This window comes from Streptopelia decaocto (assembly GCF_964273445.1).
Source record: "Streptopelia decaocto genome assembly, chromosome: Z".
Classification (NCBI taxonomy): Eukaryota; Metazoa; Chordata; class Aves; order Columbiformes; family Columbidae; genus Streptopelia; species Streptopelia decaocto.
This window is the reverse complement of record NC_138657.1, coordinates 63,947,523-64,235,880: the sequence shown is the minus strand read 5'-3', so window position 1 is coordinate 64,235,880 and position 288,358 is coordinate 63,947,523. Positions and strand designations below refer to the sequence as shown.

The window sequence follows — 288,358 nt, the reverse complement described above, 5'->3', positions numbered from 1 at the left end:
GAATTAGCTATTCTTCACCCAGTCAGATTGATTGACTTTTTTATCTCATGACTGCCCAAGTATGCAACAACCTTCTTTCACAACCATCTATACCACTTACAAATTGTTTTCTGTTTTATTTGTATTTATTCTTGTAAACATTGAAGCACAAGAGACCAAATGCTTCAAACTTTAACATCATTTTACTCAAGAAAACTCTGCTGAATTCTATGGTTGTTCCCTCATAGTCAAGACCTTATTTTTTTTATTTTACTGTTTCAACTGCTTATACAAAGCCAGATGTTTTTGGGGCTAACTTGATAAAACATATTGAGAGATTGTTCTGCTTTGTTTTGTTTTGTTTTGTTTTTTTCACTGCGTGTTATTCTTGGGAGAAAAATACTCTGTAATCACCAAATCACACAAGTATACTATTCAATTTTTTTAGTTTAAAGAAATTCACAATTATTTTGGTGGATTATTTAGAAATCTGTTAAAATATTACAGCCACATGCTGCATTTAAATGTTTTGCAACAAATGACAGGGATTTGGTTTTTAGTAATTTTACAACTGGAGTTTTGTTATGGTATTAAGTACTACATAAATTACCATATATATTCTGTTTTATGAGTGGTTAAACTACAATCCATAAAGATTAACCAATATCTAAAAATGAAGACGAGGAAGTTTAGTGTAAGTTCACCTCTCACAATTAGAATTAGTAGACTTGATTTTCTAATTCTTGTGTCTTCCATTACTGAAATCAGAACTGTGGCATTTTTCAGACCCTCCATCAAGGTGTGTTTTATATCCAATAATTCTCTGGAGGCTCAGGACTGGAGGGAACCTCAAGATGTCATTAAGTCTACTGTTGCTTTTCTCCAGAAAGAACAATTATCCAGTGTCATTTCTGACAGATATTTCACTATTTGGTTCTTGAGGACTTTAAAAGATGAAGATTCCACGAATTTTCTAGGCAATTTATTCCAGTGCTTCACTCTCCTACCAATTAAGCTGCAGTTTCTACCCATTATTTCTTGGCATAGAGCAAGAAGAATGGATTACCCCCGCTCTTTGCAACCACCTTTTATGTATTTGAAGATTGTTTTGTTCCTTCAGTCCTCTCCTTTCAAGGCTAAATAACCCAATTTGTTCACTCATTTTTCATAGGTCACATTTTTAGACCTCCAAACATTCTCATTTTTCTCTACTGAACGGTCTCCAACTGGTCCAGATGTAATTGGAAAATTGCTCTGAGCGAAGCCTTTAAGTGCTGAATCAATAGGAAGAATTCCTTCATGTCTTGCAGGCTACAATTTGGCTTATAAATTCCATTTGATCCCAAAAAGCTCTGGTCTTTTTTTTCATCAATATGACATCATTGAATCGTGTTGAGCTAGTCCACTGTATGGGCAGCTTTAACCCCTATGTCCTTTTCTGCAAAACTGTTCTTTAAATTTTATCCATCCTCTCTACAAAATAGACAACTTCTGCCTAATGTATGTGTCCCCATCGAATAGTATCTGATTATTTCCAGATCATATTTCCACTTTGTCAAGATCACTTTAAATTGTTATACAATTCTCAGTATATTCATCCCCCACTTGACTCCATCAGCAAATTTAATAACCATACTCAGTACTCCATCATCCCAATTATTAGTGAAACTATTGAACAGCATATGGATTAGAAACGTATGCTACCCTATGAATCCTTCTATTTTGACAGTGACTGCTGATACTTTTTTAGTGTTGGTTTCAAACCAGTTCTGGATCTAGATTCAGACAGGTCACAACATTTCTTTACCTAGCATATAATGTTGTCATTGGAAAATGCCAAAAATCTTCTGAAAATCAAGGTACAGTATGTGTGCATATGCCTCTTGTCCACAAAGACTATTTTGCTGCCACTGAAGGAAATTCAACTAATAGCTTACTAAAAATATCACGTATAATTGGTGCAAAGCAAAATGCAAAGCTGGACTAGGTGAAATCCTTGCAATGGATTGTAATTTCCTAATTGTGATTCTCTTCCCACAGAGGAGTCGCCTAACTTCACAATTTCTTTGTATTTTCTCTAAATTGCACAATGTCTTTGGAATCTGAAGCACTTGGCATTCCTCTGTGAGTAGCGGAGATATTGGAACTGCAAAAGCTTTAACTTCTGTTAAATGAAAAAAATATCACAAACTGAAAAAGAAAAGAAAAATAGATAGCAAACAATATGTAGCAGAAAGTTTAAAATGTGAAAAACTGATAAGGGAAGCTAGAGATGACAGAAGACTCTGTGGGTGGCAGGACTGAGTCCAACAAAAACTTGTCTTTGAAGTATATTTTGAACAAGTGAAATTCTGACAGAGGTATACACTCATTGCTCAACAGAGATGGCAGACTTTTTCGCAGTAGTGCACAAGTAGATATGTTTACGAAACATTTCCACACTCTATTTGAAATGAAGAGAGATCACAAAAGGATGATTCTTGCACGATGAAGTACTTTCTAGACTATTCATGACAAAAAACATTAAAAAGCTACTGCATTTATTAATTTTTAAATGATCAGGCTGGTGAAACTTCTACCTATTTCCTAAAAGCACCATTTGAGGAGCTCTCTGGCTCATTATCTTAACATTTATTAAATCGTGGGCTACCCAGAAAATTCCAGAAGACTGAAAGCATGATAGTGTCATGCCAAGAGTCCAAAGGGCCAAGTGGGATGAACAGAATACTACAGAAGAGGAAGATCTACTAGACAGGTAACATACGGTTTTACTAGATAAAATTTCATGGTGTAGTAGATTTGCAACAGATTTATCAAAATTAATTTTAAAATACAGAAAATCTGAAATTTTGCCCAGCTAAAACAGATGGCAGGCACTGCAGTGTTTCCAGACAGCAGCTTCAGGTTTTCAAGGAGGCTCAAAATGAGGTAAAACAAAAAAGTAATTGAGCTGTCTGACATATTATCTAGTAAACAATTATTCATACCAAACAACTTGTCACAGCTCCATCACTATTATGAGGTGCAGACTAGGATTAGTCAGAATATAATTGACAGCAGTTACAATACTTCAGCAAATTAGAGAAGATGCATATCCTGCTGCTGATCTATGTTTCATTAGGTATTACATTCTTGTGTTTATGCCTTTGTGAACACTATCATTCAGCAGTTGCCTCCAAGATAATGTGCTCCACGTCAGCATTCATTCTGCATTATCATCAGACTTACACTCCTACCTGTACTGAGATATGTAAATGTAATATTTCTCTATTCTTGTCAGAAAAGCCTGATCATAAGGATGCCCAACCTGTTTGCATGACAAGAGTTGATGGGGAGCCAGGGAGAAGGCCATTGTTTTCTGGAAGTCCCACTGAAAAATGCTTCAAACCAAGAACAGAGACATCAAAAGTGACCATTCCCGAAACATCAACAATGAACTTTGACAGTCTAAGAAACTCAGCTCGCAAACCTTTGAGTTCAGCTGCAAACAGAACAGGAATAGACACTAGGAGTTAAAGCCCAACCCAAAATATAATACTTTCAGAAACAATAAAAAAACAACCCAGGACATAAAAGCCAACTATTGAGCATTCAACCCAAAGGACTTAGATGACAGTTTTCTGGATGTAGTGTGTGGCAGATATGTTTCCTTGCCCTCATTTTTGTTTGTTTGTTTTTTAACCCATACATTATATCTCTTGAAGCTAGCTGTTCTGACCCTCAACGTTGACATCACAAGCATCTATCTTCTTACTTTTTTACAAAAATACATCCTTGGAGTACTGAGACAGAGTACTGAGACTGCAGTTCATCTCAGCCCATAGGCATTTCTAGGTTATGATTCATCTAGTCCTAAAGCACGCCTCTAAACTAGGTCACATGAATAAAGACTTAAACCCCCTATTTCTTTCAGTTTTCTATAAACAGAGTAGAAGTCCCACCAGATATCAGGGTCTTCATTGTGGATGTCTAAAGGTACTAGAGAAAAGGCCAAAACTTACACTCTCACGAAGTAGAAATAGTCTATGTGATTTCATTTGATCACAATTTCCCCCTCTCTAACAGCCTCATGCATACAACCAATGTTTTAGGTTTCTAGATCTATTATTTGAATAGTCTGAAGTTTGGGTCAGTATACTGGTATCCGTATAGCTTCCCCACATCCCAAAGCTGTAAGCACTTGTTTACTAACCACAACAAGAAGCTCTACACACCTACATAAACAGGTCTATTAGTTGCAAAGATTGCAGTTTTAAGTCAAGGTGGATCAACGTTTATTCATTTTGCTGCTTTCTGTACAAGATGAACTCTAAGTCCTCTGCACTGACATCTAAACCATTTTTGGCTCCATTCCATATCCTATTTTAAGTTTCATTGTCCTCACAGTCATAAATGAAGGACATAATACTTTGTTTCACTTGTAAATGTCAAGAGGTGTAGCATTATCATCTGTGTTACCAGTAGCACTAATAACATTGCAGACTAGACTGTTCTATCTTCATCAAAGGCTATGCATCAGTTGAGACACAGTGCTGATGATAACCTGAGTCAGCTATCAGTGAAAAGAGCTCTTTATTATGTAGGTCACTACCAGGGTTCGTTTCAGCAAACACCTGCAAATTGCACTTCACCAGAAAAAAATTTCTTCTTGACAAAAAAATGTAAAAGCAGAGTGCAAAGACACATGAATATACTTACATCCTCCTGCCTTAAGTATGCACACAAGAAGCTCTTGGTAGCTTGCCTCCCACAATTCTGGTTTATTTTTACATTGAGTTTTTTTTCAGACTGTTTCCAAGACATGCTTCCACTCTGCCTATTGAGAAGCTGTAAGAAAGACAGCAGATCAAAACATGCCAGACACATCATTAAAGTGGTATAAATATGTTGATATCTGTGCCAGCAACAAAGGCCACTGCATAAGAAGACCAGGAGTTGAACTCGAAGCATAGATATACTGGAAAGAAATTCCTGCATATTAGCAGAGTAAAAAGCTCTTTTATTCATCCTCAGTTCACATCTAGCCTAGGCAGCTATACATAGGAAAATTGCATTTTGGAGGGAAGAGTGCTCTGAGTGACCAGCTGTGTTCACCAGCTCTCCAAATACAGATTTTCCTCATTTTCTGCATAGTATTAAATTAATCTTCAATTTTTAGTTTGATTGGTTTTTTTTTTAAATTTATACTAATTTTTGGACTAATCTGCAATTAATCAACATCTTTTTTCACCATAGTTAGCAGAGTGGAAAGTTTATGAAAAAGAGCTTTAAAGTATTGCTTAACACTGAAATTTAATTAACTCACCATATAACTCATACTCACATCTAGTAGGTTTAAATATAATGCATCCCACTTCCGTTTGTCTGCTGTGGCTACTGCCTTGGATTTTTTTCCTAGCTATTTTTCATATTTAAGGGAGGATACATTTAGAGCATCTACATGTACATGTTATGTGTACTGAAATTACTGACTTTAGTACAAATTAATGTCTACTAAAATTATTTTTCTGTATTAAGTGAATCAATCCCAATGGAATCCTTTTGCTCTGTTTTTTCACAAGGAGATAAATAAAAGAAATATCTTGAGCTACCACACACCATCTGTGTAAATGTCAGCTATATCCCTACCTAGAGGGTTTGGGGTTTATTTCTCAAGAGGGCGGGTGTTGGTTTTGCTTTTCTTGCCTATAGTTTGCACAGCTGAATAATTTAAAAAGGACTCCGTGCTGAAAGATAAAATGAAGATGGAGTATATTGTTTCTGGCTACAATCCCCAGTGCTGTAGGTGGTATTTTCTGCTAATATAGCTTGCAGTAGTGTTGCTAACAAAACCAGAGATTTGAATCATCATAATTAAGGCTGTGTCAAATGGGATTTTTCTTTGAAAAAAGAATACATACATAAATAATATTAAGCACATGTGCCACCAGTATATATTTAATCTATATATTAGTTATATCCCTAAAAGAATGATATGGTCTTTCAGTGAGCCCACTAAAATTCCTGGGTCCTAAATATCAGACAAAACTAACAACTAGAGAAATGTTTTATGAGAAATGTTCTGTGTAAACATTTATTACCTTTGAAACATACCATTTTTCCCCATAATTAGTGAGCTGGCAAAAAGTAGCAAACTTAAATTTCTCTTCCCATCAGTACAATTAATGTTATGTGTAGCAGGACTGACATTGATGAGATTCCACGGCAGTAGATAGAGTGTAAGCATATAATATGGGGCTTTGTTGAAATCAAATCATTTGCAGTATAAATAGGAGAAACAGAAGTTCTGAAAGGTCAAAATGAAGAAGTAATTTGCCCAAGGTCATACATCAATTAAATGTTAAAGCTCCAAATTAAGTCAAGATCCCTGGCCTCGCTAAGTGACATGCCTTCTTTTTGTGTGATTGTGTAGGAGAAAGTGTCTCTTTTGAAGAAGTGCCATGACCACGATTCTGCACCAGGTGCTAAACCCTGAATTTGTCTAATGGGGTTTGTTCTTGTCTGCACTCCCAATTTTGTGTACAACTCAACTCTGTTTTTTCTGTGCAGAATTCAATCCCTGGCAAAAAGAGCTGCATGTGTGCAGCTTCACACTGTTGTTCTTCAGCCTGTGTCTTCCTGAACTGTGTGTGGTGCTTTATTAACAGTGACAGTATTTTGTAATTGAATATTCAGATAAATTCTGCATCAGGTCAAAACGGTTTATCTGCGATCAATCTTTGATTGATTTGCCTGTACAGGCAAAGTATTTGCATATCTCCTCAAACACTGAGATGAGAACACACTGAGCAGCACGGTGAAGCATCCCTGAAGAACCAGTAGTTAGAGAAGGGTCAAGGTGAGGGTCAATACAATACCTGCTAGAGCAGCAGTGAAGTCATCAATTTGAATTTAGTCTCAGATGAGGGACAACCTCATTTGCTCCTGTATATTGAGGTAGGAGACAAAAAGGGAAGAAAAAAGGCATAGGTGGAAATGATAGAAATAACAGGGAAAAAAGACTTAACAGAAAGAGGGAAAATGTAGAAGGAGCTGTGTAATCGGGAAAGAAATCCCTCTGAAAGCAATATGTTCTGAAGCAATGTCAAGAATCAGCAGCTCAGTTGCTTTTTTTCTATCTCAAAGTTATTTTCCTGCCTTCATCTCCCTAAGGCATGGTTCATACTAGGGCTGGAAGAGACCTCAGGAAACCATCCAAATCACCCCTCTACCTGAACGCAGATCAGCTACATCTGTGTCTGTGTCAGTCCTGGCAGATATTAATCTCACCTGCCCTTAAAGATGTCTCCAGGTAGAGACTGCACATCATTCCCAGGTGGCCTGCTCCAAACCACTACAAACATCTTCCAGTCTCTAAATCCGTGGCTTTAAACCTTTTCCTTGCAAAAATACCTTTAGACATTTCCCATTGCCGGTGCAGGATCTAGTCAAATTAAACCACACACCACAGCTTGCTTTTCTTAATTGCTTGTCACAAATCATTTTAAGTCAATCCACATGGCAACTTTTGACATATGTGAAGACTAAACCCAATTAATTTAACCTATTTCTTCTCAAGGAATGTTTTCTAGACCATCCAACATTTGAATCCTCTGTACCCTCACTTCAAACATTTTATTGGACTGAGGCAATACTCCAGTGGGATTCAGCAGTCCAGCTGAGCCAAGGAAAGAAGGAGCATAACTTCGCACATCCCCACAGGCTGAAGTTTGCATTATTCACTGCAGAATATCTGTTCTTGGGTTTGTTTGGCAGAGGGGGAAAGGCAGGACACAATGCTGTTGACTTGCACTCAGTTTGTTAGCTGTAAAACCTACAAATAAGGATCTGTTACTTAAATAGTTGTTCCCTTCTTTCGTTTGTGCAGCCAGTTATTCCTGACTAAATACAGCTCCTTATGTCTATCTCCAGTGAATAGCATCCTATTTATTTCAGGCCACACCTTCAATTTGTCAAGATCACTTTAAATTCTAATCCTGTCCTCCAGCATACTCACAGTCCTTTGCAGATTAGTGTCATTAGCAAATCTAATAAGTGTGTTCTCATTCCTTTCAGTTTTGGAGATCCCCTGAGATGATAACACTTTAATGACCTTGCCAAATTGTAGGGATAAGGTACATACTTTTCTGCAACACTTTAAAATGGCAACAAACAATCAAATGGACTTTGAGGATATTCGTCCTCAAGAATTCTATACAGGTCTCCAGGAAGACACCGTATGTCTACACTGCCTTTGAAGGAAATCCCAAGGCTGGTGTCAAAGTGTTTTGTTCAGCTCCCTTACTGAGTCTCCCTCACAGCTCCAAGCATGCCCAGCCACTGACACTCTCTTTTCATACCACTGAAGTCCCATCAGGAAGCGTGTCCAGGGAGCAAACCCGCAGCTTCCCCTCAGGCAAGGCACCAGCTGCCATTGAAGCCCCTTTGAAATGTCTTTCTCGAAATGGGGAAGGTGCAGCAATTCTGACACAGCAGGGAGCTAAATCTCTAACAGAGTAAGAAAATTTAAGGACATTTGCCCTGGACCACAAAAAGGATTGTGCTTGTCTGCTGGCTGCAGAGGTGGCTAAAGATGCCAGGTGTGACGTGCTCTGGAGTCACCAGTTCCACTGGGGCTGGGAAAGAACCTGGCTCCCCACTGGAAGCACACAGAACCTGCAGTGCAGGGAAGCACTCCCGCACTGACACATTAAAATTTGATCTGACTGTGACTACAACAGCAAGCTACAGACCTGGTCTGCCACCAGCTCTGACAGAAAGCAATAACTAGAACAAGCCCTGCCAGTGGTCCCTTCCTCACTTCCCATCAGACCAATGAAGAATCAGGGAGTTACAACAACGTAATGTCTTAAGATAGTCACTATGCATAAAAATGCTGTTTTTTAGGAATTCAGAGGCTGGTTAACATAACTCGTCAGTGCTACAGGCAACATCAGTATTGCTGAGCCCTGTTGCCTCTCCTTTTGGACTTGGAAACACTCACCTTTTGCAAAATCAAATCCCCAATAATTTTTCTTCAACTGATATGATTACTAAATTTAGAGAAATGTGATTTCTAATGGAATTTAATTCTTTGAAAGACATCTGCTGTATTTAGGTGTTTGTGCCATTAGTTGCTATTTATTTGGAAGGCAGGAACAGACACTTCATTTCCGAATAGCAAACTTAGAGCCATTCCAAACACCTCCAGCTATTTCATCTACTTCATTTTAAACAGCGGTTTGAGAAAAAGGGAAATAATACAGGAGAATCAGCCCACAAAAAATAAAAAAAAAGTCTTTATCGGAGGGATTTCTATAATCCTCAACATCACACTGGGAATCATGAAAATAATGAAAGATCCTGATAACACTTACAAGAAAAATCACCAAAACCAAATGAATAATGTATTGACTTACTTGACACATTCAAATAAACACCCTTGAACAACAACTGTTATAAGCTAAATGTGCTGCAAATAGACTTGTTCAAAATTGCTGAGGAGGATAAGCTAATTAGGCATTTAGGAGTCCATGCCCTTCTTTCGTTTTCCAGTTAATCAACTGAGCAATGTTAAGGGTCTCAATAACTCCCTCATACATACACTAAGGGGAGGAACAGGAGGCTCTTTTTAGGCTCCTGATACAGGAAATTAGCAGATGACTTTTTGATAGAAGGAGATGGATTTCCTTTGCTGGAAATAGAGGTAAGTCATATTAGCATTAATAGATCTCTTCATAGAAGGCACCATCATAATTAGTGATCATCATTTATCATCATCACAATTTCACCAATAGATCCTAATCACTCTTTCCCTCAATTATTCACAGAAAAGGAGAAGTATGTTAAAATGTTGAATGCAGGAGACAGCTTTATGCCTGGTAGAAGATATAGGATGCTTGTGGCAAATTTAGACAATTAATTTTACTTTTCCTTAGGCTTAGAATAAGGAAAAAATTATGCCCATTTTGCTTTTAAATCACAGCAGTGTAAATGCACAAGTTTTGAAAGAAACTGAAAAGGGACTCTTGAAATGCAGAAACTCTGAAGGAAAAATAGTTTATCTATTCTCTGTATTTGTCTTTCCCTTCCCTTCACCCACATCTCCCGAATTCCAAAATATTTTCTGACACTGGATATATTTTTCATCACATATTTGTTACATGAGATTGACTGCTCGCTCCTCAATCTAGTTCAGCTATATCCAGACAGTGAGAGATGTACAGTAGGTGCAGATGAGTGCTGTGCAGCTCTCAGGCCTTGGACACTTCTCTACCATCAGCAAACCAGAAATGGCACACCAGATGTGATACCTAGTCATGTAATTTTCTCTTTCTTCTATCCTTCTGTCTGAGACTGTGATACAAAGCTGCAGTTCCTCCCTGTTAGTGAAAGTCATGGACTCCCAGAACAGCTGGTGTCGAAGGGAAGCTCTGGGACCTATCATGTCCAAAGTCCTGGACTGGATCCCCACATTTCTTGCTGCTTTTACTCAATGAAAGGGGGCAAGGGGGGGAAGGCATTCTTGGGGCAACACATCTCTTTGTTACATATTACTTGTGGCAAAAAAGGAGATACACTTATTCATCCCTCCTATGTCATGTAACTTTAAATTTTCTTTGCACCGTGTCCTCTGTACAGTGCAAATATCTGGGCATCAGCCAGCTGGGTGAGGGAAAGGAGGTCAGTTCCATGTATTATTCCTTTCGCCTTGTTGCTACCTGTGAAATCCTCACTTTTTTCTTCAGTCACAGGGGCACATTGAATGCAGGAGGGCTGAGTACAAAAAGTGCAAAGTTCATACGTATGTATATGTCTATATATGTTTTTATTACCAATAAAATCTGACCCACTGGCAAGCAAATTAATGAGTACATTATAAAGTCTGGGGTGCCTAACTGCCTGCCAGGTTAAATAGTGAGCTCCAAAAGGAGATGATAATGCATTACATGTGTCACATCTGAAAATAAATGAGCAAAACCATTACTTTAAACTAAGAGACAAGGTTGTCACTAGGCTCTCTTCTCACCATTCATCCTATACCACTAGGCTGCGTAAGGCTTAGTTATGTTAGGTATTTTGACCTCCAACTCATATATATGGATTTTATACCAGACAGTTAGATAATATGCTTTATATACTCTGGTTCATGTGTTCTTTACCATTTTAGCTGTTTATGTGGGTCTTTCATTCCCAGTATTCTTTTCATGCATATATTGTCTTGGATTTGCAATTTCTGCCATTTATTGCCAATATTTTCAACATAATTACTTCCATCCTTTACAGGAATATGTAGCCAGAGATTTTCTGTTAGTTAACACAAATTAGGAAAGCAGATCAACATCCCTTATTACAAAATGTAATAAACAATGACATAATTCAAAGATCATTGTGTGACTGTCTTTGCTGTACAATGTGCAATTGCTCAAATCTTGTCAGATTAGCAGAACGGAAGATTAAATACCCTTCAAAGTTGAAGCAGGAACATAGTTTGTATGTATGGTGCCACCACCTCTTTTTATTCTACAGAAGAAAATTATGTAAACATTATCTGGATGCAATAGCACTTAGTGCCCCTGTGTTTGTTCTAACAAGTTCATTATTTCCTTTGCAGTAATTTTTAGCAGTGATCTTGTGTTAGAACACATTATGTGTTTTCATTTAATTTTCTGCAGGCCTTTTTTGTTTGGCTCATTTATCTTTCCTTATCCCTTGAAACGGTCTGCAGTAATTCAGTTCACTACAGCTAGACTTTCTGACAGAGCCAGAAATAATCAGCCTCAGACACTGCTGATTCCAAAGTCAGCCATCAAGTATGTCATGATTTTGATCCTTCTATGATTTTAAGTAAATGGAGACTTGTGGACAGTATTTCTTTCTCCTTTGCCCTGGCAAAGGGTCCCTCCTTCCTTTTTTCTGTCTACTGAAACACAGTTTGAGCAGTGGTACAAAACCAAATTATACACAGATACAATGGAATAAAATTATCAGATGGTGTGTTGTTCTTGGTGTGAGTTAAATTCTCTCAAACCTTTTCCTTACAAAGTACATTGGTGTCATAGAATATTTCAATGTGGAACATTTTGTTATTTAAAACCTCTTAAATTGAAGACAAACTCATGCAAACACAATATCCATTCTCCTTAAGCTTGATTAAACAACAACAACAACAACAAAAATTCTTAAAAGTTATATTGTGGTTTATAGTTAAGTTAGTGTACTTACATATAGGTTACTGGAGTCGTTTGTTTTTGCCTACCAAAGGCAGCATTCATGAAAATTTTCCAAGAGACAGGTATACAACCTTGCTAGTCACAGTCCAAGCTCTTCATACATTACAGGTCTATTCTGGGGTACCATTTTAGATAGGGAAGCCCTTTGCCTAGTCCTGGGATAAGATGCTGTCCTGAGAGTATTTTCTTATCTAAATGGTAAAGATGGCACGCTGCTCATAACATCTGTCTGGAATTTCTTTGTATAAGGAACCTAAGTCGTAAGTTGACATTCATTTTTTTGCTGTGAACTAGAACAAAGACAAAAATAATAGGACCATAGAATTATAGAATAGTTTGGGTTGGAAGGGACCTTCAAAGCTCATCTAGTCCAACTCCCCTGCAATGAGCAGGGACATCTCTGACTAGATCAGGTTAATCAGAGCCCTGTCCAACCTGACCCTGAATGCTTCCAGGGATGGGGCATCTACCACCTCTCTGGGAAACCTGAGCCAGTGTTTCACCACTCTCTTGGTAAAGAATTTGTTCCTTATATCTAGTCTGAATCTAACCTCTTTCAGTTTAAATCCATTACCCCTTAACCTTTCACTATATATCCTTGCAAAAAGTGCCTCTTGTAGGCCTTGTTTAAGCACTTGAAGGCCACAATAAGTTCTCACCGAGGCCTTCTCTTCTCCAGGCTGAACAACCCCAACTCTCAGCCTGTCCTCACAGCAGAGCTGTTCCAGCCCTCTGGTCATTTCTGTGGCCTCCTCTGGCCCCTCTCCAACAGGTCCGTGTCTTTCCATGCTGAGGGCTCCAGAGCTGGACACAGGACTCCAGGTGGGGTGTCACCAGAGCGGAGCAGAGAGGTAGAATCACCTCCCTCGAGCTGCTGGACATGCTGCTTTTGATGAAACACAAGATACAATTGGCCTGTGCTGCGAGTGCATATTGCCAGCCCATGTCCAATCTTTCACCCACTAGTACCCCCAAGTCCTTCTCCACAGGGCTGCTTTTAGCCCCTTCAGGCCCAGCCTGTATTGATACTGGGGGCTGCCCCAACGCGGGTGCAGGACCTTGCACTTGGCCTTGTTGAACCTGCTGAGGTTCACATGGGCCCACTTCTTGAGCTTGTCCGGGTCCCTCTGGATGGCATCGTACCCCTCAGGCATGTCAGCTGCACCACTGATCTTGGTGTAATCTGCAAATTTGCTGAAGGTGCACTTGATCCCACTATTTATGTCATTGATGAAGATATTAAACACTACTGGTCCCAATACAGGCTCCTGAGGAATACAACTTTACACCAATCATCATCTGAGCTTTAAGCCATTGTCCACTACCCTCTGAATGCAATCATCCAGCCAATTCTTCATCCACCGACCAGTCCATGCACCAAATCCATATCTCTCCAATTTAGAGAGAAGGATGTTGTGGGAGACTGTGTCAAAGACCTTACAGAGCTCTAGATAGGTGACACCTGTAGCTCTTCCCTTGTCTAGTGATTTAAGCACTCCACAACAGAAGCCCATTAGGTCAGTGAGGCAAGACTGGCCCCTGGTGAAGCTGTGCTGGCTGTCTTGAATCACTGTTCTCCATGTACTTTTGCACAGCTTCTAGGAGGATCTGTTCCATGATCTTCCCAGGCACAGAGGTGAGGCTGACAGGTAGGTAGTTCCTGGTGTCCTCCTTTCTACCTTTTTTTTAAAAATGGGTGCAATGTTTCCCTTTTTACAGTCACCTGGGACTTCACTTGACTGCCATGACTTCTCAAATATCATGGAGACCAGCTTGGCAACTGCATCAGCCAGTCCCATTAGTACTCTGGGATGCAGCTTGTCAGGTACAAGGGACTTGTGTATGTTCATGTTGCTTGAGTGGTCATGAGCCTGATCTTCTCTCACAGTGGGAGTGACTTTGCTCTCTCAGTCCCTGCTTTGAGGTTCATGCTCTCAACAAGTGAGGGAAGAGAGCTTGCCAGTAAAGACTGAGGCAAAGAAGTTGTTGAGTACCTCAGACTTCTCCTCATCTATTGTTACCAGCCACACTTGCTTTGAACTTCATTTTTTGGCTGACATACCTGTAGAAACCCTTCTTGTTATTCTTGGCATCCCTTGCCAAGTTCAGCTCCAGCTGCACCTTGGCCTTTCTGACCCCATTTCTGCACAACCCAGCACTGTCCCTGAGCTCTTCCCAGCATCCCTGTCCCTGCTGCCACAGCAGGTCTTGACTTGGCAATGCCAGCCTCTTGCCTTCCTTACCGATTTCTTACACCTGTGGATCACCTTGGTAGGGCTGTGTATTATCTGGTCTAGAAGTTATCCTCAATGCACTCCAGGAGTGTCCTGAATTGCCTACAACTCACCGTGCCACTTTTCCAGCAGATGTCAGGGTGGCTGAAGTCCTCCAGCAGGACAAGAGCCTGTGAGCACAATGCCTCCTGGAGCTGGAACAAGAAGGCTTCATTGATAGTCTTCCCCTGCATTGGCGTCCTGTAATAGACACCAACCACAAGGTTTCCTTTGTTCCCTCGGTCTCTGATTCTTACCCAGAAGTTTTAAACCTGCTTATTGCCACTCTTCAGAGACAGCTCTTCATACTTCATCCATCTCTTGATGTAGAGGGCAACTCCTTCACCCTTCCTTTACCACCTGTCCCTTCTGAACAGCCTGTAGCCATCAACGGCTGCACTCCAGTCATGGGATCTGTCCCACCAAGTTTCAGTAATGGCAACTATCTTCAAGCTGTATCACAAAATTAAGCTGATGAAACATAGTTTCAGACAGAAACATTCCGTGCAATCAAAATGTTTCTTTCTGATTTTGACCTTTCAACATTTGTTTGGAATCAATTTTATTCAATTTCATTTTGTCCTGATAATTGCCACCAAGTGAAGAATGAAATATAGTAACCAGATCTTTTTATTTTTGGTCTAACACTTGTTAACTTGTTAACACTTCTTGCTCTGCATTTCTCCAAGACTTTTTCCCTATTTTGACAAAGGCAAACTGTTTGTCCTCATCTTAAAGGCCCCTCATGGATAATCACAACCCTATTAGCTTTCTGTATTGCAAAGTTAGCTTCCATTGCTAAATGACACGTGTTGTCTGGCCAGGCTTTAAAAGTTTTCTTCCTGCTCTAGTATGCTCATTGTACTTTATAGGAATCCACTGGACACATTTGCAGCAGTACCCAAACATTGTCATTCAGATTCCTTCTTATAACTCACTGGAAAACTTTCAAAGAATTAAAGAATTATTTGGCTTTTGCTGTGTTGATATTGCTGGTTGTCGATCTGACTAATATTATTTCATTACCTTTTTTTTACCATCTCATCTGGCTGTATACGTACACAGTTTTGATATGTATTTATTTGTAGACCACCTGGGATAGTTCCTGTTTTTTTTCTTACGTCTGGGCAATACCAAATACAAAATTAAGTTCAAATCCATAGAGTCCCCACACACGATTTATAGAGTAAAGAGAGAATGAAAGAAAACTCTAACTGTAATCCAGCAGTACTGCACTCACTGCATGGAATATTTTGAAGTATCATACATTGCTTAACCAATCTAGTATGTCTATAAATTTTCTGTGGATGTATTTGGGATTTGCCCTGATGTGTTAGAAAGAAATTTGCATGGATTGACTGCAACTAACTGTTAATAATTTTTTAAATTATTATTTATTTTTATGTGTTGCACACTATAAACTCGTGGCGTTAAGCTTAAAATTTTGAAATAAAATTATTTGAAAGATCTACCTGCTGAACTATAAGATTGTACAGCCAGAGAAACAAACTATATTCTAGACTACATCCCTCTGTAAAACAGATGTCATTTAGGAGAAGCCCTTAAAAAGAGATTTCTTAATTGGAAAAACATCCTTTTCAGTCACAAGTGGCTGAACTGAAGTGTGTCCTCAGAATATCAATATGAGCTGAAGCTATTAAAATGTCATGGTTAACCTTTTTAAAAAGCCTAATTTAATTAGAAATAATAATTAGAGTATTCTTACCTGTAAGAAATGCCTGCCTCAAATGAATTTCCTGTAAACTCTCGATTTCAGTGGATAACACTCTGCTGGAAGAGATTCAGCATATGAACAATGAGATTGAGTTTGCAAATACTGTGATTACCTTACAGTTTTTGCTATTGGAGGTAATTGCTGGAGCATGCTGGAGGGCAGAGACAATTTACTTCCTCATCACACCTAGGAAAATGTTTTTGCACATGGTAGCTGCTCTTAAGCATAATACAGAAAAAAAATCACCAGACCAATTCACGTTCTTATACACAGTGTAGTTTCCTTGCATTTCGTGAAATCAATGAGAGCAGAGAGATTGTGAACTGAAGGAAGAAAGGCAATATGGCACCCTACAGGATATTCCATCTAAACCTTCATGAGTTAGAGCCTCACTGTAGTTAGCATTTTGCAGGTACGTTTTCATCTGGATTAAAATATCACATCCCACATCAGGACTAGAGAGATGCTTCCTTTTAGTGCAGGGGCTGCTAGAAAAAAAAAAAAAGCAGTCATAATAAACGAAACTAGATTATCTGAGGCAAATTGTTGTTCTAGGATATAACTATGGTGGCGTCCTAACCTGAAGAGTGTTTGGAGATCAGCTCATATAACATCTTGGAGAGATTGCTCAGCAGCTTAGAAATGAATGTCAAAAAGATAGTCTCCCTGGATGTGGGACTGGAGAACCACTTTTTAAGGAAAACAACATGGGAGAGTTGGGGCAGAACATTTAGGACCCATGACTTTAAAAACACTTTTAAGACACAGAATGATAGTTCTACTTATGATTGTTACCCAAGAACAGTGAGATCACCAAAGCCATCCTGCATGGGATAGTACTAGGCTACAGCAGTAGTTAATTTTACTTGAAAAGTATCTTTCGTTCACATTCAGGTTGTTTTTAACTGAATTGATTTTTGCCTGTGGAGTTATTCTGAATGGATTTCACCCATCTAATAATGGTGGGCAGCTAGAAATGTCTCTCTCGGTAACTACCATTTTGACTCCCCGTATTCCCCGACAGAGGGCCTGGCCTTTATTGTGTACTTCATACTCAGACTTGATAGGAGAAGAGACACAGGGAAATATATCACAGTCAACTCTTTCCCCCCAGGAACTCAGTTTGTAACTTCAGATGTTTCATGGGAATTCATCAGGAGAAGAGTCATTGGAAGAACCAACAAATTTGCACCCCAGAGATCTGGATCTTGCCCTAAAATCCTAGGAAAACAGCCACAACAGCTCTGCTGCAGTGGACTGTGTTGTACTGCCAAACAAGGCGGGAAGGAAAGGCATGTGCTGGGTTGTCCTGATTTGAGTATGGGAGAGCTAAGAGTTTCTCTGCCTGAATGTCACCGAACAGACCTGGTATAGGAATTTCTTCAATGAGTTTCTCTGACTGTGAAGTCCCATGAGCATTGCCTGCTCTTGTCAACCAGCTTATTCATCTTACTGTCCTTTCTCACTTCCATAAAACTAAAAAATGCTGGCACCAGATGAGTTAAGAAATAAAATGCAATCAGATCTCTACACAGAGACACACATTGTGCATTTTACCTTCAGGTACAGAAAGCCTAAAAAAAAAAAATATATATATATATATATATAAAAAACAAACAAACAAACAAAAAACCAAACCAAACCAAACCAAAAAAAAAAAAAAAAAAAAAAAAAAAACAAACCACAAACCTTCCAGACTAATAGAAAATATATTCAGCTTTGAGAGTGCACTCAGCCTTCCCTAAAGTTGAGATTTCAAGAAATAAATGGCTCAAATCAGGCCATGGAGATGTGTTAGAAATCATGGCTCTTTTTAAGGCATGATTGAGTACTCACTTCCGTAACAATTGCTACAGAATGCTACTAATTTTGCAACTGTCTATATGCTGATTTGTAAGTGTTATATGAAAGAAATTGGAACAAAAAGAGGCTTTTAATTCCACTCTGAACTTGTATAGCAAAGTAATGTGCTCAGGACTGCCATGGTGGCTACTGTTTCCTTCTCTTCCTATGCCACTTGGGAAGACCCTGAATGGTAACACTGTGTATCTCCCTGTTTTACCCCCTTCCTTTTTGAAAAGGTCACTTCTGCACCTCAGTGGACATACAAAACTTGTCCCAGTGTACGGGCACGGCCCTCGTCTCCTCTGTGCTCTGTCAGCTGCTTGGTGTGGGGACCAACATTGGAGGGGCCCCTGCAGCTGGCCAGCCCTTTGCGAACAGTGGTTTCCTCATCTGATAAAGCTGGGTAGAGCCAAGAGTTGACTAATGAACCTGATTGGCATTTGATCATGTTATTGAATGTCTAATGCAGCCTCCAACAACTAGAAGCTGCTCTGTGTTGTTTACTTCACCACTCATCGTTGCTCCAGATTCTTGCTCCTTCCTCCTAAATACTTCCAAGCACTCTAGATCAGATTTATTCCCATCATATCTCATTCTCTGTCTTGAACTTCATTTTGTAATGGCATTTTCTAATACCCTGACTTCTAAAGTAGACTGTGATCACAGTCTTATTGATCTTTAGTGTTTCATAGTCTTAATTCTGTTGCCTTGACAGCAGTTGCTATATCTAACCCTAGTCCAGTCTGGATCTAGTCACTGAGATTTATAAAATGGTTGTGTAAAACACAAGGACATTAGGCTCCTCCAAAATCACTGACCAGCCCCCACTAAAAAGAAAATGCAATTTCAGCTTCAAACATACAGCCTTTGCTACAAGATGCCTTTTCTAGATGTGTCTCCAGAGGGAGAGTACGCTTAAAAAGGAGCAGGGAATAGTGTCCTTGAAAAGTCAGAAGGGAATGTGTGGAGATGTAACACACCCTTAACAGCAGAATAATCCCAGGACCTGATATCTCAGCCAGAAACTGTTGAATATGATCTAACTGCTCCTGGGCACTGTATGTTCCCAGGTAGTGGCTGCAGCTAGAGAAGGGGAGCTCTCATGTCAGTGACCATCACTGCAGGTCTGTGAAGATTTTTAGAAAAATTGCTCCTGTCTTGCCACAGCTCAGCTGCCATTGCTGGTTATCACACTCCTGTCCTGCCAGCTGACTGTGTGCTGGGATATGTGGCTGGACAGCTGAACAGTTCTTCCAAACAAGGGCAAAGCCATATAAATGTCATTACTAATCATGCACTAGCATAACAAAGTGATATGAAGTACACATCAACTCACGATAGCTGAAGTGTTGCTCTTAGAGCAGATAAATGAATTAATGCTTCCTCAGCGTGCAAACACAGCCTGAGAGGAGGAACAATTTCTCAGGTGCGTCATTTTACAAAGCTTTTCTAATTAGTGATGTTTTGAACAAGGCTGCACCACAGTAACTACCATATAGTGTAGTTATATCTAAATCAGTTTTAGAGAAGATAAATCAAATTCTTTTAGCAGGGAGCTCAGCAAAGTTTATAAAACCCACCTATGAAATCAAAGAAGTACTTGGATGATTAGCAATATCAATAGCACTTCCCAAGCACATTAATTTAAAGCTGTCTTGTGTTGTAAAGCTTGTCTGTGTTGTAATACAGTCACAGAAGAAATTACAGACCTTGCATCAGTTGTATGAAACTGCCTTGGTCTTGCGAGGTTTGCATATGTATCAGTTAAACCCTCCATCTCTATCTTGCTAGATTACAAACAGATGACAATTGTAGTTCCCCTGAACAGACGTGCAATTTTATGCATGTTCATGCCTCTGCTGAAGACTGCAAAATTATATATAATATTATAAGAATCAAGTTTTAACTCATAGTGATGAAACAGGGCTTCCAAAATTCATGAGCTGGCTCTGCACTGCTCAGCACTTGCCAACAGAGCACCAATTTAATGAGATTTCCCCCTTGTGCCAGCAGTTGACAATATCAACCCCCAAATTGTTTCTAGCTCTGTGGGAAATACAGTCCCAAAGACTTTAAGTCACTTCCAGTGCTAAAATGGGGATGTGACAACTTGTTCCTCTGTCCATGGCTCTCTGCCTTAAGAATATGAAGCTCTTTTACCAAATGTAGCTGTGAAAACTCACTTTTCTTCTTCTCGGGCTTTCTGAAATTCAGCTGCTTCCCTCTGTGAGCTTCTCTGGGTGGAGCTGTAATATGCAGCTGTACTAGTAGAGCCCTACTATATTCTGTATTTCCAAATTACACAGATTTGCTGAGGATTGCAATATTTCCAAGGCTGTCACAATATTTTCTTACATTAAATATGATAAAATATATTCACCATGCAGTCACTTATCTATCTTGCAATCTCTTGGTCACCTCCATTTCTTGCTGCAGACCATTCATGATATTAATACCACAGAAGATGGATTTAGTAAAGATGTACTAAGTCCTCCCCAGACAACTTGAGTCAGCATTAGCAGTTCTTGCTGTCCCAGTTACACATATGCTTGAACTCTTTTGTTCACCTCATGCCTCTGTGCTGCATTTTCCTCTCCATCTGACTGTCTTTTCCTAATGCTCTCAAGACTACACTTTCATCTTTCTTTAATGCAAAGCAGGCCATTACCTTGAAAAGCCTTGTAGGTCACTTGAACACATTGCAAGAACTAACTGCATATGGGTAAAGGATGCTGGCAAATTACTAGGGTGAAAAAACAGTTGTGAGACTATGCTACACAGCCTGAAGAAAAAGGTTTAGCAGCATGGCACTATTCACAAATGAAAGAGCTATTTTTACCTGGAGATAATGTCCCTCTTGCTTCTACCCTGTAGACAGCTCACATTACTTAGCCATCATTTGCTTTGTTTGAGGAGGGCTATATTCCATATTCCTGGGATCACAAGGATTTGGATACTTGAACACTGCTCTGCACAAGAGAAATAAACACAAGTTCTGATGCACAAACCCACACAGTTCATGAGCACTTCAGGCAGATATTTGCTCTGTATGTAGATTCAGACAGAATACAGAATTTTGAACAGGAATGCTGGAGACACTGGTCTTCTCTTTTAAAGAGCATTTATGTGTATGAGACATGGAGAATGCTATTGCAAGTGTCTTGTTTTCCTTGTCTGGTCATGGAAAATACAGATGTAGTGAGTTTTGGCAAGAACACAGAACTCCAGTGCTTGGAAAGGAAATGTAGAATTTCAGTTAGTGAGTTTGAATAAGTAACACAGAACTACAAAGCTCCCACAGTTGCTGCTTCAGTTTCTCATTGCAAATTTCTTGTATGGGAGAAGCACAGAGGACCCCAAGTCACAGACTAGACTTTACCATCAGGAGGTTTGCAGAAGTGATGACAAAGCACAGAAGCGGTCACTACCTTATTGCCCCCTTTGTGAAAAGTAAAGATCACGGTGAAATCAAGAGGATGTTGATTCATACATGTGCACAGCAATAATATTTGCAATGAAAAGCTGCTTTTTAAACAGATCTCAGAGAGACACGTGGACTCCTTTTTTAAAAACAACCAAATAAATAATATCTTTTGGCAAAACCTATTCTTGAAAACACATGTACATCTGCTTGTTAACAATGGGTTTGTTTTTCTCTACATTGTGAGTCATATACAAGCTATTCTATCTCCTTGGTATGCAATTTCCTACTCTAACACATTTTCAAAATTAACTAACTTAACAAGCTCCAGGAGAAGTGCTAGAACACAAGGTTTTATTTTTGCAGCTGAAGATTAATACGTAATAATACACACAGAATCTGCACCATCTCACAATATAGGGCCCTGGATCTTCCACACAGAAATGCTAGCATAGTGCAGCTCTCAGTATCTTACAAATTGTGTTGTGATTCTAAGTGTGAAATCCCCTATGGGTCTCCAGAAGAATATATATAATGAATTCAACACATTATTTATGTAAAAATCTATCCTGTTAAATATTCTGCTCTTAGAAGACACAGCTTTCAAAATTAGATTTGCCAATGAAATCCTTTTCCTTCATTGGTAATCAGCAGAGTATCCCAATCATTCCCTTCAATTTATTCATTAAATGGTGGACAAGGAGAGGTCTACTATGAAGTAATCTCTGCTTCACAGGTTCGGTTTGGGAAATCCATTCAAGGGAAAGAAGAAGAAAAAGGAGGACAAGGAGGGGAAGGGAAGGGAAGGGAAGGGAAGGGAAGGGAAGGGAAGGGAAGGGAAGGGAAGGGAAGGGAAGGGAAGGGAAGGGAAGGGAAGGGAAGGGAAGGGAAGGGAAGGGAAGGGAAGGGAAGGGAAGGGAAGGGAAGGGAAGGGAAGGGAAGGGAAGGGAAGGGAAGGGAAGGGAAGGGAAGGGAGGAAAGAAAGAAGGAAGGGAGGGAGGGAGGAAGGGAGGGAGGGAGGGAGGAAGGGAGGAAGGGAGGAAGGGAGGGAGGAAGGGAGGGAGGAAGGGAGGGAGGAAGGAAGGGAGGGAGGGAGGAAGGAAGGGAGGGAGGGAGGAAGGAAGGGAGGGAGGGAGGAAGGGAGGGAGGGAGGGAGGGAGGGAGGGAGGGAGGAAGGAAGGAAGGAAGGAAGGAAGGAAGGAAGGAAGGAAGGAAGGAAGGAAGGAAGGAAGGAAGGAAGGAAGGAAGGAAGGAAGGAAGGAAGGAAGGAAGGAAGGAAGGAAGGAAGGAAGGAAGGAAGGAAGGAAGGAAGGAAGGAAGGAAGGAAGGAAGGAAGGAAGGAAGGAAGGAAGGAAGGAAGGAAGGAAGGAAGGAAGGAAGGAAGGAAGGAAGGAAGGAAGGAAGGAAGGAAGGAAGGAAGGAAGGAAGGAAGGAAGGAAGGAAGGAAGGAAGGAAGGAAGGAAGGAAGGAAGGAAGGAAGGAAGGAAGGAAGGAAGGAAGGAAGGAAGGAAGGAAGGAAGGAAGGAAGGAAGGAAGGAAGGAAGGAAGGGAAAGAAGTGGAGATAAGACAAATACTACTTACACTTGAGAATTTGCTGAACAGAATAATTATTGTTTGAAAGTTAAAGAAAGGCTGGTAGTAATGAACAGGCAGGCTTGGGCAGCTTTGAATGTCACTAAATTACCAGCAGTGCTAAAGCATGGCTTTCATGTAATCTTGCTGACGTGGAATCCCTTCTGATGAGATCAAACGGGATACCAGCACACTGGCAGATGCCTATGCAGTGAACTTTCATCCTTCTCCAGAAGGGCAGATACTAGCCTGGTCACATAGAGTAAATATTATGGAATCTGCTGAAACTTTTATCTTTCGAGATGTAAGCTAGAGGACATGCCACTAGAAGAATCTTCTCGATTCATTTGTAGAAATAGCCAGGAATTATTCAATGCACTTGTATCTACTGTTACAGAGCTTTTCTGTCTTGCTAGTGAAAGGTTAAGGGGTAATGGATTTAAACTGAAAGAGGTTAGATTCAGACTAGACACAAGGAACAAATTCTTTACCACGAGGATGGTGAAACACTGGCCCAGGTTTCCCAGAGAGGTGGTAGATGCCTCATCCTAGTATGGTTATGAATCTCTTTCTCTGCAGTTAAAGGTGTGATGGCAGCTGCTTCAGATACCAAAATCAACCGAGCTGTGCTTGCATGGAGCTCAGCTTTGGTGCCATGTGGATCATTAGCAGAATTATCCCTATGCAAGCAAACAGTCTGTTTACAGGGTCTCCTTTTAGTAATTCAGTAATGAACTTTAAGTGCAGAACTAACTGCATTACTCTTCTGCGAAGCACTTTAACACGCATTGAACCTCTACTAACTTCGGAAGGACCCGAGCACATGCTTATGTGTTTCCTGAGCTATGTCCAGCCCTACCATTTCTGATCATGTCAGGTACACAGGTACACAGGTACACAGGTACACAAAGCTGTTAGCAGTGTGAAACCTCCAAAGGCAGAGCATGGCATAGTGATGACAGCAAGCCCAGCTGGTGACACTTGTTTACCTGAGGAATCTCACTGGTGAGTTACTGCCATGAGCTTAGGCCTTCAAGACTGTCTCCCTGGAAGGGTGGCTTAGCAAGTCTGAATTTTTTCTAAGTTGTCAAGTGCAGTATGTTTCAGCACTCACAATTCCTAATGTAGACAGTACAAAAGAAGGATTTTAAAACATCAGCATTTCTGGTGTACTCATTTGCTCATGCAACTTAATTAAAATTCATAAGTTAGACTGCAGGTTTACTGAAACTTTACAAAAATTAGATTTTTTTTTCCCCCAGGTAGCAATTAAGAATTAGTGTCTGAAGCCTACCTGTTACATGCTTTATGATGTCTATCTAATATGTGTCTCTATACTAACATTGCAGTGGCTCCTTATTACAGATCACTTTGCTCTGTTGCCAAGTACCCTGTGAAAGGTACATGAATCAGCCACAGCAGATCAAAGATATATTTTAAAATTTCCAAAGCAGGTGTAGGAGTTTATCAGGATAATCTATCATATACTGGTGTTTTGCAAAGACATGGGGGGTTTGAAAAGGAAATGCAGCCCAAGAGATCTGATACTGTTTACTTATTTAGATGGCACTGCAAGTTTTGTCAAAGTTACAACTGAAGTTACAAAAAAACCCTATGACCTTCAAGTGTTAAGATGAAGGCACTTGTTTGTATTCAGCAAAAGAAGGCAAAATGTTCTGTACTGTGAGATATGCATTAGCCTAAGAATCACTCAGGTAACCAGCACTGGCTGCACACAAGGGACTTACTCATTCCCTGCCTCAGCTATTAATTCTGAGTGAGCTGTTGATTTAATACTACAAGAAGGCAAGACTAATATTCAGTAACTATGATGCAAATTAGCTGCATCTTTCTGAAAGTCTAATGATTGCAAAACTTCTTTTGATTTATTCAAGCAATTGTCAATATCCTGGCTGCATGACAAAGTTGGGTTTTCAGTCCATTTGATCAGCTGGATCAGCTCACAGGAGCAAGCAATGCTTACCCATTCAAATAAATGTGTCAGGGTACTTATTTGACAGCTTTTTTCAGAATGTGTATTTTGCACAATAACTTTTTACATTGAACAGAACTGTCAATAGCAGTACTATATGAAAGCTCTTTTACTTGTTTGCAACACCTTTTCATCTGCATATGCTGAGGTCCAGGTGCCTGATGGCATGCAAATATGCAGAGATACAAGCAACACTGGTCACATCCACATCAATAATCCACAGGCAGCAACAAGACAAGAAAAACTGAGACGTAATGACTACAGGCTGAAAATACTTTATCTATTTGTTTTGAATGAGAGAGTCACTGAGCACAGAAACCCACACAGACTTGGCACTTTCTCAGGATCACACCACTCTGAGCTGTGTTGTCATGGCCTGTGAATGGCTGCCTTCCTGCAGCAGGTCAAGGGATGCACAGCTGCACACTTGGTTAGAAAAAAAGCCCCAAACACACACATTTCCATGCAGTTAGCTGTTTTCCAACAGAATCTGCTGGTAAACATGGTGAAGAACTGATTCCTGAATTCTGTCATCTGAGATGCTTGCAATTAAAATATTGAAATCATTACAGTTTAGTAACTAGTGTCATTTCTTTTAGCTTTCTTTACAGTTACATATCTATTACCTCTTCCTCATCTACCAAAGGCAACACAAGGTAGTTTGTGAGTGCTGGGAGATTTCCCCAGGAAATGTTTTCCTCTTGCAGAGTGAGACAAGGGCAGACATTCAGATCTTTCACCGGTGCACAGAATTCACCCTGCCAGTCCTATGTTTGGTCTGCAATATGCCGTATTGTTCAAGCAGGTAGGATGTGAGTGGGATGTATGCAGGGGAAAGAGGATAACCAACATCTGAGGCATAAAGAGGTAGAGGGACTTGCAGAATGGGAGACATAAATATCCTTTATTAGAATAAATTAGGATCTTATCCATATCTTATCTAGCCTTGGAATTTGCACAGTTCAGGCATACAGCAGCCTGATGGGTCAGGTTCTTCAAGCAGATGTGTCACCTGTCTGGAATGGAGTGCTACAGCAGAGATGTCTTTGTTGCAGAGCAGGCACCCTGTGAGGCACAAAAGGCACTGATGCTGATATGGAATATCCCTCTGAATAAATAGGGAATAAATTGCCGACAGAAACAGAAACACATGTCAGTCTGAGACAGCTCATCTAGTCACTGGGATATGCTTTCCGCACTAACATAAATGGGGGAATGTTCTGCTCGTGAAGCAGGAGGTGTCATTTTGCTATGAGGGCAACTTCAAAAGGAGCGAAAACGTTGGTCTTTCATTTTCTTTCAGTAAAAGAAATTGGTTAGAACAGAAAAAAAAAGGCTGAGTTTTCCACTGGAGAAAGAACACTGACAACCAAGGAATGCTTAGAAAAACAAAGAATCCTGTTCAAAAATTATGTTTCTCTGGGTTTGTCAAAATGTGACTGTGTGTCTGGCTCTGAGAGCAGGACTGAGTGCACAGGCTGGTCTGTTCAAACAGAGCGGGGTGGGGAGGGGTAGGAAGAGCAGGGGAAATTCTTCTGAAATAAACTCCACAGCCTGCTTGCAACTTAGCACCAGCTCTTTCTGGGGCTCATTTTACTTCAATGCATAAAAACATTTACTGAATATCACCTAACAGATATATGCATCATTTAAGATAGACAAAAAAAACAAATTCTTTTTTCAATATCCCACTGTTATGAACCCTGGCAATCCCCAAAACAATGTTAGTCAAGCTGTGGTCAATGGAACAACACAGACCCACAAGGCATCATAAGATTCAGCATTTTGTTTTATGAAAAAGAAAGAACTAACACTACATACAGATATTCCCACGCAGCAGGCATGCGACTGTGCCTGCTGGCAAGTAGTCAACGTCCAGCGCTCCCGTGGAATTTACTGGGTTTACTCACCACTGAATATTCAAAAGTAGCCCCCAATTTCCCACCAAAACCTAAAACTGATGGACAAAGGTACTTTCAAAATCAATCATTAATTAAAAAAAAAAAAAAAAAAAAAAAGAAGTTATATTGAAGACAACTAAAAGCACACTTATATTGTGTGCAAGAAAGAGGAAAGTACAGAGACCTATACAAAAGTTAATCTTGTTGGTTCATCACTTTTGACTGTAAAACAGCATGACACAGATTAGTTCCATACATTCTAGTTCTATACAGGTACTTATGTGCTCCTCACCTCCATGAAGTCAGAGAAGCCTCAGGCAATAATGGCTCTCACTTGTGTTCTCTCACTCTCCCCCCATAGACACTTAGCATTTGTTGCAAATCACAGAGTAAGAGATAGTATCTTATTCAAAATAGATGCAAATAAGTACTCAAAACTTTTTACAACCAAATAGCAAAGACGGTAAACAAACCATACATGCATCTTGTACCTTTTATTCTGCAAGGATAAACCTAAATTATCAAAAGTAATATTATTAATAAAATAATTCCCATTGGTGTCTTTATCTCAGATTCTGGGCAAAACATAAAATTGTGATTCTCTTTATTTTAGTATATTATGGCTCAGGTAAAGATAAAAATCTATAATATAAACATATTTGCCAGTGCCATGACAGTAGGTAAAGAAGTGTTTCATATTGAAGATTTACCTTTCATCTGACAGTCTCAGTAGTGCTGATCTCTTTCATTCGCTTTTCTCTTTTTTGGTGAAATTCCATTTCTTAAAATAACAGCCTTCTTTTTTAGATGACTGTGTTATCATTACCCTGGTAATCTCACTTGGAGATTTCACACTATTCATTTGAACACCAATTCCAATCTGCCTTTTGATATTCTTCTTTTCCTCTGTTCAAACAGGCTCCTGATTGCCCTGGCTCATCACTGAGGGGGATAATGTTGAAGACAAAACCAGCTGACATCCCGCAATGTCATTCAGCAAACTACACACTCCTCTCTACCAACAGCTACTGTTAAGGAGGTTAGGAAGCAGTCACAACATCTCACTGTTAAAAATCTTCCAGCCATTATCCACATACTATTTTTAATCTATACTTTGCATAAAAACATTGTAGTTTTGACACAGAAAAGGAAGCTCTAAACCCTTTCAGATCTCAGGCCCCTGTGCATGAGGATTGTTTGGAAACAGAAAAGAATGCCTTTTTTTCTTCCCTATTTGTAGCTGCTGTTTGGTGCCTTTATAGTGGAAAATGTTATTCTCTGAGCATCATTTACTTCTTCTATTTTAACAGCTGATATATGTTTCATAGCTATGCCTTTGATTTCATGATTTCTTTGTGATTTGGCTTAATAAGACGTACTGTAGTTTCACAGTCAACCTTCAATGAACCTATAGGAGTGCTGCTCAAAAATGTATTTTCTATTTTATTCTTGTCTATTGTCAAATATTTTGTTGATAACAACATATGCTCAGGAGCTCCTTTGTAAATGTAAGGAAATTTTGTTTGCATCATAGAAGTGTAGCATACCAGGAACATGATATGCTTGCTGTTCACTCCTTAAACCATACAGGAAAGAGGGAGAAAGTAATCTAGCACTTATTTAAGCAATATTGCTTTCCTTGTGTTTTGCTTATGTCCCAGTCAGGACTGAGTCTCAACAGGGTCTTGCAAAGACATGATGCAGTTTAGGTAAAAAGCTTCCATACTAGTATTGCCATGTAGGGATGAACAGCTCTTGTCACCCTTTTCTGTCTTATTGTAACTTCCCCTGCCCTTAAAACTCCCTCAGAGACTTTCAATAGCGTGTGAAAGGTCACACAAGTACAATAAGCACAAAATGTAACTCCATTGCCACATTTCTTGACCTCTTTACAATACCTAAGTAACAAAGCAGCATGGTGAGTACTCACCTGAGGTTGCAGCATGCATGGGCTCATGCTGGGTACTGGGGAGCAGTGACCCATCCTGATGCCACACGGCACAGCAGTCTGGCAGGGGCATGGCTGCCTACTACAGTGGCAAGTTCTCACCCTCTGTGCTTGAAGACGTTGTGGACATGCAGTAGCCATCAGTGGATGTACAGGCATGATTCTCCTTTCATCTCTCAAGTACTTTATAAACACACATTTATGATACCTCAGCATACTGTTCTGGGATATCATTGTCTACATCAACTGGAATGGAAAAGAAGAACTGATATGCATCAGAACAAAGGGAAGAACCTACTACAGACTACTTTGGTAATAATCTTGTTTGCAGTGCAGGCTGTATATGGGTTTAGAATTTGCTTGTCTGTTTTACCTCACATAGAATGTTTGTAAGTCTTTTCTTCCCCTTTTATGAAGCTTCACTTTCATGGTTTTTGTCAGGCATTAGGACACCTCTTCTTGTAAATAATAAAGGGCTCATGTTTGCGTGCCTTCCCTGCCATAGGAGTACATACAAGGTGCAGAGGGTCTGACTTTCCTCTCTGCTTATGTGCAGCACTTGCCTGCAGAGCTCCCTGGCACAGCATGAGACACAAGCTGGGCAAAAGCAATCAATCAGGAGCCAGAGCTATTTTGCTCTTAGCATCTCTGCTGAGATAGTTCCACACTACTCCTTACACAGATCTTTGTTTTGCACCATACCTCTACCCTAAGCAGCAAAGGAATAAAAAGGAAAAACAAAATCAACAGAAAGAAAAAAAAACAGAGTACACAAAGAAAAACAGGGGATGTCTATATGCCTTACAGGTGGAACCCAATGAAATGGTTTTTCACTCTTTCCTTTCATTACAGGCTTTCAATTTAGAACCATTTGTGTGTGTGTGTGAAATTATTGTTCACAGTTGCTATGGAAAATCCTTGATGCCCCTCCAGAATAGGTAGCAGATGAAAGTGAGAGTGTCACAACTCAGGTCATTTGGTTGGAAGCTCACTGGGGCAGTCAGTGGTTTTCCTACCTGCCTACCTGAAAAGTATCCATAATTCTTATGGGCACTATGCAAGTATTAACAAATCAGCTGAGGATTTCTGAGCTGGCTGGAAAATGAAGAACAATGCAAATAAGCAGCAGGGGAGGTGGAAAATGCATGCAAATCAAGCTATACTTTCTGGTCCATAGGTCCCAAGCCTCATTACCTTTGAAACTTTTGCTTGCTCATAAGCAGCACTCCAGTTCCTTACTCAAACATGGATGCAGGGTCTGCCATCTGCAATTTAATGAGCCTCAAGGAGATCAAAAGAACCAAGAGAATGATGATTCCAATTGTCATCTTAAAATAAATTACTTCTGTATTTGTTTATTTATAATTCTTTATATTCTTTATCTTATAATTATTTTTCTTCCTGCTTTATAGATACATTTTTGGTGGATGTCTAGGAAAGGGCAGCATTTCTGCTTGTTCAAGAGATGAGGAAAAGCACTAATGCACCTTTTATGATCAAAGTAGTATAAAGTAATGCTTATCATATATTGCTTTTCGTCTTCCATATGCTCTGCAAACATGCATGTATTAAACCCTAAAACATTCTTGTGAGGTACATAAGATAAGGTCATCTTCATTTTCTATGTGAAAAAAACTCTGCCAGAGAGAATTTTACTGCTCTGTGAATGACTACATCGAAGATCAAAATTAGCAGGACTTTGAGTTGGGAAGAGCAGTACAGGCAAACTAAATTATCAGATCAAGGAGAAGCTTATTCTTATTATTCCCTGTCAGTGAAAATTGTAATTATAAAATCTGAGGTTCTAGGTGGGGCATTTTTTTCCTCAGAGGAGAAGAGGTTGAACTGAATACATATTGAAAGAACTATTAAAAGGAATGCACATTTGGCAAAGGAAAAAATTCAGGGAGTATTCCTATAATGTGACAAAGAACAAAATTGGACCAGGTAGTCTCCGAGCAGTTTCTTTACATGCATTGTGAAGCAGTCATTACCACAAGGCACAAACGCTACTTTTTATGCTGCAGAACTTCTCTTTCTTCAGTAGTAGTAACGGTTACTCAGTATTCACTTTGTTATTTCCCTCTTCAGGATACACTTCCATCCTGCCTTTGGTGCCAAATATTTGACTGAAGAAATGCAAATATCCTCAGGGGTATTCCCGAGAGGTCCTCAGCACTGTCTGTTTGAGGAAGCAGTGCCTTACAGAGCTACGCCTGTGGCCATGGGTCAAAACCCAGCATCAGTAGCTCCAGCACAGGCCACCACTGTCACTCCAGACACTTCACAGATGCTAGAGGTAGAGGTGACCACATACTCTGCAGCTGTAGCTGTGCTGGAGTGCAGAACAGCCCTTTGTCCTGCTCTCTGGATGTGAACAATTATATCCTTCCTTTCTGAAGAAAGACCAGACACTGGGGTAGGGAAGTGAGCAGAGTTTGCTTTACAAGGTCACTGAAAGACCTCTGATCCACCTCTCGAAATCAGCTCAGCCACTGCACTCAGAACCTTCCTCTCTGCACCCTCCCACACCCTCAAAGGAAAGACGACTCAGTTTGAGGCAGAAACCACATTTAAAAAAGAAAAAGTCCAGATGATTCTCACTCTACAAATTAAAGGACAGTTGGACAACATTGAGGCCGAAGCTACATTGCCAGCCTAAGTTGTAAGACTTGTACACAGGATGAATGTGCACATATAAAAATATTCAAAAAGCACGTACAGTTGGGGTAGCTCTTGCTTTGTCTGTATGAGGTGATGAGAAGAGTTCCACTGAGTGCAACCTCACTGAACACACAGGACAGGAAAACCACGTGTGAAATGCAGGCACTATTTTAATCCTGAGACCAAAGTAGCCTCTCTCAAATGCAAACACGTATAATTTAACAGCTTCTATAGACCAAGATTATTTCACCCACATTGTACATAAAATAAGCTATGTCCATTAAAATTAGAAAACTGTTTATGTGTACTACTTGGAAGCCAGAAGTTTTTCCCAAAACCAAATGCAAATCTTGCTAAAAGCTAAAATGACCTCATATTTTGGTCACTGCAAAAATGCCATAGTTATAATCCAGGTGTATCTTTGAAATATATATGGTGTTACGGCTTTCATGTATGTCCTGTGAGACCAGTACTGATAATCCCTGGCATTTAGTGACACCTAGTGGTGTTTCCTTGAGAAGGAAAAACCCATTAAGTCTTCATTTATTAAATGGTAGACATTTAGGTTAGAGGAATAGCTCCTCTGAATGACCTGTGGCAGATCTCCTCCATACCTTGCTTCTGCTTTCTCAATCTCATGGGAAGCTGACAGAGTCCACAAGGACTGTCGATAAGAACGAAACACTTGATATATTAAAGAACAGTTCATAAAACATGGGAATGGGAGAAAAATGGTTGTTCCATCTACAGATCAAATTCCCCAGATGCCTGGGAGAGGATTTCAGCATTCTCAGAAATCACTGTGCAGAGAAACACAGCACATTCCTCTGGGCCTGGTCTGGGACTCAAGTGACTTCGGATGTAAAACTGCCATCAATTATCACATGCCTGCAGGAATACACAACACACCGCTTTACAGGGTTGTGGTGGTTCTCAGAAAGTTTTTTTTAATATTCTCTTAGTATTTTCCCCTTGCACCAGGCTTTTCTGTGACCCTTGCCACACATAACGTCCTGTTTCTGGCATCCAGTTACTGTTTAAGGCATGCTACAAATGCATATTTCCTGCCTAAATGAGAGTCCTTTTCCAGTAGGTGTCACTGTGAGGTAATAAACACTAAAACCGAGCCCCTCACTGGGTTGTGGGGTGCTGGGTGGGTTGCAGGGCACTCCCAGCCTGGCTGGGTGAAGGCGCCGTGGCTCATCACCCTCATGGTGAGAAACCTTGGCTGGTTCTTCACCCTGACACACATCACAGGCAGCCAAAAAAGTGTATGGGAAAAGGCAGCCATAGAGGCCTTGTCCAGCACCTGGTGGAGGAGGCTTGTGTACAGTTTTGCCTCATATAGTCCATGCCCTCTCACTCCAGCAGCTCCATGAGCTGCGCAGCATGGCTGTGTGAAAAACCTGAAGTCCTAGAGAGGATGAATTCTTGCAGGCTTCAGTAGCTGAGCCTACATTTTCAAGCCTGGGCTCCTGTAGTGTTAGGAAGTGCTTAATTTGACCATTGTAGGACTGATTTTCCGAAGTAAAGTTATTTGACGCTGTGATTGTATAGCTGTATGCCTAAGGACTGGCTGCCTGGGGTCAGGAACCCAGGCTTGAAAATGTCAGCATAATTTCAACTTTTTTTGCGGTGAAACTGAAAAGTTTGGTTGGCTGCAGAACTCCAGCTCAGATTTGATAGCTTTATTAATCTCTGTAGTGGTTTTATATTTTTGCTGTTATAACAATTCAATATCTATGTGTCTGGGAAATTCAGTCATAATAGCCTTTATGAGCTATTCAGTTACGTAAATTGTTACGTTATTGTTATACAATATAAACCACAAGTAGACTTTTAGATATAGAAATGGATAAGAAATTTTTGACAGTACTTTTTCTCTGAAAAATTTTAACACATAAGAACATTTTGTGGAGCTATACCAGCTTTGCCTAACCTTCATTTAGAAGGGAGTGAAGCAGGATGGGAGCACAAAAATGAGGAGTATCCAAAAGCTGAGGATGAGGGCACTCTGCCAGGCTCTGTCTGACCTGCTCTCTACTCCAAACCACACTAGATTATGGCTCTTGGCTGTCTCTTTTCAGAACTTCAGGGCCATAAAGGTCCTCTGGACACTTTGTTTTGTCCTGGTTATATAAAAAAGGAACATTTCTGTGAATACAAATAATTTCCTGTTCATCTACACTTAAAGATAAAATATGTTTTTATTTAAGGAAGTATGTGTTAGAGCTTATTCTATTCTATTTCAAGAAACTGTTTTCTACTAGATATTATGGAAAAAGAAACCTAATGTAATGTTTTGTATCAAAAGAGAACTACTGTCAAGCAGCTCTTCAACCTACACTGTCTGTCCAGACAGAAAGCAGTATGTGGTCATAATGGTGGCACAAACAAGACTTTTGCAAATAAAACAATTTCAGATCAGTGCAAGGTGTTTAGATTATAACTTGACAATTCAAAACACTCCTGGTTCCTATAACTGCTGCTGTGAATTATGGCCTGTTACATGCAATGGGAGCTGAGTGCCTTTATTTACTAGCAGTAGTCAAAATTGCACAACTTCATTGTGCAGTACTCTCTGAAAAGGCCTTCTCAAACAACAGATTTCTAGGGTTTGTCAGTAATTTGGAAATGGCCCAGTAGATTCTGCCCTTTTGTCATGGGTTAATCACAAATACAAAAACTTTCTTGATATGATTTGCATGTTTGAAGCTACAGTGAATTTCAATTCCTGCACTCTGTAGCTCTACATTCACCAAAAAAAAAATTAAAAATGCCAGCTCCTTCCGACTCCCTAGAACTCCTAAAGGCTTATTTGAACACAAGCATCAGAATCTCCTTCTACTTTAAGTTTTGCTCTTTAAAGCATGGAAGGTGATGTGAGAGAACATACTTCTGAGTCTGACTTTTGTCTGTTGATCTCTGAAGATAAACTTCCTCGAGGTGTACAGATTAACTAGTACAGGATGCACATTAATTACTTCTGTCCTGTACTATAATCTTCATGTTTTAAACTACTTTTAATGAAAAAAAACCCTTTCCTTTAAATAACTTGTAAGAAAGTAAAGTAAGGACCTTTCTTGGATTTATCCCCTCTGTTAACTGCTTATTTTCTTGTGCTAAGCTTATCCAATACCGTAAGTGAGAACTTAATGTACAAAGATGTACAAAGCCTACACAACACTACTCAGAAACTTATCAAAGTTTCAGATCTGTGATGTGTGTGTTATTTTTTTCTTACTCTTCATTATTCAGAAACTCACTTAAGAAAAAAGGCTTTACTGGATTTGTGTCACCATGAGGTAATGCCAAGTTTAAGCAGTCTTCACAGAACTCGTACCCAGGTTTTGTATGGAAAAAGTCAGTGAAGCAGAAGATATAGGGACAAGATCTTCTACTTCCCACCTAAGGGGAATCACTGAAGAAGGGCTGACAGCCACATGATTATTTGATCTTTGGCCTGTCAGCAACAGCCCCAGCTCCAAAACTAGCCTATGTGCAGTGTTTGGACAATGGCTTTTTAAACCCAGCTCACCTGTGCTCCAGGTACCCAGCCCCTTGAGCCAGAAGACAGGGATGGGGAGCAGAACGAAGCCCCCATAATCCAAGGGGAAATGGTTTGCAACCTGCTACACCACTTGGACACCCACAAGTCTATGGGGCCAGATAGGATACAGCAAAGGGTGCTGAGGGAGCTGGTGGAGGTGATCACAAAGCCACTTTCCATCATCTATCAGCAATCCTGGCTAACTGGGGAGGTCCCAGTTGACTGGAAGTTGGCAAAATGTGACACCCATCTACAGGAAGGGCAGAAAGGACAATCCAGGGAACAACAGACCTCTCAGTCTAACCTTGCTAGTGGGGAAGGTCATGGAGCAGATCGTCCTGAGTGACCTCACAGGGCACTTACAAGAAAAGCAGGTAATCAGGCCCAGTCAGTGTGGGTTTATGAAAGGCAGGTCCTGTTTGACCAACCTGATCTCCTTCTACAAAAAGGTGATCAACGTAGTAGAAGGAAAGGCTGTGGATGTTGTGTACTAAGACTTCAGTAAAGCCTTTGACACCATATCCCACAGCATTCTCCTGGAGAAGCTGGCGGTTCACGGCCTGGATAGGTATACTCTGCAATGGACAAAGAACTGGCTGGATGGCCAGGCCCAAAGAGTTGTGGTGAACAGAGACAAATCCAGTTGGTGGCTGGTCACAAGTAGTGTTCCCCAGGGCTCAGTGTTGAGGCCAGTTCTGTTTAATCTCTCTTTATCCCAGAGTGGCAGCACTTGCTTTGCCTGTGTATATAGCCATATGCCATAGAGAACTGGATCCTTTAGTACTTGCATTGTTCTACAGGGAAAACATCTCTCTTTTCTGTGTATTTTGACTTTGTGTTTTATACTCACCTACCCCTAAACATTCAGAAAGAAAGGAAAGATCAAGAAAGAGAGCCACAGGCAGTCCAGCTCACTGCTCGTTCTAGCTTTTACTTTGGCAATAGTCCGGGTCTTGGAATTGCAAAGTACAGTTAAGCATTTTCTCTTGAGTGCAGTTCCACTTCATCTTGCAGTAACCCTTTTCCTTCACATATTTCTCATATCCTTCTCTGTTGAGCGCTGGAGTCTACACATTGACAAGGTACTGTTTTGTTGCCAAGAACCAGTGGCTGAGGAGGAAACTGAGCACTAAATTTGTCAATTCGTTATGTAAATGACAAAAAGCCACAAGATTAGATCCAAACTTCCCCAATTTCAGGGTTTCTATGCCATCTTGACTTCAGTTTTAGTCTTTTGCATGTCATTTCACTCTTAATATGATTCTTATTTTCTTGTCATGCTCCCGCCATGGTCTTCCCCTACCTTTATGAAAAAAAAAGAGTTTGCAATCATGGTAATTATGCAGACTTTCACTGTCTCATGCAGCCACTTTCACCTCATGCCCCCGTCACACTACTTTAAGGTTCTTGCTGAGAACTCACTAAGTAAACTCATCACCATTTGACAGATCTAAATTCATCTTTTTTTGCCTCAGAAAACAGAAGAAAATTCTATGAAAAATTTAAAGTAAACTTTTTTTAACTGGAGAGAGCTAAGTAGGTTTTGCATTCTTCAAAATGGGAGAGGGAAATTTGCAGTGGGCAGTTTGGCATTACTGTATCATAAGGAATCATTGGTAGCTTTGCCTGAAATGTTTCTTTTTTTATCAACGATACCCGTTCAGATATGTATCATTATGTTTCTTATTTTTTTAATCACAATGCATTTTACATACATTGGTTAAACAGCAGGACCAGGCCTGCACTGCTTTGTTAGGGTTCCTTCTGCAGCTGTGCCACAGAGGTGCACTGTGCTGCTTCATGCTCTTGGCTTGCAAGTGGAAGATGGTCACGCTGCAAAACACCCTGTACCATGCAAGCCCTCTCTCCTCCCCAGGTCCTTGCCACACACTTGCAGACAAGCCCAAATGATGACCTCTTGGTGCTGTTCCACTCACCAGAATCCAAATCATCCTCTTTCTGATGGAATGTCATAACATTTTTAGAGTTAAAAGAACAACAACAAAAACCAACCAACCAAACACACACACAACAAAAAAAACCACCTGCCAGTTCAGACTCAGGCTGTCACTCTTCCTGGCTAACCATTAATTCACATTTAACCAAGCCTGAAATGAAAGCATAATCCTTTGTGGTCAGCAGGAAGAGATTTCACCCTCACAGCAGATGGAGTCAAAGGGAGATAAAATAGAGTCAACGGCAGCAAGACCCTAACAAGTGTTCTTCTTTGGTAATATTGCAGCAGCAGCAAAATCTCAGAGAATCAGACTGTGCAGAGACAGGCTAATGAGATAACTGTGAAAACTGAATATTTTTCATGTAATAATAGACTAAAAAATATTACTTGTTTAAACCTAGAAAAACACAGGTTTATAATAATCATGGGGCATGAAAGAAAATATTTAGAGTAAAGTAGGCAGAAAAACTTAGAAATATAATCCAGCCAGGAATAAATATAAAGCTGGAAGTTAGAAGAAAGTTTCACCAGGGATTGCTAAATTCAGGAACAGTTTCCAGTATCAGGGATGAGGACCAAAACCCACCACTCCTAAGATGGAAGTAGTTCAGTTTACAACAGAGATGGCAAGAAGCTGTTATTCTTGATAGCAGGGCAGAAACTTCAGGCATCCATGACACCCCTCATATTTCTGTGTTCCTAGCAGCAAACCTAAGGTGGAGGCTAAGAGTGAGTGTGAACATTCACATTGTGTTATAAAAAAGCTAAGAAATCCACAAGTTCACAGAGTTTATGGACAGACAGGCTTTTTCTGCAAAGGGATCATAATCAGTGCTGTGTGAGTAATCTATTGGCAGTCAAATCAAAACCAGAAGTTGCAAAAATGTTTGGCTCAGATCTGCTTTCTTATCCAGGCACACAAGAAATCTGGATTTCTCAGCTGTCAGAAGAATAACCCAACTTCAAGGACAGCTAAGTATTTGGGGTAGAGGCACTCTTTGGTCACTCTTGCTGTAATGTGATGATCTATGTTAAGAGTTAAAATGGGAAGTGCCTCAGTAGATACCAATCCTTGCTCAAGGGACTTTTTGTAAATTTTATATATATATATATATAAAATATATATATAAAGCAGAATAATCTTGAAGGTGAGATTTAAAACAGGCCATGCCATCCTGTGTGTCTTATAGCATGATGGTTAGTCCTATATGCAAAGTCCTCAGGCAGTCAAAGTATCATATCAACTGTTCCCCACCTCTGAGCACTCATCACAGTCATTGAACTATGGAAGATACAGGGGATAATGAAAATTGTTACACTGTTACTCCAGTTTGACAAAACTAGCCTCTTCCTTACACAAAGAAATGACAAACAGCAACTTGTGAATTATTTTAAGATGAAGTAACTGTTTGTAAAGTTAATTAAATGATGTCTCAAAAAATATTTCCCCCAGGTTACCTACTGGGTAATAATACTGCAAGGAAAAAGAAAATGGCCAAGATGAATAAAGCCACAAGTGAGCATGTATACAAATTCTGATTTCTCAGTTAACCATAATCACTCTAATTTAAAATCACTTTGTTCCAAGACAGGAAAGATGCTTGAAAATATTTGAATTAAGAAAAGACAATTACTTGGCAGCTCAGTTACACTGGATAGAAGTCTGAGAGAAAAATTACCATGGAGAAAAGCTGATCATGAAAGAGCTACAATAACAGCACAAATACATGCCCTGTTACTGAAGTGGAAAGGACAGGATAAAATACACAGAACAATATGTTTGAAAAATTCACCTTCTACGTTGAACTAAGCAAGTTTCTTCACATAGTTTTATTAGGCTTTCTCCAAACATGCTTTCTACAACAGTTGTGTTTCACTAGAAAGTATTTCTTTGTCCAGGAGCAATCCCAGGAAAAAAGGAAAAGAAAAAATGAATAAATAATAACTCAGATACTTATATCCCCTCTCACTTGCCTCAGGAATAATTAAAAAAAAAAAAAAGCAGGCACTAAAGAAAAGAAAATAAATGCAACCTTTCCTGTAGACTTCAAAAAGGTAAAGCTCACTCCACAAGTATGTGTTGGGAGACTGTAAACAACGTTTTGTCAAATTCTCTTTGTTTCCACACCACACATCCCAAAATAACTCCCTGTGGCAGATGCAGGCCCACTGAGTAAGACAAACAGGATGGCAATGAAGAAGGCTTATTTTCTTGCTTGGCTGCTTGTATATTAAAAGCACAAAGTTCCATTTAATTAAGTCTTAAATGCGACGGAGAAAGTTAAGGATGACCCTTGATTCTTGGCTGCACAGGAAGACACAATGAACACAAAACTAAGCAGACTCTAACATTTTATTTACAGAGCAGTCAGAGACAACAACTTAATAAAACCAACAAGATGTGCTCAGAGGTGATCTGGCAAACGTAAAGATCTTGTTTCCAACCTAAATCACAATACTTAAGATTCTGGTTCTCTGCACAGCTCGGCCAACATGTGTCTGCTGAACTCTGTTTTCAAACCACTGGTCTGAGCTCCCACAGGGAGAATTTCCTCCCATTATCCCACAAACAAGCCTGTATCACTAACTGTGGTGCCGCAATAAAGAGAAGTTGACTGACTCATCTAATTATACATGTCTCATAAGTGTTCTAGCTGATACACTAGGCAAAACTCTGCATCTACACTTAGGGACATCTAGTATCACATCACTGTCAGTGGTGAGACCCCAGACCTATTCTAGTATAAGCAGAATTTAGTCCACATTTAGTTTTAATTAAATCAATTTCATTTTCTCCATTTTTTTTTCTTCAATGGAATCTTCAAGCAAACACATAAATCTCTGGTTCTTCTGCATTCTGTGTTGGCTGTCTGGTTTATTCAGTGACATTTATGCTTCATCTTTACTTGGACTTTTTTGAACCTCCAGGGCAGATCTCTTATATAATTTTTTTACGCTCTCTACTTGGCCGATGTGCTATGGTGAAGCATGATTTTCATTAAGATACCACGGAAGTGTTTGAATGATAAGCTGCTTCACAATGCAACTTGAACTCAGAGAGGATGAGAGACTGTGTGGTGGAGACTCCCCCTATCGCAGCAAATTTCCCCCAGAGGGTGTGGCTAAGAGCTGTGTGGGATTTTTTTTGTTTGTTTCAAAGACCACATGAGAATTGCACTTTGAATTCAGATGCTCATGCATTTCTCTAGCAATAAAAAAAAAAACATTCTGTAAGAATCTGTTAGATCTGGAGAACTGCTTATCAGAAGCAGATTTATATGAGAAATAACTTGTGAAAAATAGTGTAGCTCTACTTTAGGTCCACAGCGGAAAGAAATAGGTCTTCAATATGTATTACCAATAGGCCAGAATTGAATTTGAATTTGCTACAATATTGAATTTGTTACAAAATCTCTGAAACAGAGCAACTAGAGTCAATTGGAACTGAACTTTTCATCAGAGAAACAGCGACCTAGAGAAAATACACGCAGATTCAACCAGTAGAAAATGAAGACCTTAACTATTTGCACTTCAGACAAGGTAAGACTTCAAATAGAAATGCAAGATTCCTTTCCTGATGCCTTATCTCTGCAGTCTACATTCTGCTTCAGCTGCCCACCAAGTTCTGAGTGCACTCCAGGGAGGTTGCTGGTCCCAGGTAACCCAGACTGTCTTGGGACATATTTAGGACTGAGCAAAGATCTCAGCCTCCTCCTGGTTCATTAACATTCATAGGCACAGGGGTCACCTGCAAAAAATATATGCACAAGCTCAAAGCCTGACCAGTCCCACTGTGCAAGGCTACAAGAGATGGAGCAGGACTAGTGGGCCAGCAGCGTGTTCCCCACTGTACCCATCCATCTGCAGAGATTATTTTTCCTTTGAAGTGTAACAGGTAACAGATAAATTTGGGGCAGGCAACAGAGAAGGATGCTATGGGGTTTCTAGTAATTTACTTGATGTAACCGAATATAAATAGAAGAGTCGATTTATTTCAAGATTGCATCCTGGGGAGGCTGAGAGCCTGCGAGGTCTTTTGCTGAAGAACTTAAATAAGCAAGTGACAAGGAAAAGCATTCAGAGAAAACCACATTTATAATAATGCATAAACCTAGGTCTGATAAACTATTTAGGTCACAAATTAAGCAAAGTGAGTGGAATCCTCCCAGTCATTTTGCACTTTTGAGCATATCACATGAGATAGCATAATTTATCCTTATCTGAATAACAAGAAAACTTAAGGCATTTACAATTCCAATACAAGCCCATAGCAGTGAAAGAGCTGAAACATTAAACATTTGAAAAAGTGGTTCTATGCAAAATTTACCTCAAAAATAATAATTCAGCTTTTGTTATACATTAAAAGGTTACTATGGCAACCTGATAGTTGAGCTATAATTAAAAATGGGTTCTTACTTCTATGACAAAGTCTAGTTTTTGAGATTCTATCTCCTCTGCTATTTTGATTGGCAGTGTATTTTCTGTACTTGCTACAATTGGCTTTTTTCTTTGAAAGACACTAACATTCACATTAAGACCTAGAGCTCCAGCATAGAGGACGTGGACTTGTGTAACTGGATTTGTTCCTCTCCGTTATGCTCTGTCCTAATTCTGTGGATGCTGAATCCAGTTTCCTGCTCTTGCATTGAGTTACTTACATGTTTTTTATTTGGGTTAGGCTATTTTAAATGTGATTATCCTGACCATGTCAAACCAACACATATAGTTTGTATAGTTTTCTCCATCTCTTGATTTCTATGCTACTCTGAGTCTCCAACTCTTCAACACCCACTGCCTAAATCTTTCTTACATATGATCTGCATTTTCTCTTTTTCTGTTTTTTTCCTTACTGCTCATAAATTAGCACCATCCTCTTGGCTGTTCTTTGTGGGAAGCATTGTCATGGCTGATTTGGGGGTCACACAGTTAAGAGGGGTTTTGAACCTGCAGGCACACACTGTATTCACCACACTTCAGCATTTTGGAGTTTACTCCCAAGCCCAGATGATTTCATGACTAGGAAACCCCCTATAACACTCAGTAGAATTCCCTGTTCACTCGCACTTCATGGCTGTGCCCTTACAGAGAATCTGATAAGATAGAGGTGGTGCATTAGTCACCCACTCCTACTGTAGGCCAGGCTCAGAAGCATGCCGTAACTCGTAACTCTCTTTAAGAAAATGATTCATTTTAAACTTTTTTTTTTTTTTTTTGCTAGTCAGTACTCACTCTGAAATATGACATGGTTGCCAAGATAAGTTAATAATTTGCCTATCACCAAGTAAGACTGAATCCAGCCTCTGATTGCAGCTCTCTAAGCCAAGAAGGGAAATTTCTCACAGTAGCAAAATTTTCTGAAAATCTCCCTTCACTGTTTAAGCAGCACCAGCTGTGGTGGCTCTGCTGGCTTCTGTGCCTAGAGTTATTTCAAATGTTCTCTGACCAGTCTTAATGGATGTGGAGTTTACAGTCACATCTGATTTACAGCTATAGTGATTTTTTACTACATTGTGGCTCCCAGTGTTACTACCAGCAATGTAGATACCGAATCTTTGCAGTGGCAAAGTTACTTTGAATGGGGAAAGAAATCAGAAAGCGAAGATAGGCAGGGTCTTCTCCTGTTACTACTTCTACAGTATCCAAGCATTCATATTAAAGTCAAACACCTTGACTTTTTCTTTATATCAATATCTCTAATTCACATTGACATCTGTGCTAGGTTTTTCAAAGGAATTTGAAGTACCTATATAAGTTTAATTCAGCTTGCACTGGTGATACCTCAGACTGGGTTAAGAATCTCACTGTGACTTCTTACAAACCCCAAGGGAGAAAGTTCCTGTTTTGTGCAAAAGTTGTTAGAATTTCACAGGTACAATTAATAACTAGAAGCCCTAGTGTTTCTCACACTGTCGTTAATAAGCTTCTTACTTGTGTTCAGCCAGTAACAGTATAGGTAGTGGAATGAAAAGGAAGTTTGAAGAGGAAGTGTGAAAAGTAGACTGAAGACAGCGTGATATTAATTGTAATCATTATGCCTCTTTACAGAGACAATGAAGAACCCCCTGCTGGCAGCTATCTTTTTATTTGCAACTGGTGAGTTTTCATTTGCTGCATAACTTACAACTATTTATAAAGAATAAAAAAAAAAACTCCTAAAGACAAGGCTGAATTACCAAAATCACAACGAAATTAAATTCTGCGAATAGGAGAAACAACAACCAGTAGCAGGATTTTCCTATTCCTTTTACAGTTGTCTTGTTAAACGATTCCCTTCTTTTTTTTTTTTAATTCCGCAGATTCCTGCAACTGCATAAACCGGGATTTTCCATTTTGCCGGCAGCTGCCAGGTGGGTAAATATTTCTCCCGTCACCCTTACCAACAGCTGAGGACACCGACGCCCCTGCAGGAACCCGCCGGCTGCAGCGAGCCCACAGCCCCCCGACCCCGCCACTGCCCCGGCCCCGCCCACTGGCCCTCGCCGCCCCGCCCACTGCCCCGGCCCCGCCCACCGCCCCTGCGCCCTTCTCGTGGAGCAGCCTCTGGACAAATGGCCGTGATTTCGAAAGGCTCTAGAATGTGTCGTGTTTATGCGTGACAATTAACTCCACGTTTAACTGATTAATTACTGCTAATCGCAAAAACGATCAGTCCAACGCATTTCAATAGAGGTTATTACACAGCAGCTGGTGGTCATCTGGTGTACTTACTTCATGCTGAACTTCTTGTAGGCAGAAATATCCTACTTGTACAGAGATGCAGCAAAGAGCAAGGTTTTTGAAAATAATGTGGCACTGGATAAGATATTATCAGGAGGACTATATTCTTCTGAGATGAGCCACAAATAATTTGCTAGTCCTTGCTATTAGCCAATCAGACTAAATTCAACTAAAGCATTACTGAGAACACCAGAAAAAAAATAAACAAAAGTTCTAGAGTGAAAAAATCAAGCTGCTTTTTTCTTTTCTTTTTTTTTTTTTATTTAAGAAAGTGGATTGTGGTGTATTTAGAATGGGGAAATTTTTTTTTCCTTCTTTGTGTAGCCCTTGAAGCACAGACATGGTACAGGACTAGTACGGGACTAGTGCTATTAGGGCTATTTAGGGCTAGTACTATTTAGGGCTGGGAAGAACTAATAGTAAGCTTGTTCTTTGATTGTAAGCAACACAGAAAAAAACCCAAACAAACACACACACACACACAAAACCCCAAAACAAAAATACACAAAACCACCACCACCAACAAAAACACAACAGCAAAACACAAGGATAAATTTGAATGTGACTGTGGAAACCAATACCCACAAACAAGAAAACTGAAAAAAAAAAGTGTGCAACATTCAGTATGTTCATCTAGAAAAAGCAACATAGCACTTCAGTATATTGGCAGCTGAGCATATTGGCAGCAGGGTGATGCTTTAGGGTATTAGCTGAGCTAATACACTACTTCCACACATAAAATCTACTATTTTTTCTTTGTCTGTTTGAATACCATCATCTAACAGAGAAATCCAGAGGTTTTTTGTAACACTGAGAGCATAAGGAACAATACAACCCCCTGTTTTGTAAGCAGAGACAAGGCTGCAACACTGTGGTCACCACTTGGACCTCAGTTAGTAGAAATTATTTGGGGAAGAAGTTGGTAGAAATTTGGTAGAGGAGTGAAAATATTTCCTTCTCATCACTCTCTGCAGAACTGTTATTTCAAATAGTTTCAGAAGCAGTATGTTACAAATGTATTGACATGAAGTGTTACAGCAGTTCCAAAAAGGTTTTGTTTTCAGGTGTTTCTTTAAAACAACACCAGCAAAAACCAGAAACACCAAGTAAATGAAAGGCTTAATTCAGAGTAAAAGAGTAATGTGAAAGCAGCTGCTGCTTTCCACAGTTGTTAGAACACCACGTTCGTGGATGAGGTGGCCAAGATTTGGTTTGGTGGTCAGACTAGGAAAGCAAATAATCCAGTAGTTGTTCATATTGCTGTAGAAACAAGGAAGACTTGAGCTCCGCCTTCCTAAAAGGAAGCTGCACACACTGATGCAGCATAACTTTATTAGAAAAGCACATTTCTTTTAGAAGTAGCAAGTAAGTGTCATAGAGTGAGGGTATTAAGGTCCAAGCTATACTCACCTGACACACTTTTTGTTCCAAATCAACTTGTAAGTTAAATATACAGCTATCATCTGAGTGATTAAAAGAATACCAAAGATACTCCATAACTCAGGTTGTAGGAAGGAACAGGTCTGTATGAGGCAAAGAGAAAGACTGATCTTTTATCTCATAACTTAAGTTATGACATACCATAACCATGCTGTAACACAAACTACAGAGATATTCATATTTGCTTATCAAATAGCAAAACATTCTTAATTAAGACTAATGGGCCTGTTGGCAACTTGTTAAACCTAATAGATATAAATAATGTGTGACTCTACTCATGAGGAAAATTCATTTTTGTCACCTTTATTTTTCTATACCTCTTGAGATCCTTATCTACTTTTCTGAAGAGAAAAAAAATATTTCTGGGTCTTTTTTTTAAAAGTGTGGGTGGTACTTTGAGACATCATGGCTGATTCTTCTGAACTAGTCGTTCAGACAGTAAGATAGAAAGCAAAAGGAGAACAGTCATATTTTATCACTACTGTTTCTGATAAGAGATTTTTGAAATACTGAAATAATCTTAACTGCTAGAGACTAAAAACAAGTTCCTTTAAGAATGCTAACAGACTTCAGTTTCTCTTCAGCTAAAAAATATATATGTTCAATTGCAAAAAAAGCCTCATATTTTTCTTTCAAAAAATTAAGTACAAGTCATTTTGTGCATAAACTTATGCTCTCCTCCTTTATAATGTAATCTTTATGAAGCTGATAATAGAAGTGGCATATGGTTTCTTTCCAGGAATAGTATACTATTCTGAACCTCAGATAGAGGTGACTGATGGTATTGGAGTAATTCTGGAGTCTAGTCAATTGGTTCTACTGTTGATAATTAGTCCCATGCTGCAGTGTATAATGCTTTGCAAGAAGCTCCACTATAATTCTTGCCAGTTGGAAATAACAGAATCATCACAGTGGCCCTTGGTGTTACTAAAATGCAGCCCCTTTCTCATTTTTTTCCCCCAAGTTAATCACATGGCATTAATTTCCAAAATTTTTCACAAGGGTGAGTGTGGTCAGTTCTGGCCTATACTTTCAGAAATGTCTATATATTTTTGCTTAACAGTCAACAAGCTGCTCCTGGCAGAGCTGTTGCCAAGTCCAGTTGATAATGCCGTGGGTGAACATTGCCTGCCTCCCATGCAAGGCAGATGCTCCAGGTTCTCCAGGGAAGGGGCTTTCTCCCCAGGCCCAGAGTAACCCACCAGAAGCCAATGCTTTATGTAGGTTTCGGGGGACAACTGAGTGCTTCCAGAAACAGTGGCGAGGAAAGCACTGTCTGTCAGATGGGAACTGTGTGAAACTGGAGCAGAGCTGGGAGGTAAAATCTAAGGTCTCCTAGGGCAGAGATTCACAGTAACTTTTTCTTCTGGTTTAAGGAGATTATCTTGCAATAACTCTCCTTAAAGCAGAGGGTCAAAAGCTAATAATGCTTCCTTAGATATATGCAGTTTGTTTCTGCAGTTTCAGTGCCAATAGTAGAACAGTTATTTCATTCACAATTGAAAAAGAAAACAAACAAACATTCCCCCCCCAAAAAAAAACGAACCAAACAAACAAACAACCAAAAAAAACCCAACAACCCAAACAAAAACCCCTATTAAAACAAAACAACAACAAAACTTGCAGAGGTAAGCAGCAAGCAAGATATCACTATTTTGACAGAGAAACACCGTTCAAAGGTGTAGCGATACCAGAGCTGTAGGAAATGCCATAGCAAGCATTCCAGCATTATGCTGTTGGGTACATAACAGTTGATAATGGCATCAGAAAGTACAGGAAGAGTTAACCCTTTCTACTTTAAGAAAACTAGGTTTTACCTGGAAACATTAGACTGATAAGGTTTAATCTTTCTAAATGTCACCATCCCTTGTTCTAAACATCACTGAACTACTTGCCGTAAGAGTAAATGTGGCTAAGGACTCATGCAGCTAGTTGGTACTTTGTTGCACAAAAAGGTCTGGCCTGTTTTGTGTTTGGTTTTGCTTCTCATAGTCACCTCACATATTCTAATAGTAAACAATTGTCTGCAATGGGTCTTTTCCAGTCCACATGTTTTGTTTTTGCAGACTGGGACAACGAACTGGTATGCTACAAAGAATTAAGTGAGGATCTAACCTGTATCTGGCTGCCACTAGCCAGTGCTCCGAATACCATTAATTATACTGTATTCTTAAAATGGTAAGTCTAAAAATCTTTTCAGAAAATCAAAAGCTGTCATTGCTTTTTGGCATGATTCTTACCTGCCAGAGTTTTGCTCCAATGTATTAAATCGCATTGTAGGTTGTTACACAATACTGGTCAAAATCTTTCTTCACATCTCACCATTACCTGTTGGTTTGGTAAGAGCTCGGTAGGAGTCATTATATGTCCTTCTGTACCTCCAACACACTGTTTGAAATGCTATTGCCAAAGACCACCTTAATCAATTATGTTTGTTTGCATCTATTGACTTCCACTGAGTAATCAATTATAATGTATTCAAAGTAAAAAACAAAACAAACAAAAAAACCTCCCATAAACAAAAAAACACAGAAAAAAACAACAGGCATTAAGCTGTTTTTTGTTATACATTATAAATTATGTTACACCTTGTATCCAAGGCGATGTCAAATGTGTCGTATAAGAAAAACAGATTTTTAAGTATTATCTTGCAATTCTGATTATCAGGTGTTAGTTTAACAGATGTACAGAATTTGCAGGGTTAATCTTAAACCAATTATCTTAAAATATGTGTGTCTTCAGTTATGCATTTTTGAAAAAGCTAAAACTAAGAAGACGGGTAAGATGTTGATAGGTAGATTAATCAACAGCTGCCCATGGGTTTGTTAAAAAAAGGCAGCTTTCTGTCTCAGTACCTGCATTACAAAATGGATTTTCCGCATTTTATAGCTACATATTTGTGATCTCCCATGAGGTTAAGGCTATGTTTAGAAAGAGAGAAGTGAGATGAGAAGATGTGATCTTTACTGCGAGACTGTATCATGGGGTACACACAACACTGTATGGCTTTGGTGAATTCTGGTACTCACTACTGATTATTTTGCCACATAACCCACCACTCTGAATTAAAATATCTGTAGTTAGGAGCATCTTCTGAAGCTAAGGAAATGTCACTACACTGGGAGATTCCCCAGGGTGATCTTCTGCACATTGCAGAGGAGCAAAGCAGCCTCCTCAGGGCTGAGGTTATTCCCCTCATCATCTTCAATGTTTCCCCAATGGAGTTAGCAGCAGATGTCGACTTGCAATAAGCACTAAACCCCACTGCATTTGCTGTCTTGCCTCTTGTGTCTTCCAGGAGCACAAATTTCTTGGAAGGAGAGAAGCACGTGTGAAATGGCTCTGCTTCTGTAGAGATGCTATCAGCTGAAGTATTTTTAAGCTAGTGGCTCTTACAGTCCTCAGCCAAAATTAGACTGTGCTGTTTCTAGGCTGCAGGGTTGATGTTTTGAACAGAGAAGGCAGGAAAAAAAGAGTGAAAGAATAGGTGGGTGGGGCAGGAGGGAGGCAATTGCCTCACAGAGATATTGATTTTCTCAAGCCAGAGCCAGCACTTGAACCCTAGTCTTCTAGGCTTCAACCTAGTGATCTTCAAGAAAAAACTTCCTTTCTCCTTTTTTTTAATTGGGTTATAAGGAAAACAAAAGTTTGAAAGGGCTTTTTGCTCATCTAGATGAGGACATCGCCACTTTCTGCGAGTAACAGCAGTTTGACATTGAAATTGTTCCTTATCCTTGCTCCTTATGATTTAGTTGTCAGGAAGAAAAGGATTAAAGAAAAACACTCCCACAGAGAAGTTCCAACCAAGCATTCAAAATCATGCTTTGAAATATTGATGGCTGATTCACAACTAGTCTGAAGCAGAGGGCAGGTGAACCTTCAAGTGGCTTTGTTCAGTTATTAAATATTGTATCATGATCAGCACATTTAATGCTTGAATTATGTAGGCAGGCAGTTAGTATGCCAGCCCATTTCTTTAAGAACATTAAACTGGCACAGCTTTAACCTTGAAAAAAAAATCTGTCCTATGTGTCACAGAGACTAAATGAGAGAGATAAGGGGAAAAAAACCCTAGGCAAAGCAGGAACAGCCTCCTATGTAAGGCCTTAAACCTCTTGTACTTTCTGTTCTTTGTGCATTGGATATACCAAGTGAAGTCTACAAGGCTGAGGACTCAGTTGGCATTTAAATATCTTTGCCAAACTCTGATGGTTTGCAGGAACAAAAGTCAGAAGACAGGCATATCACTTGTAAGAGGTTTTTCATACCTTTGTGGTAATGTAGATTCAGGTAACTGGGAAATTTTGCTGTTCAAAAGAAATTTAGGTCCCCCTATGGTAGGTGACAAGTAGAGTTTATGAAGTAATTTCTAATTTAATTTTATACCTTCTAAACACTCTTATATCTTACTGTAGATATGAAAGAAGGCCATATGGATTCTGTCTTGTATCATTCTGTGCCTTACAAGTTTATGGAATTTAACTGTTCTCCACCATGCAAGAAGGATTTGCATGTTTAAATTTGTTAGTTTCTGGCATACTGGAATTACACTTTGTTTCAAGTTGCTCAGGCCTCATCTTCAAGATTTCAATATGCTGAATTTTGTGTATAGGTACCTGGAAAACTACTAATTGTTCTAATGATGCTAAGAGTAACTATAATCCAATAAAGCGTTTGCATTTTATTGTGCCTCCTTTTCTCCAAAGGGACAGAATTCCAAAACTTTTTCAGCGAAACACATCATCGTCTTACATCACGATAGAACGCAAAAATCTTTACATGAAGCGATCTGCATCTATTTGGATAGTAGTGAATTACCCCCATGGCAGTTGTGTGAAAGGGAAGAACATCTCAGTTACACCAAGCAAAGCAGGTACAGTGTCTTCTCAAGTTGTGATACTGTGGTGACCAGCTGAAGTAGTGGTAGTGTTTTCTTAAGGATTATTTCCAAACTTGTAACTCCCAATATACAGTTGTTATTTTTGTTGACTGAGAGAGCTACACTGCAGTTTGGCTTCCTTGGATGAAATCTGTACTGAAGTCAGTAGCAGAATTCTATCATCTTTTATGGAAGAAGGGTTTTACTTTAAATAATTTGCTAGACTATAAAACAGTCATATCCAGAAAAAATATATAGTGATACTTCTCTGTAGTATTTAACCAGCTTCTTGTGTTCTCTTTGATGGTTTCTTTATTGGTTTACAAAGAGCAGGTTGACTCAATTCCATGCATGTAAGTAATCCTTGTTATAGAGCATTAGCATTTTGAGAAAATTCAAAGTTCAGCTCTTTTCAAAGGCCACTTACCCATTACACAGTACTGCAGAGGAGATATGAAAAAAAGAAATCTTATTAACTGTGGCCTGTAGCTGTTTAATTAAAGACAGTATCTGGTCATTGGGATAACTTTAAGAGCTTCCCAAAACTTCCACCTCTCAGAGTAATCATAACCCAAGAAAAAACTATGTTTCTCACTGCTTTGGGGAACTGCCAGTACAATCCAAATTATCACTACAACCTCCTCTGGAGGCTTTTGACCACCTTGTGTTTATTGGAGGGAAAGGTAAAAACGTATTTGCACTTATATAGTTAAACACAGTTGCTGAAATTGGAAAATGTTCTGGAAATTTTTATACAATTCACGATCATAGGTACTCTTGACATTCTGATTTTGCCTTTCAGACTCATTCAGAATAGCACCTGCTTAGAAAAAGGGTTTTTCTGAAATCAGTAGAAGCATTCACAAAAGAAAGGCAAGAGGAACAACACTATTTTGTTGATACCATAAGGATTTAGTAATTATTTCTTTCCAGTCTTTTAAAAGTCTTTCTGTGTTCAGTATTCTGTGCCAAGTTTTGTATTTTTTATAAACTGCACCTGACAGTCACAATTACCAAAGCTTTCCTGCTTCTTATGCATTTATAAGAGCTGCATATTCCCCATTTTAGGGAAGTGCTTGACAGCATCTAACATAAATGCTTATCAGATCACAAACCGACTGATAATAGACTGGGCCCTGCCTGCAATTCCTACACCATATGAGCTGAGATACAGAGAGGCATTTACAGAATCCACTCGGTGGACACTGGTAAGTACTTCCAGATGACAATCACTTGAGAACTTGAGTTGCCTTGCCATCAGCTCAGCAGTACACAGCACGTACAGCAGGATGTCAGCAGGATGCTACTGTAGAGCATACGCAACACGGACAGCAAGGAGGCACAGCACACAAACAATTTGTAGGCAAATCTCACAAAGGTCTCTTAGTTTTGTTCTGACAGATCCTAAGCTGTTTGGGAAAGAATGATTAATAGTTTTATACAGAAAAAAAAACAGAATAGTATGTCAGCTGGTTCATTAGCCCCTCAATGAGACATTACAACAATCAGTGATACAAAAGCTGAAGAGGATATCAGAAATGCCATATAAACTCAAAGCATGATTAACTCATATAAACTCAAAGGCACTTTAAGTGATAGGCCATATTACCTTTTTGCTAGTATCCTTAATTTTTCAAACTGACTAGAGATCAGGTTGCTGTGATTTTTAATGTAACAATTCATACCTTGCACACTGGGGTTTTTTGCATCAGTTTGCCAGATTTCCATCTTTGACAAGAAGGGAAATAATTTCTCTGTCATACAGGATCACTTCCAGAAGCATTTTAGGCTGTGCTAGAGTGAGAATAATGTGCAGCAAGAAGACAGTATCTAGAACTAGAGGGACTAAGAAAGAGGTGGAAAAACAGTCATAATTTCAGTAGGAACTGCATACAGCAGCAATGGTTGCTCATCCTGTGCCTTGTCATCTGGTATATCATGCAAAGGCTTCACCACCTAGTATGCACATATGCATGATTTGTAACACAGAGTCCCTGAAATTGTTCATTTTTCAAGCTGTTTTCTGTAATTGGGTGAAGAGTATGTGTTTATCAGGCAGAACAGAATCCCAAGAAGAAAACAGTCTGAAAAGCAACTGTTGCTACTTCTTGGCCATCTCTACTCTCTCAGAAGTCTTTTCACCTCTTCTGTACCACCAGAATCTCCCATGTTCTATCCTTTGTTTCAGAAGAGCTATAATATTTTTTCCATTTCTCTTGTAGCTGTCTGCCATGTTGTTTAGCCAGTTTGGGAGTACCATGAGAGGCCCATGTAAAAAAGGTTTCATCTCATTACAAAGAACTTGCAAGTCTTGAAAGGGACACCTCGTTCATTGACATGCAAGTCTCAGAACATTCTAGGACAACCAGATACCCAAGCATTCTCCACCCAGAAGTGCAACAAATTGATAATCACGTGCAGACAATCTGATACACAGCACATGGAAGAGCAGAGACCTAAGAATAGTAAAGATGCATGTCCCACAGATTCTGGAGACAGAGGAGACAGGAGGTTTAAGTTAGTAATGTGAGGGACTGGTAGAGACAGTCACGCTAGGTGATGAGAATGACCACTACCGAAAGATTACAGTTCATGAACATTCATTATCCCCCATGTATCAGCTGATCGTGTGAACTTAGGCCGTAAACTCTTCCTAAACACATGAATGTAGGCTGCATTTACAGATGGAACTGGAGGGAAAAGGTGAGTGTGGGCATACAAGCTCAGAGAATACATAAAGCTAGCTGAGAAGTAGCGATTCTCAAGAGTAGGATTAAATGTACATGTAATATGTAATGTAATGCTTGGATCTTAAATCCATTCCACTTCCCTCTTGTTCTGTAGGAGATTCTGTTTTTCTGTAGTATTGTGTGTTGTGAGGTTTTTTTGTGATCAAGCTAGCTTTATTAGCAAAATATATAAAATTAATTACTTTAATTAAAAAAAAAAAAAAGAAAAAAAAAAAAGAAGCAGCAGCACTGCAGAAAACCAGAGAAGAACTGGTCACCTAATAGTGGGGGGTTTGGGTGGGTTGTTGTTGGTTTTATTTGTGGGTTTTTTTGTTTGTTTTTTTTTTTTTGTATGTATGTGTGGTTTTGGTTTTGTGTTTTTTTACGAAATACATATAATTAAGAAAACAAACTTCACAGTAGGCAAATGATGAAACAAATATTCAATCTGTAATAGCACTTCTACCAAAACCATTGTAACACCTAGAACTAATCAGACTAAAGGTCCATTTAAAGCAGGGTGCTCTGTGCTCTGATAGCAGCCACCATTCGGTATCTAGGGAAATGTAAAATAGCTCAAGCATATAGCAGCAGTTTTCTATCATTTTTTCTCCTACAGTTTTCAGCTCAAGGATTTCCATATACACAGGTGGTGTCTTTACTTCAAGACAATCTACATTCCCTGTACGGTCATTGGAGCTCCAGTGCCATCATCAGCTGCAGACGCACATTACTTCTGTGGTGCTGAGGCATAGCCAGCTGCACATTCAGTACAGCCACGCTCCTCACCACATCAGTCACACCAATCTATTTAGACATTGCAGCATTTAGAACAAGAGGATTTTAAAAAAAAATAAAAAAATAAAAAAAAAAATATATATATATAACACCTTTATATCTTGTTCTTCAGAATGCCAACAAGGCTTACAGTTAGGTCAGCAAACAAGTATATACAATCCCTAATCGATTTTAAAAGCAATACTTAAACCTAAACTATTGGTTACATGCCCTGACTGAGCAAAAGGAGTTCCTGAAAAAGAGGGTATTGCCTCGAAGGTATCAAAAGGTTTTGTGTAAAATGTGTAGTAATTCCTCTTTGATCGTAGTAATCCCTGCTTTCAGCTGCAGTCAGAACACTGGCCCTTGGCTGAGAAAATTGTTAATATAAGATTATGTTTTATTGCTGCCACATAAATTAATCATAATTTGGTTTTAGGTGCCTGTAGAAAGCAATGCTGTCAATGTCACCATTTTGAATGTAAACGCTACGTCTTCATACATTGTTCAGCTCAGATGCATAGCCAAGGATGGTCTCCACTGTGTTTGCATTTGGAGTAAAGAGATTTTGGTCCCTCACAGTAAGTGAAATACAGTTTTGTCCTACTGGGAATAAGCGTGAATGTAAAAGCCTTTTCAAGTCTTCTATCACATGAAATAGCATTGCCAGATACTGTTGAAAATATGAAGATCAAACTGATTACTACAAGCGCACGTCTCCATCTTTTTCCATGTTTACCAGAACTCACGAACAAGCCAAGAATATCATATAATGCAACTACAGAAATCTCTCCAGGCAGAAGAAGTGTTCTGCTGAAGTGGGAGGTAATGTTAATTCATAGAGGAAAGTAGACTTTTTCATTGTATTGAGACTACATTGTATACACTTGCTTCAAGATTCACTGCATTTGCATGGTGGTGTTTTAGGTGCTAGAAACTGGCCAGGGAAAACTGCACTAACATTTAAATTATTAAAACAGTGATCTCCAAGCTCAGAACCATTCACTAGAATAAATATTATTTCCAGCTTGCATTAAAAATTGGTGTGCCTCAAGTTTGTCACTCAGAATTAGGCTTTCCTGGAAAGATCTTCGTAAGTCTTTAGCACATATAAGTGACACACCTTGTGTTTCTTGTGTTCCTAGAGGGTATTCATACTCTTGAGACACCAAAGGCTTGGCAAATCTACAAATATACTAATTCAGAAGTTCAAATGCATTTTAATCAGGATGGCAAAAGAGCCTCTGGCTTACAAGAACAGCATCTGGCTCCATAGTTCCCATAATTACATTTTAAGTTCAAACCTACACGTCAGATGCATCTCCTCTTGTACAGCAGGAGAGTTGTTGTCAACTGACTGACTACAGCAGATCAGGCAGTTTTACCAGATGAAGTTTTCTTGGTAAGAAATGGACAGCTGACAGTCCTGAAGGTTTAGTTGAGGGGCCTACATGCAATTGCAACGAGGAAGGTGTTACTAGATGTGTTTGCCTGGAAACTAATTAACATTCTATCTACATTCTGAGAGAAAGAGTGTCTGCAAACTTCAAGAAGTTTCCCATAGGGGACATCCCTAGCAGAAAGGACAGAGACTGGCAGAGGTTTGAAAGATTTGATGTGGAAAGTTTTGTAGTTACCTCTTGCACTTTTGTTAAGGGAAAGAAAAGACAGCAGAGGAAATAGACACCTCATCTCCTGATAAGGATGAGAAATCCCCTTTCTCCCTTATCTCCTGAGAAGTAGGCAAAACTGCATAGAACATGATTCATTTTGTGATAAAGCAAGAGACTGTACATGCCAATTTAAATGCCAAGAGAAGAAATTATTTTCCATCTAAATGCTTTAGTTCAAAAAAAAGTAATACTAAATTTAGTATCAGGGCCTTCATTCAAGATAACACTTACATTAATCTAAGTTTCAAGTCCAGGTGTTTTCAACATCAAAGAGGCAGAGGGAAGGAGTGCACTCAATAATTAACTTGTCAAATGTAGAGAAAAAAAAATCTTCAGCTCTGTTGCCATGCTTGTTTAAGCTGTTCTGAAACAAAGAAAACAGCTTCAAAATGTTAAAGGGTGGCCACAGCTCCTCTAATTTTACTAATGTTCAGTGAGTAACCTCTATACGGTTCAGATCAACAGCCAAAGGTTAGCTGTCTTTGGCTCTGAACACCCAACCAGGCAGCACGTGTTGTTTTCATGGCTGCAAATAACACAGGACCACCTGCGGGACTGCACAGGATAGAGCACTGCCAGCCTTTTCCACCCACATTTTGCTGAGCTAAGGAAGTTAAATTCTACCAGTTTATTCTTGTGTGACAGACCTCATATTTCACGTATCTTAGGAATCATTTATCCTACACAGAAATCTTTCCTGTTTCAAAGCCTGTCGTGAGATCCATAACACTCTTTCCCCAGTAGCTTTACCAGAGCTTCAAATGATGGCACCAATTCTTGCCTTCCTATCTCAAGAAAAATATGTTTCCATTTTAAGAGCTTCCAGCTTCACCAGAAATTCCTGTCAACATGTATCTCTACCTTTTAAATTACTGAATGTCATCCTGTCTATGTTACTCCAAAATTATGCAATTTTTCCTTAAGATAACTTAATCGCCCAGCTTTTCTGTATCTTCACACTATTATTTTGTGCCAAGAAATACCTTGATAATAAGCTTGATATTAGAAGTAATCTTTGCAGAATTCACAAGCCTTCGTGTATTCAGTTCAGTTTTTATCTAGATTGCAGTAATTTCAATTTCTGTGCACTCATTTTCCAATCTCTCATGAAGATTAGTATAGTAAAATAACAAGAGAACCATCATCACCTAAAAGTTTGTACCAATAGATATATAACATATTCCAAAGTTGTCATATAATTACTAGTATTTATCCTCAAAGAGACCAGATGCCTAACAAAGCCTAGTAGATGAAGATTCCCAGAGGCATAAATTGCAATTAAACACCTCTCATTAACTTTCAAGTTCCTAATTATGAGGGGTATGTTCCAATGAAATGTAGAGAATGTTACAGCTGCTTCACTGCTGTTATTACTAATTGGATACACATAACTAAGATCCCAATTAAGCAAAACTCTTAATCCTGTGCTTAAATCCTCTCAGTTTAAGCATGCTCTTAATTTTAAGGAAATGCTTTGCTTCATTGATTTGTAATGACCTAATTAAACCAGTAGGACTTTGTCCCCATCATTAAAGGTGACATTTTGTTTATACAATTTAATTCCTCTTGATTTTCTGCACAGGACATAATAACATTTATAGAATAATAATCTTTTTCCTCTAGGTAACACAAAGTGAGAACATCCTTGGATATTACATTAACGTGGAAAGAACACCCAACAGTTGCAGGGATTCACCAAATCGCCTCTTTCTAAAGGATAGAAAAGTTCTTCTGAATCTCTCCATGGCTTATTACACAGTTAATATTTCCGCCTATAACAAAGCAGGAGAGTCTCCACAAGCCATCTATGTTGTTCCAGATCTCTCTGCAAGAGGTACTTACCTTTTAATTTGTTAATTAGAGCCATGAAGAAGTTTTATGAGCCATCTCTAGGCTACCATTTGACAATCTTTGATATAGGGTTAATCATTGTCTTAAATATTTACCAGGCTGATACAGGGTGTTTCAAAAAGATGCCCAATTTCAAAGCAGTGGTCATTTCAAATTGGGTACATCTTTTTGAAACACCTTGTATTTTGCATAGTGAGAGTCAGTATTGTTTCTTAAGAACGGATTTCAATATAAGTTAACTGTCAGACTAGGAAATTTAACATTCTCTTTAGCACTTCTTGTATTCTCCAGCCAGAGAAATAACTATGTGTTAGATATACCTATCAAAAGGGATTACGGATTGTACTCGAAGTTAGGAGATGCCAGCAGTTTAAACGAAGTTCACAGAATTATGTTCAAATCTATGTTTTTTGAGCTAACTAACTAGTAAGAGACCAGCTACTATCCTTTATTTCAGTATTGCTCCTACTGCCACCTGTGACGAGGAATAGATAGAATGTACATGTCATATTCCAATGAATATGTAAGACTTTGTGATGCCTAAAGACACATTTTTCAGTTAAACAATAAATCTATTTAACAATGTTTTTCTTCTAAGCTAATTTCATTTGCTATAATCTTGAACTATAGTTATTGCAATATAAGAAAAATCTGTCTTCCAAGGATTTTTTTTTAAATGAAGTGGAAGCATGCACAAGGAAACAAGTGTGCAAGTACCCTTATTGATCTCCAGCCAGATGCAACTAATTTGTTTTCCAGGATGTTCTGACATACTCCCATCATTCTGTTCTCCTTTGGCCTGCAAAGACTTAACAATTTGGTTTTGCCCTTACATTTGACTGCTTTAGCTCTCTTCTGATGAAATACTTACTACTGCCTCAAGCCATCTTTTGACTGACAGCTACTTGTTTACTGAACCTCTCAAACTGTTCTTCTTGGCTCTGTCCAGACACCTGTTTCAGATTTGGTTGTGCTTCTATGCAGGTTCTCTCTATCTATCATGAATTAACAGGAAGACACTTGCCTTAAGTGTGATCACAAAAGAAATTCCTTCTCACAGGCACAACTTTTCCTCAGCTAGTCTGCCACAACATCCACTTCTTACCCCAAGACGACATGTTGCTTTTCTCCTTGCTTAGTTTCAGTCAAGTCTGACTTTAAAAAAGTCAACATGTTTAAGATCCTTACAAAAAATGCAGAGTATATGAAATTACATAGCTATAATCCATAATTAGCCTCTTCTCCTTGCCCAGGTAAGCACTAGCTTGTAGCTGCTCTATGTAGAGCAGTTAATAGCAGCTCATGGGAGGTTATTTATTATAGCAGCATCAGACTTCCTCTTCCCAAGGCTTGGAACAGATATTTCCCCTTTTTTAATTGTGGGAAATTAAAGGTCATGAACATCAGTTAACACTGGAGCTCCTATAGACTGTTGCAAAGTACTTAGATGCTAAGTTTCCGTTATTGACACAGTAGTGTAAACCTTATCATATACTGGTCACCTGCAATGATAACAGCTTAGTGAATGATCTTCAAAAAAGAGCAAAAGAGAGAAAGCAAGTGAGAAAATTGCTTTCCTGTTTATTGATCTCTAATGGTATATTTATTCACAGACTTGCCTGGCCAAATCCATGTCAAAAAACAGGGAACCAATGCAGTTGTCACCTGGATTCCAGAATACAATCCAAAATGTTTTGTGGTTGACTGGGGCACTGGTAAAGAGGATATGCGCATGAAAATAATAACTACGGCTACTGGAAATTTCACGTTAGGTAACAGCAACCACTGCATCTACTTTACAGGGGTACCATTTCACGTATTGGTTATTTTTTGATGGGGTAGGATTTTCATCCTGTTTTTAAGAACAAACTGAAGATCCAGATAAATGCAACTCTTATCTTTGTTCAGTGCTGATCTAACTTTCAGCAACACCAAGGCACATAAAAAGCGGAGTTTTCAGTAGGACGCCTCTGGTCAGAATTGAGCAAGAAATGCAGTTAAGCTGCTCTTGCTGGTATGATATATCTCCTTTCCTACATTCCAAGCAGACCTGTACACTACTGGCTTTTAAAAAAAAAACCCGTTCCTTTGTCCCTAGGTAAACTAGTATAAACTCCTCTTCTACAGTCTCCCTTATATTACTGATTTATCTCAATGGCTGTCCTTCTCAAAGCCTGAGTTCTCAACTTCAGTATTCTGCTTACCAAGCTAGGCATGATGAGCTGCAGCCAGGGATAACTTTACAGGGGAATCATCAAAAATCTTGATTAAAATAATCAAAGTGACTCTTGCAAAGGCCATTCAGGACTGGATTTTCTGTAGAGAGCATTTACCTTCCAAGTTCTATACATTAATGCACTGATTTCCTTGGTCCTTCTGCAACATCTGCACTGCCACATTACACCTAGTTGTTTTGCTTGTTTTTAAATATGCTAGCTAAGGGGGAAATATCTGTCCTTGAACTAAGGTATCTGCAGCCATTTTGGTTCCCTACTTCAGCAGCTCAAGCTTTCCAGAAGGATACTATAAGCAGACCTGTCATCTTTTAAAAGTAAACTTGTGTTATATCTGGTTCTGCTTTTGAAATAGTTTGTATTAAGTGTCTTGAGACACTGAGGAAGGATGCACGTATTTTGTACTCAGCGTAAAGCACTGTAAACTTATACTATGCTTTGAGACTCAGAAAGTAAGAATTACACAGGAAAGCTATAAAATTGTCTATCCTCCCCTTCTTTATAATTCATAACTTTTCATTAAACCCTGATGTACGTTTATTTGTTTTCCAGACAATTTTCAGCCATATAAGTTGTACAAAATAATGGTACATGCAACTGATGTGTGTCAATGTGAAAATTTCACAAGGCATGAAAAGACTTTTGGAGTGACCCACTTTTACTCAGTTGAAGGAGGTATACCTCCCCTTTATATAACCTCATCCCTTATATTTCTTCTCATTTCCTATCTGCCGCAATAGAAGAAATCCTATACAAAGTTTCTTTTCCAGGTGACTTAACAGCATTCTCCAGTTAGCATTGCCTTTGGTCCTAACAGTTATTCCCTGGCAGTGAATGACCTGAATGTTTTTCTTTACTGACAGGTCCACAGAAATGTTATTATTACACATGACATTGCCAAAATAACAGAAAGAGAGTCTCAGAGCTACTTTATGTAGTTCAAATTTCACTGTGGCCAAACTCAGACTTTCCAATCCTAATTTGGTAGTGTCTTCATTGCAAGGTGAAATGAGTACAGATGTGGCTATTGGAGCAAAAGTGTTTGTAATGAATCAGTCACAATTTCTACCTACTTCATTATTGCTTAAGATGAAGTTTTTCCACTCTGTGGGATTTCTACTTTCTCTTCCACCCTTTACGTTATATTTATGATAGCTAGAATCACACCAGGAGCTCTATAGTAAGCAGCTAGATTTCAGTCTTTTATGTCTATTGCGTAAGTATTGATGCAGAACTGAAATTATCCAATTACTAAGTTCCTAGGACGGGTCCTGCTAATGTGACAATTCTGAATATCACAAAACATTCTGCATTTGTGAAGTGGACCAAAATAGCTGCCAAAGACTGTTTGGGCTTTCTCCAGGGATACAGGATCACCTACACAGATTCATCGAGGAAAACGTCTCTGAGTAAGTCACCATTGCTTAGAACAGAGCAGCAGCTCAGATCCACAACAGAAGAGCTTCCTACAGACCATTCAGTGTTTTTGCAGCACCTATTGGGTTACTTATATTTCTGTGGGAATTGAGTGCACTCAAGGGTCAGTTCCCTGGTGAGAGTTTTAATGTTTTAGATCAGGGGCATCAAACTCATTTTCACTGGGGGCTACATCAGCCTCGCAGTTGCCTTAAAAGGGCTGAATGTAATTTTAGGACTGCATAAATGTAGGAGTGAAAATGCGTTTGACATCCCTGCTCTAGATGATTCTGTGAATACCTTGAATTTTTTAGATATAGTCTCAAATTAAATATTGATAATGAAATATTTTCTTAAAACTTACAGTTCGAAGACTAGTGCAGAATTTTCTAGTAACACTGAAAATAGGATTTACTCTCTCAGTATCTCTGAGGTATTAAGATTTCAGTCATAATACTTTTATGTTTCATTGCAACTCAGCCAAGTTTGACTCTGAGAATTTCTATAGGACTTAAGAAATCATACATTTATTTCTTGAATTCAATTAGCAGGAAATACACTTTGTACTTCTTACCTGTTTTCAAAGACACTTATTGCTTTCATTTTTAGAAACATTTTCTTAAATTGATGGCTTTTGTGTTTGAATAAAAAGCATGAAATTTCATTACATTGATATAAATGGTTGTGAGCTCAAACTACTTGACTTTCAAAAAAAAAAACCTCCCCATATTTCTTTTGACAAACATTTTTCTTCTGGTCTGCAGTGGAAAGTCTTCTTGCCATAAGTAATAATACATTAACTTTGCATATATTGACTTTCGAATAAAATTAAAGACCTGCTGTGGAAGACAAATAGTACCTAGGACCCAACAAAAGAGAACAGCAAGGGTTTGAGGATTCAGGTTGGCCCATGCCTTTACAGGACCATAAAAAGTAACAAAAGCTTAAAGTACACAGCCTTAGCAGGATGTTTGGCACCATCTTCAGCGGGGCTCTATTCCACCCCTTTCGTTCATTGGAAAACACAAGAGGAGACACAAGTGGAGTGTCCAGGACTGAACTTTGTTTTTTGCCTCTGCCCTAATCATTCAATACAACAGTAACACAGCACTCCATTGCCATGTTTTCCAGGCAGGAAGAAAAGTTTTATTGGAGAATTTGGGGGAAGGAAGCCTGTAGGCTACAGCACCATTTCCACTTCGACAAAGATCTTATATTCACAGTGGCAAACTTGAAAAGTAATTTCTGCCCTGTTAAAGGCATACTACAGCATCCTTGATTGAATTATTCTGGCCAGGGGGAGGGTCAATGCACCATCAGAAAATAAAGGTTGAGCAAAAAGCTTTTCAAAGTAGGAGAAGCACAATGTGCAGCCCTTTTTTTTTTTTCCCTTTTTTTTTTTTTTTTTTCCAATCAACAGTGAGTAATAGCACTGGTATTAATTGAGGTGAATAACTACTGAATACTGTGGCGAGAGTCAAGCATGTGCTAGGGTCTAGCTCTTACACCAACTGTTACAGCCAAAATGAAAGCCACTCTTCAGCACATTAGGTGTGTTTTACTGTATTGCAGTATAAACAGCCTTCTGCAGTCACCACCTACACATCCTTGGTATGGTAAAAGCTCATGCTTTTTACCTGTGGATTTAAAATGCACATAAATATTTCTGGGAAATCCGGTACCCATCCAAAGAACACCTACACAGCGTGGCTTCCCCCAGGTGTGGATCAGGGCACAGAAATGTTGCTATTTTCCCAGTCAGTTACACTGACATACTCAGCCATCAGAGTTCATCTCCTTCCCCAACCCCTCTTGCATTTCAGCTGTTACTGTCAATTCTTCTACCACAAGTTACCATCTTACTAGACTGAAGGCAAAAACCATCTACTATGTGCAGATTTCAGGATTCACTAATGCTGGCGAAGGACCTCGGACTCTTTCACAACCTTTCAGCTCTCTGAAATATGGTACTGTGGCATCTCTACGCATCTGTGTAAACCCAGCATCAGTCCTTGCTTTATGCACTATGTATGACATTATTCTCTACCCTTTCCTGCTTTTCAAAGAGTAATAAAGTGCTTGTGCACAAGATTTATTATTAAATCCTTAGTTACTGATAGCAAACACTCAAAATTTTTCCTTTGTTAGACCTAAACTATGCATCACAGAACAACTCTGCCTGTATTCCATTACCTGACATGCAGGGAAGACTTTATACATTGCTGATTCCTGACATAGATTTCAGCAGTTTAAGTAGGCTGCCTGTGACTAGTTAAGTTCAGTAGCCTCTGCTGTTGGCAAAATCCTGAGCAATCATGTTTCCAGTTAGAGCACTTAACTGTTAAAAAAGAAAAAAAAAAAAAGAAAAAAAAAAAAAAGAGGTTTTCTAAATAATAAAACAAACAAACAAACAAACAAACAAAAAAAAAAAACAGACTAAGATAGTATCAGCCACAGGAAAATAACCTGTGAAATTCAGAGACCAAAGTATGCGAATGGCTTCTCCTCACAGTGGCTTTTTCGTATTAAGTGAAAGAGGTATAAACATGAATAACTGAATGGTCACAAGTGTGAAGCTGAAAGAAAAGTTAAAGAAACTTAAAATCTTCTTTGAAATCAACAGGGTTTCCACATCTTCCTCCCCCTCCCCAAAATCCTTTCTCCTGTCAACACAAGAAATTAAAGTGTTTCCACTGGAGATTTTCTGGAGGACTCTATTTCATTCATTCTACTAAACATATATTTGGATATGACTCAATCTTCAGAAAAATAACAAAAATGTAGAGTTAACTTGATACAACATTTTAAAAATTCAAGAGATTATATTGAATTTAAACATTACATTTACTTTTTTCCCCTCCCCAACATTTCACAGGTTACTTAATCCATTAAAAGAACTTCAGGTTTCTTTTTCATAAAAGCTTTTCAGCAACAAAGCAATTTGCAGCTGTTCAAATATCTTTTAAAGCAAAATTAAAATAGCTGTTCAATTTTTGATGAAAGATATTTTTATTGGTGGGTGGGTAGGAAAAGAAAAAGCAAGCAGTCTTTTTGCGGGTATGGTTTGTCATTATCTGCAACACAATCATGTACTGACCATGCTTTTGTGATGCTATTTTGAAACATTTGATTTAGCTATCTGTAAAGAACACCTCAACCCTGACCCACTCATCACATCACAGGCTGCTGGAGTTCCTGTGTTAGCAGCACTGCTCTCTCTGCCTGAGCACTTTATTAACCTTCATTAACCTTTCAAGCACTTTATCTCCTTAAGGGGGCTGGGGTGGTGGTGGGAAGTATCTCAAGGAGATATTAATGTACGCAGTAGGAGATGCAGGTCTGCCACAAGAGTTGACAAATGGCTGATTATGGGTAAAATTGTCTTAGTGTGGCTAACAGGTGTAGCACGGCACCTACCAGATACAGAAACTGTATTATTGTCATCAGGACAAAGTGAGATCTCAAAAAAATAAATCCCAAACCCTACTAGTAAAACCTGAAACAGAGTAAAAACCCCTTTCATGCAAGTGGTTTCTTATAAATTCAGAACATGTGTAAAGCTTGACTTGACTTTTGTTTAAAATATTTTTCTTGCAGAGGCAATATAGCCTTCCTATACTTGATACCACAAGTCTGATTCAATCTCTGTTTCTCATCAGATAAAGGAGAATTTGAAGGTTTTGTGACTGGCCTTTGCTTCAGCATGCTCTTCATTCTGGTTTTTGCACCTCTCACTTGTTCTCTGGCACTTAAAAGGTAAGAAGTTAATATTATCTGAAGTTGCTAGCAGGCCTTCTGTTTTGCTTAACCCTGAGTCTCATAGCACTGGGCCTTTTTTGTCATTAAAAGCAACACTACTTAAAAGAGACACAACACAAAAGCCGCCTCACTCATTTAAACAGTAAGAGCAATTACAATCCACTACAAGCCGATTAAAGTAGTTCATCAAAAATCTATAATCTTTCGCCTTTTCTACAATTACCTGACTAACTCCTGTCTAAAACACCCTTGAAAGAGGCAAGGACCATGTCTCACAGTGGAAAATAGATTATGCATATGGAAAAAGCATGCATTTGATTTTTCACTCTTTCATTCCAAAGGGATATTCATGTCTGTTTTATTGAAATACAAAAATAAATTCCAGCAGTATACACAAATTGATGTTGCCATCTAAGCAGTTTCCTACAAGCGCATTTGGATTTTAACTGTATAAACTACACACGTAAGCACATAGTGGGAAGGAGTAATGGATGGATAAGTAGGACAAAGAGAAAATAACAAATATGCCTGTAAGATATGGGTGAGGTCTTCTCATTGTAGCAAAAATTGTTTTCTATAATAATAAAGTACACACCACTCAAATTAATTTGAGGTACAATATTAGAGGCATACAATATCACTAAAAGAAAAATGGCTTCCATAGTAATGGGCTGTAATATTCATTTTCTGATAAACCCAGTTGCATACAGCCATTCATATTATTTTGATGTCCTAGAACACTACCCCCTCTTTTTCTCCTTTTTGCCTCAGAAGCTGAAAGCCCAGCTGCTAAAGGACAGAAGAGACAGAATGTACAACTCGTGGCTTGAAAGCCATATAGCGTGGGGTAGCTCACTTTAGCTTATGCATCAGGCTAAACTCCTGCCCTTGCCATTGGGAAACAGGTGACACTCTGCATTAAGTCTCCCGGGCACTTTCATTTTCAGATTTTACTTCAAGTTGCACTGTATCTGATCCAACCTTTTTGACAAGGACTTCTGAGACCTGGTCAGAAGTTTTGATGCAGAACAAACTTTGCTGTCTTAAACATAAGGTCTTCTTTCCCATTAGGAAATATTTTTTAGAAAACTGAAAAAACAGCACACAGAAGACTGGTGTAGCACTACAGAGTAGCAATTAAGTATGTGGTAGTACAGAAGACCTGGAACTGAGGTGAAGGGTCCCAAGGATTCTCTCATCTCAACTGCCTGCTTGATTTGTAAAAAAGCACTCACCAGCCAGCCAAGCACTCATCTTCATAGGATCAACAAGGAGATCCAGTAATCTTACAACCTCAGGCTTTACCTCAATTCACAGTCTAAACCGAAGCAAAGTGCTTTACAGTCAATAATGTCTAGATTTGTTGTGAAAACCAGACAACAGTGAAGCCAACACTAAGGCAGGGTGACGGGCTACAGAGCTTCCCACAGCCTCTCACAGCTGTCTTGAGTTTTTTTCCTATGGAGGTGAGTCATTCCACAAAGCTCTCAGCAGAGTGCTGTGAGAGCAGCTGCTGACCGTAAGGTGATGAGCTCAAAAATGCTGAGAGATGATCTCCCTCCACTCACACAGGAGCCAGTGATGAGCAGTCAGCGGTGAGTGATGCCAGTGGGATCCATCAGCTCAGCAGAAATGCCTTCTGAAATTCCCATCCCACCCTACTGCTGCCCTTCTGCTGGGAAATCACAGCTGGGCTCTGCCGGCCTGGGGCCAGCACCAGCATACCAGGGTGGTGGGAGTGATAGGCAGGCTGCCATACAGCTCCTCCTCTTGGGAAGGGCCAGGGAGGACAATGCCTGAGGTGGTGCCCACGGCGGGTGTGACCCAGGGAGGCTGGAGACCATAGTAGTTTGTGGTCAGCTTTGTTGTTTCCAAGCCCCTGGGTGCAAGGAAGGTGCTTGAAAGAAAGAGTTGAAACCCATTTGAACAGATCGATTGGTAAACTCAGCTCTACCGTACAAATCCCTTCCTCTACAGCAGAAGGAACTGGTGTGAGTTTTTAGTAAAGGTGTGTTTAGGTTCATGTCAGGTGAAACAGTGAGATACCGTATGTAATAGCTCCCAGAAAGAGCCAAACTCAAAACAGTCAGGGTAGAGCGGGAGCCATGTTGTCCCCCCTCTTCTAGTCTGTGAATCCCAGGCAGACCCTCTTCCAGGCCACCACTGTCATGGCACAGAAGCTAAAAACAGCAGTAGCTTGCTCTTAGAGAGAAAGTAAACTTCTAAGTAGAATCGTAGAATCATTTTGGTTGAAAAAGACCCTCAGGATCACCAAGTCCAACCATAACCTAACTCTAGCACTAAACCATGCCCATAAGAACCTTGTCTAAACACCTTTCAAATACCTCCAGGGACAGTGATTCCACCACTTCCCTGGGCAGCCTGTTCCAATGCCTGACAAGCCCCTCCAGGAATAATTTTTTCCTCATAACCAATCTGAACCTCCCCTGGCACAACTTAAGGCCATTTCCTCTTGTCCTATCACTTGCCACCTGGGAGAAGAGACCAACACCCTCCATGCTACAACCTCCTTTCAGGTAGTTGTAGACAGCGATAAGGTCTCTCCTCAGCCTCCTTTTCTCCAGGCTGAACAGCCCCAGTTCCCTCAGCTGCTCCTCATCAGACTTGTGCTCCAGAGCCCTCACCAGCCTCATTGCCCTTCTCTGAACTCTCTCCAGTACCTCAATGTCCTGCTTATGATGAGGGGCCCAAAACTGAACACAGGATTCAAGGTGTGCCTCACCAGTGCTGAGTACAGGGGGACCATTACTTCTCTAGTCCAGCTGGCCACACTATTTCTAAGAAACTCAGGAGCAAATACTTACTAAAAAAACCTTCCTCCTACATGTCCAAAAGTTCTCAAGGAAGACAGAGGTTTTGTGGAAATAATAACCGATTAGGAATATACAGTGATTATACATATAGAAAGAGACAATATTACCAGCTCCTTTGTTCTTAAACAAAAATGCTAATTGGCACTAACTCAGCATTTCAGCATAGACTACCAAGTTTGATCTTCAGTTTTTACTAATAATTGGCATTGTGTTTAATAGTCATTGTAGAATGTCTCATTTGATGGTGTCATGTCTCGCCCTCAGGTATGAGTTAGGGGAGAAGTGACTCACGTTCATGGGTCCCCTTTGATTGGAAAAAAGTACACACAGTACTTAAGGTCTGCAAACAAAAGGCTTTTATTTTGCAGCTTGGCCCGAATGGTATATGATTTGCTGGCAGAAGGATTTACATTATTGTAAATTCAGTTGATAAACATAAAAAGTTTGAGGCATATGCAGGATTGTAAATCTTATGTTAATATGTTACTTATAAAAGGGAAAGCAAAAAAGGTAGAAGTATGGGAAAGAAAGAAAGAAAAGAGAGAGAAAGATTTCACCGTCCTCATGGCTCCACTTTATGTGTGATGGAGTTCACAGTCTCAGGCCCAGCGATGTGCGGCGTCCTCTGGTGTCTTGTTCAGTTCATGTGGTGAGACTGGTGGGCAGAGTGGTTCTTGGGATGGTGGGTGGGCGCCACCAGTGCTTGCACAAGGTGGGCCTTTATAGCCCTCTGGGTTGCCTGCTTGCATAACCTTTGGTCTTTTGTGGAGGATTTACTGTGAAAGAGGAAAAAGTCTGGCGGGAAGGGGTGATGGTGAAAGATCGACAAGCCTTGGGCCATGTTGAAGGGTCTCAGCTTTTCCCTTTGTGCCATGCTGGGCAGATCAGAGGTGGAGCTGTGTGCCCTCTGGCATGTCCCCCACCTCCTGTATCAGCCAGCCAGCCTGGGCTGTGTCTCCTTAGCTAGTCATTGATATGTAAATCGCAGTTCACCCCGTACTGAATTTATCATCTGCTGTGGCTGGATGAACTGTTTTTGCCACAATGTTTCAGCCATTATCCTTATCAGTACATGACAGATGGTAATGAAAATACCAATAAAATGTTATGTATTAACATAAATGTTAGTTAGTGTAAATGCGTAGGAAATGTCAGTCATTTAACCTGACAATAAATTCATAATATTTCTTTACAGGCTGAAAATAAAATGCTGGCCCAGCGTACCAAGTCCAAGAAACAGCAGCGCACTCCAAGATATGGCAAGTACTTCTCTGATTGTGTGAAAAAATACAGAGGGGCAATCTTTCCTATCAATTAATCAGTAATGCTAGTTACTAGTCTTGTCACACTTTACCCTAAAGAGTGTCTAATATCAACAATTGGGAAGCTAGGATAATATTAGAAATATAGGATGGGGAGGGTTAGTGTTTAGCCAGAGTCTGTATACACTTTTTACTTTTATAAAGGTTCTCTGAATTTTTGAGAATACTACAGAACATATTTAAAGGTATGATTGTTAAAAAAAAAACAAAGCAAAGTTGAATGGGGGGAGATGGAGTCTAAAACAAAAAATGCGGGGTTTATATCCAGTCAGTTTTCACTTACTGGAACCACTTATTAAGTACAAGTTACTCAAAATACAAAGTAATGCATCGTGGCACAGATGTGTCACGAAGGAAGCCATGTATACGGTGTTCTCTGAAATCCGCTCCTCACGCCTCAGTCTCTATCTGCCGCCAGAGCAACCCCGGGGCTGCGGCTGCTCAGCTGGCGGCTGGGGAGGAGCACCTACCAGTCAGCAGGCACCAAGGTGCAGCAGCACATTCAAATCTTGACCGCGGCCTTCCTGTATGCTTTAGTTAAGCACACCTGAATTTCAGGACTGAAGAAGCTGCTGGAGACCATGTTATTAATTTCCACGTATTAGTGGACTTACTTGCATCTTACTTACCTCCCCCCTTTAAGAGTTTCTACCCCAGTTTTGCTGACACTTGATACTACAAGTTCTTCCTCTAGGACACCTCGGTTTATCTCCCAAGTCTCAGACCACCAAACATTACATTCTTGGAGCAGAAGCTTCTACAGCTTTCCTTTTTAAATATCTTTTATTTTTGTGGCAAACCTGAATTTAATTTGACGTCCATAGATCTAGTTTCTCAGGCTAACTTGTGAGCTTTAACAAAACAGACTTTATGTATGTAGTCAAAGATCAGGCAGAAGCTGAAAAGGTATCTGGAAGCCAGACACTGTCCAAACCTAGGACACTGAATGAAATCATCAGCAACAAATTTTCAGAAGACCCTGACAGGCTGCCGGTAATCAAAGGTTGCTTTGAACATCAGCATACTTTCCTTGAACAGAACAAGTATCAACTTTCATACTCCAGATCAAGAATTCCTTGCTTGCTCTATACCTTTTTTCCACCTAAACATAGATAAAGAATTGGTGAGCTCAGAGGTAGCATCAGACAGTGATTGTGCCAAAGTCAGATAATGCTGAACAAGGGAGGATCAGATGTACAGAAGTACAGCTGTACAAAGTCAGAGTTTCAAAAGCGATGCTGTTGGGAGATTGCAGTTCTACTGTTCTGTTCAGTTAAAGAAACTGATCTGCTTACAAGCACCAGGCAACTTCCTTTTTGTCAGTGCTGGGATTCAGCTGTTCCTCACTGACCACTCCAGTAAAAACTCCACCTAATTCTCTTGCTTCTTCTCCACCATGCACTTAGAAAGTGGAAGATGCATATTCAATAGTTGTTTAAGTAAGACTTTTCAAAGCCAAAAAAAATAATCTGGTATATTCAGCATTTGGGAAGTTTCTTCCTTAAAGAAAGCACAAGATCTCAAGATGTTTTGATGTAATAATAAGCTTAGGTGGAGCTGAATTGCAGGATAGAAGTTCAGCAAGAAAGGAGTAAGAACTAAAAGCCAAAAACCCCTAATATTTTCAAAGAACAATTCACCTTGTAAATAAGTGCAGGTGAAATACATTGAGGCCGCATGTTGTAGAAAGGACAAATAGGTTTTATGAACCAGAGTGCCACTTTGACATAAATACTTTAAAATACACCTATTTAAAATGCACTTAAATGTTCCTGCATAGGCAAAGAAACTATAGAGGCAAAGCATCTGTAAAAGGAATGAAGCCTGTATTAGCCAAGTCTGGTAGAGAAATACTGTCATGTTGATAATATGGCAGAAACAGAAATAACAGATATCAAACATGGGTTTTGGGGGAAGCAGAAAGAGCTCTATGTGAGCAGGCAATACAGTAAAGCAGTTACCAGACATATTGCATAGAAGTAATCTGATATTATGAACAGTTCATGAAATGTGGAGAAAGGTATTCCCCAAATGAGCACTGTAAAATGGAGGCAAGGAGTAAATCTTATTATATTCCATATATTTATTATATTTGTAAGTTGTTTCAAGGCTGAACTGCATCAAGTTAGTTCAGCAGTGTTGCAACTCTTGGTAGAAACACATACATAGTTCAGACAGGTGGCAAGCGAAATTGTACATTAAATCCAGAGCGTTCTTTATTGCAATCTACGGTAATGATACATCCCATGGTTCAAAGCAGCAGGAGAAAGTGGAGACACTCTCAATGTAGTCAGCACACAGAGGCAAGGAAAATGAGCTATAGAGGCTAAAAAGGCCAGCCAGCCACCCCATCAGTGTCCCGTTCTTCACATTTAGACAAGATTCTTCAAAGATGCTGCTTCTTCTCCACCTGTTAGTTCATCTTTCAGACAGAAGCTCACACACAGCTTATTTTAGATTTGTTATGCATAGAGTTCAGGTTCCTGTTTATAATAAATAAGGTAATGCAGGTACGTATCACACAAGTCTTTATTCAACAAAAGGCAAAAGCAGACCCTGCAGAGGTGTCTACTCATCCCGCTATAAGAGAAAAATAGGGACATTTTAGGTGGGATTGCTCAGATTTCGAACAACAGCATACTCATTTCTGAGTCAGAAAACAAATTATAACGAGAAAAAAAAAAACCCAAACAATACACAATTTATCTTGCAAGAGATCCATAACAGTTCAAACAAATTTAGAGCAATTGAGGAAGGGGTGTGGGGGGGGAGAAGCTAATAATTTTACCAAACAACATACCAACCTGGATGTAATTTTAAAAATATCATGGCAAAAGTGGGCAAACCCAGCAGAATAATCTAAGTGGAAAAGAAGGATGCTTGGTGTTACAAACGGTTCTCCATTTGATCATCCAGAATTTGAAAAAAAAATTAACAAAACCTATACTTAAATCACAACATGGCATTAAGTTGAATAACAAACTGCTTGCAGCAGCTGGTAGCTACACGTTTTGGGCTGCTGTTCAATTCAAGTTGCTCCTTTTTATAGTAACACATTTGTTTAACTTTTTGAAGGCTGCGGGTCTCAGAACAGCACATAGAAAAGCCTACATTTTATAACCACTACATTTTGTCCCAAGCACGTATAAAAGCAAGCAAAACTTCGCTTAAATAATATGGGAGAGGAGAAGATGGTCCCCTGAATCAGGGAAACAAATATTTTCATTCATGTTTCTAAAACCAATGAAGATGAGATAAAATTGATTAGTTAGCATATTATATAGACAGGACCAGGCTGCCTGTCTCCTAACTTTATTCGTTATTTATTTCCATAAATTGCCGATTACACTTGGCAAAAGCATGATACTAAAATTACTGTCTCGTTTTGTTTTGCAGACTAGTTGGAAACCTGTTTCAAGGTCACTGCTTCAGGCCCTGTCAGACAATGATACTATCAGCCTTTATGTCATAGAGCATGAGTCAAAGACTTCTTTGAAGTTAGACCTCTTTACAGATAGTGGAGAAGACAGCAAGTGTGACACTTACCAGTCAGAAGAACCTAGCAATAATGTAGACATGAGCCTAAGGCATGAAGGAATTCTTGAAGAAGCAGTTACAAGTGAAGAAGGAACCATTTCCACTACAATACCACTCTTGAGTGACTACACCAGCATGGAGTTCAGCCAGAAAGCCCTGGTGGGTCAGACAGTGAAGTCACCTGCAAGAGCTGCTCATCCTCATCTGGAAATGGAACTAAGCAACAAGCCAGCACAAAGGAAAAGTCAGGTTTGGTTTGGTCCCCAAGACTACCTCAAACAAAGCCAGGTAGTATTTTTGCCATCTGGACCAACTTTGATGGGACAAGCCAACTCAAACTGAAGTATCTTCAAAATTTCCAATACCATAAAGTCAAGTTCCAAAAATTCCGATGCTTGAATGAAGCCATTAGGACAGTATAGGACAGTGAGCTTGTGACAATCCTTCTGCAAGTGTATCCTTCAGTAAGCTTCCTTGATGAGCTAGATTGATTATATAATTAGATTAGCTATTTCACCACAGTTATTCTGTGGAAATTCCTACTGTATTCACACAGGCAAAACTTTCAGGGAACTGTATGAAAAACTTTCCAGTAAGGTACTTCTTGGTAGGTGTTTAGTCCTAGGTGCTCAGGAAGCCATTTCAAGGCTTCCGCTCTAAGCACAACGTTGTTCTAGTCACCAGGAGAGTTCTCTAATCACTGTGTCAGGTTCAAGACCTGATTTTCAGATCTGATAAGTTTTTCAGTTAAAATTCCATCAAAAGTGTCCACCATTCCAAAGAAAATCTCCAGCTGTCCAAGGCTGACCAAACAAAAGAGAGGAAAGCTTTGAATTTAGGAATAGGAAATTATGCATATCCATCTATGTATAGTGCTTTACATCTTAGATCTTTGCACCTTTATTCATCTTAGATGAATAGTGCCATATAAATGAAGATCATGGTAAGTATCATTATTACTATTGTTTACTTGCATTAAATTACAGCTATTTCTTCGTACATTTATCTACACAGACATAGAAATCCGTTCGTGTTCTGTTCCAAGATGTAGTTGCAGGTATGATTTCACACTGCATGCAGTGATGACATCTGCAAAACAGACTTCAAGAGCTGAATAGATAGTTCAGTTAGTCATCCCTCCAAAGCTTGCACAGAGAAGGAGTTAATTGGAATATAGGGGATAAAAAGGTCTTCCTTAATATGCTCTCTATGAGACTTCATCACTATCTCCATGATGAGAGGAGCCTGAATCGATTTTCCAGCTTACAACAGCTTCTCACCCATGAACTCTGCAGGCATTAATGGTATGCAGTCATTGTAGAAGACCCAGTTTATTGTTGTCATCTCTAGTTTATGGAGCATGTTATTAAAATCATTTTGCAGAGAAAGAACTTGATCAACTGTGCCATAAGCACCAGAGCTCCTTAGATGGGCATCTTTTAAAATTCTCTCATTAAAAGTGAAGGATGATTCACATTCACTCAAATACTTCCCTGCATATTAGGAAATATGAGTTATAGAATACCATGCTTACAAAAAGCTCAAAGAAATTGCATATCCCCCACTTGCCTGATGTAGTTGAGGCCCATAACAAAACCTGGTTTATTTGCTTTCCCTATGTATGCTCATTCTCTCTATTTATAGCTCTCTATGTGTGTTAGGACTGGCAGGAACTAACCTGTATTTCACTGTGGGTTTTGGATTGTTTTTTCTTAGCACTTAAAATGCATTGTTTTGCCACAAAGCAATGTACTGACTATCCCTCACCCTTGCTACCTCTGCTTGTAGAAGGAAGGGGTAAGAGGAGCACTGCCCAGACCACCTCAAAGACTTGAGTGGTCTTCAAAATATTGGCCTTCATTTTGTTAACTTCCGTCAGGTGACTTTGCCTGATTTGAATTTAGGAGAACACAAATGATCCTTCTATTAGCAGAGTTGTTGCCACTTGCAGGATCTAGTAGAGGGGCTCAAATGAAAAGCTGTTGTGGAAAATAAAGTCCTCAAATGATATATAATTATTATCAAGTAGTCATGTGAACACAGCCTAATTTATCCATTTCCAAAATATAAGAAATAGCAATACTCCTTACCTATGATATTTATTTCATTTCTTGTCAGAGCAACTTATTTTCCTGGTGCAGTTGGTACCTTAAATAACTCACTCATCCCTGTAAACATTTAATTCATTTTTTCTTACTCTGCACCTACCAAACCAGTACATATTAATATGTTACATATACAGTATAAAGCAAATAAGCAGAACAAAACCAATGGCTTGTGAGCCATTTCAGTATATGAAGCAGCCTTCATACACGAAACTCAAAAAACAGTTTGGGCTTTTGACTTGGTATTGCTCCCATGACATTAACCATTGCCTGACATCTTGCTAAAGAAAATCCATTTAACAGGCCTGGATACTTTCCCTAGAAGTACACAGGGACCTATTTGCCTCAAATAGAAGGGATGGATGTATTCCGTTTTCAGTTATGTAATTCTTAATTGACCTCATTAGAGCAGTACTTCGTAACACTCAATATTTGTATAATGGCTCTAATTTGTACATGTGGGAGAATGAGAGATACATGAAAAATCCTGGTATGGAGATCAGACATAAATGAAGGACTCATCCCATTGTGAGGTATCCTTTGAGAACAAAGCACCTCCTACGTGGAGAGGAGACTACACTTGCTGAACAGTTTAATACAGCCAAATGGTAGGTTTTGGTGGAATCATGCACCTACTCAGGACACAGGACTAGGAGACTTGTAATGCTCAGGTCTTCAGGTTAGGGGCAATGTTGGTTTTTTTGTGTGTGTGTGGTTTGTTGTTGTTGGTTGTTTGTTTTTGTTTGGTTCTTTCATGGGGATTTTTATTTCAGTTGGAAGTGACCTAGAACAATCATCTACTCCAACTTCCTCTTCAGGCAGTTTAGAAAAGTGTGTGCATATACAGGTGTATAATGACTGCAGAAGCCTACCTCTACTAATAAACATGTAAGATACTTCATTTCATGTGCTACAGTACTGTTCAAGTGGTTTCAGTAGTGTTCTTAGCTTCAGTATTCTTAGCTTCAATATGTGTTACGTTAAGAGTGAAATTGCAAATATGAAGTCTCAGGACCATAGAAGTCAAGGCATTTTTTTTCCTTTTCCCATTCTCCACTCCCTTCCTCTTCTTTTTTGTCAACTTAGCTCTAGATGTTCACTGTTAGCATTAGTGAGAATTTAGACATTGTAGAAGCTTAACACTTAACAGCAGGCCTGAAGGCACGTAAGTGTGGCGATTCACAGCATGGGGTATCATACTGCAGGGCTACGGACTTTTAGTGTTTTACATATACAGACAAAGGAATGTAATATTCAATCTGTAACATAACCTCTAAAAACATGCACAAAGCAAAGGTAGTACACAGCTGTTTTTCCTGGTAACCAGAGTAGATGTTTTTTCTTGCATACTTTAATGTGTTATGGACACAGATTTTTTTCCACAGTTAAGGTCAGACTATCAGGCCGTAGCTAGACAACACTGAAAATGATCACAGCGTTTCAGAGACAAGATAAACAGCTGATCAGCCTGAAGAGAAGATTGCAGCAACCACAATATTCCAGAGGTTTTTTTCACTCTGTATTAGCTACCCAATAGAAGAACATGTACAAAATTCCCTAAAAACGTTAGCCTTTGAGGTACTTTGGCAACCTTAAAAGCCACCTTTATGGCACAAAGGTATCTGCACCTGAGCAGAGTCCTCCTGAAAGCACAGAGCACAGGGACATCCTGTCAATCTGAGCCAACTCGTTACTGCTACAAAAACTGTAAAATAATTAAGCACTGCATTAAAGCTCTCTACTTACAGACAATACTTGTGTCAGAGCTCTTGACTCTATCACAGACTCCTGGTTTGCCTTTTTCCCTGTCTCTTGATCGCACTGACTGCCTGAATGATGGTAGAATATAATAACCGTGTCCTGGTACTGCATTGGCAGGACCTGCATGAACACGGGTAGTAAAACTCAGGACAGCTTACATCAGTCACTTCCGAGCACTGCTAAGACAAACATCAGGGGAATAATCTTATCCCCATTTCCATTTTATTTCTACAGTGGAAGCACCAGTTTGATTAATAAAATTGAAAACAACCTGCCATGCTAGCAATGTTCATTCATATCTCCCATACTTAAGAGACTCCTTCAGTACTTCATAGAACAGAATCACAGAAGGATTTAAGTTGGAAAAGACCTTTAAGATTATCGAGTCTAACCACAAAGCTAACACTGTGAAGTGCACCACAAAACCTTGTCCCAAAGTGCCACATCTACGCATATTTTACACCTCCAGGGATGGTGACTCCACCACTTCCCTGGGCAGCCTGTTCCAATGCCTGACAACCTTTTCTGTCAATAAATTTTTCCTAATATCCAATCTAAACCTCCCCTGGCACACCTTGAGGCCATTTCCTCTTGTCCTATGACCTGCTACATGGGAGAAGAGACTAACACCCACCTCACTACAGTTTATGTCATTTTATAACACTAGTGAAGATTTGGGACTTTGTTTATTTACAAAAATAACAACAATGTAATAGCAGCATTTGGCATTTCTTTACCTGTACCATTTCATAGTTGGTTCATTCATGCAAAAATATATTCTACCAACATGGAACTATTTTGATTATATATTCATTAAACTTAGAAGGTCTACTTTCTTGTCAGAAATATCAAACTTAGAGAAGAGAAATTGTATTTTTGCTGCTGTAATGTGTAGGTTCCCCAGGCATATCTGAACCCAGCCTGTGACAGGTGCTGTGTATAACAAGTTAATCATAGCGCCTCTATCAATGGGGAAAATACCAGAAAGGATCTATTGACCGTTCATGTAGTCATGAACAGTGCATGTCAAATTACTCTCTTCGTGTTTCCAGAACAGATCACTCATTCCCTCGATTAAATTATTATGAAAATTATGTATTTATGAAGAGTAATTTCTAAGTGGCCCGTGGTTTACTCATGAGCACAGCAGTAGTTCTAAATCTTTACACTAAGGAAGGTTTTATTGAGTAGAGCAACAACTTCTTCCTCTAAGAAAATCACTTAACTGGCAGCCTCATTAATGACATCAAGGATTAATTGAAAGGAAAATGAAATTATTCTTTTAGCATTGCTGACAACAGTCTTCCCCATCAAAAAAGACAAATGTAACCTTTTAAATGGGAGAAGAATAATTTCATTAACAGGATTAGTATGGAACATACTTTCTACACCACAAATCTACAGTCTTGTGTCACATTTTGCACTAGATAGACATAAAAAATATAATTAAAGAAGTGTAAGCTGAAACTTTCCAGAAGAAAATATATAAACAGCTAAAAACTAATTTTTGCTGTTCATGCTGTGTTAAGCTCAATAATCATAACTGTCATGTCAATTAAAAAGAAAACATTATTTTGCCCTCTTGCATAGTAAGAGTTCAGGGTTTCACAAAACATTTTAAAAACTGAAGTTCATAGATAGCTTCTCAACTGTAGCATTTACTTAAACAATACAGAATGAAGGTGTTAGAGCTGAGCTTCCTCAAAACAGAGGGAAAGTAGCTGCCTCCACGTATTGCCACACAAGTTTATTAACCTGTTGTATACTGAACAGAGTAAAAAACTCCCTGTACTAACATGCTCAGCTCCTGCAACAGGACTCACCTACAAATGAAGCATTCTTGAATTTGAAATAAATTCTGCATGCGAAGACATTTTTTAAGTTTAAAATTAAACACAACCGAAAGCGTATTTGTTACATTAAAAAAAAAAAAAAATCCCTTTTTTACAGTGCTTTTAGTTTTCAATATCATTTTAATTACATTTTTCAACATATAAAAATAAACCTAAGGTACAGGCTGAAAACTTTTTTTTCTGTTTACATATTAGCAAACAAAATTAAGTTTTAGATTCTCTTTAGGTAATAACACTAACAATATCTACAAATTTCAACTGTCCACACTCCAGTCTCTGGTGAGGAAACTACACCTCTCCAAACTAAGCACCTACTGATTTACATTATTTTAGCAGTTTACAGATTTCACCATTTGTGTCACTAACTCAAATTCTCACTTTTAAAATTACGATAACACCAAAGGCAATAACTGATTGCTATAAAACTGAACATACCACGAAGTGGCAGGCAGGACCTATAGTATGCCCCTATTTGCAAGTCATTGTTCAGAATTCACATCTTTAAGATTATTTGTCTTACCATTATAATGCAATTTTCACACTAACGTTTACAAAATTCAAGATGATTTTTGACTGTTTTTTCTCTAAGTGAATGGCTAGCAATATTAAAATACATGAACTCTAACCTTTTTTCATTACAAACTGACAAAGACAGTGATGCAGAGATGCTTCAAACCTAAAAGTATTAATACACACATCACTATGGCATTACTGCTTGCAATGGTCATACACATGAATGAAAAAAATTATGCAGTAATAAGGACAGTTATGAAGTACACAATAATTCCGATCATACAAAGCAGCCTTTACTTATCTCTTCCTTAGACCACAAGAAAAAGCACATAAATCCCTATACTAATAACTATTACAACATAGGAGCACAAGCTAAGGGCAACACAGAGAAGCTATCACAAACCAAACAGATGTGCAGAGTTCCAAAGCAACTTCAGTTATTTCCTTAAATGTAAATGGGCCAGAGACTTACAGAATCATAGAATCATTTTGGTTGGAAGAGACCCTCAAGATCATCAGGTCCAGCCATAACCTAACTCTAGCACTAACCCATGTCCCTAAGACCTCCAGGAATGGTGAATGCCCACTTCCCTGAGCGGCCTGTTCCAATGCCTGACAACCCTCCCCGTGAAGAAGTTTTTTCCTAATATCCAATCTAAACCTGCCCTGGCACAACTTGAGGCCATTTCCTCTTGTCCTCTCACTTGCTACTTGGGAGAAGAGACCAACACCCTCCATGCTACAACCTCCTTTCAGGTAGTTGTAGACAGCGATAAGGTCTCCCCTCAGCCTCCTTTTCTCCAGGCTGAACAGCCCCAGTTCCCTCAGCTGCTCCTCATCAGACTTGTGCTCCAGACCCCTCACCAGCTTCATTGCCCTTCTCTGAACTCTCTCCAGCACCTCAATGTCTTTCTTAGGATGAGGGGCCCAAAACTGAACACAGGATTCAAGGTGGGGCCTCACCAGTGCTGAGTAGACGGGAATAATCACCAGCAGGCAACACGAAGCATGCTGCACATTACAGAATTTACCTTCTTTGCAGCAGAGTAAACTCACTAAAGTGGCCACAGCTCATTTCAGAATCCAAGCTGTGCGCAGGTCACTGCCATCAGCCAGTAAAGCTGAAATTGTCATAAAAAACCAGCAGGTGACTAATGAGTAGGCAGAACCCACATCTGATTCTCCAGGTATTCTTCAGATATCTTTAATTTCCAACTGAAGCCTCTTTTTCCTCTCATAGTTCTAATTCTGAATTACAAAACCCAGTATCCTTTACCATACTACTACCAGTGATTGCAAACATTTCATCGCTCACCACTGTGTAAACCCATTGACTTCAACAAATTAATCTTAGTCACAGCCACCTCCATTTTGATCTTGGAATCCTGTTTCAGCCACCAGTTGCTTTCTGCTACCTTCTTTCACAATCCAAAGAAAAATCCTGTTACCCAGAAACACTTTTGTGAAATAACTCTGATCCCCAATGGAAGCTTATGCATATGTGCTTTACATGGTCTTAGCAAAACGGCACCATATCATTTTTCTAAGCAATTACAAATCACAACATTTTCAAAAGCTGACTCAAATGAAACTACATTCAAAACAATACAGCTGCCATGACCTACACTGTTCTCAAAACCTCCACTCAATTTCATTTCTAAAGTGCAAAACCAAACAATCTGATGTGGCAGCTCAGCATGCAAACCTGCTAATGATGAAGACTTCCAGTGGAAGATGGACACATTTAATGGATGGTGCACACAGTCCTGTTGGCGCAGGCAGGAACATCACTACTGTGCTACACTACCGGTTTAAAAATGAGCTACCCTCTCTCTGCAGGGACAGGCATTTTACAGAATGATAGTTCCCGAGCAGTGGCTTTTCAGGAGGAGAGGAGCTTTATAACACCTAATACAAACGGACAAAAATTAACTACCTCACAGATCTGCACAGTGTTTACAAAGCAAAACCAGAAAATACAGCATTTGTAAGAAAATATGAGTTGAAGTGGGTAGGAAATGTGTGTGTTTCGTGGTTGGTTGGTTTGGGTTTTTTTTCCCTTTTTAAGAAAAACACTTTTTTGTACAGGAACCATTAATTCACATACAATATAACATTGTATTGCATGCGGACTTAGATGTCCTAAGTTAGCTAGTAAGGCTGCCATCCTTAGTTATTAATTTCCAAAGACATGTGTCTTAGCTAACTGTACATAATCCTTTACATGTTCTGTAACTGATACATCATAGAGCTATGCAATTTCAGGATAACAAAACTCAAGAAATCAAACTAGTATCAGCTGAAACACGATACACTGCAAGAATTCTAATTCCTCCCAAAGGATAAACTTAGCTTTTAAAAGATATTATAAACAATAAATGTATATTTTCACTGGTATCCACACTTCCTATCAAAGGAGCTAAGTAAAACCAGATCAACTAAAAATATTCCTGTAATAAGCACATACCAGCAGAAACTTCCCTCTAAAATACTCAATTTTATTAGTGAAATGGTACCAAAGATAACAAGTATACAAACAATCTGTTTGCTCTATGCTACTTACACATCATAAATAAGACAGCTGTTGTTGCAAGACACAATCCTTTACAGTCTTCCTGTAAGCATATAGATTTGTCATTCTTTTATCAGAATAAGCTGTTTACCGGCCAACAGCATGAGGCTTAAACATCACAAAAATGACTGTCTATACTTTACATGGTAAAGCATTTTCTATAGTTTTAAATGTACACAGTGGCAAGAATATTAAATCCTATCAAAAATGAAGAGTGATTAAGCAGCTTAACTATCAAACTGGGTTTTATTATCTCAGGAATTGGGCAAATTTTTCATCCCCATAATACTTTTTTTTTTTTTAATTTAAGTATTAACTACGCAAAGGAAAAGCAAAACAAACTGAAAGCAAATAACTTTTTTTTGCTAACTGAAAGAAATAACTCTTCCCATGAGGTAAGGCAATTAAGTCATTTGATTGTATTAAATTGTATTAAAAATAATCTACTCAATTTTAGGTATAAGGAAGTTTTAAAGGTATGACTCTTAAGAAATCTCATGTAACCAATTAAATTAGCTGAAAGAACAAAAACCTTGTTTTATCTTGACAAAAATATTTGCTTTGTCCTTCTCTTCTTATATGCTTTTTCCCCGAAGAATGAAAAAGGAATCTCTACCATATAACTCCTGTGTAAATTACAACTTTTTTTCCCTAAATTATTTATCCCCATTTCTTTGCATACAATTCCTTTTGTATCACCCAACAGGTATCAGAGAGGATGATGGAGAGGTAACAATTAAGGCCATCTAAATGTAGATTAAATGCCTAGAGGGCTGTCTCTGATTCAGGTAATCACAAAATGCTTTGTATTCAGCTATTATTTTTGTACAGTGGTGGTCCCCAAATTGCATCTTTGCTTTCACTTATAAATCTCTTCTAAAAATAAACGTAAAAATGGAGATTTAGTATTTTAACAAGTGAATCCAACAACTGTTCTGACAAATCACTTGCATTCTTGTCTACAATACGGTGGTGGCAAAATAGCAATAGAGATCATGTAAGATTTAGCTGAAAATGAGTAATAGCACATATACATTTCCAAAAAATACCACATTTTAAGAAGGCACTAAAGCTTCTGCTTGTGCTCCCATATTTTTTTAAACAAATAGGAAAAATTCATTTTCATAATGGCACCTGTACTATTTGCACCTGAACAGAAACACTGCAGTACGGCTCAAAACAAAGCTGTGAGTTCTGATAATATCACACAAATGTGCTCACTTCTGAAAGGACAAAGAAAAACAAAACAAAATATCCCCAAAATAACCCGGTAAGCTAACCTATTATCAATAACGTGGCAATATTCCTTTAAAGAACAGAAAAGTAGCATGCACTGCTCAAGTACTTTAAAAGAAATATTCATTTTAGGGATATTAGTAAGAAATTCTTTTAAATAATAAACCCCAAGAATCTCAAGAAGTGAGCAAATGAAAAACATACTTGTCAGTGGGTATTTAACAAAAGAACCGTAAAACTGCATTTATATTTAAAAACCCTTTAGCTACAGTTGTCATTTACAACAAAAGAAAGTGTGTATATTTATGCACCATTTTCAAGCACATCAAACAGTACACATAGAAGTTTTTGTGGATTTTCTAACCCACAAGTTAAAACAATACAAAATTCATCAACAAGCAGTATTTTAAACAACCTTCAATGCATATCTTCAGCCTTTTTTTGGGTAGTACAGGTTTACATCTTTCAGTTTCTACTTATTTGTAACAGGTTATGGCAAAACTCAACAAAAATCATTTTACAAATAAGTACAGCCATCACAGAAATGCATGGACTTTCAGAGATGAAGAGTTCTGATGGCAACTGCCTATTCATGGTGTAACTACTGGTCTGTGCTCTGTTGTTTTTCAGCAAGAAGCAACAAAGCTATCACAAGAATTGGAAGAGCTACTAGTACTATCAACACGTTCAGGTTGATTGCTTGGACATTTTCTTCCTTATTCTGGAAAACAAAAAGCTTTGGGTTTCATTCCTTATTTGAATTAGAGGTTCATTCTTTGCTTTAAACCCCTTCCATTTTAATTGAGAGGTTTTCTTCATTTAGTTGACAGTTCCCATTCTGTTGTAGTTTGACTTCATCTGTCCTTTGTGTGTCTCTGTTGTCTATCTCCTTGTCAGATTCTGAATTCTGATCTTCTTTAGTGTGATCTTTGTCCTACCAAAGATAAAATTATTTTACAAAAAAATCATATTCTTAGCGTTATTGGATATGACTTCCAACCAACCCTTGGTATTTTTGTTGTCTCAATTTTTGCATCCCTATGTTGAGTCACATAAACCAGCTGTTTTATAATGGTTTAATAATTCTGAGTATAACAGACTGCTCTTTTAAGGCACACTTCTTTTCCAATTCTAACGTTAAACAATTGGAAGATGTTTCTTAATCACACCGCCTTCTACTTTGCAGGGGAAAAGCCCACACCATTCTGACACAGCTCAACTTTACTACTGCATAGTCCAATACATAGACCAGGCCCAAAGTAACCAGGGAGAGGCTGAACTGCAGAGTGAAAGTTTATTAAAAAAGTAATGTTTTCAGCCTGACAGTCAAGCAGTCCTTGAATGCTGCTCCTTAGCTACACTGTCTGCTTCCTGCCTGCTGATACAGATAGGCAGCCAGACAAGTCCTATCATACAGCAAAGAACAGGAAAGAGAAACTAAAATGAAGTGTATCTGTAACCTATTCACACTGGCTGCTGTAGGTCCAGTAGAGTTCAAACACAGAGACTTATGAAACTGGCCCACTAAACACCAACTGTAGATGTCCAACTGGCAAAAGCTAAACCCAAACAGTAATAACTTGGTAAGGAAAACCATAAAAAAGGAGGAGGAAAATACATTTTAAAAAGGGAGGGAATTTCAATAATGGCTCCACTAGTACCACTTCACTCTGCTTTTCAGGTCACATAGCTTACCTTCAAAGTAGTGGTGCTTTTGTCAGGTTTGTCCTTGCCCTCTTTTTCTTTACTACTTTTTTTCTTGGAGGTGGAACGTTCTCTTTCTCTTCTATCATTATTTGTATCTCTTTCTCTTTTTTTTTCTTTCTTGTTTCTGTTTAAGAAATTTTTTACTCAAATCAGCATTTGATCCAACAGCAACAACCTTCAAACCGTTTATCTGCAAATTAAACTCTCATCTGTGGGTTTTCCAAAAAAACACAAAACATAACCAAACCCCCTTCATACAGACAAGGGATCTCTTGACTAAAGAGAGCTAAAGAATGCATGTGTTCAGTATGGATGATATTTTTAAAGAGAAAACCAAAATAATCTATATCAGATTAAGGGCTTTTATGGATTTGAAGCAAATTTGCCGTGTTGACAGATTTGAAATTCACTAGTTGAAAGCATACCAAAGCTCAAATCCATTGAGGTTTTTGCTTTGTTTTAAATTAAAACTGAATCATACTGACCAACTGAAACCATCTGAGATGATTACTGCAAAGGCAGTAAAACAATTAAAATCCTATAAATTCTTCCTCCTTTAATGCTCCTTGACTTTTATGTTTACATCAAACTGACCTTCTTGGTGAAGGAGTTCGTGAAGACTTTCTTTTTGTTGCTTTGGATGTTTTAGGAGACTTGGAGGGACTTCTACTCTTTCTTTTACGCCTTTCTCTGCAGGAGCAAGAAATTCAAGGTCAAAGAATAATAATAATAAATTCAGGAACAATAAAAAACCAGAAAGCTCTTAAAATTATCTGACACAACTAAGCAAATATCCCTGAATTTAACATTATATATCACCGACAATATATGAACGGTACAAATAAAAAAAAATCGTATGTTTGGTGGCAAAGTGGATTTTAGTTTTTGTTTATCTTCACATGTTTGTACCTTTACTGATAACAATGGAAACACACTGAATTCACTAATTCTTAAGTCAGTTTCTTAAGTCAGGAGAACAATCCAACTGAATGAACAGCCACATTAAGACAAAAGCCACAACAAGCAACACATCTTCAAAACATAACATTACAATCTGAAGATCACTGTAATTTCAGTTCAGTCTGACTGAAGTTTAATTCCTAAATACATGAGCTAGTGCTGTTCCTACTGATTTGGAAGCCAATGGTGCAAAACAAAGCTCAACCTGTTGTCAAAATCAGAACAAGTAAGTTAATATATATTGTTTTCCTAGCAGTCCTTACTCAGTAAACAAAATGTTATTGTTCTGTAACACACTGAAGATCTCATAGTATTATATAAAACAGCTGTTTCACATAGATATACGGAATTCACTGGAGTTGTTTTCATGGAGTCTGACCTAGAGCAGAACAAAACATTAAATAACTGGTAGCAACCATACAGAGGCATATTTTAAAACAAAGCAAAAATTGAGTCAGTAAGGCTAAATTCAAGAGAAATGTAGAAACTATCTCTGTCAAAGTGAGATGTTTTTTTCCTACCACCTCTCAGCAAGAAAAGTGGACAGAAAGAACCATCAAAGAAAAACAGGAAAGTTAAAACCTAATTGAGAGGACACTTAAAATATATGGCACAAAAGCTATGCTTATGCACACCAGCTTTTGCAAATCACACCATTAGGTGTGTTTATATCTTCAATATTTAGAAAGACCAAGAAATAAACAGTTATTAGACAAATTACAAAAGGATACTCTACTAAGACATGCCTAGTATCACTATCTGGATTGGTACTCTCACAGTATCATCTACCATGTCCTCCTGAAAATGCACAGGACAAAATTTCGTAACTACTTTTTTTCAGCAAGTTCTTAAGTTTGATTTGACCTTTGGTAAACAAAATGTAAAGTGGCTTCAAAATCACAGAGAAAATAACACAATCACTGATCAGCTCTTCACCAGTTAACATGCATCTCATTTTGAACATTTTCACATTTATCATCACCTTTTTTCAAATTAGGATACTGGAAACTGATATATTATCCTGACAGTGCTCCGACTTGGGCTACATTGAGTACATCATCACTTTGTTTTGCTTTCCAGCATTCATATTTGTGAGTAAACAAGTTCTTAGTAATTGTGTTCAAACTAGAAACCGCTTATTCACGAAATCTAATTTTCAGTTTCTGCTTTTCATATTTCAAGCTGAAGAAACAGCTGTGTCTGACAGCATTTGTACCCATCTCAATTACATTTGTCTCTACAAAGATTTATGCACCTGGTTATGCACTCTTAAGCAATACCAATACAGCAAAATTTAACAAAAAACTCCTAGTGAATACTTTGACAGTGATTCTGTGTCTCTTAATCATACACAGAACTCATATTCCATACCTGTCTCCTCTGATAGCTTATAGATGTCTGTTGGAAAAGGAGTCTGATCCTCCTCTTCCTCTGGTCTGTGTCACTTACTTCAGCTAGGAACCACGCATAGCCATCTGATTTCTAGTACCTGCAATGCTATCTGTCAGTAAAGCAAAGTCAGCTGCCACCTTGTTCTTGAAAGGTCCACTGTGCCCTATTCCACCTCCACCTCTTCTCCAAAAAGGTGACTATTTGTCCAATATTTCACACTCAGCAGGTGAAGGATCAGCAGTCCTAACTCAGTGCTGTACTGTAAATCCAGGCAGCTGAAATGCCATTTTGTTACATAATCTTCTCCAAAAAGGTTTGTAACCATTTCAATTAGGCAATGTCAATCATCAAAGTAAACAGTTAACTTTAAATGCAAGCTAACCGGGACTCTGTAGGCCAACCTATTCACAATTATTTTTCAGAGAATAACAGATTACTGAGGTTGTAAGAGTCCTCTGGAGACCACCTAGTCCAACCTCTCCCTCCCCATCTTAAAATGGTCAACTAAACAGGCTACTCAGGGCCACACTCAGTCAGATTTTTAACATCTCCACAGAAGGAGACTCCACATTTTCTCACGGTAACTAGTTCCAGATTGCTCAGGAAAAAAACCACAACAACAACAACAAACAAACCCATAAAAAAAAAAACACATTAGAAAAAAGCTTTTATTTCCCATTTGTCAATATGCGTCTACTGCCTCTTGGCCTCCCACTGGTCCCCAATGAGAACTCTGGCTCTGTCTTCTTCACTGTCTCCCATCAGGTATTCGTACACATCAATAAGATGCGCCCTTGGCCTTCTCTTCTCCAGGCTAAACAATCCTAGTGCTCTCAGTCTCTCTTTGTATGATGGATGCTTCAACCCCTCTATCAGTTTTGTGGCCCTTCACTGGACTCACTCCAGTATGTCTGTGTGTCTCTTGTAATGGGGAGTCCAGAACTGGATGCAGGATTCCAGATGTGGCCTCACCAGTGCTGAGGAGAGGGGAAAAAAATCACCTTCCTTGATCTGCTCACAACACAGCCTAATGCAGCACAGCACACTGCTGGCCTTCTTGGCTGCAAGGACCCCGAGGTCCTCTTCTGCCAGCCATTCCCCATGCTGTACTGGTGCACTGGAGTTATTCTTCCAGGTGCAGGGCTTGGCCTTTCTCTTTGTTCAACTCCATGAGATGCCTGTGAGCATCAAGTTTTCTCTGAATGGCAGCACAGTCCTCTGGTGTACCAGCCTCTCCTCACACTTCTGCATTGTCTGCAAACCTGCCAAGGGCGCACTCTGTCCCGCAGCCTAGGCCACTGATGAAGGCGTTCAACAGTAGTGGCCCCAATATCGATACTCTAATGATAATGCTATCTGTGAAGAAGGATTGTAAATCTATACAAAACAAGTGTATTTCTCTTCCCCCCCATCTTCAAAATAATATAGTCTTTGTTTAGTAACATCTGTAAACAAAATTCATTTGAAATTGAAGTAGCATTTTGTACTATGAATCCACTAGAAGAGATGCACTAATTTTCACTAGAGTTTTTTTGCCCAAGCATGTGGCATTTGATCCTTCCATAGCACTTTCTTAAACACCAAGATTCTTAAAGATGAGCATAATTGTTACAAACTAGAGTATAAATATTTTGTAACATCCAGCTAACTACACTTGCTATCTGACATTAGGAACTGGATCAACGTTCTTATATAAGCTACATATTATCAAAATACTAAATCTTTTTTCTACCCTTATCTAATTCAACACTTCTGAGACCTATAGGCAGAAAATGTCACGTTTTCAAAGCTGGCAGAACTGCCTCTACTCTGTGTAGGTCTTTAAACCATGAAATGTTAAACATGCATTAAAATAGGAAGCCACAGATGCTTCAAGCAGCCACAGTATTTTGCCCAAAAACCTCTAAACCAACAAGAACATTTCATATAGTGCAAACAGGATGTTCAGAAACCGTTACACCCTTTTCTGCCTTGTAAGAACCATGAACTCTTAAATTTTGATGTCTGTAGGAATTTTGCTTCCGTCCAGTGAAATGATTATAGTATGTAGAACTTTTTCCAATTCATACAGCATTTCATTCTCTCAAGGTACTAGAAAAAATTTGGTATCTAAATTTGACATGCAATATTTCTGAACTCCCTAGTTTCTGAGGTATTCAGGAAGGACTTTTTCCACGAAAGCTTCTGAACTCAAGTTAGCTGCAATGATTTTAGAATATGCCTGAGTGAGTCCACTTAAAAAGCTTATAATCAATCTCACAGCTGTCTTTTGCTGTATTGAATTTATCCAGAATTCCACCCAGTTTTGCCTCCCTTAGAGGGAAAAGCAACAGCTACACTAACTTGAATGTTCTCCTGTTTACTATCAGCACTGTTAAGGAATGTTACTTTTTACTGTACTCGGCCATCTAACCAGTGAAAGAGGGTATCCTTATCTTCCAACTGAGATACAGTTTGCCAGCCAAGTGATATGCTTGCTTCCTGCTGTTCACCCATCCAGCTGAAAAGTGGCAAGCATTATCACCTAACTGTTTTTATGCTCTGCAGATCAACAATGTACATTATGTAAGCAACCAAGGAACTATTAACAGTCACTCAGAATTTCATCAGGACAAAGATGATCTGTGGCTTTGTTTTATCAGAACTTTTGGATGGGACCAACACAGAGAAATGGCACAAGAATCATTTCCTTATTGTCCTCAAGGACTATACTATATGGTTATGTGAAAGACAAGCACCAGCAGCCCAACAAGAATCCATGTTCTATCAGGCATCATGTAGAGCTCTTTGTAATATAAAGTAAAATCTACAAAACAGATATAATACAAATTTAATTAGTAAGAGACATGGTGATACTGATACATAAAAAGCAGAATGGTGCCTCTCTGAACTGACAAGTCAAAAAAGTATGAAAAAATTCTAAACAAACCTGCTGGAGCTACGAGATCTTCTTGAAGAGCTATAGCTTCTTGGGGGTGTTCTGGATCTCTTATCTTTCTTCTTTTTATCATCTCTCTCTTTTTCTCTGTCTCGTTCCTTCTCCTTATCCCCATCTTTTTCCTTTTCTTTGTCTCTGTCCTTTTCTTTGTCCTCTCCTTTGTCCTGATCTGCCTCCTTGTCCTTACTCTTCTCTCTGTCCTTGTCTACTTCTTTCTCACTATCTTCTTTTTCCTTGTTCTGGTCTACCTCTTCCCTGTCTTTTTCCTTCTCCTTATCTTTCTCCTTTTCCCTGTCCTTGTCCCTATCTTTGTCCTTATCCTTGTCCCTGTCTCTATCTCTGTCTTTGTCTCTGACTCTGTCTCGATCTTTGTTTCGCTCTCTCTCTTTGTCCTTCTCCCTGTTTCTCTCTTTATCTCGCTCTCTTTCCCTATCTTTGTCTCGGTCCCTCTCCTTCTCCTTGTCTCGGTCTCTCTCCTTTTCTTTGGCCTTTTCTTTTTCTTTGACCTTTTCTTTGTCTCTTTTCTTGTCCCTGTGAAAAGCCAAACACAAATCCATTAATTAATTTTCAAACATTCGAATTAAAACGTCAACTAACCCGTTAGCACACGTTAACTGCTCAAGACAAAGTACGCACTTTTCAACCTCTGTTTACCACAAGAGAAAGGCTATATAGCTAGGAAATATTTTTAAATCAAATTGGAGAAGGAGAGGCCAAAATCAAACCACACTGATCTTCAGAGAGATATTATTACACTTTGAAAGAACACATATCTTTACCTCACAGTTATTTTACTATACATACACAAATTTTCTACATTTTGTCAGGAGTGAGACAAACTCTACAGTCTGTAAATCCACTCTTTTCTAAAATTGTGTCCACATTAAATGGACACATCCCCACACGAATAATGATAGCTAACTGACAGAAGTCTTTGTTCTACTGTCTTCCCTCACAAAGTTATCCTGGAACTGCTTGGAAATCCAACAACAATTAATACACAGAAATAATAAAACATGGATAAAATTTCACCAAACAAATTCCATCAAAAGGCAAATATCAGGTCAAAACTCAATCAAGACAATTCAATCACCTGTGATGTCATTACGAATTCAAAATTTTTTCAAAAATTGTTAATACAGTGAAAACAGAGGCAAAGATAACAGAACAAGTCAGATTCTTTGGGACAAGCAGAATGGTACATGTTCATAAAAAGAACTGTAAGGAAAGTTCCAACTGATGTTCTAGCTGTCAAGTCAAACAAAAATTGATTAGATCACAGCTTTGGCTGGAAGATTACATTTTGGTATAGAATTATTTGGAAGTGCGAGACTCCATCTTTCCTTTCTAGCAGAGGAATATATTACTCCTAGACCTTCCTCTAGGACATAGGAAAATGAACAGTTGTTCAGAAGAGAAACGGGACAAAGCACAAGAGAAGTTGATTAGCAGGCCTTTACATGTCTAAGAAAACAAGACTGACAGAAGTTGCTGTGTCTATTGGTATTGGGACCTATTCTAGGATTTCTAAACATTATCCAAAAGACTCCTTCACACATAAGTACAGGCCCCACCTTTCTTCAGTGGAAGAAGCGTTTTGCTGTATCTTCATCTCAACTGCTAATAAATCATAGGCTGTGTATGCTCTGTGACCTGACAACTTCGGTTCCCATCAGGTTTGGCGAAGACTTAAAGAAGTCTCAGAGAAGGAATGCAAGATCATAAAGATGAAACAACATGCAATCCCTGAAACAGCGAAGAGTCTCACAATGACCCAGAAAGTTCCTTCCAGTTCATTTACCACAGAGATTTCACTGTACTTGCCCCTTCCAGTGAGCAGATATCTCAAGAAGGTCCAGACAATGGCAACAGAAAAATCAAAAGGATCCATCAATAAAGCCCAGGTAGCTACACAGACTATGCCCATTTCCACCGAGGTCCACAGATCTGCAGTTCTTTCCCACAAAACTTCTTCCCTCAAAAAACAAGAAACTGCACAACCTAAGTACGAAGCTCCCTTTAAATGAACGAGGGGAATTACAGATATGAAACAGAAAGAAAGTACCAAGACTTCCATTCTTGAAGCTGCTTTCATAGGCACTTTTGTATTGTGAACATTCACTACTTCACCCCTCAGAAAATTATGTGATTATCTTGTTGGAATTTCACAGTTCAATAATTAAACAATCAGAGTTGAAAACTAATGGACTAGGTAAAACACAGATGTATTAGATCCTGAAATGCAAATATGCCATGTAAGAGACACATGCATTTGCGCCCACAGTAGCGCATGGCCAATATGAGATTGCCAAAGGCAAAAAGAAAAGGTGATGCACAAAAACTTTTTACATGTTCTCAGAATGACAGATCAAGTTCAGACCAAATTCAGCCTTCTCAACACATACAGATTGAACAAGCACCATTCAAGTTTTTGTGGGTTGCCCAGGCTGCCTAGAACATTCCTCATCTGTTGGCTAAAGCCTAGCAATTAAAGTTACCTACTTTCGATCAGCTTGCATGGTAGTATAAATGTAGACTAGACTATCAAAGTTTAGGTACCTCAGTGTGGTGATGTGGTGACTGAACCCTTGCAGGCATCATAGGAGCTACTATGAAGAAGATTAACTCTATCCCAGTGAAAACCAGTACACTCAGATTAAAAATTACTTTCTATTCTTTTGTTCCACCCACAAAGCCTAAGGACATCCTTTACTGTCACCTAAAAGGTTTATTATATTTTTTTTAAAAACTCTGTACTGTGTAATTAGAACAGTATCATTTCTTAAATACTCAGAACTTAGGCCCCTCACTACAGGAAAGACATTGAAGTGCTGGAGAGAGTTCAGAGGAGGGCAATGAAGCTAGTGGAGGGTTTGGAGAGCAGCTGTTACAAGGAACAGCTGAAGGAGCTGGAGCTGTTTAACTTGGAGAAAAGAAGGCTGAGGGGAGACCCTACTGGTCTCTACAACTACCTGAAAGGAGGTTGTAGTGAGGTGGGTGTCAGTCTCTTCTCCCAAGTAAGAAGCGGTAGGACAAGAGGAAACGGCCTCAAGTTGTGACAGGGGAGGTTTAGATCGGATATTAGGAAAAATTCCTTCCCAGAAAGGGTTGTCAGGCATTGGAACAGGCTGCCCAGGGAAGTTGTTGAGTCACCATCCATGGGGGTGTTCAAGAGATGTATGGGTGAGGTTCTTAGGAACATGGTTTAGTGCCAGTGATAGGTTAGCAGTTGGACTTGATGATCTTGAGGGTCTCTTCCAACCAAAATAATTCTATGATTCTATGATCTGAACTCACCGAGAACGAGAGCGACTCCGGGATTTCCGCTTTTCCCTAGATCTAGACCGTTTTTTCAGGGGACTTCTGGATCTGCGTCTGTCCTTGTGCCTTGAGACTGATCTGTTGCCAGATCTACTTCTATATGAACAATGCCAGAAGAAAAACACTTTAATATTGAAACTTCATAAAAATTAGGTCAACGAACAAAGGAAAAAGCCCATAAATCTTGCCTCACTAGATAAAATTATATAAAGAGCTACATCTCAATAACATACTGCCTGTGAACACATTCTCTAGGAAAGCAAAAATAAGCCAAATGTGAACATCACATTTTAAAAAAACACATCACTGCATACTTTCCCTGAGAGGTTAAGGTACCATGAAGTTTAATCTCTCAAAGACAGAAAGGCCACATACATTAACTCAATAAATCCTGAAAAACAGGGATATACAAAAAAATACCAGCTTCACCTGTCTTCTGCAGATCAAGACACACAGAGTAATATATACCAAGAGCAGTGGCAACCATTTTTTACCTACAGCTTTGCTCTGCTTATCAGCGCAGAAATACAAACTAACTACAGATAAAATTAATTACAATTGAGTCAAAATAAGATTGAATAAAGTTTATATCATAGAGATTAAAATTATTTGTTTTATAAAAGAGTAAAACAGTTAAGTGTTAAGGACAGTTTATTCTTAGGGATGAAGCTGTCTCAAAGAATCAGACTGGCCTATTTTCAGCATGTTCTGTAACCTGACAGTAACAATGGCACATCATTTAAAAATAACAACAACAAATAATCAAAACCCCCACAATAACAAACAAAAAAACCCCAACCATCAACAGTTGTTTAAAACAGAGTTTTTTCACAAGTAAAAAAATACAAGCTTATCTTCTAAAAATCAATTTCGTTTGTGCCAATACAAAACAGTACTGATATTACTGCAGTGTTACACAAAACAAAGGTTGTTTTTCAGTTATGTCCTGAGCTAGAGAAACAGCAAAGAAGCAAGCAATAAGGAAGTGACCGAATTATTCTTCCTGCATTAAAAAGGTACCTAATATTTTTATGTCATTAGGTAACACATACTGTGGTGTCTCATTAGGCAAAAACTGAAGCCTGCACGTATATTTGTTTAGCAGTAAAACTGATGATAACCCCTTCTGGCCAGATTTTCTGTTTCTATTCATAAAAGAATTCTAGTTGCCTTGTTAAAAGACAATGCATGAAAAGATGCAACAGAGCAGTTTCTAAACCAATGACAGCACTCACCTCTTTACAGCTAAGGTATCAAATATATTCTGATTTTTTTTTTTTTTTTTTTTTAATACTTGACGTAGTCAAATATCTTTAGATTGATTATGTAAATGCTCAGAGGACATTCCTGGCATTGAAAGAATCTGAACCATTTCAGGAAGTGTTTCGTAAGTCTCACATGGCAAGACTGTTTCATTTGTGGAAAAAAATCTTGATGGTTATATTTTACAGGTGATCTAGTAATTTTATTTCCTCCCATATTCCAAACCCTGTTTCAGAACTGAAGAAAATTAGTAAAGCAAACAAAATTCAAAGAATGAAAAACTTATCCTAAAGTCTTTTTCTCCTGCTTTTAAAAACAATAGTTTTACATTTACGCTACAGTAATTAAAAATATTGGCTTTGTTAACTTGATGTTTAGAATTTCAGGACATCACAAACTTTCCATCAGCAAAACCAGCCAGACTATCTGCTTAGGGTGTTAACAGTAAACTACATGTTCAATCCACAAAATACAGGCAACTACTTCTTTTTAAAATACAGGTCACAGAATTACATTGTGCTACACAGCACAACATGTACCATGAAACCATAGAAATGGTAACGCTACATGGTACAAAAAGTTCCTTATGGTGTGTTTTAACTGAAAGTAATCCTGAAAACATTAAGCATTTAGAGGAAAGAGTTATCTGTTCAGCGACAAAGTTCCTGGTTACTCTGATCTGGTCAGTGTTAGTTAATTAGCTTCTCTGCAGGGATACTAGTCTTACAACTCTGTAAGAAATCTCATTAACCACCACCACCACTCAAAAAACTCCACTATGATCTCTTAGTCCAAAATAAAAACCACACCTACCTGCGTTTTGAGTGTGATCTTTTCCTTCTAGATCGGGATTTTGAGCTAGACCTGGATTCTGAACGAGAATGGGAACGAGATCGACCGCCTTTTCTTTCACTGCTCTTTCCAGACTCTGAGAGGAAAAAACCACTTTGCAGTGTAAGCTCAGAACATTTAAAGATCCCAGTTAACAATGTGGCACAAGTGGAATGTACCACACATAGTGCAAGGGGCCTACTCTTTGCACATCTTCCTTCTTTGCAAATATCCTTCAGAAACATCCAAGAAAGTCAGTGCATATACTCGTTGAGTGCAGCCATCCTGCAGCAGTACACATAAACCAGATAATTATAAACAGCTAGCTCTATTAGGAATGGGATTTATGTTGCTGCCACAATGCACAAGATCACAACATGTTCTCTTCTTGTCTATTACTCAATACAATTACTTTCTTTTTCTTAAACAACCTGAGAAGAATAGAGTAAATTTAGAGGGCATGATTTTACAAACAAGCATAAAATGTAAGTAATAATCAGTACTTTATATACTTTTAGATATTTCAACCACTTTACAAATATTGAAGTTTTAGTCCTCAAATAATGTTTTGTGGGAGGAAGAGATGGAGAAAATAGGGTGAAAAGTTTGATCCAAAGGCCAGGAAGTCAACAGAAACATTAACAGTGACCCCACCAGACTTTGGTTCAGACTCCAAATGTTATTCTGCTGCTTAACACTGGGGAAATGTTAGAGCTACTCCTCTTCTAACCCTATGAAACTACTGAAAATATTCATCCACTCCCCCCAAAAAATGCCTCAAGACTCTGCACTGTCTAACCTATGTAAGACAATGCCTGGGTTTGTTAATAAGAAGAATGACAAGATGTTGCTGATGAAAGAAAAACGAGGATACCAACTGCAGATTTAACAAATTGAGAATTTTTTATGCTGTGGTTTTTAATCAGTTTAAGCCAGCATAAATCAGCACTGCAAAGTCTGTCTAATCTCTCAACCCACCAACACCTTCCTCCTTGACCAGGCATTTCACTTTCAACAGGGATCAGGAAACCAATCTGGATGAAAAAAAGTCTTTTACAGTATCTTCAATTTTATCCCAGATTCATTCTGTGATCCCATGTGCTGTGAGGATACACAGTTTTGAGCCAATATGAAAAAGCACATAGTACAGGGAAAAAATTAACCTGTTGCAGACAAGGGAAGTTTAATATTATTGCTTTCAGAGCCATGCTAGCTCACTCTGATCATGAAACTATGACATTGATGGGTGCTAGACAGAACAAAACAAAATAAAAATGCATTTTCTTTTTGAAGTTTCTGAGTACTTTAAACTTTAAAAGCACCAACAGAAGTATTAATTTAGTATTAACTTTGTATTTTTGAAAACATGCAGTGATGGTGTATCTGAAAATAAGACACGATGAATTAAAAAATCAGCTTAATTCCACTGCTTTGTTGCATGAACACAATTTTGATTATTTTGGGTTTTTCCCAACACACTTTGTTCACCTTTGTGTACTCTTCTTCTGTGTTTGAAAATGCTCTAAAAAGTGTGTGCCAAGGCAGACAGTGAAAGTGTCTGTTAGGTAATGTACATAATATACCTACCTGGCTCAATAGCAGCAGATATGAAAGACTGGGCTTCCCTTACTCTCTTCATCACTTCTTCTAGTTCCTTGGCAGCAGCTTGTGGTGTCATTTCAGGAGGCTTCACTATTGCATTATTGGAGTGATTTATTCTAAATTAAGAAAACATAAAACCTTTAACTCCCAAACACTTGAAAAGGGAAAATGAGAAAAAACTAAGAAAGGAAAACACTGCAACTTCCATGTACAAATAAAAACTTAAAAGTTCAGCAAAACTACAGATTTCTCCTAAAACTCATCTGTTCTAAGTATCTGAAATGTCTTTGCTTTCAAACATTACCACTTCTAAATAATGTGGCACAATATTTCTGTGTTACAGTATTTTCTAGTAGAAGTCAAGGAATTGATTTATCTTTCTCAGGTCAAATCTCTATGTTAAAGCATACTAATTACACACACATCATCATACAGGATGCTTAATTAGTACGAAGGACTTTCACTGTTATAGATTCCACTATCTCAAGATTAAATGTAAATATATTTTACACAATGTCATCCATACTCTTCTAAGATACCAACCTTGAAACTGGAGTTTATACAAACATTTCAGTTTGTTAACAGTAAGTCCTTATAATGAAAAAATACTTATCGCAGCAGTTTCTGCACATCAATCATATATATATATATATATAAGGGTAGAGAGAAACCTCTCGTTCAATAGTCATATGGATAAGTAATTTCTTACTTCAGCGGCCTGTCTCCAAACATAACTCCATTAAAGGCAAGAGCTCGAGGTACAGAATTTTGGTCTGCGAATTCCACAAAAGCGAATCGTGTTGGTTGCGTCTCATCACCTGCCATTCGCACAAATTTGACTTCTCCAACTTGCTTAAAGAATTCAAGGAGTTGATCTGCTGTTGTAGTCTAGAAAGAGTTGAAGAGCTCAGCTGAAGTAAAATATATAATGAAACCCACTTATCCAATACATGACATAATCTAGGAGCTACAGATTTTGGAAAGACAATCACCATTATTACACAAATAACATAAATTTTGTAATGTTACACTTCAAGACAGACGTGTATTTTTCTTCCATTGATCTACAGAATATACAATTAAAATAGTGCAACCACAAGCCCTGATTCCTACATTTAGGTTAAAAATGCATTTCCACAGGATTTCACAATTTTCAGGCAACTCATTTGAAATAACCAATGAGCAATTTCCTTACACACCTGTGTTCAAGCTTTTGACAGGAATTTTGATCAATTTAAAAAAAAATCCAAGGAATATCACAAGAGTTAGCTTTTATTTTTCTAATAATTTCCAGCTTGTTTTATTTATTTTATCACTATCAATAGTACTTTTACACTCTAGTAGCTATTTTAGCTGTCAAAAAACCAAAATAAAATACTTATATTGCCATCAGTCAAAAGCAAATCATTTTTCCATTAATTCAATCAATTGCTGAAAACCCAAATTTCTGACAAACCTAACTTTCCTATTATAGAAACTCAAAGCTATTTTGCAATTTCCACGTGGACACATCATTCCATTTTACTGTACTTAAGTAACTGCACAGTGTTATGGGGAAAAGCTACCGCAAAATCAGACTTCCGAGGCATTGCTCGGCTAACACAACCCAGCTGGACATTTGATCAACACACACAATCATAAATATGTTTCTTGAATTCACCTACAGTGTGATTCTTCTGTTATCCTGTCAGAATGAATTCCACAATCTGGTCTGAACTGATTAGCACAGGAGCATTCAAAATTTGAAATATAACTAGTAACCAAATTAAAAAAAAAAAAAAAGCCTATTATCATCAACTGACGAAAACTCTTTTAACATGTAAGATTAGAATTCATAAATTACAATTCTACACCTTCCATTAGTACTTCCATTACAGAAAAAAAAGGCTACCTGGGAATTCAAGTTTCCAACATAGACTGTTCTCCTGATCTCATCAATTTTGGATGGATCCACATTCCCCATAATTGGTGGCTGTGGTATTTCTCCCAGCGCTGTAATGTTGGGGTCCAATGCTGCTGCTGGTATAGCTCCCAAAGTGCCAAGTGAAACACCAAGCTGGAAAACATGAAAACAGAATCTGCTTTGCAACCAAGCACTGGTGGGAGAGACTTCACTCATTAGTATTTCCCTGCCTTGTGCATTTCTGTAAAAATACACCTAATGAATACAAACAATATTTTCAACTTTAAGGTTCCAGCTGAGACCTTTTTAAAAAGAATATAAATCAACCCATAAATAATCTTCTATAGCTAACAGTTTCTGTGGGCTATCAGTCGACATCTTATCAAAGAGGTCTGGCCAGGAATGCAGTATATCAATCAGATAACACATACAATGCCTACAGTCAATCAAGTTGAGTAAGGTGCCCGCAGACACTGCTAATATTCTTACTTTTTTTGCCACAACAAGTATTAGGAGTGGACGAAGAACTGCTGAACCCTTGCCCAGCAAGGCAGGAAGGGAAGCTGCAGTGCCCGGGGCCAATATGTTCTATAATAGCTATCAGTCCATCAAAGGGACACATAAGGTACCTTTTGGACAAACAAACCACATAAGGCCAGATCAATTACAGTTGAAAAATTAAGGATATTAAGTCTAAGTTATGTCCCTATAAACGCAGTCGCTTCCTAGAGAATGAGGACAATACAATTTTAATTTTTGAAACTGGGAATTTAAATCTCTCCTAGGGAGCGTCATTAAAAAAAGTCACTTAAAATCACTACTAAATCCATCTGCTGAGTTTGAATTTTTGTTTTCTTCACCCAAAAAGCAACTACATTTCCAGCAAACAACTTTCCTAACAAGTGTGAGAAATTCTCAACAAGCCATCAGTATTTTTTTTAATGTAACAGAAAGAGGAAACTACTCTACTGTAACTTGAATTTTTTCCCTGAATGGGTTACAGCAGGCTGAGCAGAAGTAGCAGCAGCTAGCTTCTATGCTTTTTGTAGTGAAAACATAGTTAGGCAAACAGTCAAATGCCCTGTCACAGAGATATCAAGTAAAAGCACCCTAATGCAGCATTTTAATATTCCAATGAACTGTGTCAATGTACCTATAACATTTTAAGAATTTTTTTGTCGTTGGAGCAAATTAATGGGTATAGGGAAAGACAACAATTCAAATGGACAAAACCAAAATCAGTGTTCACTAGCTGTTTTACAAAACAATAATCTGAAAGAAAAACCCAGGAAAGTTAGTGCACAGACATCTTCGTGATCTACCCTCAAAAGAGGCACCACAGCTAAACTATGACTAATATAGCATACAAGAGGACAACATCCATGGATCATACAGTTCTTGTTCTCTGAACACAGAAAATGTTACCGAGTATAAAGAAAACCAGAAATCAGGCAGCAACTGAACATTACTTACTGTAGTCAAAGGGGTTGGTGTAGGTATAGGAAGCAACCCTGCACCAGGCATCAAGCTTGTCATAGTAGGAGCAGGAGCCAACAGAGAAAGGGCTTTGGCTTCATCTGGGATTTTACCTGAAGAAGCAAAGGAAAGCGTTACACAAGGTTGGAACACTACACAGATGTTACTCTAAGATTTTACAATTACCCTTGCAAATTAAAAATGTAATAAATATCAATGAATCTATCTACCAGATCCTTACAAAGAAACAAATAAGAACTTAAGTTTTTCCTTTTACCCTGCTCTACAAGGAAAAACAAAAGTGAGCAAAACTTCAAAGACTAGCAATCTCATTAATGGATTATTATTTTAAAAACTGAATAATGTATACAATTATTTAACACTTTGAGCTATGGGTCACCTGTACTGGAAACTTAATGTTCATGAACCAAACGATATCAAGCATGGACGCTTTCCCAGGGCGGTGTTTTCGCGGTGATCGAAAGTTGTTTTACACATGACAACCGTTCGTGTTGGCTGCATCACTAATAGCACACAGAACATCAGATACAGAAAAGAAGAACATTTTTTAAAGTTTAATCCCCAGAAATGGCAAATAACCAAACCAGTAAAAGAAAAAACAAAACAAAACAAAAAACCCACAAAGTATGTGCTAACTGAAATCAGTGCTTTTTAAAAAATTTTATTATTCCTCTGGTGCTACCTACTTTGGATGTAAAAATAAATAAAATTAAATAAAAACTACTGAACTACTGTGACTACACATAATACATCTACAAGTGAAGCTGGAGGTGGAGGAGGTAAAGGCAGAAAAAATTTAGATTTGTACTCTTACATTCTAGATCACCTCAGTTTATCTGAAACTTTGATAAAATAGCTTAAATTTACTGAGACTGAAGAAAATAATAACCAATCAGCTAAGCAAGCTATGTTTTTCCCAAAATATGTATTTCCTACTATTTCAACCAGATTATAATCCCCCGTCATGCTAAATGTTTAAGTAATATCTAATCTGAATTAAATGTAGGTTTCATTCAACTTTAGTCACAATTAGACTGCTAAATGAACCACTAAAAATCTTCAAAAATCAAAATACTTAATAATTAAACAATTATGATTACCATTAAATGTACATATTAAATTTGAAATGCAAAGTGATTTAAACTGGTACAAACACTAAACACTGAACTGAAAAACTACAGAAAGAAGTTCTAATTATACTAGGTATCTATGATCTGTTCAAAATTACTGACATAATTATATATATCCTATCCAACTGAGCCCTTTGGTATTACCCCACGCACTTTAATAAAGTAAATGATTTTATATAAATATTGTTTTAAAAGTCAAGGTATATACAAATACTGTACCAGTAGCTTTTACTGCGTTTGTTCAAACTGTATATATTTTAGCTATAAACCCCCTAACTTCACGATTTTAAAATGAATATATAAGTACTCTTATCCAAAAGCAAAACATGAGATAAGTTTCAAAACGCTGTGCAGTTTTAGCTATATGAGTTCAAATAGACCCCACAGGAAACATGCTACTGTAAAAAAAAGAAACAAAGTGTGTTGCAAACCTGTTCTACAGATCTGCAGCAAGGACAGGGTTATAGTTGGGTATGACCAAAGGGCAAATCAAATCTAAATGAAACTTAATGTAGCATGGGTGGAATAGAAAAAATAAAATAATAGCACCCATTTTTTCCCCCATGCTTCCTATTTACATTGATTTTATTTATTTTAAATTTTGAGGCATTGTGCTCATTAACATGTAACAAACCACTTGATTTTGCTATCTAAAGGAGAAAACTAGGAAAATTATTAGCACCTAAGAATTAACTGTGCAATAATGACTTCCAGGGCTTTTAAAAAACATGCGAGTCACCATCACAATGTTCAGCACTCTTTACAGATCTCATTTTGAAGCCAGGCATGCAATGAGAGGTGCACCTGATTTGCCTGACTGTTCATGAGTATGAGGTACTTTGCTGCACATCGTGCCTAATACGTAGCTCACAGGCTTTAGAATTAACAGTCCCAGTAGCTGTGCATGCAGATTAGGCATAGAATTATGTACCAATTCTTCTGCAAAACAAAATACTTAAGTGCTTTCAAACAACTAATGAACCACACCTTATCCTGAACAGCCAGCATCTTGCAATTAACTGGATACTCATGCAGGTGTCTACAGGATCAAGAGACATGGTGCAAGTAAATCTAATGGTAGGAATGTTGTGTGTCTAAATTGGTGTATCTACATTGTAATTTAGATCCTTGGTCAGTAACATACATAAGTATATGCCTAATTCAAGTATGCACTTACATATAGCCAATTCAATATACACTTAACCAGATAAACTTAAGAGATGCTTAGGTGTTTAGCCCTTTTAAATAGGAATGGAGTTAGGCACGTAACTAAACAGACAATGAGTCAGGTTCAGAAAAGTACTTAAATACAAGCCTAAACTTTAAGTATATGGGTCATCTTACTGAAAGCATTGGAATTATTAACTTCCTCAAATGATGCTCAAGGAATCCACCAAAAACTTTCAGTTGACTGCATCATTATAGTAATTCAAACAATGAATAATATCGTAAAGTTAGTAGTATTCTTTATAGAATACTTTGGTCCTTCAACAATGTAATGTTTGATTTTAAATAAAAAATCTAGTTGGTCAGTTCCACGACAAAGAGATTCACTTATCTTATTCAAGAATGAGAAAGGGTCTATCTCTACAGAGAAACCTGAAAATTTGCCTGTGTATTCAAAGATACTGTGTTTTCAAAAGATCCTTCTCCAGTTTTCCAAGACCAGGTCAAATTTTATAACAAACTGGGAGGGGTGGGGAGAAGAAAGAAACAAACCTGAATTATTTTGCAAATTTACTTCCCTGTTCTTCAGACAGTTTTGAAAAACAAAATAACATGTGAGGCCAAATAACTTTAAAGTTACAGGCTCTAAATTTTGGAGTTTCACCTCCATGAATGTATTTATAAGTGGCGTACAAGCCCATAAAGATACAATAAACATGTGGTTTATAACACAACAAATTAGGACACTTTAGTTTAGCTGTGTCGCTTTTTAAACTTATGGTATTCAAAAGCTGAACAGAAATGAGATACTGATGTTTATTTCCTAGTAAGGGAAACAGACAAAATAAAGATGTCACATCTATATGACATCCTTAGAAAGACTTCTTAGAAGCAAAGTAGAGATTCTATTCATCTATTTACTGATTCTTCACTTTGCAAAGGTATCTGGAAACATATGTAGATTAGCTCTGCATTGCCTAAAGACACCTTATGCTTCTTAGGAAATCTATAGTTGTCCTAAATATCAGTTATGATAATTACATTTTTGTATCATCAAAGTCTTTTGTCAACCTAGTCCGTACCAGAATCCATTTTGCTAAATGCTGACTGAAGTACCTGCATTAAACAAGTATTAATCACAGTATTTTTATTCCCCTCTGAGTGTTCCAAAGAAATTAATTTCCTAGTCTTTGTACTGGAACTACATGGTTAAACCTCCCCCCAAAACTGCTCCTGAAATAAGTAAGTTTTCTAATTTAAAAAATACTTACAGTTCAAACCTGCTCTAAAAATAATAAAAGGAATTAATATTTTCCTGCTATTTTAAATCAATGGCAAATGCACATTTACAATAAATGATTTTTGAGTGATCCAATTCATTATCCTTATTGGATTTAGCAGCAGAAATTAAAGTGATTACACCTATTGGCAATTACTTCAACTGCCACAGCTAAATCCAACAGAGATCATGAAGAAAAGCTCAGCCCAGTGCGTTACCAGAGTGAACCCAACTGATCCCAGTGCAGCTGGCTGGGAAGAGCAATGCCTGAAAACCTGACACACCACCTGGTCCACCACCTCTGTTTCAGAGCTTCCATTTCACAAGAAGTAGGAACATCATTCAGGGATGAGAACCTTCTCAATCACTCCAGCAGGAACTGACAGGGCTTCAGAGATTGTGAGGTGACCAAAAAGACATCGTTTTCTTCTTTTCTATTTTTTTTTTCTTAAACAAACTCTTTTTGAAATAACTACCATTGAAGCACATCAAAGTGCAATATACACATACACACACACAGAACTGATTCAATCTTCCCACAAATAACAGTGTTAAAAGACAATGTGCCTCACGTAACATTCCAACCAAAACCTCAGGCTGCATTTGTACTTATGAGTGGTAAACAGCTTTCTCTGAAAATTACAAGAACAAAAAGATGAAATCTTACTGCCACTGACCTCACTGGAGCAAGGTTTCATCAGAAGCAAGCAAGTACTTCATGACATTCAATGTTCACGGAAGTTGTATTTTAGAAATAATTATTTTAAATTCTTCATATTAGACATAAATAGTAAGCCTTCTTTTAAACAGACCATGCAACCTAAAATAAAACTACTCTGCTGAGAAGAGGAAATGCAGCAGAGAAAAATCATGACTTTACAAAGTAAAGTTAATTTCTGCAGAAGTAAAAATTTCAACTGTCTTTTTCCAAGATAAATTCATAAAGCATAAGTTATGAAAAAAGCTCATATTTTTCACTATTCCTGTCTTCTGACACAATGTGCTCAATGTGTTGAATTTAGATGCTTAAATGTATTCCAAATGATATTTACTCAAAATTCACGGCATAAAAATTAATCATATTCTAAATTCTGTGCATACCATCCACCATTCATAAGCAGCTTCATGTCAACTTCAAAATGAAACACTGTGAACCCTTTACAAAACATTATTTTTACAGAACTGAAGTACCAGTTCACAAGTACAAGGGAAAGAGATTTAACAGAACAAAACAAAAAAAGGGACAAAATAAAATAAAAAGAAACAAAGGAAAGAAAGCAAAATAAAATAAAAACAGAGACAGGGCGTCCATCTTCAGCAGGCCAGACTTCGATCTCATTTCCCCCTTGAAGGTTTCACTTGGCGGCAGGTTTAGTGGCATGGCAAACAATGCCTAACTCAGGCAAGTGTAACAGGTCTGCCTTGGCCAGTCTAGTCATCTAATAATGCACAAATATCACACAGAGAAAACATACAAAACCAAATTAATAGTCAAAATCCATCTACCAGATAATGTGGACATAAAATTTAGAATGATTAGGGTGTCATCTTTGTTTATCTTTCAACCTTTGCGTTCCCAAAGTATAACGTTTAAAGAAAAACATACCGATACACACACAAAAAAGTCATATTTTGACAGCTGGATAATGTTACTACATTTACAATTACTTTTCCATTAAATTGTTTATTGAATGTCATAAAATTAACATTGTTTTCATTGGTAGTGATTCCCTCCACATACTCCCTTGATTCACCACTGTTCAAATACACTCCAAATTTCCGATTTTATTCTGGTTTTTGAAACCAAGTTTTCAGAATTCTGTTTTACCTCTCCTCTATGTTCTATTCAGCACATGAAATGTTTTATTAATGGCACTGTTGGCCAAGGATACAATTTTACCTCCTGGTAGAATATAGCTATCACTACTTTTAAAGCCCGTGATATACCATGCTGACTCCATTAACAATGCATCATGTGATCCACAGTGAATGACAAATCTTACACTGTGGTCTCCAAAGCCATACTTTTTCCACACAATAAATTCTTCAGAAAGCTAAAGCTATGTAAATCCACATCTTTATAAATTAAAATCAGTGATTCTGTTGGAAAGTTACATGAAAACTGCATTCTGGCATTACCAAAAAAAAAATTACCTCATAATCCAATCACTTGTTCACCTAATTACACATAAAACTTTGTGCAGTCCAGAACGATTTTGAACAGTGACAATTTTTCTATCATGTTTTCTCAGAAATGCCTAATATGTCAGCTACAGATGGAATTGAAAGAAGATTTGTCAGAACTTTGATTTTATTCTCCTTCCACTTGATTTTATTCTGCTTTCATTCATTGTCTATCATCAAGAGACACATAAAATGTAACTTCCCCTGCCTATTGCCCTATCACATCAGGCAGTGATCTCATCTGAAGAAAAACACCAGGAAGTGTTGGTCATTCATTATGCAGCAATCTTTCCTCTCTGGCAGTACTGAACTACTGTTAAGGTCTTTTCAGTGAAATGTGAAACTAAGATCCTGAATAATTTGTAGTCAATTATATAGGAGCAATTTTTCATTAATAAGAACTCTGGTCTCATTAGCCACTATGGACCTTCAAGCAGATACAGCAGTATCCCCTCTGTGTTTTAAGAACAAGTTCAAAAAATAAGAACCAAAAAGCCCCCAAAAGAAGACACAAAAGCAACTAAAAATCTAGGCTTCACAAAGACAAATATATGTCATACGTCCCTATTAAGAAGGCTACAAAAACAGGCATTATATTGTAGGTCAATATAGCCTTTAGTGTAAGTCCTTAAAGAGTTTACGGAATTTTGGAGACTTGTCAGAGTTTGCCAGGAACATCCCAGACCATTATTACAGCAGCACAGTCTCATACTATCCAGATCATAATGTGGCAAACATGCCAAAAAATGGTACTCTGGGACCACTGCTAACAAACTCCAAGAAGTCAACAGTATCTTTTTGAACCAGAACCTGACCCTTGCAGTCAGAAAAGTAATGTTAACAGAAGATATTTTTGGACTTACTGCAGTTTATGGTCCAATCATTCTAAATATTGTTGTTCATGGCAAAACAGCTACCATGTTCAAAGTGAAGTTAGGTTCACTCCACCAGCTGCAAAGTTTACATTCCAAAGAGGTAAAAAGTCCAGAACCAAATGGGCAAATGCTCAATTCCACAATGATCCCAATGAAGTCAATGGGGCTCTGCCTAACTCCAGTGATATACCTGCCACAGGATGCATTCAGATCATCTGTATTTGGATCTGGGATATTACATTATCAGTAAGAACTACCTTGTACTCAACACATCTGTGAAAGTCTGGCCTCAAAGCTAGTTAAAGGAACACTTCTAAATCTAGTATTCACCAAGAATTTTATTTCATTAAAATGTTTAAAAGTATTCTTACAATGGAAGCATTCTGTACAGATCACTGCATTTTTAAAGACATATCTAAAACCGAAAAGGAGTACCAGTATATGTAAGAAAGCCTTTTTATGGCACACAAAGTAATATTTTTCACAGTAAGAAGAAAGGAAAATTGATTTTTTTTTTAAATTAAATTAGGAGGTAAGCATTTATATTCAAACAGTAATTATCAATGTGAGTGCTAAATATTTTAGATTAGATTAATCTGAAGTGGCAAAATGCATTTATCACATGTCTACAAGGAAAAAAAAATGAATTCAGCCAAAAGAAAAATAATCAGTATCTTAAAAAAAAAAAAAAAAAATTTAAAAAAAAAAATCACAACACAAAAATATCACCAAAGGTCACACATTAAGATCCAAACTGCAATGTGTACAGTGCCAGGCAACTGCTTGATCTTTTCAGTGCTCCATTGACTTCGGTGAGAACTCTGTGAGAATAAGCTTGCCAACACAAATGATATTGAAGGGAATTATTTAATTATTTTACCTTGTTTTCCTTCAAAATACTTAGTTACTATGGAAAATTTAATCACCCTAATTTAAATCAACTACCTTTTTTCTAATGCTTAATTTCAACTAAATCTACATAATTGGGTTTCTTTACTCAATTTTCAATTTTGTTTCAAGAGTTTTTTTCAAAAAGCAGTAAAATAAAATAAAATAACAGAGGAGCATCACCTCCTTACATGGAAAGCTCAAAACAATTAGCAGACACAACAAAGAACAACATTACAGAAGAATGTCTGAAATACTAACCTTCTGCACAGGGCACAACTATCAAAGCTCTGTCAATAAAAACCGTGTTAGTTAGATGCTGGGCCACACCAACACTCGATGCTTCACGAAACTTAATATAACATACTTTGGAGGAAAAAGCAAGAGGTGCGTTGCTGCAAGATAAAAGGAAAAAAAAAACCAAAACAACAATTAGTCACATTAAATAACTGTACATATGTATTTTTCACTACCACTCCTTAAGAAAAAAATATGTTTTAGACTTTCTGGAAAAGTTGGCCAAAAGGCAAGCATACATAAATTTACTAATTTCTCTACTTACTATGTCACTGAAAAAAGCTTAGCATAGCACCTCCTCCTTTTTAGTGGAAACTTACAGAAGGTAAAATCTCAAATTAACATAGCTCATTTTCTTTTAGAATGTTGCTAAACAACATCGACCAGTACATTCCAAAATACTATTCTAAGCAGTTGACACATTTACTTGACACATTTGTCAAGTAAATAATTCATAGTTCATCTTATAGTCCTTCCCCTCTACTCTGCCCTGGTGAGACCACATCTGGAATATTGTGTCCAGTTCTGGGCCCCTCAGTTCAAGAAGGACAGGGAACTGCTGGAGAGAGTCCAGCACAGGGCAATGAAAATGATGAAGGGAGTGGAGCACCTCCCTCATGAGGAAAGGCTGAGGGAGCTGGGGCTCTTTAGCTTGGAGGAGACTGAGGGGTGACCTTATTAATGTTTACAAATATATAAAGGGTGAGTGTCATGAGGATGGAGCCAGGATCTTCTTGGTTGCAACCAATGGTAGGACAAGGGGTAATGGGTTCAAACTGGAATACAAGAGGTTCCACTTAAATTTGAGAAGAAACTTCTTCTCAGTAAGGGTATCAGAACACTGGAACAGGCTGCCCAGGGGGGTTGTGGAGTCTCCTACTCCGGAGACATTCAAAACCTGCCTGGACACATTCCTGTGTAACCTCATCCAGGTGTTCCTGCTCCAGCAGGGGGATTGGACTGGATGATCTCTTGAGGTCCCTTCCAATCTCTAACATTCTGTGATTCTGTGATCTTTTTTCCTCCAAATAATCCTTGTTCAGGAAAGTCAAACAACAAGCTCAGGCATTTTTCAGTGGGACCTTCAGAAATTAGCCCATAATAACCAATACCCTTTCTTAGGTCTCCACAAAAGCATTTTCATTAAATCCTTTTAAGATAAAAACAGTTCTTGAGAGTTCTTTCAAATGTTAGGTCTTAGTTCACTAATGTAACAAAAGTCCTTTTAATGATCTGCATTAGTTGGCACAGTGTAGTACAAGGTAACACTGGAGGAGACAGGAGGAATTAACTACTTGGCTAGAAGAAGGAAGAAAATTTGTAATTTGATTTTCCATTACAAAGTATACCAACAAGGATGTCAGAAGGCACAACAGGTTAACATTGTAATCTTGATCAAAATTAAAGAAGCTTGCTTTAAAAAATGCATTTCCTAGTCAATGTTTGTAATGTTTACACAAGCAGAATATTTCTTCATATGAAGGAAGTACAGGTGAAATCTTCAAAAATAGAATGCAACAGGATATTGCTGGAACATCACCAATTTCCATTTGAAAAGACCATCTATCTTCTAGCAAAGCAGTAACTCATGGAAAATACACCGCATACATTGTTTCATCCTGAACCTCCCTCAACAGAAATAGAAACACTGGTCAACTTACTGGAAGTACTAAAAGCAGTTCAAGTTTGGCCCATCTCATCTTGTAGTCCCTCAAATTCCAAGCAGGTACTGCCTCTACTAATTAGATGTCAGTATTTAAATACAAGCTCAGAAGTTTTAGACACATTATTTCATCATATAAACTATGTAAATGAACCAGGAACATAGTCTGAGACAGGCAGACTGGTATGTTTCTGGTTACCAGAAACATGACACCTAGGTAAAATATCTAGAGCCAGCCTACTTCAGAATGGCATTCAGAAACACTTATGATGGAAAATTCTATTAAAAATATTGCAAGATTATTACATTTCTTCTGCCCATTTATTTAGTTTGTAGTGGCCCATGTTTTCAGTTTCAAGTTTCCACATTCAGGAAAGAAAGAGACGTATAGAATGGCTTTCAAGCCACCTGCAAGGTTTTGGCGCAGAACAGTTTCCATCAGAGCTGACACTGACCTACAACTTTCTCAATACTCAGCAGAAATATTTGCTGAGTATATTCTTGTATATTCTGAAGAATCGGGCTTTGTTGACTGCAAAGATATTTTTTATGGCTCCAGGGTTCTTTTGTTTGTTGCATGGAGGGTGTAAGGGGCTTTATATGGGGGGTGTTGGGAGGAGAGGGTGTTTTGGTTCTGAGGTTGTTGTCTGTGGTTGGTTTGTTTTTAAATACACATGCCAGTGTTGAAAGCCAAATGGCTGAAGCCTTCACTTAAGATTCTGTGGTCCAGACTGTTGAACACTTCTAATATTTCCTGTTTTTTTACTTTTGTTTTCATTGCTAAAGCAAGAACATAATGCTGTTCCAGGCAGTTACAGGTCCCATAAATAATTCTTATAAATTTCACCAACTATAGAGCCAGTTCTGACAAGTGTACCTTTTATAATTCCAATCAGAAAAGCTATGTGAAACGTACATTAAAAAATATTAATATCAGAACACCGTTGCAAACAAGGCTCTAAAAACAATTCTGGGTACAAAGTGTTTTCTGAAGGTTACAGAGGACAAATTCTGCATAAGGAGACCACCTCTGTTGAAAACACATCAATGTTGTGTCTACATTGAGGGAGATGACTAAGATCCAAAAAGTTCTAAAACTCTAGAAGGTTTTACAGTGACTGAGTCCTCTCCTTTTAGGAAATGGATCTCCTAAACCTCCCTGACAGTCTTCTTAAGAAGCCTTTCTTGAAACTGAAAAGTCCTATTCTGTTTTAATCCTTTTGTTCCCCTGCTAACCTTTTCTGAGGCTCAGTTGAGGTACAGTCACAGTCTTCTTCCTAGGCTTACAAAGCACTGATGCAAAAAAGCAAGTTCTACATCCCTGATTCAAGGTTGCTATAATCCAGCTTCATTAGGAAAGCAAGAAAACTTAAAAAATGAAATAAATAGCTAAATAGCTTTTAGATATTTCTGCCATTTTTGTTTTCCTTGCAGAGAGACTGTGAAATTAATCTTCCAACAGAATATCAACCAATCAGAAACACTTTGTAAGAATGACCTATTCAGCAAGCTACAGGAAAAAAAATCAAATAAAAGGCTACAGAACATCCCTCTAAGGGTCTGAATTTTGTCAGGGTGGTGGTGGTGAAGGAGACAACAGAAAACAATAACTTATCAAAATAAAATGTTATGGAATAATTGTGCAGATCTCATTTGAATATGGCTCTGTGCATTCTATGTCAAATGCCTCATCTACACTGCCATCAATGTCTAAGAAACACGTGTGTGTTCTAGCCTCCAAGACCACTGTAGACCATACGGAAGCAAACAATATTACACAGCAGGGCTTTCAACACCCAATGGAGACAGTTTGTGTCTCCCTGCTTTCACATAATTCACTCTGTAAAATACAATTGTTGCTCAAAAAGCCTCTTAGAGCCACATTTGAAGGCTTATCACTACAAATGTAATTTTGAAGGCTTCTCTGAAACACAGACTTCAACTGGGTGACAACTGTACCATAAAAGCATGACTGGTACTAAGAATCTGATTACAGACATCACTGGTCTCCTATTACGGCAAAAACCAACTCTCGGCTGTATGAGCAGCTGCCATACTGGAGTACATACCCAGGGCAAAAGATCTGTCACATCCTGCAAACCAGCTTCAAATTTCTACTGTACTGCAAATTGGAAGTGACCTATAAAATCTGGTCTTGGTCGTGTTCAGAAATGTGACAAAAAGAAACTATCTCCTCACAAAAGTCTATTTAAACAGCCAGCAGAAAGGTACCAAATTAATACTTTCTTGAACAACACCTTTTGTAAATTTAAATACAAGTATCTTTAGGCTGTTAAAAGCAACACACAACAAATAGACAAAAGCTTCAGGGAATATTCTGCGGGGCAGGGAACATAATATACTCTCTCATGCCCTTGCATATTCAGATGTTGACATCATGACACAAGCGTGGTTTCTCAGAGACCTTTTGTACATGCGGGCTTGCAGGGGGCCTCCTTCCTACCTCCTTAATGGTTTTTGTGTATTTCCACTTCACAAGAACTCTTGAAGTTTTGAAAATGGCAAACTGAGGAGCTCTTGTTAGACAGTGGTAGCACCTCTCATGTTGGGAATGGAGATCTCTAACCAAATTAAGGTAATACACAGGTATTCAAAACTTCAGGACTTTTTACTCAGACTTTGTGACAAAACATCACTATAGGCGACAGCGAAGCCCCACAAAGCCCTCCTCTTCTACGCAAAAGTGGCAAATCCACCTGGAGGTCCTGGTGTAGTAACAACTCTTATTATATAAACCAATCATCTTTACATGGGCTGTGGCTATAATATTATTTTCTGTTCTTGTTGACTTTTTCATCCTATCTAAACATAATTTTCCAAGGCATTTTCATATACATCTAAACTTTCGTCTACAATATTTAAGCCTTTAACTTCAGGAAGAACCCAGAACTCAACTGGTAAAATCAGAAACCTGCAATTTAGTCATCCTGCTTTCCTCAAGGTGTAACCGAAAGAGAAAATACTACACATACAAGCAAATTAAGAAACCAAATAACAAAGAAATCATATTTTCTGAAAAGACTTTACAGTCATGCCTTATTTTCATTTCTGAGCACCTTTCATATAAACTCGGTTAAAAAAAAAAAAAAAAAAGGAGGGGGGCAAATTCTCAAAGGGTCTCTGAATATCCTTATTCTCAAGGTTAAAGCTCTGTTTATGGCACAGGGAAGAAGAGATGACCAAAAGGTTTGGTAGTGCAGTGGAATAAAAGGGGTCTTTGAGCACTGAAAGCCACCTATGACACTCTTTAAGAGATCAGTCTTACAAGGAAAGGGTTAAAAAAGTCTCCTGAAATCTAAGTTTCTTGAGCAAATTTTTCACACCAGTGACCAAGATAGTTAAACCAATACAGCAGACAGATACAGCATGATAAAATATAAAACTCTGCTGGTCTCTTTAAGATCTGATAATCAAATACAAATTAAGAGTCAAAAGAGTGGATTAACCAAAAAAAACCCCAAAATGTACCCTTTTCTCACCTTCGCTTATCTTGCACCTGTTTACTGATGTTATTCAAGGCCCAAAAACAGGTGCTTTCAATTTTTAGATTAAAGTTTCTATGGGAAGTGTTCCAGAGAGCAGAACAGTATAGTTGCACAACCAAGTCAAATTTGAAATTTTCTCCTAAGAAAACAAGTAAATACAAAGAACTGCCACCAGAAATAAGCATCTCTGACCCCCTGAAAGACTACTGATGATAATGTTTCTTTCAATTAGAAGAAATATTGCTTTCACTGCCAATGAAGCCTCACTGACAAGTAGCTAAAATCAGGAGGATGACCATGCGGAAATGACATCTTCAGTGCCAAGAGTTTCCAATGCCCTCAACACTAAATCTGAAGGTGGACTGTGCATAGCGCACAGAGGCCTCTTTGGAACATAACAGTAATAATAAAGTAGCATTTACTGCCATTCGCATAAAGTGTGAAAGCCTCAAATACGCAAGACAGAAACTTCCCAAAGAGAACTAGCCTTTGAGGAACATGGCACATATGAAATCCATCCATCTTAAAGGGGTGGCTGATTAGCAGTGACTGAAGAAACTGGAGGGCTTTGACCAATGAAAATAAAACATGAAATAACAAACTACCAAAAAGCCAAGCGTGATTTAACTCAACAGTCACAAAAAGTCCTTCTAATCAATCTGAGATCCAAAATAAAGTACCCTAACAGAAACTGCTGTTTTAAAAGAACAGTCTTAAGACACTAATTGCTGGAAAAAGTCACTGGGTTCAGGAAGGTTGCTGGGAATTCTGAAGAGTCATCTTTAAAAGCCTGTATTGTGTTTAATGTGTTAAAAATCTGAGGTGGTTTATATTTAAAATAATCTGTAAATAATTATATTCAGCAACAGAGACTTCCTTTAAGTTTTTTAAGGAAATTGTCTGCTGCATTCTATAAAACCAAGGTACATGTTAATGACAGGACAAATGTAGAAAATGGGTAAAAATTAACCCTTCTCTCTAACAATGCTAGTTCAGACCACCATAGCATAGGCGTGTACTTTGGTCTACAATCACTGAAGCACAAAACCTATATGTGCCAGAGACTTCAAAAACCTCCTCTTGTTTCATTCAAGTCAGTGGTAGGGTGCTTCATAATGAATTAGAGTGGAAAAGTGATATCAAAGGAATTTCATATAAGGTGGAAATGATCACCTGATCACTCACCACTTCTACAATCCTCATGGATTGCTCTGAGAGAGTAAAATATAAGAGGACTAAGAAAAGAAAAAATCCAAAGCTAATATGCAAAGCATATCTTCCAAGAATAAAAAATATTTTAAAAAATAAATCAAAATTGTCAAGACCAAAGCTTCAAAATGGTCCATGTCCTTGAGCAAATCAATGCACAAATACCAGAATATGACTTGTTCAAGACTTGCTGCTCCAGCAGGATACACAGAAATCTACGAGGCCGATGGGATTCACCCTGGAGCACTGAAAGAGCTGGCCAATGTCATTGTGGTACCTCTCTCTATTATTTTTCAATGGTCTTGGGACATTGTAGAGTTCCCAGTCAACTGGAAGCTGGCAAATGTTGTCTCAATTTTCAAGAAGGGTAAGAAGCAAGACCCTGGTAATCACAGGCCTGTCAGTCTCACTTCAGTACCTGGTAAAATTATGAAGGTTATTCTGGGAGTTATTGGAAAACATCTGAGAGACAACACAGTCACTTGTCATAGCCAGCACAGGTTCATGAGGAAAAAGTCTTGCATAAATAACTCAATTCCCTCTTAAGACAAGGTCACTCATCCAGTTGACCAAGAGAAGCCACTAGATGTGGTAGGTTTGGATTTCAGCAAAGCTTTTGATACTGTTTGTTACAGTATCCTGCTGGACTGAACGTCCAGCACACAGCTAGACAAGGTGAGCAACTGGCTGACAGGTCAGGTTTAACATGGGGTTCCATCAGCCTGGCAGCCAGTCACCACTGGGGTTACCCAGGGTTCAGTTTTAGGGCCACTGCTCTCATATGTTTTCATAAATTATCTGAATGCAGGAATCGAATGTACATTAAGTAAGTTTGTTGATGATAGCAAACTATAAGGAGCTATGGACTCCTTCAAGGGTAGAAAGGCCTTACAGAGCGATCTGGATAGAGTGGAGTGCTGGACAGTCATCAGCTGCATGAAACTGAACAAGAGCAAGTGCCTGATTCTGCACCTGGAATGTGCTAATCCTGCTTATATGTATAAACTGAGGGATGAGAGGCTGGGGAGCAGCTCTGTGGAAAGAGAGCAGGGCATCTGGGTTTGTGGCAAGCTGAACGTGAACCAACAGTGTGTCCTGGCAGCCAAGAGGGCAACTGTGTCCTGGGTGCATCCAGCACAGCATTGCCAGCCGGGCAGGGAGGTGACTGTCCCGCTCTGCTCTGCACCGGTACAGCCTCACCTGGAGCACTGTGTGCAGGTCTGGGCACCTCAAAATAAGAAGAAACTTCAAACTATCAGAGTGTGCCCAGAGCTGCATGACCAAAATGGGGAAAGGCGTCAAGGGCAAGACTTAGGAGGCACAGCTAAGGTCACTTGGTTTGCTCATCTTGTAGAAGAGAAGGCTGAGGGGTGACCCGATCACAGCCTTCAGCTTCCTCAATACGTGAGCAGTGGATGGGGAGGTACTGTTCTCCTTTTTCTGGTGACCAGGAAAAGGACACAAGGAGATGGAATGAAAATGTGCCAGGGGAAGTTCAGATTGGGCATTAGGAAAAGATTCTTCACAGAGAGGGGGGTCAGTCACAGGAAGAGGTTCTTTGGGAAGTGGCCACAGCACCAAGCCTGTTAGAGTCCAAGGAACATCTAGATGATGCTCTTAGTCATGTTTTAGTTTTAGATAGTCCTGCATGAAGCAGGGAGTTGGACTCAGTTATCCTTATGGGTCCCTTCCAACTCGAGATATTCTATGATGCTATTTCCTTTCAATCAAAAAAATAGTTTGGTTATTAAAAAAATTGGCTACTTATTATTAATTATTATAAATATTACCATAAATTCCTTAACATGAATGCTCTTCTCTTTTATATACATGAAATAATGCATACAGAAGAGAACACAACCTCAGTCTACTCTGCAAACTCATGCTTAACTAAGTAAAAATATTTTGTGTGTACACTGAATATTTGCAACACAGAAGCAAAGAGAAAACAGGTTGCAATTCTACACAATGCAACACATACTTTTACTTCAGCTCATTGCTTAATCTATTTAAAAAGTCAGAATGCTACACATTTAATATTAAAATATTTATTACTCTTGACACAAGAATTGTTTGCTTTATTTTTTTAACCATATATTTCTCGATGACGGCTAACAAATGGGGTCCCAATCTCAGTGAATGCTTTCACTTAACATAGGTAATACAAGTACTCTCAGATTTCTGAAAGCTATTATGTCACCTTACTCTTACTCCTCAGCATGAAGTAAATTAAAAAGAGCATATTAATATTTGTTGTTCAGTAGTCAAAATCTGTGAGACCTGTAGTTCACTAATTCAATTTAATGAATTATGATTTTCATCTAGAAATCAGACTAAAAAGTGAGTTCCCACTACTCCATGAATATAGCAAAATTCATGCTCTAGAACACATCAGAAGTTTGGATTTCCTACAGAATTGTTTTTAAAGCTAAGACTGGGACAACATGATTTTTTTTGTTTGATATTGATTCTAATGTAAAAAGCACATTTCCCTTTTAACTGAATGAACAACAAGAGCTTATTTTGTAATCTAGGCCTTAAATCATTAAATACTTCAGGAAAAAACAGAAGCAGAAAAAAATTTCAACAAATCACAGACACCAACTGTAGCATCTTTTTGCTTAGGACACCTTTGATTCCTGTGCACTCATCAATTAAACACTATTTTCTGAATTCATCATAATATTATTCAAATATATTTTCAGAGTCAACAGGAAGCATGTATTTTTGGTTCACAAGAAGGACATTTGAGAAAATACTTGATTTCTTTACAAGGTAATTATTTGAAAGTCAGGTCAAATGTCCATAACTATTAGGCAAGGAAATGCATATTTCTAAAAGTTATGCACAAAAACTGTAAAAAAACCCAAAAGTAAAATAGTAATCATAACCCTGCATGCTAAGTCTGAAAACTAAATTAATAATTTAGAACTGAAGTTTACAGCATTATAACCTTGACATTTCAAAGTCAATCCCTACTATGGTACTGGATTTAATATTTTATATGTATACACACCAGCAAAACTGTATACATAGGCGCAAACATGATTTGCATATGAATGTCTAGAAAGTATCTATTTTCCTTTAGATCTGTTATATAACCTAGTGAAAAATAAGAGTAACAAAAAATATATGCAGTCAGGAGAAAACTGAAGTCCAAATTAAAACCCTAGAAAACCAGATAAAAATCACCACAAACCTATTAAAGAGTGCTTAAAACTCAGTAAGGCTGTTTTAAGCATATCTTTACAAGAATGGATGTCTATTACATATACTTGATATAGATATTAAATAATATTTCATTTTTCTGGACAGTCCTCGTTCAAGCCTACTCAGATGTAATGTAGTAATATATAAAACTGATGAATACCAACTTTTTTGCTATTCAGTTTTAAAAACAGAAATTTTATTCATCTGAATGTGTTATTTGTATTAAAACTGAGGTATCTGGATGCGAATGACTTCCTCCCCTTTCTGCTATCCGTATTTTTCATTTAAAAAGGAAAGATAAATGGTTTGAAAGGACACATCTGTCATTCATGCCTTAAAACAACAGATGCATTAAGAAAAAATATTTCTTTTCCTCCCCTGTTCTGTTGATCATTATCTGCTCGGGAGAAACAATACTATTATTTTGCAAACCTCAGTTATCTCCCATATGAGGGCATCCCTGGCACTCAGCTCACATAACAAGAACAGCCACAATTTCGAGAAACATGTAATGTCCGGTATTAACCTGATAAAACCTGCACAGGTTTTATCAGGGGCACTTCTGAGCATAAGGCAGGGAAGGTTCCGACCCTATGTGAACAGCTACTTTGGCTTCTGTTAGAGCAGCCCCTTCTCGGAAAACAGAGCCCTTCTAACAGGACAAAAATATTATATATATTATTTATATTTATATATATATGTAGATACACATATAGTTGGTCCTTCCGACACGCAGGGCCCGGGCAGCGCGGCCTGGCAGCCAGCCGGGCGGGGTCGGGCCTGGCGCTCTCTCGCTCGCTCGCCCGCCCGCCCTCCGCTCAGTCCGAGCGAAGAGAAAGGTCGGCCACAGAAAGGGGCTCATCAGAACACGGGGAGGAAGAGAGCTGTGCCGGAGCCCCGTTCCGGGCAGGCTTCTTGCCAGCCCTTCGGCTGTGACTCCGTGCCGGCACCTCCGCGGGAGGCCGCGGCCCTGCCCGCCGCCGCGGGCGCGCAAAACGCGCCGCTCCAGAGATGCCGCGGCAGCTCCCCCGCTCCGGGCCGCCATCTTAAGTGCGGGCGAAGCTCCGCTTTCCCTATCGTTCCTGCCACTCGAAGGGGTGGGACCACGTGACCCCTTCCCCCGGCGGGGAGCCTTGGTGCCCACACTTAAGATGGCACGTACAGCCTTCTACCTCCCCCCTCCGCCCGCTTGGCCGCTCTAGGCCTCCTCCTCCTCCTCCCAAGTTTCTATCGCTCCGGAGGCCGGCGCGGGCCCCACTTACTCCGGGGGATAGAGGCGCAGCTCCTCGATATCTCCCAGGAAGCCGAAGAGGGTTCGCATCTGCTCACTAGTCACGGCGGAGGACAGGTTCGTGACTTGGATGACGGACGTGGGGCCCAAGGGGAAGCCCAGCGGCACCCCGATGCCTCCGCTGTTCATCATGGCGGAGCCTGCACGACCGCTCTGCTCGCGGCGGTGCCACACACAGCCCGAGAGGCGGACCTGACGACACAGAGGAGCGCGCGGCGCCTGCTAGAGCGTCCTCGTGCGCGGGCGCTCTAGCGGCGGACTCGACTGCTCCGTGGAGGAGTTTCTGGGGGAGGTCGCTGACACGCACACTCCCCACTAGCGGAGCAAAAGCGGGGGTGGTGTAAATTCGAGGCACCTGGGGGCCTGGGTACAAAACCACACCCCCGCAGTAGGTCCGGTTTGAATCCGTCCGTTGGTCTGGCATGAAATCCGCTGAACGGTCTGCCATCAAGTTAAAATATGCCCACAAGAAATGGAAGCAAAAAGAAAATAGATTTCCCATTTAAATGCTCGTTTGGTAGCCAAGTTGACTAAGAGACAATTTAATTACCCTAAGGAATAAACTCTTGAAAACACCCTAACTATATTTAAACAGGAAGGGGTTGTAATGGAATAAGCTGGTAATGGTTTTGTTATAACTTGAGTGGGAATCTATCCCGATTAAATGGCTTTTACCTGGAGTTACAGTTCAAGCTGTCTTTAAAAATTAAATCAACTGTAGAAAATGAGACTGAGCACTGTGCGTGCAGGCGATTGCTATTAAGGATCCAGCTGCAGTCTTTCTTAGGTGCTGAAGAACTGTGCAGCTTGGCAGTGAAAGATTTACAGTTTCAGACATTAATATTTTAGTTTTCAAGACTTTCCATTCTCCAGACCTGAGCTGAGAAGGGACTGAGGTATTTTTGAACCTATCTGGGCTGAAAAGGATTACAAATTTGTGATACTTCCCTGAGCAAGTAGGTCAGTGGTTATGGAATCTCCATAGATAAGCCTGGGTAGTATTTCCTTTATTGATGCTTAATATGTTACAGAATGTTAAATAATTCGAAGCAATTTTCAGATATTTATTTTGTTTAAAAATTCCTATGTATATTTTTCAGGTAGTACTTATTTCAAAGTCATAATCAGTGCACTCATGTTCTTTTTCTAAATGGAATCCATATTCCATAAGTATAAGATTTAAGATCAAAGTTAAATCCTTTCTGTCAGCCATCCTGGTAGCTATTAACTAGCCTAAATTTAGAGAAGTTCAATTGGAGAATTCAAGGTCTCTTGCTATATATTGTGCGAAATTAAACTCTGGTATGATTATTCTATCTATAGGAACATTACATAAAGAATTCCTGTGTTTTGACTAGTACATCTCATTCAAAGATGGTTAGCAGAGGTGTAGAAGTTATTACTCTTTTGAACATTCTTGTTCTTTCTCCTTGCATCTGTCAGTGGAGGACAGCAGATAAATGAGCTCTAAAATTCTCAAATGGAAAAGTTCTTTGATGTCAGAACTGATACTGTCCTTCGCGTAAAGCCTTTGACACTACATATGAAATTCGGAGCTACTGGTCTGCATCGCAAAAACAAAACAGAAGCAAAACACTGTTTAAATATTTTCCTTGTCAGTCCCTGCCATGGGACAAAATTAGCTTGGAAAATAATACAAATGGATAAATAATTTTGGATTTTGGAATAGTAGCAAAAATCCCAAAAAAAAACAATGCCAAAAGCTGTGGTTCACACAGGCTGCCATTAAGTGCCAGAAGCAAAAAATGACTCTGTTTTAGCCAAACTGTTCAAAACTTAGAAGTGTTTAAGAGCCACTCCCGCTCCTCTAATAAAAAACAGAGCTATTCAGAAAAAGAAAAAAAAAAGGTTAAATAAAATGGGTAGGCATACGGAAGGGAAATTATGTACAAGCAGTGACCTAACACCATCTTCTCTCTAATCAGTGGTCAACAGACCTGCATTAGCATCTCCTTATGGGTTGCTGTAGGCAGAGAGAAACTTAACTGTCTTCTGAGTGGATTAGTATATGTAGGAGCTTCTTTTCAATTTTGCTCGCCTGTTTTTATGCTTCTAGTAACTGTATTGGTGCACTTAGAGTCAATAAAGAAAATATTTCATTCTGGCTTCACCTTTCTTGCACAGGCAATGATGTCAGGTTAACCAGCAAAGACAAAGCATTCCACACCTGCAGTTCCGAAATCCTTCAGCTCTTCCCAGCTGGAGATCCCAGCATCAGTCTCCTGACAATCCTCACAGTAGATTTTGACCGAGCTCCAGTCCTGGAACTCTAACCGTGATTTCAGAAAGCCGTTTGCAATTGCAGAGTTGTCTAGAGTTGATGAGGTACTTGGGATAACAGCTTTAGAGTCCTTGCATTAAATTCTCAGAAATATGCATTATCACCTTTCTGGAAGAGGGAAGTTATTACCTAAAAATTCCTGCTCTTAATATGTAAAAACAGGTGCAAACTATGCTTCAAAGAGTGATTTATCAGCAACCATTGTGTAGTCAAAATTATTTAGATTTCCTTTTAAGTTGCTCCAGTAATTAGACTGAATGGGACTTAGCAATTCACAGGGGTCCCCTGGTAAGCACAGTTTTCAGACACTGTGAAGGCAAATGATAAATCGTAAACCATCCATGCATCAACAATATGTGTATTCGTGAGGTCAAATAAGCAATCCTTTCTGAAAACAAAAAGTGGGGGTTTTTAGAGGTACAGAGCAAATCTCAAAATATGGAGGATTTGCTTGCCCCCTACAATGTATCTTTTCTGTTTCATTAATCAGTTGCATTTTTCCTGTGTATAGAAAATAATATTCCCCTAGAACTGCATCATACCCTCTTCTTCAGATTCTGAAAAACAACAGCAATACATCACCCTTACAGAGATCACAAAACTTAAATTACAGGTTACCTACATGTGAAATGGTAAAGTCTTTAACCAAAAGGAACTATCAACCAATGAAGTGCAGATTAGAAGAGTGGGCAGTTGGGTGCATTGGAAGCTAGCTGAACTGCCCTGCTCAAAGAGATAGGGTGATGGGCTTCTTATGTTGTTGAGCAAAAGGAATTGCAAAGTTCTGCACCTTGTCAGGAATAGCCCCATGCACCCATGGAGGCCAACTGGCTGGAGAGCTGGCTGGCAGAAAAGGACCTGGGAATCCCATTTAACAAGTTAACATGAGCAAGCAATGTGCCCTTGTTGCAAAGAAGGCCAACAGCCCCCTGGGCTGCATTAGCAAGAGCATCACGGGCAGGTTGAGGAAGGTGGTCCTTGCCTTCTTGTCGTCGTTTAACCTGAGTTAGCAATACAACTGCAATAGCCACTTGCTCACCCCTTCCTACTCCTGCCCCAATAGGAGAGAGAATCAAAAGAGAAGGGAAAAACTTGGACTGAGATAAACACAGTTTAATAAAATAACAAAATTCTATTACACTACTAGTAAATATGCATATAAAATAGAAATAAAAGATACTCAAGGCAACTGCTCATGAACTCAGTCTACACTAAGCAGCCAGTCCCAGGAATTACCATCCCCAGTCCCAAACAGAGGAAAAAAGGAGAAAGGCAGAAAGGCTCAGAGGCCTCTGCAAAATGGCAAAAAGCCAAACTAAGTGTCCTGAACTAAACACCCGAGAGTGAGAGAGACCAGAAGATCCCAACTCTCCTTAAATCTGCAGCATGATGCTAACGGGATGGAATACTCTCATTGATCAGTCAGGATGTCAGTCAAGCTCTGCCCCATCCATGTCCCCCTTCCTCACTCCTCACACCTGTGGGCAGGGCATTCACAACAGTCCTTGGCTCGCAGACTGGAACAATTAAAAACATTAACTCTGTGCTGGGGTGTTATCTCTTGTTCTCAAACTAAGTCCAAATAATGACCATGCTAGCTATGAAAAAGCAAGGTTTCTAACTGCACAAAGAAAATTAACTCGTTTTCAGTCAAACCAGCACATCTCTACTCCGCAGTGGTGAGGCCACATCTGGAATCCTGTGTCCAGTGCTGGGCTCCCCAGCTCGGGAGGCTTCTTATCACTGTGACTAAGTACCAGATAGGAGAATGTAAGTGAGACAGGCAGACTCTTCTCTGTCCAGTGACAGGACAAGAGGCAATGGGCACAAACTGAGATACAGGAATGTCATTTTATCATAAGAAAAAAAAAAACATTTGTTTTACTGTGAGGGTGGTTGACTGCTGGAACTGGTTGTCTGGAGAAGTTGTGTGTTCTCTGTTCTTGGAGATACTCAAAACCTGGGCTGAGCAACCTGCTGTAGTTGAGCTTGTTTTGAGCAGGGTGGGGTTTGACTGGGTGATCTCCAGGGGACCCTCCCAGCCTCAGGAACTCCACGATTCTGTGAGAATTAAAGGTGTTTTCCTGAACTGAGTTCACTTATTCAATCATTCTTAATTGATAAGAAGCTCGGAATAACACTTTCTGTTAACTTTCCATAATAATGGGAATATTCTTTAGTAATCTCAGGAAGTCTTTGAGTATTCATTAGAAGTGTTATTGCTGCCTTGCTCGGTAGAATGATTTGTTCTTTGATTATTTATTACATATATTACAAGATCTTTGAACTACTTCACTGATATTTTCTATAATCATGTACCATCTTCAAGGAGAGAGAATCTAAAAGACTTTAATTCTTCTGTCATTGCCAAAACCCTTGACTAGAAAGAACCAGCAATGTTTTGTTCAATTACAACTACATTGAACAGGATTTGAAGCAATGTGATCAAAAAGTGAGACTAGTGTTACTATCTCAAATAGGAGAACAAGCATGAACAATTTGTTTGTTTTTTCTGTTCTCCTAGAATAGAAAGGAACAATGCTTGACTTCTACCAAGATGCGATAAAGGAAAAATAGCATTTCTGCAAGGAAAGCCTAGCTTCCAGCTTTGCTGTTAATGTAGTAAACAATGTTTGGAATTGCTTAGTATATAATTTAAAGTAATACTTTGTATTGGCCAAGCAGCACATAGAACATCAAAGATATTATTGCCAACCTAAGTACAACTGTAAGATAGTCCACAAAAAGCTTCGTCTGAGAAACCACCTGTGGGTACATGAAAATCTCAATGAATTTGCATGACTGTCAGGAAGACTGGCTGATCTCAGAGGTTTGTATCTGCCAAAGTATTTGTGTGTGTGTGTCAAACTGCTTTTCGTACTTGTCACAATATTTTTCTCAATCACCAGTGGTGATGGGTGCTGTTGTAACACCTGTTATTCACCTGACCTACTCAACACTTTATTAAACAAAGAAGAAAGACCAATAGATACATCGTTTGGGAAGAACTGCCCACGTGGTGGTAGGATGGCCATGTGGCTGATACTCCTTTCCATGGGCATTTCTTGGCTGAGTTTGGTTGTCAAATGACTAGATGCTTCAGTGTAGGCAGTTTGAATTTAGGGAATTTTGTCACCTTATGGAGACTTTGAGAAAATTTTGAGTTAACGGTACAAATGTTTAAAATACTGCGATCATTTAATGCTAGCTAGCACCTCATTAAACTGTCTCTCGTTAAAGTGTTCAAATTGTGTTCAGTATATTACTTTTTATTTATTTAAGATAGTGAATTTATAAGCCTAACTTAATCTTTATGTATATGAGTGATTAAAATAGACATATATCAATCTAGTGAAGAGATCCAAATAAAAATATGTAATTTTCATTCTGAATGTTCTTTCACAACCAGTATTAGAATGCCATTAAAAGCCACTATATTTGTGTAGCTTTTGCTCTGTAAGTTTTTTCCATACAGAGTAACTTTTCACCGTTTGCTTTACTGTACAACTAAAATTCCAGCGTTTTATAGATGGGCAATGAAGAACAAAGGAAACAAATGTGTCTTTTACAACACAAATATTCATTCTCTAATCAAGAGGCATAATCTTAAAATGCCAGGCTCCTCCTCCTACTACTTGCAGTAGATCGCCTGTGCAGATTGACTGCTGATAATATTCTTATTTTCTCAGTTTTTGCTCAAACGCGTGCTCCAGGTCAGGACAAATTTCTGCCTCTCATAATCAGTCAGGAATTTTAGTCAATGTGTGAATTAATGCAGAGAAGCTTGCCAAGTTCTGCACGTGCCCAAAACGTCAGTTCTGATAGTACAAACTGTTTCTCATCGGAGTAGGTGCTTAACATGAAATCTGAAAACAAGGGTATGTGTTATGCCTCCATCTACAGTCATTTCAACACGTTATATTTTGGAATAAAACTGCATGTGGAAGCAGGATTTTTTAAATATCTAAAGCAATTCAGATTCACACCTTAGGTTGACTTGAACTAGCTTTCAAATACACACAGGCAAATGGGAAAAATGTTAACTTTCTAGTGTTTCACAGACAATAGACTTCATTCAAAGCTCCAGCAAGCTCAGAGTTCTTCCCAAATAATAGAAATTGCTTTCACCCCCCTGTCCATTGTTGCACCAATCAGGTTTGTCAGGTAGCTGCTCCCTTTTTTGTATGTGCCTTAATATAATTTTCTTTTTTCTTTTTTTTTAGGAGACTCTTGTGTAGTAGATGAAAACATCTTACAAAAAACAGACTCTTAATTCCGTGAAGTAAACCCCAATCCACCACATCCGTATTATGAAAAATTATATAAAATGCATTTAACAAAACCTGTTTTTCACCAAGTATAAGATCCATTTTATATCTACACCCAGAAAAAAAAGAAAAAAAAAAAAAAAAGCTTTTTCTAGCATAAAATTTCTCTGTTAGTAGTGTTTTTCCCAGGTGAAACTCAATCCAGAAATCTTAAAGCCCTACCTATGTTGAGATTAATAGATGGACTCTACATAGTCAATGTAAGCAGCTGGAACCTTTTCAAACTTCCTGCCTCTGGATGGCAGCCATCTATATAAACTGGTATTGGTAAAATGAAACCACTGAGATTTCTGCATCTGCTTTTTATCTGGTTTATGGCAAACAAAAATTCAGATTGTTCTATTTAGCATAGCAGTGCCAGTTATAAGGCTCATGTTAACAGCTGTATGAGTGTGTTTTATAATGAAGTTCTCCTTCTCCCCATAAGATGGCTTGAGTAAAAGATGGCATAGTTTTTATCAACTTTCAATTCTTTTTAAACTTACTCCGAAATAAGATGAGGACTTAACTGGCAACCAGTGCTATCTAGGTAGTATTCTTATGTCTGAATCTCCAACCCCATCTTAACAAAGGAAGATTATTGCCACCATTTATAGACTGGGAAAATAGACCAAAGCAGATAGGAGAGAGATCTGAGAACAGATTCTGCATCCAGTCTTCATTTCAGGGCAGCATTTCTTCAGTCACTTATGAAATCTAGTATCTGTTTTCCAGACAACACTTCTTGGGTTACAGAAGCATTTCTTCTTCAAAGGGGATGTTTAGAACACCCTCTTTTAAGGTATATGAAATTCTACATATCCGTTTTCTAAGTTTATCTTAAGTTTTATGATATACCTTTAAAATCATTATGTGTGAATATGTACGTGTAGGAAAAATAAAAGAAAATGTTTAAATTCAGCTTTCTTTTTTTCTTTTTAAAATTTAGTTGAGTGTCTGCTGAGAGATCTGCTGCTTGCTATTTTTCTGGCGGCACATGCTATTGAGCCTGTTCAGGTAGGTCCCTGCTATTTCTGAAGAAAAAAAGCCTCTTTTTCCTTTTCTGTGAGGTTCATCCTGCTGTGAGTCACAGCATGTAGGTGTATGTAAAGGGAACATGGTTTTAAAATCCAGAATACCTATCTGAACAAGATAGTTCAAAGGAGTTGGATAGAAAATTCTGGAAATCACTAGGAAAAACTTCCTCTGCTTTGCAGACAGAATTTGTATGAGCAGGGCAAGAAGTTTAAATACATTTAGGACACAAAAAATCCATTCCTCTAAAGCCAAATAACTTCACATACCATGGAGAAACTGCGGAAACGGGCCTTTCTATTTTAGTGTCTGACTCTGGGGCTCAAACACAGTTCCCATCTACCCATTAGATATGAAATTTGGGGTTTTGTGTAATAGTTGAATTATTGTTATCATACATGTTGGCTTGATAAACTGGAGTTCATAGAATATAATCTTCAGCTGCCTAATACCACCTGGAACTGAAAAAATCCCAACAGTAGTGAGTTTTCGGTTTGAGGATGTTGTTTTGAAGGATGATAATGCAGGTATTGTTGCAGATAAAGTGGCTGCTTTGATTTGCTCTTGCATGATGAATTTCACAGAATAATTCTTTTGCCTTAAGTTGGAAAATTACTACCAGTTTTGCTTATGTCAGTCAACCAAATTCCTATCTGAGACACAGCAAAAAATAGGAGTAGCAGTAACTTGCCCACTGAAAAATCTAATCATGTTTGTCCTGCTTCATGACAAGATGTCATGAATGTCACACCCTCATGTGTAACCTCATCTAAGTGTTCCTGCTCCAGCAGAGGGGTTGAACTAGATGATCTTTCAAGGTCCCTTCCAGTCCCTAACATTCTGTGATTCTGTGATGAGGAGGTCTGGGCACAGTCTCCGTTTGCCAGTACTTCTTGTTCGCAGCCTTGTTCATGGCATAAGAAATCAGAATATAGGCTTCCAATGACAATAAAAAGGATCAGAATCACAGAATGGCTGGGATCTGAAGTGACCTCTGAAGACAATCCAGTCCCACCCACCTGCTAAAGCAGGTTCACCTAGAGAAGATCACATAAGAATGTGTCCAGGAAGGTTCTGAATGTTTCCAGAGAAGGAGGCTCCACAACCTCTCTAGGCAGCCTGTTCCAGTGCTCTGGCACCATCAAAGAAGCTTTTCCTCCTGTTTAGATGGAACCTCCTGTGCTTCAATCTGTACCTGTTGCCCCTCATCCTGTCATTGGGCACCACTGAAAGGAGTCTGGTCCCATCCTCTTGACACCCACCCTTGAGATATTTATAAACATTGATGAGATCCCCTCTCAGCCTTCTCTTCTCCAGGCTGAACAGGCCCAGCTCTCTCAGTCTCTCCTCATCAGAAAGATGCTCCAGTCCCTTAATTGTCTTTGTAGCCCACCGCTGGACTCCCTCCAGTAATTCGTGTCCTCTTAAACTGAGGAGCCCAGAACTGGACGCAGTACTCCAGATGTGGCCCCACCAGGGCAGAGTAGAGGAGGAGAACCTCCCTTGACCTGCTGGTCACCCCAGGATACCCTTGGCCTTCTTGGCCACAAGGGCACGTTGTTGGCTCATGGTCAACCTGTTGTTGACCAGAACTCCCAAGTCCTTCTCTGCAGAGATGCTTTCCAGCAGGTCCACCCGTAACTTGTACTGGTGCCTGGGGTTATTCGCCCCCAGGTGCAGGACCCTACACTTGCCCTTGTTGAACTTCATCAGGTTCTTCTCTGCCCAGTCCTCCAGCCTGTCCAGATCTCGCTGAATGGCAGCACAGCCTTCTGGTCTGTCAGCCCTTCCCCTCAGTTTGGTACCATCAACAAACTCGCTGAGGGTGCACTGAGACTCTTCATCCAGGTCATTAATGAACAGGTTCAAGAAAACTAGACCCAGTACTGACCCCTGGGGAACAACACTAGCTGCAGGCATTCAACCAGACTCTACACCGTTGATCACAACCCTGTGAGCTCATCATCCATGCAGTTCATGTTCCATCTCACCATGCATTCATCCAGCCCACAGTGCCTGACCTCGCCTATGAGGATGTTGTGAGAGATGGTGTCAAAAGCCTTGCTGAAGTCAAGGTAGACAACGTCCACTGCTCTTCCCTTGTCTACCCTGCTTTACAATTGTGAAGTTTGAAAACATACCAGAGTACAACTCAGTGCAAATAAACATTAACATTTTATTTCTAAATTTAATTCAGGAGTGGTATAAAATAGTCATCATTGCAACATGAATTGAGTTCCATTAAGTACTAATGTAGAAAATTCTTTTTGGTATCTTAAGATGTCTTAAAATATAAGCATATCGTGATTAATGCCATAATAGAATAATTACAATCTACAATTAAAAAACCACCAGACGTCACCTGGTGCAGAGTCAATCCCATTGTTCCATTCACCAAATGTATTTTCATAGTTTTTTTTTAGTTAAAATGTAGGAGAAAAAATTGTTTGGAGGTTGTATCTGTTTGGAGGCTTTTCAGCATAGTTTCTAACCCCCGCATGCATCAACTCCAACCTCATCAGTCATCTCTCATTACAGTTAGCAAATGAGACAATTCTACATGATTAATTCATTGTTCCCAGGACTTAGTATTATGTCAGCTAACCAGATGTTAATATCTATTTCAATATTTATTAGAAAACCTCACTTGCTCAGGAGAGGGGATGTGGCTTTCAACTGAAGTACTTCTGGCAGAAACATTCTCAGCAAAAATACCTTCTCCGTATTCAAAACCAGTTGTTGATTATTCTGTTGTGCATGGCAGTTGTTGCAGACAAAAATCAAATATGCTAATATGTTATGATAAGCCTTTGCATAATACTTTCAAATCATGTATTTCTCTAGTGCATACTTATAATTCAGTAGAAAGCTTTTCCCCCTTTTTGTCAACTTGTCTTGTTTTATTTCTCCAAAGTTTCCTTCACAAATCATCAACATTAGCAATTGAATGAGAATTTCTCTGTAGAGCATCTGCTGCTTCTGCCACCAGTTTCTCTATTAAGAGATAGTCCTTGAGAAGTTTGTCCAAATTGGTATTTTCACATGTCTGCCAAACAAGAGTGAATATTCTGTCACAGTTTTCTGATTAATTTGGACGATACAGAAACATAAATAGTTCAGCAATTTGCAGTGTACAGTGATGCCTCATGAAACATATGCAGTGCAGATCCATATTCCCCTTTGTGTTGTGCAGCTGGCTAAAATAGATGTTGCGGACTACTGTAATCAGAAATTTAATTCCCGGTGCTCAAAAGTTTGGGCCATGCAGAAAAGCTGTCATTGCAGCAATAGGACCTTTCAGGGGGAACTGTTCTCAGCATCTCAGGACCCTTGCCAGCTCAGCCACATGACACTTGTTCTCTTGCACCTTCTTATTAGATGTCAAAAGCTTTTCATCGGGTATTCATATAAATGCGGCTGGCTGAAAGTCTCCTCACTTGGCCATTGGGTACATGTTAATTGAATCTTTCACAGCTCAGTAACATTTATCCATACCTACTTAATAGATTTTTCCCTGAAGTGCTAATAATTGCAACCTACTTTTGAAATGCACAAAATCCTGTGCAGAGTATTTCTGATGTAGTCTAAAATATCTAGGTTGTAATGCTTATTTCCTGTTTTATCTTTCTTTAGGCCAAGTAATTGCTTCTTTTTCTATACTTCTTATCCTTAATGTAAAACTGTAATTGTCTTTGTAGCCCATGTAAACAATATTTCAAATTGCAGTATGGAAATACAAGTCATGTTCTTGCAGACAATACCAGGAATAGCAAACACAAGAAAGCAGAGAGCTGGAAATCAGGGAGTGCAGCAAAGAGGGGGCTGGACTACAAGGAGGGGTGATGCTGTACTTGAGACAAGCCTCGTAGCGCTAGAAGAGGAAAACTCCTGGGAACCCTGAGGAACAGGAGGGTACCCGCTGCCACCACATACAAGGCAAGGGAAGGCACAGGGCTGCGGGCCTGGGAAAGCTCTGGCTGCTTCCAGCAAGCATGGCCGGCAGCCCTGGAGCCTTTGCTGCCATTGCCCGTGCTTCAGGGGGGTGACGCTCCCACTCGTTTGGCTGGTGCTGGGGACAGGCCTGTGCCCGAGCTCGGTGGGCAGAGGGAGCGCTGGGGCCTCTCCTGGACCTTTCCTGTAGAAGACGCACTGCTGCCGGAGAGCTGTGCTGCTGAACAGAGTTGTTGAAGTCAGCAGCCTGCGCAGCATTAGAGACAGGAGCTACTCAGGCACCCCACGGCAGTCGCAGACCTGGGCAGCCTGTCACCAGCAGAGCCACGAGTATCAGTGGGAGGCAATGGCCAGAAGAAGGTGTTTTCCAGCACCATAAGGCTCCTCTTCCACCTGAGGTTCACCACCCCAAAGCTGAGGAAGAGCTGATGGTGCTTTCAAGCAAAGCATCTGGACAGACTGACCCTGAGCCACAGCAGAACACCTGGAGGAAGCAGTTGGAACCAGTTTTATGTGTAGAGGAAGTGGGAAGTCAAGTACTGATGTTGATATACCAGATCCACATACACAAGAAAAAAACCCCTAAGTTTGTGTTACTACATTGTCAGGTGTTTTCCAAGAAAACTGGATTTAAACCTGCTTTTACCTCTCCTGTGAAATTCTGTGCCTAGCTCTTCACTTTAACACATAACCCTTGTACCTCTCACCAGAGCACCCTCCAGCTACTCTTAACTTAACTCTGCTCCTTGACTTAGTCACCTCTCTCTGCTATTGAAACTACTTAGTTTGCATCAGGTAACAACCACTCATGTCTTCAGCAGAGAAGCCACTACCTGCCCGAGCCGATTTAATTGCAAGACTGGGTTATTCACAGAAGTATTTATTGTGAATAACCCAGTTTTGCAATGAAATCACCTAGAGCAGACCCTTGTGCACTGAGATACACAGAGCCAGGAACACAAATAAGACTTTACTAATGTATATTGATAGTGTACTTAGGTCTACAGAAACTACAGAAGACAGTGTTATATAAAATTTCCTAGATGTTAAATAAGTCAATTACACACAGCTTTAAAGAGCATTAGTTTATTATCTATTCCCCATGTGTTACCTCAGAAACAGTCTAATTATATACAAAAATTTGGAATGTTGAATAAATGCTGATCAATAAAAACATTTCATAGCTGTTGACAAGGGAGTATTTCTAAACAAAACCAAAATAATCATAAAGGTTTGACTCTGTGTGTTGTTTATTGCTATGTTTGTGTTCACAGAATGCTTTCAAGTATATACACTTTTTTTTTTTTTAACTCCAGTCCAAAAAAGAAACTAAAAAATATTTACATAATAAATATGTGGGAGACTTCATCTTTTCATTACATCAGTTGAACTGATTCTTTAATGAACTATTAAGAGTAGAAAGAATTAGCAGAGTTTGTATCAACTCATTGCCATGGTGAGTAATTTAGGCTGCTGATGGATTTTATTCTATTAAAAAATGTAGCTTAAGTTGCATTCAAAATGAAAAGTGTTGATATTGTCTCTCCTCCTGCTGGATCCTGGCTGGACTAGTTCAGGAGACATTTCTCCCACTCCGCAAAATCATCTAATTTGACATGTGTTTACCTTTACACACAGACACTCAAGGAACAAACACATTTAAATCCACTGAAAACTCCAACATTTACTGAGTAAAATCAGCATAATCCATGTTTTATTAGATGGTTACTTTACTAATTTAATGAAGACAAGCTTTGGCCAAGTATTTCCACAAGAAGTACTAAACTCCTTGCTATAAATCTCTACTTCTACATTTCTATCACAGCCAAACAGTTTTTGGTAGAATTTTCGTGTGATACATGAATCTGAAAATGAAGTGACACAACAACATTTGAAACTTCTGTTACCATTAAAGCAAAACACAATACAGTATAATTCCTTGGTAGATACATTTAAATGTACTGCAAAATGTATACAAAGTCAGTCCAAGATCAGTAAAGAATCAGTTCTGCTTTTTGGACTTTTCCCTTCCCAAATATGCAGGTTATGTAGAAGACCAAGGTAATTTAGGACTTGTTTGTATGCATTCCCTTTAAAAGGCAGTGTGTGATAAAAAGAACATGATTAAAAGTAATGAACATGTGATGTGAACATTTTGCATTTTCAATAAAAAAATAGAAACTAAAGAACAACAAAACTCATCTTAGAAGGGGAACACTGAAGCCTGCCATTATATAGCTATGTTTCTCATTCTTTCCTTTGAAGATTAACAGCACACAGAAAATAAGTGAATTTTATCAAAATACAACACATTTCTGCTAATATATCAAAAAAATCATTTTCTATGTAAATATTACTGAAATAAACTAAAAAGAATTAAAATATACAAAGAGTTGTTAAAGGGTTTCAATTAAAATTATTAGAAATATACACAGTACAATAAGCAATAGTTAACATCTTTGAAAGAAGTGCAATAATATTGGAGTTCACTTATTTTAAAAGTACTGTCTGTTTATTACCACTAGCTGTGTGTAATTCCTCTCTCTTCCAGCTCATTGTCCCAAAACTAAAGGAAGCTGGTGTTTTTGCTAGCTTTATTAAAAGCATTTACTTTTCTACACATGGGTTGAAAAGCAACTTATACGTGTCTCAAACCACCAACTTATATGTAATTAAAAATGAACTGCAATATTTGAATATTGCTCCAATGACAGGCTAATCTTTAGCCCTAATTAAAAACAGTTATTGGTCTTCTATGGCACTTTTCCCTGGTCCATAACAACCATTTATTAATTATCACTGCAGATTATGCAGTGTCTATTAAATTACAAAGGAGAAAGAGAAAAAATAAAGTTAATGTTTCCGGTAAACAAAATTAATAGAAGCATAATTGAGTATTTTATACAGTAATAAGGAACAAAGGCAGCCTGTGGTAAATCACTATTACATTAATATAGTTAGAAACCCTTTAATGACTCTGAAGTGTCTAGTTCACATTTAATGTTACCTGTAGGAACAGCCCTTTAAGAAACATCACTGCGAACTGGTGGGTTGCAAGTACACCCTCCCCTTGCTCTCCATCTCACCACAGCAATTCTCCATCACTGTTCGAAGTTTCACAAACTTGCTTTGGTTACCTAGCTCCACACGTATGGTTTCCTTTTTGATTGACAAGGAATGCAAAGGCCAAACAAGATCGAGATGTCTTTTATAACCCTTCGTACATTGATTACTTTGTGTGTTTTTAAATATAAATTACAGGCAACAATCTTAAAAACTGGCCATTTCAGTTTCATTTTTAAAATCTACAAGTTTAAAATGGAATACTTTTTATAAAGATAAAAGTATCACCATTTCCACAAAATTTGGGATTTTCACAGCAGAGAAAAACCTCTGGGCACATTTCCACAGTACAGCTGAAAAAGAAAAGCAAGAAAACCCAACTAAACATGAATCACATGTGGCAAATGAATATTCAATGACTACACTAAGAACAAATCCTATAGAATAACACAAATTTGTAGTTACAGTCTTCTTTAAAAACACCATAAGCTTTTATTGCATTTTCTATTGGTAGACATACACTCCAGAAAACACTTTTTCTTCTTTCCCAATTCCAGATTTAGATTGCAAACAGTTGTTTCATCTGACCTGTATTCTGTCCTACCAGCACCACCTTCCATCTAGTCATTCACCTATACATCGTGCACATAGCAAAGCCAACTTTTAATATCCCCATTCTGTATGTACAGAAGTGGCTTCAGCACAACACATTAATATCTGGTGAATAAAAATAAAGGCAATAAACAGCTACAGGACAGACAGCTCTGCCATCTGTCCATTGGCTACAACCGAGGCTTTGCAAAGCCTTGCACAAAGTTTAGTAATGTGTATGAATTATCCAAAAATAAACCTACCATCTTTACAAAAAAGCAACACAGGTTTGTTCTTGGAGGAGTGATCCATAGATTACTATAATGCTTAAAACCAAGTTTATTCACCATATGCATTTCCGAAATGATTTCCTGTATGTTCTATACAGTGGTTTTTTTCCCCATTAACCACAAGTTCAGTATTTCCTGTACAAATTTTGATCATAATTCTTTTCAAGTTCCTTTCATGTATAAAAATAGGCAAAATATTCAGTTTCCTGTAAGTCCTTCAATGAATCCGGTCGTTTTATCCCCATAATCCACAGTATTTATGAAGAGACTTCTCGCACAATGATGAGTTCCACTGCATTCTGAAAAGTCTTTAGCAAAGATACTGCTTGTCCATGATCAATATTGATGAAGCTGTATCCATTCGCCTAAAAAAGAAATATTTGAAATTGAAAATGACAGTCTCATATGTCATGTTAGTGAAACATATCTCATATCTCCTGTTAGTTTATTTAAGTTTTGAGGCTTAAAATAACCAAATTCTATATGAATGCAGACAATAGAACACGGCAGATTTGCAGATTATATTGTTGATGAGAGTTGAACATGTACCTGTATGCCACAAGAAATTAAACTACTGTGTTTGCCTCGGAAGAATTTTGCCCCAAAGGTATTGAAAGTAACCAAAAGAGACAACTGATCTTTATATCATTACCATCAGACATCTAATTCATCAGCCTTAATACAGTCACACCAAAAAAAAGCAAATGCAGTACAATTGGTACATCTCGATTTAAATATTAGAATGTTAGAAATGGCACTTATAATAAATTAAAACTATTGAAGCCTTTAGCCAAAAACCATAACGGCATTAGGAGATATTTTAGGGTGTGAGACCTCCTGAGGCCAGTCCCAGCTTTAATCTTTCTATGACTTCAAACGATGTTGTCGTTCTTGGAACAGGTTCAGCTTGGCAAACACTGGCAGTCCTATGTGGCCTACAAAAGGCAGGGAAACATGGCTGTGGTTCAACATCTCAGGGTGTACTACTGCAAATTCATGTTCAGTATGGGTGGTAAAATCTTGCAGGATGACAAACTCATCCAGTTTAAACTGTTACAGCTTCCAGCTGTGCATCCCGCTTTTCTCCCTGAGTCATGGCCCCTTATGTGATGAGAGAGACAACTGGTCATGCACTCTGCACCTTAGCTGTGCCATTTTGGACTTGCAGTTCCTTATCCCATCACTGAACACTTGCTTCTGCTACCAGCTGAACCCTTTTTTGTAAAGGCAGTGGTTTTTAAATCTGCCTAGTGTTGCAGAGAAAGATTTACATGAAGGCTGCTCTGTACAGAACATTCTAGCCCTAACCTAATATGCAACAGTATCTTAAGACTCATATGCAATTATCTGGTCACTGGTCACATAGAATATTTTTATTAGACTAATGTATTAGATATGCATTATAACACGCATGCCTAATGCATGTTTTACGGAGAACATTGCAAAATCAAGCATAGCAAAGTCATTTTGGGAGAGATGATATTCAGTCAAAAACTGCAGAAGTTGTCTAAGTGGTGACAAGATAGAGTGGAAAACTTGATCTCAGTTTAGTGTTCCTGTGCACCTTTTGGTGTTTTCTTTTTTTGGAAGGACTATGCTGTGTTTTCCGTGTGGTTTTGTTTGAGAAAACTGTTCACAGGATGTTGTGGTTTAACTGAGTTACTAGTGGATTTTTTGTTGCATTTGAATATTTTTAGAAAACTGAAATGCAGTAGAGTCAACTGTCAACATTCTCAAACCAGTAATGTAGGGAATAATTAATGATCCAACTGATTAATGCTCCAGCCTGTATCACTTATCCTAATGTTAGGTGGAAGTATATTAAAAGCATCATCCCAGAACATAAGAATGCTTCTAGAAAAGATACTGGTAATCTACCTAAAAATTAAACATCCTGCTGTTAGAAAAGGTATGAACTACAAAGGACCTGGTATATTACATAGGTTAGTTAATTAGATGACCAAAGTACCTGAATTATTTTATCTCCAGGCTGCAACAACTTAGATGCTGGTCCTTCTGGTTGCACTCTGGTTACAAATATACCCTTGAAAAACAAAGTGGAAAACATTTTTGACAGCTTGTTTCATATACAGTAGGGCAGCATGAAATGGATGTAATTCAAAATATTTTTTTCACTTTTCAATCATAAATAGAAGAGAACAAAATATTATTCTACAGGTCTACTGGCTTTTGTGACTGTCTTCCTTTCCTGATGTTAAATCCAGGAGAATTCCCTTTAAAGGAGTATTGAAGGGGAAATTCTGATCTGCCTTTGTTTCATTTGGCAGATGTATATGTCAAGATGAATTATCAGCCACCAGAAATAAGGCTGTAGACTAAATCATGTTCTCTTTTTAAGAGGCTTCTTAACTGTAAATTCCATAATTCACTAACTTCAATTTGTTGACTGATATCTGGAACTGTGCAAGAACTACTCAGCTAGAATAATCCTCTGTGTTGTCCTGTGACCCCTGTTGTCACCCACCACCTTGATTTTCCATATCATTTTTCCCCAGTTTTCTCCCCTCCAGTCCCGGAGTTTAGTGGTTTGGGAAATCTCTCTCTCAATTTATATATATATTCCCACCCCTCCCTGCTTTGATAAATACTACAGACATTATTAATCAGAATAATTTTAAGATGCATTAGTATAAAATACTCACATCATCTTCAGGTCTGAATGGATTTCCTCTACCACCAACTCCTCCCGATATACTAAATCCAAGTTCTGGATCCTTGTCAATTCTCACTCGAATCTAAGTAGTTACAACCAAAGTTAGACGAACTAACTGAAAATCCACATTCAAAGTTAATGAAATTATTACTAAAGAATTCAGGTGAACAAAAGCTTTAAAAAGAAAAATCTCAAAAAAGCATTTATCACAAGATTCCAATACATCATGCATCACAGTACATAAGTTTTACTCCAATATCACTAGGAGTTCATGTGGGCTTTAAATTCAGAGGTATTTTGATACTATGTAAATGAATATAATGCCCCCAGCAGATAGACATGTTTCTATGAAAGAACGTATTTCTCCTATTCCTTTACTACCTCTAGTTGAATTTTAAAAATCAAACCTCATTCCTACTTTCACTGCAGGTTCTACATAGCTGTCCTGGTTTTGGCTGGGATAGTGTTAATTTTCATCCTAGTAGCTGGTATAGTGCTGTGTTTTGGATTTAGTATGAGAACAATGTAGGTAACACACTGACGTTTTAGCTGTTGCTCAGCAGTAAAGGACTTTTTAGCTTCTCACACCACCCCGCTAGGGAGAAGGCAGGGAGAGCACAAGAAGTTGGGAGGGGACACAGCTGGGACAGCTGACACCAGGGATATTCCACACCATATGACGTTGTGCTCAGCAATATAAACTGGAAGAAGAAGAAAGGATTGGGGGACATGCTCAGAGTGATGGTGTTTTTCATCCCAAGTCACCATTAACTTGGATGAAGCCCTGCTGTCCTGGAGGTGGCTGAACTTCTGCCTGCCCATGGGAAATGTGAATGAATCCCTTGTTTCGCTCTGCTTATGGGCAGCTTTTGCTTTACCTAACTAACTTTATCTGAAGCCATGAGTTTTCTCACTTTTACCATCCCAATTCTTTCCCCCATCCCACCAGGGAGAAGCGACCAAACACCTGCATCATGCTTAGCTGTTGGCTGGGGTTGAACCACGACAGAGAAGTGGACATTTACAAGAATTGGACGTTCTCATTCTAGCACAGAAGAAAACATAGTTCTCAGTACCCATTCTTGGTAGCAACAAATAGATGCAAAGCACTCTAAGTTGTACCGATACTTGGTATTTTTTTAATTTAGCAGATAAATAATGAGTTAGTGATCAAAAAATGTACCGGAGAAATAAACTTCTAGCTCAGTAAAATGATGCAAGCTTAAGTTTTTGGTACGTTCTGTTAAAAATCTACCACATTTCTCTTAAAATTTTCACATAAAAAAACCTCAAAACTAGAAGGAATGTGTGATTTCAGTAGTAGAATTGCATTGTGTTAACACTGTGTTCTGCTGGAGATAAATTCCTATACAATTTCTGTCACCATCTGCAGCAAAATGGTAAATAAACAAAAAATATCTAACAATTCACTGCCGCTGACAGATGTCAAATTGTCAAGTAAGATTTTTTTCTTACCTCTTGCTTTGCCAACTCATGGCTTTGTCTGGGAGAACATTGGGACTGGGTATAGGGAGGCTGGTGGGCAACTTTCAACATCAGATAATCAATTAATTGCTCTCTAGATGGATGTCTTGCTACTGATGATTGAGGAGGGAGATGATGGACTTGGCTGTAGTTCGCCTGAGGTCTTTGAGGCTGACACATTTGTCCATTTGTCAAAGGTATCTGAATAAAACGTAAATCCTATGTCATACATTTTATAAGCAACAATCCTCAATTCCTCCTGTATTATTTAAATACTTCTTATACTTGACTGCTTTTAATTTTAGGAACATTACTAAAAATACACTTCTGGATCATGTACAATTACACTCAATTTCCTTTATAGTCATCAGCTCTGACCTCCTGAGAACAAATCTGAAAAACAAAAACTCAGAGTACTATTCTACTAGAACAGATTAGATAGTCTTTGCTTTTAGAACTTGTTTCACTGAGTTATCCCAACCATTATTTTCTAACAGTGCAACTAATACTATTGACACTTGGTTGATATCATTACAGTTTCCACTTTTATTGCATACAATTCAGAGATTTGGTAACAATTCCAAGTACATAATATAAAAAATAAAAACTACACACAGCTAGCAGGCAGAAATTACAGTTCTCTAAGCATCTTTTGGTGAGTGCCTCACAAGACAACCTTTGGAGCATACGCACATACAAGCTCAAGATTTTAATATCAAAACTGTAATGATATTTCCAATAAATGTTACTCTTTTGTTAACCCTTCTGTCACTGATTTGATAATGACAAACTGCAGTAAGGTACACAACTGTACACAACTGTGAAGACATACTGTGTGTTCAAACCGCATCAATAGGAAAGATGCTGGACATGACAACATTTACTACTGAAGCCTCAGAGTTACTGCTCAGCTCTTCAGGTCTGTGTTGAGATGGGCAGCGTTTTCCCTCCTCATCCATATGCTTCGTGCTCTTACCTAGCCTAAGTGGTCACTCATCCATCCGTAAGATCCCCACATTCCAAAAATGATACAGTCTTTAGTTACAGATTTTTTTTCTGCCTGTTACACTAAGCAGTTAGTTACAGGATACAAGGATATTAAAATACTCTCTCAAAAGTGCAAATCTGTACTATGTGAATGGACACATACCAGAATCTATTCTGTTGAGTGTTTTATGTCTAAGTGATTCTGAGAAACAGTAGTATATGTATATATACATTTTTTAGTTTATTTACAGATCAGAGGTATTCAATTTACACGATTTTCTACTGCCTTTTCTGAAAACCTAAAGCATGTCAGAAAACTATTTTTTGTTGCACTTGCAGAGGTAGAGTTTACACAGACAACATGTATCAACAGCTATGCAAATTCCCGGTACCCAATGTCTGCAAAAATGTAACTGAAATTACTGAAGTTATAAAGTTATTTGCTGTATCATAACAATTTACTAACATCCATTTAATTTCATTGTACTAAGTCATGTTTGTATAGATGGTACTTAGAGATGAATACAGAATGCCTCCTAAAAATTCTAGTGTATCCACACAACAGATTTCAGATTTGTTCCTTAAGAAGTTTAATCAGCTTCAGATTGCTTTCCTGAAATCAACTGATATATTCCAATTTCAACCTGCAATTATGTCTTATGCTACAAATGTCTTCATTCAAAGCCTCTGCTGAAGGAAAAAGAGAACAATATCCCTTCATATAGTAACTATTTTTCCTTCCAAAAAGAGGATGCCATTTCATTTATACCACCTTCAATAACTGGGCATTACATTTCAAAGAAACCCCAGTTCCTACTACTATCCCAGCAGATGTTTCTATAAAGAATAAAAAATATATCCTTACAAATAATAATAAATATTTCCTACCCATGGTGTCATGCAGATTATTACCTGCACAGCTATTTTCTTCATGCTATCTGGAGGAACATCTTTGAGACTCAGTGTGGCAGATGAGTAATTCTGCTGTCCTGAAATGAACACTTCATCCTGGCACTGGTCTCCTGGAGTGGAAGCCTGGGGATGCTTTAAACAGAAGGGAGCAATAAATAATTCTGTCTTCATGTGATTCAAACTAAAAAATTCTCATTAAAAGCCCAGAATAAAATATTTTAAGGGCTTTATTGTTCTTTGTCTTCTTTGATTAATTAGTATACTGTTTATGTAGAAAATCTTACTAGCCAGGACACCACACCCATATATTGATGGATATTTACAAAAACTAGCAACTGCAGAGGTGTCTTTGATCCCCCATAAATTGATAAGTAAAAAAATACTAGGAACTGCCTATTCATGAGTTCTCATGGTTAAAACTCTTCAGTTGACTTTATCCTGCTCACTATGGATACAATAACATCAATCAGGATGTTCAGAGTTAAGGAGTCATTTCCTCATGTTTACTTACAAACTAAAATATACATTTTCTTAAATGCTTGAAGTATCTTACAGAACAGTTTACACCATCAGAATTTGTTTGGGGCAGGAAAAAGCATAATTAGATTTTGTTCAAACCTTTATCCATCTAGGTTAAATTAATCTCTTGTTCACACATGGACAATGAAACCACTTAGTTTTACATATGTTCAGCCATCAATAAAAGCCAATTAGGAAACTCAATGTTATGACACTAAATTGAAAAGCCTCGCAATAAATTTAAGGCATATGAAGTGAAGGCAAACTATTTGATTTACTGCCCATTAAAAAATTCCAAAACATAAATTGTATTCTTTTTATTGAAAGCATTGTCCATATGTAAAAACTATCAATATAAGGACACCTCTCACAGTTTATTCTTTCCCCCTCTACATATTGCAATAGCCTCCTGTAGGTACTCACTCGAACAATGTGCACACCAGAACCTCTTCCGTCTGCAACACTCAAGGCAACACTACCCTGGCTGCCATGCAGATCCCTAGAGCTGCCATAGTGAAAGCTGCTAACTGCAGCATAATTGGAATTAAAGGACCTAGACAGCATGCTCTGAATAAAGAGGGGACAGATTTAACACAGAGATTAGTGCAGCATGCATAAACCACAAGACATGTTATACATAGACTTATACAAACATATTCCATCGTCATGCAAGATAAAAACCATGCAAGAACAGTACCACTGTGATGTATAAAACGCAACTCAGTGACCCCTATTACCTTTATTTACTGTAAATCAGCATGCAATCAGGAGTTAGCATGCAGAATTACATGTAAATAAAGTAATTCAAATGTTCATGTGTCTGGAAAAACAACGAAGGTGCAGAGCTTATCAAAATTTCCAGGTTTTCATTAAATCTGCAACATATCAAATATGTTGTAGGAAGAGAGCTGGCAGTCAAGATAAACACCTGTGGAAAACCATCTAATTACCCATTATTATTTTGTCATATTTTTTCCCCCTATTACTGGTATAGTACAAATAAAAACTTGCACAGAGATAGGGATTTGACTGACTGGGTTTTCTTGCTATTACAATGATGTCAGCGTCCCTAGTGCACTCCAGTAACACTTCATTCAAGAATGTGAATAAGCCTCAATTAAAGAAAAAGAGTCTGGAAGGAAACCTTAGAGTCCCCCCCCCATTTGCCACTGCGGGCAATCAAACAGCTAACGTGAGCTCAAGGACCCAGTGGTTCGGTTTTGAGCTCCATCACCTTGCAAACCTGACCTCTGCAATATTGGCAAGGGTAACAGAAAGAAAGCAGTAGATGTTACTGCCTTGCCACCATGGACTTTTGTAGTTGTAAGAACAAAAAATATGAAGAGTGTACAAAGGAAGGAAAGGAAAATCCGCCATGTGCCACCTGACAAATGAAACAAACCTCTGTTGAAAAAGTGAGACCTATGAAAACATATAAGCGTAGTAAAAGATATACCACAAAGCATGAAAAGCCAGCAAATTCAACGTGTCTTTACTTTTTAAACATATTTTCTGATTTTTTCCGTGTAAAAAAAAAAAAGTTCAAAATATATATCATTTACCTAAGATACAGCTCTTACACAAATATGTACATTTTATTTTTCTATTGACTACATGTACTAATCTGATTTTGACAATAGTCACTAGTCCTCAGGCAGACATTTGCTCTTTCATACTAGCTTTATCTTGTGAAACTAAAGCTAGTTTAATAATCAAAGTCATATGCCTCTGCATATTCATACTCCCCAGATGCTCTGGTAGCACAGTAATTGGAAACTCACTCGGTAAACAGTATTTACTGTCGATACTTGACTTTTCTTGGCCAAGGCTCTCAGACGACCTTCCAGTCAACAGCATAGTGAGCTTTCCTCATGCTCTTCTTCTATACCTACCCTGTTCTCTAGTCATTGAATTGTTTAACCTTCCAGAAAAGTCTCCAGTGGCTTTCCCCATCTTGGGAGGGAAGACTGTACTCAGCATTCAAGTCTCTCTTTAATAAACATTCAATCTGAGCTTACTGCTCCTCTAAGTTTCAGGCCAAAAACCCAGATGAAACTGACAAAGGCAGTTTTCCTTAGGTTCTTAGTGCCTCAAAGCATCTTACAACTCTTCTCAAAAATAGCCTCTATAATCAGCCAGGTGGCTGCCTTTCCCCACTTGTAAGGTCAACATCCTGAAGTGTCCTCACAGGAAGCTTCTCTCTCCTTCTGTGAGTGGAAAAGACAGATAAAAATTGAAGGAATGCATGGTGAGACTAGGAAGTTATCTTCTGAAAGTGTCCCTAGCACTGTAAAGATCCCTAGATCCACCAGATTCACTCTTCTCTTAAACGGACCCAAACAGATGGTCAACAAATAGTGACAATCTAAATCCAGATTTGTATTTACTATCTATGATAGATCTATAATAGAAGGTAGAACCTTCTTAAAATTTGTAGAGGCTCAAGCTTGTCCACCAGGAATTAAGATGTCAGGTAACTCAGTTTAGTGAGCTTCAAGGTGATTTAATAGCCTGACAGTAGTTTTATTCAAGGATTTATAAAATTTCCTTTCTTGGTAGAGACTTTTTTTGAAGTACAAAAAATGATTGTGCAATTGATGTAGGGAAAACATGACAAGTACTGCACACACCACTTCTATCCTTCTCTACACTGGGCACAGCACCTCAACACTAAATTAAAAGGAACCCATATGAACAAACTGTACAGAACAGATACTATTTAAAATTACATGGATTTGTAAAAAAGTTTTTGTTTAACACAAGAAGATCCTAGTGACAAATCTAGGAAGTATTTTTGATCAACCTATTTTTAGCTGGGAATAAAGAAAATGAGGCATTTGTAGTGTGAACAGTATTATTCTTATTTTGCTTCTCAATATGAACACCATGAAGATTGTACATTTCTGAGCAAGGTTCCTGAATACTGCTGCACCAGAGGAAACACTTTTGGAAGTATGAATATGCAGATGTCTTTAAACCCCCTGATTTTTATTTCAATCTATTAAAAATTAAATAAGGAATAAATGTATGGCCTAAACCTTAGATTCAATATGAATGCTAATTCCAAGTACCAACTCTATTCTCCACCTGATTTGCTAGAGTCTTAGGGCATAATAGCCTGCAAAATGATAATTCAAATATTGGAGGCTTGAGAAATCTCCTTTCACTTACTCTAAATTAATATACACCAACCAATATAAGCGCCATGTTCTGCTATACTTCTATAAAAGTTAAGTTTACTAGAAATGAGTCATTAAACCATGAAGAACATATTAAAAGCTACAATACATCAAGAAAAAAATGGCTAGGTACAAAGTAAAAAAAACTATTCAGCATACAAATCATGGTTTGTAATCAAAATCAGCCTCTAATGGAATCAGTTTAGATGTAGGCAGCCACCATAGTTTTGGGGTCTACTTAAATTCTTTTTGAATGCTTAGAGTCAGAACATATTCTCCATTTTGCAGCTTACAAGATAATTAACAGTTTCAGATTGCAGGGAACTCTATTTATCTTGGAATAGCCTTAACTAGTAACTTTAAAAGGCTAATACTTAGGCTTAGCAGTTAATTGTTTACTTAACAGAACTTAGAATCAATTGCCAGCTAAAGGTGGACATAATTTATCCCTTGGGGCTATATTACATGTCTAGAAATCCCTTCACTTTTCCTTCCCACCTTGACTATCTGAGATTCTTTAGAAGAATTTTGATGAAGGTATTCTGGAACACTTGAAATGCCTAAATTTAATGCTATAAGCCTTTTGGAATAAATGCACACAAGCAAAAAATCAGCTTTGTTTGAAATCTGATGGAATTCTAGCAAGATATCAGTTTATCCCAAGGAAGAATTTAAACATTATGAAACTTTTCTTCAGTTGTGAGAGAGGGGAAAAAAAAATGGTATGAATTTCGATCTCTGATCCTGCAAAAAAGCAGTATCTTCAGTGACAGCATTCCTATTGAAGAGTTGCATATGGAAAATTACAAATAATTTAAATTCTTCTGTTGTAAGATGTTTGTGGGGTCAAAGCTTTCATTATTTATGTTACAAATGTACAAAAATTTTATTGCTTTTAAAGTGTGATGCATTGATTTCTGAACGCTACAAAATATCACTGTAACACATTGATGGTTCAGTAGTCCATTCAAAATGGAGAACAAAAATCAAATCAAAATTTAAAACTAACAACTATTGAATGGATAGCATTCCTGTAATTTATCAGTGTCAAAATATTCTTCAGGTTATGGTCTTATAAACACCTAAGCACAGACCCAATGAAGTTACTTTCCTTGACATATTGAAGCAAGCTTAACTTGGAGAAAATCTGAGACCATATCAATTAAAATGTTTTTGCATCTTAAGTATGTAGCATTAAAAAAAAAAATGCAAGAAAAAATTTCAAACTTTGATTAAAACTGCAGTTCTATATCAATACTGAAACACTCGGACTTTTTTCTTTTAATAAGGCATTGTACACTGGCAGCCTTGAGAATAAAACCACCTATTCTGATTTCTGAATTGGAAAGTAGGAAGCAAATTTTATGACCTCTTCTCTGAAAGCGCTGTCATTGTACATAAACAGTAAAGTATATAAAAAATAGAGGTCTTAATCCCAGATGAAATTAGAATTGGAAGCAAACACACACCTGATGAAATCCCAAGAGATCCACAACAAAAAAAGGAAACATACATACGTAAGGAAAGGACAGTTAGGCCCAGTAATATTTCTGTCTATACAAATATAATACATAATTGCAGAAAACTGTTACAGATATTTATTACCGCAATTTATGGATGAGAAATTCCTCTACTACACAATAAAATGCGTGTGACACTAGTGTCTTTACACAGGCAGTATTTTAGTTAAAATTCCTAAATGAAAACTTTCAACAAGACTACTATAGAAGACTACTGTGACATATCAGGTAGTAAAATGGGCAAGTCACACTCAAGAAGGAAAATATGCTGAAAAATATTACTGTTCTTAAAACAACTCACCAGTGCACTAAATTTATGAGGTTGGGGGTGCAGCAGTATTGACTCCCTGCTTTCCAACAGCTTACATGTATAACCACTAGAGAGCAGCTTGACATTTAAATAAGCTCTTTTCTCTATCCCACAATAAAATTTGCTTTGCATCAGGTAAGCAAATAGTTTCTCCTGAGTATATGCAAACTCTAAATACAAATGGTCTCATGAACTGTTTTCACCTTCCTTCAACCAGATGGATAATTTTAGTTGATTGATGTATGCCCCCTTGCAGCTTGTCAAAGGGATTACGAATGCTGGTTACTTGGCTGGAATCCATTGTTAATAATTTTTGCTAGACTTGAAACTATCCTATATCTCTCCTCATGCACATTCAACTCTTGAAGGTGGTTTGTTTTTGTTTTTGTTTTTTTGTGTACCTATATCAGGTTAAAACGGGTAATAAATAAAACAAGAACTGTCTGCTCCACTTTATCCAACAAGCAGACACTGTTTATTTAGTCTCCCTTCCCCTGGCCCCCATTTACTAAAGTTTATAGAAGCAAAATAAACAAATACTTCAGAAGCTTAACAAAAAAAAACCCCAAAACTAAAAAAAAACACCACACAAAACCACCTCCTTCCTGCCCCCCACAACATTAAATCCTCTTTCTAATAAGCACAGGATAGAAAAAAATAAACATGATTAAATTCAATAACAGACTAAGAAGAGTTACAGCAAAAGTAATACTATTAACCTGTACTGTTCTGTATAACCATGGGCACAAAAGTATAAAGCAAATATTCATCATAAGGCTTAATTTTATATACCTGTTTTTGCCAGTATCATGTCTTATGCTTTAAAAAGGAAACACCATGGAAGCTTTGTCAAAGCAATTTCCAATAAACGTTCCCTTAAATGAGCTCTGTAATTGAACTTGTTCCTTAAATGAGTTCTGTAATGACTGAATTTTTTTTCAGACTTCAAAACATTTCAGACGTCTGCTTTATAGATTAAGCTTCCTGTGCCCAGCTAATTTTTAATTACAAACAAAAATACCAAAACCATTTAAAAGAACAAAGAAATATCCAGTAAACTGCTAGAATTTCCACATTATCATATTTGCCAGTTGCCACATAGGATGATGTCTTTGTTTTTCAAAGTTCAGATTTTTCTTTTTAAGTCAGTTGTATCCCAGAGAATATAAAGTAGACAACTATATACACGCTCACTTTTAAACTCATAAATAAGTCTCAGATTTCTAAGTAAAAGCTACTTTAAAATACTTTGAGGCCAGAACAAAAGGAACACGCACATAGAAAACTGACTTCTAAGACCTGTTAAATTAGATGCATGACTAAGATCTCAATAACAGCTATTCTGTATTATTTTTGTAGGAAACAAAAATTAAGGTTTACATATTGAGTATGATGGAAAGTATGGAGAGATATGAAGGGAATCAAATCAGGCAATCAATTTCATTGCAGTAAAGGTAACTACACTGCTACAGTACGTGAACCAGTGTATTAAACACTGTTCCTAATGTGCCAAACGTGGAGGACACAAGAATGAGCTATAAACAAACTGCATTAGCAGTGCATCGAAGTTTTACTTTCCTCTGCATTCAGGGATTGCTGTGATTTTTGCTACTCTGTCACTTCATGTAAGATTTGATATATGGATCCAGGAGAACAGCAGATCAGTGAATGCAGCTTTTATTAGGGCTGGAACATGGTGAGGTTTGTGACTGCCTTGTGGGACAAAGGGTCCTCACGCTACAGCACGGTACTGTGAAAACCTTAAAATATTTTATGTTGTATTTGACTCAAACGGGATCAGAACAACAGGTGCAGCTGTTGTGCAGGCTTCTTTAAAAGGTAAGCAAACCCCATCCCTTTCCATCACCAGAAGTTATGCAACTTAAAACAAACAAAAGCAAACCCATCCCCCTCTGAATGCTTGGATGTCCAAAGAAATATTATAGCTAAAATAATTTTTCCAACCATATCCCATTAAATTTCTTTAGCTATCATGGATATTGAAGTATTTAGCATAATAATTACAAACCAAACTATGTTATTTCAAAATAAATTAAAAATAAAATTCATCTAGGTGGCATAAGCAAAATTTTGGCTGCTTTACTCACTTCCCCTCCAAGGAAACAGGATCAGGCTAATGACATTCTGCCCGTTATTTAGTGATGATATTTTAAACTGGTTTAGCTGGACAGCACAGATTACACTCTTCCAGCCTCCACTCAAATTCTTTGAAGATATGCAATTGTTCAGCTCTACATCTCAGCTCAAATGCTTGATAGCATTTACAATATATAAAGAATCCTGCTCCTCATCTCTCGTTATATGAAAACCTCCTGTGATTTCCTGCAATGAACAAGATTTTTAAGTGTTCTCATCTCACACCAATAAATATTCATTCGACAATCTGTCAGATACCCAGCTTCAAAAGACAACTGGCTTGGAGGCAAATACATGTTAATTACGGCTTTTGAATTCTTCAGGAACTGAAGCTGTAAGACCTACACTTCACAGAATCACAGAATGTCAGGGATTGGAAGGGACCTCGAAAAAATCATCTAGTCCAACCCCCCTGCCAGAGCAGGAACACCTAGATGAGGTTACACAGGAATGTGTCCAGGCGGGTTTTGAATGTCTCCAGAGAAGGAGACTCCACAGCTCCCCTGGGCAGCCTGTTCCAGTGTCTGTTAACCTCATCATGAAGAAGTTTCTTCTCATATTTAAGTGGAACCTCCTGTGTTGCAGTTTGAACCCATTGCCCATTGTCCTATCATTGGTTGTCACCAAGAAGAGCACCGTGACACTCATCCTTTTACATATTTCTAAACATTAGTGAGGTCACCCCTCAGTCTCCTCCAAACTAAAGAGACCCAGCTCCCTCAGCCTTTCTTCACAGGGAGATGCTCCAATCCATCTTTGTTGCCCTGTGCTGGACTCTCTCCAGCAGTTCCCTGTCCTTCTTGAACTGAGGGGCCCAGAACTGGACACAATATTCCAGGTGTGGTCTCACCAGGGCAGAGTAGAGGGGAAGGAGAACCTCTCTCGACCTACTAACCACCCCCTTCTAATACACCCCAGGATGCCATTGGCCTTCCTGGCCACAAGGGCACAGTGCTGGCTCATGGTCATCCTGCTGTCCACCAGGACCCCCACTTTCCCATACACTGCTCTCCAGCAGGTCATTCCCCAACTTATACTGCTATCCTTGTGCTTAAAAAGAAGAAATAGCAGGGAAAAATGCTGGACAAAAAGATCCAAGGTGTAAGGGGGTATTTTTGTATAATACAAAAACAATGCTTCAATAAATATTACCTGGCCTAAAAGAGCTGGCCTTGGGGTCCAGCAGGTTTATGTGATGTTATTTAATGTATTCTAACGTAATTGGACTAAGCCAGCAAGTTTGAGATAAAAATAACAGCAACATTTTTTTCTTTGGGGAAAAAGTTCCATTTACAGTCTGTTTCTCTGACATGCATCACAAACACATTTATCCTTTATAAGGCAGTATCAAAAGTACATTTTCACTGCTAATTAAAAGCAGTTCAAAACACAGAGCTTTTAACTTACTCCACACCCAAGTAACAGAAAGGTAGAAAAGTTTTAAAAATAATTTTACCTTTTCTAGCTTTTTAGCCTCAATATGTCGCAGCACCTGTTCCCTCCAGTCATGAGGGACTTTGCTTTTTCCTGAAGGGTCTAATAAAGAGTGCTCAGAGTTAACCCTTGGGTTTGATCTCTTTGAAGGGCTAGTCCGTGAGTAATTGAAGTCACTAACTGACATAGTTCTTTCTGGTATTTCATTCACTGATGGCCGAGCACTTTGTGGTCGTGGTACATTTGGACCATCAATGCTGTATGTTCTGGCAGAAAGAGGTCTCTGTTGCCCAGACATCAGTGGTGGAGCTCTTCCCATTGAATGCAAATCTCTGTATGTTAAATAGTCACCTTCAGGAACCTGAGTGCGCCTTGAAGGTCCAGTATCCCCAATATTTATAGAAGCTGTAGAAGACACACTGCTCTGCCTTTGAAGAGTGTGTCTGGTTGCTCCTGGGAGCAATCTGTCATTTGGTGGAATAGCCCACATATCTATATGTCTCCCAGCCATCCGTTGATGAGTGTTATATACAGCGCTGGCTCGGACATTGTTATGATTGGAGAAATTCATATTGGCAGAATGCTTTACATAGGTGGGGGTTTCTGTGCTGTCAGACCTAAGGAGACGTGAAGGAGGTAAGCTGCCTTGTTCTACTGGGGAGTTCTGTTTCTGGGACCACAAGGTGTCTTTTGCTGCTGCACTGCTGCTGTACTGAATATTATACTGGGGAGCAGTGAACATCTGTGCACCACCTGTCACTGATCCTCTCACTACATTAGCACCTTCGGGGTTGTGATTTGAGTCAAACTTATACACCGTTTTTGTAGACGATACTAAATCAGATGATGACGACGACCCAGGAAAAACCTGCAAAGGCTGATCATACAGAAGAGTGGCAGATTTACTTCGGACTATGTTTTTTCCATCTGCAGTATCGGATGCTGATTTTACCACTGTATTTGGCTGTTGAGGGCCATTCTCATTGACGATATCGTAGATTTTCAGACCACCAGTGTCCATACTGGTGATGCTGTGCGATTTCATCACAGGACCACTTCTCTGTGGGGACAAATCTTCAGTGCTCCTCGAAACAGACAGCTCAGCAGAATCACCATCAACTGTAGTGCTTCTTGTAAGTTTGTCTTTACTTGGAGACTGTACTGTTTCCTCAGGATGTCCATTTACTTTATTTACAGGATATTTATTTTCATTTTCCAAGTGCTCACTTTCTTCTTTTCTGTTGTTATTCAAAAAGCCTTTTACTGAAACTATTTCCTGTGTTTGTAACCTTTCCACGGAAACTGGCACTGCCTCTTCACTAACGAGCTTATTGATATTCATGTTTATTTGGTCTAATTTGTGAGACTCCTCTGTAGGAGTGCTCAGTTCAACACCTTTTCCTATCAGGCCTAATCTTTCTTCAATGCTTAATTCATATTCAGACAAATTTGTAACCTTCTCTTGCACATTTGTTTTTTCTTCTACTGTAATGCTGAATTCACCTCCATTTTGCAAAAGATTATTCAAATTTTCATCTTCTCGCCTGGAAAACAAGATGGTTCTTAAGAAAAATCCCCAAAGGAACCAACATATTCTCTCAAGAACTGTTTTAGGAGAAATAATCTTTAGTATGCAACACAGCTACATTGTGCACACAAAACAGGACAAATACCAATATACAACCAGATCTGTGATTTGCTTTCTTACCATTACAGAAACATATTATAGAGCAGGCTGATTTTGGCAACATTTGTGTCATCTGATTTCAGAAGTGTGTTTAAATTCAACAGGAATTTTTAACAACAGGTTAAAAGCCTCAAAAAGTACAAAAGTGACAGTAACTAGTTTTTTTATCAAATATTTGCAAGTTCCATGATAGTTCTGGGCAAATGTCTTGCTTCTATTGGTAATTTTTTTAAAAAAATTGCACTAACAAAACCTCAAGAAGAGTAGAAATGTGTAAGCGCATTCTAAAAGCCTTTTATAGTTACATTAGTAATCAAATCAATCTTCGGAATTATCCAAATAAAAACTTAGAGCTTTTAAAATGGTGTCTTGAAGTATTTTGCAGGGATAACAAACTATAAGGATGAAATTTTATACCCTACTATTAAAACAAATGGAAACCATGTATCATGTACTAAAATAAGCCTCTGAATTTTATCATCCTTTTTTTTTAAGGTAACTATTTCAACACCTAGCCTTATTTTAAAACATTAAAATTTAAATGATTTTCTGTAATATAAATAAATTAATTAAATTAATGGACACATAATATGAAAGATTAAATAACACTTTTCTACTATATTTGCACCGTGGTATACAGTATCTTACAAACCTGATCTTGGATAAAACAGCAGCATGTGTTTCTTTGTCTGGAGAACAGAGAGAAATATCTTGGCTGCTATCAGTATTTAAGGAAACAGAATCTGACATTCGAGAAGGAGAAGAACAGTTGCTGTTATTTTGATTGATATTGTGGGTAGCTTCATCTGATAAGGAATCAGCATCTTTTGAATCATCTGAAATAAAAATTAGCCTGTTTAGTTACAGACACAAACATCTGTTTAACAGCCGTTTAATGTGTGTATCTTATGGTATTTAGAAATTGTCTCTTTTTCTTCAGTAATTCTTACTACTGGAAACTAAAATGTAAGGTAACACCTTTGCAAACTTCATTTAAACTTACAAAAGACTGTTTGCAATAGTTCCTGTTTTTTAAATATTAAGCTTAATGTAAAAAGCCCTCCCCTGTTAATGAAATTTAACTTGTAGATTTATTCCAAGTTTCCTTAGCATAACATAGTGCTACATTACATAGTATTTCCCCAAAATATCTACCAAATCATATTTCTATTTTTGCAATTATTTCGAAGTTTTGAGTTACATGGGTCTATTAGCCCCTATGAAAATTAAGTCCACTGCTTCACATGCAGACTTTTGAAAAGTGTACACCATTCCTGATTTCAAACTTAATGAAATTGTTAAATATCCACTTATTAGACCAAGCAGTCTGGAAAGACTTAGATCACTGGATAAGCTATACATAATTTCACAAATGTAAAAAAACCCCAGGAAATAAAAATGCTCTTCCACAGTGCTGGAATCCAGTGGATGCCCATGCTTTACTGATCACTTAGGACAAAATTTTCAGAGTAATTTACACCTGTGCACATTGATTGTTGCATAATGTATGCATACTTACATACTACATTAATACAAAAATAATTTCTCTGTGGGACTTTAAGCCAGCTATGACTTCAATATGAGAGTACAAATACATTAAATTTTTGCTTCAAGACACAGCTACAGGTGCCAAAAGCATAAATTTTGTGAAACTAATGTCTGTCTCTAGAGACAAGAAATAAGCCTGGACTTAGGACTCCAGTCAGACACAAAAACCCAAAGGCAACATTGATAAATATTAATCTTTTCACCTGTATGTGATCCTAAGCAGACTCTTCCTGCTACCTCCATGTGGTTTTCCTTCATCCTCGCTAAATCTCACCCTTTATCATCTAATGGCTAGAAAAGCCTTTTGTCCTAGAAAGTACTGAACTAGTATATCATAAGAAGAAAATAAAATTTGCTCTCTAACTTTCAAATTATGTTTCTTCTAAATCCTAGGTCATTCCTTACTCTTAAGGAAATTATTACCCAGACCAAAATTATCTTTCAGAGAATATAAAAGTTAGGTAACAAAAACAGTGTTCCAAAGCTTCCTGTTAAAGGAATGAAGAAAAATAAAAGAGTAAAGTGATTCTGGAGGAAGAGCTTAGAGAAGATAAGTTTATTCTTAAACCTCAGGAAGAGAGCACAGCTTCTCTGAGAAATTTAAGCAAGTGACATTGCTGCCTACAGCAGTAATAACACACAAAATCTGGGGGAGGGAAAAATGTAGAGTATTTCCAAGGTAAATAACTCTTTCTGCAATCCTTTTCTTAAGCTTATCAAGACTGTGTTCAAGCTAACAGTCCCCCAAAACACACATCTCCTCTCCTCTGCTTTTAAACTGATGACAAGAATCAAGAAAATTAGCATATCAACACAGCTTTCTCTACCAAGCACTCAAGCATAAGATATTGCATTTTCTTCTGCTTTCATTGCTCAGCTAGAGAATTGATCATTTTTCTTTTAAAACATACAAATTAAATCTACTTTCACATAATTTAATTGGAAAAACTTAGCCATTTTGAGTTGAGAAATTGCTTTTTCATCTAACCTTTTTTGTTATTGCTAAGAGCTACCACTTTTGGTTGGTTTATGGAGGTTTCTATCAGTGGTGGTCGCATTTCTGCCATTTTCATCTCTTCATCAGAGGAGAGTTCTTCTGACTCCTGCTAAAGAAAAAACAGCTTTATGCTATGCATTTTGAAGAACTGCTTGAAGGTTAAGTAAATACTATCTCAACTGTCCCGCACTGAACAATAAAGGAGAAAAAATAAACAAGCAACATAACACAGGCATAAGAACTGTGTAGTACATTCACAGTGCAAATCCACTGAATTTAGTAATATTTGCCTACGAATTACCTTTACGAAACAGCACATGCAGACCTGCATTTTCGCTAATGAACTCCATGGGAACGGCACTCAAACTGGTAACTCCAGCTGCAAAAACCTACCTGGAGCAAGCAGATGCAGCCTTTGCTCCACCATTAGAGAGAACCTCCAGTTGAGTTCAAGTCACAAAGTAATCACAGAACCAGCAAATAACCCAGATTGAGTAGCTGGATGTTGATTTTGTAGAATAGCTCAAACTTAAACAGCTATAGAGTAGCATGACTAAGACAATCCTAGGAATGGAGAGCTATGTTGTGAGAAAAGAGTGAATGGAGCTTGAGTTGCCTAGTCTAGCAACAAAAAAGTAAGTGTAGCTTGCGTTGATACCTTTAAATTTATGTTCAGGGTAAATTCCAAAAGGAAGAGAAGTCAGTTAACTTGGAGAACAATGGCAGAGGAATAAAGCAATGCTGAATACATTTAAGCTAGAAATCGCTAGTTCCTGACCATAAGATGGAGCTAGGTGCACTCATGAAAAAGATTAACTGACAAAGCTGCTGCAAGAGCAGCCATGAGACTACTGCCAGCCCTGTATTCTCATTATCTTAGAAACCCTATTGTTTGTAGTAACATTTTGAAGAAAAACCCCCTACCTTCCCTAAAGTGGAAATTTATAGTAAACATGCTTCCTATTACAAATGGTACAAAATCGATGTTGCATATTGCAAAAACAGTCTTTTAACAATCACTTTTTCTTGCAAGCTTCACAACATTTAATGTGTGGAACCTACTGGAGCACCGTCTTCCCATGATACTAACTACCTAGCCAGTTCTTTGGACTGCAGGCAGGACAAACCTACTGACAAGTAGAAAACAAGCTAATCAAAAAGCAATTGAAAATAAAAATCTGTTTTTCTCTGCAATTGGAACAGACAACCTCTTCACTGCTTTTGCCACATTGCTCTTCCTCTTGGAGGTGACATACAACAACTGTAATCAATGCTAACATGGAAAAATTATAGGCAGAGAAAGTTAGATACCTGGATTCAACTGCAACAGTTAGCAGCAGGTTATTACATGGAAGTAAGGAATCTGCTCTCCCTGATGAACACACTGCTGCCTCTTTCACTTACTGGCATATAGCCAGCTACAAAGAATTGCTGCCACCATTGCTAGATAACTAATAAGATTTTCTGAAATTATATTTTTAAACTAAAGAAAAATGTCAAAACCAATATTTTCAGAAAGTATGTAGAAGCAGGAACATGCTAGTAGGTAAACAGCCAGTAACAGCTACAACTGCTTGTCACAAAGTCTCTTCAGCAAAAGTATGATATATGCATGTTCCACTGCTTATACAACACAGGCGAAAATAATCTGCTTGTGAAACTATGGGAAATAAAAACATTTTACAGGTTGTGACTGGCAACTGATTAAGTGACAAGTTCCAAAATTTGTCATTAGCCTGAAACATTCTAAGTAAACGAATACAGGGTGTCTATTAGAGAGATGTACAAGGTGTTTAGAAGTTCTAAACCTCTGACTATTTTATAAGAGGTGACTACAACCCAAGTCATATTCATGACAGCTCACTAATAAACACAGAGGAATACATACATTTAAACCCACCTTTACTTTTCATTTTAAATGAACATGCATAGTCACTTGGACATACAAGTTTGATTGCTCCCACTAATCAGGTATTTTGCCATTTCAGTGACAATTAAGTGGATATTTCATGAGGAACTTACAATTAAACAAAACCTGGAAAATTCTGAGTTTGCTTTCTTTTTGTTTAAATGCATGTGTCTTTTATTATGAACTTATTAGATATTCGAACTTTTACTTAGTATAATCTCAAGAGAGAAAAACAGTGCCTTGCAAACCATCTGTATTTACAGCACTTATGGATGACAATTTTCTGCTATTGTCAATGTAAGTTTTCATCTCCCAGAGTAACAAATTCAATACAAGACCAGCACAATTCATTGTTCATTGCAATGCCGTACCTCGAGCGTGTCTTCATGGTTGACAATCGTTTTCGTGTTCTGCAAGGTTTTAACAAGTGCAGTCAGCTGTGAATTTGTGGCACTGTGCTCAGCTTCTGCTTCAGTAGGTTTCTGCACAGAGCCTCCTGCTGAATATTGCTTTCTCTCATCTGCTTTGTTCTTTGCTGAAGCAATTTCTGAAGTCTACAGGATTAAGAACATTAGCAGAAAAAACAGCCTGAAAGGTTTTCAGTAACATACAATACTTAGAGTTAACATTATGTATTTTGGGAAACTACAGAATGGAAAATCTGAGCTTTGAAATTCTAAAGTCTGAAATGCACCAGGTATGAAATGCAGGGAAATCTCTGAAGATTACTGAGGTACAGTCCTATTCTTTGTCAATTAGTTTGACTCTCCTCCTTATTGAAGTTAATTTGTACCATTAAATTTCCAGATAAATAAAAAGAAGTCCAAGAGTATCTACAATGAGACATGTCAGCACCAAACAGTAGTCCCATCACACTACATAAACCTGTTAGAGACTCCTGAGCCAACTTGATACAATTGCCTTCCCAACCTATCACATAAACCTCCAGTCACAAGGGCAGCAGTTAAGATCCTTAGAGATTATCCTGAATTTCGTTGTCAAGTTTGGAGATAAGAGAGGATCAGAGGATGACAAAGATGCCATCCTCCAGAATCTGGAGAAGCCAGCTCCTTAACACTTCCACAGCTTCTATTTGCCTGAGAAGTAAGTCACTTTCCTTGTTCTTAGTGTCAGAGGAAAATTGCTATTGCAAACCAGACATTTATTACAGACTTCTTCAGGCAGTGAAGAGGTAAACTCCATTCTTTAATCTGACAATTTTTCTTGCTAAAGCATTAGTGGGGACAGAGAAGAGAATTAAAATGAATCAATGACACTCTAGAACTTTGGAAGTTCATGCAAAGTCAGAAGAGATAATTATCTCTAACCTTTACCCCCACATCTTTTACAGAAACTGTTTGGCCTTCTTGTTTTGACTCCTTGGCAATATCTTCAGTAGATTCTTCATCCTTTAGCCTATGTACAATTGTCTGGACTGTTTTGACCATATTCTTCAGTTCATCAGGATATGGAGTTGGATATCTCTTCAGGTTGCCTTCCTGTGTTTACAAAAAAGCAATAATATTCTACATTTAACGAAATGCCATAATTAAAACATCAGCTTTAAAACAGGCAATTAATTAGGACAAAACACTGAACTATCTGTAATACCCACTTTGCTGTTTGTGTCTACCTGCACTGGTACAGACTTAGGTTTATTAAACCCAGGAAGATGATTAATCAGGTTTTCCTTCTCTCTCCAAAATATGTCCAGTGACTGCAAGCAGGAAGAATTATGACAACTGTAATTAACTTAAAGAAAAAATAAGATTAATCATTTTTTCCTCACTGTCCTTCTCCATGACATCACCAGTCAGGTAGTCATCTATGAAGAGTTATACCCTACATTGCCATATATCAGCTGAGAGTCTTTCCATTGTGGTGCACTTTAAACTATCTGGCTAAAAATAAACAAGCAAAAAAAACCCAACACACAACCAACCCTCAAAACATGGTGTTTCATCCTTTTGGATACTCTTCACTAATAACTGAAGACTTGATTTCTTGAGCAGAGCAAAATCCACAGCCAAATTAAGGAAAAGGATGGGATTCTGGGGTGGTGATAAGAGAGAGGGAAAAAATAAATTCAAAACTAACCCGAGGTGGTGCCTCTCTCTCATCTTTGTCTTCATCACACTCAAATGCCACCTGAGCACGCTGTTTTCGCTGTTCCTCCCACAGAGATGGATTGAAACTTTCATTATCAGACATGAACATAACTGAAAAAAGAAAAAAGACTCTCATATGCATAGGACACATTTCTCTTGGATGGGCTTGGTGTGCTTTTGTATGCATTCTTAAAAGAGACTAGAGTAGTACCACTAATTGAATACTAGCTGCACTGCCACACCTTCATGAACTTGGCTGTGTTTTCATAATAGAAAAAAACCCATCTGTAAGTAAAATCTTCATACACACAGTTGTACACTACACTCACACTTGAAAAGTTTCAGCAGAACTCTTTGCTGAAAAGGATTTTTATTCATATATATGTATAAATATGAAAATATGAATTTGTATATATATATATATTATATAGATTTATATACCCTGACTTCAGAGAGGTGGTCTCATTAAGCACACAAAAAGAGCATTCACCTGATTTCATTTAATGAAAATTTTAAAATGAGGAATACTTCATTATAGGGCTCAACAAGTGCACTGGAATACTTGTTACCCATTTATTGGGTAAACTTACAATTTTAACACACCTGAAAATGGACTAATGGACTTTACTATCACTTAAACTGTTCCTGACCAAAAAAAGAACTTGACAGTGAATTTTTAAAATTTTAATTTTTAAAAATGATATTTATTGAACTTTAAACCTGTTTGGATTAACTCCTTAGAGGCAGGTTTTCTATCAACTCAAGCTGAACAAGCAGCTCTTTCCTTGTCTACACAAAGGAACTCCAGCACGCGGGTAAAAAAAAGTTCAAATGCTTTCAGGAACAATCCGGAACTTCGCTGAATCTCCAAATGATTTTTTAATTCTCACATTCTATCAGAAGTATTGCATATGCATTATCTGCATTAGAAGGCACTAAAAGTGATGCACAATTTACTGCTTTTGCTGATATTTTTGATTACTTCTCTTTCAGTGTACTACACACTTGTGCCATGGAAAAGCGAATGTTGCCACTTGTCAGTTTTCAGTTACTTCCATTGACATGTGTCTGTGTTCCATTCCACCACCCCCCCTCGCCCTTCTGTTAAATTAGCACAAGCATTTGCCTTCTGCCTTCTGCCTGGAAAAACAGAAGAGATTTAACCCTCTTTTCCTAACTCCTAGGGGGAGTTTCTTATGCCATGTTACTTACTTTCCTATTTCATAATGTGCAGAAATAACTTTATGTCAAGGTATTAATATTTTGGCCCAACCTTTTATTAAACAGTTCCAAATATACGTAAGCAATATCCCTTTTTTCTTGGCTGATTTTTTTTTTCTTTTAAGAGAAAACAAAGAACGCTGTTTACTTGTCCAAAATTTTGGCTAATATTCTGTTAAATAGTCTGAAGCAGACATCTGCTAAGGGGAATTTGACCCCAACCACTAAGCTCTGCCAGAATGAAATACTGTGTCGCACTGGGAAGTGGCAGCCATCACAGAACATGATCCTGCCAGCCAATTCCTCACCTCACTCACTTAAACAGTTTAATCTAGAATTGACCAACATGTAGATCACATTAAGCTACTGTTTTCAGTCTTCAGATGTATCTCTTCATCACTTGCATATTTACTTCAAAATTGTATTTAACTATTATCTAGTGAAAATCATTAAGTGGGCAGTCTTCCCATTATTTTCAAATGGAGCATTCTGACATGTTATTTCAGAAATTCTTACCATCCTCGGTCCTCGGTTGCTGAGGGAACATGTAATTAGTAAGTACTGTTTTCTGTGTGTCAGGGTCAGCTTCTTTTTGAAGAGGGATAAGTGGCTTAGACTAGGGAACAAATGAAATAAGATTATGAGAATGTGTGCATACAGGTAAATGTGAGGTACATATCACAGAGCATGCCTGTCCCATTACTTTGAAGACTACGCTGTCTTGTATTAAAACATTGCTCCTCTGCATAATTTTCACAAAAATAAGTTATTAACATGTCTGTCTTTGACTGACAACCGGCTTCAACTGAGAACTGAAACTCAGTAACAGCTTTAAGAGAAAAGCAAACACTAGGTATTTAAAAAATAGCTCAGTTCCTTGCCAGGAGTAATTACTATCCCAAAGGAGGCTGATCTGGAATATAAAGATAAAGCTGCCCATTTAAAGCTGCAGACAATCATGCAAAGAAAAATCTTGTACTCAGATTTTCATATTGACACAAGATCAAATATTCCTCACCCCTTACAAAAAAGGGCAATGGATTCTTGAAATTACTGCATTAGTAAAAGTGCTTCCATTACATATACATCTGAAGCTAGTGGGTTTCTGATAGGTCTGTACACCTTAATTCTCTTTCTGTAAATAAGCATAGTACACAGGGCTTCAATACACAGCAAAAATAGAAGCCACAAGCACCTGAGTTACTGCTTAAGAGCTTGGAAGTCAGGCAGTCACAAAGGTGTGGTAAGAAACCTAGCTCAAAAAAAGCCATGCTAAGTTTCCCCAATGATATATCTGTGGAAGAAACCCACTCTACACATTCACCTATTAGCTTGCCAAACACTAACTCTCCTGTGTAAACAAGCTGAACTAAGAAAAACAAAAAGCTAAAAACGCTACATCTGTTAAACTGCATCTCCTAACAGCACAGAACTTCACTGGAAGTATGAAAATCTCCAGAGACAGGTAGCCCCAGTGTTTATTTCAGGAGAACTGACAATGTCAAGGAAGTACTTGTCTGGATACCCACCACCAGGTCTCATTATTTAATAGGTGGCTCTGTACTTGTCAATTCCACTAGAAATAAATTCAATCATCTATTTTTAATTTTATAAAAATTCACCTGATTGTCTGATAGCCACATAGCAGTGAGCTGTTGCAGTTTTGTGAAGGTAAATGGCAGATTCTTCAATCTGTAAATTACAACAAGAATTTATATAAGTACACTTAGCAGTACAACTGAGACTGTTAAGAAACAATCCTGCATGAGCCTGAAAAAAGGTTTAAAAGGGACATTTACTGATATAATTGAATTAATAGCTATTGACAGTTGAAAGGCAACACCACTTAATTTAGATTCAAAGCTATATCTGGAATAAAAAAAAAAAAAAACCACACTAAAACCAGCAAACAAAACAATGTATTTCTGACCGGTTTAGCAAGCAGCTTAAAAAGAGTGACAATGTAACTTGAATTTAACTCAGTTCAGTGACTTGAATACAATTTTGAAGACAACCTAAATTAATTGATATAAATACTCAGCACCTTATCTTACAATACACATGCATGCCAATTAAGAAAAAAGTGGTACACCTGAAAATTGTGATTTGTTTTTTTTTTTTTTTCCAAGCTACATGTTTGGGAAAGAGGCTGCCTTGGACAACGGAAGCTCTGGCACTAATGGATGAATCAAGCTACAGATGGAGTTCAGAGAAGCTGAATTGGTAGAACAGGAGGGAGAGTTCAGTTAGACTTATCTCTCCCAATATATTTCAATTCTACAAATTGGTAATTCCCTAAACACAAATGTTTTGTCAATTTCAAATGACCACCTCTAATAAAACACAACACTTTTCCCCCTTCCCCAGCAAACTCCAGTGTTTTACACTATACTATTTTGTGTCTTCTATATGCAATAAAGGAAGTTATTAACTTCTAAGAAAGAATCAAAAGTTTTATGAAAGTAACCAAACTAATTCCCCATAAAAATACATGCTATCAATCATGAATGTATTGAAGCTGTGCTTCAATGCATGTGCCAAGTCATCAAAATAAAGACAGCTTAATACAATGGAACAGCAAGGTCCAGAATACAATAATAATACATTAAATGCATGCATCCCTGTCAGTAATCAGCTCCTAAGCTGTGCATGAGATAAGGTAAGACAGCACAATATATTCATAACAATACCTCTACATTACTAGTGAATTTTATACAACTCCTACTTGAATAAATGCATTCACAAACCTATTGTCACTCAGATTGATGACTTTTAATTTCTGCATATCACCCATTTCTTCAGGGAGAAATTCAAGCTTATTAGAATGCAGAAACAACACTGTTACATGCTTCCAATTTCCAATCTGAAAAAAAAATCCCAAAGAATCAATGAATCTTCACAACTCTAAATAAAGAAATTCCTACTGTTTTAAAACAATTAGTACTACAGGTATTTTTTGCCTGTAAAGTGCAATTAGATTTATTCTGATGTATTAAACTCTTCTAGTTTCAATACACTAGCAACAAATGTCCATGTTTCTTAAAAAAAAACCCACACAATTTCATTATTTGTAAATCTGTGTATTTGTACACATCCTCCTTTGGAAGTATGCACGAAGAAAATCTATTAAAGAATTACTGACTTGTTTTCAAAAAGTTGCACAGGCTATGTATTTTAAAATACATTAAAAATTTAATTTGATAGATTTGTAATTAAATACATACCTCTGATGGCAGCTGTGTTAAAAAGTTGTGATCTGCAGCAAATGTCCTTATATTAGAGAGCTGCCCAATAGATGAAGGCAATGTTTCAATCTCATTGAAACTACAGTCCAGTTCTTCTAGTGATATTAATCTTAAAAAAAAAAAAAAATTACTCCTCTATACAAGTTAATTCATCCAACATTAATCACATACTTTAAGTTTAAATGAAGTTGATACCAATATTAATTAAAAATCTCAAATTTATTTCAAAATAAAACTTTGAAACCCAAGGGAATTCCAATCCAGAAAAAATCCTTTACTAATTACCTAAAACATGTTTTGGGTATTTTTTAGTTTGTTCGTTGGTTGTCATTTTGTTTGCTTTTTTAATCTCCTTTACACAACAGTCATAAGAGAGCATTCAGTGAAAGGCGGGGTCAGCAACATTCACGGTGTGTGTGTGTGGGAGATGCATGTGGGTGTTCAGATTCACTTTTCACAAGCTTTTTGAGAGTGCCTCAATCATTTGAAGTATCTACCACAGCCATAGCAATGTTACTGCCAAAATTTTTATTTTATGGATTAGTGGCTATATTAATAAGTGAGGACCATACACCTTTTGATATCAAATAATACATAAAGAACATACATGCTGCAAACTAGAAGATATGAAAGCACTTCCTTTCAATTTTATTAAGACATTAACATGTAGAAGAAATTAAATCAAACAGGTGTAAAAACATTCAAGAGGAGTCATTGTTACAGAAAAGTAAACAGAAACGCAACTCAATCTTCTATGCAGGTGAAATACATACCCCCCTACAGAGTCTGGCAGATAAATTAACTGGTTTTCATCAATTTTAAGTGTTGTTACTTTCTTCAGGGAACCTGTAATATAATGAATAAGTAAATAAAAAAGGGCACTTGAGTTTATTAAGCTTACTTTTAAATTAAGAGGAAAAAAATCTATAGGCAAACAACCACATCTTCTGTATTCACTATCATGCTTATAGTGCTATATATCTAAGGAAATAAGCAGATCAGCTTACAGAACTTGTTTGCCAGTTTACCACGTGCCAGCCATAGTAGTAAGAGGGGAGAAAAAATTTTTTTTTACTCTGTCAACAGTTTCTCATCCTTTTACAAACTAATGTATAGAGTCAAGAATGCTCCCAAACAAATATAAATTCTATTTTCCAGCTACACATTACAGCTTTATCCAAACTGACACTTTCAATCCACTGAAACTTAGATCTAAAATGCCATTTGTATATTTTCAAGAGTTCTGTGTCTAAACTATAAGCTTTTAAGAACATGAATTAACTGAAAATACAAACCAATAGTCTCTGGCAGTTGCTGAAGTGAATTACTGGATAACAGTAGGTCTTGCAGGCTTTCACAACCTGAAATACCTTCTTCAACTACTTCAATGTTGTTTTTAGAAACATCCAAGTAGGTCAGTTGTTTTAGAGTGCCTATGAACTACAAGCAAGAGAAAATGATGGATTTTAGAAAGCGCAAGTTCAAAACAAAAAATGCAGCAGATTTGACAAACTGTCTCTCAAGTGCAACGCCAGAGGAAAAGCAAAAATTTATTTATAGTGCTGAACTACAAGCTTGTGCAAAACATCCAAGCTTTATAATGAAATATTCTGTGCAAATATGCATAGTTGATGTTTTTACACACACCCCCCTCACAGTAATTCTGCAGGTCACCGAAGTCAGTCTGCTGCAAATTCAACAGTTTGATCAGTTACCATGAATCAAGTAACTGAAGCTTTACAACAGACTTCAGAGATATATAAGGATGTCATTAGGCTCCAGTAAAGTTTTTAATGCTTATATTTGTCTTGTGTGTAAAACTGCATTCTACTTAACATCAAGATGAGTGCCTAGCTGCACTAAACTGAAGAAACAAGCCTAAGTATAAGCTTGTATTAACCTTTCCATATGAACCAAGTATAAGCTTGAATATTTGTGCACGCTACTCCACTAAAATCTTCACAGGGAAAGTGCAGTCACTTTCACAAATACAGATTTGCTGTTACTGTAAAGCAGAAAGGTTTAATACATCCTTTCAACTCTTCAAGGAAGAGTTAGCTGAAGTGAGGAAAGACAGTAGAGAAGACTACTGATCAGGCAAGAAAGCCTCACATTCAGACTTTAAGTCTGAAAACAGACCAGCTGCTTCCCAAATTTCAAACACTCATTTACTAGTTTACTAGGGTGTAAGCACAGGTTCACAAGTACTGCAATAATAGTTCAGCCAGAACCCCATGTAATTCTGAGATATGTCAGGAACCCAGACAAAGTCAACAGAACGTTTTCTCAGGAACTGGCTGTGATACCTGTACACAAGGCACCTGAGCAGGCATTGCTTGCTTTACAGCTGTGACCAGTAAAAATTCACACAGCTTACTTATCCCATATATTCCTGTTTGCTGTCTAACACACACAAAAAATCCCTTCTTGAAAGGAGCAGTCAACCCTAAATGCAATCCACAATTTGATCTACAATTTTTACCCTTTTCCTGAATTAGAACATCATTTTTAGAAGAGAGGTATATATTTTTCAGTGAAAGAAAAGCTGTGTGTCCAACTCTCATGATCAGGGACAATTTCTAAGTAGACTAGTCAAGCATTTAAGTGGCATTTAGAGTTTTGGCTTTCAGTAACAATAAAATTACATAACAACTTTGACATATATAATAGCTGACAAAGTAAACACTACTGTAAATTAAAATACTAAATGTTTAACACAGTAAAAGGACTTACCCCTGGAATAAGTGTTAGTCTATTACCATCCATCCAAAATTCCTTTAACCCACTCAGTTGTTCAAGTACTTCAGGCTATAAAGAGAAGCCATTTTTTAAGAACTTCATACAGAAAACAGTGAAAGGCAAAACCAACTTCAGTGATTTATTTATTGCACTTTAAGCAATGTCTTATTATAGCTGTTACGTACATTTGTCTCACTAGGTCAAAGAAAAACCAGATAATTCACTTTTTGAAATGTAAATACATGCTAGATATACAAAAATATTTTAAGAACTTGATCACTGCACTGCATAATCCTTACAGAAAGTACTGGGGGGAGTTTGTGTGTGGTGTTTGGGGTGTGTGTGGAGAATTGTTGTTGTTGTTTTTTGTTTGTTGTTGTGTTTTGTGGTTTTGTTGTTTGTTGTTGTTGTTTTTCTTCCCAGAAAGTATTATTCTTCAAATGAAGTACACACTAAATAAAAAATTCCTCTCTCATGAAGAATATCTAAAAACTTCTAAATCCCATAAACTCAGAAAACCTGCTTTTCAAAAATCACAAAGATTTTGTGGTTTGGTGGAAAAATAATATAAATTTTAATTTTTGAGCAACAAAAGGTGCATCTACATGATAAGAGCAAACCACTCCATCCATAAAGTGAAGTGCAGGGTTGTCCTTGCACTATAACTTATTGTTAGAAGTATCTTATATCAGGGAAAGACCACTTCTTGGTAAACATCCACATTGCATATGCTTTCCTATTTAAACTCTCCTCCTGAGCAAGTAATACAAAACAGGTGCTACTGCACCTTACAAACTAGAACCAAGATCACTTAAACGCAGAAGTCAGTTTCGTTGTATTGCAAATATACTCCTGCATAAGTTGCAGTCCTGACTCCCAATAATTCATCTTCCAAGAGAAAAATCTTAACTGAAGACCACTCCCCTTCAGACAAATCTTTATCCAAAAAAGTGGTTTCAAAGCTTTTTGTGCTTTTACCAAAAGACCTTAATGACGTAAGTCACCACTGGCTGACTCTTCTAGCTAAAAGGCTGGGAGAAATGATGCAATCAGCCCAAAATATACCCAATTAGGTAATTTTGCAGCTTATACTTAGTTTCTGGCTGTTGTAGCTTAACATAGGTCTGTGCATGTTAGTTCAAGGCTCCCACACAAATATCTACCCCATAAGGAAAATATGGCAGTAATGGTAAAAGCTACAAGTGTAATAATATTAATGAATAATTCCTTAAACACATTTTCTTATCTGGCAAACCAGACAACTAGGCAAGTGCTCAGTTCTGTATTATCTACTGTTGACACAGAAACATTTGACTTTATTACATGGCAGGTCAGTATGTTCCACTATACTTCTATTTCATCTCCTTTATTCTGGAAAGTACTTGTAGAGGCAGAGAGACATTAAATGATTGTAAATATAAGATATATATGCCTGTGAGATCATGAACAAGAAACAAGTTGATGCATGCCAAAGGAAAAAAATGAGCACCTCAAGTGTAAATACTATTTTGAACAATATTAACTTAAAATTTTAGTTTCACTTGGATCTGAATAGTTTGTATACAGTAATAAAAGCAGGTTATATACAACCTAAAACTTGCAACGCTAAATACATGATAATCAATAAGTGTTTAGAATTCATTATAAGCTAAACAATTATTTTTATAATTCAAACCCATATTACAATTGACTTTTTACCAATACAGTAATCACACTAACCAGTGTTAGTTTTCAAATGAGGAAAAACTTACTTATATTCATCAGAATACACGCAATTTTTATAACAGGCTCTATAAAGCAGTATGAAGTATACATAGTAGTAGAACTCTTAAGCTGATGTTTACATTTTCATATTGATTCAAAATAGATTAAAGGATAAAGAGATTTATAAAAGATATAAAGCTTTGTTACTAAGGTAAAACTTACCACTTCTGTGAATTCATTACTTCCTAAGTCCAGTCTTTCCAGCTGAGTCAGTCTGGACATGGTTCTGCACAGGTAGGGATTAAAAAGGAATTGTATTTAAGAAAATATCAGTTATATGCAATCTTTCTACATTCATACAAATATACTATTTTAATCAGTATTAAATAGGGGTGCTCCTCTGTAATTGGACTGATACCTAAATAAGGTGAAATTTTCACACACTGTTCAACCAGGCACATATTAATGATCATCCCGTTAACTGTTGCACAAAGAGTACACTGCAACTCACCTACAGATTAATTTACAAAAGCTAAATAGTAATATTTATGATAAACAGTAAGTCAGAGAAGTCACTCTTCTTTTGAGTGCTTCAGCTTTTCACCTACAGTCACAATAAGTCTTCTCAGCAGCCAAAGGTCGAGTAACTACATGTTTTCCTCACAAAGAAAGACCACAGACTAATGATCAGCTAAACCAGAGAAGCCCACTGTTGAATCACTGTACTCAACAGCAATGTTCTCCCTCTGCAGGCTGCTGACAAAATTGCTGCCACATGATATGGGCTGGAATCCTAACTATTTCTCCAGTCCTACACGAATCAGATTACTGAACTGGATTTTGTGACACATCGATGCTCTTTAAGCCAATTTATAGCAAAGATTAAATCAGTGACTGAAGTAAAATCCATTATTTCAAGCTGTGTTTTGCAAAATTTTTCCTCCATTTGAAGTTCACTTTGGGGACTCCAGAGGGATTATCTACTACTGCTCACAGTGTTCTACATGATCAGTACTCTAGTCAACAGCAGTACTACCGAAACATATTTTCAGAGGGCCTGTGCATCCCTCGTATGACATTATGTTCTGTATTTATAATTAAATATAAGAGCTTCTAAACAGCTGAGTCTTCTACATTATCAGAATATATGTGTGAACACTTATATCTTCAAAAAACACCTGCATGAGCACAAGATGCTCTATGCTGTTATTCAAAGTTTCAGTTGTTCTTCAAATACACTAAGTATTGCAGCTGTTCTGAATACACAGTTCAAAAATTACATTCTGTTGAATAATGCCTTATTTGTTAAAAGTCAATGTGATTATTAATATTATTCATGAAATAACCTCCAAAAAAAGATTACACTCAACATTTGTCTATAGATTTCATTTTCATTGCATTACAGTAATTACCTTGGGGACAAACTAGGAATTTAGCGTAAGTGGGAAAGACATGATCAAGACAAAAGCAGAAGCTATTTCTTGCACTGCACACACAGCATACTCAGGCTTTAGGGAAAAGCCTTTAACTCACATTCCCTCTGTCTCAAAGAAGAAAAAGAAAAAGAAAAAAAAAAAAAAAACATGAAAAGACTACTTCCAGAAGAATCTGGGAAACATTTTCCCTCAATTTCTTGAAGCCCATGAACACGATGATTATCTGTAAGCCAAGTGCTAGAATTCATTTTACTATTCTACCAGAAATGATCTAAGACTCTCTGAAATACTGCATAATCTGAATTTCTGAAAGCTTTATGAGACCATGCCAATACCAATACAATGTCAGATGAGGTTTTCTACCACAGCCTGAGATGAATGGATTTTTTTCTTTCAGTTCAACATGAATTCTTCTATTTTTATTTTAATGGTTTGGTAAAGACACACACAATCAGTCTCCCAGGACAATACACTCCAAGGTCTGAGTGACTTTTTTTCCTAACTCCTTTACACCATTCAGCTCTGAGGCTAAACTGCTTACACAGTTAACACCAGATTCACAGAATCTAAGCAATAAAGCTCCTCTCCTCCCCGCTGCCAGATTTCACTAGATACACAAATTCCACTTCAGTCCAACCAAAATCTAGGTGCTCCTTTCCCATCCTGCTAGTGCTACATCCTTAAAGGCTCCAAGGCAACACAATGTTCCCATTCTTGACTTAATCATCAGTGTCTTACTAAAAACAAACAAAAATCAACACAGAACAACAACAAAAGCACCAAAACCCACTAAAACAACCACCACCACACCAAGACCACCACCAAAAACTGTTACATTGTTTTCATCAAGTGTCCTGGTGTTACAATTTGGAACTACAGCAAACCTCTCTCAAGTGTCTACAAAATTAATGGTATGTAACACTGATGGTATAACAAAGTAACTTTACTGATTTTGTTACCTTTTTTTTTTTTCTTGCCAAGATGCCTGTAATCTGGCAAACACAGAGGGTCAACTGTAAAACGTAAACACATGTGTTTGCAAGTCAAGGGCCTCAGTTATTTTCCTTCCCCACTGCCTGCGTAATCTATAGCACTTCCAGCTATTCTATTACTAACATCTCTTCACTTTTCTATATTGTTTATAGACCAACTACATCTTCAGACAAAATGCAAACAAAGCTTCCAATAATGTTAAAGTAACAGGAAAATTAAATGCTAAAGGAACTGGAATACAGGACTGAAAACAAATATTTACTAGATCACCAAGTTCCACCTATTTCTGTCTTGTCACTGTGCTATGTAATCCCTTCCATAAACTGAAAAATTTGTTTCATAATTCATATTATTGAACTTGCTGTCAAATCAATCCAACACTAAGGGATCAGGTAGTCTACATTATGCCTTGGATTCTGATGCTGTAAATAGTCAGCTTCACTAAGATTAACACCCTGCTTGAAGTAGCACACAATTCAAGAGGTGATAGCATGATTGGGCCCTGGATCATCGTAATTGCACCCTCAAATAACTTGATTCTTTCTAAAGAGGTTACTATTTTTATTGACAATTAGGCCACAGAAAAATGCTTAAAAAACAAAAACACACAAAAAACTTTTTAGCTTTCCATTGGGCCATTTTCCCAACTTCCAGCTACTTATCAGATAAATGCCTCTAAAATAGTCTCTGTATTTTTCCTTTCCTTTCAGTAGAAATATTTTCATTGAGCTGGTTTGCATTATAATACTGCCAGTGCTGCAGTCTCTGGATGTGTATAAGCCCCAAGCAAAATGATGCATTTGGCACAAAGCAAGGTTGATTTAGTGTGTTGGCATTAATTACCCATTTTGATTAGCAGTCTTTCAAGTGCTTTACATTTTAGTGTTAAGGATTTTGTGCATGAGGGCTAGCTGATTTTGTAGAAATTTATCCAAATACATTTCTCGTTACAAATACAAAAGAATATGCTGCAAGTATGAAAATATTCAAAAGGTGAAAGTGACAGGGGAAAAAAGAAAGAATAACTATATTTATAGCAAAAATATTAGCATGTACTGCTACATCTTACTAGCTTAAAAAAAAAAAAAAAAAGCCTTTGGATTTTCTATACTGTTCAAAGCTGTATAGCATGTTCCTTTTAAAACACAACAATTTCACACCAGCTTCTGTTCTAACATAATAGTTGAAGCCAGGCCACAGACACCTTTGTTGATCAGGTCAACTGCTGCATGGTTGTAACATCCCAAAAGGCAGATTCACCTCTTGCTTACCATGGACACCACAATAAATTTTTTCTCTCCAGTGCACATAATACAGAATTTCTGTTTACAGTGCCTCACTGTAGCAAAAATGGAGATTAAAATAATTAAATGGGGGGGGGGGGGAGAGAGAAAAAAATAAAAAAGGGAAAGAAAAAAAAAAAAAAAGTAGCCTCAATAGCCTTAATTTCCCTTAATTGAACCACAAGAGTACCAGAAGACAATAACAAAGGTAGCATCTCAGCATGTAAGCATGTACTGTAGATCATGATGGAAGTGCTGCAGAGGACATCTTCGTAACAGCTGTTTGTTTAGTTTTCCAGCAAGGATGAAACCCTGAGTACACTGAAGCCAATGAAAATTTCCAGCAAATTCAACAGAAGTTGTGGTTGGCTTAAATACATTACAGCATTTGTTTGAATGTTGCTTATCACTACAAGAGACCTATGTAAACTACTTTTCTTAAAATATCACATGCAATTCATGCTATTAGTGTTAATTATGGCAATTAAGGTCAGAGTAATTTTATAAACAAAATCTGTATTAGCTGCTAAGATTTAATTATAGCTACTGTTCCTCAGTTGGGAGTAACTTAATTTACAGAGCTACTACCCCAAATTACATGTCCCATAATTTTCTTTACTGAAAATAAGCGATATTAGAAAAAGCAAAGGAGGAGAGAAAATATTTATATCACATGAATGAGTAAAATGTTTTACACCTGGAAGACTTATATTCACACTTTCTCATGCCAGATATGAGTTCTGGCATCTTTATAATGCAGGCAGCATAGTACAGTACCAAGGCACACAGAAAGGGAATTCCAATGGAACATCATTTGCTACAGTCACTGAGAAAACTGACTGTTACCAAAAACACATGAGGAATAGGCTGCCATTGTGTTAAAAAAAACCCCTGCTGCTTTATAGAACAGGTATAGCATAATAGATTACATGCAACATAGTAATGAGTTGTTCCTTTATTCAGTCCTGAGGTATATTAAACTAAAAAAAAGTGTTCAAGTCATATGAATTGCATTCTGAGCAGGAGTCTCAATCTCCACATTTTATTCAGAGATTATGATCTTAATTCCCAAGGCATGCATCTCAGACACAGCCATCAGAACTGTACCCAGACAGGTGGGCAGCTCTACAATACTGCATACAAGAAGCATCAGACATCTCAGAACAATCATCCTGAGGTGCTCAACAGGTGGAACAGAAATCCACAGAGCTGGACAGGGACAGAAAAAAAAAATATATATGTATATGTATAGACACCCACACATATATATCTGAATAGGCGAACCTCTGGAAAGGCTAATCTCTGAATAGGCAGACCAGTGAGTCTGAAGGGAGGTACAATTTCAGCAGGATGGAGGAAAAGTTCCTTGTGAGAACTTGGCCCAGTTACTTAGCTACACATTTTAAGCTGTGATCTACTTCTCAATATGCACTACATTATCAGTATAGCTACAGAAAAAACCCTCCAAAGCAGTTTAAATAAATGTCACCCATACTTACTTTGGCAATATTTTTAACTGGTTTTCTCTAAGTTCCAATATCTGGAGCTTAGTTAATCTGTAACAGAAAGGTGTAACAAATTATCACAATATACTGTATTATATGATAAAAGCAATTGCTGAATTTATTTATATTGCTGAATTTCAGACAAAAACATCTACAGTTTGAAAAAAATTTTTCTGTAAGAATAAAAATATGTTTTGTGCATAAATCTGCATGTTATTTTAAATTAATTTATTCATTAAGGTTCGGTTTTCATAAAACAGCATACAAACTAGATCTCACTTGCTTTTCTGCACCTGTTAGAACATATTTCTTTTCCTTCATCCCAAAGATTTTATTGGATTCTTTATGGGACATGCTACCATATACAGAAGTACACGGGAAATAACAGAAAAAATGTAGGATCATTCCACACAAATTAATCTGCTGAATTAGTAATATCTGCAATGTACCAAACCATTTCATATAACCAGCCTCATCAGAGGAATACCTGTGGTCTTCCACATGGTAAAAACAACATCTAAATTCATCTTGAATTTCCTTCCATATCCTCTTCCTAGTCAGCTTCTTAAACCATTTTAATATTTCTGTTAGAAGGCAGTTTGACCTTTCTTTCAGCAGATCCTTGGTTGGCAGACAAATAACCTCTAAAGCCCAAACTCAACTGCTTGGCCAAGTTCAAAGCAGTCATGACATTCAAGCAATGCACCATCCCCAGTGGAATTTTTTGCAGCAGGACAGCAGTGACAACATTTTCTTTGTTAAATGAAATACAGAAACTGAGTGTGGTTTAAATACAGACATGATTGTATAGACAAGAGTTCTACATGTGAGCTAACAGCCCTCATACACACAAAAGAGGGCATTAAGCTCCCTGACTCAAAAAGGAGCTTAGTGAACAAACCAGTCTTTCCTGAAGGTGCTTAACTGAGTACCTTAAAAGGACAAAAACATTAATTTTGATTAAGTAGTAAGAACTACACTTAAAGTAAAAATAGAAAGCTGAAAACAATACTTATTTTTCCTCTAGACATTCACTCGTTTTGGGATGCATTTGAAAGCAGCAATCTGCTGCACCTATGAATAACCTAAGAATATAACAGTAACCTTGAAACAGAGCAGAAGTCAACGTAGCCCAGCATTGCAAGCAGCACTTACCATCTGGTATGAAATGCTGGAGGGGAACCTCCGCCCTCCAGTCTCTCAAAAGAAAAGCAAAACTGTAACAGTGCCAAAAGAATACCCTAATAAAAATCCAGTTCATGGTAATATCACTGCTGACTTCCTAGCCTTTTTACCCTACCTGCATCCTAAGATAGCAATTTGTGATGAAACAGGTCAAGTTATTTGTGTAGACACACCCAGATTTGAATGGTCATTTGGGGCTTGGACTTCCAAACCCAAGAACAACCAAACACTGCTTTAGGCTCCAGTTGGTGTTTTGCCTTGATGATAGGAAAGATATCTACAGAGTTTGTAGGTTTTCTTCACAACAGAATTATGCAGTAACATGTCTCAGTAGAAAGCAGTAGAAGCAAGCCACCATTCATATGCTAAACTACATACAGGCATGCCAACACTTTGTTGACTTAGCCAGAACTGACTGTACTACACTTCTAACAAGTTAATTCTATGAACTTAAAGATTGCTTTTGGCAATAGAAATGATTATAGCTTTGTGACCTTATTTCATGTTCTACTCTTTCTTCAGCTAACACTAAGAAATCGGAGAAGCAAATATCAAATTTCCTATGTGTAGAGCTACACAGAGGCTACTAGGGAAACATTTTCAACCTTTCCCGGCTGTGTCTAGATAGAGGCTGTGTAGATACAGCCTGTGTCTAAATTAGTAATTTGCTAGCTGTAATTTATGAGAAATACTGGTGTGAAGTAGTTGTCATTTCTTCCAGTATGAATGGAAGGGTTAATTCAAGTTTAATATAGTAATACACATCAAATACTCAGCCTAGCTGCTCTTTAAATTGCTTATGTAAACATGCATGTTCAGCATCTGAACTCCTATAATGGAACTGAAAATCTGGGGTTTAATTTGGAAGAGAAATACAGACAGAGTAGTCATCCACCCATACTAAAGGAAAAGCAGAAGTCATAGTGGCCAAATACATACTTCCTGTTCCATTCTATCATAAAGATTTGTCATGCTCATATATATTCCATTTCTCAATTGTAAAAACCCCAAACCACAGAAATATTTACACACCAACGAAACAGAAAGCTGTAACAGCATACTATTCAATTTTAAATATACCTGGTGGGAATATCTCAACAAAATTATTGTTCCAGTACTGATATTTAATGTAAACAACTGCTCCTGCTTTTAAAACGTATCTCGACTTTTAAATAAAACTAAATCTCTATATGGATGCCTTGCCAGGATAAGATCAATATCCTTCCTAAGTCTGATTTCTTTAACTATATAATCTGCAGAATATGTAAAAGAAATATGTAACAGGTATACTTAGAAACTCACTGTTCAACAGCAGTCACTCTTTGAAAAGCTAAAAATATTTCAGAGAGCTGGTCTTTATTTTTTACCTTCTTTGCAGTTTTGCTAATGTGGTGGGGGTTTTTTGTTGGTTTGTTTGTTTGTTTGTTTTTAATCATAGGTAAAATATAAAGGCAAGAGGACTACAATACATGCATAATACAGCAAGTTGCATTTGCAAAAATCTCAGCCAAATTGCATATATGTAACCAAATTAAGGCCCAAATTCGATTATCACTGTGCATTTATGTAAAAAATTATCCTAAGGTAGGTACTACTAAAAATATCTGCTACTGCCAAATAGTTGAGAAAAAAGATTACAAGTAAATTCTTTGCAGCATCACAGTAAGAAGTCTCTGGAAGCAATACCCCATTATAGACAACATTCTCGGGAGTTTTTAGAATGACACTGCTTACCTTAAACAACCATCAGTAAAAAACATTTCCTTTTTGAAGCACTGTCTCAAAATTAGCATGCAGTGAGCTTTAAGTTTAGAATGCTGTGCTTATATATTTGTACACTTAAATGCAAACACACGTGATGTATTTAGATGCAACAGATACGGTTTTCTTAGGTAAGCATAAGCAATTCTCATATTTTTGTGCAATGGTATAAAGGCTGACTCTGGGATCCATGCCAGCATTAATGCATTCAAATTAGTATTTGGGAGTGGAGAAAAAAAAAAAATCACTTTATCACCTCAGAATTTTGAAGGAACTGGCACATTTAATCAAAAGCCTGGTGATTTTTAATAAGTCTAGCAAGCTGGACCAGATCACTGAAGGACAGCAAGTATGTAATAGTCATAAAAAAAGGGGGAAAAAATTGGATAATCTTGACCTCAATAGTATGCAAAGCTTTGGCAGAAAGTTTGAAGCCAAGAATAAAGCACGGACATAAATGTAATAAAATGCTGCATGCAAATACTAAAAGTAGTTTGCATTACACAGTGTTTCCTTTCCTATGCATCAGGTTAAATGATGATGACACAGGGGCTCAAAGACCTTTTCTGGGACTATCCTGTTCAATGTTTTTTAACAGCAATCTTAAAGGACAGGAAAACATTTAAGTCAACTGATGACACAAAACAGTGACAGACAATACAGTGAGTTATTAGGATGTTGTAGGGAAAAAACCTGTACAACCTTAAGGACTGAAAAAACAAAACCAAAACAAACCAGAAAAGGGCCAAGATGTCATAGCACAGAGTGAAGTACTCGTGATTTCCTTGTAGAGTCATCAGCCATTTCTAGCTGAGCTGTCCACATGGTAGTTGGTCATGTGGGAAATGACACGAGGCAGCTGCAAAAAGGGCTAGTGGAACACTCGAGCATAACCACAGACATTTCCAAGAGAAACAAGAAGATAATAATGACATTGTACAAGCCATGAAGAGATCTCAATTTGAAATCTAAATATAGCTATATATGTAATCATCCTCTGTCAAAAAGATGATGAATTCAAACTGAAACTCATTCCAAGATAGATTAATATAATCAGGCACAAAGGAAAACCTGTCATACCAGAAGGAAACAGAATTTTGTTTAGTCTAAGAAACTAAAAGAGGCATATGAGAACATTATAAAACCAGCGGGTGAGAGAATGGGGGACAACACGAGAGATGACAGCAATTAAACTGTGGAACAAATGAATACGAACAGTAGAGAGAAACTGATGTGAGAAACCAGATTTCTAACCTGAACTGCTGGAACAGAGACTCTGATACATGGAACATAAAAACCTCACTAGCTTTAATATGGCATTGGCTTTATTTTAAAAGACATTGCCAGTTAGAGCAGGAAGATTAACTAACTTATAAGACCAACTGTGTATATCCGAAGTCTTTCTTTTCACCTGTAGTGACTGTTTTTTACTAAGAAATTTTGCCATTTGGTTAGACTATTAAAAATCAGAACAGAAAAATGTATAGGTAATCATTAAAATTCCAACAAGACTATGCATCTTCTAGATATTTCTTCTTCAACCTTAATGAAGGCTTTTGAAATGCAAACTTTATGTACTTGAAACAAGCACGATAATTAATGCTCCTGCATCATAAGCAGCTTTTTTGTTTGCTGGGTGTGTAACAGATCCGGTGCTTTTAATTGCTCATCAGGGAATGACTAATAACTGGACAGAGAAGAATAGGCCAACAACCCTGATCACAGATGACTAATAAGCTAATGGTCACTAATGGCCTGCATCTGTGCTCATCTTTCATTGTACATCTCCTGGTCTGCCAAACTTGTGCAGAACACGATTTGGGAGCTTTTCTAATCTCTTGTAAATTGTGCTGACCCAACTATAAGCACAGTCAGAAACAGAGCATAAAATAAGAGTGAAGAAAGGTGAAAAAAGCAGAAATGGCTGAATTAGGATTATAAGGAGAATAGGATGAATTATGCTTATCCAGGAGCCTTCTTTTTAACAATATTTCCCTTTCACTTTTGCTCCCAAGATTGAATCAGTTTTAAAGACGTAAGAGGGTTATATTTGTCTTGGATTTAAGCTATTACATGGAACAATTTTGCTTATTTAGCACACTGCAAATATACTAAGTCCTTCAGAAAGATTCCTGGCAACAAGGCACTTGAGAATTATAGATGTGCATGAAGGAATCTGTGCATCCAGGAGAGGACAAGAGGAATTACAGATGTCACTATTTGCTTCACTCTAATGACTAAATGATAAACAATCCATATTTCAGAAATACTAGTCTCCCATACTCACCAGACTTGTGTTGTAGAAGCAGCAAGCATGTAAATGAGTTTTATTTCTTGGCATTTTATAAGTACTATGTCTGTCCTTCAAAAGCCCAATGAAAAATGGTGATAGTCAGTTTTATCTGTAACTAATACGTGGCATAAATGGATCTGTAACATATACTTCTTCGCCACGTCCAGTTCACACTTTGCATGAGAAGCAGCAGGAACCGCTCTGCATAAATTTAAAATTAAATGAAGATACTAAGTTTCAAATTTTACTTACCTGCCAAAATTGGCTGGCAAAAACTCAAGAAAAGCATCATTCAGGTACAGCTGCGTTAGGTTTAACAGTTGGGAAAATCCATCTGGAAGTCTGTATATAAATAAAATAACATAGTGACATTTTTTCAATTATATTCAGGGCATTAAGTAATTTTCTTGAACAACAATACAGTATTGAAGTCTTACATATTGATAACATTAAAATTAAGGTAGTACCAGAATTTCTACAAAATTGTACTAAATACATGTTCTCTGAAAGCCTACTGTCAATGTTTGTAGTTTTTGTTTTGTTTGTTTGTTTGTTTAAGCATTGAGATTATCCTCAATGCTTAAACAAACAAACAAATCTATAGGCAATAAAAACTACAGAACCCAAATATAGCCTTGCTACGTATTTATGGTAACTTATATGTTACTGGTAACTTATGTGGAGGAGGCATTCATTAGGCAGATAAATTAAAACCTAAACAACACCTTTTTTTTCCCAGGAGAGTTATGTTATACAAAGTTTGTATCTCTGTCAGTGCTACTTCTGGCAAATTAATTTTGTCACTACAGAAAGTGACACGGAAATCACTCATATAAGTTAAGTCTGAAAAAGAGTGGTACAGACTTAAAACTAAAATTAATTCTTTGCATATTTCTCTACGTTCACAGAGAAGAAACGGACTTTAAAAAGCGGAGAAAGCCACATGGTATAATGCAGGATTGCCCACATAGCCTATTAACTTGGGCAAAACACTCTAACGACATAGCTACAGTGTATCACAGTGCAATGAGGTTAACAAGACACTTCTCAGCTAACTCTGCTCCTTGCCTCCCACAGTTGGCAAATGTTTGGGACAAGTTTGAGACTCAGCAGTGTTTGCACAAAATATAAAGCATCCAAAAAATGACAAACTTACTTGGAAATCGGATTTACGCTGGCCTCAACAACTGTCAAGACTTTACAGTTTTTTATATTTTCTGGAAACTCTTGTATGCCTGCAAGATACAGGGAGACATAGGGAATCAGTCTTAATTTATTAGACTCCACCACAGGCATAACAATAACGCATATAAAACTGCTAGCCATAAAAACCTTAATTCTTTTAGCAACTACTGGACTGGTTCTCTGATATTTCATTTTAGATACCATTTTCATTGAAGAAATAGATTTATACAATAACCATTATTTTACTATCCTGTTCCTAAAGCATTTCATATGGCAGCTTAGCAGGCAGCTCACCAGGCAGCATTACAGAAACAGCACACTAACAATTCCCACTGCTGATTACCAAATATTAAAGTACACATTCATTAATTCTTTTTTAAAAGGCATTCATACACATGGTAGAACAAAGTTTCCAACAGGATCTGTTTGTCAGATGCATGACTTGTGTATTATCCAGGTATATGGTAAAGTTTCAAGTATATTTACAGTTCTGAATAGATAACCCAAAATGTGACATATGCTTGCTGTTTGCTTCAGATTATTTGTAGAGAAGGACTAAAACTGCAGACAATTATGTCTGAAAATTAATACAACAAAGAACCTCTTTGTCCAATGTTATCTTCTGAAACACCAGAGTAAATTTGCAATCCACTTATCTGTCAAATTCATATTTGTGAGAAACTGACAAAGCGGGCCTAGAAAATCCAAGACAGGTATCTGCCATGTCAATAGGAAATCAGTACTGAATCATTCTACTGCCCAAGACTTTCACCTCAATATTTACTATACCATAAAAACAAATAAAACCATAGTTATCACAACTGCAGTTGCTTTTGCAAATTATCACTACTCTGTTCTTACACCATGGGATGGGTGTTTTGATTTTAAATAAACTTGTTCTAAGTATAGCAAACATTCATACTGCAGTCCTTCCACTTGGATTAAGAATACACTGTTTTTTTTAAGAAAAATCCGTATGTCAGTAAAATAAAATTTGTTCAAAACAACACTTTTTTTTTTTTTTTTTCCAGATAACAGAAATCTTAGCTCTTTGCCTTTCAATTAATGCATATAATTTTATCTGCATCTGAAGTGCTTTCATCAGGTTTGTGGAGTGGGCTTCCTGAAACCAGGGAACGTGACCACTAAGAAGGAAATACCCCCTGTGGATGCTTGCTTTTAGGCTAGTGAAAACATGAAATTTCATGCTGCTCCAAGCAACAAACTCTCTCACAGTCCAGCTGCAGAGAGAAAGACAAGAACAGTGTGTCTTCTCATTCAGATGGCAGGTGGGACTTTGTTACGTCTCTGCATGTACCTGTTCTGAGAATAATGAAACAAAAAACACGGCAAAGCACCAACTGCTAATAATTTTATTTACATAAGGAATTCCACAGTTTATACTGCTAGCATAGAGCTTTGTGATTTCTATGTTTGTTCACTAACAAGACTGACCTGCTCTATTAGGACTTAATAGATGGCAATACTGGTAGTCAAGGAAAGTAGTCACAACACTCATACTTCTACATTAAGTCAATTTGTAATGTTGAAGAGCAAAGTCACCATGCCAACTTTGCCATGAATTCAACTCAAGCAGGAACACCATTTCTGTCAAAGTAGACTTTAAGGTCTTTCTTGACAGAAACCTTTTTGTCATACTAAATGGTTGAAGCTATTAGTTTTTATTCATACCAGGTGTTATACTCTATTACTGAGATGTGAAAGGCAAGAAAAGCACACTAAGCCACACAGTCAAACCAGGTGTTTAAATACCTCTAATTATCATGGATCCTTTTGGGAAACAGCTTGGTGAACTCGAGAACAATAAAATGTAGAAGCAGAGGGGACTAGGGGGAATTGAGCCATCAACTGTAATATAGGCCAAGATTTCTGACACTTTCGTTTTCCTGCCAAGTGTGTTCATTTATATGCACACATGTGTAAATAAAAACATAGCTTTATATACACAGCTTCAGCCATGTGAAGTTTACTGGGGCTGCGAGTGGAGCTGAAGCAGAATATGATGACAGGGGGTACTGATTCAACTCATCGCTCTCATGGTTCAAGATCAAAACTAAAGAGGTAACACCTAAAATGTAATGAAGCTTCATTTCTGGAAAGCAGCAGTGATATTTTCAAGTTCAAAGACAGATTTGAAGAAAGATTAGAAAACTACCATAGAAAGCCTAGAAATCAATCTTGCCTACTGCTGTCATATAATCTTTGTATTAAGAGAAACACATTTCCAGGAAATTTAAATATTCATCATCTTAATTCCAGTTGTAGCTAGAAGCCTCTATCACAAAACAAGAATATCCAAAAATACAGATGGAACGCATCTAACACGTTGCAGTATCCTGAGCCATGGCAGTTGAACAAAAATCTACCACGTAAGAGGCCTGTATAGATGAAGCTACAGATGATTTGTATGCAGCAGTCTTTTATTGCCTAATAAGTACACCAAGACCCCTTTACAGCTGATGATATAACTTCACCTCTTAAAATGAAGATCTACATTAACCAGAGTTAACCACTGCTAAACTCTTCCATGAAGGCAGAGTTGTGTTTCAGACTCACTCCATAACATTAGTTTTGCTCTTGGAATCATACTGAGAGATTTGCTAAGCTTAGTTTCCTGAAAGAGGGTCACACTACTGGCCTTGGCTTGGTCCTTGGATGAAAGATTGCTCTGGTCCAAGAAGTTAAACCTCATGTTTTTAATATTAATATTAGTTTCCACTGCCTGTGTCAAGAATTCATTGAAGCACAGAAGACTTAATTCTGTGATAACTACCTAGAAAAGAAAACACACAGCACATCTGCTAGAGAGGAGAATGTCAACGTAAACTTGCTTTCAAAAAAGCAGCCAAATAAAATATTAACTATCCAAATAGAGACACGTTAAATCAGCATGCTTTTGTACATAATCGGAGGACTCTACAGTAGTCTCTTGTTTGACTATGCCTTGGGCAAGAGGCAGTAACAGTTCTAACAACAAATTAACAACAGAAATTCAACTGACAGGGGAAAGCTAACAATGAAGGAGCCTGTGAATTTATTTTTGCTTCTTCTTAGGGCCAGGATTGTAATAGTACACATGATCTTTACCAATCTCACTCAACAGTTCAGTAACGGATAAATGGCTGCCATCATTCCAAAGAGCAGTAAATTGGGAATGACAGCATGAAATATACCTAATGTTTGCAGTACACATTCAGAAGAGAAAAAATTCAGGAGACTACTCCCCTCTACCATGTGACAGGAAGTTGCTTTTACTACCTGGTATTACAACAACCTTCAGATGCTGACTTTTCCTCAGCTGCATTCCTCCTGCATGCTAGAAACATGAAGTTACTGCTGTATTAGTATTCTTTCAGTTCTCTCACCAAGAGAGCGAATTCAAAAAGCAAGAAAGAAAGAAGAGTAAGTAAGAAGGAAGAGAGACACTGGAAACAGATATGAGAAAAGGACAAAGGGCTGTAAAGTGCACTTTAGAAGAGGATCTGTTCCTTCTTTTTCCGCTTTCTATCGATCATGAGCGTACTGAATCTTCTTCCCCGTTAAGGAAGTTCAGCAAATGTCGAGGGTCTCTGTGACCGCATCTTACAACACTCCTTTCATAACACAGTGCTATTTAATCCATTTGATAGCCACCCCCACCCTCCATAAGCATCTGATCCAATGAGCCCTGCAAACTGAGATCCACATTCCTTTCTACATTCCATTTTTCTTTTGTGTTTTTTATTGCTTCCTTTCTACACTGATACTGACGGATTACAAGAGGAGGAAGACAGACAGTGCAACAGACTGCTTTGGGGTTAACTAGTCTGTTGCAGCCTTACCCTGCTTTCCTCGAAAAACATCATATAGACAAGTTATTTATCCAGCTGTTTCCTACTTTATATCATAACAACCATCACCCCCAACCCATTTCAGTGCTGTAGCTGATTTACAGATCATGGTTACTGTTTTGCAAAGTAGTACAAACCACCACACTTGTGGACTATGACCATTTGCAGAGCACAACAGGACAAAATATAATTTCCTGGTAATCTTCAATTCTAACTACCAGATCCAAACTGAATTGAGAGCAAAGTTCTTTTTGTAGTGTAGTTTCCCAAATAAGTGGTATTTGCATGATGTTATGTAATAGCTTTTAGTATTTAATTGTCTGTTCCTTCCTCCCCATATTCCTACATTTCAGGCACTTTTAAACTCTCTGGCCAGTTTCTACCAAAAACAACACTAGAACAAACAAACAAAAAAAAAAGAGAGAGAGAGAAAGGCGGGGGCGGTGGAGCGGGGGGAGGACTGGAAGGGCAGGACTGGAAGATTGTTAAGGAAGATTTGGCAGGAAGGTAAGGTAGAGGAATCTAAAATTCTTATCTGGACTAAGCCAAAAGCAGAAAGCATTCATCATTCAGAACTCTACTTAGCAAAAACTCACCAGCTAACCACCCTAACCTAGAAGTTGTATTTAATCAGGATCCCAGACCAGCTGTAGCTCATGCCCAAAGGGCATACCAAAAAGGTCATACAGGGATTTTGGGTCAATAAGCACAAATCTGAAGGTAATCAACCTCAGTTCTGGATCACATAACACGGCTGAAATAGGGAATTTCGCTTGATCACTAACTCCCCGGAGAGCAATGATTGTTTTGGCACAGCTCCTCAGAGCAAATGTGCACAAATGTCCCTCCCTTTGTTTAGACTGGATTAAGGCAATTGTAAGTATAATTGGGGTCCCACTCACCATCTGGAGTTACACTCACCTCCTCCCCTACATAGCACAATCCTTTCCCGTCTCCAGGGCCAGTGTAACTTGCAGAGCAAGAGAGAAAACTGGGACAACTTTTTCTCTCCATCAGATAAGATTTTTCACTCAAATACTGGCAACTCTGGATTTACAGAAAATTGTGCAAGTCACATCTGCTGCTGGTAGTATCCTTCACTGCAATGGATCCCAGAGCTGACACTCCAGTATGCTGCTGTTTCAGCTCTACTGCAGATTGGGGCTTGCTCTGCTGTTCGTACTCTAGTCATGTAGTCATATTTTTCTTCACAATCAAATGCTAAAAGTAGTATGCCCAGATTTCAGTTATTGAAAGCATTACCGCTATCCAGCAGCAGCAGTGCCTCCAATCCAAGTTTTACCTCTTCTCACACAGAAATGTTTTAAAGAGGCTTTCCCCATGCCCCCACCTGCCCAAAAAAGTATTGATTCATTCCAAAAAAGCGCAGATAAAGAAAATCACTTTCATAACGAGACCTGTGGAAGCCACATGGGTGATGTTCCCAAAGGAGTTTACAGCCAAGATCTCTCAGTTTGTGGGAAATCTGAGAAAAAAGAATTTCTCTCCAAACAGTAGGCACACCAAAAAACCCTCTTACTGCAAATACACGGAACTACAGCCTGCTGTGCACCCATACCGCTCTGCACCCTTACAAGTACAGAAGATGCAAACATACAAGCTCTGTTTGCATGAATATGAAAGCAATCTTAATTAGATACATTCTTCCCTCAGCTAATCTACTCATCCTGGCCTCATCTTCTGGCCAAGGAGCTATTATATTAGGACCTACCTGAAAGCTGCTTCACCACAAAAAGAGCAGCTTTTGTTTGTTCTTCCACTCAGGTCTCTGCTACAACATGGATCAAATGGCAATAAAAATATTTTCAGAGCTCATGAATACACACCACAGCTCTCCCAAAGATTATGTAAAATCTGTTGCAAAAGCCAAAATTTTAAACTAAAAGCTTAGACTAAAGTACCAGTCACTGTCTGTATTCTTGTATATTTAGATAACTCACTTTAATTTTGGATTTCTGCATATTTTCTGAATTAAAAGCACCATTTTTTACTGTTCAAAGTAAGCAGTGTGTTAAAGCCCAATAAATTCACTGCACAATGCTGACCCATCCATCCTTTCTTTTCAAAGTTCATTCCTCTTTCCAAAATTCTTGAAGGATCCCTTGCCACAGCTGATTTCAAATCAACGAAGATCTCAGGTTGCCACAAGATGCCTGGCCAGGCTGTGGGACAGCAGTAGCACCTCTTGCTCACAGCTGGAGTTACAGCTTGGCAACTTCATGTTGGCCTTCACGTACCTGTGCCTGTGCACAAGGTGGTAACTCAGTATGCTGGTCGTCATCAAGCAGCTTCGGAGCCTCTGGCTTATTTAGTGAAAACCTACCCTAAAATCAATCAGTCATTTCAAGGGAAAGGAGCAATCATTGCAAATATACCTTTGTATAGTTCTGCAAACAGATATCCCAAAGCTTTTGAAACCCGCTCTATGTCAAATTAGTTGCTCCTCTTGCACTCTCAGAGCATCAGAACTGTAAAATTCCTTGCAACTTGGTTTTCCTTGTATATATGCATTACAGAAGCCATGGCTTTCAGTCTGTCTCTTACTAAAGGCAAAAATACGTAAGCTTGGATACCTGTCAAAGAAAACTATCTTTCTCAAGAAGTACAACTCAAAAAATAAATCTGTACACTTGTTACAGACTTAATAAAACACCAGTTTTAATACACTTACATAGCTTTTCATTCTCTACTCTCTGCACCTTGTTTACGTGAGGAAGTTCCCTCCCTAGAAAAATTTTTGCTTTTATCAAGGTGTCCTGGTTTTGGTTAAAACAAGACCAATTCTCTTTTAGTGATTTTTCCTTTCAACTATGTTCTCCTAAGTAACTGCATTTTCCTGAGGTTGGCTGCATGTTTTTTTGGACAGTGCTCGCTCTGGAGCTGACAAACAGTATGAAAAATATGCAGAAAAGGCCCAGGTTTATCCTTATTGCTATGGCAGCCAAGGTCACTGATAAATTTCATCTGCCTAGCATACTCACAGGGAGGGCCAGACAGAACAGGTGACCAAAATTGACCAATAAGGTATTCTATGCCATTCATGTCATATACCACATAAAAGTGGGAGATCACAGGGGTCTCCCTCTCTTTGACCATGGCCAGCATCTGAAGAGAACCCTGACAGCTCTGTCTGTGATCCTCAGCCTGGTGCCAGGCCCTGCATCCCTGAATCCAGTTCAGGTTTACTGCTAAATCCAGCCCAGGACCTCTGGTGCCTGCCTTGCACCACGCCAGCTTTACCACAGGGCCTAGCTATGCCCAGCTGGGAAATCCAATATTGCTTTAATGTATTTTGCATTATTTTCTCTTATTAGCAGTATTAGAAATAATTTTTAACTATTTTAACTTTTAACTTAGCATTTTAAACTTTCCAGCTTCTAAGTCTCTCTCCCTTCTCCTCCTGTTCCCTTTCCTTAGCGGGGAGGGCAGGGATTAACAGCATCTGTCACGGGGTTTATTGTCACTCACCAATGAAGGGCGACACAGAAATTGCTAATCTAAAAATCTTTAAAAAATTTTACAAACTTCTGAAAACCAGCTCCACTGGATTTTCTGATTTTTCTTTTAAGTTACTTCACTTGACAATATCTACTTGCAGCTTAGTAAGCAGATTCACCTCTCCATCTTTACTTTGCAAAGTTATTTTCTTCAGTTCTGCACATTCTGAAAGTTGTAAGGTTTCTTTTCTCATTTGTCCTCCCTTTAATGATACTCACCTGCAGGGCTGTAAGTTATGAGTGTGCTGGGGGCTCCTTTTTTAAGTTTACACAATTAAAAATGGAAGTCAAAGCTTTATTTGGAGGACTGTTTTGAGGTTTTTCATATGGGGAAATAAATAACTTTTGTACAGTCCCAATAATTATTAACACAAAAATGTCAGTCAAGCTACAAATCTAACAGAAACAAGTTAAACAGTGTTTTCATTAAAAAAAAAAAAAAAAAAAAAGTTTTAAAAAATAAATAAATCAAATACCTCCGTAGGGAAATCAGGTTTCTCTAGTGAGTTTTAAAGAAAAATGTACTCTTATTGTTTGTGATAACTATTATAATTAGATTTACAATAAAATACAGTATTGATAACAGCAATATATTTGGTACTCACATTGTTAATGAGGTGGGTACTTAACTACGTACATTTACTTAATAAAATATTTATTCTCAATTAAGCCAAAAGGTTCTTTTGCAGAATAAGTGTCCACATGTGGAAAAAAGCAGAAGTATTAAGACATAAATTGCCTTTTTATACCTCTGAATGCATTACAAGTCTGAGTCAAGTTTAGTATTAGTAAAATTTTTGTTTTGACACCACTTATGAAATTCAAAAGTTTCAGGTTTTAATCAGAAAGCTGAAAAGTCACACCGATTCTGTGATGTTCAGACAGTAATGAATCCTATTTTATACTGTATGTTAGCTTCCTGATCTGTTTAAATGGATAACGCCTCCTCATCACTTTCTACAACAACAACTTGCGCTGCTAAAGTATCAGAGCCAATGCAGGCAGAGAAAAGGCAACAGTTTAGTTGGTGTTTTTTATAGTTTTGAGGTTTTTTTATTCCTTTTATACACATGTACTGGCACAGTTAGAATACTCCAGCAAGCCAACATGAGTCTTCCAAGCATTCACCTTCAAACCATCTGAAAGAACTTCAATTTTTAGAGTAAGGTATCTCCAGGCATACTCTAGCCATGTTCCTTACACAATATAAAGGAAAAGGAGTCTGAGTAGCAATATGGATTCCTAAATGCCTTTTCTCTGGAAAAAAAAATATACATTTTTTTAATAAGTTTTTTTTTAACCAATAATGCTACTTCTTGAAGACATGCCTGACATACTGTTTTTCATAAACCTAAACATGCCAGGGCAGGGTAAAACTGCAAAATGTGGAACACTGGGAAGGTTGTGGGCAGCAGTTTTGTTCATAATGCTGTCCTGGACAATTACCAAGGTTCAGGTTGTTTCCAGCTATGTCTAATTCATGGCTGGAGTGACTCACCTGAGTAACCTGAAACTCAAGTGTAACATAAACATGTGAAGCTGCTCTGCTTTTTTCCCCCCAATCTCCTGCCACCCTGGGTAGCAAATTCAGTGTTGTCTATCCAGTCACTTTTGGTTCATACGTGATGACTGTCACTCAAAGCACATCCCTTTACAAAAACAAAGGTACATTCTGACTTTACGTGCAAATCCATCCCTAAAAACCCCATAATTACTTCTACAGTACCCTTTCTGTGTTACAAGAATGTTTTAGAGTTCGTTATGAGATCTGTATTAAACTTATTTCAACTGCATTGAAATTCTAGTCTGTTCACATCCTCTCTTACACACAGAAATCATTTAATTCTGCAAAGACAGACAATACATTTAAGAAAAAACACTGTAAACACTTGAATAAAGAACTTTAAATAGAATAGCTGCCTACATTTAGGATAAATTTATGACCTCTAGATAATACTACATTATAATAAAGCTACAGACTCAAGAGTCAGCAGCGGATCAATTATCTTTTATTTCACTATCACGGATGATATAAAACTCCTGCTCCCATCTGCCCTTCCCCATCCGTCCCAGTAGACGCAGAGAAAAGCAAATTTACAGCAGGTTATTTTTGTATTCATGATCTTCCTCTCTCACTTCTCCCTGTGGAAAATAAAACTTGGATCTGTCTTCCTATTAACTATGAATAATTCTCATTTCCTTTGAAAACCATATTCCTAACTGCACCAGATGGGCAACATAAGACTAGATACTCGCCTGAATTCTCATTTTCCAACTCACCAACTTCTGGCACACAGCATACTAAAGCTATTTTGCCAAATCAGCAGATGATTTTAAAACACTGAAGAAAACATATTTGGTCTAAATTTGCATCTGGTAACAACATTCTTTAAAATTACTTAAAATAATTTTATAGACAGATGGGGGGGTGTATGTTTGTTTTCTTTGATTTGGTTTGTGTATTTTCCCATGAACATTCCTCACAACACAGACTGACAAATTGACATGTTTAAATTTGCTGTAACATTGCAGTGAAAGAGAATTGCATCTCAATATGTAACAGAAAACTGAAGACACTCTTCTTTCCAAACAACCATGTTTATTTTTGTCTTGCTATTTTTTTTCTTGCTATTTAATCCTCCAAAGGCCTGAATAATACAGAACTTAAAAAATCTTTGTTCTTTTACCACCTGCAACCAGGGAAAACCAGACCATCCCACTGTTTCCCACTATGCTAACTTCATAGTCATAAGTAATTCCAAGCACTTTTCCCAGCCTTCCAGGAAAGCCTGTTTTCCCTGGCAGTCATCTCATGGCATGCTTCAGCCTTTCAAATCACTTGATTCTAGTAACCTGTAAAGCTAACTCTTCTGCCCATTTATATGTCCTCACACACCGTACATGAATGCTTTTCTCTTCTTCAAAGAAGAGGTAAAAATATTTCCTTGACCGCCTTCCACATTGTGCTAGGTGCAGGCTGAGGCTGGCATCCCAGAGCCTTAGAAGTTAAGAAACCCTGAAAGAGACAGATTTAGGGGCAAAGAGTGGTGTTGTGTAGGGGTTTTTTGGTGTTTTGTTCGTGTTTTGTTTGTTTTCCTCCTGTACAACTGTTGATACATTAAATAACCTGGCCACAGAGGATTTTAAAATTTTTAATTTTATTTTAGCTTCATAAATAAACAGTTTTCTAGGTGGGTCTTACATTCTGTGTGCTGCAAGTTCTTTCTAGGATGTAAGCCAGTAGGACTCAGAGATAAGGGCAACTCTAGATGCTTTATAGACTGCAGGATGTAATTTCTCGTATAGAAATGTAGTTTATCTATTGTAACCTTTGTTCAAGTATCATTTCATCTTTGGGACTAGGACAGCATCAAGCTTTAGGTAAAAGTTTCAAAGCTGAAGCATACCTGGAAAGAATCAGGTTAAAATGTCATAAAAGAACAACTGATGTACTCACTACCAAAAAACTATAGAATTTATTGCCTATTGCTAAGACTAAAGGCAAAGCTAAAACTAATTCTGTTACATGCTTACTGCATATACAGCAGCAGTTCGGTATTTTAAGCTACATCTATGCCATGACCTCTTCAGCAGCCATGAATAATAAATTCCAAACCAAACGCTTGTACAAAGACTTCTGTATACTCCAGAACACACAGTCATTAGAGGTTTGTACTCTGTAGCTCAGCACATGCCTCAAGATGTACATCACTTCAGGCAAAGACTAGATATATTGACAGGGGAGGAGTCAAACCAAGACTACTAAATAAAAACCCCACCCTGTCTGGCTCAAGAAGGCCCAAAACCAGGAGCTGCTAGACATTGGGAGCATACAGTGAAACATGCATGTCTGCTGGCTTTCCATATTTTACTAAATCTTCCCTAGACCTCTGCTTTTTGTCACTCTTGAGGACAGGACACTCGACTAGATGAATCCTTGTTCTGATTAAATATTATTAAATAAGCATCCACCCTTGCATATCTGGTGTCTCTCTGTTACAGTTTTATATATTGTACATATGAAATTAGATACATTTAAATCTGAAATTAAAAAGGCAAGACCTTTTAAGAGCTATTAAAACGTCATAAAAACATTGCTTTCTTGGACTAATACCTTTTCTGTAACAATCTGTTGCCTTGAAGAATCTGCAGTTTTGATCTTTCATCTAAACATCAAATATTATGCACAGATATGTGTATGTATCTAGTTCTACTTGGAACTGGATGATTTACTGTGCAACAGGTCTCCTTCTGTGAGCCAGACTGCAATTCATGCAGTAACTTGAACACATTTTAAAGTTGAAGCTTCATTCTTCATTTTTGTTTCAGCTCTCTAGAATTAAATTATTCTCTTTGGTCAATACATTCAATTCTGCCTACACCACGAACAGCTCAACTATCTTACACAAAAATCCTATCAACTTTCATATATAGTGGTATTTAAAAACTAAAGTCTAACTAACTCTTCTTCTAAAATACAACCTTTAAAACTAAATGCATTTTTGATCCAAAGGCATCTGCACAGTATGACTTAGCTTCATCCACATCAGAAGAAAACATGGTATATCAATACTACAAGAAAAAAACAGGAACTATCACCTTCCCCTGCCACAAGCACAGGAATCTGAAAAGCACACTCAGTTATTTTAGAATTTGGCATCTTTCATCATCCTGCGCTAAGACTGATGATTAATCTTCAGGTTGGTATTTTTTTCAATAAATTAAGGGAAAGAAATTCCTGTACTACCCACCCACCAAGTCTACTGCTTCCATATTTTATTCTTTCAACATCTATAGAGAAAAAGGAAGAATCAGAGATTTTGAAAATAGTCTTGGAAAACTATTAAAGCCCCTCTTATTTGGCTCTATTAGAGACACGCACCAGAACAATCGTGGACAGTGAGAAACTGAGCAGTAAATTCTTACCAAGAGAAAAAGAGACATAGGAAATAGAATAGGCTTGCAGTTGTCAAGAGAAAAATGTTCCATGGTTGCCACAGTAGACCGGTAAACAGAAAAGGACTTAAGCCAACAAACTGAAGTCTCAAATAACATCAAATTTATTACAGAACAAACAGCACTATTTCTTGCCTCAGGGTAAGGTAAGAAATACAGGGACCCTGTATTTGTTTTTGACAAACAGGGACCCCAATTTGTTGGTTTTATTTTGAGTTTTACAGAGCTTTCAGAAATAGTGGGAGACATGATGTACCAGGTAAACAGGCATGTGACCTCAGGACTATTTTTGCTGTGCAGCACTAGGCAGAGAAGCTATCCAAACTGTGATAAGGCTGAGAACAGGCACATGATAATAGTTTAAATAAGCTTCTGTCCTATCATTTCTCTGAAAGGTGTTGAAAACAAACCAAAACAACCCCTAGATAACAGAGCTTCATAGTTTAATGGGATAGTGCATGGTTCAGCTATTGCTTCCTTAAATTCTTTGTATGCCTCAGAGGAACAAGTGCTCGTTCAGCAGCTCTCTGAAGGCTTAGCTAAAGGTTACGCCATTTTGGACAGACAAGAACTCTCTAGCTGGTAACTGACCAGCTGCCTATTTATGTCCATAAGCGAAGGAATTTGCCAGCTCTAGAACTCAAATGCCCTTTTGCTGCTTTTAAGTCTTCTGCATTAAGAACTTGTGTTGGAAACAGTTAATCCTTTCAACAGTTCAGCCTAGGACAAAAAGATGATTCTTTCCCTGTTGTGTGTCACTGTAAAATTTTAAGGCCAGCATTCTCTAAGAAAGACTATTAATCCACTTGTACCAGGAACAGAACAGTGACAATCAGGTCAATTTATCACACTAAATGCTGTGTTCATTAGGCAGAAATAATAAAGTAACAGTTTAAGTACAGACTGGGCTACAATGGACAATCAAGGAGAATGCCAACACCTAAACAACTAGAACAATTTCTTAATAAAGCAGAACTTACTTAGCTATGTGAGTAATAATCAGCTAGCTGTCCTAATGAAACAATGAACATGATAAAATCTTTAGCATATTTATGCAATTTGTATTTTCAAATACGATTTCAAGGAGAGGTCCTCACACTTCACATTGAGTTAGTAAGACAAGACTATTATATCGTCATCAATTACCATGACTGAACTTTTTTTTCTCTCAAATAAGCCACACAACTAAGTCTGATGGCAATATAAGTTACTTCAGTTTCTTCACAGTCGCTCACATCTGCCAGCTTGCCAAAGCAGCACCATTAATAAAACCCCTTGTACAAAATACTTCGCTGACAACGTTTCGTAATTTATAGAAGGCTGACTCACACACAATGATAGATTTTTAACAAGTCAGACAGGTGAACCAGTCATTGTCCATAGTCACTTTTCCCCACGTGAAAGAAGTTAGCATCCCCAGAGCAGGACAGCAAAGCAGCCAAGTCCTACTCCAATTTTCAGATAGCTTGTTAAAATAAACTGAAAACAATATTAATATGAAACAAAATATTACAACAGAATCCAGCCAAATAAATTATAATAAAATTATATTTATAAAAATATATAAACTATTATAGCAAATTATGAGGAAAGCCACTAAAAATAATACATTCAAGCATATGCATTTTGAGAGAATGTAAAATACAGTCTCAGTTTTCAGTAATTAATCTCATTGTACAAACTAATCAATTTTATACAATTAAATATCACAACCAGATCATAAAAGAGCATCTTTTAAGTTAAGCAGTGATTTGGAGTAGTAATTTAAAATTTACTAGCTGTGTAGCTTCTAAAAATTATACTTTCAGTAGTGTCTTTGTTTAGTCAATGGTGATTTGCCTTCTAGCTATACCAATATAATAAATGAAGTGACTTACCGTTCTTGCTGACATCCAGTTCCCTGAGATTAATGAGATTTGCAATGGATGCTGGCAATGTGGTTAGATCATTGTCTGGCAAACTCAGCTTGTGCAGAGACTGACAGTTAAAAAGTTGCTATTGAAACAAAGAAAAAAAGTGAATGCAAATTTCTCCCAGTTTCCTTTACATAGCTTTTGTTTTTAATTCCCTTAAACTTCTGACCTTGCAGCTTGAAGGCCAGACTGCTTAGATTTTCTGACTACAAAAACTTTATTTAACTAGTTTTATTCAAAATTGACTAAGTTTGCAATGCTTAGGAAGGCAAAAGACTGCAAACAACCACAACAAGCCAGCAGTTATGCTTAACACTTCTGACAAATCCCTTCCAGTATCTCAGAAATTATGACCTATAGTTACATAGTCCTGCAAACATTGCAAAATACAAGGTATTTCAAAATGATAGACCAAATTTGAACACAGTATGATTTAAAATTGGGTCCACCTTTTTGAAACATCCTGTATTTTCCATAGTAGACATGCCATTTGATACAGAGGTAATCACAGTTCCTTCAAAAAAAGAGAAAACTAAATTGATAGATGCGTTTTTTAAAGTCAAATAGTTCTACAACACAGGATTTGAGTAGGTATTGATCTCTAAAAACTTACTATTTTATTCTGTTATATCTTAAAACATTTTTCCCTTCCATAACTTCCTAGCTCAAGTACACAAAAATCCAGCAGAATTAAGATGAAAACTACTGAAAGCTTGAGCTAAGGATATAAAAACCTATACAATCTCTTCTGTACACATGTATTATAATTTGTTAACAAATACTAGTTCAGTGCCAGATCTCTTCCCATATGCAATGTACCTTAAAATTCTTACCCAAAAGCTTTACAAATTGACAAAACAGGGCAAGTAATAGCAGTGTAATGGAAGAAAAATCCCTAAATGGTATGTAGGAATCTTATAGAGTACACAATAATATCTGTAAGAAAGTAGTTGAAAAGGTTCATCTGAACAATTTATGATGAACATTCCTTTTCCAACAATTTTGGATAAGATCATTCATAAATACCTGCACTGACTGTTCTTTTATTTTGGAATTCCGAGAAAAGATCATATGAAACCAGGAAGTGTTCTATGACTAAAAAAAATTTATCCCAATGAACATCAGAGCAAGAGGTTTAGTTCTACCAAAATTTCTTTGATTTCTCTCAGTTGCGAAGTCCATTATTTCAACCATAGACTGTTGAACAAGCACCATTCATGTTATGTTTGCATATACCACCCCAGAACAAAAGTCAACATCAATTAGCAAGATGGACAGTTCAAGGAATGAGCTTTAACTTGCCACCTGATGTTTCCAATTCCTCTGAAATGTGCACCAGTTAGTACTCATTGATATCATTAAGGCTTTGAAGAGTTACAAGTTACTTAGGATATTAGATGGACAGGAGAACTTTGATGAGCTCATGTGTTTTGGAGCCATTCCTTAATTTCAGTACTTCAAGCAACAATATATACTTAAAACTCATCCCTGAAAATAATAATCTGGACTCCTGCAATCATTACAATTTCCCCGACTAGTCAGGTGAAAGCAAATGCAGCAGAAGGAATTGCAAAATTTCCTAAAGGAAAACAGGAAGTAGGAGAGTTTTGTATGGTGTTGACTTTGTAGTTGTTCCTTTTGTTGTTATTTTTTTAATGTTTGCACATTAGATGACTAAGTAGGTCATCACTAATGTTAGTAAACACCACCAGTCATATAATTAAGGCCTATTTTACTGCAGAATTACAATTTCTTCTGAACATAAATGTGAGAGGGAAAAGTAAAACTGCTACAGTTTGAGCTTTTCAGCTCAAATTCACACCGTGGTACTTGGGATAAACAGGGTACCTTTTCACACAAGATGAAACCATTTCAAATGGCCGGTCACTTTTGAAACAGAGACTACACACCAGTGGTTCATGTAAAGCAAAGTCGTTCTCTACCACCATTTGTCTCTCCACTGCAGTTTGTTCATGCTGTGTCCACAGACAGTCAAATAAATTAATGAGCTATACCATAAGAACCAATTTTTGAAGTTTGATGGAATTCTGAAAAGACTGGGTTTAACAAAACAAAACAAAACAAAAACACACCACCACCACAACAACAAGAACCCAAACAAACAAAAACAAAATGAAAACACAAAGCAGCCCCACACACTGACAGGCCATTTCAGTGATTTGGTTGACAAGACAGCCCCAAACCTGTTGTGTCATAACATACAAAGGGCAGCAGACTGCAAAACAGGGATAAGAACACACCACCAAGAGCAACAAAGAAAGCAGAAGAGTGGGAACGTTTTAACTAGGCTTCAGAAAGCTGAAGACAGCCTAATAAGTACCGCACCCTTCGTCTGAAATGGCTTAATTAGAAGGCTTTTTCAGAGTTAAAAAGACTACAGAAAAGTTTGGATTAGGGAAAAGACATACACAGCTTGAAACTCTGGCTTCAGATCAGCTAGGATCATTTCAAACGTTACGGGCCTTCATTCTTCATTGTGAAAATTGAAAGTGTAGTAAAAATAATTACCAAAATTACTTAAAAGCTGAATAAAAAACCTTAGCTTCTCAAAAATAAGCCTATAAGGCTTATTTTATTAACACAAAGCAAGTGTAGGCTATTACAGGTCCCTACAGTTCAACAAAGAAAAGCAAAAATGAACAAAACATAAATGTTTTTCTAATTGCTTGGGTAATTTAATCTCAGACTAGACCAAGGAAAGTGGTAGACTGCCCACCTCTCCGTTTACTCATGTACCAAAACGGGATTTCATATAGGAACTGACTAATGAAATCAAATGGCATGTAAGTAGAAAGGGAAGACAAAGCACTAACTGCTTCTTCTTGTCTAAAACACCAACATGCATCCATTTGATTGCTACAGTACAGACTTTCTTCCTCTTTTAAGATTATTAAAAGGAATTTCTTAGAGAATTACAAGTTTGGGAGGACGACGCTCCCTTAGTTCTTACAATTTGGGAAACAGGAATTTAATGCAAGAAGAGTTCAGAAGTTTTCCCGTTTTTGGCTAATAAATGTATTTTATTCTGTTTAAGCATTCAATTTTATTCTTCTCCAATAAAGAACAAGACAAGGGAATAAAGTTCTGAAATCATCTGAAAAACACCCTTAAAGGCTGATACAAAGTCATCAAAAGCAAGATACTAATATCTAAAGTTACTAAGTCAGAAATATCTGCTTGGGAAGAGACAAAAATAAAATACAGGAAGTTCTCAACTGTAACAGACTTTGACAAAATGTCTAGTTTTAACTCACATGTTATTAGCTCTGTTCAACATACAACTACAGATTTTCACTAATGGCTTCTGAGGAGCCTTTAAGGCTGGACTTTCAAAAGCATGCAGCTGGTTTAAGTCAGTTTTACTGCAATCCAGGATTTCTGATAACTGTCAAGTTACTACCCTGAAAAAAAAACTTATTTCCTTATTTGTTTCATTTATCTTTCAAAAAAATCCAAATAAGCAAAACCTGAAGTGGTTATAGCAAATTTTTCAAAAATCTAACAAAACATTCTACAGTTGTCCTGCATGACAATGAAGATTTGACACACAACTTATATAAAATAATTTCAAATATTTAGTCTTTCATCTAACTACTAAGTTTTTAACTCAATCAAGTCAGGACCTAGTAATGGAAACAAGTCTATTGCAATCATCACTTTGTACTTTGTAAAAGAGTCACTAGCAAAAATTCTCATTCTTTTCTCTAGTTTACTGCTAACTCAGCATGCAGTTTGTCTTCAGATTTCAGAACAAACAACAAATATTAATTTACATAATAAAGATGTAATCAAAGTGGCATTCCAGCTCTGTAGTTTTTGAATTTAAGTAATCTGAGGTACTTCAGAAAGTGTCTTCAGTCACAGATCGAAGAAGAAAGCAGGACTTCAAGTGAATAGATACTTTTGATTGTACCTATCATTTGTGGGCACAGAAATCAGAACATTAATCTTGCTTTTTCTAATCTTCACGTGTTATCAGAGATTCAAAATAATGCTGCAGGGAGTTGAATACAGTTAATCAGTTTGAGCAGACACTGCTACAGAAGTAAATTAGCCTGCCTCTTCTGCTCTGTACCTCTCTTGGGCTGGATCAGTCGCTTGAGCAGTTTCATCCCAGTTCATTAGCAAACTAGTCAAGCTGGAATGCATAAACATTCCTTCTACCATGGCTGCTGCTTCTGAGACTAAAATTTACTAAAAAAATACTTGCAAACTGGAGCCTAAAAGCTGAAGGGGAAGGTAGACACTATCAACTTCTACAATGCTGATGAAGTAACAGTTAATAAAGGTAACTAAAAGGAAAACTACCCCACATACCTTTGGAAGCTCTTCAATCTGATTAGCATCTAAATAGAGTTCTTCCAAGGTCTTTTCAAAAGTAAAAATCTCCTTAGGCACCTGTTCCAGGCTGCAGTGAGAATAATCAAGTGTAGTGACCGTTTCCTCCTCTCCACGCAGACAGCGGCAGGGCACCAGCCGCACAAACAAATTCCGCTTTGTTGTCATTTTCAGGCACTGTAAAACAGAAATGGATTGATTTTAAAAAGCAAGACAACTTCAGAAACATTCACTTGGGCAGCATCTCAAAACTTCACTGGCTGCTAAATACTTAAAAAAGAGAGACATATACACATATCTGCATGTGTGTCTGTATACACGTTGGGTGGGGCAGAGAGAAAATGTATTTGTTTTCTTTTAAACATAACAGATCTTTTGCAGCATTAAATGTGGTTAGAACACCTACAGACCCCAGAAGGTGAACACAAAATTTAGTCTGTAACCTGTCATTGCTCACACAGCTCTACATTGCAATTCTGAAGCAGCAGTTCTGAAGTGTCACTTGTGTTTTTACAATATAGCTTATGCCTACCTTTACAGAGTTTACTGGGACAATATTTTTGCTTAAAATAAGAAAATCCCCCCTTTACAGAACATTCAAATATAGCTATAGGAAAGCTTTTTTTTTTTTTTTTTTGCTATTAATTAAATTAATTTAGTGTAACTTAATTTCAAATACCTCATTAAAAGACAGAATACAACAAGAAGAATCAGTGTGGTTTCTACCAGCTGGTCTGTCTACAGTTTAAAAGGGAAGGTTTCCAAGTGCATAGATAAAGAAATTACTTCTTGCAACTTTATTCAGTTTGGAAAGCTTCAACACATCTTGCTGTGCACACTGGAACTATGGAAACTTCACCTTGCTATGGAAATGTGTATTTCTTCCTTTAAACTCAATCATTGCTACAACAGTCTCCCCTACTATCCATGGCTTCTACAATATTTTTACCTAACAGGAGACAGCAAATCTAAATGGAGCAAACCTACTAGCTGATTACTGACAGCATACACCAGCCACCTTCTGCCCCTTTTCTCCTCAGCAAGAACACCAGTTTAGGTCTCTTTCTCTAATTAGCAACAAATTTTCACAAAATTAAGAAACAATCATCTTCAAAATGTCCCTTCAAGTTTGGCTGAAATCAGACGACAAAGTCAACAGTTTTTAAGGAAGGACCAACATGTGCAGATGGACAACATGATCATGTAAGCTTCATTTCCTCAGGAAATTCATCTAAAAATAAATACATTTCCAAAACAGCACTGAGTACTTATTTTATCAAACTGCTAACACTTCCAAATTAAAATGTTACTTCCATTTTTTTTTATCTCTATTTGGGGGGGTGGGAGGGGGCAGGAATTGCAGAAATTACATTTCAACTTCTGGACTGGTAACAGTAAAGTGCCAAAAGTGTCTTTCGGACATTTTTAGCAGACTGTGCTTCAACTTTCAGACAGTACGTTAGTAATACAGGAAAAAAATAAAATACCACGGCCACTGCATTATACTAAGTCACACACTGAGAGGCTCCTCTTCTTATTAAGACAAGAAAAAAAGCCATGCGCTTGGACTTTCCCCTATGAGCAACTAGCTTGCCAAGTACTTCACAGGATGTTTTAGTTTATATGACAACAGGTAGAGGGATTGCTGTACTGTTTTCACTAAACAGATGTACAACTTGTCACTGAGGCTGGATATAGTCAGATTTTACACTCATATATTAAAATAAAAAACTTTTCATTAGAATAGGGGGATGTGAAAACTTCCTTTTTTAACAAAGTTTTGATGTTGCTAGGATTTCGTTACAGTATTTGTTATTTATCAGAACACTTAATACTTCCCGTAAAACTCCAGGCATATTATTTAAATAAAAAGTGATCTAAAAAAATCAAAATATTTAACTGTATTGAAATGTAAAGAGATGCCAAAGGTGCTACAGAAGCTGATGTCCTCACTGGGTCAGAGCTACCCATGTCTTGTTTAAACCTCAGAGCATCCATGTGAAAAAACATGAGGAATTCCACAGTAAACACTGACAAAAGAAAAAGCCCTGAACAAAAATAAATATAATCTTGTTTTGTTATGACTTCAGAGATCCGCAGAGCTGTGGAAAAACACACCACTTCAGCAAGAACCACCAGCAGCAGTCTCTTCAAACAGGAGCACAAACAGAAGAACAAACACCTTGGGAACAAGGACAGGAAGCAGTACGTGTGAGTTGCCTACCAGAAGTCTGGCAGGGGAAGACACACATGTAATCCTACCTGCCGCAGCCATCAATAAGGTCCCTTCGTCCAGTCATTTCAACTTCTGAGAATTACATTAGGTTTCCAGAATATGCAAGTTTTTTACATGGTTCATATAAATAACAAGGCAAGATGCTTTTTTTATTCAAATCCCTCAAAAAGAGCATATATTACACTGTTTGCCCCCTATTTTCAATGGCTGTACTCTTCATACCTAGTCTTGCTTGCTTAGGTCTCAACAGCTTCAGGCGAAGAAAGTCACAAGGCATAACAATGTAAATACATACAAAATAAAAGACTAAGTTAGGAAAACAAGGCAAGAGGTATCTTGAGCTGTTTTTTAGTTTTGTTTTTGGTTTTTTTTTGGGGGGGGGCAGGATGAAGAGTTGGGGAAGAAGGGGTTTTTAAGATATCGCAGATATCCACAGCACTGTAAACGCGCATCAGTAAACAATTGCCTGTGCAAAGTCACAGTGTTGGGTCTTATCTCCAGTCAGTTATAATGCCAGTTGAAGGATCTAAACTCACAGCTCATGTTTAAAGCCAAAGTAGGCAAACTCATATTCAAGTATCAAATAAATAACCCTCCCCCAAAACCACATATCTGACCAACTTGAGTGTAACTACAATGCTTCAAAAACCAATGAACCAAGAGAGCACCATTTAAGTAAATGTAGGAAACTATACAATGCGATTTAACTCAAATTTGTCTTGTGTTCATTCAAACTTTACTTCTACACATATATGAACAATTGTTCAGCCCTGATGTTCTGCAACAGAGATGTCTGCCAATAATAGAAAATGCGTGTGGTAGAACAGTCACAGCAAGTATTGCACACCACCACTTCTCTGCAATACACATTTTTGTATACAAACAGTCAGATACACACACCCTTCCCTATCTGTCTGTCTGTCCACCTATAATGTGGTAAGTTGCCCAAGGAAAAAAGCTGTAATGGAGGAAAGGAAGGATGTTACTACAGAAGAGAGTCCACTGTTAAAATTATCAAACACAGAAAATGTGATGTTGCGCAGAACATGTGCTTTTCTCATATTGCTCAAAATATAACTTCTCCATGGCTAGTTTGGGTAAATACATATAAGGTAGAAGGGAACATAAGGTATATCACTGTTTCCCTTCCCACAAAACAGGGAAGCCTAGCAAGCAGAAGAATCTTTGTTTCTTAAAACTTCACAACATCAGACCAAATTGTTGTGAGGTTTTTTTTGTTTGGTTGGTTGTTGGGTTTTTTTTTACTTCTTTAAGGAATAGAAAGGAAAAAGCATTGCTATAATCAGAAGCTTTTCTTTGTAATCATTACAGGCTCAAAAGTTGGAAGGTGTAAGGGAGAATTAACTGTGTTCTGTTTGTGAAGTCTTCATTTATTAACCCCAAAAATTCAGTGTTCAAAAAATATCTAGTTTAAGTCAAATGTTTGCTAATTATAAATGATCAGTTTTCCAATTTTTTTTTTCTGTGTGAATAATTTTTAGCATTTGTTTCACATCTCCTCTTCCACGATTATTTCTATTTGAGGATCACACCTCAGATTCAGAGAACCCATAGTATCTGTAGTAAACTCAAAAATAGGCAGTTTAAACTAAACAGATATGCGCATTTGTCCTGGTTTTGTTAAAAAACAGGTTTCTCTTTTAGTGAATTTGCCTGTCAGCTAAAGCTTTCATATTAGCTGCATTTTCCTGGAGAACCAGATACATTTTTTGGCAAACATAGCAATGGAATGCAAACTTATTTATAAGCACAGATGGACATCTTGCAAGAGGGACAATGAGAAACAAGTGACCAAGAAACTGACCAACTGTGTATAACATTCCATTCATGTGAATACTTCATATAAAAGTGGGAGATCATGAGGATCTCTTCCCTTTTTCCTTATGGCCGACACTAGGAGAGGACCTTGCTAGTCGTCCCTGTGAACTGAGGCCTAGTGACAGACTGAATCCAGCTCCGGTTGGCTACAGAGTCCAGTCCAGGACTTCAGGTGCCAGCTCTGCAGTTGCTGAGACTTTCAAGATTGGTTTTGTATATTTTGTATTATTTTCTCTATTCTTATTAGTAGCATTAGTAAAACATCTTTAATTTTTCCAACTCTCTTCTCTCTGTCCTTCTTTTCCTCCCGATTGCCTGTCCTGAGTGGGAAGGGGGGAGAGGGTGGGGCAAAAGGAGGAAGCGTGGGGGGAGAGGAGGTTAACAATACATCTGCCAGGGTTTTTAATGTCAGCCTGCAATCTAAACCCTTGACAGCATCTCAGTGAAGTATGGTATTCACTCATTCATACACATCAGCTACGACAGTAATAAGAAAGAAATTCCACAATAACGACACAAAATGGGACAAAGGACAATGTTATCTATTGACCAGCCTATAACCTGAAGTTAGCAACAGCTATGCAGACATGTTTTCCTCTAGGGGTTCAATGGTGGTAGAGGCTAATTATTCTGCAAAATCTCAAAATTGTGAGAAAAATTGTTTTCTGATGTAAGTATGGCAGTGCATGTAAGTATACTGTAATGGTAGTTGTATCATACTTACATAAGGAGATAAGAGTTCAAAACTGGAAGATGTTTTGGTATGAAACTGCACACAATTTAATATAACCTGTGTCAAAACTTCTTTTTTTTTCCTGCCTTATATCTATATAACTAGATAGGTAGATATCAGTTCATATAGTCTACCCCATTTGAGACCATGAATGACTGGAGCACTTTAAAGTTTTAGAATTGATAAGCAAGGCTAAAGTGATTAAGGGGTATTATGGCACCTGTTCAAGCAGGCCACAGTATCCAATAAAAGAATGAAAAGCATCAACTCTTTGATTTTGAAAATGAGGGTTCTCTAATTTCAGGTACACATTTCCCCCTCCCCAACTGATCAAACAGCAGACGAAGCAACTACCACCAGCTTCTGATTTAATTACAGCTATCAGCCCTCCACTGTTAAAAGCAGTGGTTGACACTTGCTAAAAGCCAGTGAAGTAACAAGTGGAGAAGACTATGTAATTAATCAACATTCAGAAAAAAGTTATTCAAGAAGCCAGGGCAAGGGACAGCGTACTGTACCTATGTGGTGGGTTGACCTTCACTGGCTGCCAGGTGCCCATCAAGCTACTTTATCACTCCCAATTTCTCTACCTTATCCTCATGGGGATGGGGAATGGGGGATGTGGTCAGTTCATCAGATGTTGTCTCTGTCACTCCTCCTTCCTCACACTCTTCCCCTGCTCCAGCATGGAGTCTCTCCCACATGAGACAGTTCTCCATGAACTTCTCTCGTGTGGGTCCTTCCCACGGGCTGCAGTTCTTCATAAACGGCTCCAGCACAGGTCCCACATGGGGTCACAATTCCTGCCAGCAAACCTGTTCCAGTGTGGGCCCTCTCTCCAGGAGCCTGATCCAGTGTGGACTTCCCAAGGGATCACAGCCCTTTCAGGTGCATCCACCTGCTCCTGCATGGGGTCCTCCCCAGGCTGCAGGTGGAAATCTGCTCCACCATGGACCTCCATGGCCTGCAGAGGAACAGCCGGCCTGACCATGGCCTGCACCACGGGCTGCAGGGGAGTCTCTGCTCCAGAGCCTGGAGCACCTCCTGTCCTCCTTCTCACTGACCTTGGTGTCTGCAGAGCTGTTTCTCTCAGATATTCTCTTTCCTGGCTGCCATTGTGCAGCAGTTTCTGACACTTTCTTTAAAACTTTATCACAGAGGTGCTACCAATATTGTTGACTGACAGCTTTGGCCATTAGCAGGTTCATCTTGGAGCCAGCTGGAACTGGCTCCATCTGACATGAGGGAAGCTTCTGACACGTTCTCTCAGAAGGTACATCTGCAACCCTCCTACCTGCAACAACCTTGCTACCTACACCAAATGCAATCTATAAACAGTGAAACATTTTTACTGAATAGAATAAAATCACTGGAAGCAGAAAAGCAAAGCAACAGCTTCAAAGACCATGACCAATGAAAGAACGCAAGATCAACAGCAAGCTTGAGCTTGGATACACACTAAATATTAATCAAGAAGAGACAGCAACATCCAGTGAAACATCACTCTTTCCTGGAATTCTGATAATTCCCTGCACGCCCCCATCATCCAAGTACCTGGCAGCACAACAGCACCTGTAGATCTGCCAGAAGGCCATCAAACATTTTTTTTTCTAACTACAGGAGTACCTGTGTTTTGAGAAGGATTAAAAAAATCATCAACAAGAAAGACCAAACAAACAAACAAACAACAACAAAAAAAACCCCACACAAACAACAGCAACAACAACAAAGGAACAAACAAACCACAGCCCACAAACACCAAAAACACAAAAAAACCCATACAGACTCCCAAGTATCACATTTCTTTGAAAATCCTAAACTCGAGCCTGTTACAAGCAGAATTTAAATTCACAATAATTTTGTTCCTAATCTCTGCTGATTTGCTCTAAGAGCAATAGTTTCACTGTACCATTAGTCCCTCAGATTTCCCATCTGATGCTAATAGGATGTGACTGCTCATGCTCTAAGCTGGTTAAAGCACTTCCCCCCTCCCTCCCTCTTCCAGCCTTTCAAAAGGGTGTTTACCAGTTACATCAGCAGCCGAGTTGAAAATGAAGCCAGTTATCAGCCATTTATACAGAAAGGCATGAACTAGGCACAAAATTATCCAGTCAGGTTCTTTTTAGCCCACTTCACTATCTACACCCAAGTTCAGAATTATGGAACCAAGGATATGTAAACAGAGGAAAGGGAAAGATCATGTTGGGGAACACACAACCTAACATGCAAGCTGACAACACAACAAGGCTTATTTGGCCAACTGACTGAAGTCGCAACATATTCCCATTGAAATTATGAAAAAAAATACTGTCATTTATTAAGAATCTTAATACCAACTAAAACAAACAAAAACAACAACAACAACAACAGAATTAATTACCTCCTCTACATTAAAAAAGAAAAAATAACAGTAGAAAAAATTAAGCTTCCTATACTGGACATAATAACATGAACCACTCTGTCTTTAGATATGTTAATGGTTTTTCTCTCCTTAAGTAACAACACACACCACAGAAGATACCAACACACCAGCTATTTGGCTTGTTGATGAAAGAGACTGAATTTTCAAAATTCACAGTACAATTTAAATGAAGCTATTCCCAGCAAACAACAGCACTAGTCCTCATGAATTTGTGGAAACTGTATACATCTTAATACTTTAAGGAAAACAAAACATCCTCAGCTCTTACAGTAAAGTAAGAACACAATTATCCTTCATTCTTTAACCTCGGATATGACTTGGCACCTCATGCTCATCAGGAAATCATGTAAAGAAGCTGGTGCACAGTGTGCTAAGAGTTGGTTCAGGCTTCCCCTAAAATCAGTCCGGTCCTCTTGAATGGAAACGGCAAGCTCTTAATTTAACTGACAGCAACCAGCGCCTTGCAAACCCTAGCCTGGAAGTTGGTTTCTCTGCAATCCTTTTTCTCTTTAGGAGCGGAAAGTATGGCTGAAAAATGATGGCCACTGACAAGGAGCTGAAACATGAAAAAACAGCACATACTGTGAAGAGACTGCCTCTTTGTAAGTGACGCTGGCATTCTCTGCTTGAGTTGTTGAAGCCTCATTTGGTGATAATGCCAAGCTAAGGTATTTTCACCTCCTCCCTTTCATCCAAGCTATTTCTTTTGGTCTCCTCTAGCAAAAATCAAACAAACAAACAAAAAAACAACCACAAAACTGGACTGGTTATGTCATTCACTTAACTGAATAAGACTGGTAAACACGCAGTTCAGTACAAATCAATGAACCGTGTCACTGTTCTCCACGGGGGAGAACAAGCCGTAGGAAACAAAAGGGATTTGGGAACTATTTCACCATTTTAATATGAAGCTGTAGTCTGGGTCTCCCCTGCTGCTCCCCATGGCTGCATGTCCTCACACAGGCAGACAACACCAAAAACCACATTGTACTTGCTCACATACAGCATTCAGAGCAAAAGAAATAAAAGGCATTAGTCACAAAACAACAATGGTGAATGGTAGCCACAGGAGGAGTAATATGTTAGTAAATATAGTACATAATAACCAATTGTTAAATGCAAAAATATTAAGGATGCTTGCTACCCTTTTTGAGAAAATAAAGGGAATAGAGAAGGCAGAAATACAAAACTCAAAGCTTCTCCTGGTGCTAACTATTTTCAAGCTCTCAATGCCTACAAATCCATATTAAAAACAAACAAAAAAAAACCAAACACAAACAAAATAACCACCCACCTCCAATGGCCAGGACAGCAAGATCACTTCAGGTAACTCACAGAAGATCAATGCCAGGTGTGAATTCTACAGACATTTGCTTAAATTATCTGTTTCTTGTATTCTATGAAGTAAATTCTAAGCAGGTTTCTATTTACTATTTCCATTTTGTTTTGCTTTAAAATATTCAGAAATCCTTTTCATAATTAAGATCTTAAGTTCTTCATCAAACTATTTTATAAAAACTCTTTACTTAGTTGTAATGGTATTGATGGTATCAATAACATCTTCTTGCTTCAACAACAGCATTCTTCCATTTTATTCAAACTAGACACTATCTAACCATGTGTTCGTTGCAACAGCTTAGAAATTTAGTATCTAAACTGCCTATGCTAAAACAAACCTGAAGAGTAATTATGACAAGTAATCCCCACCCTAAGTATATCAAAAGAAACCTTTGAAATATTTATTTCTATTAATTTCTTTAACTATAAAAAGGCAGCAATACCATAAAGCAGTCAGTAGTTGGCCTTATGACTATGTGAAAATGAAACAACAAAAGTATTCTTCTTGAACTGAGAAAAAGAAGCAAAAAGCTTCTTGACAAATACCTGCGTAATATTCTACTTCAAGTACAGCCTTTAACCAAAATGTAGTAACATTCAATATTTTTATAATCCTAGACCAGGGTATCAGTGAGGCACAGGTATATGAGAGTATAGACCTGCATTTTAAGGCAACATCCATTACAGAAGCATCCTTAGCAAATAACTAACTAACTAAATAATAGATATCTAAAGTGTATATCTAGAATGAGAAAAAATACAGATTACATTTACAGTTACGAATAAATTTTAAAATGTTCAGATACACTACATAACTACACGGTAACACATGCACACCCTGTCGCTACACAACCGCAGCCCAGGTAGCAGCAATTTATTTCTTGCACATTTCCTTTTGCTCTTTTTTTTAGTCAGCCCTAGAAACTAACTTCCATCTGGACAGCCAAACTATCCAAGTAAGTGCTACTACAACATCTCTTCTGAAGAATGGTCTCTAACTGTATGCCATTAACAATGCTGCTGAGATTAGCATTAGATCTGAGTTTCATTTCTGATGTTCAACTTGATTACATATTCTTTGGGTACATATCTGTGGTGTTACTAAGAAAATATCAAGAGGAATAAATTCATTTTTAAAGACACTGTGCTTGAATCTCATCCGTTTCTCCTCCATAAATTAAAAAAAAAAAAAAAAAAAAAAAAGAAGCCATATATATTCAAGGATATCTACTATGACAAATTGAAGTTTGAATGAAACTGCAGGAGCCACTCAGTCATTCATGGAATATTCAAAAAACTGAGCTTTTTGTAAAGCCATTACATGGCTATTTCAGTATTTCAACACTGATGTTTTCAAATGGCTAAAGAATTCCTTTACATTATGGAACTGACATGTTTGGGTTCTTGCGTCTGTCATGAAATATTTATCTCAATACATTAACTGAACTCTCTCCCCTACTAACAACCATATTTTTTTTTTTAAACATGCAATAATGACAGTTACTGTACAACTACTAATCACAGCTTTTTGGTACCATGCTACTTCAGAACTGCTTTGCTTTCAGAATCCAACAATTTCTACATTAAATAACCCCATTTTCTTTCATTGTTGCTGCGAAAAAATCCATGGAAACAAACAGGACAAGTTCCTGCCTTTCTATACAAAGAAAACAATGAAAATTAAATACACAGAGCAACCAGACTAAGAGATGGTAAGCCTCTGGAAGGGGTATAAAACCATATTGAACCGTTATGCTTCAGGTTTAGTCCTTTGGGGGATAATGTCTAGATCTACTGTGGGAGTAAATGCTGTGTATCACATACTGTCAACATCTAACCAAGCAGAAAATAGGAGATACTGTTTTAATTCCTCCAGTTAAAAACAACAGTCAAAAGAGACAAACCAGCAGAAGGGAAGTGAAGAGGCATTGCTAGTCATTTGCCCATAGGAAGCAACAAACCTCACAGAGCAGCTGAGGCAACACCACAGCCCCTTAGCTCAGCAGAGAACGCCAAAGCACACACAGCCTACAGCCTTGCAGACTACACAAAAGGCTGCAAAAAGCGAGCATGTGCACGTGCTCCTGTCTTCTTAAGTACATGCTGTTCGTAGCAATGCCAGATAAAATGTGCAGAAGATTTTGTATGCTATAAGCTGGTATTTTATAGCAAGTCTCAAAATTAGAGTCACTGAAGTGTCAATATTTATTAGCATTTCCACAATCTAAGTAGCACTATTAATAAAATCAGAGCAGATGGAAGCTGCTGTCATATGTTGTTGGGTTTTATTTGGCGGGAGGAAGAGTATGCAATAACAACTCCTCCACTGAAATTCATAGAGAAGTCCTGAACATAAAATATCCTATTGGGTATGTATTTTATTAATGAGAAATAATTGCCTCTAGAAACTCTTACAATATGAGGCAAAATCAACTTAATATCATCTGCACTGGCATCATTTAATAAAGAAAAAAGCTGATGCTGAACATGTGTTACTTCTTCACAGAGCTTTGAACAAAAAAAAAAAAAAAATCAAACTTCATTTGACTTCTTAATACATTTCAAGTTCTTAAGTATGCTCTCTAGCTAAAGAATGTTAATAGAGCAATAAGAGAAATGATATGATGTAATGTTCACCTAGGCTTTCAATCAGCAAACCAGAAAGGAGAACAGTAAGAGGCCCAACGAGCATTCAGAGTATTTTTTCAAGCATTTTTTATACAAGTTTTTCAAAATTATGTTTATTTTTCCCTAAAACTAAAAAAAATTTTAAAAAACAGTATAAAATGCTCACGTTCCACAAATCAAAACAGTTAATAATAGACACTGAGCTTTATATAATAGACACTGAGAATTATCCTCCTGCAACTTAGTTTCCCATATATATATATATATATACAGAATTACAGGTAAATGCATATCATTCACTTGGCTCTTCAACAGATTTTTATAACTAAACAAAACTGCCTTCAGAATAAGAAAAGAGATGATGCAGAATAAAATCCAAGTGCCTTGGAGGTGATTAGTACAATATATTAATAAAGAAGAGGATTTCTACTTCAAGATATTGTGCAGTTAGTCCAGAGGAAAGAAAAATAATGTACTTACCACTGTGTTACTTTTTCCTCTCTGCTGCTTCTTCCCTGAGCTTTCAAAGCCAACATTCTGTTTAAGACAAAGGTACAGAAATTTTAGTCAACCCTATCCCTGTTAGATAAGAACAAACTGATATTTTATTGTATTGGATATTTACTTTGCTTTCAGAGTGTTGCTTTTGTTTTTTAAAAAGAAAAGCTGTACATGTGTGTGAACAGTAGCTGGAAGATTTCAGAGAACCTGAAAGACTTTAAAGACAGTAAAAACTTAAAAACTACATACATACTTTTGGGGGAGACTGTTTTGTGTGTCTAACATTACAAAACATTGCCTTTTATCTTTAGTTTTTATTTTCTTGCATTTTGTCTACAAAGTTGTTTCATTTCTACTCCATTTTAATTGCTGTATTAAATTATCAAATCTCTTGCATTAGAATTCTCTTGCACTCAATTCTGAAGAAAGAAAAAATACATCAGAAATTAACAGAACCAAAAAAGAGCACACCTATGTATCATTAAGTTCAGGCATGTTTTGTAAACTTGCAACAAATTTGATAAGGCGTATGAGATCACAGACACCATCTTCACTGAAGTACAACAACTATAGACAAAAAAAACATTCAGCGCATTCAGTTGACCACTGGGCCTATAGAAAGGATAAGTTTTGCCTCCAACAAAAACAGAAGTGGAACATATATCCAGACGGATTAAATGTCACTATGGTCAGACAGATCATCTAACAGAGCATAAAGTCACATAGAACAGCTAAGAAGATGAGTCAGGCAGAGGATAATATGTCACATTTAACCTGTGGAGAACACAGGTAGTAGCTTCAAAGGATTTACCTACAAATGGAACTAGATTTCATTTTTTTCCAATAAAAAGCAGCATCAGCCCATCATAAATCATCATAGATGTGTCTCAAAAAAAAAATCCTAAAACAGATTTAAAATCAAAATTGTTCCCAGAGCGTCCTGTCTTGGGCTGGGATAGAGCTAATCTTCTTCTCAGCAGCTGGTATACTGCTGTGTTTTGGATTTAGTATAATGTGGACAACACACTGATGTTTTAGTTGTTGCTTAGCAATCAAGGACTTTTTGGCTTCTCATACTATCCTGCCAATGAAAATGCTGGGAGTACAACAGAAGCTGGGAGGGGACACAGCCAGGACAGTTGATCAACCCTAGCTGACCATAGGGATATTCCATACCACATGATGTCATGCTCAGTATGTATTTTGAGGGAAGAAGAAAGAAGGGGGGGATGTTTGAGGCGATGGCGTTTGTATTCCCAAGTAGTCATTACACATGAGGCAGCCCTGCTTTCCTGGAGATGGCTGAACACCTGCCTGCCTGTGGGAAGCGGTGGATGAATCCCTTGTTTTGTTTTGTTTGTGTGCAGCTTTTGCTTTGTCTAATAAAATGTCTTTGTCTCAACCCACCAGCCTTCTCACTTTCACCCTTCCAATTCTCTCCCTGCTCTCACTGGAGGGTCTGAGCAAGCAGCTGTGTGGTGCTTAGTTGCTGTCTGGGGTTAAACCATGACAAGAAAAAATGAAGATTCCTTGCTTTGAGGTAAGAAACAACCAGCAGTACAATCACAGAACAATTCACTCCTTTGGAAGTTAGGAATGTCACAACAGTACTGTGCTGTAACCAGCTTTCACGTTACGTGTCCTGTGCCTCATTCAGGAGTCACTTGTGCCAGCTTCTGCATTCGTATCAAATGGACTCCAATGCACTATACTACATAAATCTATTCATTTATTGTCAATAGAAGGACAACCAGGACATGCAAATAGCAAGGGAGAAAAGTAATATAGGTAACAGTAATACTAAAGCCCCAAGTCTTTCAAGTTTCCTGCTGAAAAAAAAAAAAAAAAAAAAAAAAAGCCTCTATCAGTTTAGCCGGCCTCTGAAATATAGAAAACAGCACTCAAGACAATTAAAAATATTGAGATAGGCAGCAAGGATCAAACCAGATTTTGAACCCTGCAGTCTTAGGAGAGAGTCTGTCAAACTGCCATGGCTGCATACTTCCTTCCTTTCACATAGCGCTTTGCTCCTTCTGAAAAACTACTTAATCTTTACAAAAACTATTGAGAGGCATAGTACACAAGCTCCCAAACAGAAGAAATGCAGGTTTGCAATAGCTCTGCTAGGATAAGCAGGATTAATATGAATTAATAAGAATATGACAGTGAAGGTCTGGATCTGGCAGTGGGACCGTCAGCTCATTGTATCTCTGAAAGAAAAAGGCATAAGGTCAAGACTTTGAAGGCAGAATGCTCAGACCAGGAAAATGATCAAAGAAATAGCTAACCTCATAATCATCACAAAAACAATAAACAAAACGGGATTACTCTTGCATCATTTCCTGACACCTGTTAGCCTGCCTCTGTTGAAATGCCCAGAAGAATAAAATACAGTGGTAGGGAGCCATTACCAAATCATGCACTGTTTACAGACTTCCAAACCAAGCACAAGGAGCTCATCCCATTCCAACCATGCAGCAAACACCATACAGTAAGTGGGATGTGTGTGCGCTGAGGGAGGAACACATGCCATCACTTGGATAGTCTGCTTTGGAAATTAAGCAGTTATACACTGAAAAAAAAGACAGCACTTACAGAATCAGACAAGAATAATGAACTCGCTGCAACCGATGTTACCTTAATGTCACTTGAAACTGTGACAATGAGTCAGATAACCTTAAGCCTGTATCTGAAGAGAACAGCTAAGACTGTGCGCTGTAACTACAAACGTAAGCACTGTTGAGTCTTCAACAGCAGGAACCCTGCAGGCTTCCACACATTCACATTGCCAGGCCCAGTTTTCAATAAAGCATAATAAACTCTCCAACAGACCAGAGTATTTGGAGGAGCCCAAGGCAACCACACACCAGGACCACAACTAGCTCAGATCACCACTTTCCTTTTTGTTATGCAGAAATGGTAACATGTGCTTTAGATGTCTAGTGATAAATTACCCGCAGGGTAAAAATACCTAATGAAATCTTACTTAACACTGCTCTAGCATGTGATATCAACCACACTGGACATAGTCTCAGTATCTGTCAGGTTCCTCCAACCAAAAATGCACAGGAGAAGAGCCCTAGCATGCAGCTTGAAGTATGGGAAGAGTACCTAGGGGAACTATCATGTGTTCATCCTGTTTTTACTCTTCCTTGGGTATAAACCAACCACTGCTAGTAAATACTTGCCAGACAGACTGCCGGCTTGCTTCCGTGCAGCTGTTCTGATCACTTCACTCTACCTTGGAGGCTGCTCACGTCTCTAAGTATTTCAGTTCCAGCTTATCACTGTCTCAATAAAGATATTTCTTACTATAATTTTCACACAAATACATTTCACCTCTAATCCCTGTCATTCTTTCCATTGCTTATTGGAGGACTTTGAATGGGTACTGATGCTTTCAGAATACTAGTAGCAAACTTTAACACAATAGATCACGAAACATGGTTACACTTCATTTCACTGAATTACAATGAATAAGCTCCAAGCAGTTTTTACTTTCTCCAATCTGTTTAAAAAAAAAAAAAAAAAAAGGTACTGAAATCACATTTACACTCTTCATTTATGGAAGGGTTGGAAATAAATATCTTAAAAATTGCTTTCTTCGGAGATGTTTCAGGCAGCCTTCAGCCCATGAGGACCATCCAGCATTTTAAATAGTAAAAACAGTGAATTATTTCTTTAAATAATTTAAGTAATTCCAGAATAGTATTGCAGAAGGCATATTATCTATGCTTAAACATCCAGTCACATCTTCAGTGAGAAAGTATGTGTAGATAAAAAGACTTAAGATTGATCAAGATTATCCATAGCAGAGACACATACTAAGCAGAAATAGATCCCATACTGCAGCACTAAAATCCACTTGGTAAACCAAGAACAATTTTAGGGCAATGAGATTAGTTATATTTGTTCCTTTTGGAATGAAGATGAGAAAGACAAGGGCTTCTGAAGAAGGTCAAGGAAGTGCAACTACCTGCATAATCAGTATCACAGTCTTCACTGAAAAACATTTTGCTGCACAAAGACACCCTTTAAACAGCAAATTTTTATCAAGTATCAGGGTACTATATATACAAGTGTGAATAATCATTTCACACACAACAATAATAAAGAAGTTTTATTGTCAGTGGTTACTGGCAAGATTCTTAGTTAATCAGAAATGAGAAATGCATGCCTTACAGTGAGCTACATTTGAAAAAAAGAATAACATGAGATAAAGACTGAGGAAATAAAAGAAACACAGCTGACACAATATTTATCTCTAGATACCGTACCTTTTGAAATCAAACAGACGTTTGACACAAAGTAGCAAGGTCTGTAGACCACAGATAGTTTAGTCAATCTTGGATTCCCACACTGGGAAACAGGGACGGGTGAGAGAGGAAGACCAGAGAGACAAAAAGGATTGAGAGACCACTCTCAAGAAAAAGTGCATCTTGTTTTTCCTGGAAGCAGATGCTGTCACTATGTCTCACTGTTTCTTGGTACTTCAGTATCTGAACCAAAGGCAGACATTAAGATGCTAACTATGATACACTACATTATGTGGCATGAGACTTGACCTCCTAGTACCAAAGCTGCCACAGCTGCTGACAACCAGAATCCTTTCAATGCGGGAAGAGGACAGCTGATGGCACGTTCTCAGTGAGCACATGAAGATTCACATTTGCTTCCAGCACGCCCCAGAATAACCTGTATTTGGCAAGACTGTTTGTATACTGCAGGGGACATGCAGTTAAGAAGTGTTCTGCTGCGGGACACAGGTACGCTCATTGACAGCAATGGAATGGAAGAGGAAAAGGCACTTTCATAGGTCCCTGACTGGCTAACTTGCTATAAAAATTATATTTCAATATTAAGAGTTTCATTGTTTTGCCAGAGTATCTACAGCTCTATTAAAAACATTTATAATTATCTGAAAACTTAATAAAATGCGTAAGACTAGCAAACTGAAACTTTGTTCATTACTTACAATACTGTAACAGCACTTTCAGACAAGACATCTAAGGAAACACATTCATACCTGCACATATGCAGGTAAATCAGGTCTGCTGAATTTTGTTTTTAACTGCTTTCCCTTGGAGAAGCTGGTTCAAAACACGGAGTCTCTCAAGGCATGAATGAAAATTGCAAATCTGACCTCAATTTTTTTTTAAAGAAACTATTTCCACACTACTTCCCTCACCTGTGTGGACATAGTTGCAAGAAACTCTCACTGTGTGAGTGTTCCAAGTGCAAAGTGTGGTTTTGCAACAAAATAAACATACCAGGATATAGAAAAACTGCCTGGGGTTCAAACCACCTTTTGTAGTAGTGCAATTTGTGCAAAAATTACTGATATGGCTGATACAGCAGTGAAAAAATGCTATAAAGTACATGCATCAGACGGGAGGAAAACATTTCTCAACTCTTGAAACTGCAAGGAATCATTTATGAATCAAAATGCCTGTTTCCCAAAGCATAAGCCTCAGAATATATGCTCTGAAAAGCTCCCCTATAATAAGAACAAAAGATAACATTATTATTAAGCATAAGCAATCATATCTACACCACCATCAGAAGGCCTAGCTGTTGCAGATAAGTGATCACATTGCGACTTTTAATTAATACTCCCCCCTGAAGATACAACACTATTTTCCACTGTTTGCCCAAGTAATTAGAATTGCAGAATGATGATGTTGGAAGGCATGTCTTCAGGTGATGTGGTCCAACCCCCCCAACAACACTATTATGGCCAACTGCAATATTATATTCAACAAAGTCAAAAGTTACTTTTGAGTTAAGGTCAATGTCAGTATGTAGAAAAGGAAGCAGGTAAGCAGGCAGAAAGTTGAGATTAGTGCTTTTCATGAACCATGGACATACATGTTACCATGCCTTCACCCTAGCACAATTATCTAGTCAATGTAAATGCCACTTGAGATACTTTTCCTGAGTCTTACTAAAGCAGCTGAATAATCACAAATTGATTCAATCATTCATGAATTCATGATATACAATGCTTCATCTTACAGTAATTCCAGAATACTTTGCTACCACGAAAATAAAACTATCAGGAGAGTCCTTTTATAGAACTCAGATGGCTTTTGTCAGTGAACAGAAACAAAATTAAAGAAATCACTATTTAATTGGAAATTATTTCTACTTTACAAAAGGTAACAAATACATTTGCCAAAGTAGATCCAATGTTCACGGACCTGCAAATTACAAATTTCTGTAAATCAAGGTTGCTTTGCAGAACAGTAAATGTGAAGAGGATTAAATTGTTACTACATACTATTGCTAATAATTCTGCTTAAGGCTTTACTGATGTTTACTGGCTCTGTTACTGTGACGCCACTGCACTAGCTCAAATAACCAGAGACCAAGCCAGGAATGAAAATGTACAAAATAGAAACATGACACTGTTTTTATACTCCAAACTTAATGCTCAAAATTAAGAATTCTAGAAGGCTTTAAAACTAAGCATTTGAAATAGTAACACACCTGGCATCCTTTAACACTGTATTAATTTAATATATGCTTTTCTATGCAAAATAAACAGGTTTAGTGATCTCTTTTAACAGTGATTTTTTTCTTGTCTTTGAAGTACACAATACAGAGGTATTTGAACTTCAAAAACTAAGAAACAAACCAGGCACAACAGAAAACTACATGAGGTCTTGGATCAAGGAAACATGGCCTCCTGGACCACTTACCTTGACCTCATGACCATGCTTACAGACCACCAAACCAGCAGGTCTCAGCACAGCTACAGTCTGCATCTCATGTACTGTCACAATTCTTTGCCAAGTTACTTTTCCCTGAGTGACATTTGTGCTAACTTGCAGACTAGAAGTGAGTAGCTGTGCCAAGCTACACACCAAGGTCCAGTTAAGCCCAAGGAAGCTTTGTTGTTAGTGGTATCACAAAGCATCAAACTTGACTCAATCTAGGAATTAAAAAGAACAAACAAATACTCCTAATTATTTTAAGTTACGATAATTCTCACCCAAGCTTCAGCCATTTCAAAGATTTCCAATGCTGCTACAGAATTTAAAACAACTTTAGAGAGGACTGGATATACCCATGTCACATCAGGAGGCCAATTAGCACCATAAACAATGCGACATGAGCCCTTGGGATAACAAGAGAGGTTGCAAATCCATGAGAAAGCTATTTAGAGCTGGTGCCCTCACCCTTTGCTCCTATGCAACCCCCTTCCTTTTCACCCTTTTTTTTCCTTCTCCATTTTAAGAATTTCCCATCAGCACAGGGATGCTAGAAAGTGACAGCTCCAAATTGTCAGAGCTTTTTCAGGCCTATTATTGTTAGCCCCAGCAAATGTGCCCAGATCTCAGCCTTCTTTCACAGCAACACAAGAGAGACTGATGATGGGAACAAAAAAGAATGTGGAAAATTTGGCAAACAAATGACTAAAAGAATAAGAGACCAATTTAATCAACAGTAATATTTGTAATTAAAAACATGAAACTGACTCATAACACACAATAAAGTACACCAGAATACATACCACCATTTTTAGAAAGGAGAGGTTTCATATAAATGAAATAGGTGGTTAACTTGTATGAGCCTATTGTCATGACTCTTATCCCTTTTTATCTACTGCCATCTATCACAAGCCCTTTTCCTTCTTCTGCTTCACCTATATCTTTTACCTATATCTTTTATTAGATATTGAAATACTTTTGGGAGGGACTTACCTGATTTTATTCGCACACTAGGTAAGAAATAGGGCACCATGTCTTATAGGGACCATAGGCATGTATAAAATGCTGGTGGTACCCAATACTCACATTTCTGTGAGCAAGGAGTGGTTGGCTAAATACTGCATTAAGTAGATGCTGACTCACTAACACAGCTAACCTGTCAGCTGCTTAGTATGAGGAAGATAGGCATGATCTAGATACTAAAGTGAGTATGATTACCAAGCATGAAAGAAAGAGAAAGCACAGGGAATAAGAACCTTTGGTAAAGATTTTGAGTACAATACTTAAGCGTATACTGAATTTTCCAATAGCAACTCGTGAAACTTAAACAAGTCCAAGGATGAGACACCTACCTGAATTACCCCAAGACTCACAGAGTATGCATTCCTGTCCCAAAATACGAATGACCTGAGATTCAGGTCCTCTTGGACAACATTTAAGTATAGGTTTCCAACACCCAAGATTAAGAACCTATTACTTATATCCCTTTGATAAGAACATTCCTCTCTATTTAAAACCTATGCATATAGATGTACTCTTAGTACGTGGCCTGCATCAGGCAGATGCTTCATCAGTTATGCCAAAGCTGATGCACAAAACTGGATCCTAGAGCTGTTTCAGATTATTTAAATATAGAAGGCTGCGGATACGTGCTGCAGGCATACGCTGAATTCAGACTGCAAACTTTACAGATTCTGTGAAGGTTTGTGGCATCAATTTGTCTTGTACCTGTGGCCTTTTATTGCTATTGGCTAGTCCACAAGATTCTGCAACACAGTTTGAGCTGCGTAACCAGATGAGGCTTTATATTTTAATTTTTCAAATTATGCATAAAATTCTAAATGGTTAGAACCAGTAATCATCTATTAGTTGTCTGAAATAGGTTAGAAAACAGGTATTAGGAACTTGATTAATGTTTTACATTTCCCATATTTCAGAAATACAATTTTAAAGCATAATGGAGATTTCAAATTAAAATTGTTTTAAAAGTACCAGAAACTAACAGCAGTTGCTATAATTGTATATTTAATTATAGATCTCACTCTACCAGCCAAGCCATTGTTAGGGTAGGTAAATTCCTGACTTCCCTTTCTTTCCAGGGCAGAGGTAAGCAGCACTAGTTTAAATCTATTTTTAGATGTCATTTTTCCCCCACATGTGTGCAGGAATAACTTTCCAATTAACAATTGCTATTATGAACCTTTTACTTCCTTCTCCATTAATGTTGTTCCTCACTGCTTTACAAAGTTGAATGAGGAGACATCGCTGACCAGTTTGATTACAGATACAATTAGCAATCCGAGAACTTGCTTGCAAAACTGCTAAACATTCACAGCTACAAATGAAATTAACCTCAGCTGTGCTCTTAACATACAAAGTGATACAAAAACATTAGGGTGTTATTGTTTGTTTGAGTGGGCTTAAAGAAAAAAAGAACTGTCAGACACTTTGTACAGCTTCAACTGCTAATTATTTTGCATATCAATTCACTGTCATAACATCATATAATTAACTCACCCTATATGCACATTATGAAGATCAATTCTTGAATGTCATTGTTCTCTATGAGCAATAATAAAGACACCAAGAGCAATAATACACTTCTACATTTGAAATAGGAATTAGATAGGGGAACAGAGACAAAGCAGAATCACATATATTATTTTTTTTTAATGTACTGATTTGAAGTAGGGATATACTCTCAAGGCAAGTGTCCGGTATTAAAACATTTTTGCAAGCTGTGAACAATTGAACAGGTGTCTTACTGGAAGTTGAAGTTTCCTGTTTGAATCAATATTAAATTCGTAACTAACTGCAACAGCTACTGATTGTGACTAACCATATTCAACGTCAAACCAAAGTGTATTTTTACTCTATTACACTGCACATAGGCATGTGCCATCTGCCACTGAGGTATGATCCGTTCTCCGTGACATTATCACATTACTCTTGAAAAGACTAATCTCATGGTTTGAGCCAATTTCTAAACACTAAGCCTTGGCTTGCTGTCAGATGTCCTCACTACCTGCCTGACGATCAGTGATGAAGGAGCAGATTGTCACTTTTACCATACAATTTAAAGCTATCCAAACCCCTGTTGCAAGCTAGTTTACATTCTACAAACACTGTTCTAGAAGTAATTTGTTTCACTAATAGAATGGAGCTCCAAAATCCCCATGGATTTTTACTATGTAACAAGATAACAATCCTCTTCTAACAAGCAAAAACAATCCAGGATCCCAAGCCACCTGAACTAAAAGTCAAACAGTTCATTAAGGTAATAAAAATTTCTATCATTGGAAATTGCAGAGCTATAAGGTAATTAACCCCCGGTTCACAGGAAAACTTAAGGAAATTAACATGTCGAATTCAACCACTTGGAAAATAGTGACAGATTTTTCTGTCTCAAAAAAACCCCAAACCTCTGCAGACTGAACTTGAAGTAACCAACACAGAGATAGCTTTTGAATGTAAAAAAACAAGAACACAATTGTTATTTAACACCCTGGGTGGAAGATGACAGTGTCCAGAAAAGAAAAGGATATGAGTTTCCTGAGCTCCCTCTGATAATGAGGTTATAGTGAGGGTTGTTTTGCCTCAATTCTTAAATGCTTCTTATTAAAACTTAATCTAAACTAACACAGCATAAGGGTAACATGCAGGAACTGTTCTTTGTGTGGTCTGCAAATAACCCAATTTTTTTGAAGGGTCATCTTAGAGAAATATACTGACTGGAGGAACATGCCATTCACCTATTAATGGAAGTGCAACCAAACGGCAAGCTTCAAAATGTATTCTCAACATTATATTAATACATCTTCAATTTTTCTTTTTTTACTGCAGTTGTCAGTTCCATTTCACAGTATCTTCCAGTAATATGTGAAATGCATTATTAGATCTGATATCCAAACAATGGAGGTTTGGGGGGTTTTGTTTTGCTTTTAGATACAGCTCCATTCTCACTTCTGAGTGAAGAAGGAAACAGGTAAATGTGAGCTCTAAAACAAACTGACATCTGTTTAATTTTATCTAAAATAAATTCTTCTGGATCTTCCAGATGTTCTCCAGTGAGTCAAGACAAGATCTGGACAAAACAATTAAGTCTGTATTTAAAGTTTTCTTTGCAATAAAGCAAATCGCCTGTTTACTTGCAGATTACCAAATTCTAAATTCTCTGAGAGGAAAACAGATATTTATTAAACAGCATTAAATGACATCTCCATGCAATTTTCTGTGTAGAAATACAACACTGCAACAACATCAACAACAATTTAAAGAAAACATTTTCTAACAGGTTGATTTATAACATACTCATCTTTGTTAACAGCTGAAAAAGCACTAATTATTTTTCTAGTATGCAAAAATCTCGGTAGTAAAGATCAGTAGTGAGATTAATGGACTAATTCCATTCTAGATACAAGCTTTACAAGCTTTTATTTTAATACCATTAAGGGATCAGAACTGAGACAGACTGATAATGTCATGGATAAAATCATTCAACACAGTTTAAACGCATGCACTCTATGACAACACACAAAGTCCAGTTTTCCCATAGAACTATACAAACCTAGAAAATAACTCATTTGAAGTTAACGTTGTCTGGTGTTCACAACAATCAGAGACTGGGCTGAGAATGAATGCTAATAGCATGATGTATAAAAACAGAGACCAGAATGAGCACTAGCAGTTGTGCTGTTAGCACTCCAGTTAAAAAGAAACATCCTCAACAGCTTCATTTACATCTGGCAGGACAGTATTTGCATCCGAAATAGCAAACACTGAGACAGAACTTAACCAATTTATCTAACACCCATTGGTTTAAGACTAATTAGTTTCAAACTTAAATCTTGCTAGATGTAAAAATGCCTGGGTAATTGCTCCCTACAGAAACCACAACTCTATCTCCAATCGGTTATTGTTTGTATCCCTCATGCTCTCACATCTCACTGAGACGCTCCTGATGACAAGCACCTCTGGGTATTTCCTACTTAAATTCACTGCATATAAAACCAGAACTTAATCTCAACCAACAATTGTTCTTATCATATGCTTTGATTACTTCTGTGGAAATCACTCATATCTTACCCGCTATTCTGACCCACAGTTGTTTCTGCTTTGAAAGTTCCTGTAGCCACACTCTCCCCGCTGCCACGCCAAACACCCGGAACAAAACCTTAACTACTCAAACTGGCATCACATACCACAAAAATCATTTCTAGGACACTGCTTCACTGTGCAGCTGGTTTAAGCACCCCTATTTCTCCACTATTCTATTAGAGATATTCAGCTTATTTTCACTTATTTTTCTTGTTCAAAATCACGCAGGACACTCCAGTCAATAAAGTTAGCTTCTACCACCAAAATCAATTTTTCAGAACATTTGACAGCATGGATATATAAAATGAATTCACTGTGAACTCCATCTTCTTCCTTATCTCTTGCCTTCATAACAATGCTTAAAAATAAAATCCTGACAATTACCAGGCTGCTGATGTGCAAGTATTATTGTTCATCAAGTTAACCTACACCTCCTATGACCACCCTCCACATCATGTGCTCCTCTATGCATGTAGGTCACCCTAACCTGTCCTGGAGGACGTGCAAACTGTTGTCTAGCCCACACTTGGGTTGAATCATAATAGGTGATTCTAGTTTGTATACTAAAGTTTGTTTAGGTTACATTATCACAAAGGGTGATCATACTGTTTGGAAAAAAAAAAAATATTTTACCCATTCTGCTCTTAAACAAATCAAATCAAACAAAATAAAAAAAAAATCATGGGAAAAAAAAATTAAGAAAAAGATGAAACAGTCAATGAGGCCTGTGAGTGACACAGAAGCCATTTCTTAACTGTCGAAATAGGCACAGGCATTCCTGAACCAGCAAATTGCATTGGCCATTACATGTATTATGAATTACATGTATACCAACATATACATAATAAAACCAGCAGAGTTACGCTGATACAAGCATTCAGGCTTTCTAACTAGACAATTTAAAGCAGCAATATCTACCTGGTCTGTTTCTTTACTCTCCCAAATAGTAGCAAGCAAAACCAGAAAAAAATATTAATAAGAACATAAAATTCAAGAGAAGAAATACACTAAGTCCTGATTGTCTTCTAATATAGAGGGGAGAAAAAGAAACTGCAGGAATCATCTTACAATTCTATCTTTATATATGCTCAAAGCAATGACAGAAGGCAGTAGCTAAGCAATTTCCCTGATTTCTGAAATAAAGTGGGGTTTTCCCCCCTCATGCTCTGATCAGATCAGTTACAGCTGTAGAAATTACATTCATGCTTTCATAGAATCAAACGGTTTGGGTTGGAAGGGACCTTACAGATCATCTAGTTCTAAGCCTCTCCCATGGGCAGCGACACCATCCACTAGGCCAAGTTGCTCAAAGCCCCATCCAACCTGACCTTGAACACTTCCAGGGATGGGGGTTCCACAACTTCTGTGGGCAACCTGTTCCAGTGTCTTATCACCCTCACAATAAATAATTTCTTCCTAACATCTATCTAAACCCTCTTTCAGTTTAAACTTGAAACCATTAAAACTCCCTGATAAAGGGTGTCTCCTCATCTTTCCTGTATGCCCCCGTTTAGGTACTGGAAGGCTCCTGTAAGGTCTCTCTGGAGCCTCCTCCAGGCTGAACAACCCAACTGTTATGGGAGGCACTCCATCCCCCTGATCATCTTTGTGGCCCTCCCCTGGACTCACTCAATCAGGTCCAAACTTTGAGAGAGTTCTTCCTCTGGATCAAGGGCAGGTATTTCAGATCCTGAATAAATGAACACATTTGTATACTGTGAATAGAGTTTTACTATGAGTCTAGAATACTTCATTCAAGTCTGTATTTTAGCACAAAAGGTAGGGACGGAAAGAAGGCCTATCAGCAGCCATACAAGCATCTACACTGAGCAACAGAATGCCTTGAGTTCTACATAGTTTAATACTAGCAAAAAGAAAAGAGGCTTCTTCATCTAGCCAAGAATGACAGGCAGATCAAGAAGTTTCGTATCCTCAAAAAGCAACAGTTACAGGCAAGAGATAGGCAGTGCTCCTTTCTCACATACGCAACTAGTTCAAGGGGGAAGAGGAAGGGAGTATAAAACATTATTTCACATTAAATACTGGGGAAAATACAAATGCTCTAAACTAAAGCCAGATTGAACCAATTAAGTATAGAATTATAATCCAATGAATTCCTGAGTGATCAATAAATTTAAAAAGCGAGCCACCGGTCTGCTGAACATGCCTACAAAGGAGTCAGTTTCATCATCGAGTTCTTGTCAATCTTCTCCATAAAGAAAGTCTCGTATTTTGACAAGAAAGTGAAACATATCTGTTAAGTATATGAAAAACAAAGGGTTGGTAAATTTTATCTCAGTAACAAGCACCCTAGTGGTCCTAACATGAGCACCCAATATATTTTAGGTGGACTTCCTGCGCCCTCCACTTTGTTCGGCTTCCAAACCATAACTCACTGCTGTAAATTTTTCCCTTCATTTAGTTAACAGATGGACACTTTTCACCACTGCCACAATACCCTGCTTTAGTTTTGTTGCTTTCTAAGCATCTACTAAAACATCCTTTAACAGATTTCCCTTTAAAACTGGAGTAGAAAAGGAATTTCTATACAGATGATTTGCCTGAATGGCTTCCAAGTGCTGTTTCTAAAAAGGAACAAATAAATGCTGCTGATTAAACTTTATATTTATTACATACAATCAAAACCAATTCATAGTCATTTACACTTTATCCAACACAAAGAGGTTTTAAAAACACACTTGGTTACTTGGCACCTTTCAATGCCAGGTGTGACTCCAAATCCTTCTACATTGACTTACAAGCATATTCCATCCACCATCTTTGCTAATGAATATTTTAGTATTAGCAGTATGAGACCACCTGCACATAAAAATTAAGTTTCCTGTACTTATGGAATTACTCATCCTGTATGTGACTGCAATTTGATGATCTGTAGCAAGCTGTTTATGCTGTGGCTTACCAGAGAGAACACCAATTAACAACTATTAATTTATTTCAGTTCTCAATAGTCAAAAATAGGTAAATATGTGAAGATATTTTAATCAAAATAGCACTATCCTTTTTAGCTCACTTTGCACTTCTTAAATTACAGGCACCTATTTTAATCATCAAACACATCATTCTTCCTACCATGCGCCAGTGACAATAAACAGATCAACCATAAACTTTCTTTTCTCCTCCAAACTGAGTACCTAACACTTCTTTCTTTATAAATATCCTTGGAATTAATCATCACTCCTTGATGAGCTGTATTTCCACTATCTTGATTTTGTGTTATAATAAAGTTTGTTTTTTTCTTTCTGCATGTTTTATTTGCTATTCTATCTGCCGCTCCTCTGTAACTGATGTTCACTTCAAGTTACTCTGAAAAGAAAAATCTGTCACCTCTTTTTGCCCTAAACCCAAGCTACTGCTTTCATACTAGGAAAACACATCTTTTTTGCAACACTTACCTGTTGCGCCTAAGACGACCTGGTTCAGGGACAGCATGGCGACCACCCCCAGGTCGCTCGGTCCATCAGCTCGCAGACACCAACGTGGTGGACGGCAAATGGCGTTTATTGGCAGGTAACATAGGTTTATATACCTTGAGTTTACAACGTCACTTCCGTTTGCTTACATCACACACTTCTACCTGTCTAGGGAGGGGCTACTACCTTTCCGCACAGCGCAAGATCTTCCAGCCGCCAGACCCTAACTACCTACACTTACCTAGTCAACTAGCTCATTTCCATCATCATCTGCCTTATTGCTCATTGGCTCACCAGCAGGAGAAATGTCAGAAGACCACCTGGACCTCCAGAAACAATGTCTGCCTTTTGTCCATTTATACATTACTGTCTTCCAATTACCTTGGTGTAAATTACCTCAGAATGAGAATTTGTCTGCCTTCATTGGCTAAAGATCTTTAAAGACATGAAATTGCAGGACAAGAACTTGATAGTGATTGGATATTCCTAAATACACAGCACTTTCCCCATACTATCCCTTCCCTACAAATGAGAAGCAATTCATTCCTCTTGCTTCTTTGGTCTGATGTTGCTGCAGACTGGCTTTATCCACAAACCAGCCTGCTCCATTCTCTGCTCTTGTTTAGTGACAGTCAGTATTTCTCATACTGATGTGGAGTTCTATAATTCATCAGTCCATGCAGCTCTCTACACCACTGTTACGTGATCCGCCAGTACTGGAAGAAATCTGTCCTTCATATAAACTTGCACAACTAGTAAACTTGTACAATTTGTACTTCATATAAAAGAAAAACTGGCTGAAAAACAAGCTATGGCACATCCATTACAGCTTCCCTCAGTTGCTCATGACATTAGTGGAAGCAAAGCATTTTACTAGGCATTTCTGCCTTGTCATTTCTCATTAGCAGGAAAATATACTTTCATATTATAATGGATACAATTACAAAAAAAAAAAAAAAATCATGGGAAAAAAAAATTAAGAAAAAGATGAAATAGTCGATGAGGCCTGTGAGTGACACAGAAGCCATTTCTTAACTGTCGAAATAGGCACAGGCATTCCTGAACCAGCAAACTGCATTGGCCAAGACCTCCAAAGGCAACTCTCAAAAGGAAGTTTACTTGCATAAATTAGTTAGCACTTAATTTTGTCTCGACTGAACAATGTAGGTGAAAAGGAGTGGGGAAGAGGAAGCCAGAATGCACCATGTTATTTAAATAAGTTAGAAGTATTCCCTGCAAACTTTTCCCCTAAAACCACTATGCAGGTTTATAGAGCTGTATAAGTTTTTCATCTGCTAGTTGCTGACAAAAAGGATCCAAGAACTGCTTATACAATGCAAGGGGGAGTTTAACAATACCTAGCCTTTGCACAGAATTAAACAAATTTCTCCAGTTGCAGTCAGGATGAACACCGTTTTCCTTAGAAAATCCAGTTCTGGCCATGTGACAACCAGGAAACTTATCACACAAGCCAACCCTCTGACAACCTAATCTTGTTTTAGACAGACTCTGTTAGCAGTGCACACATTTTAAGTGACAAACTAACTACGATCCTTCGTAAGTCCTTAAACTAAAATAACACTCAGCAAAGCAGTCTAAAACATTTTAATGTTGAAATGCATTTGGGCTGAGAATCATTTCACCTATCAAGACAGCTTGGACCATAACTCTGCTGCACTACAGGGAACACCAGGCTGACAGAACAATGGGTTCCCAAGTACATTGCCAACATAAAGCACATCTTGTGCTGACTGGATTAACCGTCATAGCTTAACCACCTGAGATAAGTTTGAGCAGGGACTTCATGCCAGAACTTGTCACCAGAACTAGGAAGCAGGAGATTTGGGCCAGCATTTATTGCTACATGGAGAATGATTCAGTAAATCAAGAGGGTTTGCAGAGTAAATATGCAAACCAGAGCTTATGTAAGAAGCTTGGAACATGTCCAAAACCTATTGAAATAAAGAAGCCACAAGAATACTGAAGTGATAGGATACAGTGGCCACTCTTTAACCAATGTTGTTTTCTTTATTCATGTGGAAGTGTTGATGGCAAGACAACTAAACAGGATTTTCCTTAACTGACTGTAATGACACAGAGCTTCAAAACTGCATTCTTAAATAAAACATAGTCAGAACACCCAATATACAGTATCAGTCAATTGCAAAAGTAGTTGCAACACTCTGTACAAGTGAAGATTTCTGGAACTTGTCAAATTCACCTGTTAGGCAGAGTATGGATTACAAAAAAAAAAAAAATCTGACAAATTTTACTATTTAATGTTTGGTCTTAAGTTTCTTTTATCTATTTTAGCTATACACAAGTAAGAACTCATTTATATTATCACCATGTATTTCAGTACCTGTAAACACACATTGATATTTTACCTTCCTGTTTGCCCTAAGCATTTAGCAGTGTGCTCACTCTGGATTTAGCAGTTTGAGAAATTATGGCACCTTTTCCAGAAATCTATTCCTTACAAAACTTTGAGAAGCTGGAGAACACACACTCAACTGGCACTAAGAAGCCTCTGTTCACAAGGATCACAAAACTCCAGAAACACTTACTAGGTCTCCAGTGATAGCTACAGCAAACACTTCATCATAACATGCTTCACAATTCAACTATTCAAGATCTGCCTGCAGCCACAAGCCTATTGCAAAGCCAGCATTCACTTCCCAATACTGTCTTTTTTAGCTAGTAGAGATTTTCATCCTCTAATAAAGGCTCATTAATCAAGACTGTCAATGAAACAACAAGAGTGAAAAAGGGACTAGACATAAAACAAGAGCAAACCGCTGCAAAGCAACAAAAAGAACCCTCTAGATTAACCAGTGCATTTGAATTATCTCAGTAAGACTTAATAAGCATTTCAATATGAAAACAAGCAGATTCATAAAGAAACTAGGACTATAAAACAAGATTCTAATTCAACATAAAATTATTCTTGATATTCAAACATGTATCAGTCCACTTTCTTATACATATTAGGGAATGTTACTGAACAATATGAACAGCATAACAAAGGAAAGGATGCTTTCTAAATACAAGCTGTGCACTGTTGCCTAAATTCCCTATTTTGTTATTGTTAGCCTGGCAGTTAGTAGGACAGTTATAGTCTATTAAAAGTCTGAGCCTATCCACATGATATAAATAAAATCGCTTCTCTTTTGTGATGGTTTTTTTACAGTACCACCCACTAGTCAGAGAACTGTGAAAGAAACCTCAAAAGTTTAATTGAGAAAAATGGCACTTTATCAAATTCTCTGTTACCAAGGACCTACAGAAATAATAATTCTGCAGGCCTGACACAGTATTTCTATATCAATAGAAATATCAAGTATTTCTAATGAATACAATTAGTATTTTCCCCTCATAAAGATAAAATCTGCTCCTTAAAATAAATATTTTTGCCCTTCATCTTTAGTAACCTTTTTTATAAAAACACACTCCTTTCCCACAAACCCATTTTCAAGAAAAAGTTCCAACACTTATACTATCTTCTCATAATGTTTCCTAATTTAAACCTCATAAAGCACTTGTATTTCCAAACACATAATTTCTACAATACTATTAAGCATTCAAAACAGTATTTTTGCTATTAAAATATTTCCCCTCTCGAAAGTCAAACATTATCTGTGGATAGTTACACATATTTGTCAGTGTACTCTACCTAGATTCTGGAATCAGAGCGAGAGATGGAGAAAGCAGAGTGAAAAATGCTCAGTGGTCCTAATTAGGACTAAGACAGTATATTAAGATCAAGCTAATCCTACTGGAGATCCTACTCCAGTATATTAAGATCAGAACATGCTGTGATCTACTAAAGACTTCCGTGGCACTTCAATTAGGCACACACTTAATAAGAAAAACCACCACATCATTCTGGTTATACTGTTCCTATGGTGGGACAGTATGAATGATGGGATTACAGGCAAGTTTAAACAAACAAAAAAACCCTTCAGTCTCAGCCTCCCCCAAACACACCACTAACAATGTAACAAGTATACAGAATCAAAACAGTACATGCTTGCAACTGAAAAAAAACAAAACAAAACACACCTCAATCATGTTAACCTTTCTCTAGACAGGATTATGGCATTTAAGTTAGCTTACCCAGGGCAGAAGTACCTGTTTGAAATTGTTTTTCTTTTTGGCAGAGAGCTACCTGAATACCTTACCGTAAAAGAGGTGACTCTCTTGCAGTATGTAGCATTTGAAGTAAATAAGTAATACAGAAAATTATAGCAAAGGCAATGAAAGACAGATTGCCTACACACAAACACTCACATAGAGTCATTTCAACATGTTAAAACTGCAGACACACAGACCATGTTCTGTGACTCAAATGCGACAGACTGTGCCACCGCAGTGAATGTTCCTAGCACTTCTTCTCTGAAAGCAACCACAATTCACAGTTCTTACACATCTTTCCTACAAGCTATTCTAATACAAATTCAGCAGTTCAAACAAAAGTTTGTCATTCTTAGATATGAGGGTGAGAGGAGACATCATAAGTACATTATAGAGTAACTGAAACAGTAAGTGCACCCAAAACTTTTCCCCTTATGTTCTTCAACACATCTGGAGAGCCACCTACCCGAATCACTCCACCACTGCCAATTCACACCACAGCAGCCTGAATCAGTTTCTGAACTTGGACCACAGAATCACCAGGACACAGAACAGAGTTTATTAAACCATCCACATGGATCTGAAAAAGAATTAAAAAGTGTTTTCAAGATGACAGTTATAAGCGTCCTTGCACAAAAACTAAAAGCATTTCAAACCCACACATTAACTTTGTTTTACGCCAGAATTAAACATGGAAGACACACAAGTGGTAATATGTAACTTAGCACCACAACCACCATTCTACAATTACTCGTTTTTGTCCTCTGCCAAATCTCAAAGTAAAGCAAACAGACAAAGCAGTGTACCAAAACACAAAAAAGGTAGAACTGATAAACATCTCCTCTTTCTACACCAGCCAAAACCAAAACATATGCATTGCTAGCAAGCTTGATTTCAAAACAGCTCCCTTTCTGTTCCTTGCATGAATGGACTTTTAATGCAAATGTCAGGTTAACAAAATGTAACCTAAACCAACAAGAAGCTCTGTGAGGCACTTCAACTGGATGACTTCTTAAAGCACTGCTGCTCTGGTGAGTCTGAAGCACATTCCCTGAAAGAGAATCTATACCACCCACACTGCCACAAATACTCCCACAGCCCTCATGGGGAAATAAAACTCCTTGCAACAGATGAGGCTTTAAAAAAGCTGCAATTATTTTAATTGGACCTGCCAGCTGCCTTTCATTTAGCTTAACATGAGGTTTTATTGAAAGTCTGCAGCCACAGCAATTGGCAAGAGTAGAGACAGTTGCTTACAAGTAGTTGGATCTATTTCTGAGAAGCTTACTCTGCCTGGTGAGCGTTTGCAGAGTACTGCCATATACTCTGTATGTTGAGGATAAAAGTTTTATGATGTGGTCCTGCGTAGTAGGCCACAGATGTATATTGAACACACCCACAGCCTCATCTTGATGGCATTGGTTGGGGCCAGTTCAAATAAGGTGCGAAAATATGGAAGAAAGAAAATACAATCAGTTAAAGAATAATGGTTTTGTCATCTTCTTTTAAAACAGCAAACACATCCAACACAGAAAAATACATATCTTTAATACATCCAGGTATCTAAGCTGACAGCTGGAATCTTTCCTGAAAGTAAGAGATTCTTCAGGAGATCATATCTTGATTAGCCTACTCTTTTCATAAAGCATTCAATATACAGACACAAAACTGAATTTCCTGAGTCCTAAAGTTTCTAAGACAAAGAAGAGCAACAGAATAACCATTAAAGTAACTGTTTCTGCCACTTCTAGAGCACTCTGTGAGATTTAGCCAACTCTAAAACCTTCAGAAAAACATGACTGTTTAACAGGTCTCAACTACCTTTTCCAAAACACTGCTGGTATAATATCAGCTTTCCATGGTAACATGGCCAGCACAGCTACAAACTCTGAAGGAAGCCAGGGTCGATGACTGTACTGCTGATTTCCTGTCTTGCTCAGGAATTTGGGAAAAAAAAAAAAAAAAAAAGTGGCTCTGGAACTTTCCTTCTGAAATTTTCCTACCACTTGTACCTCTTTCCCACCTATAGCCAAAATTTTTGCATGACTGAAAATGCTAAGGTAAGTTTTGTATTAAATCAAGTTTATATCTGGCCAGCAACTCCCTTCATACACACCCCATTTAGGAACTGCTGCTCTGCGATGTAAAGGCTGAAACAGCTTTCTCGGCTCTTAATTAATAAAAGCTGAATAACTTCCCTCTCCCTTGCCTTCCAGTCTTCCACAGCAGGTTAAACTTTCAGTTCAATTTGAGCTTTTAGTGGCATCATTACAGATAGACAGAGGACTGTGGAACATGCTGACTCCTCCAGATTACATGTCATGAGTTTGTGACTAACTCTAGCAAGTCTCAAATTCTGTGATACCTTCCACTATACATTAGGTAGCAAAAAAAGGATACAGTAACTGTAGAGCTACATATTCAATGGACATTTGCACAGATCATTACATAAAAATATTATCTAGGATTGCAAAAGAGGATTGGAACACTCCTCCATCCTTCATCCTCTCCCTTCACTAACAAATAAGTTGTTGTTACAGAAGCTCGAGAGACATGCATCAGTTTAACTCCACTGGCAACTGCAATACATATCCTGTGACCATTAAGCATCTTCTTGTTACTAAGTCAGACATTGAATAATTCCTTTTTCTTCAATAAAGAAATTGACTACCCTGGTATACATGCTATGAGTGCTCAATGTTAAGCTACATCCCAAAAGTTAAGAGTTGGGGAGAACTAGGAAAATTTTGCATACCTTTAGAATTAAGATCTCTTGCTCTGACACTTCTTCCCCTAATTCAAGTTTTCCCACAACGTGACAATTTAGAAATTAAGGAGAGCTGAGACTACAGCTTACTCCTAGCTTTTTCATTATCACATACTCCTATTTTTTAATTAAAACATATGCTGCCTAATTGATACCAAAAACCAATTCCAACTCAGAGCACTGACGGGGCAGGCCACTGTATGAAAAAGCACCCATATTACATTTAAGTTATAAACTGATTCTAGAAGAGTTATGAACAACCAGACTTTTCAGACCTAGATACATTTGTGCTGTTGAATGCACAAAATCACCCCTTGCAGACATCTGACAGAGAAGAAATATTTTTGTGGCTGGAAAGTCAAGCATGAGGACAATCAGCTTGGATTTTACTCCACTACCACACTTGTGAAAACCATGCTGCATTTCAAAAAGTTACGAATTAAAAACCAGAACAAAACCATTTCGCTGTACTCCATTTCTGGTCCTCTGTTACAGTTGTTCAAAATTTTCAATAGCTCTATAATATGAACAATCAGGGTCTGCCTACTCGTATGAAGTTTTGTTTAATTATTGTAAAAAATAAGGTTGGGTTAGTATTGCTATCAAGTACTTTAGACTTCGAAAGAACAAATCCTAGAGCCCATGCTTAAATCAGTAGCAATATTACATTATAACCCAAGTGCATCTATCACTTTGAGTACACTTACCGGAGGAAGATGCCAGATAGAACATTGTAATGGACACTACTCCCATTTCATTATAAATTCCACAGAAAGCCAAGAAGCATTATCACACTACTATCTTAGCAATATAGGTGCAATTGCTGATAGCTGTGAGCAATAAAAGCAATCATTTAAAGCAGCAACATTGATTTGGAATATGCCATTAATCAAAATTTAATAGGGTCAAAAAGACTATTTGAGATATTTGTTAGTCAGTTCTACTGACTAGTAGATCTGCGTATAAAGTCTTACATTTTGTTTTCACGAGGAAGAGACAAAAATTCAATTACTACTACATGATTCTTCTCTCTTCATTGTCCCCATCTACCATGATGAAATAAAAAGGGCTATTTAGATTTCTTTTAAGCATAATTTAGCTGAATCCATAGTCCGAAATAAGGGAAAAGAGAAAAGTGCGAACTTCAGAATACATGAACACAGCTACTAAGAGTCCGCATACGAACCTTCTAATACAGCAGCTAAACTAATGCAATTGGGTATGAACAGAACAAACATAACAAATGTTGTCCACAATTCCTTTCTGAAAGCTAATAAATACTTCAGTATCTGATTTTTTCCATTAAGTGGGACAATCAGAGGAGGCATATAATTACAGATAACACACCCAAATTAATTGGCCTATATTATAATAAGTTGTTTTGATACATATTTATTCCACTCTTTAAAACAAAACAAAAAACAAAAACAAACAAAAGTGAAAAAAAGAAAGAAACAAACAAAAACAGTAAAAAGTGCTTAAACATATTTGACTACTATTTTTCAAAGTGTGAATACATAAATTGGTTATACAGGAATTCAGTTTGCTGGAAGCTAGGTGACTGACAGGAGAGGGCATCAACTTGCAGGTAGTTTGTGAGTTTAGGTACTTGGCACTGAGTAGCTGAACTGGTTTTTACACAACCTAAACACAAAGTTGACATTGAATCCTAGATTCTTCTCCAGACGAGTGACTCAAGGGGAGCTAGGGAAGCCTCCTCAGCAACGTCTTTTAATCTCACTAAACTCAGCTTGACTACTGGCTAAAATTTCAGCACGCAGGACTCACCATTCACATCCAATTATCAACACTGAGAGCAGAAAATTTGTGATCTTAGCAGAGGCAGAGTAATTTCTATTTTGGATCTTAAAATTAAGGGATCTTAAAATATCCATACCCTCTCTTATTTCAAGATCTATAAAAATATACACATATACCTAAAAAGTAGTGTCCAACTTGTATTCTAATCACACAGCAGAATAAATAAATGTAAAAAAATCTATACAGCTATCTTCCATGAACTTTTGCTGACCACCGTTTATGACAGATCAGAAGCTTTGTCACCTGCAATTCATGAGCACAGGACAGACAAGTGTGACTGCTATGGCACACATGGCCCCATGGCACCTTTCACACTCAGGCAGCACTTTTCCCAGTTTTTAGAATGATGAAGCTAAATGTCTTCTGTTTTTCCACCCCTCATCTCCTAATTATGTTGTACCTTTAATCCTTCCATGAATGAAGGGGGTTCTACATTGCCCTTCTGAGAGGAAACAGTAAAATATAGTAATGGCACCCCACATTATCAGTGACAGACATTTGTAGTTGCATCATTGTACCACTGATAATACATAAGATATAAATTTGTTTACTAATCATACTGACTGTCTGTCACCTGTCAGTTCTCCATTCACACTAGCATTGGGATCTAATTTGAAAGCAGAGCATCCTACATTCAAATACTGTTGACCTATACATTTCAACCAAGAGATTCCTTCAGACAATGAAAAATATAAATTCACCAGAAATCCCTAGGAACTGAAGAAAATTCTCAAGACAAAACACAAAAGTCTCAAGAGCAAGCACTTCAAAAGGTATCTTTCAAGAAAAAAAAAAAAAAAAAAGACTTCAATGATTCTTCTCCTTTTCCAATTCCAGTTCTTACTGAAGTTAGTTATTGCCCACCCCTGCAGCAATTGCAAACTATTTTACAGATAAGCATGAAATTCCCAGCTTTCATCTGCACTTGTGACTCTTATGGAAGGATTACTGAGGATCGAGTCAGTGATGAGGAAGAGGGCAACATTTACTGTGAACAAGCAAAAGACTATTCCAAACCAGCAACTAGAACTCAAAAGGCAAGTCAATCCCCATTGTGCTTAATTCAGACTAGGGACTGCTAAAGAAAGAGCAAGCCCTGCTTTCCCCTCACACCTGCCTTTTATTAAATCTACAGTTTGCATAACCACATCAAGAGTCCAACCAGTAAATGACCGAAAACGCTTAACCCTGCAAGCTAATGGGGGGAATTTTTTTCTAATTACATTAGCTTGCTCATCAACTCACTGACCTTCAATATCAAGAGGGAGTGTAACTGCCTACTGTCAAAGGAGATGCAGCAGAATTTAAGATGATACGTTCAGTCTAAATTAAGACTCCTTTAAAAGTAAAGGTGATAACTTCATTATTATTGATTTTTTTTCTCCTAGTATCAAAAAGATGTATCAAAACCCATATGCAAGTATAGTTTAATGCTCACAACAGCATATTCCAGTAGAAAAATTCATTCATGGGGGTCACACTTCATAATTTAACCTGCCTTGGTTTCACAGTTTTGGTGGGTTATTTTCTGAAAAAAATCAACCAGTGAAGACAGGAAGTTTGGAGAGGGGACAGGGAGAAATAATTTTTAAGAATATGAACCATGCCAAACATCTCCAGGCAACCAAGAAGAAGCTAAGACACTCAGGTCAGTAAATAGTTATGGTCCAAGCAGCGACTGTGTCAGCAGTTTGTGTTCTACATTCCGAGTTCAAAACTGAAAGAAACATTTACAGGATGTGGTCTTCTTAACTGGAAGACAGCTTGCTCAGCAAGTGCTATGCATGTTTTTGCAACAAAAAGTCAATTACTTGCCTACAAAGCAAGGCTTAACATTTATAAAAGGCTTGAGGGAATGGGACTAAAGTACGAAAAACTGATCAGCACCCTCAACATGGTTAAGTTAAATATGCATTTATGCTTTCTTTTAACCAAAAAAAACCTCTTTAATTCCAAAATCACCAACACATGAAGAAGCCTTGTCAAGAAGTACTCATGATGAAGAATTTTAGTGGTTAAGTGGGGCTAATTGCAATATTAAGGTTTAAAAAAAAAAATTCAGAAAAATACTCAATATCAACCTGTAATTCAAAACCTGAATACTGAATAGATTTGTAAAAAGAAAAAGAAAAAGAAAAAAAAAAAAAACAGACCTGAGATACACACTGGGCCACTGATCTAAATGAATCTTTTCTTTGTCCCAGTGCTCTTAAAAAGTAACCGAAGATTCAGAATGTGTACCTCAAACTTCCTATAGCATCAGAAGCTGCCACTTCATAATAGACGATGCCCATTACTTAGAGCAGGATGCACCCTCCTTCCCACCTTAAGGATGATTTCTCCCATATGAAGTCCATACAATAAGACAGTTCCTGTTAACCATTAGGTGTTTGCACATAAAGCAAGTATAATCATTTGTATGGATTAATCCAGTCTCTCTGCAGTGCATACAACCTTCTTATTCAAATTCCTCTTCTGCTGCCCCTTCTACTAATTTATTAACTAAAAGCCACCCACACGACACATCTGAAAAACACATCTAACAGTAAATCCTGATAGGAAGAAATGGAAATAGTGGATGCCTGTCCTGGTTTTGTTAAAAAAACAAGTTTCTCTTTTAGTGAATTTGCCTGTCAGCTAAAGCTTTCATATTAGCTGCATTTTCCTGGAGAACCAGATACATGTTTTGGTAAACACAGCAATGGAATGCAAACTTATTCATAAGCATGGAGGGACATCTCGGAGAGGGGCAATGAGAAACAGGTGACCAAGAAACTGACCAACTGTGTATAACAATCCATTCATGTGAATACTTCATACAAAAGTGGGAGATCACGAGGATCTCGTCCCTTTTCTTCCCTTTTTTCCCCTTTTCCTTATGGCCGACATTAGGAGAGGACCTTGCTAGTCGTCCCTGCGAACTGAGGCCTAGTGACAGACTGAATCCAGCTCCGGTTGGCTGCAGAGTCCAATCCAGGACTTCAGGTGCCAGCTCTGCAGTTGCTGAGACTTTCAAGATTGGTTTTGTATATTTTGTATTATTTTCTCTATTCTTATTAGTAGCATTAGTAAAACATTTTTAATTTTTCCAACTCTCTTCTCTCTGTCTTTCTTTGCCTCCCAATTGCCTGTCCTTAGTGGGAAGGGGGGAGAGAGAGGGGCAAAAGAGGGAAGACGGGTGGGGAGAGGAAGTTAACAATACATCTGCCAGGGTTTTGTTGTCAGCTCGCAATCTAAACCCTCGACAATGCTTTTTTTTGCCTTCCCCCGCCCGTTGTTTTTTGGTTGTTTGTTTTTTTTTGCAGTCTTCCATGATGCTGCCTTCTGGCCTGCTCCCAAGTCAACATTACCAGTGTCTTGGAAAGCTGCAGAAGGGACACATCCAGGAAGAAACCACAGGAAACAATGAAACAAAGCATAGCAGCTGATATACTTTCAAAAGTCACATCAGTTTATGTCACAGTTAATTAAAATTACACAGATTAGAATTAAGTTGCAAAATACCTTAACAAAATATCAAGACAACGGTTTAATGAAGAGGTAACAAAAGAGATACTGGGTAAATCCAATAAGTTGGTTCTACAATGCTATTAACTGCACGGAAAGGTGTTAGGAAAAAATTTGGAATGAACTCCGAAGAAGAAAAAAAATTCAGCGGACTCCACAATCTTACTTGTCTATTAAAATCTGAAATAGCAAGGGCTTTAATGAGAGTCTAAATAAGTCAAACTGTGAGAAAATACAACATATTATAACTGTTGCATAACTGCCACCATTTAGAAGTCCTGAAAAGAAAAAAACAACCTTTTATTAAGATCATGTTTTGTGGAAGTGCATTAACACTATGATAGTAGCAAGTCCAACCTGAACACAGATGTGTGAACTAATTTCCAAGTTCATTTGAAAATTAATTCTTGTTACTAGTGATGACAAAGACTGAACTGGGAATAAGTTTGAACTTGATATTTCACACCGAAAATGTCAACAAACCAGGCCAGACTGTAGAAAAATAACAGATGTCTCTAAGGTGGAGGGAGGAGGTAAACACCCATAGGAACTTGCCACGGTGCACTGGAAGTACGTTTCAGAAATACAAAAGGAAAACATGGACCTGATAGTGCATTTTTTGTACTACTATTTCTGGTACTTCCTACAATTCAATAGCTAAAGAACAGAGCTGTAGCCACTGATATCTAGGGGATGAGTAGAAACATCGGAATGAATTGTGCTTGAGCAGGTCAGGCCCCCCTTCAGCTAGCAGGACTGCTACTCATTCATGGAACACAAAATCTGACAACTAGAATGAAGAAAGACTCCACACTCCACAGAAGAATAAAGGCTGAGAAGGAAGACAGCTGCTGTGCACCTGAACATGTTTTCCCAAGATTCTCCCATAGCTATCCAAAAGAAGGCTGAGACCAGACAAACTAACACACATCAGCATCAGGGAAGGCAGGTGGACTACCAGAACAAACACAGGGTCACACAAGAGCCCAGCTGATGTGGACCTAGACACAAACAAGCAACTCCAGAAGTTGTTTTGGATCATATGCCTCATCTCTCAGGAGATGAGCACGTCTTTAGTTGGTGGTATCATTGCCAGGGACAGCTAAAAATTTCAGGGACCAGGCAGGGTAGAATTTAAAACAGAAAAAAAAAACATCAGCATCTACTCTTTCAGTTTGGGAGACAAGAAGATATCAAGATTCCACTCCGCTTCACATCTGAGCTCCTAGTATCACAAAGAAAAGAAAGCATAGAAATGCTGATAATTACGGCCTCTGCTACAGCCAGGCTTCATTTGAAGCTACTTTTTAAATGAAATATTTTATTTAAATAAATCCATGCCTTCTACAGCTAGGAAAAAAAACCCACTTGCCCTCACTTCTTCCCCTCTTTCAGGGTCCTATCATTTCTTACACAAGACAGAACACTAAGGACCTTACGTAAGAGGAATCACTGAAGTTAATTTCTAACTGCATGGCTTAACATAGTGATGAAAGAGCAAAACAAACAAGAGAAAAACAACATTCAGAAAGGACAAGCAAAACTGCTTTGAAGATCCATACTTAATTCCTGTGGGTTTAAGAGAGAAAAATCAAGACTTCAAATTATTTCAGATAAGAAAAATCTATGCAAAACAATAGTTAGAAACGAATAAGATGGAATTACAGCTTCTAGAGAGATATGGGGGTTTTCTGTCAATGCAATTTTTAGTACCTTTGCCTTCTAACTAGAAGGAATCAAAGGGACTACTACCTCCTTTGCAAACAAGGAAGGAATATGTAACAAAACAAGCTCTGCCCTGGGCTTGTTTCTGTATCATCATTAAATCCTGCAATATTTGAAGGTATTACTCCTAAATGTTCCCACTTTCTGTCTTGAGAACCTGTTGGAATTAGAGTTTGGGCAGAAGTAACATCTTTCACTGCTGATTTTTATTTGCATCAACCCCAGTTTTCTAACTGCAGTATCAAGCAATTACATACAACCCTCCTAGGGATGTAAAGAAACACATAAGGTACAGTCTAAAAAAAACCACCACCACCACCACCACCCCCCCCCCCAAAAAAAAAAAAACCACAAACAAAAAAACCCCACAACACAACAAACAAACAAACACCACACCAAAACCAACCAACCAAAAACCTCATCAAAACCAGCCCAATAAGCACCCCAAAACCCACCTCAAACCTGTAGACTGTGCACAGGCCTACATATCCAAGAAGCAAAACATACACTTTCTCCTATACAGCACCTCTATTGATAACCTCCTTTTAATTTCCATCTGTGGCATGTGTTGTCAAAAGTAAAAATGGGGTATGGGGAAACAAATGGTAGTGAAAATGCTGAAAGTGTAAGACAGCAATGACTATTTAATACTACCCTCAATAAAGAAGTCCTTTTTAACCCCTTAAATTAGGAAAGAAACCAGATTTGAAAAACAACTACCACATTCTGTTTCTCATGAGTGTGATATTTTTATTCACTTGACATATGTTGCTTCCTGAACAGATTCAATGTATTTTGGCATTCCAGAACAAAACTGCTCTCATCTTGTTTGGCACTTCATGTACAATGCAGCCAGGAAGCCACTCCTTAGACTATGCAGCCATCTGCAGCAGATACCAGAGGTTTTTAAACAAGCTGCACTGCTGCAAATACACAGTATTTTAATATATGAGAAAATTCTTGTCTGTTAACCAGACTTTCCATCTAATTGCCTGCAGACAAATTCAGGCAATATGTAATATGCAACAGTTCAGCACAAATGAAAGCAGAAAGGGGAGAAAACAACAACAACAAAAAAAACCAAAACCAAATACAACCTATTTCTTATCGGAGATTCATGGTTACTTAATTTTGCTTTCTAAATTGTGTGGTTCATATATTAAAACAAAACAGCCCCTGATGCCCTGCTTTACATGCAGTACCCCCAAAAAAGTAATTGCCAGAATTCCTAGTTAAAACTGTGATGGATCAGAGGTCAGAAGAATATAGGAGGCCCAAAACAATATGAGACTTTCAGATACAAAGCAAGCAGAGGTTGTGCATACAAGCAGAGGTGAAACACCACACTCAAAACCCTCTACCTAATAAGATGGATAAACTGATGAGAACCTAAACAGGTTACACAATTCAGCCTGTGGTGACAGGAACACAAGTGGAAACACATTCACAGACCAGAGTTCAAAAAAAAAGGACTGCACATGAGTATGTATATGTATGAGTATTCCCTATTTTGGGACTGTCAGATTTAAAAAAACTATATCTTACCAAAAACACACATAAAGAAGTGTCTTGACATTTAAAATACTATGCAGTGCCTTAATGAAAGTCACTACTTAAAGAAATACCATATACAATTGGGCTTCCATTTTACTTTAGAATACTTGCCCCTAAAAGAACACTTCTGTCTCTGTCTTGTAAATGTCGGCCACCCCAATAAGTGCCAGTTTGGTTTTGTTTTTTGCTTTTACATTTGCTTAGTATAAAATGCAGTACTAAAACCAAAAAGCTTTTATTTACAATGCAGCTTTAAAAAGAATTTTACTTTAACATACCTTTTTCACTGCTATGATAAGGAGTAGCCACTATTTCTATAAAGGGCAAAAGTTTGAAAACACCAAGTATTTTCCCAATTCTAAGCATCTTCTCCCTCTAGTTTATACAATAATTATGACACATATTAGCTCAATGTTATTTTGAGCAGTTTTAAGAGTTACTGTCCTGGGCAAATAAAGGAATCCCTGAACTGTACTTCTGTCTATTTTTGTTCTTCTATATTCATTTTACAACTGATACATAAATCCTGATCCACTCCAATTAGTTGCTCACAATTGTGATGCACATAATTACTCCTCTTTGGACTAACTGTGGTCCTAACGACAAAACTCCTCACATCTCCCATTTGGTTAAGCACCCTTATTCTTGTCCTCTATTTACTCAGCTTTGCTCTCACAATGTGCATTTGATTTTTGCCAACTCATAATCTCTTTTTACTTCCAACACAGTAATGAAGCATTTAAGTGAATGCTTTTTGAACTAAATTACATTTCTCTTTACTTAGTGTTGTGTTGCTCTAAGTGAACAGATGATGATTAAAGAAAAAAAAAAAAAAAGAAAAGAGCTGTTATTTTTATTTTACTACATGAGGCATTTCGGAGATCAGATAAGCAACTGTTGTAACAAAATTAACAGAAGTGTATTCTTGAATGGTTTCCAAAGCATTTTCTGCCACTTTAGACAGGGAAGAATGATAGCTTACCACTTTATAATTTAAAAAAATTAAAGAATTACTTTGAAATTAAACAATTTTGCTGAAGTATTGTTTCTCTTTAAGTGCTGCTATCAACATAGATAATAATTCATTATCTAACATCTAATCCAAGTTTTTCACCTGACAGGAGGTTTAAGGAGAAGTAAGATTTTTCCTTCCCATCACAGTGCAAATTATAGCCTCAAAACTGAACTCAAAGTTGATCTAATAATAACTCAGCTTAAAATGTTACTTAACTTCTGACATCCTGTGTTTTCTAGCAGGACAAAAAAAGAGATATGATACCACTTCAACACTATTGAAGTGAAAGGTGGAACAGTGCCATGCTGTTAACGTCAGCCTCTTCTCAGAGTAGGAAAACTGAACTGAGTAGCACAATATAGGAATTTCAGATGATTTCTTAACTGTCATTTCAAATAGTTGAAATTGTGCATACTTCACTTCAGACTTTTCAAATACTAAAACCAAGTTAATACAAGTTTCGGGAAAATAAGTAACATTTCAATTTTGAGTGAAAGTTATTCCTCTGTAGCTATTTCTGAAGCTGAAATCTAAAACTTTGTCAAGATGTAACACAAATGGAATTATGGGTGATCTATGGATCTAAAATGAGGAAATATATATTTTAATTCCATGGAAATAGGCAGGGACTCCCTCCATCTGGGACAGGGGGGAGAAAGTGAGAACTTTTTTAGAAGTTTAAGGTATGATTTCTTGGTTCTTGATCAGCTGGTTTATGTAGAATGAGAAATGGATGAGAAAAAGGTATTGGTTAAAGACATGTTTATCTCCCATCTCATAAGACTTTATTTTAACCAGCTCCCTTAACAGGGCCACAATCCTCTCCTTAAGGTCTCACAGGCTGCTGCTTGCAAAACAAATTCAGTAACACTAATGTCATGAAAGACTACAGGACATTTGAAGTCTTGACAATACCTCTCCCACAGTTCCCATAGATTTCCCACAGAAAATCCCACAGAAATGTTTGTGTGCTCCACTGTCTTTCTCCAGAAGAGCAGCATTGCAAAGACCACACAGGAATGCCATGATCCTCAGCATTTCCTCTGCTTTGCTTCAATAAAGCAAGACAAAATAAGCAGGACAGTAAATTATTCTCATCTAAGTCTATTAAAATTTATTTTAAGTCTATCTTGCTTTTCTACTACTTGTGTTGTTTATATTTTCATTTATTTAGATGGAATCCTTTGTACCAGACCAAAAGCATTAATGTCTCGATTAAGAATAATGTACTGGAAGAACAGGATTTTCTAATAGCCACAGAGAGCTCCCTCCCCTACAACACACTGTTCAGACAAAAAGTCTCCTAAAAGAAAAGACACAAATAAGATGCACTGTAGTTAAACAATAGTAGAGTAAAATAGTAAAGCTCTGGTAGTTTTCCCTTCCCCCATATCAACACTTCTGATCTTACCCGTCAGAATGAGAGGCAGATAGCTTGCCAAAATCAGAACAGATGGAAAAGCACAGGTTTAACCATCTTTTTCTCCTCTTCATACTGAGAGTTGAGTCCCTAACTTAATTGTTAAGTTGTTTTTAAGTTTCCCCATACCCATATATGAACCAACAAAAGTGACCTTAAAGGAAAATTTCAGGTTTTTCATTTTCATTATTTTCTAGAATTCTACACTCTATTCCCTTTGCCTGTAATTCCTCCCAGAAGGAAATTGACGAAATAATTAATTACTTAGAACAAATCACCCTGTGTAAGTTCACTAGAGCACAACTGAAATAAATGGTATAAGGACTGGATAGCTATGAATCAAAAGACATGAACTTTGGAGTTTTCTCCCTCAGTGATAAACTTTACTGCCAACCTTCCCCAAAAATACAGAGCACATCAGAAATTAAATGACCCACAGCTCCAGGGTTAACATCACATATGATTATCTGACCAGAAGTAACCCAAAATGAGTATGTTTTCCTAAAAGGAGCTACCAAGTTGAAATTCCAGGTCACCACAAACTAATTTGCCACAGCAAACAAACGTACCAGCCGCAGGATATCAGTGTACATCAATGGCTGTCTGCATGTTCATCTCCTCCTTCAGGTATATCTGCCTCATACGCCAAAGTGGAAACTAAGCGAATTCAAGATCTGCATTTTATACTCCATAGCATGAGCACATAAGTCACAAAACTTTTAGACTGCTATACATATTGCCACACTTTTCAGTTTACATTTACTGAAAATACAGGCCTCAACCTTGTAAATACTTCTGCAGCCAAGCTTTTTTTGTCTGTTATAACGACAGGCATGCATAAGCACATACAGATTATTAAGCATAATGTTTCCACAGAGGAAAAAAAAAATATTTATTTATATATATATACACACATACACACACGCGCACATGTATAAAATCTGTGTTAGTATCACTATTTAAGAGTCCTCTGACATCCAGTTTCAAATATAAACCTCCATCTTATCTTCAGGGTTACCTGTAAGTAAAGACAGCAGACTTGCAGTAATCTGATCAAATTGCTGACAATTGGGTTGATCTTCTAAACAAGTTACATTTATGTAACTACTCCTATATTTATACAGTCCTAAAATTACGTTTGGCCCTTTGAAGGGAACCGTGAGGCTGATGTGGCCCCCAGTGAAAATGAGTTTGACACCCCTGTTCTAAACTATAATTTCTCCCCTCAGGGAGAATAGTGCCAGGATGACTGCAGTTACATGTGAGGGAAAAAGCAGCAGTTCTCAAAAAGTTTCTTAGCAGCCTACCAGAAGTCTTCCAGACGAGCCTGGAGACACTTCCCACTATCCAAACACATTAAGATGACATTCATAGTAATTCTGGATGACTGAACCTGTGACTGACATTGCCAGGCATCTGGCATTGCATTTCGGATGTTTGTTCAGATGTATTGTTGTAGCTCAAGGCATCTATGCCCTTTCCTCAGGAGGTGTGGAAGTTTTGGAAGATATGTACTGAAAAACTCCAAGGACAAGGAGGGCAAGGAATACTGAAGAAATAATTTCTGCAGCTAAACTAAAGCTAGACCCCACCTTATGGGGACAGAGGACTAAGAAAGTACATGAAACTTTTCTTCCAGAACTGTCTGGGAAGATGAAGCCCACTATGCAGATGCTACAGGAACTTCTCATGCTACCTAGACCTGAAAACTGATGAGGAGGCTCCAAAGGCAGCAGCAAAACTCAAAGCACAGTACTTCAGACAACAAGACCATCCATTCTGCAGGTACCTTTAACATACTAACAGAACTTCAAATATTTGGAATTTAGTTATTAACACTGGTGCTTTCCCCACCAAGGAGAGTGGCTCTGGCCACTTCAAAGGAACATACCTCCCATTCCAAATTAAGAGTTAAATTATAACTGTTTCATTTCAAGTTATTTGTAACTTACTTTCCTACCTGTTTGTACCCAGAAAGGAAATTCTACTCAAACAGCTCCCACTGAAAGTATGTGATAGTCCAGAATAGTCATTCACTATTTGGACTATATCTGTGTATCTCTGTCCATTCCACCCCATCAACTTCATCATGGGTTCTACCAGATACGAAGCACAGCACCATGCATATTGAACTATATAAACATGCAGAATTCAATGTGCTTAGAAGACTTTTTGGTTTGGAAAGAGAGCTCATGCACCCAGTGAATTCCAAACTGATCACACTAAAGATACTGATCTACAGTTTCTTCCAGTTATTATTCTCACAATGTGCATCTAAATAAGAGAAGCTTAAAGCTTGTTTGCTTTTAGCAGTTGTTTTACTTTGCATATATAATACAGTCTTTTGCTTTCAGAATTCCATTATACAAAAGCATTAAATGAGTTTGAGAAACCATAGTTCTATTTACAAAAGATACAGGAATGTATAACATTGGATATTTTAAAATTGAAAAATATGAAAAAAAAATATGTGCATTTTGGAATCATCTTCTGAGCTTTGCTCTTACAGGAACAGAAGTTGTTCCTACCATCATAGGTAAACTCTAAGGTTTAGCCTTATATGGACAGATATAGAACAGAGAAAGGCCAAAGTATTCCCCCACCTTTCATAATCAAATTTGTGTAAAAGACTTGTTACCTAAAGTTTTCTTGGCCATGACAAAAAACAGGATAGAAGGGTATGGGCACCTCATTAATTATCACTGAAGTGAATAAATAGGGGAGGTGAGTACATACTATCTTATCTAACAAGACTGAGCCTTCAAGCGAAAGAAGCTCCAAAGGCTTCTGACATCATTTCAGTTTCCAGGACAGCACCAGCAGCCAAGATCACTCACATTGTCCTCAGACTCTGCTTAATCATCACTCTTTGTTCTTATGTGTAATGATAACTTAGTATCAAGTATCTACAAATTAGTTCCAGATACAGAAAGAACTAAACTACTTTTGAGCTTAAAATACCCTAGGGAAGCCAGTCACAATGCTGATGTTCCCAACAAAGTACACTTCGGTTTGGCTTCATGTAAACCAAATGAAGAGGTCTGTTTAGCTTCATTTCTCAATTATGCATAGTCAGAATGTATTTTTAAAGGTGGAAGGTGCAATTTAGTGTTGATACATCATGCTTCTGTATCACCTTTAGGGGAAGAACAGGTGAAACTAAACAGAGTAACAAGCCGAATACCCAGATTGAAACACAAGCATAAGAGAAACAAGTATCTTAAAAAGAACTGGTAACTAACACAGAAAAGCAGAATCAGCAGCAGAATTATCCTGTTATTACTATACAACATAAATACTACGTGATTACTATACAATATAAATCCTACCAATTCCAGCACAGCAGTATTCACTTTTTCTATTTCCAGGTAGAATACGAGATTTATAAATTTCTCCTAAATCGGCATCCTTACCTTCAAATCTTAACATTTATAAGATTTTACTCAGGACACATGAACACTGTATTCCTAATTAGAAAAGGAGGTTATATTTCAATAAAGTAATATTTTTACAAGACAAAATCCTTCAAGAAAACCCCATGCCCATCTTGTTATTAGAGCAGCCAAGTTTCTCTATCACCTGTCCAACTCAACAGAATTGCTTAACCATTAATTATTACTAAAGTACACTAATTTTACCCATATCTACTCAGCAAGAGAAAGCACGCCAGCTGTGCTGATACAGTGGGCTCTGCATGCCACCTTCACAGCTGGAAGCTGCAGTGGCACACTGCAGCTGCTCCCCAAGAGATGAAGAGAACAATAAGGATTGGAGGAAATCCACATTTGAAACTCTGACAAGCACACACTCCACCAGAAAAAATACTTCTGGTCCAGAAGTGGACCAGAGTCTGCTGTGCAAGAAGCCATGGAACTGGTCACAAGTTACCCACAACACTAACAAAAAAATATTCCCTATGCATTCAAATCACAAAACTCACAAAATCAGTTAAAATTCAAAAGCTGTAGAAGACATAACCTACATCCCAGAAGAGTGCATTGGACTTCGCAGATGTTCCAAAGACACTAGGCTAGCCATGTAAAAGGTTACCACAAACATTGGATGTTACAAATATAGGGCAGGAAGAGCATTATCTTCAGTCTATTTACTATACAAATTGTTAAACATGTTACCTTCAATGTTTTCATTCTGATGTGAACAGTGTGTATGACATATTGTTCTACTTACCCAAAAGTTGATCAGGTAAAAGAGCAATGTTTCTAAATCCTCATTTCCCAGATAATTCACATTTAACTACTTATATCAACTGTCATCATCAACATTTGTATGTTCACATAGGAATACAGTCTACTATTTTCCTATCCATAAAAGAAGCTTTTCTGTCAACTCGACCAGTTATTCATTCGGAAAAGGTTAGATTTTTAATTTCTCTATGTGGAATAAATGTCAGACCTTCCTTTAGCAGATCAGGTTATGCCATAGAGAGAATCTGCTGAAGAGGAACATATCAACCATTTGATCTGTATGGAACATTTTCCCTAGAAGATTTTCCTTTTTGCTTGGGAGCAGGAAGGACAAAAACAAAACAAGAAAACAAAGCAGACAGCCAGTGATTCATTGCACCCCTACAGGAAAGCGGAGTTGAGGAATTTGCTCCATCCTCTTCTATTTCTAGAACCTACTACTAATGTATGCTACATATGTGCAAGCCTTTCCTTAGCTTTAATGTTTCAAGCATGGCTCTTTATGCCTGGGACTACAGACTCTGAACAAATTCCACTGAGGACAAATCATAACACTGTTTTCTTACAGCACCAGCTTAATACACCATGCAACTTTCAATCAACAGTACTTTTTCCATGGAGCACCCTCATCAATTCTATACTAATGTGATATACATATGGATACCCTCTAAAGTGCCACATTTATACTAAACATTATCTACTGGGCAACTTATTCAAAAGACAAATCTATTCATATTTTTACTAATATGACAATCATCCTAATGATAATCATATTCCATAGTATGCCATATACTGTAACTTCTAGCCCTTTGATTGCAAGCATGCCTGCCTAAAATTCCTCATGTTTACTTGAGCTTAATTTAATTAATGAGCAAGGAATACCCAGGTCAAAACAATGTTTCCCCAAGCCATTGGCACATGCCTATGCAAGTGTCATTTCAAGCAACATGAGCTACCATGTATATACTTAGATAATTTTATTCATAATATGGATATCAATATCAGACTAATTTTTAGTTGAGATGGTTGATCTCAAGAAAGAATTCGCTCCCTCAGAACTCCTCAACTATGTTACTGTCATGAATGGAATTCTATGATATACCCATTAGGTGTAAGCAGTACGGATTTACACTTTGACCATTAAAAGGACTACCATAGCTACCATGGTGACGAAACAGCAGCGTAAAAAGTTGTGGCTCCACTACAAGGATCTATTATTCTGCATGGCATTGAAAAATATCAAGTGCATCATGAGAAACACAAAAGCTCTGAAAAGAAACAAAATTGCATCCATTACCAACACACTGGTTTACAACTAAATTTGTCATGCATTGCTACAATTCCCCCACACCCAACCCCCGCCTTCCCAAGAATCTCAAGTCATTATTGGGACTGAAACACTGCTTTGGAAAGTGATTACTCTTTGTAAAAGCATTACTCTATTTAGACTTCATTGCTTTTCTGCCAAGCATCAGCCATATAAGGAAAACGAAGTTCACTGCCATTTATTTTGTTCAGCCCTTTCTGACACTTAAGAATAACCCTTACCATTGCCTGGAAAGGTAAGTCTATAAACTGGGAGCCAAATAACTTGCTTGTTATCAGCCACAGAAGCCACTTCAGGTCAGTCAAACATTAATATTTTTCTGCACGGTATATCAAATAGGTGGAGTTGGATTAATAGCTTTTTTCTCAAACACTATGTTACTTGATACTGTTAAAGAACTACATAAAAAACTACTTTGTTCAAGCCTCCCAAATAACAACACATCTCAGACACTGGAGTGACTTAAGCTCAGACATCCTATCTGACCAACATGCTGCTTTTGACAATGACAAAGAGGAATAAAATTTCAAATAAGCTAGCACAGAGATATGGCTTCTAGCCCATTTTGAACATTCACAATACAAGAAATTCTTTGCCTTCACGAAAGAACTAACCAATAATTGCCTCTTTGAGGTATGTGAAATGAATCTGCGGTGAGCAACATTGCTTTCACTACACACAACTAAGTTAGCTGGCATAACTTAACAAGCACCAGCAGTACAAAATCTTACAGCAAAACTTCACTTTTAGTTTCCCCTCCAACAGTCCTTCAAACAGGACTCTTCTCAAAAATTATAAAGGCGAAAGTGGTTGCCAAAACCAAACAAGGCTACATTAACACGGAGGTTCAACTGCATATACTTGTAAGAAGTCAGACCACTAGCTACCTTTTTTTAATTGACGTTCTTAAGATAAACTTGGGTAAGGATCAAAATTCAAGACAGACGTCTTTCATAGGCAAGCTGAAAAATATGCAGTCCAACTCGTCATCTTGAGGACAGAGAGGGGGCGGAGGGGAGGAAGAGAGGTAGCAGCAGCAGTCGAGAGGAAAAACTGCGACAGCATTTACAGAGGACTACGAGGACGCACTTTTATGAAGAAATTTAACAGCTATCTCGCAGAAGACCGGCCAGATACTAACCTGTGCCCCAGAAAACAAGGTGACAGACAAGCAGGAAACGGCAGACACATGGACCGCCAAGCCTTAAGATCTTTCGATTAAATAAAAGATATTACCTCCTTTAGGGCTTTCTTATTTACCAAGAAGTTAATTATATTCGCAGGGTTTGCAATCTTTTTGGAAGGAAAGGAGCCGAAGCAGCAGAATCACGGAGTCGAGCAGTTTCAGTTCAATACCTTCTCCGACCGAACAAAGAAACTTCTGTGTCTGAGGAGCTTAAAAAACTTTCGGTCTCCCCAGCCTCCTTCCTCAGCCTCCATGAAACCAGCAACTACGCTCATACAAACAGCACTTCGGCGAGAGAGGGAAAAACACAAAGGACAGCTAAACTATGCTAGGCGGAAAACGCAGAAAAATAAAGGCCAAAAACAGGATATCAAAATGAAGCGTGAACTCCTTCCTTTTTCCCCACCCCCTTCAGCAGAGGAAGGATTTTTCTGTTGCTGCTGCTGCTCCCCAAGCTTTCTCCATTTAATTTACCTTGTCTGTCGGGCGCCTAAACCAGATCCAGCAGGCACGAGTTTCTTCCGACCCCAAGGAAATATATTAAATCCGATCGAGATTTCTTCTCGTTAAGGGGGCAGAGGAGAAAAGAAGAGTGTCGGGGAGGGCAAGATGCAACAGCTTTCGACGAGGGCGGGGGCGTTCGCGCAGCGGAGCGTGCGACGTGCGTGTGCAGGGGGGCAGGGCGGCAGCGCGGCCGGGCTCCTCCCGGTCCCCGCCGGCGGCGGCGCCGGGGTCTGCCCCGCGGGCGGCCCCGAGCCGCGCCGGCCCCGCCCGGCGCTGCGACCGCCCGGCAGCGAGACCGCAGCGCCCCCGCCACCCAGCCGGCCCCGGCAGCGCGGCCCGGCCCGCCGCCGCCCCTCGCCCGCGCTGCCTGCCCGGAGCTCTGTGTGCCGCTCCTCCGCCCCCCGCTCCTCACCCGGGGCCCCTCTGCCCGAGCGCGGCCACCGCACCCCCCCGCCGCCGCCGCCGCCAAAGGCAGGAGAGCGGGATGTCGCCTGCCTCACCTGCCCGCCCGCCGCCGCCGCCCTGTCTCCCCGCCTCCTTTCGCACACTTCCCCCTTCTCCCGCCGCTCCAGCCTCCCGCCCCGCTCCCCGGCCTCGGGAGCTGTGGGCAAGGGGAATGCCCCGGGGTGAACACACGACCAGGGACGGGGTGGCCCGGGAGGGGGAGGCTGCCGCGCCCCTGCGGCTGCCGGCGCCGCGCACCGCCGCCCAGGCCGGGGGAGGCACCGCAGCGGCGGGGCGGAGCGGGAGCCGGGCCGGGGCCTGGCGGAGGCGGCCGCCCCAGGAGCGGGCAGGCGCGGCGCTCGCGCCCCCACTGGCCGCCACGGGCGGGGGGAGGGGAGAGGAGAGGAGAGGAGAGGACGGGCGGGCAGCGCCGCCGCCGGGCCCCACTGGCCTCCCCTCCCCCTCTCACCGGTGTGGGGCTGCGCGCGGGAGGCCGCGGCGCAGCCAATCCTGAGCCAGAGGCGTCGTGAGGGACGGGCCGCCGCAGCCAATGGCGCCCGGCGGGGGGCGGGAGCGGGCCGTGGAGGAATGGGGCGAGGCGGGGGCTGGGGGCGCCGGCGCAGGGTGAGGGGCCGCGCGGAGGGGCAGGGCGGCGCGGGGGCTGGGGGGTGCGGGCGGGGACGGGCAGCCTGCGAAGGGCACCCGGCCTGGGGCGGTGGGACGGGCCCCGCCGCCTCTGCCCGACGTGGGGCCCGCACCCGGGGCTGGGATGGGGCGTGTCCGCCGGCCGGGCGGCGGGTCCCTGCGGGCCCTTCCTGGCCCGGTAACCACGGGGGACCGAGAGACCTCAGCACGGGGGTGCAGGGGTCTCTGGTTTGCCTCCGCGGTTTTGGCGTAGCTTGTCTTCTTCAGGGGCGCGTCAGTGACCCAGACAAATTGAATCTCGAATGATGAAAGTTTCCTCGGGCGTAAGCAGCTCAGCTTCCTAATTGAGTAATTGCACATGTTACATCGACATCGCCAAAGAGCTGATCACAGATCGGGTGCTCCCCGTCGTAGTTCATGGCCGTCCCAGCAGCTGCTCCTGTGTTGCCCCTTCCAATCCCTAACTTTCAGCGACCAGAATCTGAGGGAACAAACACATTTGGGGGAAAAACAACTATAAGCCCCCACCCAAACATGATGTTTGGACATCTTATTTTGATGCACATGACAGCAGTTCAAATAATGTCACATCTATAGCCACACTGTTCCACGTAAACTCCTAATACAGTTGTATTTTCAAGTATTTCAACACCCTCAGTACCACATGATGCTACAGAACATGCTGTTAACTGTAACGCCATGATATACAAATACCTCTGAAAAGCAGCCGGTGGGTTTACTGGAGATCACACAAATTCAATATCGGTGTTTGTTGGACCTCACCAGTACGTTGATGGAAATGTTTTTCTGTTCAATTTCCTGGATTGTTTGAAATGGGCATTTGATAACCTATTGTGTACGCAATATGCCATTTTAACAGTCCTGGAGCCTGGAGTTCTGTGTTGCCACAAAACAGCACACAAAGCTGACAGCAGGGTGGATTTGTACATGCTGCTCACCTTATGCTCCTCAATGGTGTACTGCAGAGACCATGTCTAAAAACAGAGGTAGTATTGTTTTCACACCCATTTAATCCCTGGCTTCTCTACTGGGACTGCCATCAGCTAAGCAGGGATAGTGGTTTATTATGATAATCTGTTTACCAAGAAATGGACAAAATGCTTAAAAAAAAAAAAAAAAGCCATTTTACTTGAGCCATTGAACTGCAAAGGAAATAGTATGTTGGGTTAGTATTGACCTGCCCCTGATTTTATCATACAACTAGATGTGAAAAGTCCTTTAAACCCTCACCAATGCCTGAAGGTAATTCCAATTGATATTTCCTGTTCAGGATCATTAGTTGCTTCATCCAGTTTCTTACGGGGCTTTGGATGAAGGAGGTTTAATCTTTAGCAATAAAACATACAGTTGATCACGTTTATGGAAGTCCACTATGTTTAACAATACTGCTATTTATTTAAAACTTCTTGTCTGTGTATGGGAATTGTTCAAGTATCCAATTTGTGTCCAGATATAGAAAACAAGCAGGCATTTCTACTAGGGTAATAATGTTTGCTTATTGTTTCTTTACTTTCCTAGAAACCCTCTCTCCATCTTCACAGAGCATACAGTCCTCTTTGGGGACTACATCTATGCCTGGATTTAAATAATTACAGTAAATTAAATATAACCATCAGAATTTTTTAAAAGTAAAATTATACATGCTTATATATTTCCCAGAACACTAAATCACTTCCATTGCTTCTTGTTCAGATAAGCCATTTTCTTCAAATGAGTCAGCTTTGGACTAAGGCCACGTGTGAGAACTTCACCCCCAGTGACAACAGATTCAGAATTCCTCAATATAGTGCACTATGTTGGTGCTGTAATAGAATTACTATTTTTTTAATCTCATGCAAACAATTGATCATTCCTGTCTATTAGCCAGCAATGTATCCTTATCATAATTAGCACGAATGGCTCTCTGTAACTGATGTCCTCCACCATGAACTCTTCAAGATACCTCTTTTATGCCTGAGTTATAAGCTTTTAAATATTAAAGTATTCTTTGGCAATGTTTACTGCAAATTGCCTAATGCATTTATTAATGCAGCAGGATAATAGATGGGTGTGGGAAATTTATAGCACCCATTGCTCCCATGGTGAATCTACCATAGCTGTAATGTTAGTTGCAATGTAAAATACGATCTCACATACAGTTTCAGTCACCAAAAATAAAAGCCTAGCCAAATTCTGCTGAAACTATAGCTAGCTAGACCACAGCTCTTGAATACATTTTACATAGGTAAGATTCAACTATCTATACAAATTAAGAAAATGCCAGGAATTATCCCAGGGATTTTAAAGTTCTATAAATATCAAGACAGTATTTAGATTACAGTTTCAACAGAGTCCCCAGCAACATTAATTCCCAGAGTTGGTATCCCAGTTACCAAATAATTACAGATTAAGTGCACAAAGTACAAAATATAGAGTTGCATAATGAGTCTTTCAAGTGACACTATGCAACTGATCCCACTGAAGGTTTAAACAAATTATTTATGCACGACTTCATGGTAGACACCAAGCCCAGACTCCTATCATTGAAATTTCTAATTTTATATTTGAACAGGAATACTAGTCAGGGCCACAACAACTGGCAGCTAAACTGAAAGAACAGTTGGTGAAACAACCACTTGTATGTTTGTCCCTTCAAAGAGTTCTATGGTCTGAACAATGTATACATAGTTTTTCAGAGTAACAGGATTTTATTGTGGCTTTTCTCTGTTCTTACTACTGTTGTTCATTGATGTTCGTGCGTTTCCACTTTTCCAAGAGCTACACTGAAAGGCCTTTGGGGTAAGCGCTTCTGCTTTTTAAATGCTGAGGTAGTGGACTTAAACAGTAGATGCTAACTTCATTTGAACTGGGATTTCTTGACATCATTGAAATATAAATATTAAATAGCAATTACTGGAAGTATTACCTGCCTGAAAGACATAAAAAGACAATAAGCAATCTTTTCTTTAACAAGTATATATTGAAGTTTATTTTAGATACTCCATAATTTAAGTTTGCACACAGTCAATTGAAAATGTTTTACTGTAACACTTTCTAAATTGATCTGATTCACAGGTGGCTTATGCCACATTTATACTGGTGAAATCAACACAAAACTGGTAAAATTCAGCGGCAATTAAGTCTTAGAAGTATGTTGTTATCACTTCCTAAGTGCATAATGCCTTTCTACTATATTCAAAGAGAAGATAAATAAACAACCTCTGTTCGGTCTAACTCCAATACAATCCCAGATTTGCACTGGTTAAATATTGTATTACACCATTCAAAGAAGTTTTCTCTGTATTTTGTTGTACTATTTTTCAAATAGTGAAGTCAAACAAGGTGATGAAGGTAAATGTATTGTGTGACTAAGTTTTGTAGTATTATGCAAGTACTAGTAGAAAATCCTTAAGCACCACAACCTGTTTTGTATATGCTGTGTTCCAGAAATGGTTAGGAATGTTTTAGAGTTATTTTTAATCATTTTATTGTGACTTTTTGTTTGTATTCCTTCCTTGGTTACCATGGGCGAGCTCCTGAATTCTAACCGAGGAACACTTGGCACAGCGTTTCACAGGGAGGAGGAAAGACAAAAAGGTGATGTTGAGGCACCTTTACTCTTTCCTGATTTGGACTGCTTTGCTTGTGGACAGTCTCCTTAACACTGAAGTTAAGCTATTCTGCAGCCTCTTCGCCTAAGCGTCTGTTTTGACAGCTGATGCCCCCACATAAATCTTGCTCTGGTCAAAACAAAGAGAAAAGAATGAAAATGTAGCTGTGCAGTGTGAGGACATGGACATCTGCAGATCATAACTGTCAGTCCTTTGCTCGCAAGCTCCTGCAGAGCTGCTTCTGGCTGCACTGCAAACAGAGTTAAACGTAAGTTTGGCAGAAAGAGGCAACTATGAAGTTGCCTAAAATAAGCTATTTGCTCAGTATTTTGCCCATGTACCAATGATCGATTTGGACTGCCTTTGGTAAAGTTCTTGGATCCAAAAAGGCTAACGATGAATGCTGCGGAGGATATCTGTGTCCAAAAAGCAATCCTAAAAGAATACTGTACCAATTTCTTTTCAGATCTCAAATAGCTTTTGTGTAAGAAATCAGTTATGCTATCTATAGTAGCTCTATAGAAGCTCTATACTGGTTATGTTGCTCTTACAAGGTCAGTAATTAGTGCTGCATCCTGTAGGAAAACTATCTTTCTTTCTCCACTGGTAGGAAAGAAGAATTTCTGTGGCATGTTTGTTTAAAATTCACTATGGTGGGTTTTTTAAGCTGATGAAAACCCATGAGAATGTGTTTTGGAGTAACAAGTTGACGAATAGGTGATGTCTAAATAGACACCATAAATGCTACCACAAATATCCTTCCAGAATTATTCTATACAGGCACATTTATGATAACGATACCCATCATGCTAACCATTAAATAAATCCAGATTTCTCTAACTGCATGATGAATTGCATTTGTTTTACATTACATACATACATACATACATTATTTTTTCTTAAAAGAGGCTGACTTTGACAATATAAATCTCATAGTAGTTTTTAGCAACATTGTTGTATATGTGCACACCTAATGAATTCCTTACTCTTCCCTTGTCATTTATTTTCTCTGAATAATTTCAGTTGCATAAAAAATAAAGAGTAACAATATGTGAATTCCTAGCTTCATTGTTAATTGAATTATATTTCAGGTTGAATTTCCGATGGAACCACAGGTTAAATCCTTTTGAGGCACAGAGATCCAGACAATCCAATGAGATGAACCGTCCTGTCTCTAGCCCTATTACACTAACATATGGTACCTTAAGTAAAGGTGTTTTGATTCATAGAAAAGATACCATGGAACATTTTTTAGGAGAATTCAAAAAACAATCCTTTCAACGGTGCTCCATCTGCAAAATACCGTTCATGATAAAAGATTTGTTTGGGGAAAATAATTACTTTTTCAGAATCTCTTAAAACAGTTGTAGTTTTTTTCATCATATAAGAAATTCCATTTCAATTGCATTTTAAAAAAGAAACATTTTGTCTTCCCTATTTCTCTTCTTCATGAAGTCTTCAGTTCTCTTTCTTTAGTTTTTTTTTCCCTTTCTTCACCTCACCCGATAAAGATATATGACATAGTTCTAAGTACTAAGAACTGTTCTCCTTTTTTAGGTATTTTATCTCTTTTCCTTCAAACAGACAAAATACAAAAGATTGCCCTTGTATGAGTAACATAACTGAAAATCATTATAGACATTTTTAATTTTCCTTTGGGAAGAATGATTTCAGAATGGCTTTTAAAATCCAAAATAGACATTTTTTCAGCTATATCTGTCCTAAGTTCTAAGGCATGATAGTTGCAAACGAGAATACTAAAGTTATATTTTTCATGTTTTAGTTCATAGGTTTCATCTCCTGGTTTCTTCCTTCAAGAGAATGTTTCAGTACAAGCCTTACATGACAGATATGAGTACTAGGCTACATCAGTAATGAAATACTGACTTTCCAGGCCACAATGATAAAAAAGTTGTATATTAACTCATTTCTATGCCTGCAAACAAGCAAAAGCTCTCAACAGAGCAAGTGGCTTTACTAAGTGCTTTGAGAAGAGCACTTTAATCTAGAGCTGTAATTTTTATTATGATCTCTGTAAATAAAATCTTTTAAATGTTTTATTTTGTTAAACTAAGGCTACCCAAATACTTAGATTCTGATTAAATATGCTACTAGCAACATAGCAGAGTTTACAACTGAGCACCAGGACAGCATCTAACACATCTTCATTAACATATTTCAAAGTGTTGTGATTAGACAGTGCATGTTCAATTCAACTAGACACACAACTTTAGTGAGAAAGCCCCCCTTTGACTTTGCACAGAAAATATTTCATCCAGGGAAAAAACAGCTTTGTTCTTTCCTGTTGTTGAGAAAAATCCCCTTGAATCTAAATGCAGGTGACACAGAAATCTTATTAATTCATGGAAGAATGTTCACAGTAAAATACAGTTGCTATTATGAGGCCCTTAAGGCACTGCTTTCCAGCATTCATATAGTGGCCTCTCTTTAGCCGAAGTTAAAATTTATTGTATTATTTCCCTCATCCTTCCATAGCAATTCCATTTGCTGTAGAAGTAGGGAAGTGTCTCAATTAAAAGTTCATCTCACTTTTATGCACTTCGAGAGTACAGTTATGATGCCATGGCTATTACACTGTGTGATACAAATGTGACAAGGTTTGTAGAAGAGGTGATGTCTTTAATTAGAGCAACAGATAGAACTGGGGAAAACAAACAAACAAAATTGGACTTGACTGTCACCCATTAATCAGACCTGCCAAGTAGCAAAATACAAACTAAATACAAATGGGACATGGTTGTTCTTCATACAATAAAAATATTTTAATCAATTAAACCACTGGAGAGGAAACAGTTGCTAACCTGAATGCACAGGGATGAACCAGGAAGGAACCTGTAAGCTTCAAAAACAATGTTACTACTGAGTCCACAATTTGTTTATCCACTGTTAAGAATCTAGTTCCCAGGATTATTTTTTAAACATGACTTGTAGGTCCCCTGTGAGGACCTGGACTGTGCCATAGATTAAATATTTTCTTTATGAAAAACACATTCTCCTATTCTTCGCTGTGTTTTGTCCTTGATCAGTTATCTGTGTGAGTTCATTGTAGTGAATAATGGTTGACTAGTTTCATGCATGTAATTCTCATGAGGATATGTGATATGTTTATTGTAATACATCACATTTTTAAGAGTGTGTGAAGAAGACCCATGGAAATTAATAGTTCTTTTGGGCACTGGGATCAATCAATATTCATGAATTTTGCATTTGCTGTATTAGCAAGGTTTGGTTCTGACGGGTGTTTGTTAGCACAGGGGAAATTTGCTTTGGGTCATGAGTTTAATACTGGAAGTGTTGTTTGAAAATAGAGGTGGAAAAGGGCTCCGGGAAGAACTCTGCAAGAACGTGTGTTAGTAAATGCGGTAATTATTTAACAATTTTCTGTATATACGCCAGCACTGAGTAATACATAACAGACAGGAACATACTGTCAGTGAGGGTTTCCTTTTTGTATTATTAGATGGTATTTAGGCAGTCAATTCAAATACAGAGCCTGCTTATTGCAGGGCAGTTCTGGAGATTTTTTTTCCTACAGTTTGTATACAGGGTAATTTGTATTGTGACCTTTTGTGAGCCATGGTATCTAGAAAGGTAATGTTCATATTATAGTACAGGAAGCACAGTAAATATTCAATTAGCAGCAGAAATCAGTGCAGAAATTCAGGTGATGAAAATATGTATCTTTTTGATAAAGAGTAGGTTTGATGGCACACAAAATAATTTCTTGTGAACAGGCTGTCATACTGCTCTGAGGGACATATTTTAAAATATTTTCAAACTTTTGTCTCTTCCCTCTACTGATTTGCATAATTCTTTTTGAATAGCCGCCACTTCCATCTAAAACCTGTTGATTTAAGTGTAACAGTATTTTATTAAATGGGGGAAACATTTGTGCTGGTGTTCAGTTCTTTCTTTACCTTGAACAGAAATCACCTTGAACTAAGCTACTGTACAACCAAGAGGCCTTTGGGACAAAAATCCTCAAATACATGAATCTTCATAAACTGGTTTTTTAAGACAGTCACATGCTAAATGACAGTATATTTGTCAGCCTGTTCAGCATTTTTGGTCTGCATAGCCATTTTCTTTATGCTAACTCTGAAGAAACAGGAAATTGTCAGGGTATGGTTGTGTTATTTTCTATGACATTTTTTTTTTTTTATATGAGCTATTTAATAAATAGAGTTCTGGAGAGAGAGAGAGAGATAGATAGATAAACACACACACACATCAATCTGCTAAAGCCTGAATCTGAAATATGATAAATGAGATACATATGTATATAAATCATCTATGTAGCATATAAATAGAGAAATATTTCAGTAAAAGCATTCGCCCTTACAGTGTAAAACATCTGTAGCGTAAGTTTAATTACTCTTTAATTTTAAGGCAAAGATTAACAATAAAAATGCATGGACATGAAAGCTGTGTGAATCACACATAAGTCTGCAAAAAATGATGTCCCAGAAAGTTAGGTAATTTAAAAAGGAATGCTGCTGCCACAGAGATTTAAAATACAAGGATCTGTTTTTTCAAATGCAGAGATATTTTTCATATGAGTAAGCTTGTTGCTTGCGTTGAGATTGTTAATAGAGTTGTACACCTGACTCTAGATCTGTGACCTAAGGGCTTGTTTACACTGAGTCAGAAAAGTACACTATATCTACGTACATTGGAACACCTTAATTTCACATGATGCAGTCTTAGTACGTACTAGCTTTTCAGATAACATAAAGCCTATATACTCACTTGAAGCATATTAAATGAGACATGTAATGTTTTACTGAGCTACTGCCTTTCCACTTTTGCAAGCTGCGAATGTCCTGGAGGGGTTAGGAAGGTGAGAACGCTCCTATTTGCCCCTGAATTCAGCTCCCTCATTAGAACATTGGAGACTTATGGCACAGCCCTATAAGCCCTTTTCATCTCCTTGCCCCCCAGAAATCCCAGGCAGAGCTTCAGAAAGCACTTATGAACCATCTGCACCCTCGTGACAAACGCTCCCCATGTACAGTGCAATGTATGCAGGAATTCTCAGGGACCGAGGCCTTGTTGAAATGAGGACCACATCTATCTCTGGCTGCCACAGAGAGCTTGTCGCATTTGTTCTGCTGCTCTGTTGTCATGCAAATAAAATACCATAATCCAATGCAGGGGAACAAAAAGTAGATGACCAGTAATTCCCCTTTCACCTATGTATGTTAGCACAAGCCTGACTGGATTTTATAATGGAAAGACATATTGAAGTCAGTCTACTGTAGACAGTATTGCCACAAGTGTACACAGTGAGGAATCTGAGTATGACATACGCTGCTGTGGAGAAGGCTCACATGAAAGCCAGGACACTTTGAGTGTCTAACTGAAAGCGTGAGCTGGATACATCCCAGGGCACCAGGATAGGTATATTTGCCTATCTTATGTACTACTCAGGTTAGCAATGCTGAGGAATTAACATCAACCAGTAAATCTCCTCATTGTGCCTGGTTAATATGCCCTTGATGTGAAAAGCTGCACAAAAGGTAGCAGTCATGTAGTTCTCAGGTAAGGGAGTGTGACTTACGGTGTTGCTGTGGGCATTTTAAATTTCTCTGTTCCTAAAAAACAGCTGTACCCTGTAGATCTCTCTTATTTTCCTAACTGCTCATTTCAGTTGCCTTCGTTTGTATGTTCCAGGCAGTCATCATCCCAGGAGTTTAAAGAGCTATTTAAAAATAATCATGTCTCAGCAAATATAATAGTTTACTTGCTGTCAGATGTTCAGTCAAAAACACTCCTTTCTTTCCCTTGCTCTCCTCCCACGCCACATGCATTTTCTCTTTCCTCACATCCCCCTCAACTGGTTGAGCTTAGAGGGAAGGACTCCTGAAAATCTCAGTATTGCAGCAAACAAGCCAAAGCTGTCTGCCATCACCCATCGCCACTAAGAAAACAGGAACAAGCCACTGTTAGCTACAGAAATTATGAATAACAAGCTTCACTGGAAACCTGAAGCTTTTCTTAGGGGACTAAAAATTGAGTTTGAGATGCCAAAATTATTCTTATACAACTGTCTTGTCCCTCATCCCAACATTGAAAGCAATGCCTTCCCAGTCATGTGTGACTATGCTTCCACAGGAGATCAGACTGGCTCTGTTCTACCACGTGTAGGAAGTGTCCTATGAATTCTTTCTTCCTATAGCGATTGCATGAAGAGGGAAATCACCTGGCACTCATGCTGTATTCCGTCTTCTATTTATGGGTCTGCAATAAAAAAAATAAAGGGAGTGTTTATCTACTACTGAATACTGAAGACCTTCCTTTCTTCCTGGAGCTGAATGAAGTGGTTCAGCTGACCTCCAGGGAAGGACCAGCCTTTGAACAGTGAAAAACAGAGTCATAAAAAGAAGTCCTTTGGTCCCAGGTAAAGAAGAGTGCTGGCTTGGGAAGAAGTAAGTCCAGGCAGGCCACAGGAGAGTGAGTTGGAGAAGAGGCCAGTTCTACCACATTCAAATATCATGCAGCTGCCACAACAGTTGTTTCACTTTCTTATGTGTAAAATAGATGAAAGTACTGATGAATTCCAGTCATGCTGCCTGTATTTATAGGCTTCTGGAGGCAAAGAAGAAAAAGCAGATGTTGTTTCTCTTGTATTGGAAGGATCAGCAATCTGAAAACTGGGAGTGATTATTTAGGAAAGATATGCAAGTAAAGAATCAATTAAGAAGGCAACAGTGTAAGGAGGAGCTGCTGACATGGAGAAGCATGAGGAGAAATACTTAGGAAGTAATACCTGTTGGTGACTACAGAGAAAGTTGATGTGAACAGTCAGTTTGTACCCTCAAATTAGTGTACAACTGTGAAAACATGAAGGAGATAAGTGAAAGATAAATATAAAATAGAGCAGATGGATGTCCAGTGGCAGTCTCAAATCCTTGGGAGAACAAAGGAACAGTTGAAAAAGGAAGTGAAAGGTAGTGAAATAATTTTCAAAATTAACGTTGTCATATATGGCTGAGAAAATATAGGCACTCTGCAAAATCATTCAGCAGCATAAGCAGGGAAATGCAGTGAGGGTGAACACCATGCTAGGCAGAAAGCTACTGTGTCCATTTTCTTACCACAGTGGCAACAGTCGTACTATCCTTTCATCAACCAGCCTGTCTCTCTTCAAGGTAATTTGCTTTTTTCTCTTATGACTATATTGAAGAGCAGAATTAATAGTCTGATGGAAAATGAGGTAAAGACGAACAAAGGATTGGGAGAAGGGGGAGGACATTAAGTCTGTGTGTGAAGAAGACTGCGAAGGAGAGGGAGGTTAGTAAATGAAAGGTAGAGAGGAGGGAAGTGTAGGGAGAGGACAGAAGAGATGGAGGGGAAATAAAATAACTGCTCTCACCCCAGCACATCACTCCAAAAAGAAAACCTCCAGACCTATGCAAATATCATCGTTCACTTAATGAAATAAATGCACATGTAACATCGAGTCTCTGGAACTTCTGGCAAAAGATTTCAATGGGCTTTCAGTACTTCCCCATTTTCAGCCTGACACTGCTCTGCTGGAGCCTTGTGGTTGTTTACAGACACTTGAAGATTGGACACGGAATATGTATTTGAGACTTTTGAATAAAAGGCTAGAATCTAGATCCAACAAACATACAATTTGTTTTATGGGAAGTAATATTCCTAAATACTACTTCTGATGTGGGGTTGACTTCTTGCTCACAAAAAGACAGTTAAAATGGAGGTCTTAGGACTCTACTAATTTATCCCACTTGCTCATTCTCATAATAGCTGCAGGAAGAATCAACTGTGCCTGTGCCAGAGTGCAGAAAACACAACCCATCTAATTTAATGATATTTTGCTTGTAGTCAGTAAGATATAGTCAGAATATGTTTCGTTCCTCCAGTGCCCAGTTCAAAGAATTAAATTGGAATGTATTTTAGTTATCCTCTAATGCTTCGAATTAATTAGTCCGGTGTTAAATATAATTTATATTTCCTGAAAGTATAAAGCTAAGGCATCTAAATTAATCATGTTGCACACAACAATATTTCCTTATGTAACTTGAAGCATTTTAGGTGACTGAAATTCTAAATATTTTTAAAGTATATATAGACACTTATACTTGTCTTTTTTGTGTTTTGCATATTTTTGCATTTCTTACTTGACTACTGAATAATAAAAAATGGAGTTTCAGTTTATGTGAGGTTTGCTGTCTGATTACGTAAATATAAAGCAGAGCAGTTTTAGGTTTTGTTTGTTTGTTTGTTTTTGTAATTCACAGGTTGTTTTTAAACAACAACAAAAAGTGTGTACATATTACTTTTCATTTATTTTTCTCCTCTTTTTTTATAGGAATATTTTCATATTTATTGAAGTTGACTGTTACGCCTTTTTAAAAGAAAAATGTATTATTGAAGATGGCTACTAATGCTATGTAGCTGACACCATTGTAAAATGCATTTTTTATGCATAAACTGCTTTGACATACTGCCATAACTTGTTAAACTTGACAAAATTATTAAAAGAGCGGACAAGTCTCTCTGCAGTTAAAAATGACCTGTAACAATATATATTTGTGTTATAAGTTCTCCATTTCCATTGATGGCAATTTACCTAACATAAGCCTTAAAAGAAAATCAATTCATTGTGCTGTTTTGGGAATAATAACACAGAGAAATATTTCCATGATTCCCCCTTGCAGACTCAGATATTTTTGCATAGATTTCAGATTTCAGTTACAAAAGGACAAAGTAAACACCGATATGAAAAAAATGAGCTCAATTTAATCATGCTTAAATATGGCCTGTCCTTTTTTATTTTTGTTTAACTCTACAATATGTAACGATTATTTTCCAGGTGGGATCTCCCATGGTAAAGAAACACCAGACAAACTTCTTGTCTGTGCATTTATAGAATGTACAAAACTACCTTGCGTAAAAATATAGTGTTTCTAGTGATGTTGTTGTGCACGGTCAATCTTCTGTTTATCTACCATACAGTCTGCTATTTTACAAAAAGTGAATGAGAAACCTTTACATGTGTCAAGTGGGTATAGAAAATGGTTACTTCCTTATAGCAGCTGCACAGCATAGGGAAAGAGAAGTAAAGGCAGAAAGAAGATTAAAAGCTGCTGATTCTGCTAAACACACTCCAACAAATGTCAAAGACCTTTTTGAGACCCTGTAGGTCTCAGAAAAAGTTCTGAAAACGGCAGACAGATCTCATTAAAAAACAACTGCCTCTCCAACATGGATAGCTTCATATTGGAAATTTGTTAGCCTGGGCTACTCTTTGACTGACATAAAATCATTAGAAGATTCTCTTATTTTCCAAAATTCCAGTTTAAAGTGCTTTCAGTTACAAAATAAATTCACTGTTGTATTACGTTAGTCTTCTTCCACAAAACACAAACCCAGTATGTCTTAAATGATTATTAACTTTTTATATCAACCATGAGATTTAATAATTCTATCTTATGTTTTCCAGCAATTAAGATTTTGTTTTGAAGAAGGTATGCTTTTTGGTTTTTTTTCCCTCATTTAAACCATGCTTCTGAGATTCTGAGCAGCACCTGCTACTGCTGGGAATTTCCTGCTGACTTAGACCTCAAATTAAATTAAGAATTGTAATAATAAGAAGCTATGCAATAAATAATAAGAATCTCTAAACCGTATTACTAGTTGGAAAAAGATGAAGTAATTTAGATCTCTTACTGAAGATGGATGAAGATGGATTGTAAAGAACTGAAGGGTAATTGTAGTAAGCTATTCTCTTCTGAGAGGGACAGAGGGCCCAATACACAGAGTTGACCATCATCATAGGGAAGTATGCAGTCTACCTGGAGCCCAGATCAGGGATATCACCCTGTGGTCAGCCTCACCTGCATTCCTGGAAAGGTGATGGAACAACTTATCCTTGTCACCATCTCAAGGCATATCAAGGAGAAGAGGGTGATTAGGGGCAGTCAACATGGCTTCACCAAGGGGAAGTCATGTTTGACCAACCTCATCGCCTTTTATGAGGACATAACAAGGTGGATAGATAAGGCAGAGTGGTGGATGTGGTCTACCTTGATTTCAGTAAAGCATTTGACACAGTCTCCCACAGCATCTTCACAGCTCAGCTGTGTGGACTGGATGATCAGGTAGTGAGGTGGACTGTGAACTGGCTGAAGGGAAGAAGCCAGAGAGTCGTGGTCAATGGGCCAGAGTCTAGTCGGAGGCCTGTATCTAGCGGAGTGCCTCAAGGATCAGTACTGGGACCAGTATTATTCAATCTATTAATCAATGACTTGCATGAGGGAATAGAGTGCACTGTCAGCAAGTTTGCTGATGACACTAAGCTGGGAGGAGTGGCTGACACGCCAGAAGGCTGTGCTGCCATCCAGAGACCTGGACAGGCTGGAGAGTTGGGCAGGGAAAAATTTAATGAAATGTAACAAGGGCAAGTGTAGAGTCTTGCATCTGGGCAAGAACAACCCCAGGTTCCAGTATAAGTTGAGGAATGAGCTGTTAGAGAGTAGTGTAGGGGAAAGGGACCTGAGGGTCCTGGTGGACAGCAGGATGACCAGGAGCCAGCACTGTGCCCTTGTGGCCAGGAAGGCCAATGGCATCCTGGGTGTATTAGAAGGGGGGTGGTTAGTAGGTCGAGAGAGGTTCTCCTTCCCCTCTACTCTGCCCTGGTGAGACCACACCTGGAATATTGTGTCCAGTTCTCTGCCCCTCAGTTCCAGAAGGACAGGGAACTGCTGGAGAGAGTCCGGAGCAGGACAACAAAGATGATGAAGGGAGTGGAGCATCTGCCCTATGAGGAAAGGCTGAGGGAGCTGGGTCTCTTTAGCCTGGAGAAGAGGAGACTGAGGGGCAACCTCATTGATGTTTATAAATATGTAAAGGGTGAGTGTCACGAGAATGGAGCCAGGCTCTTCTTGGTGACAACCAGTGATAGGACAAGGGGCAATGGGTATAAACTGGAACACAGGAGGTTCCACTTAAATATGAGAGGAAACTTCTTAGTGAGGGTGACAGAGCCCTGGAACAGGCTGCCCAGGGAGGTTGTGGAGTCTCCTACTCTGGAGACATTCAAAACCCACCTGGACACATTCCTGCGTAACCTCATCTAGGTGTTCCTGCTCTGTCAGGGGGTTGGACCAGATGACCTTTCGAGGTCCCTTCCAATCCCTAACATTCTGTGATTCTGTGATTTTCCTTAGGCTAGGATGGAGAAGGAGTGTGCTTTATTTTGGACAATAGCATAATACACTGAAAGTATAATTACATTTGTTTAGAGTTTTTTCATGTGATGCATTTTGAGTGTAAAATACAGGCTAATAATTCAGAAGTTTGGGGTACTAAATGGCATGCTAAAAGAAGCAGAGGCAATTATTAATAATTGATGCCATTCCGTATGTTGGGTTTGTTACCCAGAATCTAGTACTGTTTGATCCAGTAAAATATTTTTCTGGATGCATGTACCAGTTGAACAATGTTTCATCTGAAGACATTCAAAGATAATTCTTTCACATTGGCTAAAGTGTAGGTTTACAGCATGTATGCTAGTGCAACCTAGGTAATATAGTAAAAACAGGAATTACTCTTTTTGATCATTGGAAGAAAGAAAACAGAACAAGTAGGGGTTTGGTTTTGGTTTGGGTTGTTTTGTTGGTTGGTTTGTTTTGTTGCTTTTTTTTTGTGTTGTTTTGTAATTATGAGTAATCTGATTTCATAGGTTTTTAGAAATAACTGTTTGGGACACAGGAAAGCAGGTTTCAAGATTACAATAAGTAGGTAGAGTTCTTTTCCAATACTGAAGCCTACACAGTAGTCATTCTAGTTATCACTTGTGGAAATGGCTTTAAGGAATAATGTTATTCTGCTGTGGCATTATCATAGATTTAGGAGAGATACTAGAATCTTATACTCAATCATTCAGCTCCATTAAAATATTGAAAGTTCACTTACAAGTAAATTTATTGAATTTAAAAATATTTATCAATGGTTTACTATTCCTCTTAGCCTTCAGTTCAGGAATGACTGGAGCACTAAGGCAGACAGATCACTGTTACTTTTATTACTCCTCTTTGTGTGCTGAGAATTGTTTTTTCTAAACCATTTTTCTGCTGGATTAACTGGTAAATGGAATTGTGTTGTCTCCACCATTACCTGAGCCAATGATGCTGCGCTTTGCCTCCAAGATAAAATAGCAGACTTTTGCAGAGGCCTTAGAAATTAAACAGAGGACAGTGATAAACACACAGGATTATTGACCATGTTCTAACCATATTACATGTCACATGTGTATTTTATTGCTTTTGAGGAGTAAAAAAAACCTCATGGAAGGGGTGTGCTAAAAATGAGCATTCAATAAGCAAATAGCCAATCAGACAAGGAGAATAGTCTGAATATATTATTAAAATGGGCTGAACTGAAGCATCTGTAAGATTTTATCAAGTTCACAGAACTCTTAGGGATGTTAATGTTTTTCTTTCCAAAGTACTCAGGAGGATACGAATTCTTGGAAGTCGAACTAGTGAATATATATTTTTAGTGCTTTGCCAATTTGTAATACTCCTACCCTTTTGCTTGTTAACCTCAGTTACTAAGCATTCTTGTAGGAATTTATTTTGAATCTTTACTGTATATCCATGTGCTAGGTAACATCAGAAACATATTTAAACTTACTTTATTTTGATAGCTAAGAGTACTATCTTGTGAAATTCCCACTGAACCTTGGTCATGGCATATGCGTTCAGCTCTAAAAATCTTCCATTTTAAATCACTTTTATCTTTAAAATAACAAGGCTTTTCTCCACAGTGTTCCTGTGCCATTTACCAGGCAGAGAGAATTTAAGAAGTCAACTGAAAGCAAAATTAGACTGATATTAAGGCATGTTTAGGCCAAAACACAATACAGAATTGTCAGACAAATATTCAGGGTAATTTAAGATTCAGTGTTAATACCATGTATAGCAATGGTTTGGAAAAGAAGAAAAGAAATTTCATGCCAACAGTTTATCCATTCATGCAGAAGCAAAGTCTCCCCATGCAAATAGTTCTATAATGAGCATAATGAGGCAAGACTTTAAAGGTATATATGCTGTATCACAAAATTTGCCTCGAAGACTTGGCTACAGTAGCAGAATCTGCATACTCCTCTTCTCTGTAGATTCACAGTTTTCAAAGCTAAAACACCCGGTGCAAAACAAAACAAATGAAAACAAACACCAAATGAAAACAAACACCAAACGTTTCCAGTGCTCCAGTGCAGGCAGGTTTCATGCACAGAGCGTTGTGGTGGCAAGAGGAGCCTCTTGACTCCAGACTAGGAGGAAAACAGCCATCACCACGATTTATATCCCGGGTTAATTGCATTCCTGGAATGGAGTGGGCAGCAGTGGTGACTCAGTGCCGCCACACAGCCAGAGCCACTGGCGTCATGAGTGAGGAAAACAACAGGCATTTTCTGCCGACTCCCAACCTGGGCTGTGAGGTTTGCACTTCGACCCTGATTAAGGCTTTGGCTGCAGCATCACACACAAGTTCTATTTATTCTTGTCGTTAGCCAACAGGCAGTGACAGAGGCGTGAAACAGCCCAAGGGAAGGGCTGGTGTTTGACAGCTGCTCTGCCAGAGCTCGATCCTGCAACATGAGCAGCAACATGCTGAGGGCAGTAGGATGTTTTGCAAATCTATAAAAATCTCTTCCCAGAGTAAGGACAATCTTAAGGAAGTCTAGATACTGTATATTTCCGATTTCAGTCCACAGTGGGTTTCAAACAGGTAAATTATAAACATCAGGGAAAATTAATAGAATAATTCAATATAAACTTGAGTTTAAACACTTAAAAATAATTTTCAATGGGAAAGTGGGAATTCCTTACTCTGGGAGTACAGTAACACTGGGAGATGGTCATTAACCATCAGTATGACTCTGCTTTCCCTCATCCTCATTGTCTGCCTGAGTTTTGCTGTAAATGCCAGTCAAGCTAATAAGCTGAAAGATCCAGCAAGGCAGTCCCACAGAACTGGGCTAGGATGGATTGTTACTACTACTCGATGTTACTGGGTAGCATGGATGTACTTTCTCAATGTGATGAATACTGACGGGAGCACAGATCCCATCCTGCAAAGATATTAAAGATGGTTTTTCTGCTGCTCATGTTCTGAACAGAGATGTTTCAAGCAAGCACATCTACGCTTAGGTCTTCTTTTCTACCCTCCCTCCTCAAGGCCGTGCCACGCAGTCCTGTCAGCTCCTGGCACAGCCACCGTTGTGCTCAGAAATTGGTGTCTAGAGCTGAGAGGAAGCACTCTGAGACCAGGTTAGGCCAACAGGGCTTTTCAAGGAGACACTGGAGGGACACATGGACAAAGCTCCTTCCATGGCATGTACTGAATTTAAATCTGCCATGACCAAACTTCGCAAAGTCTCCACCACATGCTGAGTGCACATCCAGCCATAGGCCAGGGACAGTTGCTTTTGGCCCCACAAAGGAGTCACATGGCAGGGTATGTCCCCCCATGCTAGAGAACCAGAAGGGTATGCTGTTGCATGATGTTAACAGATACCCATCCACCATGTTCTGGGGTGAGGAGAGAAGCAGCCTGTGCACTTCCTTGCCTTGACAGCTCTGTCATGGCACTGAAGTGCTGCTGTGGTTTGAAAACATGTGTAGGAAGGAGCTGGATGGAGGCCAGACCCTATGAGCATCCCCACACCAACCAAACACAGGCACATGCTGTGACTTACTCCATTACACCTGCAAGAACCTGGTCTCAGAGGGGCCGCTCTGTTGGTCCATCCTCAGCAGACCCAAAATACACAGAGGCTGCAGGTGGCAATATTGTAAGGAAGAAAGAAACGGGTCTGGTGGGAAAGGTGGTGAGGGGGAAGAAATAGGGGAGGGCTACCTCTGCTGCAAGAGAAGCTAGAGAAAGTGTGTGGCTAGATTTTTGTGAGACATCAGCTGAAGTCTTCTTTGGGTTCTGGACTTTTTTGCAAAATATATATTTTAAACATAAGGTTTGCCTGTGACTTTTTCTTCCCCTGAGATAATTCATTATTTTCACCCACCTTCATCTAGTACTGCTTGTCCATAGAGCAATCCTTCATATGGACAGGTCGTAAAAGTCAGGAAAGAGTTTGTAATAGAAATTCTGAGACCTGACTAAGTGCCCAATGCTGGGAACTGCCCTGCAGTGCTGCATGCACACAGCCTGAGGAAACCTGGCCCATTAAAACTCTTGTTTATGGAAGATCCACTTGTTCTGGCTCTCAGTGGCATCTAGGACATCAGCAGAGCTGTTGATCGGGACAAACTATTGCTTCTCCTGCCATTAGGCAGAAGACTGCAGCATGGCAGCACCGTGTACTTAAGTTCCGGGACATCTGCTCTTTCACAGAACAAGCTATCCTAATTATGAAAGTATTCATGTAATGGGAGCTATTAAAAATAAAAGAGATGTCAGTAGTATAACTTTCAGACAGCCTCACAACTGACATGTGACTGTATCTTTACGATCAAGGTGGCACTTTTACACTTTACCATTAGAGCTGTAGAGATTTTTTTTATTAAGTATACATGCAGTACAAAATCTAAATGTTCTACTGTTCCAGGTAATTTAATGTAATATAGTTTTTGGGTGGCCTGCTATTATCAAAATCTCTCTCAATCTTCTTTTCAGAGTGAAAGGATAATCTTGTTTTAGGATTTAGAAGCTCTGAACTCTGCATCTCGCTCTGCCATGGACAACGCATAGCAGGAGCACCGTAATCCCTGCAGCTTTGGATGGTGTGCAAGCCAGGAGAGGGAACCTCCCTTACTTAGTATTTGCAGTACTCCATATGCCATTGTAATACAAATAATAGGTGCTGTAGTGTGAGAGGTTGAACTCTTCTTGGTTGTGTGCCCGTATCTGCTGAACTGCTGTAGGAAATGTGACTGACAGAAGCAGCTTGGTTACCCAGCACGGGGCTGGGCTGCGGCAGCACGCCACGTCCAGCTACCACTTCTGTCGGCAGGGCTGTCTGGTGGCTGCTGGGATGTGGCCAGCAGAGTGTGACCGGCTGCAAGGGGACAGAAATAGCTGTACCTTCAGCTTCTGGGATCTGACGAATGAGTCCCCAGAACTGCTGCCCCACTCCTCGCTGCCTAAGGCCCCAGGCAAACCACAAACTGCTTACACCTAGCAGGGAAACAAGAAGAGATAAATCAAACTAAAAGGCAGTTCAGCTTGATAAACCGGATAAGTTTCTTCACTTACAGGTTTGTGACATCTAAACATTATGATAATAATTTATTGGCAGAACGGCCAAAAAAATGATCATACACATTTTCCTTAGCCATTCAAAGCTCCTAAGGCTGGCACAGCCCTCGTGTGGACTTTGGCACGATACCTGCCTTACAAAAGCCTGCGATGCGCTTCGTTTTTCAGGGGTGGTGAAGGGCACAGTATGGTTGTGTTTTGCTGTCTTCCTTCCTGTAAGCCAGCCTCAGGCCTATGAGAAACAAATATTTTGCTGGTTTAGCCTGCCAATAAGAACAGGTGGTTGCACAGCTTCCTCTAAAAGGTGCAAAAAGCCACACAGACAAGGAAGCACAAAGGGAATAAATAAAATTATGCAGGGACAAATTCAAAAGCAGAAGCAGCCCAGGTGAATGGTTTTGTTGGCAGCACAATACAGCTCCAGGGCCTCATTGCTGAACGTACAAATAAATGCAAACCCAAACATGGGAAATGCATTTCAGGGGGGATATGAGCTGCAGTGTGGGCAGAGCAGGATCTCTCTCATCTGTGATTGGTCGCAACAGCATTTATTGGTTTATTTCCACAAAGTGGTTTTAAACATGAATGCCAATATATCGAAATGGTTCTCCAAAATGCTGATTTGAGGCATTTGCATCGTGTGCTGGGTATAGGTCCTACCTTCTTCCACTCCTTGTCCTATTAGGTTTTTCTCTTCACTAAAGCACATCCATATTTGCTTTTCACATGATCTTGTCTCCTCTCACTTCTGCTTTAACACGTTTTCCTTCAGACTCCTCTACTTCTGCCTCATAAGCATTCTGCTGTCAAATATAGAGACTTAGAAAAATAAGTCAGTCAAATTATTAGATAGGTTGCACATAAATTTTAAGTGTCAGACAAACCAGACCAACTGTCAGTTTCTCCAACCCAGCAGCCTGCAGGCTTGCTGTGTTAAGATTCCCCATCTCCAGACAGCAGTTGTTTGCCCACTCTGCAGAATGCAACTGAAGATGGGCAGAGAATGCTCTTGTATTTTCAGAACAGCTCTTCTTTCTGTTTTTCAGTTTCAGATCATTGTTGTTTCTGTGTAGCCCAATTAGGGTAAATGTCATTAACTTTGCTATTTCTTTATGTAGACTTTTGTAAGTATGCTATCCCTGGTTTACCTTAGATGCTGGATCCAAAAGTTCTGCTAAATTTCTCCATGAGGGAAATTTGGATGACAGCCATCTCTCTGCCAGGATGTAAAATAACATCATAAACTCTCATTTAGCCTGCTTGTTTTCCAACTGCGGAGAATGCTCTGAGGTTTTGGGAGACGAGACTGTAGCTGGTCTGCTTGGATGCAGAGGAGCCTTTTTGTCTTTGCAGCTGTGGAGATTTAGAAAGAATCAGTTTTGACATGTTTCTCTTCCCAGGAGATTTCTTTAAAGCATTATGACAGAGACACCTCCTCTGCTTTAGTCCAGCTCCTGCAGGGCTGGAACATTTGCCAGACAGACATGTCACACACAGCCATGCAATCTGTAGCTAATAGGCAACCACACAGAGACACAGGAGTAACAAGATGGCCCTTTAACCCAGGGTGTAAGGACGTTAGTAAAATAATGAGAAGCTGAACGAGGACAAGAGGGTGGCACAAGATGTCTTAGCCCCATACCATTGTCTACAGGCAAACACACTATTGCAATTTGGTACTCAGCAAGGTGGTTTGTTTCAGTAAGTAGAAGGATGAAGGAAAGCAGCCCAGCTCCAAAGCGTAAACATCTTGAGCAGAGTACGCCTTGCCCTCTCCCAATACAGGGACTAGTTGTGGTTAGTGACCGTGTCACTTGTCAGTAAAATAACAGCAGCACTGTATGAGTGTTATTATCAGAAATCATTTCTCCTTCTGTTGCTCTTAGTTTGCTAGCCATCAAAACCACTTTTTATTTTATTTTCAAGAAAAGGTAGACCCGTTACTTTGAGTTTTAACACTTGCAAGTACATTAAGGGTTTTGCTGGGTAGAGGACAGTAAAGCTTGTAAAAGTTGTGAGGTATCTCTTAGCGTGGAAAAGCCCTGTGAACGTAAATCATTCTTTCCTTGCTTGAAATTAGGGAAGATAAAACATGCCCAAATGTTAACTATCACTTATTTTAGATATGTAGAATTGGAAAACTGATCCTGTGTCATAAAAGCAATGACAAGAATAAAATGAAATAAATAAAACAAATGGAAAAATTACTCACATAGTAATCAAAGCACACCAGTCTTCAAAATAGACAATCATCCAGTTCCTCCTTAAATTCTAAAGCACCATATGTTATTTATCTATGATTTATGTATTGTTCTTATTTACTTATTTTAAATAAACAGGACCGGTATAATTTCACTGTAGACAGCAGACTCCCTCAAGAGTCAAATTTCATATCAGTTGAATAGTCTTTGTTTAGTTTAAATAAAAAGAAATTTGTTAGCTAACGAAGAATTTTATTTCAAAATGTGTCAATGCTCATCACAGGGAAAAAAAAAAAAAAGTTAAAAAGTTAATGTTTCCAGAAGCAAGGGAAAGGAATTGATACTACAGAATCCTTATGATCATTACGATGTTATTTTTTTAAAACACCCTATGGAGGCATCTGTCTGTAAAGCCAAACATTTTGCTCTCCCTGCTGAAGTGCTCTTGTTGCAGCTTGTTTTGAGGAAGCTCACCCAGGCAGAAAGTAGAATACCTTACAATTTTCTCTTGCTCACGACTCCACTCAGATCACTTCAGAACTTTCACTCCCGAGCATGGAAATGTCACACTTCGCTTTGCTGAGCACATGAATAACCGGCCAATACAGACTGGAATTGTTGCTGCTTCATAAAGAAAATGTGAACAATTCGTGTTTACAACATGTGGGGAAATGCCACAGTTACGTGCTAAAAGCCTAAATATCTAGGAAGCTGCTGTAGGTGATGGCAGCCTAAGTTTAACATTGACTGTAGGTCAATGACATAAAGCACTCCAAATACAGTCTGTTTACAATTTCAGACATGCTCGAAGCACTGGTGGGAATTCCTTTTTCGAAATTTGCCTAGCAGATAACACTCGAGAGTCAGGAAGTGGCAAAGCTGTTGTTCTCAGCCCAGGAGGCTGCAGAAAAAAAATGGGTGCTGAGTCAGACAAAATTTGCCCTGAGGTCTCTGGCTGTAGCCCAGCCTTTAGGTGGCCTGCCAGCTCATGTAAGGGTAAAACCAAAGCTTTAAAAAAGCTCACAAAGAGGTAGTTTCTTTCTTTCTTTTTTTTTTTTTTTTTTTTTTTTTTAATAGCTTTTTGATATGTTAAGTTAGATCTGTGGCAAAGTCTGGAGTCTTAGAAAGTGTGTAATGCACAGTCTATGTAGTATCTCTGCAATCTCAGCCACTGCTGATGTAGCCAAGAGCTCGGAGCCGCTGGGCTGAATGCTGCTGTACCTGCTCCTGTTACCATGGAAATGGACACTGGCAAAAGTAGGATAAGAGCTTTAAAGTACTTACCAATATAATTAGCACTTTCACCTTTTTGGAGATTGGCTCCCCAAAAGCCCCCAAATAGTGAAACTGTCCAATTCAGACTCATCAATACAGCAATTAGTGTCTAAAGAGGAATCAGTTAACACAATCAATGTGGGAACGACACAAGAAAGGAAGGCATTGTTGGAACCGGGAAACAGTGGGTTCCTGTGGCCTTCTTTGCTTATTACTAATAAGAAACTCTCCTCCTTTGCTATGAGTCACTGTTCCAGTTTCACCCTTAATTAATTCAGAGTCAAGAGAAAAGGCGCTAGCATAACGAGAAGCTCCTCGTGATGGCTCAATAAAGTTTGCAGAAGAGGGGGAGGGGAAAGAAGTCATTATAGTAACAAATCTCGAGATTAAGTAGAGAGAAAGAAACCTCAACAGAGATGCTGTACAGCAGCCACACTGGGAAATCCCAGTGCCAGTGTTTTCCTTATTACGCTGCAACTGTCTGAATGACAGGCATCACACAATGAAATGCTCATCAGAGCAGCACTACCCAGCCATTACGCACACCACGAATCTTCCACCCAGGCAGCAAGTGCATCAGTTAATATGCTGTGATCTGCATCAGTCTCTACATTGCAAAAGTCACCAAAGGTCCCTCAGCTTTCCCAGTAATTGTCCCCTTTACCTACAGAGGAGCCAAAAGGTAGTTTTGGTTTCTGATGTAAAATTTCACACTTCACTAAAAACACAACAGCCTGCTTGTATTCAGGTTGAACACACAACTTGCCTTCAGTGACCAGTGAAGTGACTGCTTGTGCAATTATTACTGCTTCTAACAACATTAACATTCGGCTGGGTACAGCCTGAAAATTTTTGGCTATGGTTATTTAGCAGAGAGAGATGTGTTTTCAGATGCAACCGGTCAATGCTCTGGATAAAGTTATGGTGAGATACTAGGTAACATTTCGTAATAGAATTTTGGTTCACTAGTGGATTTTGACAATCTCTAAACACATACTGTAATTAGAAAAAAATGATACCAATTACCTCTGTTCATCTCATACTATTCCTTCAGGGCCTCAAGAGACTGTGGGCTGCCTGAGGGCAGGGCTGGGCACTAGAGCCAAGCTCTAGGTAGAGCCATCTGAAATGAAGCTGTGTCCCCAGGGGTGTCTTTTGTGCAAGTCCTACTCACTAGTGCATCCCTCCCCCCCAGCCTGTTCCCTTTGGAGTGTCTTGTTACTCAGGTGTTGTCACACAGCCTAGTCACCGCACAGCAGAGCAAATAAAGCTTCTTTGTACCTCCCACCCCATCAAAAGGTAGCAAGATTCAACAGCATTAGGTGATCTTTCACTTTGTTAGCTAAATACAGGGGTGGGTTTTTTGCTTTAAGCTATGTATTGTACAGCTGTTTCTCATGCGTCTGGACTTTCAGGACCCTTTAAGATGACAGGTACTTTTGTCTTATGCACTGTGGGAATTTTTCTTAAAGACACTGAAATCCAAAGTTGCTGTTATTCTTCATTAAAATACTGTTGAGACGAAAGGTTATATCATCCAGATGCATTTGTCATAGTCTGTTTCTCTGTCTACCACTGTTAAGTGTTTTCAAATGAACATGAGGGTTAGGCTAAGTTCTTCCATTGAGAGCAAAACATCACTGTGGGTGGAACACTCCTCTGCTTTCACCATGATGGCATAGACTTCACCAGCTGGACAGCTTCCTTCCAATAGAGGACCCTTGAGAGATACGCACATGTGAAACACACACTTTTTATCACGGCTCATTTCAGAGAAGACCAAGGGGCTTTCCCACAAAGAAAGGTAGGTGGGGGCAAGAGTGGTAAAGATCATGCAGGTGGAGAGAGCTAGAGGGAACAGCCACGCCACGTGACTCTGGCAGGAGGTACTGTGGCTGCTCGGCCCCATGTTTTGCTCCGACACTCAGTCTGGACAATTTCCAAAATGACGGTATCTGCTCCAAACACTCTGAGAGGCTTCCAAGATTCCTGGGCTCCCTCGCTGCTGCCCTGAGCCCTCCTGAATAGCTCTTTTTCCTCAGAAAAACAAGACAGCCAAAGCCCTCAGTAACAGCTTTACTTTCTTCAAAGTCCACTGCCAATTTTCTTCCCTAACCAGCTTTAAAAAGTTAAACACATACAGAAAATCCACTGATGCCTGCATTAACCAAGTAACTGTCTTTAGCAATAAGAGGGTCACAGCTGATACAACCATGGTGCATTTCGTAGGCCAGCAGAGCCACACCAGCCTGACCTCCAAGGCAAGCACTCAGAGAGTTAGGAGGTGTTATAATTAAGGTACACAAGGTTAGGAGGTGCATAATTACATTCAACCATAATTACACCCACTAGTGCCTGTGCTTCATGATATAGTCTTCAATTACTTGACCACCTCCTTTCTTCTTTTCCCTATGGGATTTCTGCCTCTGTCAGGACCATCTCCACGGCACTGCGCTGCAGGATTGCCCAAGTTGCCGTTAAATGTGCTGTTTAGGACACTGGAAAGTGCAGCAGCATTTGCATTGCACTCTGTCCAGGACAAACAGCCTTCTTGTGAAGTTAGGCTCACAATAGAGATATCTGACGCGTAAAAAGTCTGAGGTCACAAATTAAAATGTTCTCATGCAGATTGCCAAAAATTTACAGATTTGCATGTCTGGCTTGCATATTATTAAAGCCTGTATTTATAAATCTTTGCTGATATGCATCATCTTTATAAGCTGCTTTCTTAACTATAGGACAAGTAGCTACTTTCTAGGACTGAACATTTTCACAAAAGAGGCTTATCCAGCTTCTGTTTCTGTTGTAAAATTCTTATTGACTAAAATGGGAGCAGGATCATGCCTTCTTTTGTTGCTCCTGACAAAGCATTGTTCGGTTCAGCCAAATCAACAGGAAAAATGCTGCAAGAGTCATTTCTCAATTCACAGCACAAATACATGCGCATAGCACGACAGACTGAAAGGCTATTACTGTTGCTTACACTAAAAAGTTACCTGTTTTTTCATTTATACCTGGCAAATCTTCATGTGCATGCTGAAAAGCAGAATTGAGCACTCATCCTGTACAGGCACTCACATGTCCGCATCATGAAGAAATATTTACGTTGCAAGTAGCTAATAGCAATGTTTCGTAATTGCTGCTTATTAACATCTCCATTCTTTTGAAGCATAATAGAATCATAGTTTCAGTGATACTTTTGAAATAACTAACTGAAATGGCAATAAGGAAATTTAACTATTCATAATCTTAGGCTGTCTCAAATGAGTGTAAATAATCTATATAGCAATTACATTGGTGGTACTAAAACACACTCCCGCATGACAGGCTAACCTAAATCTGATTTTTAAAAGATACCATTGAAATATAAATCTTCTTATAATGTAAAACCAGCCAACTAAATAATGGAACTTGGTTTATAATACAAGTGTACTTGAAAATTCTACATGCACTGTGTGAAGCATATGAAGACCTTATTTCGGTTTAATTAGCAGTATAAGTTTCTAACTTTCTAACGAAGAATTGAAAAAGAAATTTGAAATATACATCTATCAGACAAATATGCCAAAGGTGTACAGGCTTACTTAGAAAGTCCAGAAAAGAAGAGACCACAAACTTCAGAATGAATTTATTTTTAATTTGCTGTGACAAAGTCGAGAAACCATTCTATGACATAATTTGGTGAGAGCACTTGCCTTCCTGCAGCAGGCCACCTGGTATGGCATTCTTGTTCAGCACTACAAATTCCATCAATAAAATCTCAGCAAGACTTTTGGCAGCAGGAACAGACCTATTTCTACCTTCCTTTAATCACACTGCACAACCCAGATCTTTTATGATTCAGTGCCCCTGGAACAGCTGGAGAAGCTTATCTGATGTATTTCATTACATCAGGATAAACAAGATTAAAGTTCTTATTATATATCTGGAAACAAAACAAGTGTTTCAATAAATTTGTTTTCCCTTCCTCCATTTTCCCCCAGCAATAGATACTTTTAACCTTAATCTCTTATTTACATCCTGTTTATAAACACACAGGTTTTTTTACCGATATCTCATTTAGTCTTTTTCATACTCCTGGGGATATCTTTTCATGTTTCCCCTTTGAAAAGTTAAAATATCATGATGTCAGATTTCACTATCATGGAAAGATTAAGTCTGAAGTTGAAGATTACAGTCACCTTCCTGTTTCCTCCTGTAATTACTACTCACTCAAGTGTCATCCTGCTTTTAGTTTCAACACGTCTCCCAATTAAGTACACACTGTTGTCATTTGGCAGTTGCTTTCCTGCCTTTGGCATTAAATATGATGCTCCTTTCTTAGTGTGCAACATCCACATCTGTTAGCCTGACACCCTTTTATCCGCATTTCCAGCTGTCAGAGGTAGAAGAGAAGCCCGTATTACTTGCAGCAGCTGCCTTGTCAATAGTTGTTCTCACCAGTAACTGCCAGTTCTGGCTTTGACGTCCTGTGTTGTGGGTTCACTTCTGGGAGATAGTTCTAATTTCTTCATTCAATCTTTGAGCGTATAATTGTTTGAAAGGATAGTTTCCCTAGCCAAGACAGAGTACCTCTATGTCTTTCAGGCTTTTGCTTTGCAACTCTTTCCACAGTGTGAGATTTCAGGTTTAATTCAGAACCTAGAGGCAGTACTAATACATATCCGTTAAATAATATAATGACTGAAGTACATCCATCCCTTACACAAAACACAGTATTTTCTCTTTTCAAAGTTAGCCAGAAAGTTACCTTAGCACACATTAAAATATTTTATGATCCTCACAGTTCATTTATTCTGTTAATACAAGCTGATTAGACAGCTGGCTTAACAGAGCTCCACTGACTTATAGCAGACCTGTATCAGTGAACCCCTGCTGAAGATTCATTTCCACACAACAGCCACCTGAAAGCACATCCTATGATTGTCAGAGTAAAACTTAACTCTAAACCTGACCATTCTGTTAAAACTCTGCTTTTTATGGAAAGGACTATTTCTGTAAGCATCTAAATTTAAAAAATAATAATTTTCTCCACTAATATTTGAGTGAAAATCTTAGCGAATTTGTCAACAAGTCCTACCACTGACCAAAATCTAAATGATACAAAAACGTCTGATGAAATAAATATTGTAAAAAACCCCCCGAACTTGCTACCGAAACCCAGAGCTCCAAGTAAAAATACATGTCAACACTAGTAATAAATATTTTAACCAGTACCAACTCTGACAAACCATACCAAGAAACTCTTCCTCCACCTACTTTTATAAATTATCATCTTACACTCACAAGTTACTTTCTACATGTGGCAAATTATAGTTTGGGCTTGTAGACCTGCCTGCAATTTAGGTTGCCCAACACTTCCTATTATAATAACCTGTTTTCAATTGCTTTTAAATTTGCCAAACTATAACTGTTTGAGCTGAAACTCTACATGCTGAACATACTTCCTAGGCTGCTCTTGGTGAGGAAAATTTCAGCTGAATTATTTTGGTTGCTTCTGAAACCAAAGGAAAGTATTATACATATTATTTCAATAAATAAAAACCATCTGGTATCCATGCTTTCAAGTAAAGATTTGAAATCTAGCAGATAACTTTTTTTTTTTGAAATGTCCTTTTTGGCTATTCTCATGAAGATATACCTACACTTACGCAGGTTATATACCTCTAATAATACGCAGATGAGTAAAAACTTGCTGTGGTTACATACCTGAGAATCTCCGAAATCCCTTGAAATGCTTGAATCTCCCACAGCAATTTGAGTAGGCTCGGCTGTGAATGAGCCATTTCATCCCATGCGAGAGTTCCTTTCCAGGCCACAACCACAGGGCTGAAGTTGGGCAGACGATAATAACAGCTGCTAACCAGCTCAGGCTGCAGCAAGATAAACCAGCAGAACTGTGGAAATGCAGCTTCTCCTTCATGTGCCCTCAGTGACCGAGTTGCTGGCAGCAGGTAAGGAGGTGGGAGGGAGCTCCCTGATGCTAAGGCAGAAGGAACAATCTGCAAGGGGACTGACTGAACAATTTCTCTAGATCTTAAATCTAAGACAAAAACTGTAGATTGTGAGCTACAGTAAGTTATTGCACACAAATCAGCATTGTAGAAAAGATTATCGAGGTAGTATCTCATTCTTTCCTTTATGCTCTCAGTGGATGGTGCATATATAATTACAAACAAAATGTACTTTGTGGCCCGTGTTTCCTAGTGTAACTTAATTGTGTCCTTGTGAAATGTATTCGAAACGTATTATTTCTTTTTATGCCAGAGACATTATTTTTCCTGAAACTGATTATCTAGCACCTCACCAGCAACCATAACACCACAGCACCTAAGATTTGTGGAACGTAATTTGCAGCATAAAAGGGGCCACCTCTCTTCACCCGAGTTCATCAGCTTCATCATCGTAAGAAAATTCAATGCCAAAAGCAATGAACTACAGGGTTTAGAACTTAAGGCATTTTAATCAGCAGTGCATTTGTTGAAGGGCTCTCAAAGTAGGGGTGAACTTGAACACAAGTTGCTCTGTGCAGTGAACCTGGCAGAGAGCACAGCAAGTAAATAATTCTTTTCATATAATTCCTTTGGGGAATTTCGGTCACTGAAGTAAAAGAATCTGAAATAGTGCTGCTTCCCCCTGTGAAAATTACTCCAGTACTTTATATGCCCCTTTTAATCACAGATACTAAATACTGATTCTTAATTTTATATTCTTGTGTATATAATACACGCTGTGTTCATATTTCTGTTTTCTGGTGAAGTTATAGCTATACAGTTCTTCCTGTGAAGGGAAACTTTATCACCATGTTTCTGATCTCTCCCTACTCAAATTCACATCTCCTGAAGTCATACCATATCTCTTCTACTTTTCTGGCTGAACACTATTCCTTCTTTTCTTTTTTTTTTCCCTCCAAAATTTAATTTGTTTACAGTAACTGAATACAGATTAACTACAGAAAATGAAGACGTGATTATGCCAAATAAGTACAGCATAAGGAGACAGACATCCTTGATCACATTTTCAAATCTGAGAGACACATCATTTGACATTTTTCAAAAACTCACCTTCTCTAGGTCTCACTTAAAGAGGGATACTCTTATTCTTGTTATCTATTCTGCAAAATGCTTTAGACAAAAAAAAGATCAGTAAGAGGATGACAAAAATTTTTAGACTAAGACAATTCTTTTTTCATTAAGTCTATAAAAGAAAATTAAATTTGTTATTTTCTTAGATATCTTGCTGATTTTTATTTGTATGACACACAGCAATATTTTATACAGTCATTTTTTTTGTATATATAACAAACTGAACAACCTTCCTCAGCTAAAATTTCTCCTTTAAGGATAATTAGCCTAAATCAGAAGAGGAAAAGCAAATATAAAATGTGTAATGCCTCAAAATCAGGTACCATTATACCAGTTAGATGCTAAGCTCTGGGATAAAATCCTGAGTGAGACACTCAACACTAGAAATGATCGAGAGATTTATTCTCTTACATCTTAAATTTTGCTTCTGAAAATTCCAGTTCTGCTGCTGCCTAAACTTATTGTCCTTTATTTTTATGTTAAACACTACCTTACCATAAGGCTTTTGCACAAAACCAAAATGGACTTATTTTTAATAAAGTCAGCAATATATTTATGCCTTTGATGCAGTTTTCCATTTTAATTAATGCTGTACATAATTAAATCATATGAAAATTATATCAGCAACTGAAACATCTTTGTTATCATGAGGAAATAATCTAGAGAGGCATCATCTTTGCTATAGAAGTTGGCTGGCAAAAGTAATAAAAAAGTTTCAGTACCCACTTACAATATTTAAGGAACTTTGTTAATAACTAAAAAAACGCTATTGTAATAGACAGGTTAGCGATTTATTTGGCAAATCATTCTACAGTGGCATAAGAAGTCACACCTGTGCAACTTGCCAAACAATGTACTAAGTTACACAGCTGAGCCCATATTTATCAAATATATGTATCAGGGCAGGTAGGATTTCTACTCTCCAGGGCTTCTCCAGCCCAGAAAGCAATTAAAGAGGGCTGAACTGCCTCTTTTTCTTGTGCAACTGTCAGCACCTGTGTGTCTCTGCTTTGGGTGTGAACTACACAAAACAAAAAAAATTGAAAACCTTTTCAATTAACCTTTTCAAGATCAAGAGACCCTATCACCTTTGGACACCAACAAGAAATGGCACCCCTTCTGCTGCAGAAGAAATCCGTCTCTTGGATCCTTGTGAGTTATCTTCTAATTTCAAGGTGCTGAAGAAGAAAATATGTGATATAGCATATGCAAATCTCACCATTCCAGTCTGGAAAATTGTTATCATTTGAGAATTTACAATGCGTACACACTGTCCCAGGCTTTAAAGAACTTGGGTAGGATTTTCCATCTAAGTATTTTTTTTTTTTTGCCTTGGAACCTATGGATGGATTATAGTATAATATATCTTGCTCTGTCCAGGAGAAAGTCCATGAGACACAGTTATATGGCTAAACTGATGGGACTTCTATCTGGTGTGCAGATAAATCTTCTCCTGTAATGAAGGCAATCCTAGATCACGTCTCAGAATTTATTACCCGGTTCTCCGTGTTTTCTCAGTGATCACCATTAGTTTTCTGTGATGACTATTTGAAGGTGGGTTTTAGTTGCTCCTCCTGACCCCCCAGCTCCGCGATCATATCTCAGAAGGAGTTTTGAATTTTGTTTTGACACACAACAACCACTTTAGTAACATGTCATTCCTTCACCACAGCTAGCTTACCCTTGTACACCCAACTTATGTTTTACTAAAGTGAGAGTATCACCCCCTCCTCCTTAAGTTTTCTCCTAAAAAATCTGACCCACATCGTTCCAACCCAGACATATTATCTTTCTGTTCAGGCTGAATGACCACTTAGGAAGACCTCTTCCCTTTTTGTCTTCACAGCAGACAGGTTCCTAGCTTTGGTGAGAACTTAGCACACTGTATAGCAGATGGTACAACTGGAGTGCTAAAAGGGAAACTGTTAGTGATTTAAGCAATTTCCATCAGAACTGGAGCAAACCCAGTGTCATCCCTAGGGAATGAAAGCCCCCACCTTAGACTTAATCCATGATTTTACCAAGTACTATGTCGCCACAAAAATGCAGTTCAGTTCTTGAGAACCATCCTAGACCAGAAGTTCCTCCTTCAGGTTAAGGGGTACTGCTAAATGTCTCCATCAGAGTAAACATGCATACAGAAAAAAAAAACCCGAAGGAAAAAAGATGTTGATTTACCAGTAAATCAGAAGATCTTCAGGTGTGCTTTTTGTCTATGTGCTGACGGCTCAGTCTTTCCCTTGCTCACTTAAGTTCCATTAGAAATGGTGGAGGGGCCTATGGCTGGGCTTACCACGCCCGAGAGGAAAGAGAACGAGCATGTCTCTGTAATTGTAGATAAGGCATAAGCAAACTTGGGCATGAGCACATTTGTCATGTGAATATGTATACAGACAACATATCTACAATACCTTTCAACTTCTGATGATTTTCCTTTCCTGTGGAGAATATGAGCTCATTTGTATAAAAGTAAAATTTCATTCTAAGGGGCAAATGCTATTAACACTATTAAGTTTAATTGCTTTATATTCATTAATGCTTTACAGAGAGGTGATTTAAACTCTGTAATCTCTGTGGGTCTTAATTCCAAATTTTCAATAAGGATAAAATTCTCTTACCTCTTGATGAGACTTGAAATATAAAAATACACTTTAAAAAATTATCAATGTGACTAAAATGCATTCCCCTTGGTGCATCCTCTCAAACAACAATGTGTCATATACATGTGCTTTGAAACATTTCTCACTAATATTTTCGGGCAAAACACTTTCATGTTTAGAGCCTAGAATCAAATAGTCCTTGTCAAAACCTTTTATTACTGACAAGATTCATATAATTTAATACATTATATGGTTGTATAAATTTGACCAGAATTCTGATATTTTGCCAAATTTTGGTTGTAACTTTGATCCATGACCAGTTCTTAGCAAATAAGAGTTTAATAAAAGAATAAAGACAAATACAAATTGCTCTCTTCTCTGCCAAGTCCTTCTCCCAAGTTTAAAGCATCCATCTCAGCTAATGGGTTGACTAAATTTCTGAAGAAAGCAAAACTTAATGGAGAGGTGAGGAAGAGGGAGGGAGACAGGATAAGTTTTTGGCCTGATAGTGAGTCTAATCAGAAAGTATTAGCTACGCAAAAAGAAGTTATCTGTTAAAACCTAACTGAAATCTGAAAATCCACAGGGGACCACTTGGTGAAGAAAAAGCAACTAATTTTGGCTAGTTAAAAATCCTGTTTGTAACAACAGATTTGTAATACTACTCATTTCTACAGAGAAAAACAGTACCTTCTTCAACCAGAAATCAAAGGATAAGTTTATCCTCTGATATGTGGAAAACATTTGTCTGCTCAGTTTTCTTATAAAAGCTTGTAAATCCCACAATTAAGCAGTTAAATGAAACTATTTCAGGTTAAATGTTATCTTAATTTAAAAGTACTTTCTCCATTTGCTTTTGCTTTCCATCAGTGGTTTAGAAAGCAAGTAGTCCTTGGCACTGAACTACATTGGGTAGTTTTACAACTCTGCCCTGCATAAACATGCAACAAAAATCTGCTAAGATAATATTTATGAACTATAGAATTTTAAAAGAGAAAAGGTCCATTAAATCAACCTGATTTGTATATAACCAGCCATTCATTTTCTATAAGTTACTCTGAATGAAGTCTAATTTGTTGCGTTTGGTGAAAGCATATCTCCTAGAAGAGCTTTCACTTGATTTGAAGACATTAAGAGCTGACAACTCTACCCATTTTCTGAGTGGTTTGGCTCAATAGTTAGTCTTCTTCACAGTTAAAAATGCTTGTTTTCTCTTTGAAATGATTTGCCTCATGCTCCAACTGACATTCTCCTTCTAAAGAACCTTTAATATGTAATGGCAATGCCTAGAGACTATAATGAAGTCATCACAGAATAATTTTATTCTTGTGCTAAGCTGAAGAGATAAAACCCTTAAAAGTCTTCCCTTAAAAGTTCTCTAGCTCCCAGTTAAGCTCTGTGGCAGCCCTCTTCTGCTCTTTCTCCAGTTTCCATATTGGATCAGGCAGCATGCTGATGCAATACAGTATCCTATCTCTAGCAGTGGCTAAAAGCAGATGTTTGAAAGAAGTGTGAATAGGGCCATGATATATGCTATTCTCTTTGACGTTCTTCTGATCTCCACCATCTTGCTTTGCAAGGACTTCCTGAGGATGACAGAGGTTTTATGTATTTAAATACCCTCCATGGGTTTCTTTCAAGAGAACTTGTTGAGTTTTATTTTGAAACCATGTATACCTATCACCTCTACAATATTATTGGCAAGGAGCTCCACAGCTCAACTCTATTCTACATACAGAAGTGCCTGTTTATTTGGAATAACAAGTCCTACTAGGCACAGTTAAAAACCAGGATGCCAAAACTGCATGCAGTTACTGTGCCCATTTTACTGCTACAGCATACAGAAATAGCATTGGTAACCTGCTCTTATGTAATATTCTTGCACTCATCCATCATGAGATTGCTTAACCATTTTTGCTGCAGTCTCATAACAACTCAGATTGAACTGAGTACCACAACCAGCCTCCAGGTACTTTCAGAAGTCAGTGTGTTCTGGAATACAACAAGCTGTAGTTCTAACCTATATTTTTAGTTACTACAGGCATGTTACATGTTACTTTGACCATGCTATGGAAATGTATAGGCTGAACACCCAAAGCTTTCAAGATAATTCTGTGTGACTGCTTTTTTTGGTCACTTACTTACAAACTATCACCAGTGATTTTATGTTACTGTCCTCTACCGATCCCTGAAGTACTTAGATCACTGTACCCTGTTCAATAGTAATCATACACCAACAAGTACTCTCTCAGAACAGTTAGCTGTTCTTAATCCATTTTACATATTCTCTATTGATACAATATAGTGTTATTTCACATGAAAATATGCAGCACTAAATCAAATACCCCTTACGTGAATCTCTCTACGGTCACCTTAATCAGACTTGTAATGACCATAAATTATTACATCAGGCTTGTCTGACAAACTTCTTTTTCATAAAATCACTTGCACTCTATAAATTACACTCATTGTTTAATTCTCCTGCAACAGAACCATATGTATTCTTTTCCACTGTTTTGCTGAAGACAGATTTCAAGCTGCGACCAGTAGTTACTTATTTGCTCTTTTTGAACACTGGAACTCATTAGCACTATTCTAGTACAACAGCATATGCCTGGTATCCCAAGATTAACAGCACTGGCAAAAAATCCCCAGCCATCAATTCGTGTAGGTTTGTAGAGCACAAGTTATCCAATCCTACTCATGTAAAAAAGTTTATTCTTAGTAGATGTTACTCAATATCCTCCTCACTTAATAATGGACTGGAAAATACCTAATTGTTCTCATATGATATGATTACATCATATTGCTTCTTTCTAAATGCAGAAGAGAAACAACAATTAAACACTGCTTCTGTCATTTGCAATATTAGCATTTCCATCTACTAAAGGGTCTGTAACAACACTGAGATTTATTAGTTCTTAGAACATTAAATTATGTTTCTTTTTTCTATAATCCTCTCATCCTCTGTCTTTTCTTTTCTTTGATAGACTTAGTCTTCTTTATAATTTTTAACACTCTACAATTCCTCATTTTATAATCCCCGGCTTCTGTTTTGTTTATTTTTAATTGCTGTTTTTACTGGTGAACAGACTGGTTCTTAGTCAGAATTATTCTCAAAAATTTTTAAGTTGCGCAATTGTGGAATTTTGGACAATTGAATTTTAAAGACATATGACTTCTCATTCACAATTTTTCATCCAATAATTTTAATCACAGGTTCTCTTAGCAATGATATCTTTAGCCTTTTTAATCCATCAGGAGTACAATGGCAAGCAAGTATTGGTAGAGTCTATCTTCTGTTAATCAATACTGAAGAAAATTAGGTCATGATTATTGGTTTCTAGGCAACCACTAACTTCGAATTCATTTAATTGATTTGTCTTTATCCTAATTAGGTCTAAAATTGATTGTTGTTTGGTACCACGTCTTTTGTATCACCTACACTTTTTACAATGGCTAATGATTATGAGCTCTACAGGATTTCCAGCACAGGTCGCACAAACTGAATGTCCCCCATAACATCACACTTTTTTCCTTCCACCATGGGAAACTATTATTTAAAATATATTCATAAAGAAAATAGTGGTGAAACAAAAATTAGTGTCCAGATGTCAGGAAGTAGCACAAGTATTCAAGCAACAAGCTGGTGCATAATCTCATGTTCTTTAGCATGCAGATAAAAAGATAAAGAAATCTATTCACAGACAAGCATGTCTTGTTTCTAATTCATGAAACAATGAAAAACATTCAGTAGCCTTTCATAAATCAGTATGCACTAAGCTACTGTCTTTTTCTTGCTATCTGACTCTGACACCCACTCCAACCCTTCTATGACTATTGTCAAAACACCCTTCTCCAACTCCATGCTTCCACCTACTGCTTTCCTTCCTTTTCATTCCACTTGTGCTGCCACATAACGTCCTGATATCTAGTCTCTCTAATGCTTGTCAGTAACCACTCGCTATGCAAGCAGCTTTGTGCTTCTGGAAAATCCCTCCAGGAGTCTCCATTTAACTCAACTACGCCCCCACTACCTCTGAAGATTATTTAGAAATTGTTTCACTTTTCAGAGGAAGCTGAGATCTTGACCTTGTTATTCACTTCTTGTTGCAGTAATTTTACTTCTCCCATATCAAATGACTACAGCCATTAGAATTAGCTGCTGGCTGATTATCTGTTAAAGCAGGGTTTAACAAAGTTGTCTGTCAAACAAGGTCAGCAGTTGACTGACCCTGATTACTGATTAAAATGGGGAAGGTTTTTTCCTGTAATGTTTTTATATTTATAATAATAACATATGACTGAAAGCTATTTATATAGGAAAGCCAACTGTGCCAGTATTAGAAGCTCAAGTCATAGTCAATACTACACTTGTATCTACAAACATAGACTATCTACGTCATAATGCCCGCTTTATTATGTCAGCATAACAACTGATAACCACCACAGGTCAGAGAGTAAAGTTGAAACTTTTCTTCAGACTCTTCTCCAGCTTATACCAAAGTTTAAACTTTTCTTCTGACTGCTTCTACTATCTAGGTTTGATCACATGACTTGCAAGCAATCCAACCTATGTGCTTCGCTTGTGTCAGAGAACAAACAGCAGGGGCTGCTGAGGCCACCACCCAGCCACCTTGTGACCTAGTTGCATGGCCAGCCCATTCTCTCTTTTGCAGTGAATCAGCAGAATAAGAAAGCTATTGTCTGTTATCCACTTCCTGAATGGTTAACACCACTCCCTCCCAAGTCTCCCATTTTACCCTTTCCCTTTCTTTTGAAGCTTTTGTTGTGAAGGCAGCCAAAGTCCACTTCGAATTTCTGACAGAGGAAAAAGATTAATCCTAAATACTAACTTGGAAAGGCAGCTTTTTGTTACAGACTAAGATTACAAGTTACTTTTTTATTTCTTACAGTGAATATCTAAAGTTGGGTTGGAGTAAACACAGGCTTTCACTATTGAAATTTAATTCAGTAGAATCATGGGCCTAGCAATTATAATAGGCTGGGCTTTGCCAGATACCTAACCCTTGGCACATCTGAATGTATGTGATTATTTCTGTGTAGCAAGAAGGCAATTAACTCACGCTTCAAAAGCAGAAGTGTTTCTTGTTTCCTTGGAGGACTTTATGTCATAGCCTTGAACAGTGTCAGAGTAAGTTGTTTCCTATACAGACAAAGTTTAATGCCTATGACAGAGAGCTGCAAAACCAGAAAATATGTCTTTCTTTAGGTAATCTTTTCTGTTCCAAGGTCAGGTTTTTACAATAAGGAATGTAAACATAAGTTTGATTCAGAAAGCTCCATGAAGCCAATATAAAAATTAGCAGAGAAGTTTGCCACATTAAGTTGTTCCCGAAGCACTTCAGAAAATACCAGTTAGCCTCTGTGTTACATGCAGGTTTAGCCATACGATGATCTACCTTAACTATTGCCTTATGTAGACTGACAGAACCAGCTTCTCCAAAAACAAATTAGAAAAAATCCTTTTCTTTGGGACAGATATAGAACGTAACACTTTAATTTGCAGTCACAGTGTGGTTTAGGTTTTTCTCCCACCTACATGCACTGATATCCACCGAATGCTAACAACACTGTACAATCATGTATGTGTTTTCACATACAAAATAGGAAAAGATAT

At 38.1% G+C, this 288,358-nt stretch overlaps 3 protein-coding genes across 14 annotated transcripts; 1 reads left to right on the top strand and 2 right to left on the bottom strand.

The window, feature by feature from the left end:
* Nucleotides 1-43,101: 43,101 nt before the first annotated feature.
* LOC309450949 (interleukin-6 receptor subunit beta-like) lies at nucleotides 43,102-76,003 on the top strand (the record flags this gene model as incomplete). The annotated part of the gene is made up of 15 exons (XM_082074203.1): nucleotides 43,102-43,144; nucleotides 43,348-43,398; nucleotides 47,275-47,386; nucleotides 49,915-50,081; nucleotides 51,156-51,295; nucleotides 54,033-54,174; nucleotides 54,336-54,418; nucleotides 56,890-57,100; nucleotides 58,731-58,889; nucleotides 59,904-60,026; nucleotides 60,608-60,760; nucleotides 62,591-62,734; nucleotides 64,427-64,523; nucleotides 68,556-68,623; nucleotides 71,951-76,003. 15 exons carry the CDS (start codon nucleotides 43,102-43,104, stop codon nucleotides 72,559-72,561), a joined length of 2,304 nt encoding a protein of 767 aa, XP_081930329.1. The 3' UTR covers nucleotides 72,562-76,003.
* A 4,925-nt stretch (nucleotides 76,004-80,928) lies between these two features.
* SREK1 (splicing regulatory glutamic acid and lysine rich protein 1) lies at nucleotides 80,929-118,646 on the bottom strand. Of its 5 annotated transcripts, XM_082075469.1 has the most exons (13): nucleotides 107,458-107,591; nucleotides 101,791-104,688; nucleotides 100,053-100,176; nucleotides 99,650-99,765; nucleotides 98,165-98,329; nucleotides 96,983-97,161; nucleotides 96,259-96,389; nucleotides 94,654-94,768; nucleotides 92,554-92,673; nucleotides 89,248-89,787; nucleotides 84,561-84,656; nucleotides 83,955-84,090; nucleotides 80,929-83,193 (listed from the first exon to the last, which is right to left on the bottom strand). In XM_082075469.1, the coding sequence occupies exons 4-13, from the start codon at nucleotides 99,710-99,712 to the stop codon at nucleotides 83,041-83,043; spliced, it is 1,698 nt and encodes a 565-aa protein (XP_081931595.1). In that variant the 5' UTR covers nucleotides 99,713-99,765; nucleotides 100,053-100,176; nucleotides 101,791-104,688; nucleotides 107,458-107,591; the 3' UTR covers nucleotides 80,929-83,040. The 5 variants fall into 5 exon arrangements, with proteins under 5 accessions (XP_081931595.1, XP_081931593.1, XP_081931592.1 ...); XM_082075467.1 differs by lacking the exons at nucleotides 100,053-100,176; nucleotides 101,791-104,688 and adding an exon at nucleotides 118,344-118,646 and having other exon boundaries at nucleotides 94,654-94,711; XM_082075466.1 differs by lacking the exons at nucleotides 100,053-100,176; nucleotides 101,791-104,688 and adding an exon at nucleotides 118,344-118,642.
* A 12,331-nt stretch (nucleotides 118,647-130,977) lies between these two features.
* On the bottom strand, nucleotides 130,978-249,241 carry ERBIN (erbb2 interacting protein). Of its 8 annotated transcripts, XM_082075373.1 has the most exons (29): nucleotides 249,088-249,106; nucleotides 248,558-248,642; nucleotides 228,023-228,136; nucleotides 208,161-208,217; nucleotides 196,464-196,661; nucleotides 192,090-192,207; nucleotides 177,859-177,937; nucleotides 176,955-177,044; nucleotides 171,458-171,514; nucleotides 166,469-166,532; nucleotides 164,537-164,611; nucleotides 163,099-163,243; nucleotides 162,577-162,649; nucleotides 161,783-161,912; nucleotides 161,306-161,421; nucleotides 160,181-160,250; nucleotides 159,075-159,174; nucleotides 157,327-157,448; nucleotides 156,558-156,728; nucleotides 155,601-155,783; nucleotides 153,312-153,429; nucleotides 151,428-151,611; nucleotides 149,111-150,632; nucleotides 140,912-141,055; nucleotides 139,970-140,101; nucleotides 138,062-138,271; nucleotides 136,575-136,667; nucleotides 135,881-135,955; nucleotides 130,980-134,276 (listed from the first exon to the last, which is right to left on the bottom strand). In XM_082075373.1, exons 5-29 carry the CDS (start codon nucleotides 196,650-196,652, stop codon nucleotides 134,169-134,171), a joined length of 4,368 nt encoding a protein of 1,455 aa, XP_081931499.1. In that variant the 5' UTR covers nucleotides 196,653-196,661; nucleotides 208,161-208,217; nucleotides 228,023-228,136; nucleotides 248,558-248,642; nucleotides 249,088-249,106; the 3' UTR covers nucleotides 130,980-134,168. The 8 variants fall into 8 exon arrangements, 7 of the variants coding, with proteins under 7 accessions (XP_081931498.1, XP_081931501.1, XP_081931500.1 ...); XM_082075375.1 differs by lacking the exon at nucleotides 228,023-228,136 and having other exon boundaries at nucleotides 130,979-134,276; nucleotides 249,088-249,241; XM_082075372.1 differs by lacking the exons at nucleotides 228,023-228,136; nucleotides 248,558-248,642; nucleotides 249,088-249,106 and adding an exon at nucleotides 214,883-214,905 and having other exon boundaries at nucleotides 130,978-134,276; nucleotides 156,564-156,728.
* Between the last annotated feature and the right edge of the window lie 39,117 nt (nucleotides 249,242-288,358).

What these genes read in the sequence shown, in the direction of transcription:
- SREK1 (XM_082075466.1), bottom strand. Translation starts at nt 118,504, where the DNA reads ATGATGAACAGCGGAGGCATCGGGGTGCCGCTGGGCTTCCCCTTGGGC. An exon ending in ATCTGCTGCTATTGAGCCAG is followed by an intron (nt 94,769 to 96,258) that starts GTAGGTATATTA and finishes TTTTCCTCTCAG; the next exon opens with AGTCTGGAAAGAGCAGTGAA. An exon ending in AGATCACACTCAAAACGCAG is followed by an intron (nt 92,674 to 94,653) that starts GTAGGTGTGGTT and finishes TTGTTCATATAG; the next exon opens with AAGTAGATCTGGCAACAGAT.
- ERBIN (XM_082075375.1), bottom strand. Translation starts at nt 196,652, where the DNA reads ATGACAACAAAGCGGAATTTGTTTGTGCGGCTGGTGCCCTGCCGCTGT. An exon ending in CTGCCAGACTCTGTAGGGGG is followed by an intron (nt 161,913 to 162,576) that starts GTATGTATTTCA and finishes TTTTTTTTTAAG; the next exon opens with ATTAATATCACTAGAAGAAC. An exon ending in CATTCAGACCTGAAGATGAT is followed by an intron (nt 135,956 to 136,574) that starts GTGAGTATTTTA and finishes TTGTTTTTCAAG; the next exon opens with GGTATATTTGTAACCAGAGT.